At 31.8% G+C, this 288,358-nt stretch overlaps 21 protein-coding genes, 2 long non-coding RNA genes and 2 pseudogenes across 38 annotated transcripts; 11 read left to right on the forward strand and 14 right to left on the reverse strand.

Annotated features, from left to right (window-relative positions):
* Positions 1 to 4,240: 4,240 nt before the first annotated feature.
* On the reverse strand, positions 4,241 to 12,668 carry LOC129285234 (leucine-rich repeat receptor protein kinase HPCA1-like). 3 transcript variants are annotated; one of them, XM_054920824.1, is made up of 19 exons: positions 12,321 to 12,668; positions 11,895 to 12,012; positions 11,731 to 11,802; positions 11,131 to 11,187; positions 10,955 to 11,026; positions 9,613 to 9,774; positions 9,455 to 9,529; positions 8,404 to 8,475; positions 8,241 to 8,312; positions 8,063 to 8,131; positions 7,892 to 7,966; positions 7,700 to 7,771; positions 7,475 to 7,612; positions 6,621 to 7,102; positions 6,361 to 6,516; positions 6,137 to 6,270; positions 5,768 to 5,987; positions 5,107 to 5,342; positions 4,241 to 4,999 (listed from the first exon to the last, which is right to left on the reverse strand). In XM_054920824.1, the coding sequence occupies exons 1-19, from the start codon at positions 12,400 to 12,402 to the stop codon at positions 4,526 to 4,528; spliced, it is 2,838 nt and encodes a 945-aa protein (XP_054776799.1). In that variant the 5' UTR covers positions 12,403 to 12,668; the 3' UTR covers positions 4,241 to 4,525. The 3 variants fall into 3 exon arrangements, with proteins under 3 accessions (XP_054776799.1, XP_054776801.1, XP_054776798.1); XM_054920826.1 differs by having other exon boundaries at positions 6,424 to 6,516; positions 11,131 to 11,205; XM_054920823.1 differs by having other exon boundaries at positions 11,131 to 11,205.
* Positions 12,669 to 14,237: 1,569 nt separating this feature from the next.
* On the reverse strand, positions 14,238 to 28,777 carry LOC129287312 (leucine-rich repeat receptor protein kinase HPCA1-like). 3 transcript variants are annotated; one of them, XM_054923525.1, is made up of 20 exons: positions 28,632 to 28,777; positions 26,105 to 26,222; positions 25,937 to 26,008; positions 25,219 to 25,293; positions 25,044 to 25,115; positions 24,431 to 24,592; positions 24,256 to 24,330; positions 23,416 to 23,487; positions 23,253 to 23,324; positions 23,063 to 23,131; positions 22,616 to 22,690; positions 22,441 to 22,512; positions 22,215 to 22,352; positions 20,291 to 20,739; positions 19,608 to 19,763; positions 19,380 to 19,516; positions 17,997 to 18,216; positions 17,031 to 17,266; positions 15,847 to 16,321; positions 14,238 to 14,854 (listed from the first exon to the last, which is right to left on the reverse strand). In XM_054923525.1, the coding sequence occupies exons 1-20, from the start codon at positions 28,741 to 28,743 to the stop codon at positions 14,715 to 14,717; spliced, it is 2,997 nt and encodes a 998-aa protein (XP_054779500.1). In that variant the 5' UTR covers positions 28,744 to 28,777; the 3' UTR covers positions 14,238 to 14,714. The 3 variants fall into 3 exon arrangements, with proteins under 3 accessions (XP_054779500.1, XP_054779501.1, XP_054779503.1); XM_054923526.1 differs by lacking the exon at positions 23,063 to 23,131; XM_054923528.1 differs by lacking the exons at positions 22,616 to 22,690; positions 23,063 to 23,131.
* A 12,531-nt stretch (positions 28,778 to 41,308) lies between these two features.
* On the reverse strand, positions 41,309 to 46,115 carry LOC129287227 (putative pentatricopeptide repeat-containing protein At5g13230, mitochondrial). Of its 3 annotated transcripts, none has more exons than XM_054923417.1 (3): positions 43,206 to 46,115; positions 42,447 to 42,522; positions 41,309 to 41,698 (listed from the first exon to the last, which is right to left on the reverse strand). In XM_054923417.1, the coding sequence occupies exon 1, from the start codon at positions 45,742 to 45,744 to the stop codon at positions 43,285 to 43,287; it is 2,460 nt and encodes an 819-aa protein (XP_054779392.1). In that variant the 5' UTR covers positions 45,745 to 46,115; the 3' UTR covers positions 41,309 to 41,698; positions 42,447 to 42,522; positions 43,206 to 43,284. The 3 variants fall into 3 exon arrangements, with proteins under 3 accessions (XP_054779392.1, XP_054779391.1, XP_054779390.1); XM_054923416.1 differs by having other exon boundaries at positions 42,639 to 46,115; XM_054923415.1 differs by having other exon boundaries at positions 42,447 to 46,115.
* A 1,141-nt stretch (positions 46,116 to 47,256) lies between these two features.
* On the reverse strand, positions 47,257 to 59,157 carry LOC129287264 (leucine-rich repeat receptor protein kinase HPCA1-like; annotated as a pseudogene).
* Positions 59,158 to 65,181: 6,024 nt separating this feature from the next.
* Positions 65,182 to 68,301, forward strand: LOC129286591 (uncharacterized). Its single transcript, XM_054922537.1, has 5 exons — positions 65,182 to 65,667; positions 65,871 to 66,046; positions 66,520 to 67,225; positions 67,304 to 67,395; positions 68,002 to 68,301. The coding sequence occupies exons 1-5, from the start codon at positions 65,368 to 65,370 to the stop codon at positions 68,135 to 68,137; spliced, it is 1,410 nt and encodes a 469-aa protein (XP_054778512.1). The 5' UTR covers positions 65,182 to 65,367; the 3' UTR covers positions 68,138 to 68,301.
* Positions 68,302 to 68,583: 282 nt separating this feature from the next.
* On the reverse strand, positions 68,584 to 72,267 carry LOC129286592 (glutathione S-transferase zeta class-like). The gene is made up of 11 exons (XM_054922538.1): positions 72,129 to 72,267; positions 71,937 to 72,027; positions 71,751 to 71,807; positions 71,491 to 71,576; positions 71,313 to 71,384; positions 70,701 to 70,754; positions 70,511 to 70,586; positions 70,217 to 70,278; positions 69,678 to 69,734; positions 68,937 to 69,094; positions 68,584 to 68,790 (listed from the first exon to the last, which is right to left on the reverse strand). The coding sequence occupies exons 1-10, from the start codon at positions 72,129 to 72,131 to the stop codon at positions 68,987 to 68,989; spliced, it is 666 nt and encodes a 221-aa protein (XP_054778513.1). The 5' UTR covers positions 72,132 to 72,267; the 3' UTR covers positions 68,584 to 68,790; positions 68,937 to 68,986.
* A 2,502-nt stretch (positions 72,268 to 74,769) lies between these two features.
* Positions 74,770 to 78,131, forward strand: LOC129286038 (pentatricopeptide repeat-containing protein At2g35030, mitochondrial-like). The gene is made up of 3 exons (XM_054922080.1): positions 74,770 to 74,788; positions 75,003 to 75,066; positions 75,547 to 78,131. Exons 1-3 carry the CDS (start codon positions 74,770 to 74,772, stop codon positions 77,684 to 77,686), a joined length of 2,223 nt encoding a protein of 740 aa, XP_054778055.1. The 3' UTR covers positions 77,687 to 78,131.
* Positions 78,132 to 87,514: 9,383 nt separating this feature from the next.
* LOC129286021 (probable E3 ubiquitin-protein ligase WAVH2) lies at positions 87,515 to 92,204 on the forward strand (annotated as a pseudogene).
* A 6,914-nt stretch (positions 92,205 to 99,118) lies between these two features.
* Positions 99,119 to 103,830, forward strand: LOC129285708 (protein PHR1-LIKE 2-like). 2 transcript variants are annotated; one of them, XM_054921521.1, is made up of 6 exons: positions 99,119 to 99,628; positions 102,193 to 102,269; positions 102,374 to 102,428; positions 102,708 to 102,777; positions 102,878 to 102,947; positions 103,109 to 103,830. In XM_054921521.1, the coding sequence occupies exons 1-6, from the start codon at positions 99,442 to 99,444 to the stop codon at positions 103,577 to 103,579; spliced, it is 930 nt and encodes a 309-aa protein (XP_054777496.1). In that variant the 5' UTR covers positions 99,119 to 99,441; the 3' UTR covers positions 103,580 to 103,830. The 2 variants fall into 2 exon arrangements, with proteins under 2 accessions (XP_054777496.1, XP_054777495.1); XM_054921520.1 differs by having other exon boundaries at positions 99,120 to 99,628; positions 102,699 to 102,777.
* Positions 103,831 to 113,398: 9,568 nt separating this feature from the next.
* On the forward strand, positions 113,399 to 118,402 carry LOC129285707 (myb family transcription factor PHL7-like). Of its 3 annotated transcripts, none has more exons than XM_054921517.1 (7): positions 113,399 to 113,538; positions 115,078 to 115,308; positions 115,771 to 115,847; positions 115,936 to 115,978; positions 116,136 to 116,193; positions 116,627 to 116,699; positions 117,646 to 118,402. In XM_054921517.1, the coding sequence occupies exons 2-7, from the start codon at positions 115,089 to 115,091 to the stop codon at positions 118,186 to 118,188; spliced, it is 1,014 nt and encodes a 337-aa protein (XP_054777492.1). In that variant the 5' UTR covers positions 113,399 to 113,538; positions 115,078 to 115,088; the 3' UTR covers positions 118,189 to 118,402. The 3 variants fall into 3 exon arrangements, with proteins under 3 accessions (XP_054777492.1, XP_054777493.1, XP_054777494.1); XM_054921518.1 differs by having other exon boundaries at positions 116,145 to 116,193; XM_054921519.1 differs by having other exon boundaries at positions 113,420 to 113,538; positions 115,136 to 115,308.
* A 7,123-nt stretch (positions 118,403 to 125,525) lies between these two features.
* LOC129286696 (uncharacterized WD repeat-containing protein C2A9.03-like) lies at positions 125,526 to 131,170 on the forward strand. The gene is made up of 10 exons (XM_054922687.1): positions 125,526 to 125,767; positions 126,411 to 126,575; positions 126,863 to 127,030; positions 127,116 to 127,202; positions 127,437 to 127,571; positions 127,662 to 127,772; positions 128,448 to 128,539; positions 128,834 to 128,939; positions 130,362 to 130,448; positions 130,563 to 131,170. Exons 2-10 carry the CDS (start codon positions 126,432 to 126,434, stop codon positions 130,971 to 130,973), a joined length of 1,341 nt encoding a protein of 446 aa, XP_054778662.1. The 5' UTR covers positions 125,526 to 125,767; positions 126,411 to 126,431; the 3' UTR covers positions 130,974 to 131,170.
* Positions 131,171 to 132,925: 1,755 nt separating this feature from the next.
* LOC129286904 (uncharacterized) lies at positions 132,926 to 134,607 on the reverse strand. The gene is made up of 2 exons (XR_008587543.1): positions 134,264 to 134,607; positions 132,926 to 133,118 (listed from the first exon to the last, which is right to left on the reverse strand). It is a non-coding gene; the product is annotated as an uncharacterized LOC129286904 (long non-coding RNA).
* An 11,322-nt stretch (positions 134,608 to 145,929) lies between these two features.
* On the forward strand, positions 145,930 to 152,462 carry LOC129286572 (uncharacterized WD repeat-containing protein C2A9.03-like). The gene is made up of 10 exons (XM_054922512.1): positions 145,930 to 146,087; positions 146,766 to 146,933; positions 147,222 to 147,389; positions 147,475 to 147,561; positions 147,834 to 147,968; positions 148,050 to 148,160; positions 149,154 to 149,245; positions 149,546 to 149,651; positions 151,627 to 151,713; positions 151,825 to 152,462. Exons 2-10 carry the CDS (start codon positions 146,787 to 146,789, stop codon positions 152,233 to 152,235), a joined length of 1,344 nt encoding a protein of 447 aa, XP_054778487.1. The 5' UTR covers positions 145,930 to 146,087; positions 146,766 to 146,786; the 3' UTR covers positions 152,236 to 152,462.
* Positions 152,463 to 152,925: 463 nt separating this feature from the next.
* On the reverse strand, positions 152,926 to 155,335 carry LOC129285283 (uncharacterized). The gene is made up of 2 exons (XR_008587153.1): positions 155,231 to 155,335; positions 152,926 to 154,621 (listed from the first exon to the last, which is right to left on the reverse strand). It is a non-coding gene; the product is annotated as an uncharacterized LOC129285283 (long non-coding RNA).
* Positions 155,336 to 159,841: 4,506 nt separating this feature from the next.
* LOC129285449 (sodium/hydrogen exchanger 6-like) lies at positions 159,842 to 166,389 on the reverse strand. Its single transcript, XM_054921163.1, has 22 exons — positions 166,132 to 166,389; positions 165,979 to 166,033; positions 165,808 to 165,867; positions 165,635 to 165,659; positions 165,466 to 165,551; positions 165,239 to 165,350; positions 164,704 to 164,766; positions 164,529 to 164,548; positions 164,350 to 164,444; positions 164,007 to 164,035; positions 163,891 to 163,922; positions 163,733 to 163,780; positions 163,570 to 163,630; positions 163,387 to 163,484; positions 163,218 to 163,293; positions 162,964 to 162,983; positions 162,684 to 162,781; positions 162,444 to 162,553; positions 161,845 to 161,946; positions 161,319 to 161,416; positions 161,131 to 161,207; positions 159,842 to 160,352 (listed from the first exon to the last, which is right to left on the reverse strand). The coding sequence occupies exons 1-22, from the start codon at positions 166,289 to 166,291 to the stop codon at positions 160,285 to 160,287; spliced, it is 1,593 nt and encodes a 530-aa protein (XP_054777138.1). The 5' UTR covers positions 166,292 to 166,389; the 3' UTR covers positions 159,842 to 160,284.
* A 1,334-nt stretch (positions 166,390 to 167,723) lies between these two features.
* LOC129285277 (uncharacterized) lies at positions 167,724 to 171,530 on the forward strand. 2 transcript variants are annotated; one of them, XM_054920874.1, is made up of 6 exons: positions 167,724 to 167,931; positions 168,027 to 168,095; positions 168,794 to 169,071; positions 170,030 to 170,266; positions 170,376 to 170,593; positions 171,195 to 171,530. In XM_054920874.1, exons 3-6 carry the CDS (start codon positions 168,820 to 168,822, stop codon positions 171,523 to 171,525), a joined length of 1,038 nt encoding a protein of 345 aa, XP_054776849.1. In that variant the 5' UTR covers positions 167,724 to 167,931; positions 168,027 to 168,095; positions 168,794 to 168,819; the 3' UTR covers positions 171,526 to 171,530. The 2 variants fall into 2 exon arrangements, with proteins under 2 accessions (XP_054776849.1, XP_054776850.1); XM_054920875.1 differs by having other exon boundaries at positions 168,027 to 168,064.
* Positions 171,531 to 173,765: 2,235 nt separating this feature from the next.
* Positions 173,766 to 180,595, reverse strand: LOC129286667 (MLO-like protein 13). 3 transcript variants are annotated; one of them, XM_054922648.1, is made up of 14 exons: positions 180,219 to 180,595; positions 179,545 to 179,602; positions 178,864 to 179,042; positions 178,529 to 178,645; positions 178,089 to 178,152; positions 177,913 to 178,001; positions 177,178 to 177,252; positions 176,984 to 177,072; positions 176,553 to 176,602; positions 176,316 to 176,356; positions 175,966 to 176,214; positions 175,570 to 175,637; positions 175,393 to 175,453; positions 173,766 to 174,197 (listed from the first exon to the last, which is right to left on the reverse strand). In XM_054922648.1, the coding sequence occupies exons 1-14, from the start codon at positions 180,336 to 180,338 to the stop codon at positions 173,964 to 173,966; spliced, it is 1,494 nt and encodes a 497-aa protein (XP_054778623.1). In that variant the 5' UTR covers positions 180,339 to 180,595; the 3' UTR covers positions 173,766 to 173,963. The 3 variants fall into 3 exon arrangements, with proteins under 3 accessions (XP_054778623.1, XP_054778622.1, XP_054778624.1); XM_054922647.1 differs by having other exon boundaries at positions 178,864 to 179,090; positions 180,219 to 180,594; XM_054922649.1 differs by lacking the exon at positions 178,529 to 178,645 and having other exon boundaries at positions 178,864 to 179,090.
* A 1,431-nt stretch (positions 180,596 to 182,026) lies between these two features.
* Positions 182,027 to 186,227, reverse strand: LOC129285910 (endoglucanase 25-like). The gene is made up of 6 exons (XM_054921888.1): positions 185,609 to 186,227; positions 184,505 to 184,815; positions 183,704 to 184,165; positions 183,135 to 183,270; positions 182,876 to 183,048; positions 182,027 to 182,750 (listed from the first exon to the last, which is right to left on the reverse strand). The coding sequence occupies exons 1-6, from the start codon at positions 185,985 to 185,987 to the stop codon at positions 182,349 to 182,351; spliced, it is 1,863 nt and encodes a 620-aa protein (XP_054777863.1). The 5' UTR covers positions 185,988 to 186,227; the 3' UTR covers positions 182,027 to 182,348.
* Positions 186,228 to 192,671: 6,444 nt separating this feature from the next.
* LOC129286009 (probable galacturonosyltransferase 4) lies at positions 192,672 to 197,672 on the reverse strand. Of its 2 annotated transcripts, none has more exons than XM_054922046.1 (10): positions 197,339 to 197,672; positions 196,901 to 197,172; positions 196,759 to 196,793; positions 196,628 to 196,672; positions 196,466 to 196,547; positions 196,142 to 196,344; positions 195,139 to 195,407; positions 194,607 to 194,964; positions 193,802 to 194,377; positions 192,672 to 193,207 (listed from the first exon to the last, which is right to left on the reverse strand). In XM_054922046.1, exons 2-10 carry the CDS (start codon positions 197,001 to 197,003, stop codon positions 192,932 to 192,934), a joined length of 1,947 nt encoding a protein of 648 aa, XP_054778021.1. In that variant the 5' UTR covers positions 197,004 to 197,172; positions 197,339 to 197,672; the 3' UTR covers positions 192,672 to 192,931. The 2 variants fall into 2 exon arrangements, with proteins under 2 accessions (XP_054778021.1, XP_054778022.1); XM_054922047.1 differs by having other exon boundaries at positions 196,466 to 196,544; positions 197,339 to 197,667.
* A 9,468-nt stretch (positions 197,673 to 207,140) lies between these two features.
* On the reverse strand, positions 207,141 to 212,260 carry LOC129285186 (uncharacterized). The gene is made up of 2 exons (XM_054920764.1): positions 211,902 to 212,260; positions 207,141 to 207,897 (listed from the first exon to the last, which is right to left on the reverse strand). Exon 2 carries the CDS (start codon positions 207,876 to 207,878, stop codon positions 207,393 to 207,395), a length of 486 nt encoding a protein of 161 aa, XP_054776739.1. The 5' UTR covers positions 207,879 to 207,897; positions 211,902 to 212,260; the 3' UTR covers positions 207,141 to 207,392.
* Positions 212,261 to 217,276: 5,016 nt separating this feature from the next.
* On the reverse strand, positions 217,277 to 228,484 carry LOC129285358 (enhancer of mRNA-decapping protein 4-like). The gene is given in 14 exon segments (XM_054921006.1): positions 217,277 to 217,791; positions 219,319 to 219,435; positions 219,517 to 219,660; positions 220,203 to 220,373; positions 222,091 to 222,210; positions 222,552 to 222,899; positions 223,595 to 225,154; positions 225,320 to 225,363; positions 225,366 to 225,447; positions 225,875 to 225,993; positions 225,996 to 226,092; positions 226,201 to 226,357; positions 226,451 to 226,500; positions 227,377 to 228,484. Coding segments are annotated over 14 exon segments (4,149 nt in total). The 5' UTR covers positions 228,208 to 228,484; the 3' UTR covers positions 217,277 to 217,482.
* Positions 228,485 to 235,918: 7,434 nt separating this feature from the next.
* On the forward strand, positions 235,919 to 238,931 carry LOC129285135 (ras-related protein RABB1c). 3 transcript variants are annotated; one of them, XM_054920694.1, is made up of 7 exons: positions 235,919 to 235,990; positions 236,113 to 236,263; positions 236,890 to 237,029; positions 237,489 to 237,571; positions 238,010 to 238,214; positions 238,372 to 238,440; positions 238,617 to 238,931. In XM_054920694.1, the coding sequence occupies exons 2-7, from the start codon at positions 236,218 to 236,220 to the stop codon at positions 238,707 to 238,709; spliced, it is 636 nt and encodes a 211-aa protein (XP_054776669.1). In that variant the 5' UTR covers positions 235,919 to 235,990; positions 236,113 to 236,217; the 3' UTR covers positions 238,710 to 238,931. The 3 variants fall into 3 exon arrangements, with proteins under 3 accessions (XP_054776669.1, XP_054776670.1, XP_054776668.1); XM_054920695.1 differs by having other exon boundaries at positions 235,948 to 236,015; XM_054920693.1 differs by having other exon boundaries at positions 235,954 to 236,263.
* Positions 238,932 to 246,227: 7,296 nt separating this feature from the next.
* On the reverse strand, positions 246,228 to 252,690 carry LOC129286039 (subtilisin-like protease SBT5.4). The gene is given in 11 exon segments (XM_054922081.1): positions 246,228 to 246,772; positions 247,461 to 247,674; positions 247,773 to 248,136; positions 248,250 to 248,344; positions 248,438 to 248,680; positions 248,682 to 249,003; positions 251,484 to 251,595; positions 251,717 to 251,887; positions 252,148 to 252,255; positions 252,377 to 252,491; positions 252,607 to 252,690. Coding segments are annotated over 11 exon segments (2,373 nt in total).
* Positions 252,691 to 266,287: 13,597 nt separating this feature from the next.
* Positions 266,288 to 267,075, forward strand: LOC129285066 (heavy metal-associated isoprenylated plant protein 47-like). Its single transcript, XM_054920611.1, has 3 exons — positions 266,288 to 266,401; positions 266,509 to 266,587; positions 266,690 to 267,075. Exons 1-3 carry the CDS (start codon positions 266,396 to 266,398, stop codon positions 266,827 to 266,829), a joined length of 225 nt encoding a protein of 74 aa, XP_054776586.1. The 5' UTR covers positions 266,288 to 266,395; the 3' UTR covers positions 266,830 to 267,075.
* An 11,993-nt stretch (positions 267,076 to 279,068) lies between these two features.
* On the forward strand, positions 279,069 to 282,254 carry LOC129284870 (heavy metal-associated isoprenylated plant protein 47-like). Its single transcript, XM_054920365.1, has 3 exons — positions 279,069 to 279,131; positions 279,384 to 279,462; positions 281,802 to 282,254. Exons 1-3 carry the CDS (start codon positions 279,126 to 279,128, stop codon positions 281,942 to 281,944), a joined length of 228 nt encoding a protein of 75 aa, XP_054776340.1. The 5' UTR covers positions 279,069 to 279,125; the 3' UTR covers positions 281,945 to 282,254.
* Positions 282,255 to 288,358: the final 6,104 nt, after the last annotated feature.

Raw genomic sequence — 288,358 nt, forward strand, 5'->3', positions numbered from 1 at the left:
TACTTGATTTTAATTCAGTCTAAAGTTATCGACAAGGATCTTAATTTTCAATTCTGATTTGTGTATATCACTTAATTATTATTGCATGTATCATTATTGGACCTAATTTCAAACAGATATGTTATTTCGCTTAATTATATATATATATATATATGGATCAAACCAGATGCTCGAATCATTCTGTGATAAGATTCAACTGAAAATTAATTCATGAACTATACTAAAAGCATAACGAAAATTCGTAGTAATTAGTATAATTCAAAGCTAAATTTGGTGAAGTGAGTGATATGATGATGAGTTAAGACTGAGGAAGAGTGTGTGTAGTGTAGTTGGGAGAAGATGGAAAAGAACCAACCACCCAGTAGATAAAATGGTCAGGGGTTATGCTAACTTAACTAAAAATTTCGAGTTTAAAGAACTTGTCAGAAGAACTTGCTGTCCTTGCATCTAATCTCTGATCTGACCTCATCCATATTAGTTGGGGTTTGAAGAATTTCGGATACCCGGTGCACATGAAGAAAAAATAGAAAGGACAAAGGTTGAGGCAGAGGTGGGGCCCACAAACAAAGCGTTGGATAAAAATCATTAATGAAAATGAAGAGACTAGTCAAGGGTTTGACCATCTCATTCCTCTGACCACATCTTGACTCTCTGCATCTATTCATTCATCTTTTTCTGTTTTAACATGTCTTCCCAACTAACTCCTCACTGCTTTATTCTAGTTTTCTCCACAATTCTTTTCCTTTTTCTTTTTACTTTAAATATGATTAAGCTAATCATCTGCTTTATCTACAAATTCAATTAACGTTAATCATCATTCTACATATTTGTGTGTCACTGCATTTTGTTAGCCAGATGAGATTGAAGGACTTTGACCACCATATAAAAGTTGTAATTTTTCATCGTTGATTCTGCCGACTATGAATGACAAAAGTAGTCTTCAAAAGAACAGGAATATGTGTGTGTGTGTGTGTACAGTGTTAGAGGTAGGGCTTGTTTGGTTGCAGAGAGTGTGTGGTGGGTCTTTGCTAAAGAGGACCGCAATTAAGAAGAGAGGGACAAGCATCTCGTGATTCTCTTAACGAGCTTGATGATGGTTATTCTTTGACTTATTGCTCTTGTGTTTGTCTCTCTCTTCGTCCCTCCCTCCCTCTCTCTCTCTCTCTTTCCCCTCCCCCCACCCCCACACACACTAAGATGAATCAATGATTTAAAAAATATTTAATTTTCATTAATTAGTGGGAGTGTAATTCTAAGATGTGGATCTCACATTACATAAAAAAATTATCAAACTCTCTGTGAACTGCGTGCATGCATGATATAGTATAGTAGTATATTATATATTTTCATATATATTACATATTTTGGCTAACTTAGTATATAATCAAAGTACGTACAATATATTTTTTGTGATGTAACTCAGCTTGCATGGTGAGCTTGAGAGACAAAAATAAAATGAATTAGTTTGTGGGGAAGATGAAGTAAATGGTGTGTAGGGAGTAATACGTAGCGGTGGAGAGAGTGAGAAGACGATGAGTTTTTTGTTATAAATAAATGTTTGTACTCTCGGTTTTTATGTATAGCTGTGCTATTTAATGTTTTTTTTTTGTTTCTCTTTCTCTTCTTTCCAATCCTCATTTTCCACCATACCCCACTTATATAATTGGTATGTTTGTACTCTTTTATAAATGCAGTCAAATTATTTTGTAAACCAAAAAATATATAAACTTTTTCACATAATTTTAACACTTATTTTTAGCTTCTCAACATTTCTCCAACAATGTTGATTTTCTTTGGTTATATTGGTTATTCCTCTTTCTACTGGTTTTAATTTGTTTGTTTCTGACTTGTATGGTTTGGTGGACATTACTTGTGCCCTATTCTTGTGGATCATTTGGTACTGCTATGGGTGTTTTTGGCTTAGTCCTATGGTGATCTTGGTTGACCTGAGAGTTGAGTTTGGCTTTCAGTGTTTGTTTTCCTTCTTGCTTGAAGAGGGGTTGTTGGAGCTGCTATTGTTTTTTGCAGCCTTGGCATACAGGGGTGTGGGCTCATTGTTTGAGCAAGTTTTTATGCTATCACCCCTTCCAGCCGTTATTGTGGTTTTGCATAATAGGACTCATGGGACTGACTATTGCATCTTCGTGTGCTTTTGGTTTGCAAGAAGATGGTTTTTACTTTTTGTTTCTTTTGATTTTCTTTTGTTTTGATGTTTTGTAAGGGGGGGTTGTACTTGTTTGTTGGGTCTTTTCTTTTGTGGTGTGTAATTTTGCTTTTCAGTAATAGGAAGTGTTTTTTCTGGAAAAAAAAAAAAAGATTTCTCCCACAATGTACATCTATCCTTGACAAGTTTATATAAGTTTATAGCAATAGATAGATATAATTAGATCGATCTCTATCTCCCTAGTGAAAAGTTTATATAAGTTTCATTCTTGGGGTTCATTAGGGCCAGAGCAAGTTGTTAGGATGTTAAGTGTTTGTGGTATATCTTGGTGTAGGAATAAATAGAAAAGTCTCTCATATGGAATAAAATTGAGTTTAATATATAATATGTATATCAATGAAACAAATCATAGTTATTGTCTTAATGTTTTAGGTTAACATATATTATATGGTCTAGTTCACTTATATGCATTAATTTTCTGGTTCTTTTTAGATTTAGGGTCGAACTGGACTCTCCTCTTTTTCAAATAAGTAGTATCAAAATCTGGTTTTGGGTTACTGACATATATGTATAAGTGAAAGCTCACGTAAACTCCAAACCTTAATATTAATATTTTATACTAAGATGTAATGTGGAGCCACTTTAATTATATCCAACTTCTTATCTTTCGTTTTTGGAATGCTAGCTCCTCAGTCCCAACGTAAGTCTTAGGAATAAAAGAGTGTTTATAGATCATTCATGACAAAAAAATCCTTGATCACAACCATGTATGCTAAGAGAGATTTAAATTTAATCTGATAAATGATTTTATTGTTAAATATTACATAAACATTTGGACAATCAAATCCGATATATTGAGAGTTATACCAGATCTTTTTCAAATGTGTATTTGATTCTTATACATAATTACTTTGGGAATAAAATTCTAGTTGCAGTAAAACATATTTGATTAAAATACAAATATAACTGGACATTCAATTAATATACTGTAAGTACTGTAGATTTTTTTTTAGGGGTTATTGAGCAGTGAATTATGCTCGAGTCAACTATATAGTCAAGTTCAAGTGTGAGATTGAATTAGGGAAGTAAGTCTTTTTTTTATTGCTCATGGACATCTTTCTATCAAAAACAATCTTGTTCGAAACACAGTCAAGTATTAAATGTGATTATTTTTCCTAATGAAGATTCGAATCTTGGAAAATAAGTCTTTTATTATAATATGTTTAGGCCACATGTCATCATCAGGTCCATTTAATTTACAATGGGCTGGAGGCCCAATTTTTTTCATTCAGTTGGGCCTTATAATATTATGGGGGAAATAAATTAGAAGTCTAGAACACAAGCTTGGTTGTAGTTGCACTGTGAAAGAATTGAGATTGTTTTTTGAACTTTAAGTTATTTGTAAATAAGTTTTAATAATTTTGAAATAAAAATTGATTTTTGGGGTATTATTAACTATTATATGATCACTGTCATATCTCATGATGAGACATATTTCCCCTTTTCTTAATTATGCTTCTGATTTGTTATATCGAAAGACATACCCTACTCCAAACCTTTCTTACTCTAGCTTTTTAATACAAAACCCTTTCTTAATCTTTTATGTAGGTATCTTAATCAAAGCATAAACAATTGAGAGCAAACCCATTAAATAAAATAATCACGTAATTTAATTGATGTTCTTAAATTTAATTCTCAAAACAACTACTAAATTCAGTTAAACATTTTTTTAAAATTTGATTCATTTTTCAAACAAGAAAAATATATAGGGTTATTTTTTATTTTATACATCCACATGATTTTCATAACTATTAGATTATATTGAAGCATTAAATAGTATGATTGGCGGAGTTCTCTCAAAATGATTTTCTTTACTTTCGAAGTTCAAACTTCTAAACTTAAGGGAAATTGAGTCTTTCCTACTCAATCAAACCTTGTTGTTATGATTATTCTAATTATAATACCTTAAACCTATTTTAACTTTCACATTCAAGTGGTCATCCAACAATAATGTATATTTTTTTTTTGGGCCCCCAACAACCCTGAGTAGGTTTATTTTGGCCATACAACCATGAATAGACTCAAAACACCAAAATCTGCAACTTTCAAATTCAAGTGCTCATCCAACAAATTGTGTACAAGCATGAAAACATCTTCATAAAATCACAGCTTTTAAAACGAAATATAGCTAATGCTTTTCCTTCAATAGCATTCCCATCTTCAATCTCTAAAGCTAACTTCAAACTATTCTCAATCTAGAACTAAAACAAACATATACACACTCAAAGAACCTTTCTCCTTGTCCTTTGTTCTTCTTCTTCTTTGGCCACACAAAGCAATCCTTAAATATGAAAACAATACTTACATAGGCTCAATCTTTGGATTTGGAAGCACTACACCTGTATCAAGGGACTCATTGCTGTAAGGATGACGAGAACTTCCTTTACTGATATCCTCATAACTAGCTGAAGTGGATGCTGATTCTGCATTGGGGTTAGCACCAGCTAAGAGCAACAAGTTTTCAATTTGTTTTACCACATCACTCATTCTAGGTCTGTCATCACCTGACTCCTCCACACACTTCAGTGCAAGATTTACATACACCTCAAAACCAATCAGTGTTGACCCTAAATCCATGGTGGGGTCCAGGAATTCATAAAGACCGCATAGATTTTTCGTCTTATCATTTGCACTTTTGATCTCTTTTACTATATATTTCCCTCTTTCTATAGGTTTTCTTGCAGTTATCAGCTCCATTAATAGCACTCCGAAGCTGTAAACATCACTCTTCTCAGTTAATTGTTGAGACATGTAATACTCTGGATCCAAATAGCCCTGAAACAAGAACAAAAATCCTTAATTAAATTAGATACATCTTCTCTTAAGTGCTTATGTCACTTTCTTTGGTTGACAGTTAGGATTTAAAAAGATACTGTACTGACCAGTGTTCCTTTAACTTGAGTGGTAATGTGATCTTTTTCAGTATCAACCATAGACTTGGAAAGACCAAAATCAGCAACCTTTGCATTCAAGCGCTCATCCAGTAAAATATTATTTGATTTAATGTCCCTGTGTATGATAGGAGGGTTGGCATGTTCATGAAGGTAAGCCAAACCCCTGGCAGTACCAAGGGCAATTTTTAGCCTTCTGATCCAATCCAATTTAAATCCTGATTTCCCTATAAGACCGTAGTTATATTATCAGATATAAGAGATTATATATGCATCTGAATCGTTTAGGTCAAAAATCTTTTCTTGGTATTAAAAATGCCATAAATATGCAACCATGTAAGAAGACATTTGGTACCACATCAGCTTCACCCTAAAGTTTTCTAAATCTTCTGATATATTTAATACTATAATATATCTCATATGTTGACATTGTAATACCAGAGAAATTTGATGATACAAGTGCACCAAAGGCTCCCAAATTTTACTGTGATATGCAATTATGTTGTTCTAAATTGTCATTTTCTATCGGGAAAAAAATATCTTCGAAAACCTCACTTCTCATGAGGTAGAAATTGAAGAAAATAGTTCAATTCAGCTATTAAATGACGTCCAAATTCATCTCTTCATTAGGAAACAAAATGAATAGAAGTACCTGAGAGAGTATCTTTCAGGCTCCCATTTGAAACATGCTCATAGACAAGCATTTGTTCTCTTTTCTCAAAGCAGAATCCTAAAAGACCAACAAGATTTTTATGGTGGACTCTAGATAGAAGTTCAATCTCTGCTTTAAATTCAAATGCTCCTTGCACAGATTCTTTTTGAGCTCGTTTTATGGCTACCAGTTGCCCATTTGGAAGAGTTCCCTTATAAACCTGTGGACATGTAGAGGTTTGAGAAAAAAAACAGAGTTATTGAGAAGAATAGACAAGCAGATGAGAAGAAAGTCTTCTCAATCCGATGTTTGGTTAAATGTCTAAATCACAGGAATATGTTTAACATAATCGGGAGAAAAGCTCAAGACCTTCCCGTAGTCGCCAGTTCCAATATTGTTAGCTTGAGAAAAATTAGAAGTGTACTTTTTAATCTCATCAAACGAGAACTGCCTTGCTCCTTTCAACTGAGGGAAACCACTAGTGCTCTCGCTATCCCAGCGCCCTGTATTTTATGCAATCAAACATATTAGTTAACTCAATTTAAAGTGACTACTGACTAGAACTACTGTAGCCAAGTATAATGTTATCATACTGAAAGGATTGTTGTGATCAATTGCTCTTTCTGCTCTTTTCTTTTGGAAGCAAGCATAAACACCTGCTAGGATTAATAACACTAGAAGGATTGAACCACCCACTGCTGCTCCTATTATGACACCAGTATTGGATGATTTACTAGGCCCTGCAGCTCCTAAATCAATTAAAAAAAAGAAAAAAAAGAAAAAGTAGCAAAATTTTAAAATGGAGCAACCACAATAATTAATGTTATTACTACTGCCTGAAAAACATACTTACCAAAGTGCTCATATCTGTCTGCATTGAAGTAAAATGGTCCAAACTCTTTAGGAGGCTTAAATGTCTGGTTACTAAGAAGAAAGCCAATGCTAGAAGTCCCAGTTCGATTGAAACGATCTTGATTTGATGGGAAGACTTGTAAGCTCAATTCAAGATACTGATCCGAATCCTTGATTGGATGGCTCAGAGAAATCGAAGCCACAGGAAGTTCATGAGATTGAAAAGAATGCATAAGAGACTCCTCTAGGGTTGTGTAGTGAGTGTTGTTTTCCAAGTCTGAGAAGGAAGGAGCTCTGAAAACTAAAGCTCCTGTATATGGATAGGAGCATTGGCAGTTGGGGCTAGGAATCTGTTCCAAACTACAGGTACCAGGATCACAGTTTTTAAATGGTGTTTTATATAAGTTATCATTGGCTTGGGTATCGGAGCAGTAATTCTGTGATGCCATTCCATTTTCTTCGCAAATTGGGTTGCCCTTGAGCCTGCAGTTTAAAAAAAAAAAAAAAAGTTAAAAATAACTTTGATTAATGTAAATCCAACAAAACTAGATGTGGTATGTGTAATTTATTCTCTATATTTTTGGATAAAATTTAGCTGTTTATTTAAAAAAGAAATTTGAATAGGATTTAAAAATAGAAGGAGATCTTTAGAATTTTAATAAAATTCAGAGAGGCTTGTATTAATCATAAAAATAAACAAGAGGTTTAGGTTATTTTAACAAAACCAATGTATGTTACTGTAATCTACTCAATATTTTACAGGAAGTTAATTAAACTTCTCAGAAGTAATTAAACCGCCAATTCTACCTATGCGAAAATAAGAAAAAGTATCCAGAATTATTAAGTACGGCTTACATTATCTTGACTTCGGGGACACCATCACTTTGGCGAAACTGATCAATTTGATTACCCCGCAAGTCAATAAACCGCAGCTGGCTGCTGTAGGTGGTGCCAATGTCTAAGGTTCCATTCAGTTCATTACCTTTTAGAGCCCTATAATCACATTGCAGAATATTCAGCATGAGTTATCGTTATCGATTATATTGGAACTATCACTAGTAAACACAGCCCGGTACTCACACAGCCTGTAAACTAGGAAGGCCAAAGAAAGAAGAAGAGATCTGCCCTTGAAGTTGCGTGTTCTCCATCTTTCTGCAATGCAGGATAAAGTTGATGCATAATCGCATTCAAGGGTTGAAAACACAGAGAGAGAGAGAGAGAGAGAGAGAAGGGGAGGACTCGGGTCAAGAAAGTGCAGAGAAAAAGACATACAACGTTGTTAGAGACTGCATAGTTGAAAGCCATGATGGAAAATCCCATGAAGTAAAGCTATTATTGCTGACATCCCTACAAGTCAGACATTGTCACAAAGAAACATTGACTTAGAATGACAATGAAATAATATCAGTAGTAATTATTGAACATAAATGCTTTATTGATTACATGTAGCTGAGGACACTCATTCCAATAAGGTTTGGTAGGGATCCTGAAAGCTTATTGTTGGACAAGTACCTGACAATTATAAGAATGAAACCTCTGTGAACAATGTTTGATTTTCGAGAAATAATATACTTGATGAAAAAATGAATGTGTATTTAGAATGCTCGTTATCCCTACTTACATCTCTTGAACTTTCACAAGGCTGCTGATGTTTTGAGGCACAAGTCCACTTAAAGAATTACTATCAAGACGCCTGTATCCAAAAGGGTAGATTAAAGCCAAAAGGCGAGCGAAAAGCTAATTCTGTTTATGGCTTTTTATGAGGATATAGTATAGACACTTACACCACCTCCAGACTCTGAACAAGTCCAAGTGTAGTGGGGATGCTTCCACTGAGCTGATTATTTTCAAAAAGCCTGCCCAACAAGATATTCACACAAATATGTACATTATCTAACTTGGAAGGGTAATGCAATCAAGATCTTATAAATTTAATTAATGATACAATTATGGAATTTTGCTTAAAAAAAAGATACAATTAAGGAAGTGCTTAGTATAATGTCTCCCTCATTTAGGCATTTAAGATACTTGTGTTTGATATATTGGTGTACAAAATGCTTGGAGGCAAACAATGTCTTCATTTTTCTGGCAGATCAAAACAGAAAAAACTTAGGCATCTCTTATTGATGAATTTATAACTTGTCAACTATTTAAACAAAAATTCTTGCATAAGTTCTTCAATAATATAGTTGTCATCTCAAACATCCATAAGAATTATGAAAATTATGGTATCTGATACCAGGAGATAGCATAGAAATTGAGATGGCAGTGTAAGAAGTATCCCCTGTGATTTTTTAGTCTTTCTCTCTCCCTAATTGCATGTGTTCATTCCCCATTACTTTCTCTCTTTCCTTCAATGGAAAGCCACCACAGTTTTCTAAGAAAATGTTTGGCTCAATGGAGGGGAGGAGATTTTAATGATTCCTTTGCTTTTGGAGGGGCAGGACAGGTCCCCTCTATTCCTTCAAAACTATTGCTTTCTCCCTAGTTGCATATGTTCATTCTCCATTAGTGGTAATGTCCCCATAGTGCAAAAATCCAAGGAAAAAAAAATATCACAATAAATTACTCTTACCTCCTCTCCTTAAATTTTCAAAGAGAAGATCATTCATATAAATTTTCACCAGAGACATTAACAATTCCATAATAAAGACATTAGTAATGTTATATAAGAAAGTTACAGTGACTCATGAATGTCTAGCTAACAAGTTCATGGCAATTTTCCATATTATAACATTCTCAATATAAGGGTAGGAACGTACTATTTATATATATGCTACTTTCTCTATTACAAATGAAAGGGTAAAAAATATCAAAACAGTTCTTAGATCTTACACATGAATCAAATTCATCTCCGAGCTGAAAAGTTTAGGAGGAATGGGTCCTGAGAGATTATTATTGCCACAATGACTGTAAATGATGAAAACTTGAAATATGTTAGACGGATAGTGAGCATAAATCTATGCCAACTATTTCAGAATAAGTTGACGTACAAATGCTTTGCATGATGTAGCATATCAAGACCAGGCTTACTGCTACTAGATACAGGGATGGGTCCTTCAAGCTGATTATCAGCTAAGTCTAACCAATAAAGGTTAGATAGGTTGCCAATAGAAGGTGGAATATGTCCAACAAACTTGTTGGAATTTAAAGATCTGTAATTGAAAGTAACTGATTTAGGCTACAATTATAGACATCAATCCAGAATCTTGAATGTCGAAAAATGAAGAGATAGAAAAAGGCAAGAAGTAAATAAATGAAGCTCCCAAGAATTTTGTTGAAATTGCATGGATTCCCCCTCTATTTTTGAAGCCTATATAAATTTCTCCTAAAAAAATAGTAAACTTTGTGCAAAGAGTTTTACTAAAATTAACTCATTTTCTAAACTTTGACTTATTGTAATTTGATCCTTATAGTCTTGACCTGTTTGCAACTCAATCTTTTAACTTTAACTCTAACAATTCAATCTATATACTTTTAACTATTTAAATATCAGTCCCTATATTTAAAAAAATAAAATTATAAAGGTTAAAACTATTTTAGAATTATAATCTTTGTAATCCTTATAAAGATTAAAAAAGTTTAGTAATTTAAAATATTAGTCCTAAATTTTAACATAATTTTAATCTTTATAAATTTATTTTTAAAAATATAGGGACTAATATTTAATTGATTAAAACTATAGGTATTGAGTTGCAAAAGTTAAAGTTGAGGGGCTGAGTTACAATTGAGTTAAAACTATAAAGATTAAATTACAACGAGTAAAAGTTTAGGGATTGAGTTACAACTGAGTCAAAATTTCAAGGATTAAGTGATTAATTTTTTTCAATAAATTACACAGATCTTCCTTATATTTTGCTGAAATTACACAATTGTTCCCTTTTTTTATTTTCAAGAAAGGTTTGTGTATAATTTTAAAAATAGAGAAGGGGTCTATCCAATTTCCACAAAATTCAAGAAAGGTTTGTGTAATTTACACTTTGTTTCAGGGGAGGTGTTACGACACAATTCTAAAGGAGGGACATATATATATATATATATATATACAGGACCACTAAATTAGTTTCAAAAATAGAAAGGATGTTTATGAAATTTTGGTAAATTTTAATAGAGGTTTGAATTGTTATAGACACAGAGGGGAGATTTTTGTAATTTCAATAAAAATTAAGGGATGTAATTTCATTAGAAACAAAAGTCATATAAACTGTTATTTGAAAGACACATCTAGAATATACCAAAAAACAAACAACATGCCACTCATGATCACTTGAGTTTCAGTCATGTTGAATGGAGTTTTCCATATGTCTTTACTAAATAACAGTTAAATTTACTTACAGGAATAGAAGCTCCTGCAGATTTCCTATTTCTTCTGGAATGGGACCATTGAAACTACAGCCAACAAGAATTCTGGAAGATAAAGGAAAAAGCAACTGTTTTGTAAGAAGCATTTGTCAAACTAATGCAGATTTGCAGATTTAAATTATTAAATTTAACAGCCAATACTGTCTTACAAGGTTGACAACTTCTTCAAATTTCCAATGGTTTGGGGAAGTGGTCCTGCTAAGTCCCTGTTGTACGACAAATCCCTATTAAAAGAGAGTAATCAAGAACAAAGAGACCTGTTATTGTAATGTGACTTCCCAGTATGTCTAAGATAACGAAGGGCTGAACCGCTCAAGTGCTGCAGACAAGAGTTGTGTTCTTCTTACACGCATGGGGTGCACTTGGTTAGAGTGAAATGCAAAAATATTCAGACAGCAGTTTCTGCTTGTTAATCTTCCCTGTCAACGGATTGTTCTCCTGGCATCGTGTGATTTTTGTGCTCAGTTATTCAATTTCATGGTGATCGGGTTTCTTTGTGCGATATTCAAAGGGATTAGAGATCTTTTTTCAGCATAATTTTCTATTTGCCTTTTCCCCCTTTAGGATATCTCTTTCTAAATTGTGTTCTTCTAATTTTTTTTAAAGATTTAGCACATACATGTTGGGTAGACTAGTTGATCCAAAGAACTCTGACCATTGTCTATAGATAATAGACAGAAGCGAAGTGTTTCACAACCTCTAGGTGTGGAATAGATATTAGAAGATAATATGAAGGGTAAAAGACTTACAAGGTCTCTAATTCAGATAGTGATCCAATATATCCAGAAAGTTGGCCTGCCAAACCTGTGCTTGATAACGATCTGAAATATTAGCAAGCATGTTAACATCTTAAAAGCAAAATCCAGGACAAGGTAGCAAGCAAGCAAGCATAACACTTAGAAAGAGACGCTACATGGAAATAACGTGTGAATTGGTACACTTAATTCCATCCCAACCATTACAAGGATCTGATCCCACCCAGTTGGGAGGTGTCTTCTGCCAGGTATCCATAAGAGACTTGAGAGCGGTCACTGCATCAAGAGTTTCAAAGACATCATCAATAACATTACAGTCACAAAAATCCCACTGAAGATGTTCAGAAAGAAAAACTCGAAACTGATGTATAGTTCTAGAGCTTAAGGACACAAATTTATTGTCCTCTACATTCTGTCTACTAACAAAAGCGGGTCCAGTGCTTCAGGTACTGAAATTTCTACAGACTGAGTTCTAATTCTATGGATTGTAAACAATCAGTGAATGAACATTATACTGAAGACTGCGTTCAGATCTCAAGAAAAATATCAAAAGAGATAGAATATAGCCTTAAGGTTGAACTCACAATCCTCAGTAGCAGTGTCTGCTACTGCAATCAGCAAATAATTGCAGACAAGCAGGATGAATACCAGTATTCTTCCACCCATCGTCAACCTACACTAGCATTCCAGAGCTCACCACACTGATAATTTTTCTATGTTGAATAACAGAACCCTTTTGTTATCAACCTCCCACCCAATTCGCTCACCATTCCATACGCCAATGATGGAAAAGTCAGTGACGAGCAAAAAGAAAATATAGTATAATTCAACAAATGCTGAAGAAAATATTAAATATCTCAGCCCAAGTGTCCCTCATGAGTAGAAAGGCCTCCTTAGTGTCTGTCTCATTTAGTCAAGTTACATGAGAGGCCAACGACTCTCGGCTGCAGGCCACGGTAAAACTAAGAGAGATTTAGTCTATAAAGATAAGTAAACCCAGAATCATGCCAAGATACCTAAACAAATCGGTCACATTTTCCAGTGGGACCCACTGTACATAACTCTTTTTTAACTTTCTCGAACCAAATGTACGAAAGAATCACTGTACAGTGATCAGTTACTCCTAGTTCAGTTAAAAAAAAAAAAAATACTGAAAGAGTGACCAACAAAAACCAAAACTTTGCAAGTCAAGTCAACAGCAGGCAGGGTAGTGAGGTGCACAACCATGAAAGGAAAAATAACAATGAAGGATTGCGGAGAAAATTTATATAAATTAAAAATTAGTTATTGTTAAAATTTAAATGAATTGTTAATTTAAAATAAATTATTATTAAATTAAAATTGATATATTTTTTTTTGATAAAAGACTAACTTAAAATTTGAAATTTCCTCTGGACGGATGATATTTTCCCATCGTGAAATGTCCCACCCAAAAAGGGTGAAGGAAAAGAAAAATCACGAGTCAGCCAAGTCAACGCCTCGTGGGTGGAAGAACTAGCTTAGACACACGTCTTTGTCACTTCCGGTGCAGAGCTTTGTGGAGTGTGGGGGACGGCATTGAATGAAAAGATAACCCAAATTAAACACAAGCAACAAATTAAAACAAGTGGTGCAAATTGGCTATCCCTAAGCTTTTAATTCCCAACCATCAGCCTCAATTGCCATCAGGTGACAAGACAACGAGCCTTGTGCAGTTATACGTCCATCGTCGCCACCATCTGCCTCTTGCACATGCGCTGCCCGCTAGGTTTCAAATGGCTAAAATTGACTTTTTCAAATTCATAAATGTCATTAGTCTGACCGAGTAAATTTCTGTCAGTTTGCGGTCCTGGTGGAGGAAGGCTGATGTTCATAGTCTCGTTCTTGCTCCGGTGACAAGGTATTTTAGTTAGTAAACAAGGTGTTTTTTTTTTTTTCAAATAATATTTTTTTAAAAATAATATATTAAAATTACTTCGAACCCTGCGTTAATATGATCTATTTCTCATCCATTTAAAGAAAGGCAAAGTTGAGAAAAAAAAAATTAAAATGTTAACTACCTAATGTTTATCTTAATAGGGATGCATTTAATAAAATTGTCTTATATTTAAAAAAGACCATGTCAATTCTAATCGCGTATAACTTATACATTACTTGTCAATTCTATCATCGTATAACTTAATGCATTTTATCATGAAATTTTTACCCTTACAAATTTTTCACTTGTTAATATCCTATGCTGGACTCTAACACAGGACAACAAGCATATAAAGTTGGAGTAGCAGAGATGAGAATGCTACGATGGATGTACAGACATACATATAAAGATAAAATTTAAAATGAGTACGTACGCGAAAAAGTAAGGGTAGCACCTATTGAAAAAAAAATGATAGAAAATTATTTGAGATGGTTTGAACATGTACAAAGAAGACCGCGGGAGGCACTAGTGAGAGGAGTGAAACATATAACTTTGAGTTCTGTTAAGAGGGGTAGAGAAAGGTATAAGAGAATATTCTTAGAAGTTGTTAAACGTGATCTCTTAGTTAATAATATTTCTAAAAGCTTGATAAATGATAGAGCATAATGTCATCTTACAATCTATGTAGCCGACCCCACTTAGTGAGATAAAGGTTTATTGTTGTTGTTGTTAATATCCTATGCAAAAGTTGTCATTTCCCTTTACTCAAACTACCATAATGCAAGCTTGATTCTATTTCCATTTCTGATCTCTGCTCTTATTGGATATTTTAAGCAAGGAGAGCAACTTCAGCAAATTGATATCAGCATTTGAGGAACTAGCAACCTGCACTCGAGATTTTATTGTAAGATATGTATATTCACGAACACATACACGAGAAATTTGCCATGTACACATAACAGGAAGTCAGGAACCCCATGAAGACTTATCCAGTGTCGGCATAATTAAGGAAACATGTGCCTCATGAGATGGAGAAAGAAAACAAACAAAAAAAGGATAATCAAGCGACATTCTATATATATCATACATGACAGTTGCTTTTTCTCAAGTCTTGGATATCTTCCCCATTGATCTTGCACTTGCTAATCCTCTGTCCGCCGCCCCGAATTAGATTCACCATCACCGCACTATCAAGTCTCAACCACCAGTTTGCCTGGGCTCCTGATTTTCAAACCATCAACATTTTAGTCAATGCAACGGAATAACTAAATTGCAGCTAAGGACCTTGGGACTACAAACTGATTTTATCATTTGGTAGAACTTTAGTGTTAGTAGTGATTGTCTTTTTTTGTATTTAGAATATGTTAAATTTATATAACTTGTAACTGTGGTTTAAAATAAATTATACTCCCTCCATTAAAAAATGTAAGACATTTTTTGAATTGTTAAATATTAAAAAATTTAAGGCATTTTTAATCTTTTGAGAAGTAATCATTGCCTTTTTTTAAAAGTATCCCTATTGACAATGACTTTATATTTATTGTAGAGTATTTAATAGGGGTAAATATAAAAAAATAGGATTAGTTGAAAAGTAGTTAACTATTTTATTGAGAAATAAGATTCAGTTAAAAATACCTTACATTTTTAAACAGATGAAGTAACTTTTAAAATGATTAAAAAAATTTTGACAAAAAAAAAGCACTGAAACATACAGAAATATATTGTGAGATAAAATATAAAATGAATATTATATTTAAGTGAGAGAAACTTAAGCAAAATTGTTAAAATAAAACATTATATAATTTAAATATCTTCTAAGAAGAATAGTAATTTATTCAATTATTCATCACCAAACACTGCCACTGCCTCTTGCAAATCATAACTCTTTTCCCATTAATTACCAAACAAGCAAACCATAGCAAAACCAATTTATCAAATCGCATTCTATGTTCAAAGACTAATAATTTACACATCAAGGAACGATGGAAAGGAAAATTAGATGCCGTTTTTTTAACATGTTTGCTAGACTGTTCTCTAATAGAAATACACAATTCTCTCTTTCAAAAACTCTTAATTTACAGTTTATTTTTTAATTCTAAAACCTAGAATGCTATATACTCTTGATAAACACCTTTTTTCTGTTCCTCCTTTTGGGTCCTGCAGCACTTGATCAACAAGTTGCCTTACAGTTCCAACGTGAAAAGAAGACTTACTTGTGCTTAATCTTTCTGACGTTGTCGAGTGAACTTGAATCCGGAGACTCAGTGCTGTTGAGAACACTTGGGAAGTCGCATTACTTAACTCCTCGAAGGTAGCTGAATTAGATGCTGATGATTCAGCAGTGGAGTTCAGACCAGCAGACTTCAACAAGTGTTCTATTTCTTTCACCACATCGCTCATTGTCGGTCTGTCAGCTCCTGAATCCTCAACACACTTCATTGCAAGATCAACAAAGTTCTCCAGTCCCTTCAATGGGGATCCTAAGTCAAGAGCTGGGTCAAGAATTTCGTGAAGGCCATACAATCTTTTTGTCTTATCAATTGTACTCCTAAATACTTTCACAATATGTTTCCCTGCTTGTATTGGTTTTCTTGCAGTTAACAGCTCCAACAATACCACTCCATAGCTATAGACATCACTTTTCTCAGTCAACTGTTGAGTTGTGCAATAATCCGGATCCAAATAGCCCTGTGTCGAGAACTTCAATGAATTTTCTGGAATGCAAAATATTTTTGAAGAGAAAACTTGATGCTATCTATTATAATCCTCCTGTAAAATTATGGCAACTGAATATCCTTCACAACTAAACATTCTTTCCAAAACCATTCCTTCTCATGTTTCCTCTTTTATTACAACCAAATAGCAAACATTTAGAAAAAGGTAAAAAAGGTTGTGTCCTTTTAAGATTTAGATTATACTCTGAATATATTCATTGTGCCCACTAATTACTTTCTCCATTTTTATTTATAAAAGAAACTACCACTTTTTACTTATTTTTTTTTTATATAAGCGAAATTACAGATTTCAATAAGCATTTATTATACATTTTCTAAATCACCCCTCATATTTTACATTAACAAAAAATAATTAATGCATGCTTATATTGATTAACATAGGACATTTTAATTTCTTTTTTTTAAATTTTCAGACATAATTATTATGGTTAACTAACTTTCTTAAGCTATGTGATATAGTTTTTTTTCTCTTATATACAGAAACGAAAGAGTACATTACAAAGAAGGTTATGGTCACAACTTGCAATAACAGAATTAATGAAATGCCTTCCATCATATTATTATGTTCCATATACAACTAAAGTGCAGGATTAAATGGGTGTCAGAGAAAAAGAAAAAAGCTTTTTTGTATGGTAGAAAGGTTTAGAAGATATTATACCAACCATTGTTCCTTTAACTTGTGTAGTAACGTGATCTTTTTCACAATTGTCCACAGGCTTGGAAAGACCAAAATCAGCAACTCTTGCATTCGAGTGTTCATCCAGCAAGATGTTGGTTGATTTAATGTCCCTGTGTATAACAGGAGGATTGGCATGTTCATGAAGATAAACCAAACCCCTGGCAGAACCAAGGGCTACTTTTAACCTTCTAGTCCAGTCCAACACTATACCCGACTTCCCTGCATAGACCATTTGCATTGATAGAGATTGCAATTAAAACTATTCATGAGCCTTCATGTACCAGGTTAAGCTTTTGATTTGAAACAGTGGTAGATCATGTGCAAAAAAATGTTATGAACTAGTCATGTGTCCTTTGATAAACAACGGTTAGGACTAATAATTATGATTCTTACATGAGAGATGCTTGAACTAGGTGAGGATCAAAGTAAACGTGAATGAAAAAAAAAAACCAAGTATGGCATCTTTACTTCAGGTACTTGAGATTAGAAGTTTTTAAAATTGAATTGAACTGATTAACCAATTCAGACTGAACAAAACGAAACAAAATTGTAAGGGTTTCAAAGAAAAAAAATGTTGTCGGTGTCAGTTTCCCACATGTCAAAACTAAATCTAATCAGTTTGGTTGTCATTTTGACTTCGTCATATTTGGTTGAAATTGAACCAATGGTGAGACATACATGCATGCATGCATGCATACATATATTCATGATTGAAGAAAGCATTAAGCTAATGATGATCTGATACTCTAGAAATTGATTTTCAAGCCCTGCAATGGCATAAAAGTCCAACTAAAATTATTTAGAAAAGAAAAAAATATGAAAAAAAAAGAACATGAACTAAATAACACCAAATCAATGAAAATCCAAATAGGTCTTCCATTTTGCGAAATCATTCATGTTAATCCACCTTAGTTTTGGTTCAAAATCAAACCACTGATAAATGCTCTACCTGAGATGCTATCCTTCAAGGTTCCGTTGGGGACAAATTCATAAACCAGGATTTGTTCTCCTCGCTCGAAGCAGAATCCCACAAGGCTGACCAGATTCTTATGGTGAACTCTTGAAAGGAGTTCAATTTCAGATTTAAACTGAAGTGCCCCTTGATTTGATTGTTTCTGAGCTCGTTTTATTGCAACCAGTTGTCCATTGGGAAGAGTTCCCCGAGAAACCTGTGGACATTCACATATTACAATGTAGGTATAAATATATATCACACGCACAATAACGTTGTCACTAGCTTGTTCATATAACAGTTCTTGCTTAAAGACTGCCATGTTTCCTGAACCAAATACATGAAGTATCATTGATACTTTTCCAATGTTATCATAAGCGTAGTAAGAAGATTCCAAAACGCAATAACTTCATTTTGGGTATTATTATATTAGGGGTTTCATTAGATTGGCTTAAACTAAATTCCCCCCTGAGAGAGGACATACTCCTCAAAATTGACCTAGTGTATATTTAGGGTATTATTCCCTTGGTACTCTGATCTCTATAGAGAGCTTGAATTTAAATTAGTGAGGAGAGACATTGTCTCTCCTTAACAACTAAGCTAACTGTTTAGGATTCAAAAAGAAGCCTGTTAAGTCCAAATTTAAGAGTATTAAAATACTTAAGAAAGTGATGGAGAATTCTTATATTATTTAGAGATAATTGCAAGGACTACCCTTTTTTTTTTTGGGTAAACTGACCATCCATAAGTTTTATTGAAATTACATGGATTTTTCTTTTATTTTCAAAACCTACACAAAGATCTCCCTAAAACGAAAGTAAATTATCAACTCTCCTTGTGTTTTGCTAAAATTATACATACTTCTCTTATATCTTCAAAACATACTCAAACCCCACTTTAAATATAAAGTATATTATCTAGATCTTCCCTGAGTATTCTGAAATTACATTGACCTCTTCTATTTTCAGAAAATATTTTCTGTGCATTTTAAATTTAAATAAATAGGAAGTTTGTGTAATTTCAAAAAAGCTCATGGAAGCTTGTATAATTTACTAATTAAAAGACTTGTGTGGTTTTGAAATTGAGGGGAGGTTTGATGAATTTTTAACAAAAAGGAGAGATTTGTATTATTTAAAAATAAAAGGAAAGTTTAATTAAAAAAATTATAGAAGGAAAGTCTGTGAAAGGTCAACAAAAATTTAGAAAAAGTCTGTGTAATCTACTGGATTATTTATGAAACAAAGATGTAATATCCCATCCCAAAGTTGGATATCAGATTACGGTAGAAGGAAAAGAATAATAAAAAACTAGAAAAGAAACGAGGGGCCTCTAGAATTTGAGAGGCTGGAGTCTATTTCCTAAAAAGAAAATGATCAATACCTTCCCATAACCCCCAGATCCAATCTCATTTGCTTGTGAAAAATTGTTCGTGTATTCCTGAAGTTCTTTGAGAGAGAACCTCCTTGCTCCATGTAACTGAGGTCTCGCGCCACTGCTGTCACACGCATCCCAGTGTCCTGCATTTCGTGAAGTCAAATATACAGATATAACTAAATTGCATATGATTTAGTAGCAATTGAGGAGCTGAGTAGAATAAAGCTATCTGACCAAATGGATCGCTTTCTTCAATTGCTTTTTCTGCTCTTATCGTTTGGCAAAAAGCATAGACACCAGCTAGAAGAAATAGCGCAAGCAACACAGAACCACCAACTGCAGCTCCAATTATGATGCTGGCGTTTGATGATTTACGTGAACTTTCAAGTCCTTACAAATTGCAAGATACTATCATAAAATAGTCTGAATAGAGAACTACCAATGCTTTTTTCTATATGAAATGATAATTAATTATTCTGTTGGTCCTCAAAGTTCTAATCAGTTCTTAGTTTGGTCCTCCCTTATCATTAAGCTTTCATTTGAGGGTCATGGAAGCCTGTTGACTGACACGTTGAATATTCAAGATTCACCCCAATTCAGTCTACTGGGTCTCCTTCTCATCTATCTATCGCTCCCTTTAGAATCTCTTTTCAGGCTCTTAAATTTCAGAAGATTCAAATCTCATCACTTCCCCAGGCTGAGTTGGCATAAATATTGCATATTTAAATGCTAAGATAATACATTGTTGACCAAGAAAAACATATATTTTCACAGCCCATAGACGGGGAGGTTCACAGGTAAGGGCCAAATTATTATTTTTTGAAATTATATGGACTCAAAATTAAAAAATTTGTGGAACTCTAGAGACCATTAGAGTAATAAAACATGAATAAGACCAAATGATTGAAAGTAGTTACCATTGCCATAGTCATTAGGACCAAGAACAAAAGAATATGCTTGAATTGTAGTGAGGTTACTCAGTAGCAGACTTATTGCAGATATCATTGTTTGATTGAAGTGGTCTTGGTCTGAAGGGAAGATTCGTATGAGGGATTTAAAACAATGAAATGGAAAGCAAGTTGGAGTGATCACAGAAACAGAGTCCACAGGTAGATGGTGGGATCGGAATGTTTCCAATAGATATTCCTCAACGTAAGTTTCGTTTGTCATATAAGAAGGAGCTTTGTAAGATAAAGTTCCTTCATATGGTTGTGCGCATTTGCAATTGGGACTAGAAATCTGATTTGGAACACTGCATCTATCGGGCACACAATTCTTGGGCGACTCTGCAGGTGGTTTATTCTGTATGGTGCAGAGGGTGCTTGTTTCAGAGCCTGTTTCATAGCAAGCAGCGTTGTCCACAAGTCTGGAGATAAAATGCAATCATTACTCATCTATGTGGGCGTATAAAAAGAAAAAAGATAGACATTGTGAATACCAATTCATTCCGAAAGCACAAGTTATTTATAACACGAGAGTAGATTACATGGACCTCACACAATTGCTGTTGAAATTACAAAGACCTCTTTTTTATTTCCAACACCAACAAAGGTCTCCCTTGACATTTGATAAAATTTGTACAGATGTGTCTTTTATTTTCGAAATTTACCCAAACCTTCTGCTAGAAAAAGTAAATTACAAAACTTCTTTGAATTTAGATGAAATTACAGACTTCCATTTTATTATCAGGGAGGCTTGAGGGTGATACTGATACATTTTGTTTTTCGTTTTGTTTCACAAGAGATTTGTATATTTCTTTTAAAATATAAGAAAAGTATTAGTAATTTTAGCAAAATTTAGAGGAAATTTACAAAAGGACCTAAACTATAGATGATAATTTAAATCCTAAACTCCTGACTGATAAATTTTAAACCATAAATAATTAAGTATATTGGAATTTTACCCGAGCTATTAATTTTAAATAAATGTCGGTTAACCATAGGCCATTTAATTCTGTCTCTCTACCCGGCTGTTCTCTCCTCTCTTGCATCCACCATGGCCGACCCTTTGCCATTATTCTGTGTCATTCCTTCTTGCCTTCTTTCCAGGCACGTTGCCCTCAAGCCCTCCCAGTGAAATATCATCTTCCCCTGTTTTCCTTAACTTCCAAGTATGCGTGCAGAGGATACTGCAGATGCACCCATATACAAATCTCGCCTCCGCCGCCACTCCTCCGTCTCAAGAACTGCTCGTGAACCTGCGTGCAGACGTCAGGGTACTCAGTGAGAATTTAAATGCCTCTGACCAAACCTCTTTTGCTTCGTTCCCCTTGCCTTCGACCTCCAGCACGAAACTCGACAATGCTGTTGAAACCTTCAGTTCTCCTCCTTACCTGTCCCCTGCCACGTCTGCAATGGCCCACCTTTTGGTGTCCCCGACAGGGCTCCATAGCTTCGGAAGAGTCCTGAGTTTGCCTGCTTCTGCCTCTGACGTTAAGGACGCCACCTCTCCTGCAAGCGCTCCCGCCACGTACAGTTGGAGACGGAGAGAGATGGTGGACGTAAGAGAGGAGGGAGGGAGGGGAGAGCAGATAGGGAGAGGGAAAAAATTAAATGGTCCATAGACAACGGACGTTTATTTGAAATTATCAACAGGGCCTAAATTGTCACAGGTTTAATGGTTTAGGATTCAAAATGTATCAAACATGAACTCAGGTTCAAATTACTCCTGAGTTTATAGTTTAGAGTTCATATTACCATTTAACTCAGCCAAATTCAGGAAAACCTGTTTTCATACTTTGTATGCATAACTTATTCTTAAAATAAAGTTGTCAGATATAATCAAATAACCTATGCAACACAAGATTGAAAAATGACTAGAACCGTTAACATCTATGCTTACATTATTGTGATCCCAGAGGCTTCATCTTGTTTGTTAAAATCCTCAATACTATTATTCTGCAAATCAATCAGTTTCAGTTGTTTGCTGTAGTTGGTGCCAATGTCCAAGCTTCCACCGAGTTCATTGTCTTTCAGAACCCTAAGATCACATGCAGAATATTCGTCACGGATGACACTACTCCTATGATGACCATAAGTATCACTAGTTTAGATAATTTGGCACTTACACAGTCCGTAAATTGGCTAGACTGAAAAATGCAGCAGGAATCTTCCCTCGAAGATTTGTGTTTTCCATTATTCTGTCATAAAAAATCAGAGCTAACTGCATTTGAGTGTTGAAATTACAGAAACACACACACAGACAGAACTGATGTGAGAAAGAAGTGAAATAAGAAAGCGTACAGTGATTTTAAAAATTGTAAATTTTGAAGCCATGATGGAAATTCGGATGGCTCGAAGTTATTGTTGCTCATATCCCTACACGAATGATGTCAAAAACTTAGCCAGTACCACAAAAATAAGTGAACTGACATTTTGGTCCTCAAGTAAATCTGATTTCATTTTAGCACTCCAAAGAGTGTTTTATCTTCCATATTATCATTATGTTAAACTCAATCAATAGAGAAGGGCGCCTTGACTTAATGTGAAGCCAATGCAAATGTCAGTTGCTCAGCTACCATTTAAACATGCCATGGCCGAGCACCAACATGAAGACGAAATAGTCTAGAGAACTAAAATGAGATGGTAAAACTTTGAGGAGCTAAAATAGTCTAGAGGACCAAAATATATAACTTTGGATAGATGATAAAAATACAAACGTAAGAGATATATGCTTTACTTAGTACTTACAGATACTGGAGGGCAGTCATTCCACTGAGGTTTGGAATGGTACCCCACAGATTATTTTTGGACAATATCCTGACAAACATAAATAAAACCAAGAACCTTGATGAACAATTATGAAACTTCGGCTGGAGATGCTAATAATACACATGAAATAAGCACGTTTTGATTTGGCAAGATGTCTATGTCAACTTACAGGTCTGTAACATTGCGGAGGTTTGTCAGGTTCTCAGGTACAAAGCCAGTCAAAAAATTATTTTCCAAGCGCCTGTAGCAGCAGAAGAATGTTATTGTGAAAATGCATTAGGAATATTTCTGTCAATGAATTTGTTTGAGCAGGTGGTAACCAGGACACTTACACCACCGTTAGATTTTGAGCACGTCCAAGTGTTTTGGGAATGCTGCCAGTAAGTTTATTGTCATTCAAGATCCTGCCCAAAAAATGTTTTCTTAACTCAGCAGGCTAACAAAAAGAAGATATCCTCATAAATTTTGATTCAATATTTTACTACTGTCTCTAGTTTTCACTTTCTGTTTTTGCGTTATGTAAGCGTTCTTTCCCCTTTCTTCTTTCCTGCCACTCAAGCTTTCTAAGGTAAGTTGCATTGGTTGCCAAAATGACAGCTGGGTGCACAGTTAGCAAAACTGATGGGAGGTCTGTGCAATTTGATTTATGTTTTGAGGGAGGGTCACTGTAGTTTCGGGAAAGTCCAAAGGTGTTTCCTATAATTTAATTTATTTATTACCAATTGATCAGGAGGGGAAATAGAGGGAAGTAAAAAGAAAGTTATCCCAAAAAGTACTATAGTGATCCATTGCTTTCTGACAAGTGCATCTTATTGTTAGAGAAGCTGAATGCCAATTTTTCATGGTAGTGTCTAATTGTTCGATTGAATATTTATAGCCAAGATGAGAAAAATTAGGATAATTTTTATATATTATAATATTATTACTGATGAGTCCCCCATTAATAGCTTAAGATTTTTAGTTACAATGGTTCTTCACGTAAACTCGAACCTATGACTGATTGGTCTAGAGTGGGACTCTTGCTGCATCCCATTCTCTTGATAACTATGCTTTGTTCACACTTTGGGCCAAAGGGGCCATCGAATGAAGGATGTGTTTGAGGTAATAAAACTATTCACGAACCTTCACTTGACAGTTCAGATTTTTAAACCAGAATAGTTATCGACACTTACAAATGTATCAGAGCCATATTTGAGCTGAAAAGTTCCGGAGGAATAGCTCCTGATAGGTTGTTGTTCCCAAGATGACTTTTGGCAAAGGACATATGTTAGATACACCATATGAAATAAACCAGTATTGTGTAAAAGAAAACCATGAATAAACTATTGCATAGGAGAACTGACATACAAGTGCAGTGTATTAAGTAGCATGTCTAAACCAGAAGTAGCTCCACTTGATACTGGGATAGGTCCAACAAGCTGATTATCGGACAAGTCTAGCCATTCAAGTTTTGATAGATTGCCAATGGAGGCTGGAATTCTTCCACTAAAGCTGTTAGAGTTTATAGATCTGCAAATGAAGTTGCTGATTTAATTTGTATAATTTGACAACCACATGTCATAAGAGAACAATTGGAAAAAAAAAAAAAAGTAATGAAGACATGGTTTTTGCAGCTATGAAGATGAGAAATGTCAACAGAGTCTATATTTCCTTCAGTTAGTAGTGAGCTACAGTCCCTATCCTCAACTGGTGATACAAAGAGAATATAAATTCAAATAGTACACATTTTTTAGATGTACCTATCTCTTAGTTATACTGATAAGGATACAATTAAAATTTTTTAATGGAACTGACGATTTAACATAGTACTAACCAACCTATAACATGACAACTTTTCACTTATTTAACCTCAACAAGCGAGTAGGAGTGAAGTAAAGCCAACGAAAATGATGCAGGCCAAGAAGAAAACATAACTTTTGCAATAATTTTTATCATATGAAAGAGTTAAAACAAATCTTACAAAAAGACAAGCTCTCGTAACGATCCAATTTCATCCGGAATAGGACCAGTGAAACCACAACCCACAAGAAATCTGGAAGATAAATGAGAAATCTCCATTTGTTAGTGCTTATTTATCTCTTATTAGACACATCCATGTTTGTGTAATAACCCTAACAATAGCAATACTTCCTTACAATTCCTCCAGCTTCTTCAAATTTCCAATTGCTTTTGGAAATGGTCCTTCTAGGTTCTTATTGTAAGAGAGATCCCTACAAAATAGGAAAATCAGGAATAAAACATATACCTGTGCATGCATTAAAACTGATTACTTCTATAATACACAGGATGGAGTTAAGATCCATACAGATAAAAATAGAGATGAAGTGTAGTTAGGAGTATTGCAGCACATACAACATCCTTGGTTTAAAATTTTTTGACATGTCCCATCACAAGATAAAAAAGAATATAAAGAATTTGTGTGTGTGTGTGTGTGTGTTAATAATCTCATGCAAGGGGCAATGTTTACTTGCTCCTCAAGCTCCTGGCACATTACTCAATCTAGTTATGGCAAAACAATTGTGGTCAAAAAACAATTCCCATTTCAGAGCAAATTAGAAGGAGAAGAGGAATACCATTTTGCAGCAATACAGATCGGTTATTTTAGTCAAAATATCTTGGTAAAATTTTTATTCTAGATGTGTGATAGTGAGGTACTTCTTTAAAAAGATATCAAACAGCATGATACATATTTTGGGGAACCAAAGAGGATTATCACCAGGTATGCCTATCACTTGAAGGAGACCACGTTTTGTTCACAAAGAAGTATGAAATGAGTTGAAAAATGATCATTGTGCGATTACATTGTCATCCAAAACCGAAAAAGAAAGTTGTAGAAAAGGGTGATCCACTTACAGAGTCTTTAATTCAGAGAGGAGTCCAAAATCTGCAGAAATCTGGCCATTCAACTCCATGCCTGCTAATTTTCTGAAATACTTGCAATGAAGTTTCAGTTTCAGAAGGAAAGAAGTAAAGTCAGGAAGACAATTCAAGTGAGAATTCGATAGAGAAGAGATACATTACATGGAAGTAATACGTGATTGGGTGCAGGTAATTCCCTCCCAGCCATTGCAAGGATCCGAACTCTCCCAGCTTTGGGGTACTTTTTGCATTAAGTTCTTCAGACTATTGAGGGCATTCACTGCATCATAATTCAGTCCAGAATTCAAATGTAGGTTTCCGTCATTGATTCTTGACAGTGCTTGCAAGATGGTGAAGGGGAAGAACTTCATTCATGTTTTCTTTATTTTTCTTGTTTGTCTGTTTGGCAGTTGGCCTCAGTCAAATCCGGGTCGTAATTTGCATTTTTCTAATATGATTTAATTATTTTTTTAAATGATCGAATTCTAAATTATCCAAAAAAAAAATTATTTTTCTCCTCTCTCAATGTTGGTTCCAACACTTGACATGTGAAAGAATTACTATCCTCTAACAGTCAAGCATTGACAGAAAAAAAACCATTTTGACCAGAGCAATTAAACAATCATTTTTTTTTAAAAAAAAAGTCATGTCTAGATGATTTCTTGTAGTTTGTTTATTTTAATTAAAGGATAATGTCACATTTAGTCCCTCAAATTTATCCCAATTATCAATTTGGTCTTTTGTTTAATTTTTATCAACTTAATCCCTTAAATTTATTTTAATTATCAATTTGATCTTCATTGTTTAGAAAAGAAGTTACATTATTAAAACTTACTAACTTGAATAAGAGAATAATAATAGTAGTAATATGAATTAATAAAAATTAGTATAATTATTTTAGGTAAAATACAGACTTTTCAATTTTTTAAAACAAAAAAACAAAATACAAGGTAAGGGATTATATTGATAAAATTAAATTAATGTGAAGGTCAATTTGGTCTAATTTAACTATATATGCATGCCAAGTTATCAATATACTTTACACATTAAATTATATTGATAGTTAATTTGTACTTTAAACTTAAAGACTCACATAATAATTTAAAAAAATAAAAATGACCAAATTAATAATTGAGACAAAATTAAAGAATTAAAAATTTTGTTATGATTTTAATTAATATAATTTTTAATTGTTAATCTTTGGGTGATTTAAACATTCATAATCTATTTAAAAACGTTTTTTTTTTCCTTCCCTAAGTTAAAAGGCTCCATTTTAAAAAAAAATCTCAGATAAATTTAAAAGTTAAGGATGATTTGAAAAATAATTCTTCTATTACACTCTCTACAATTTTTGAAGAATTTTATTGTTTCAAACTATTAAATAATTTTAAAAAATAAGGTTTCATTAATAAATTTTTTTAATGTTATCTTTTAGGTTAAAAAAATTAAAATAATATTATAACATAATGATCAAGTGTATAGAGATATTTTTAAAAAATTTATAATTTTTTTAAAAAATAAATTTATAAAGTATAATTATTGAATTTTATTAATATGTGCAATTTTAATTTAAATTGTCTTATAATTTTGGATGAAGAAGTAGTGACAATTTGAGGTATAATTCCCTTAAACAAGGAATGAAGAGATGTATTTTTGTGGTTTGACTCAAATAAAATCAATTACAATATACTTTTTGAAAAATAAGATAATAAAAAAGAAATAATTTTTTTAAAGAAAAAAGAAAATCAAATGAGAGTAAAATCAAGGGGACCTCTTGACACTTAGCTTGCATAGAATGACAGAAGGCATAGATGCTACTTGATCCAAAAACTAACAATGAAAAACTTTTATTTCTTGAGATAGCCATCCATGCACAAAGGCGAAGAATTTCTGAATTTGATGTTTTTTTTTTTTTAATGGCATGAATTTGACGTTACTAAGGTAGAACTAAGGCAGCTCATGAATAGGTATACTATATATACATATATCCATTCTTTTTCCAGCTTTTATTATAAGGCGATTTCAAATAATTTACTTGAATTAAAAAATATAATTAACTCATTGAATAAGTCTTAGATTGAAGACAATTACAACCTTACCCCAATTAAAAAATAGAAAGAGAGACACAGCACATATGATGAGCCATAAAGTTAAATTTACAATATGGGTAAAATTGAAAAATAGTAATAAAATCGCCTTCATGATGCCTTATATTAAATATCAAAAATTCTTCTAAATGGTACCTTATAATAAAGATAAAAAAGAGTATATAGTTTAATAGGTGTACATATTGATAAGCTGAATCGAACTTTTATGGTCGGGGAAAAAAAAAAGAATCAAACTTTTTTTTATCTCTGAACTCGAAACTCGCTTCAATAAACAAGTTATAATCTCAATCCTGCACTTGGCAAGCTATGAGAAGCATCAAATTTACCAAGTTCTGGTCAGTTAAATTTACTGAATACTTTTCAAGCTTTAGTCGATATTCTATCAAATTTTATATAAAAGAAATGGTTTATGAAGGTAGAAGATGGTTCTGAAACAGAGTCTTACAGCGAAAGGCTCATTTGTATATGAAGGTAGGATTAAAGATGGTTTATGAAATTAATGTTTAATTGTTCTGGTTTTATGAACAAGTGAAGGAAAAGTAAAGAAGAGAAGATCAGAAAACTGATGAAAGAGGACTCACCATCCTCTTTTGCTGTGGTTGGTGATTCTGCAAATGAAAGCAACAAGTAGTTGAGAAGGATAAGAAGAAGAAGAAGCAGAGAGAGCAATTCATGAGCCATCCTCTCACCCATTTTCAACACAAAGCAACACTTCTACTTTCTCTCCACTATCATGCCATTTCAACGTTATATGAAATTTATAAACCTTGCCCCCTTTTATTAAAAATTATATTTTTGGTATCAAACTACCTTATTATTATATCCGGCTCCAATTGGTTCAAGTTGAACCAAATAAGACAAAAGGCGTAAAGCTCTTCTAATAAATTTTTGAGTTAAATAGCATTTTTATCCCTCAATTATTTACTCAAGAATGCTTAGTATTTTAATTTTTTATACATTGCAATTCCTTCGTTTAACTTTTAAAAATGACACATTGAACATGTTGCTATTATTAAAAAAAATTTAACTCTAACATTTAGCTGATCAAAAACATTACAAAAAATGGCTCAAAATTTTTTAAAAAAATACCTTGTAAGAAAATTAATGCCGACTAAATTCCTAAAATAATTATTGGTCAAAATCATATTTTGACCTTTTATGTGAATAAAAAATAACTTTTATAACCTATTATTTACAAGTAATTTAAAAGATTTAATTGATATTAATTTTTTAAGGCACAGTTATATCTAATTTTATAGGTGTTTGTTTTTTTTAAGTTTTATGATCCTTTCCTACAATTTCAAAATCAAGTAACAATAAAAGTTAACTTTTAAAAGATATGGTATTCAATACATCATTTTTAAAAGTTAAAAAAAAATTATAATACACAAAAGTTTAGAATATTATATGCTTTTAAATGAATAGTTGAAGTATAAAAATATCCTTTAATTTTTTTTTTAAAAATAGCAGTTTCTGTTAATAGCAAATATTATTTATGACTCACATACTACTCGTCAATGTGAATATGAGGTTTAAGCCTCTTGTATGTAATGACTTGAGTGGAAAGAGTCAATAATTTGACGATAAGATCGAGAATTTAAAAATTTTTATTTAAGAAAAAGTATGAAGAAAGTGCTTACTGTTTAGATCTCATGGTGCTTGAATCTAGATTAATATATAGTATTTCATAAAAAAATTAATATATAGTAATGGATATGAGATAATTAGTACTCTCTCCATTTCAAATTAAAAAAATATTTTTACAAAAAATTCATCATTTCAAAATATAAAATATTTTTAAAAAAATGAGGTTTGTTAATAATAATTTTTTAATATTATTCTTTTTTTATATTCTCTCTCTTCAATATTCTTTTATTAATAAAGTATTAAATAACGAGCACTTTTAAAAATTTATATTTTTGTATTGAAAAAGTAAAATTGTAAAGTGTATTTAATGAGTTTTATTAATATATGAGAATTAGTCTAAAAGTATCTTATAGTTTGAGGCAGAGAAAATGTGGGACCTGTTTGATAATCTATTTTTAAAACAGTTTTTTTATTTCAGGATAGTTTGAAAATGTGCATTCTTGACTTTTTACATCTCTTATATCAACATCATTTGAAATTGATGTAAAAAAATTTTTAATCGATGTAAAAAATATTTTAAATTTTTGTGTCTAAAAAAAAATTTAAAAATTATTCCACATAATTAAAAAATTGGAACATATTTTAGACAATTATGTTAATAAAATAAATTATTATTTCACCATTTATGTCACTAATTTATATATGTTTTTAAAATACTGATTCAAACATTTTTTTTCCCAAAACTTCTTCTGCAAAATTATTCTACAAAATTATTTTGAGAACATAAAAACAGAGAATAAAATCAAAACATGCCCATAACCTCAATTGTTCTCTTATACTAAAACTTAAACAATAAATTCTTTAAATTCTTGAATTTTAGATAATCTCATGGCATTAGTTAACATTGACACGTATACGTGAGGCTTGTGGCACAATTATATGTAGACAACTTGAAATTTAGGAGTGTTTGTTGGCAAAATTCAAAGATTAAAAAATTTATCCACAAGTAATGAAAAATTTAAAGAAATTCTATGCAGTTTAATCCTTTAGAATTGGCCTAATGCTTATATTTAGTCTAATTGTCATAATGTTGCCTCAACAACACAAATCCTGTTGGATAGATCTATTTAGAAGTACAAAATTATCATAGCTCCTTTTTTTTCCCCTTTTAAATAAACTCAAACTTAAACCATGTTAGTGTATCTCAATAAATTTTAAAGAGTATATAAAATATTGCCTAAAATAGCATGGATGAAACTTTTTATCTTGAACATTAGGATACTATACCCGAGTGTTTATTGTCACCTGATATCTAAAAAAATGCGTGATTTTTTTTAAAAAATGAGGAACGGTTATTGTAGGGTTTAAAAAGAAGAATATATTATCATTATTATTATTTCCTTGAAGGATTTAAATTATTTTTGCGAACCCAGATGTGATATTTAGTGAAAGTCGATTTAGAAAGATTGAACAGAGAACTAAAAAAAAAATTAATAAGAGCCTATATCGACCATACATTCCTACATCATTAATTAAAATGAAAATGATAACAGGCAAAGTCAATAAATTCATTCAACTACTAACAAGAAAGTCTGTAATCAGATAAATAAATACATGCACTGGATTTAAATGAGGCCTATGTAATGATGACAATGATGTTCTATGATTTCTACTTAAGGATCCTATTCTTTTCATTAAAATAATTCAATTTAATCTTTTTTATGTACATTCAATTTAATCTTTTTAAAAAACACATATACAAAACTTCCCTCAATGTTGAGGAACTCCACTTTTCTTGTTTTTTTACCATAGAATTCCTTATTATTATTTCTTAATTATCGTATTAACAAAAAAACTGGTATGTTTTATTTAGAAAAGACATGTACTAGCTTATGTAACATCTTATGTAAGTTAATAGTAACTTTATAAAAATTATATAAATATATATATATATATATATATTGGTCATTAGTGCCATATTTTTCTTGTTTTAAACAATAAACTTGTACTTATATGATTATTTATCAAAATTGTGTTTAAAAATAAAAATAACTTTTTCAAGTCAAATTCTATGTGCACCTCATTAATATGATGTGAAAAACTATGTTGATAAGATAACAGAGTTATTAATAACAAGAGGCTTTAAAAAAATAAAAAATTTGGTAGATTAATTTTAAATGTTTAAAGATAAAGAAAACTATGTGTAACTATATTAAAATTTAGAGAGTTTTATATATTTTAACTATTTTTTGTGCATAGTGAATCTTATTTGATTTAGATTGGATTCGATAATTGGTTATTAAAAATTGAAGATAAAAAATGCATATTTATTCATAAAATAAAGATTAAAATATATAAAACTCCCCATTAAATTTTGAAGTAATTGTACATGACTCCTCTCATCTTTAAATATTTAAAATTAATCCTTCTAACTTTTAATTTTATTTTTTAAAGCATCCTACTATTAATTATATTATTTTTTTCATAAGGGTAAAATGTCATTTAATTAAAAAATATTATATTATAAAATTATGGCTAATCAATTTCTTATAGTTTTTGGATAGTTGAGACATTAATAGCCAAAAAAAATGTTATTATAACCTTATAAAATTTTAAGTATTTACTTTTGTATTAATTTTATCTATTTTTTTATTATTAATGGTACATAGTTTTCTTGTATTAAACAATAAATTAATCTAACCTAGAGCATTACATTAATCTAACATAAAAATATAAATAAAAATTTATCATTTAAAACAATAAAACTATATACCATTGATAGCAAAAAAACATGGATAATACTAATACAAACATAAATATTTAAAATTTTATACAGTGATAACAATATCTTTTTGGCTATCAATGCCTCAATTATCTAAAAAATATAAAAAATTCATAATAAATAATTCTACAATATAATATTTTTGTTTAATAACTTTTTTTCACTAAATGACATTCTAACTCTTATGAAAAAAAATATAATTAACAGTAAGGGCTTTGAAAAATAAAATTAAAGGTTAATTTAAACTTTTAAAAATAAGGGAAGGTTATATGTAATTGTCTCAAAATTAAAAAAGGTTTTATATGTTTTAACCTAAAATAAATAATACACATGCTATTCTAGCCACTTGAGACTAGCTTGGGTGGGATATGAGCGAGGAACAATGATTCAAACTCTCCCAATATAACAAATATACACACACTCTTATTACTTGAGACTAACTCATGTAAATAAAGATTTGATTTAAGTGTTCGTGTGTATAAAGATATGATGGAAGTGCCATCTATAGCTTAAACTTCAATGTTCAAACCCTCTTTTACAATTTATACAGATAGATTTTAAAAATTTGTATGCAGTCATATTATTTATGAGTTACAAGGCATAGTTTTAAACCTTAATATGATGCATAATACTCACATTTATATTAGGAAGAATTTTATCTAAAGATCGTGGATGTGATATATTTTGAAATCAGTTCCAAAATATTATGAAATTTCACTATAGGATTTTAAGCCTAGATTGAAATAAAATCTTAAAACAAAATTACCAAAATATTCTTCTTTAGTATGTTGCAGTATAACAAGTAACATAAGAGAATTAAAGAGTAAAGTAAATTATTTAACAAATAATATAATTTATTAATAATAGAAATCCATGCAGCGATTTAAATATGTAACTTGTTAAACACTTATTATTGCTTGTAAAATTAACACCATTACTTTACTTGTTATATCCAGTATATTGTAGATAACATGATTACTAATCTTTAAGAAGACTTGTTAATTTTTTTAACTATTATTCATTTCCTTACATTACTTGCTTTCTCCATAATTTTACTTGTGAAGTTTATGTGACAAGTTAAATTTATTACTTATTAAATTATTAGCACAACTTGTAAAATTAACTATATTATTTATTAAATGTTTTATTTGTTAATTTTTTTATGTTACTTGTTTCGTTGCAGCATATTATAATAAGGATATTTTAGTTATTTTATTTTATAATTTATTTTAATTCAAGTCCAACATCCTACAATAAAATTTCAAATTATATTGGACCTGATTTAAAAATATATTTTATCTAAGATCCTTACATGAAATTCTCCCTTTATTTTATGCAAGTTTAAATACTATATTTATCTTATTACCTTGATGTATTTTTTTTCTTTATTAAATAGTTGATTTCTTAAAAAAAAATTGCTATACTCTTTATGATTCTTAATATAAAACACTTTTAATTACTTAAAACCAATTATGGAAAGTAATTAAAAGCAGCATGCTTCACTAAATTTGTAAAAATATTATCCCTAATTTCCAAGATTATCCTCCAGTCACAATCGAGCTTAATTATTTTTAATTTCTTTCTTATATCATGTCTCACCAACAAAATAAGAGTATTTTTGAAAAAGATAAGAATTTAATTTATTCTTTTTATAAAGTATCTTAATCACGAAAACCTTATAGAAAATGTCCATTAAGAATGGAAAGGAGGGCATGAAAAAATATCTTTTCAATTGACGAATTCAAAAATTAATTATTTAAATTTTTTTATAAATATTTATTTTATATGGAAAAAATATCATTAAAAGATCATTGAAAAAATTTGATATTTGACAATGATTTCTAACAAGTAAACATGAACTATTAATAAATAAAGATATTGTTTTAACAAGTATTCGATCCATCCAAGTCCTTATCATATATCAAATTGTAAAATATGTCCTAAATTAGAAATTAAATTATCACATTAACCACGGTCAATCAAGAACTAATCCTAAAAGATTATCCTATAAGAAATTAATCTAAATAAATTCTTAACATATATTTTTACAAAAAATTCAAAACAAAGAGATCCCAAGTCTTTAAAATATTTTAAAAACTCATCATTCAATTAAATATATACGGAAGCATGGTTAAGAAATACATCTCAAGATAGAAGAAAAACTTTCCTCCTTATTTTCTCTATGTGGCCTACTTCACATCATATATATATTCACCAACATAATATTTGGTTACTCAAACCCTTCTATAACTGATAACGAGGAGCCAATGTTTCAATCACATTTATCATAATGATTATCAACTAGTCATCATACTCTATAAATCATCTATTCATCAAATAGCTCATCACATGCATGAATCTCCCTTTTCATTTACATAAAATTAATATCAACCACTCACCCTTGGACATCAAAACACAAGGGGAAACCATAACAATATTTTAGTTCTCAAATCATACATATAATAACTATTTTTACTTATACAAATATTTTGACCCACTAGTATAAACACAAGTACCAAATCACATACCTAAAGGCCCAAAATATATTTCCACCCAACACAAAACCCAAAATGCAAGTGGATCAAGAATATATTGTCCTAGTTGGCAATATCATAAACTAAATATATATATCAAAATAAAAAGAGAAAGGCCTATAGAAGTGATTATTATCACTTGGCCTAATACTTCTTTTCTCTATTCTTCCCAGATGAGTTAGCTCCTGTGATATGTTAAAAGGAAGGGGTGAGTATAACTACTCAATAATCAAGGTACATTTAAGTTATACAAAGGTATGATAATTAATTATGAATATAAGTGGCTAATAAATTCATTATGATAATCATGTAAACAATGACATCAAGAATATGTTAATTACATTAACATCTAACTCATATGAATAATCTCAAGAAATAGTTAAGTATAAAATTGGCACGATTGTTCACAAGTACTGAATATTCGTACAAAATTGGCACAAGTGGCCACATATACATTATTCACATACGAACCACATGTTCTCATTTCCACAATCACAATCACAGTCTCAAATATAGCTATCAATTACTCAAATGACAGGATAATAATATGCATGATCAATCTTTTCCTTACGTCTCCCTTTATTTCCTTTGATATGAAATCCATAAGCCAACAAACGAAAGGGATCGTCTATGTGGTAAGACTACCCAAGGCCTTAATCATATCGTAAAGGGCTACCGGGTCAGGATTACCTTACTCACTTATGAATATGCTTTCTCCCAAATCACACATTATAAGGTATTATACCCAATACTAGCTTTATCCAAAACTCTAGGTAGGCCAGTAGGGTTAAATTCCTTAATAGGAATAATGCTATAGTATCTTACAAGGTAAGTAGCGATTATAACTCCTAAAATTATCAGTTAATAGTCAAGTATCATATGAATTTTGTACAACTACTAGCTCCTTTATTAAGATGGACTCTCGCCATATGACTATGGTCATGAAAAAGTGAATTTCAAAAACTCATATATAAAATCATAATTATCTCACATGCTCATGAACTTCTTTGCTCAACAAGCATTAAGAATCATTATATTTCAATTATGCCTCTTGTATCAATTTTTATATTACCACATAAATCACATTAGTATTATATAAAACTCAACATGCTCATATACAATTAATCACTTTGCATAATCCACAATTTATAATCAAGAATATGCATATCATCATCAACCATTAATCTTGTTGCCCAAATCACGTCACAATTATAGGTTTTCAATAAAGTCACAGTATGCATTACAAACAACAATTCAAGATTTGTGTGTGTGTATACACCTATTCATTTATTTTACAAACATAAATAATTAATTAATACACAAATGCATAAACTAGATTTTTTTCGATTACCTTAACCTTTGAGAGATCAAAGGTTACCTCTCAAATGACTACACTTTCAAAGCTTTTTAAAACTTGATTTGTGTCATATAACAATTAATCTATAGTTAATCATATCACAATGTGTTAATAATTTTATTAACATAATTTTCACTCATATTCCAACATTTAAGTATTTATTTTATTTTATTTTATTTTTTACGACCTTAATTTTAACCTATTGAGTTTTAAAATTTAATTTCATATATTTGAATCTATTTACTTAGTTCAATAGCCTCTTTCACAACAATTTTATTAAAATTTAGCTAAAATCATCATTCAAATAATTTTCTAATATCAAAATTTTTTTTATTCCAAAAATTTACTCATAAAAATACTCAAAAATTATAAATTTGGTCTCAAGCCTGGAATTATTATTCTATAGCTATAATAATTTATTTCTCATCCTAAATAATCATCTAAACATCAATGAATCAAAAATAAAAAATCTACCTAAAGAGGTCTAGGGTTTAATCCAAAAGCCTGAAATTCAAATTTCATCAATAAAATAATACTTTAAAATATCTATTATACTACCAACAACCTCAATAATTAGATTTATTTATCAAATATTAATCCATCTTTTAAATTTTAGATTTTTCATAATCTCAAAATCTGAAATTTAAGAGAAAATATGACTGAAAAAAATATTTAAAACACTTACTTAATTTTAAAATATTTAAAATCTTATTTAAAATATCTTATTATGAATTTTTTCCTTTTAAATCAGCATCCATCGCCGACGGACGAACGCTCTTGCTGCACACGCAGAAATGAAAGGAATAGGGAATAGAAAATGAAGAAGAAAGAGAAGGGAGGTGTGAAATAAAGGGGTGTGGGTCCCACTATCCCTCTCCCTCTTTCTTCATTTTTTTTAATTATATATAATATCAAACTCACACTTCATTTTTTTTAATTATATATAATATCAAACTCACACACACCAACGGATTGCCGCCCCCATTCTTACTGTATTTCATTTTTTTATTTATTCCTTTTCCAACTTTTTCTTTTTTTTAATAATAACATTATTATTTATATTATTTTTTATTATAACTTAAGATTTTATTTTAAATTACATTCAATAATTCTCTAACTAAAATTATTTATTTCTAAATATTCTTTAAAATTACTCATTAATCCTTGATTAACTTAATTAATTTTGGGTTAAATTTTAAGATGTTACACAAATTTTTTCAAAGGTCCTTTATTGATATTCTCCCTTTTATAGAAAATAAAAATTAGGAACTAATAAGAACATTAATAATAATTACAGACTTTGAATTATTAAAATTTCAATAGCAAACCATGGTCCTTATTTACAATTAAAAATACAAATTATCAGTTAGAAAATCTATTAAAATTATTTAAAATTATTTGTAATGTCAGTTGAGAATTTACAAGAGTTTATTGTGAATCTTAATTTTTTGTTATCAATATATAAATAAATTACTTGTAAAATTAAGTAAATACACTTAAAATTATTTGTAATATTAATTAAAAATTTACAAGAGTTAATTGTGAATCACAAACCAATCACATTTAATTTTTTTCTATCAATATATAGATAAATTACTTGAAAAATTTAATAAATATACTTCATAGTATTTGTTATACCAGTTGATAATTTATGAGAGTTGGTTGTAAATCATAAGTCAATTACTTATAATTTTTTGCTATCACTTGAGAAATTAACAAAAAATACTTGAAAATTTTTGTAGTATTAGTTATGAATTTACTAAAGTTCATTATAAATTTCAAGCCAATCAAATAAAGATAATTTATTACAAATAAAAATTATGATATATTATTGAAATTTTAATAAGTCAAAGTTTTTAATTCTTATTAATATTTTTATGGGATCCCTAATTGTTATTTCCCCCTTTTTATATGTGTGTGTATGTTATTTTGGGAATCAAGTATTTCATTGGGAAAATAGTATCCAAGGATTACTGTACAAAATTTACATCCTTTAAGGATGAAATAATTTCAAAATAACTCTATAGTCCTCTGATCTTTCTAACATATTAATTTCATAAGTGATAAGACTGAAATGCCCCTCAAGTAGTTAAAAAACAAAAGAAAAGAAACCCTAATTGTCATCGGTGTTGCCCATCGGAATACCATTGGCGGCAGGGGCATTAGAGCCCTTGTTGCCAATGGGGTCGCCAGCGCTAAAGGTTCAACCACATTTTATTTGAGAAGTAAGGTTTTTAGGTAGCCAAAGAAGGGTTTGATCTCATGATCCTTGGCCATCTAAAAAGCTTAGTGGCTACCAAGCCCTTTAATAACATATGGCAATATATATATATATATATATAAGTGGTAAACCAAGCACAAAACTACTTCCATATAATAACTTAATAGTGTGTTGTTAATTTTTAAACAAAACTTATTATTTTATAAATATCACTTATTAATTTGACATGGACAATTATAAATTGAAAACTTCAAAACTTCACTCATTTTACTTGTTAAACGTCCTAATGTGTTGTTGTCAAAAACCAAACGGATACTTGTTAGTGAATGACTAATACATACAACTAAACCTTGTCTAATCAATTTTTCTAACTTGTTAAAACCATAATAGATTCTTATTAATTTCAAATAAATTTTTGTTATTTTACAAATATCACTTATTAATCTGATATAGATAATTATAAATTGAGGGCTTTAAAACTTCACTCATTTTACTTGTTAAATGTCCCAATGTATTATTGTCAATCACAAATAAATTATTATCAAAACTAAACGGATACTTGTTAGTAAATGACTAACATGTACTTACCCTTCCTATCAATTTTTCTAACAAATATCCGTTTAGTATTGATAACAAATCATTTGTGATTGATAACAATACATTGAGACATTGAACAAGTAAAATGAGTGAAGTTTTAAAGCCCTTAATTTATAATTGTCCATGTCAGATTAACAAGTTACATTTGTAAAATAATAACAATTCATTTAAAATTAATAAGAATCTATTATAGTTTTAACAAGTTAAAAAAATTAATAAGAATAATTTAATTGTATGTGTTAGTCATTCACTAACAAGTATCCGTTTGATTTTGACAACAACATATTCGTGATTAACAATAACACATTGGGACATTTAACAAGTAAAATGAGTGAATTTTAAAGCCCCCAATTTATAATTATACATGTCAGATTAACAAGTAACATTTATAAAATAACAATAATTTATTTAAAATTAACAAGAATCTATTATAGTTTTAACAAGTTAGAAAAATTGATAAAAAATGTTTAGTTGTACATGTTAGTCATCCACTAACAAATACCCATTTGGTTTTGACAACCTATTTATGATTGACAACAATATATTGGGACATTTAACAAGTAAAATGAGTGAAGTTTTAAAACTCTCAATTTGTAATTATCAATTTCAGATTAACAAGTGACATTTGTAAAATAATAAGTTTCGTTCAGAAATTAACAATACACCATTAGGTTACTATATAGAAGTGATTTTGTACTTAATTTATTACTTTTTTTTTTGCTATACATTATTAAAGGGTTTGGCCACCAAGCTTTTTAGATGGCCAAGGGACATGGGATCAAACCCTCCCTTGGCTACCTAAAAAACTTACTTCTTAAATAAAATGTCGCTGGCACCAAAGCTCCAGCACCGACGACCCCACCGACAGCAAAGGCTCCAGCGACCTTACCGCTGCTAGCGGTCTAATGGCTAGAGCTGGTGACTGCGGGGGTTTCTTTTTTTTTTTTAAACTACTCGAGAGGCATTTTAGTCTTTTTGCTTCTGAAATTAATATGTCAAAAGGACCAGAGGATTGCATAGTTATTTTAAAATCATTTGGTCCTCATGAGATATCAATTTTATACAATGATTCTTGAATTTTATTTTTCCTATTTCATTTCCCTCGAGTCTTGACTCTTCTACAAGGATAGACAAAGACTCGTGACCAAATGGGAGAAGAGTCTTGTGAACAAGTCAAGTGAAATGGGCATTAAACTTTGAACTTATCGGTGAATGCTTCAATACCAATCTAATCGACAGGGGCCGGCCTACATTGTTATGAGTGGAAGCTAATGTAAACAAGTGTCGAGTGTTCTATCATGAACTGACTGATTCTTCAAATTTACACCCCAGGCTGGGAGAGTGAAGAGATATTGAAAAGGATTGAAGTGTAAGCTAGAGGAATATGGTTCAATCTCATAGATATGTCATTCCTTATCTTGCTTGAATATCTTAGGATGTTCGGATTCTATGAGATGTTTAAATTGATTGATTTGAATTTACATTTAAAATATCACATGTAAAATCTATATATTTAAAATGATTTGTTTGAATAACATAAAATATTTCAGAAAAAGAAAATAAGCTAAATAAAATTCGAAGCAAAAATGGAGTGTTAATAGTAATGAGCGTACCCTATTCTTCAATCAACAATAAACAAGAACAAGAGATGAAAGAAGAAACAAGAATGACATAGGCACCGGCGGCGAAAAGGAAAAGAGGATCCCAATGATAGCTGGGTGGTTGGCTCCCAAGGTAGGTTCAGGAATTAATGACTTTAAAAGTGGGCCTGGGTTTACATAAACAACTTCATATTGACAAGTTCAAATGCCACTAGGATTCATTGGATAGTATGCATTTACTCAAGTTAGGAGCCGGTCTAAACCATCCTTTGCAGTGTGATATTGCAGAAGTTAGAGACCTTGTATTCTCGGATTGGGATGTACAAATCTTGTACTCGCATCATAAAGGTAATAGAGTAGCTGATTGGTTGGCTAAGGATGCTCAGAGTAGGGAACAAGACTTTATTGTTTGGAATGAACTTGTAATGGGCTATGTTGACCTATATTGGTTGGACAAGTTGATGTGTTTTTTTCTTTTCTTGTTTCAGGCTTCGTCCTGTCTTTTGTACCCCCCCTCCCCCAACCAAAAAAAAAAAAAAAGGAAATACAAAGAGAATGAAAGAGCAAGAGTAGATAAAATTTCAAATAATTAACACGTAGAAATTTCGAAGTTGTCAAATCCAAATCTCCATCATATCATATTCTACCATTCACATATCACGACCATGCACTTTGACCATTTCCTAGGAAGCTTAAAATGCATGAAAAGCCCACACACTAAATATAAAATTTATAGTATAGTACACTATTTATAAATCATAAACAGCCTGACTCATTATGCAAAGCACAAGACGAACTTAGTCCATGGCAAAGGAAGGGCCAGTCAAGTTCGTTCCTTCAGTCTAAGCACTGTTTCTCAGCATTATTCAGTGGCTCAAATAAATGGTCTGTTTTCCCATTACAATGAATGGAGCGTCTCTGTCGACTCAACCACATTACACTCTTCCATTTGGTGAAAACTGGATTTTTCTTCATTAAAGCACATGCAATAAGGATTGTTTGGCACATAAACTTGTTAATATAAAAATAAAACAAATATTAAATGTAATATGGAAAAATAAAGCCACTGCAGTATGCTGTATACCATGGCATGATACTTGGGTGATACATTAGAGCACCATTAGAAGATTCAGTTTATTGAACCTCTACCAGTATTCCATGCTTTGTTTTGTTCCAACCAAAGTCGGAGTAGGAGAGTGTGCATATTTTTCTTTGTTAGTTGTATTGAGAGAGTTTAAATTGACAAATATGGCTTGGTTCTTAGTTCTTACCCATGCATCAGATCCATTTACAGGCTAAAAAGTTGAGGAATAAAATGGCCTGAAAGCTTGTTCTTGCCCAGATGACTGTATGAAATGGAAATACGTGAAATGGAGATCAACTCATAAAAGGTAGTAATTGTTATTTTAGGACCATGAGGATATTGTTTACAATTCAACATTAGATGAATGATTCTCCCAAAGAACTCTCCTTGTTGTGTTTAACAGAAGAACCTCATAGCTAACACTACAGGATGGGCCACATTTTGGCAGACTTGATGGTCATAAGAAATTTCTTGTGTCTTTAGGCTAAGAAGCACGGATACCAAACACAACAAAATACCAACACGAACAGCAGACTATGTTTTGTCCAACCACAATAGGATGCGCTGCGTCATGTCTAATACAAGAGGAAGACGGATACAAAATAAAATAAGAATGTAGCAAAAGCAAATTACCTACAACGTGTGTAATTCAGATAGCAAACCAAATTCTTCAGATAGCTGGCCTGTCAAATCTGGGCTTGGTAATTTTCTGAAAATGTTAGCAAGCAAGTTAATCTCACAACAGAAGATCCAGCACAAAGCAGGCAACTCCACAAGAACGTCCTTAGGAAAAACCACATGGAAGTAAAGAAAGAGTTAGTGTACTTGATTCCATCCCAATTATCATCACAAGGATCTCGACACGACCTTCTGGGAAGTGTGTTCTTCCAGGCATCCATAAGAGACTTTACAGATATGAACGCATGAAAATTACAATAACAATGTTAAGAATATAAATAAAAGTATCCAGATTTAGATTGCACTGAAAATACTCCATGTGCTACAAAATACAGGCCATGTCTTGCCCTTGTAAGACCTTGAATGCCAAGTCTTCCACAAAACATTGTTAAAGGCATCAAATCATGTCAACATCAAACACTTACTATCATAAAAAATAAGAACAGTCATGGAGAAACACCTTGCTGTGTCCTTCTCAAGATGGTTTTCCCTAGTGTGGAAGGTAATGAGTAATGACAGAAAAAAAAGGAGGGAAGATAAGATCACACATAGCAATAAAGGAAGTGGAAGGAATAAATAAAAGCATGCAAGAAGAAGCATAATACTTCACATCTTTGTTTGAATAAAGCTAGTGACAAGATCCTAAGATCAAAAAAGAATCATCCATAAGTACAGTACCATACATGACATGACCATTTTCATATACAAATTTACCTCAAGTGAACAAGAATTTCTTGCAGGCCACCACAAATGAAAATGCAGAATTTGTGATTCTGGAATTGAAATACATCAGTCACCAATAATCACCACAGGAGCAAATCCCATGCTGAAAATGGTGAAACCGATTCATATCTCTGACAATAATATCTCGCTGCACAATTTTGGAGATCAACTTCATAACAATGTGGCAATCTACACATATACGGAGATTTTTCATGATATGTATAGGACAACCACGTGGCAATCGTATCAGTCCAAATGCCAGAGCTAATCTTTCACTGTGAACCCACAAGACACGTGCTTTTTCAACATCCTTCATATCAAGCAAAACAACATTGATATTGGGTACGTATCCTTCCTTCCTAGTTTTCATGTTTAGCCATTCAAGCATTGCACTGATAAGTTTAATGTCGTGATGACAAGTGTTCCCAGCAGTAAAATAGTGAACCACACCTTGATCCTCAATCCAACTTAACCCTGGCTCCTTCCTGACTCTTTTTTTGTGCATAATTTTTCTAATAGAAGCAACACCGTCCCACCTCCTTGCAATGGCGTACATGTTTGACATAAGTATATGGGTTGCATCATCATGTGGATCCATCTCAAGCACACGTTGGGCACAAATTCTTCCAAGATCAATATCATTATGGATGACACAAGCACCAAGCAATGCCCGCCACACCATAACACTAGGCTGAAATGGAATTTCACCAATGAGTTTCACTGCTTTCTCAAGATGGCCTGACCTTCCAAGAAGCCAAACCATACAAGTATAATGTTCTATACATGGTTCAATGCTGTAGTCTTGCATCATTGACTTAAAGAGTGCTTGTCCTTTATCTAGCAGTCCTGCATTGCTACATCCAGATAGGACACCAACAAAAGTTAGTTTATTTGGTTTACAATTAGACTGTTGCATCATTTCAAATATATTTAGAGCCTCCACACCTAGGCCATGCATGGAATATCCACAGATCATAGCATTCCATGAAACTTCATCTCGTGTTCCCATCTTATCAAATACTATTCGGGCATCGCGAATGCTACCACATTTGGCATACATATCAACCAGTGAATTGGCAACTACAGTGTCCTTATCGTATATGGTTTTCACAGTTAACGAATGAACCTGAAGTCCTTGCTTCAATGATGACAAACTTGCACAGGCACGAAGAACACTAGAGTATGTCACTTCTGTTGGCTGTAAGGGATAAGCAAGCATGGATACAAACATATTTAGTGCCTTCTCGTCATCTCCTAACTGCACATAACCAACAATCAAGGTATTCCAAGTCACATCATTATGCTCAGGTGATTCCATAAATAATTTCATAGAGCTATCCATTTTACTACACTTGGCATAAACATCAATGAGGGTATTAGACACAAATACATTTGAGTCAAGACCAACTTTCAGGACACAAGAATGAATTTGTTCTCCTAAATTTAATGCAGGTAAAGTGGCACAAGCTTGCAACACACTAGCGAATGTAAACTGATTAGGGACAATGGCTGACTGCCTCAAACGCTGGAACAACTCCAAAGCCTCTCTACTTTTGTCACTCTGAGCATACCTTGCGATCATTAGACTCCAAGGAATAAGATCATTCTTAGGCATTTCCTCAAAAAATTGTCCTGCAGCGTCAAGGTCTTGGGACTTATTATACAATTCCAGCAATGCAAGCCCAACATAAAGATCCCGTTCATAATGAGTTTTCAAAGCACATGCATGAATACCCATGCCAAGGCGAAAGGCCTGTAGGCCAAGGCAGGACTTGAGCACCGCAGTGATGATGAAGTTGTTTAGTTTGTAACCCATTAACCTCATGTGGGAGAAAAGTTGTAATGAATGGTAAAAGCACTCATTCTCAGCATAGCAAGCTACCATGCCAGTCCAACTGACCATGTCCTTGTGAAGAATGTCATCAAAAACACTTCTGGCGACATCAACACATCCACAGACAGAGTAGGCATCAATAAGAGCGGTACCAACAAATGCATCAGAGTGATAACCAATCTTATAAATACATGCATGAATGGCGAAACACATTTGTGCGCTGTCCATACTGACAAGCAACTTGAGAATGGATGTGAAAACGAAGGGGTTAAGCTGGTGGCCTCCTCTGAATAACCTAAGGAATAAATCAAGAGCTGCAGGGAATTGAAGGGAGCGCATATAACCCTGACCCAATGTAGTGATGGAGACAGTATTAGTGCTGGGCATTTCGTCGAACAGTTGAGATGCATGGGACAAAGAATCAGACTTTACATACAGATTAAGAAGAACGTTAAATGCAAATAAGTCCAAAGAAGCCCCTGTTTTGATGATGTGACAATGAAGGCACTTTCCGGAGTCGTAGTCAGCGTTTCGTATACACTTTTGAAGCGTAGCCGAGTAGAGATGGGAATCGAACTGTACAGGAGCCGTGGATTGGTAACGGAGGTGGTGGGTTAATCGAAAAGAAATAGAATGTGCTGACACTGTGATACATGATCGTGTGGTATAGATGGTGGGACGGTACAATCTGATCATGCGCCACCACTATTGCGTACTGCAACTCCAAAATCGGGCCCGTTTGGTTCTCTGATATTGAGTATTTGGGCAATGGAAAGTAAACCAAAATGGATTGAAGAAACTATCCAATATTTCTTTCTTGCCGGAGAGATGATTGTCGCATATGATAATGGTGATGGTTTCCAGAGAGATGATTGTCGCATATGACCCGTTTGGATTGAAGAAACTATGGAATATTTCTTTCTTGCCGGAGAGAACCAAAGATAGGATGGTAATGGTGAGGTCGTGGGGCCCACAAGTGGAGGTGCTGAGCAGAGTTGCTATGGTGGGTTTGAAACTCAATGCAGCTGGAAGTCAGCGCTGGAGACGGCGGTGGCCGGTGTGCCGGTGATTGCTTGGTTGGAGAAAGAAGCCGCCAAAAATATAAGAAGCTTTTTTAAAAAAAGAAATAGTTTGCTGAAAAAATAAAATAAAATAATGGAATAACCTAACCTAAGGAAAAGTTAAGAAGTTTAAAAAAAAAAATGAAAGGAGAGAAAATAAAAAAAAAAGAGAGAGAGAAAACTAAAAGAAATATATTAAAAATTTTAATTGAGATTCAAAAAAATTTAAAATGTCACTGCATTGGGAGAATAAAATCAAATAATTTTTTAATTAAATAATTAAAATACCCCTTCAATTATAATTAACATTATTAAAATAACAAATTAAATTATAATTTTTATAAATAACATTACTAGAAATAAAATATACCAGAAAACAATAATATAGAGGAACATGTTTATATGCGCAACAGTGAAATAAATCAATGTCACTCCACGATTTGACCACAGTAAACGAAATATGTTTAGAAACACTTTGTATAAAAGGCTTTTATACCTTCATGGATTTAGATATAGAATGTATAGAAGAGAAACTTCTATATATCAAAAACTCTTGCAAGGTTTGGACAGATAATAGAAAAAAAGAGATTCAGAGCAAAGCCAAGTGAAGGCTATACTATGTGAGAATAACAAGAAAAATTAGACATTTTTATTGAGTTTATTCACAAGGCTATCATACTATCATGTGTTGGTGGTAAAAATATGATCAGCCACATCAAATCAGGTTAATGAACATTCATAGTAAAACATCATTCTTACCTCTTGCATTGAATATTGTGAGAAAAATTATATTAAAGTCTCATATAAGGAAGCCCACACTAATTAACGCGTAATTTTATTAATTTCAAATAAATCTCAAGGGACTTCAATATCATTTCTCGCATATGATGGATGACCAAAATGCCCTCCCAGTGAGTATCGTTATGGATGTGACAAGGTCATTTACATCATGAAACTTTTGCAGGATTTTTCAGACAGAGAATATTAAAAAAAAAAAAAAAACCTGAAAAGAAAGAGAGATCAGGAGCAAAATGAAACTAATCCTGCACCATGCGAGAATATCAAGAAAAGTTAGACATCTTTATTGTTTTTATTAAGAAGGTTATCATATGTTGATGGTAAAAATGTAAGCAGCCACATCAAATCAAGTCGTTTAAGAACATTAATACCAAAACAGCATTTCAACCTCTTACATTGAATATTTTATTTTCCCAGTTTCAGAACCCAGGAAAAGAACCTCATTGCGTTCATCCATTAAGTTCAAATTCTGTTCATATAGCTAGCAAATTGAAAAACAAACATTTATAGTCTCTCTTCACAGACAAGTATCAGCTATACAATCCCAAGACTAAAAAGAAAGACACATCAATCAAGACAGCCCTATGTTTAACCTGTGGCCTAGATACAAAGAAAAAGTTGATAAACAAGTTCCTTGCTTTATAATTCTAAATTGTACAGTTGACTTACTTAGGCATAATTTTTGGTTGCAGGGGTACAGCACCTGAATCAAAGCAGTCATTACTGTAAAGATTCTGAGAACTCCCTCTTGTCATTTCATCATAACTAGATGAAGAAGATGCTATTGATTCAGAAGTGTTGTTCAAACCAGCTATCTGCAAAATGCTTTCAATTTCTTTCACCACATCATTCATTGAAGGCCTGTCAGTACCTGTCTCTTGGAGACACTTCATTGAGAGATCCACAAAGTTCTCTAAACCCTTCAGTGTTGATTCTGAACCAATGACTGGGTCAAGAATTTCTTCAAGACCATATAACTCCTTTGTTGTGTCAATTGAATTCCTAACCACTTTCACAATATATTTCCCTTTTTCTATAGGTTTTCTTGCAGTTATCAGCTCCAGCATTAGTACTCCAAAGCTGTAAACATCACTCTTTTCAGTCAAACGCTGACTTGTGTAATAGTCTGGATCCAAATAACCCTATGTCAAAAAAAAAAAAAAAACAAGATCCATTCTCATCAATTTAGTCTAACAATGCATTATGGTATCTAAGAGATCTCTAAATATTAGATTTCATAACCAAAAGTAGAAATGCATTATTGGGGCTGTTTGTTTGTTTTATAACAAAAAGTTTAGGTCAGTTGATAAAGGCTCTCGAAGACCAGTGCATGCCTTTAAACTTAAAAAGTTTTTTGTACAGATCATTGACTAACAAGGTCCTTACATTGATAGCAAGATTTAAATCTATAACTTAGTAAGTTATAGGCTAAATTCTAACCAATTGGACCAACCTTTGTTGGTTGTTGGGACTGTTTGTTATTTATAATTTAATGGTACAATGAAGGATCCATCTTCAGTCAATTGTGGAATAGGCTGTCATCATCTTCTCACAACTAGTTCCGTTGTTTTCTATAGTGTAAAAATTTTTAGAAGGTACCAAACCTACCATTGTTCCTTTAATTTGAGTGGTAATATGATCTTTGTTACAATCAACCATAGTCTTGGAAAGCCCAAAATCAGCTACTTTGGCATTCAAGTTATCATCCAATAAGATGTTACTTGACTTGATGTCCCTATGTATGATACGAGGATTGGCATGTTCGTGAAGATAAGCCAAACCTTTAGCAGCACCAAGGATTACCTTTAGCCTTCTAGGCCAGTCCAATCTTAGTCCTGATTTTCCTGGATACAGTCACAGATCGCATCAGTGTTATTTGTAGAAGAAAAATACGCTAAGTCTATGATGTCCCACACTGTAAACAGCTTTTAGTTTTTTTCCGATATGTTAGTTATATAAAGTTTTTAGGACAAGGATTTCCTTCTTAATGGTCTAGCAGTAGGGATGAAAATTTTGGCCAGACTTGCTGGTATTCAATTTGTGCCGTTTTATTTGGATCAGGTAAGCGAAAGGTAAGGGAAAAAATTATCTTCATAATTCTCAAGTCTAAAACATTGCGATTCCCACTTGTTAGTTATACAAAATCTCTTATTGGCAGCTTTTGCGCCCAAAATCTGAACTGAGAATTTAAAAAAAAATCCAGATAAATTTTCAAAAGACACTAAAACTAATCTGTTTTGTAGGTATAGTGAAAACTGAAAAGTGAATAGAAATACCTGTGATAGTATCACAAAAAGTTCCATTAGTGACGTACTCATAAACCAGCATTTGTTCTCCTTGCTCAAAGCAGAAACCCACAAGGCTTACAAGATTCTTATGGTGGACCCTTGACAGAAGTTCTATCTCAGCTTTAAACTCAAGCCCCCCCTGCTTAGATTCTTTTTGAGCTCGTTTTATTGCTACTAGTTGCCCATTGGGAAGTGTCCCTTTATAAACCTGCTGTCAACAAATATTTGTCAAATGTGCAATTAAAGATATTAATTTTGACAATTAAAAAAATTCCTTGTGGTCTACTATAACAGTATTTGTGATAGTCATAGTTTAAAGTTGAAGGGATAAGCTGTAGAACCTCTAATCTTAAGGAATGTTGTTTGCATTTTGATCTCTTTTTCAACCAGCCATGTATTAAACCACAGGGAATTGAAAATGAAGATGAGAAATGACCTTTCCATAACCCCCAGATCCGATATCATTGTCTGGAGAGAAATTTCTGGTGTATTTCTTAACCTCTGCAAAAGAGAATTGCCTTACTCCTTTCAATTGAGGGCTCACAATTTTGTTGTCATCAGAAACCCATTGTCCTGCATATTATAGAATAAAAGATTTCCCAGCTCAATTTTATTATATTGTCTAGAAATTCTGAAGCCAAGTTTATGAATTTATAAATAAAATAAATTACACAAACCTTTCTTTATTTTCCAATCATATAAATGTCTCCTTTGAAACAAAAAATAAACTATACAGACCTAACTCAAGTTTGACTAAATTAAATAAACCTCTGCTTTATTTCTAAAATATATAGAGACTTCCTCTAAAATAAAAGAACATAGACTTTGTAGGTCTTGGAAGTATACGTGAGATTTACCATATTTCAACAAAACTCAAGGGAAGTGTGTGTAATGTACTCTTTAATTTTAGGAGATGTAGGTATGTTTCTAAAATAGATAGGAGGTCTATCAAATTTCAACAAAAATTAGAGGAATTATACGTTATTTTGAACTAAACTCACAGAAATTTTGTGCAATTCACCTCTTATAAATGATATCTTACCAAAAGGGTTGCTTTGAGAAATTGCCTTTTCTGCCCTTTTCTTTTGGTAGAAAGCATAAATGCCAGCTAAAAGTAAGAAGACCAGCACAACAGAACAACCAACAACTGTTCCGGTTATCAAAAAGTCATTTGATGATTTACTTGATCCCATAGGTTCTTCTTCTAAATGACAAGAGAGACAAATACTTTTAACTTGAAGCAATGTATAATAAATTTCCCACAAAAAGTGTAAAACAGGCTGAAAAAATAAATTACCATAGTGTTCATATGGGCATGGAGTGAAATCGAATGCATTAACAGTAGTCAGGTTGCTTAGCAGAGAAGCTAGACTAGAAATCTCAGTTCTGTTGAAATGATCTTCCCTTGACGGGAAAACTAGTAAGCTCAATTCAACATCTTGATGTTGATTCCAAGTCAGATTTGTCAGGCAAACTGAATCCACAGGTAGATATTTAGCTTTGAAAGCATCGTTTAGGCTTTGCCCGAAGGCAATATTTTGCCAGTCTGGGAAGGAAGGTGTTCTGAAACTTAAAATTCCCATGAATGGATATGCGCACTTGCCGTTTGAACTGAGATTCTGATATGATCTGCAGGTAACAGGAGGACAGGTACTTGGTGGTGGTGCATGTATTATGTCTGGCACATGAGAACAGAAACTTCGTTCTTCTCCCCCACCCCCATCATAGCAAATTGGATTGTTCACCAGTCTGAATAGAAAAATATGAAAATGTAAAATCTGATGTGGACTGAGAAATAAGACTCCTTTGAAGTAAACAAATTGCCTATTCTGTATACTGCTAGATAGGAAAGGAGTCAATAATCATTGAGATTTATAAGTTACATTATCGTAATGTTGGAGGCTAGATCTTGTTGCTCAAATTTTTCAATTTTGTTATCCTTCAACTCAATTTGGCGCAGTATCGTGCTGTGGGTTGTGCCAATGTCCAACGAGCCAGCGAGCTTATTACGACTTAGCACCCTGTAGTCACATGTCAGAACATGTTACCAGAGATTAATATGTGAAATTTCTTCTTTTTTTCCCTTTTGGATGTAATCATTCATTATATTAGAACTTCACACTAGTTAAAACACACTACTTAATTGGAATTTTTTTTTAACAATTGTACAGTTAAACATGCCGCGAGAGAGAGTAGCAAAAGAAATGAGACTATGAATATAACTCGCTCCCTTTTCTTTTGCTATCTGTCTCTCAACGACTACATTATATGGAATCAATTTGTGACTGTCGAGGTTTCAGATTGCACAATACTAAAGTAAATCCTCTAGCACTCACACGTTCTGTAAATGGGCAAGACTGAAGAAAGAAGCAGGAATCTCCCCTGTAAGTTGCGTTTTCTCCATCTTTCTACCATGGAAAGGGGGGGGGGGAGCTAACTTCTTAGAAGTGTGAAATTAGAGAGAGACAGAGAGAATAAGGTTGAAGTGCAAAAATACAGACATACAATGTTGTTAAGTTGCTGAGAGTAAGAAGCCATGGCGGAAAATCTGAGGGATCAAAGCTATTATTGCTCATATCACTTCAAAATAAACAAAGTCAGTCATTATCGTAGGAGTACTATTCTTTTCTTCACAAATTTTATTTGATAATAATAATATGATTTCCATAAAATTTATGCATTTTTAAATAATTACAGGTATGAGAGGAAATTCATTCCACTCAGGCTTGGCATAGGACCAGACAGATCATTGTTGGAAAAGTACCTGCAAGCAAAAGAAAGAATACTAGAAACCTTGATCAAAAGTCAAATTTTCCATAACAATTACCAATGGTCATCTACGGGAAGAATAAAGCTTTTCTGGTAATTAATTCATCTTTGCTTACATCTCTTGAAGATTCGTAAGATTGTTGATGTTTTGAGGCATGGGTCCAGTTAAGGAATTATTGTCAAAGCGCCTGCAGCCATAGAAGGATTCTTGAGCCAGAAAGAATCTAGTTAAATTCTAATCTGTTTGAAATTTGTAACAAAGACACTTACACCACCTCCAGACTCTGAACAAGCCCAAGTGTCGAAGGAATGCTTCCTGTAAGTTGGTTGTTGTCCAAAATCCTGAACCGAAAGATATTCAGGTAGAAAGGCAGATTCAGATAGCTTACTATGTTTTAATGTCAGCAATAGTTGTTTAAATTATGCATTACCTCCTTAAATTTATCTTAATTACTCAATAAATTTTTATTTATTTTTGTAATTATTGGATATATATATACACACACACACACACTCCTTTCGTTCAAAAATGTAAGGCATTTTTAATCGAATCTCACCTCCTAATAAAGTAGTTACCTACTTTTCAACTAACTCTATCTTTTCATATTTATTTTATTAAACACCCTATAATAAATGTAAAGTTATTCATCAATAAGGGTACTTTTGAAAAAAAGACAATAATTATATTTTGAAAGACTAAAAAAATCTTACATTTTTAAATATCTAACTCTTCAAAAACTGCCTTACATTTTTTAATAGAGGAAATATATATATTCATTGTTATTAATGTTTAGTTTTAGCGATAATTGTTTAATTACTGTGTTAATATTTATTTTGGTATTATGACCATTATGTTTAAAATTATTACTTTGATATATCTATATATATATATATATATATTCCTAAGGGAATTCGTTTTATAAAAAAAGATGTGAGATAAACCCAATGAAATTCTTAATCATGAAGGAGATTTAGGTGAGAGAAACTATTCTATGAATCCATTCTAGGAGACACCCTAGTATAGTTTCTTATAATAAAATATGGTCAATTTAAAAATATTTATTTTCAATTATTTAACAATCATTTTAGTACTATTGGCTTATGTAATAATTATTCATATTATGCTTTCAATTATTTAATACAAAAAAAGGTTTTTTGCACTCGAGGCAATTGGACTATTATTAGTTCTTATGTAACATCTTATTGAGAATTAAAAAAAAATCATTTGATTATCTCCTTAATGCGTCTAGATGCCAACAAAGAGCATTATTATGGAGATCGATTGGATAGCAATCATAATGTCAGATTATGGATCGGCCTAAGTGATAGTGGACACTCACACCCACTCGAAGACCGTTTGGGATCCTGTGATGCCACCCATGTTAGATTAAAAAGTACCTTCCTCATCCTTCCATTCATCACACCCTTCATTTTCCCTACCACTATTAGTATCGTCACCAAAACTAACCTTAGCCACCCTTTCACCTAACATGCCACTGTTGCCATCAGTACCACTCTTTGTGTTGCCACATTCACCGTTTATGCAGTCATCACCACCATTTATGCAGCCGCCACCTTTGTTTATGCCTCCACCATCGCCGCCTTTTTATATGTGTAACATCCCAAAAAAATTAACCTAAGGTTAATTAAGTTAATTTAGAGTAAATGAGCAATTTTGGAAGAATATTTAGATATAAATAATTTTAGTTAGAAGATTATTATTGGATTTAATTTAGATTAAAATCCTAAGTTATGATCTTATAGTAAATAGAAATAGTAATGATAATATTATTAAAAAAAAGAAAGAAAGAAGAAGGAAAAGGAACATAAAATAAATTGAAAATTGAAGTGGAGGGAAAGAAGTAATTTTTACTTTAGGTGTTGAGATGTAAATAATGTCAAAAAAAATAGAGAGAAAAGGTAGGGGCGGAACCGTGTGTGCATTGAAGAAGACAAAGGAAAGAGAGTAAAGGCTGTGGGACCCACACTTGTTTTTAAAACAACTCATTGCCATATTTTATCTATATTTCTCTTCCTTCTTTCTTCATTTGCCTCGGGTGCGAACAGAGAGAGAGAGCGATGTTGCAGTTGTAAGAGCTGATTTAGAAGGTAAAGCTTTATAATAAAATACTTCAGATGAGATTTTAAGTATTTTAAGACTCGATAAGTATTCTAAATATTTTCTTAGTCATTTTTTTCCCTAAGATTGCAAATTCTAAAATTTTAAAAAATTTAGGGTTTGAAAGAGGGATGAATTTTTGATGAGAAAATCGGGTTGTTGAGGTTGTTGGTAGTGTAATAAATATTTTAGAGTATTATTTTATTGATAGAATTGAAATTGGAGGCATTTGAGTTTATCCATAAATCCTTATGGGTAGATTTTTGGTTAAATCTAAAAATATAAATTGATTTGTTAATATTTAGATGATTATTTGAGATGAGAAATAAATTATTATAGCTATAGAATAATGATTCTAGGCTTGAAATCAAGTTTGTAATTTTTGGGTATTTTTATGTGTGAATTTTCGAAATAAAAAAGGAAATTTTGATATTAGAAAATTATTTGAATGAAATTATTGTGAAGGAGACTATTAAACCAAGTAGATAGGTTCAAATACATGAAATTAAATTTTAGAACTCAAGAGGCTAAGACTAAGGTCTTAAAATAAAATAAAATAAATATTTAAGTGTTAGAGTATGAGTGAAAATTGTGTTAATAATATTATTGACACATTGGGATATGATCAGTTGTAGATTAATTTTCTTTTGACACCATTCAAGCTTTGGAAAGCTTTGAAAGTGTTGTAACTTGAGGGGTAACCTTTGACCTCTCAAAGGTTGAGGTAACCGGAGGAAATCTATTTTATGCATTTGTATGTTAATTAATTATGTTGGTGAAATAAAAGAATATATATATATATATATGTCTAAATTTTAAAATGGTTGTTTGTAATGCATGTGGCTTTGTTGAGACTCTATGACTTGTGACCAAGTTAATTATGACTTGGTGTGAGTAATGAGATTGATGGTTGATGATTATGTGTACATTCTTGGTTATAAGTTGTGGATTATGCACAGTGATGAATTGTATGAGCATGTTGAGTTTTATATGATGTTAATATGGTTTTATGTGATAATATAAAAATTGATGCAAGAGGCATGATTGAAAAATGATGATTCTTGATGTTTGTTAGGCAAGAAAGTTGATGAGCATGCGGGATAATTGTGAATTATATATATGAGTTTTTGAAATATGGCGGGAGTTCACCTTAGTGAAGGAGTTAGCGGTTATACAAAATCCATATGGTACTTGGTTATTAATCAATAATCCTAGGGGTTATAGTCACTATTTATCTTGTAAGGTACTGTAGCATTGTTCTTATCAAGGAACTTGACCCAACTGGCCTACTTGGAGTTTTGGGAAGAGCTAGTTTTGGGTATGACACCCCATAGTGTGCGATTTAGGGGAAACTGTGTTCATAAGTGAGTAAGGTAACCCTGACCCGATAACCCTCATGATATGATTAAGGCCTTGGGTAGTCTCATCACATGGACGATCCCTTCCGGTTGTTGGCCCACGAATTTCATACCAGAAGAAATAAGGGGGGACATAAGGAAGAGATTGATCATGTATATTATTACTATCATGCCATTTCAGTGATTAATGGCTATGTTGAGAATATGATTATAATTGTAGAAATGAGAACATGTAGTAATTTTGTGAATACTGTATATGTGGCTATTTGTGCAAATTGTGTGCTTGACTTTATTCTTGAAATTATTCACATGAGTTAAATGTTAATGTGATTAACATGTTATTAATGTGATTGTTTGAATGGTCACCTTGATAAATTTATTGGCCACTTGCATTCATGATTAATTATCATACATTTGTATAACTTAATGTACCTTAGTTACTGAGTGGTTGTACTCACCCCTCTCTTTTAACATATTACAGGAGCTAGCTCATCTCAAAAGAACAGAGGAAAGGAGCATTAGGTCAAGTGATAATAATCACTTCTATAGGCCTTTCTCTTTTTATTTTGATATGTGTATTTAGTTTATGATATTGCCAACTAGGATAATATATTCTTGATCCACTTGCATTATGGGTTTTGTATTGGGGGAAATGTATTTTGGGCCCTGGGGAATCTGGTTTGATACTTGTGCTATACTAACAGGCCAAAATATTTGTACAAGTGAAAATAGTTAATATTTGCCTAATTTGAGAACTTGAATGTTGTTATGGTCTCTCCTTGTGTTTTTTATGTCCAAGGGTGAGCAGTTGATATTAATTATATGTGAATGAAAAAGAAAATTCATATATATGATAGGCTATTGATGAATAGATGATATATAGAATATGATGATTAGGTAATAGTCATTGTGATAAATGTAATTGAGACCTTAGCCCCCCGCTGCTAGTTATGGAAGGGTTTGAGCAGCCAAGTGTTATATTGTAAATATGTATATATGTATTGTAGAGTAAGGCATAGAGAGAAAATAAAGGAGGAAGCTCTTCTCCCATGTTGATGTGTTTCCTTTATCATGCTTCCGTGTATGTCTAATTGAATGATATGAGTTCTTAAAATATTTTAAAAACTTGGGATCCTTTTATATTGAATCATTTGTGAAAGTACATGTTAAGAATTTATTTATGTTAATCTCTTATAGAATAATCCTTTTGAGTTAGTCCTTGATTTACTATAATTAGTCTGATGATTAAGTCCTAATCTAAGACACCCTTAACAATATGCATCCCACTCTGATGCAGATGATGCCTCCAAACATGCCTAATGGGTATATTTAGATATTTTAGAAAATTAGAAAATTAGAAATGTATATGTGAGACTTTTTTTTGTGTATTATATTAGGAAATACTCTGATATATTTTTTGTGTAAGTACAAAATTCCCTTCTTCCACATTATTAAGAATGCTTAGGAAATTCCTACAAGTTAACCTAATATAATTTGGCTATATATAAACAAATATACATATGTCTATATGATTTTACCTAAATATTTGCAAAAATAGTTCATAACTTAATCTGTAGTTTAAATTTGTTCCTTCAAATGTGGTATTATTTTTTTAAAAAAAATCCAACCTTCTAACCAATTAAACCATCCTTATCGTGGGGGAAGATTGTAAAAGATGTCCTTACAAATATAAATTATTGATTCTATAATTTTCTGGTTCATGATGTTGTTAACGTCTGTATCATTGACTCTTGCCTCTATACCATCAATCCCCAGTTTCTATGCTGTCCTAGCATCATAGATATATCCATTATTCCCTCCCTCCCTCTCCTTTATTAGTTTACACTTAACAGAGAGAACTACTGCAGCATAAAAAATAAAGGCAAATATTTGAGTAATATTCTGTGCCTTGCTTAGTTTCAAAATGAGCAGGAAAGCTGATATGCTTTTCTAGATGTCAAATATTGAGTGGCACTTACACATGTATCAGAGTCATTTCTGAGTTAAAAAGCCGACGGGGGATTTTTCCTGAAAGCTTGTTCTTTCCAAGATGACTGTAGGAAATGCAAACATGTGAAATAGAGATCAATAATAAAGGCCAATCATTGTTGGAGGAAAAATGGTAACTAATGCAGAAGAGAGAGTTGAAGTACAAGTGCTTTGCATTGAGTAGCTTATCAAGGCCAGGCGTTCTGCCACTTGATACTGGAATGGGTCCTTCAAGATCATTTTCAGTTAAATCTAGCCAAGTAAGTTTTGACAGATTACCAATTGAAGGAGGAATTTCCCCAGAAAATCTGTTTTTATTCAAAGACCTGAAATAAAAAAAAAAAAAAAAAGATGCTGATTTAGAGTGTCACCCAAGAAACCAGCACGCCAACAAAATACATAGACTACAAGTTACAACAATGGAACATGAATAGGTTCAAATCAGATTTTCCTTTTTGGCTCAATGGAAAGCTTTTCAATAATTTACTAAATAAATGTGAGAATTCTTACATGAAGACAAGTTGCTGCAGGGATCCTATATTATTTGGAATAGGACCAGTGAAGCCACAATCAACGAGAAACCTGGAATTAAGAAAGCACCTTTATTGGTTGAGAATAATTTGATAAGAACTATTTCAGATTAGGGCTTGTGCTCTTAACAATCAATGCACTCTTACAAGTCGGACAGTTTCTTCAAGTTCCCAATTTCTGAAGGAAGTGAACCAGTCAAGCCCTTGTTATAAGAGAGATCCCTATCAAAGGAGGAAAAACAGGAACAAGTTGTGACAAATACAATATGAAGCATTATGTCATGTCTAATACGGACAGATGCATATCAAATACAGTAAGAAAATACTAAAAGCAAATCACCCACAAGGTTTCTAATTCAGATAGTGAACCAATATCTCCAGATAGCTGGCCTGCCAAATTTGTGCTTGGTAATTTTCTGAAATGTTAGCAAGCAGTTAATCTTAGAAAAGAAGATTCAGTACAAAGCGCGCAACTTCAAATAAAAAATCATAAGAGAAACTACATGGAAGTAACACGAGAGTTGGTGCACTCGATTCCATCCCAATAATCATCACAAGGATCTGAATCCGTCCAACTGCCAGGTGTGTTACTCAAGGTATCTTAAGAGACATCAGAGCTATGTCTGCATGAGAAATTCCAAACACAACGTTAAGAATATACATTAAAAGTATCCAGATTTTAGTTCATCTGAAAATATGCAGAAGAGAAGGTAAAATAATGAAAGGTTCCATTTTTTTAAGTACACGACAAATCCTGAGTTTAGAATACACATAGAATTATACAACCTTTTTTTTTTTTTTTTTGAGTGGAGGAGTATACAACCCTTGATTGCACATGAAATATGCAGAACAGAAAGTTAAATCATGAAGATATACAGGTTTTGCCTATCATGTCCTGGTATTATTTGGCTAGGAAAACAGATTGAGTGCTTCTGGTTTAGAAGATTCCCAATATTTCATTCTGGGGATGATAGACTCAATACGAAGAAACATGTGTAATATAGAAGTTATTCAGATACAAAGGAAGTCATATGATACATGACTTGAAAGCTAAACTTACAATCCTCATGAGCTGTTGCTGCTTCTGCTACCAGAAAACAGGCGAAAACAAGAACCAGTAACACCAGTACTCTTTCACCCATTATCTTGTTATGGTGGAACTGTAAGCTTCAGTCTCATAACTACCCTTTTCTGAGTTATCAAATCTCTTGACTCTTGTTATCTACCTATCATCCCAACATATTAATATAGGAAAAATCATAGACAGCATGCTAAGATATTTCCCCCCAGTTTTGCGACGTTTACCGAAGACATTAAAAAAAAAAATGTACACATGTCCTGTACGGATGTGTTAAAAGCTTGGATAAGACTTAGTTTCACGTTCAGTATTACTGTAATTTATTAGAGGGAAAATATCAATCAAAGACCACTAGAACATATTTATATCAATCAAGAACTAATTAATTTTGAAATTTCATTACAATCTCTTGGTTCTTAATTGATATTAATTTTTTATGTGAAATGACCAAATTGTTCTTGAAATATAAAATAATAAAAAAAAGACACCTTCATTGTCGCTAACGCCGGCTACCGAAGACCTTACAACCAGTGAGGTCACCAAAGCTCTAGTATCGATGACACATTTTTTTTTTTTTGAATTGGTAAAGATGGCCAAAGGGGGTTTGATCCCACGATCCCTTAGCCACCTAAAAAGCTTGGTAGTGTAAGTCCATTTAATAATACATAGCCAAAATATATATGTATGTATGTAGCAACCAAGTTTCTAAACTACTTTTATATTAACATAACAATGTTTGTTTATTTCAAAATGGAACTTATTATTTTATAATATTATTTATTAATCTGATATGATTAATTAAAAATTGAGAGCTTTCAAACTTTAGGCATTTTACTTGTTAAAGTCTATTGTTAATCACAAAATGATTGTTGTCAAAAGGCAAATGGATACTTATTGATAAATAACAAACATTTGTCTAATTAAACCCATCATAGTAGCTTTTTGTTAAAGCCTGAATGAATTATTGTAATTTTGAACAAGTTGTTGATAAAGCCCAAATAAATACTTATTGATAAAGGACTAACACTTGTACTATTAAGCATATCCTATTTGTTTTTATAACTTGTTAAAACTCAAATGAATTGTTGTTAATTTCAAATAAGTTATTATTAAAATTCAAGTGGATACTTGTTGATGAAGGACTAACACTTGTATAATTAAGCTCGTATCCTATTAACTTTTAAAACCCAAATGAATTGTTGTTAATGTCGAGTGAGTTGTTGTTAAAGCCTAAATGAATACTTATTAATAAAAGACTAATACTTATATAATTGAACTCATCCTATCCATTTTTCTAACTTGTTAAACCCAAATGTATTGTTGTTAATTTCCAATCCATTGTTGTGAAATCTCGAATAGTATAAGTGTTAGTTCTTTATTAACAATTATTAATTTCAAATGAGTTATTATTAAAAACTAAATAAATAGTTATTGATTAAGGACTAATACTTGTATATTAAACTCGTCCTATCCGTTTTTTTAACTTATTAAACTCAAATAGATTGTTGTTAATTTTAAATTGATTATAGTGAAAACTTAAATAGATCCTTATTAATGAAGGATTAACACTTGTAAAATTAAGCCTATCGTATCTATTCTTATAACTTATTAAAACGTGAATTGACAATTGTTAATTTTGGATATTCTGGTGTGAAAGCTCAAATGGAGACTTGTTGATGAGATTAATAACAATCCATTCAATATTTAACAATTTAGAAAAAAAATAGATATGATGAGTTTAATTATACAAGTGTTAGCCCTTCATCAACAAGTATTCATTCGATTTTTAACAACAACTCATTCAAAATTAACAATCATTAATGAAGGACTAACACTTATACTATTCAGGTTCACAATAATGAATTCAAAGTTAACAACAATTCATTTGGGCTTAACAAGTTAGGAAAATAAATAGGATGTATTTAATTGTACAAGTATTAGTTCTTCATTGATAAATATTTATTCAAACTTTAACAACAATTCATTCAACATTAACAATTCATTCGAATTTTAATAAAAAGCTGATAGAATATGGGCTTAATTATACAAGTGTTAATCTTTCATCAATAAGTATCCATTCAGGTTTTCACAATAACTCGTTCAAAATTAACAACAATTCATTCAAGCTTTAATAAGTTAGAAAAGCAGATAGGATAAGCTTAATAGTAAAAGTATCAGTCCTTCATCAATCAATATCCATTTGAACTTTATCAACTTTTTGTTTGAAATTAACAATTCATTTAATTTTTAACAAAAAGCTAATAGGATGGGTTTAGCTATATAAGTGTTAGTTATTCATCAACAAATATCCATTCACAACCATTTGTGCTATATTCAAACTTTAATAAGTAAAATGCATGAAGTTTTAAAATTTCTAATTTGTAATTAACCATATTTGATTAACAAGTAGCATTAGTGAAATAACAAGTGTCATTTTGAAATTAACATGTTTTTTTGCTACATATGTTATAAATGGAAGTGGTTTAAAAACTTGGTTAGAACATTTTTCTTTTTGGGATATATATTATTAAATAAGCTCAAACAACTAAGCTTTTTAGATAATTAAAGGGTTATGGGATCAAACTTCCTTGAACCACTGTTGCCAATTTTTTTTTAAAAAAAAAAACATGTGCCACAATGCCTAAGCTTCAGCGGCCAATACCAATGCCAGTGAATGTGTTTTTTTAATTAGTTTATATTTTAAGGGTAATTTGGTCATTTCATATTAAAAAATTAATATCATTCAAGGATCAAGGAATTACAGTAAAATTTTAGAATTTATTAGTCCTTGACTAATATAAATATGCTCTCGTGGTCATTGATTAGTATTATGATTGGATTTAACTCTTACTACTAGGACAATAATTAAGATCACATTTGTTTACTAAAATAGAATATAATATAATAGATTAGAAAAATAAAAATAAAAATTAACTAAATCACCATTTCCCTCATGCTAAGTATAATAAAACTCATTAATATATACTATAAATGTGGGAATCATTACACCTTCAAAAAATCTCATGAATTATGATCCCTAACTTCATGAACTAACCTCCCTCTTATGAATGTGCTTACTCATCCTTTTGATCATTTTATTATTATTTTTATTTTCTCAATCCATTCATTTAATTGTACTGCAGTGAGCAAACATGACCTAAAGTGAAATTCTTTTTGCTTAATTGAATCAGTTCTAACTTCTCTTGATTGACAAGAAGGGATAGTTAATGCTTAGTAGAGCCAAAGCTAGTTGTTTAAAAACCTTGGATAAGACTACTGCAATCTATTCATCGAGTATAAGAAACTAACAATAGCCATACATTTCTAAATCATCAAGATAAAAAGATAAGAGAATGACAATGAAATTCCAGAACCATATATATATTATATACATAGAAGACAACATAAATGAGAGAAATATCAAAGCTGATGTTCCACATGAGCTGCAAAAAAACAGGGCGCGTCTTGTCCTTGGAAGACCTTGAAGGTTGAGTCTTCCAAAAAAAGATAAAAAAGGCATCGATCACGTAAAGTCAAACGCAGATATTACGGGAAAGTAGAGCAGACACTGAGACATGGAGAAAGGTAAGCGCGTTGTGTCGTTCTCAAGGTTGTCTTCCCTACTGAGGAAGGTATTGACCAAAAAGATAAGAAGCTCATTAGTCATTGTACACTGCTTCCAGATTGCTCAAATTACATTAAGCTATGTATAACCATCCTGATCTGGCCGTTCCATGTACGCGACTTCCTCTTCTTCTTTTGTGTGCATTACAAATTTTTTCTAGTTTTTTCTTTTTTTCTTCTTTTCACCCTCTAATTCTTTTTTAAAAAAAAAATTGTGCATATATGTCCTCCTAGTAATATTGTTCAAAACTGGGTCCAATATTAAATGTGACATCTTTTTCAATAAAAATTTGAACTTTATTCCCTGAGTTGTAATGAACTAATTCCTTTGAGTTCTTTAATTTTATTTATAAAACCCTACCTATTAATTCTTAATACAAGATCTCTTATAAATTTTTTATTATTCATAAATATCCTTTCATTAAAAGAAATTTTATTCGAGGTACAGTCAAAAAATATAGGCACTTCCGCCAACGAAAATGCAAACCCCTTATAAATTTTAATGAAACATTGTTAAAAATACTCTTATCTCTTTTACTGTTTGCATAAACAGTAGCTCTCGTTTGATAGGGTATTTTGGAAAATTGCAAAAATATTTGACATTTAATTAATTATAACTAATTTTATTAATCTTGAGAAAATAGAACCTTATAAAAAGGATGGGGAGTATAAAGAGACCACATCATTTACATTTATAACGCTAATTATGAGAATTTATATTATTATAACTTTAATTTTGATCATTTAATTCTATTTAATAACTCAAATTGATCTTAATTTTGTAGTGTCTTAATGCTTATTAGCATATTTGAATTTGATCTTCTTGTTAACTCTACTAAGACTTAGCCCGGACATGCTTAAAACAATAATTTAGACATCATGATTTTCATAAAGCTACTCTTGAATATAAAAACTTTTTATGCTCTGACGTGAATTAATGGTTATATCTGCAAAATTTTTTATGATCTTGTATTAAAATAAATGTTTGTCCCAAAAGCACATACACAATGTTGACTGTGTATTTATACTGCTTTTTCCCTAGAATATACTTTTTTATAAAAACTTTGAATGGAGGTTAGCTTTGAGCATAGATTAAGGGCCCATTTGAATGCATGATTTTTGACCTTTGAAATGTACTTTTACACTTTTAAAATGTAAAATGTTGTTTGAGAATTTTATGATTGAGCAAAATGACTTGTTGAATGCATGTTGAAAAAATTATTAGATGTGAATTTGAGAATTTAATTTTTTAAAATTTTTCAAACTGACTTTTAGATGTTGAGTTTTTAAATTTACTATATTGCCTTTATTCACTTGCAATACTCATTACATGCTTTGTCTTATTAGAATTTGAATTTGGTATAATAGCTACATGGCCAAATAGATTATATGAAGAGGCAATTTTATAAATCTTTTGTATATGAAAAAGAGAAAGAATAATATTTTTAATCCTATTTATAAGGGATGCCATTCAATATTAACGACTGTTGAATTATTTATTACATATTTTTTTCAATATTAAACTTTATATTTTTTATTCTTATTATTTAACATATTAAAATTTATGTTATTTTAATTTTTTTTCCAAATTTTTAAATATTTTTAATATATTATATTTATATTAAAAAATTATAAATTATCATAAATCAATATCATTTTTTATTATTATATACTCACATTCAAAATGCATTTTTAAAAATACAAATTATCATTAATTCAAATAATTATTAATTTATTAAATTAATTTTTAAAAAAATGTATTGATACAAAAATTTCACTACTGCAATTTATATTTACTAGATTGACTTTGGCTAAATAAATTTTTACCAAAAAAACTTTTAATAATCTGAAGATGGAACACACACTAAGCTCAATTAGCTCAAACGAGATCTTTCCATGACCATCAAACTAATGTTGGCAACTTCGGGCCCAGAAAATGACGAGGCCCAAGAGAAGTCATGCATCTAGAATTTGGATTTGGATTCCCTTCAAAGCAGTTTTCATGCGCATTGCGCAGCTTAAGATTCCATGATGATGATGGATTGGAAGATATAATTCATGGTCCAACATATTTAGAATTATTTTTGAGGAACCAACAAATACATAGCTCAATTAATAAAAAGTTATACTAGCTTAATATGATATTGAATTCAAGTGTCAAGCATGTAATTGTGTTAAAAAATAAAAAATATTTTTTGAGGAGTTGAATACTAAAAAATATAAGGCATTTTTAATCTTTTAAAATGTCATTATTTTTTTTTAAAGTATTCCCATTAATAATGACTTTATATTTATTATAAGGTGTTTAAAAGGGATAAATATAAAAAAATATGATTAATTTAAAAGTAGATAATTACTTTATTGGGAGTAAAATTTAATTAAAAATGACTTATATTTTTAAATAAAGAGAGTATTTATTGTGAAAATGTTGTCCCTAATTTAGTCCACGTTTTGTTTTCTTAAATTAAACCAACAATAAATAAATAAGGAAACAAATAGGTTTGAGTTGCTACTTGCTTGGCCAGGCTGCTGGCAAGCAAGCACAAGTAGCGACTAACGGCTCTATTTGTGTGCAGCTGGGACATGGCATGGCTTCATGGAAAACTGGTCACTAAAGTGACACTGTAACGAAAGAGAAGGAGAAGCTCTCATGTAACTGGGGCAATACCAGAAGAGTCAAAAACGACGTCCAAGAGGAAGGAAACATGGCGAGTGATCGGCCATGGCAGTGGTGCGAGTTGGAGCTTCTACTGGGGATATCAGCTGAGGCGTTTCAATTAGAGAAAGCAGTGTGCAGCCATGGCCTTTTCATGATGGCTCCTAACTATTGGGACCCTCTCTCCAACACTCTCACGCGCCCTCTCCGTCTTCCTTTTTCCGATCATCGCTCTTCCTCTGGATCCGTCATCGTCACCATTTCTCAGCCATCGCATCGTCCCAGTTCGCTCACTCTTCGAGTTCATGGCACCTGCTCCGTCTCTCCTCAACAACAACACGCGTTGCTGGTATCACCATCGATCGATGCTCTTGAAAATGGAAACACACACACATACTGAAAATAAGTTTCTGTTCAGAAATTCTTTGAATTTGTTACTCTTTGTATTTCATTGGAAAATTTTGATTCCGACTTGGGTTTAGGGTTTGACGCTTATTTTAAGTGAAAATATTCATTTATCAAAATTATCACCATTTTCCCTAATGTGACCAGGCTCAGGTGTCAAGAATGCTGCGTCTGTCAGAGACCGAAGAGAAAGCTGTGAGAGAGTTTAGAAACATGCACAACTATGGTGATGATGATCAGAATAAAAGCTTTACTGGAAGAGTGTTTAGGTCTCCCACATTATTTGAGGATATGGTCAAGTGCATCCTCCTCTGCAATTGCCAGTGAGTCTATTACTGTCTTTCATAATCTGTCTGCTGACTCTTGAGTCTCTAACTTGGTAACTGGCACACCAAATGATTGACATAATGCCTACATGACGAATATATGAACTTGGGAGCAAGAAAATTTATTCTTCAAGTCATTTTACTTAACATCCTTGCTTCTGGGGTTCTTATTTGTTCCCTTTATTCTAATTACAAAGCACAGATGCCGTTACCAATGTATAACTCTATCTTGAAGTTGAAATGAGATGGAAAGAGATTGTGATCCCAGAAGTGAGAGTCTACATGGAAGTTACCTCTTCTCTATCTTTCTAACTTGAGAAACACTTTACGAACTTCTAATTTCAGGGGATTTAAATCTGAGAAAATCACTACTCTTCTTTTTATCAAACTTCTAAATAATGGAATAGAAACTCTCCCGCTTCCCCTTCTACTCCAATAATGATTTCTCAACAACAAACAGAATATTTCAGATGGTCGAGGACTTTGAGCATGGCTCAGGCACTTTGTGAGCTTCAGCTGGAACTGCAAAATGTATCCTCCTTCTCTAGCAGCCAAAAAGTTGAGAATGAGAACTTCATTCCAAGGACACCAGCGACAAAAGAAAGCAGGAAAAAGCATAGGAGTAGGACCTCTGGTTTGTCCTCAAAAGGCAAGTTGCTTAAGAAGAAATTAGAATTAGAAGCAGAAGGAAATTTGCAAGAAGACCATGTCCTTGCGACAAGTTTGAACTCAAACTTGCCTCCAATCGATACAGATGAAAATCTATGTCAGCATTGCAAAGCTTGTGAAAATTCAAAGGAGTTAAGTGCAGACGATGAATCATTTTGTGGGTTCTCTAATGGAAGAGGCTATTTTGCTATGGGGGGTATTGGGAATTTTCCATCCCCAGAAGAGCTAGCAAGCCTTGATGAGAGTTTTCTGGCAAAACGATGCAAACTTGGTTATAGAGCAGGTCGTATAGTAAAACTTGCTCGAGCTATTATTGAAGGTAGAATTCAGTTAGGACTATTTGAAGAACTTTCTAAAGATGCAAGCTTATTAAGCTATAACCAGCTAGCAGGCCATTTGAAAGAAATTGAGGGATTTGGACCTTTTACTCGTTCCAATGTTCTCATGTGCATGGGTTATTACCATGTCATTCCAACCGATTCTGAAACGATTAGGCATTTGAAACAGGTGTTAGTTTCAAACATTTCATGTTTTCTTTGTCCATTTGTGAAATGCTCTTGAAATTTATGAGATGCAGTAATGCAGGTTCATTCAAGAAAGTCCACAACTCAAACAGTTCAGAGAGATGTTGAAGAAATTTATGGAAAGTATGAGCCGTACCAGTTCCTGGCATACTGGTAAGTAACTAGAACGAAAGCAAAAACAGTTTTTTTAAAAAAAACATAAGGTGGTTGAAATGGAGCAAAGACACCCACATATGTGTCATGTTTTTTAATCAAGGAAATTAGATTAAAGCTGTACAGTACTGAAGGAACAAAAAGAAGACAGTTGAGCCCACCAAGTTCCAAGAAGACACGTATAAACCAATATGACATCATATCTTAACCCAAAATTGTAAGATATTGAGTTTATATATCCTTTTCACGTATATATTTTTTCAACTCATAACAAGTTAATGTGTGAGTTCATTGACCACACACAAACATGCTCCCCTTTCTGTCAGCCTGTCATGAGCTTCCAAAAATTCTAAAACTTTTTCCCATCATTTTCATATTAGGTCACTTTACTAAAACCTAGCTCAAATGCTACTTCTTAGGCCCAGGAGTTTCAAGAGAACACATGATATTTTAACCTAAAACTTTAAGACATTGAATTTATAAATTTGTTTTTTCCATTTATATATCTCTTCTTCGATCCAAATCTATTTGATATGTGACTTTTTTCCATAACAAGTCAAATTCACTTAAACTTGAAGTTTTTTTAACTTAATTCTTGTTGGCCAGGTCTGAAATATGGGACTTCTATGGAAGAAGATTTGGGAAAATGAATGAAATGTCTTGCTCTGACTATAAACTCATCACTGCTAGTAATATGAAAAACAAGGGAGGAGGCGAAAGGAAGAGGAAGCAAGCATCTTAGCATGCCAAAGCCGAACATGATGAGTCATGCTATCCAAATATACTCTTCATGTCTGTTGCCCGTAAGTCTAATCGACATTTGGGCATCATGCAGAACTAATATATTGTTCAACGTTGTTTATAACTCTTCATTTAGTCCATATCTATATATTGGTCAAAACTCAACACGTTTTCGTCCTCTAATTGTGCATGGATTTTCGCTTTCTAGGGCTTTTTTTTCATTCCAAATATGTCCTTTTTTGTTTAGAAGTCATCTTCGATTATACTTGAAAAAAACGTTGAATTATTTTGAAAGATATGAGACGAAATTGAACCCAAAAGATTGATTAAGATATAACAGTGAAACTACATAGTTAGAGAAAGAAATACGATTACTTTGTTGGTTTCAAAGGGCGGGGGGATGGCAAAATACCACAACCATATCAAAAGAAAGCAGACATTCAAATCTACGTCAACATTTTTAAATATCGACTAACAAGATGTTTCATAAAAGTACATGTAAAAAAAAAAAAAGCTTATTACTTATTTCATATAAATAGAATTCTACATAATCACATTACAACCTTATTGCCATAAAAGGCATGTCACGCGCTTGTGGAAGATTTAACCTGAAGCTGACTAAACGATCCTCCAGCAATTTAAAGAGCTCTATTTCTGTGATCAATAAAAGATAAACATTGGGGAAAAAAAATTAATGGGGACCAAACAATGAATGCAAGCTTAATCAATGTAAAATAGACTGTTGGCTTCAAGCAACTCGCAATCATAGGAAGTAACATGCATGGTTTACTCAGAATTACCTCAAGTGCTTCAGGGACCAGCACTTGATACTTCCACATTATAGGTTCGACTAGGTTCCTTGAGGAGGAGCATCTGGTTGGTTCTCCGGCGAAGCCTCTCGGATTGCCGGGACCTCGTTGTAGGCTTCCCTCAATCTTGCTAGAATGGGGAACTCTGCCTGCATGCATGATGAAGTTTGAGTAGATGAATTTAATCCATGCAATTCTGTATACGATCAAAGATTTTAGAAAGCACGAAGATCAGGTATTTTACTTCTTCTTCCTTTTTTTTTTTTTGGTTCCAAGGGTTACTCCTAAAGGAAAACTAAAGTATATAAAGGTCAATTCCTATAAAAAGATCAAATAAACAGATGAAAAAGAAAATGCGGGAAAAATAATCGAATTGATTGCTCTGCTTTTGGATATTACAAATTGTGAGCTGATAACACAGAAAAGGCTTTAATCTGGACCGTACTCATAACCATAGCCCCTTCACCACCTTTTCAATTGATTGAATGGCATATGACTAATTAAATATTTAAAACATTGATTTCATTACAGATGTGAAGCCCTACCAGGTGTCCAATTTTGAAATAAACTATCCTTTATGTTAAATTATAAGAATGATAAGGAAGACCACATCCTGCACCACTAAATCAAAGAGGCAGAATCATAACAGAGTAATACAACCCAGCTTGATACCACCATACCCCTCTTGGCCAAAAAAAAAGGGTATAAATGCAGCAACGTACAGAACATTACCATGTCAACATTGAACCTTGTTGCAGCATGTAATTGAGGTGCTAAAAACACATCTGCCTGCAAATGATAGTCAAGTTGTATATAGTCATGCAACATAAAGTCCAAAATTAAACTCAAAAGGTATAAAGCTACTCCACATGGCTCTAGTTAATCCTATTATAATTTGCAATCAATGATTTGGGAATGAAACAAACCAAACCAGAAGACAGAATTACCCACAACATATATTGCGAGAAGGATAAAAGGTGCTATCTTTACCGAAGAGTCTTGCATCTACTGGAATTGAGCAAGGGAGTTGTGACTTTCTTATCATATTATGAACAGAAACTTCCAGAAAAAAGTCTCTGTTTGGAACTATATCAAGGATTTCATTTAGGCCGATCATGTTAATTTATTTTGCTGAAGAAACGATGACAATCAACTTATCTTTATCTATTCTCAATTAAATGGTAATAGAATTCTAGTTTAGAGTGAGTGCAAATTGCATAGTTAACATATTAATATCAAGACATGTAAATAAATAGAGCAGAGATGCATACCAGGAAAATTTCATCTCCAGTAGCATATCTTCCTGTGTGGCCTTTCAATAGTTTTTCAATTGCTGAAACACATTAAAATGAAACTAAGCTTAAAACCATCTTAAGCCAGGAATTATGTTCCTGGACAAACCAAATAAGGTATATTGCTGTCAAAGGGGTAAAATACATATGGCCCATGTTAAAATAAAGTCCTTGAACCATGACGTTTTCAACAATTAACATGACCTATTACTAGGCAGATAAGGCCTAAATGCTTGAGATAACAGATTCTATTCTTAACTGAGCAAAACTCACCAGTGAAGCCTTTTCGTATAACACTTTGGACCCAAGGAAGCTTTTCATCAGGGCTAACTTTTTCCGCAATATAATTCTGTTAATAAGAAAAGGCAGGATAACTGTAAACATATAACATTTATTCTAGCATCCAGAAAAGGTAGCAAATTGAATCATAAACTCATAAGAAAAGAAAATGACTTAACCATACCAATACACCTATGTTTTGCAAGGGCTGTATATTGGAGAAAACGATATGCGCAACCTATGGATCACAGCATTAGAAGAGAACATTTATCAGGGCCTAAATCATAGCTTTAAAACTACAACTCTCATAAACAACAACCGTTTGCCCAGTTACCATCCAGTTAAAATGCAATTTACTGATCCATTCGTAAACACACACTATACTTTGATCCATTTGCAAACAACCACCATGTACTTGGAAACCTGGATAATAGACCCCTGTATTATAGCTAGCTAGAGAACTGACCCTCCTCATTCTTCTACAAATTCCCATTGACGAATCTTCTAATCCAAATCCAAGATTCAAGTAATAAGCCATCATTTGATTTTGTTTCCAAACCCTAACAATTTCATGTGATTTGGAGCCTAATAATTTCACCGTTGACCCTAAATATTTTGTTTGGAGACTCAAAGCTAAACGCCCTTTTATCCCAAATCTCCATTAGATCTACCAAAAGGCAGAAGGAAGAGGATGCTCCCAAGTTTGCTGCAGTATAAAGTAATCTGTCACCTGGAAAGATGTGTCAAAGTACAGGGGGGTACTCGTGAATTTTTCCCAAAATAAAGGAATTTATACCTGGAAATTAATTGTTCTTTTCTGTAAATCAGGAGGCAGAAATGGACGCTGAGTAAACTTATCCTCCAAATACTGCATGTATATTAAATCCATAAAAAAGAAACACTTTTTAGAGCAATGAAAGAAGTTATAGAAAGAATTTGCATTTCCAAACTCCAAAGAAAAAGCAAATAATCACCATAATGATGGCATAAGAGTCAGAAATCACAAAGTCCCCATCCACGAGAACAGGAACGAAACCGACAGGATTAAGCTTCAGGAAATCTGAAATGTCAAAACAAAACAAAAGGACAACAAAGCAAATTAAACCACAATAAAACCCACCCACCCATTAATCTGTCAGCTCCCTCAACTCACAAATGATTACAATAATATTACTATGATTTTTCATTGTCAAGGACAAAATTGGAGTGATGAAACAGAAAGAGAAAAACAAACCAGGGTCAGATTGTTCTCCCTTGAGTAAATTGACTGCTTTGTACTCATATTTAATCCCTGAAATCAAAACACACTAAACTGATAAAGGATTTGAGCAAGTGGGTTTTATCCCCACGAGACATTTATTTTACGAATTCCAACCAAACTAGAGAAGCAACAGTCTTGTGTGTGTCTGTAACTCTGTACCTTTCAGGTTGAGAGCAATTCGGACTCGAAAGGCGCAAGAGCTCCTCCAATACGAATACAGCTTTAGCTTATTATCACCGCTTTCAGTTGCCTAATGACACAATAGAAAGTAAAGAAAATCAGTACCCTCCATTTTTGTCTCAGGCAGCATTTAACAACGAGGGATTGTTGGTATTGGGAAGCAGAAGATACCATAGTGATCAGTGAAGAGCCCAGCAGGAACAAGCGGATATCCGATTAGACCGAAGCTATTGTCGGCTACCTGGTACCAGCATTGGGTAGTTATCAATTTAACGCCCACCGGTACATTTGCGGCGAGGCCATGCTCGCGACTCGCGAGTCATCATTTTTTTTTTTTGATATAATAATAATAATAATAAACTAAAAGGTTAAACTGCATTTTTCTTTTAAATTATTTTCTAAAAAATACCTAATATTTTAAACTATTTATTATGATAATTTCATTTTTAAAATAATTAAAACATGTCATGTGTTTTCTGTTAAATAATCTAACATTGACAGTTTAAAATACTAATTGATTGTGATTAAAAATGCCACTTATCATATTTAAGTAAATTCAAGTTAAGGTATATATTTACTTTTAAATAATTTTTAAAGGAATACTAGTCCTAAATTATTTGTCAAATTGCAATTTCGTCCCTACATAATTAATATGTAGCATATTTTCAAACATATCTGTATAACAAGTGATATTTTAATCAAATTTAAGTACTATCAATATATTTAATGGTCAACATTAAAATATTTAATATTAAAAAAATATGAATATAAATTACTTTAAAAATAAAATTGTTATAATAAATAATTTAAAATACTGAACATTCTTTAAAGAATAATTTAGAGACAAAACACCTCAATCCTAAGTTAGAAACGAAAGGTTAGTCACATTACTTCTCTCATTTTCCCTTTCTTTCTGCTTCTTGTGTGCCACGGTTGATATTTTTGAAAATGGCGTCATTTGGGAGAAGTTTCATAAATATATATTTTTACTTTGTTGCTGTCATTTTGACAATGATAAAAACAGAGCATAAGGAAACGTAGAGAAGTGGGTCACGCAACTGATAGACCAGAAAGTTCAAGAATGGAGAAAGATGTGGCAGTCATTTACCAGTTTCGTCTCGTGAATGCGGGCCCATTTGTTTCCTTAAACTGAGTTTCATAAAAAAAATGTACTATTATATCTATCTGTTTAAATCATTTTTAGTCAATTATTTAGAGAACAAAGTCACACGGGGACTCAAAACTTATAGAAATTGACATTCAAATATATGCAATTCAATCAAAAAGTATATTAAACTCAGTTGTTTTTTTTTTTTCAAAAATCATAGCAATAAATTGCTGTCGACACTTTTAAAGATATGCAATTAATTTATCTTTCTAAAGTTGCAATTTTCTAACAAAAAAAATTAAAGAGCATGAATGTTAATTTTAAAGTATTGATCATATCTTATTTTCACGATCATTTTATGACTAATTTCAATATTTTTCTGATAAAACTAATTTTTCAATATTTTTGTTGTTGATAGCTTCAAAAAAAGTAGGGAAAAAATGTCTTCTTTGGCAGACTTAGGTACTTTATAGAGTAATCCTTCCGTCTCAAATTATAAAATATTTTTAAAAAAGATTTAGCGTTTCAAAATATAAGACATTTTAATAAAAATAAGGTTTCATTAATGATAGTTTTTCAATATTAACCTTCCTATATATTATCTCTCTTCAATATTATTTATTAATAGAGTACTAAATAAAGAATATTTTTAAAAATTTATATCTTTATTTGAAAAAAGTAAGATTGTAAAGTATATTTAATAAGCTTCATTAATATGTAAAATTTTATTTAAAAGTGTTTGAAGTATTTTTTTTTTCCCCCATGATATCTATCTCCCTCCCCATTAAAAACACCCAAGCCCATCTAACCTAATAGATTTTAATCCCCACCTATTGGCAGTATAGAATCTAGAACCCCTTCATCAAAGGAGGAGTTTCATGCCATTGAACTAAATAATTATTGGTTATAGAGTAATTATTAAAACTACGTAGTTGATATTTTTAGACTTGTAAAAAAAATTATAATTATCTTTTTAAATTTATCCTTCACTAAAATTAATATCCAAAATAAAGTGTCTAATTGAATAAACGATTAATAATTAAAAAAAAATCTTATGAAATACTAGAATGAGACCAACAACAAATTAAGGAAGAGAAAAAAAATAGAAATATATATAAATAATATATATTTATTCTATATTTTAGAGGAAGTAGCCAAGTAGGGAACTCATGTAAATAATTTCCTTTATAATTAGTTCATAATGGAGCATGTATGTCTACGTATTTTTCTTGTTCTATTTATAAGTCACTTTCAACATGTTTCATCAGTATCAATGAAAACTTTAAAACTCATTAATTTTATTTTAAAATTTAATAAATTTTTAACTTTACCCCTATTAAATTATATTTCAATAATATATTTTCTCTCTCCAACATTTAATTAAGAGTAAAAAAATTTATGATGAAAATTTAATTATATGACTTATAAATAGACTAAAAAAATTTTTTTCTTTCTGCCTTATAAATAAGACTAAAAAGAGTATATAATCTAGTGAAATATATTATATCATATTGGTCATGCTATTTGGTTTTTCAATTGGTTGGGCGGGCATGTTAGATAAGTTTTTCTTTAAGTGATGCAATAAACTTGATTTCTAAATCAAACGTTGAGTTCCGGATCTCTTATCACAATTCCTCTAAATGTAAATACTTAAAAATAAATAAAATAAAAAATAAAGATGGCTGAAAACGAAATAATAATATAATGGGAGCAGACTTGCGTGGTACTAGTATTGTTCTAAAATAAATTACAAAAATTGTAACACGGAAAAACAAAAAGAAAAACGCTAAAGCGGCAATGCTATTGTTCTATCGATGCTGCTGCTCTACTTAATGCAAGAGACTTGTCTCTCATGCTTGCATGCTGACCTGGAAGAACTACATGGAATTTTGTAGAAGGAAGTGTATGTAATGTACTCTGTCTTTGCGTTGGTTCAGATGTTAAGCGGAATTGGAGATTGTCGTCTCTGATATGTCTCGCCTCCATTTTCTGGGTAAAGTGGTAGTTTCTTTCCATGAGTTGCAGTTCCTGCAAACCAGGGCCACTAAGTGCAATTTTTTAGCCCTAAATTTCCTCTCACTTCTACAGCTGCTTCTTCCTCTCACTTCCAGAAGTGCTTCGATTACCATTTTTCTTGAAATTAACTCCACACCTTTTAGAAATTTTTTGGTCTATTTCGGGCTTGGGTCTAAAGGGAAAAAAAAAGGTGGTAAACAGAGATAAATGCAGAATATTAGGTTTTCCATAAGCTTACACTTGTATAAATTTGGCTCTAAATGAATAAATAAACAGGACGCATTGTCATATGAAAATCTGATGCCAGGTTGAAAGATTCGACCAGAGTTCAAGCCTTGCGTGCATGATATAAAAGCAGAAATCAATCTCTTTGACTTTAGGGTAAAGATTTAGTGGGTGATGGACTTATCAATGGCCATTTGGATGGATGGAAGGACGCATTGACGTGTGACGATCACTCATAAGGAAGACAAAAAGGCCCGTTGGTTACCCTGCCACCAGGAAGCTACGAGTAAGCTGTGGAGCAAGTAATAGTGTAATACTTAACCCTCTTTCTGAATTACTGAGCTTCTCACAGTGTGATGCTTCTGGACATACATTCCGATGCAATTCTTTGTTTTGGATCTTTTGTCACCATGTCACTCTCTTGCCACAGCCGTACAATTTCCAAGTTCGGGTTGCTTCTTGTTTTCGCGGGTGTTTCAGAGCTTCGACTTCCACTCACCCAGGAAAAAAGTTGACCAGAAAACCGAATTGGTCTCACATTTCTGACAATGGGAGTTTAAATATCCAAAAACTGAGGTCAAGAGGTTTTGAAGTGGTGCGCAAGCGTAATTTGGAGATAATGAGCCTGGGTCGTCTAGGCAGAGTCAATGAAGCGAGGAATCTGTTCGACGAAATGACACACCGAGATGATGTTTCTTATAACTCCATGGTCACGGTTTACTTGAAGAATAATGATCTATCTAGCGCTGAATTGTTATTTAAGGCAATGCCTGAAAGAAACATTGTCGTCGAATCCGCAATGATTGATGGATACGTCAAAGCTGGTCGTTTGGATGATGCTCGTCACGTGTTTGATGGTATGACTGAGAAAAATGAGTTTTCTTGGACTAGTTTGATTTCTGGATACTTTAAAAGTGGACAAGTTGAGGAGGGTCGGCGTCTTTTTGATCAAATGCCAGTGAAAAACGTGGTCTCATGGACTACGATTGTTTTGGGTTATGCTCGAAATGGATTTTTGAATCAAGCTCGGAGTTTCTTTGACCTCATGCCTGAAAAGAATACTATAGCTTGGACAGCCATGATCAAGGCATATCTTGAGCACGACCATTTCATTGAAGCGTATAAGCTCTTTCACGAAATGCCCCAGAGAAATCTGTATTCTTGGAACATCATGATTTCAGGTTGTCTCAGTTCTAATAGGGTCAACGAAGCTATACAATTGTTTGATTCAATGCCTCAAAGGAATGCTATTTCTTGGACAATCATGGTTTCAGGTTTGGCACGAAATAAGATGATTAACAGTGCAAGGAAGTATTTTGATCAGATGCCTAATAAAGATATTGCTGCATGGAATGCTATGATTGCCGCGTATGTCGATGAAGAGCTCATGGATGAGGCTCATGAGCTTTTCACTTTGATGCCAGAGAAGAATGTTGTGACTTGGAACACGTTGATTTACGGTTATACAAGAAATAGCAATGATGGAAATGCCTTAAACTACTTTGCTTTGATGCTGAGATCTGGTTTTGAACCAGATGAAACTACTATGACTAGTGTAGTCACTTCCTCTAATGGCATGTTGGAACTCATGCAAGCTCATGCTCACGTCACACGACTTGGGTTTGAACAAAACACCTCGCTCACTAATGCTCTCATTACTACGTATTCCAAAAGTGGGGATTTTGGCTCTGCTTGGCTTGCTTTTGAGCAATTAAAGTCAAAGGATGCAGTTTCATGGACGGCAATGATAATCGCCTACTCAAATCATGGACTTGGTTACCATGCGCTACAGGCGTTTGCTTGCATGCTAAGAGCAGGGACAACTCCAGACGCAATAACCTTTGTGGGTCTCTTATCTGCTTGTAGTCATATTGGCCTAGTGAACAAAGGTAGAAGATTGTTTAATTCAATGAGGGAAGCTTATAATTTAAACCCAAAGGCCGAGCACTGTGCCTGCCTTGTGGATATTCTAGGTAGAGCGGGATTATTGGATGAGGCAATGGATATAATGTGTAAAATGCCTCCTTCTGAGAGGGATGAAGTTGTACTGGGGGCATTGCTTGGAGCTTGCAAGCTTCACGGGGATGCTATGTTGGCAAATTCTATAGGTGGGAAGCTATTGGAGCTACAGCCATCTAGCTCAGGGGGGTATGCACTATTGGCCAACGCATATGCTGCAGAAGGGAAATGGGATGAGTGTGCTCAGGTGAGGAAAAAAATGAGGGAGAGAAGTGTGAAGAGAATTCCTGGATATAGTCAAATAGAAGTAAGAGGCAAGAATCACGTGTTTGTTGTTGGGGATAGATCTCATCCTCAAGTTGATGAAATTTACGGATTGTTGCTGCAGAATCTTCAGCCTTTGATGAGGGAAATGGTTTGAGCACAAGAGAACAAACTGCTGCTGGAATAGTTTCCAAATATTGAAAGACTAAATATAGCTTACACATTTCTTTACACAAAATCGGGTCCTCGGCAGCCGGAATCAGAAGCTGAAGAATTATTTTATTGGTTACTGTAAGTGCCGTTCATTGATTGTTCGCAGCTGACTGATTCCCTGATGCTACTATGAAGGGCTGATGTTAAGAATATTATTGAGAAAACTCAAAGGATGTAAAGATTACAATACAACAGTTAATCGTAGTGTATTTTGGGCTTGGAAGAGTGAAGTGATACAACAACAACAACAACAACAAGCCTTTATCCCACTAGGTGGGATCGGCTATATGGATTGCAAGACGCCATTGTACTCTATCATTTATCAAACTTTTAGGAATATTATTAATTAAGATATCGCGTTCAATAACTTCTAAGAGTGTTCTCTTAGGCCTTCCTCTACTCTCTTAATCGGACTCAAAGTTATGTTCCACTCTTCTCACTGGTGCCTCCCTTGGTCTTCTTTGTACATGCCCAAACCATCTCAACCATTTTCTACCATTTTTTCCTCAATAGGTGCCACCCTCACTTTTTCGCGTACGTGCTCATTTCGAATTTTATCTTTACGTGTATGTCCGCACATCCATCGTAACATTCTCATCTCTGCTACTCCAATTTTATACTCTTGTTGTCCCGTTAGAGCCCAGCATTCACTACTATATAACATTGCCGGTCTGATAGCAGTGCGATAAAACTTTCCTTTAAGTTTATTAGGCACCTTACGGTCGCAAATAACTCCTTTAGCTTTTCTCCAATTAAACCATCAGCTTGAATTCTATGTGAAATATCTCCACTGATTTCGCCATCATTTTGAATAATGGCTCCCAAATATCTAAACTTTTCCACTTTGAGGTATAATTTGATCTCCCAATTTCACTTCCAAATTATTGTCAAATAGTCCTTTACCAAATTTACAATATAAATATTTCGTCTTACTTCTACTCAGACGAAAACCTTTCGACTCCAATGTCCTCCTCCATAACTCAAGTTTGCAATTAACCTCTTCTCTTGTCTCTGCTATAAGAACTATATCATCCGCAAAGAGCATACATTTCGGAATTTCCCCTTGAATATGTTCCGTCAAAACATTTAAGATCAAGTTGAACAAATAAGGACTCAGAGATGATCCCTGATGTAGTCCAATCTTTATAGAAAAATCCTTTGTTTGACCACTAGGCGTTCTTATACTAGTTTTTACCCCCTCATACATATCTTGTATGGCTTTAATATAAGCAATCCGTACTCCCTTTTTTTCTAACGCTTTCCAAAGCACTTCTCTTGGTATACGGTCATAAGCTTTTTCAAATCAATAAAAACCATGTGTAATCTTTATCTTTACAACGATACTTTTCATTAATCCCCTTAGTAGATAAATCGCCTCTGTAGTTGATCTACCTGGCATAAAACCAAACTGATTCTCAGAAATACTTGTCTCCAATCTCAACCTGTGCTCAATTACTTTCTCCCACAATTTCATTGTGTGGCTCATGAGTTTAATCCCTCTATAGTTAGTACAATTCTGAATATCTCCTTTATTTTTATAAATAGGAATTAATGTACTTCTCCTCCACTCATCAGGCATTTTCTTGGACCGTAAAATCACATTAAATAACTTAGTTAACCATCTCACCCCTTCTTCACCTAAACATTTCCACGCTTCGATAGATATACAATCAGGTCCGTTGGCTCTACCATTTGCATTTTCTTAAAAGCTTCCTTTACCTCCTTATCACGTATTATTCGATAGAATGACAAATTTTGTTCTCCTTCACCAGTTACTAAATCCTCCAAGTTACTAGATGAACCCTCTCCATCATTGAAAATTTTAGAAAAGTAAGTCTCCCATCTATTTTTAATTTCATCATCTGTAACTAAAGTTCTTCCCTCTTCATCCTTAATACACCTTACCTGTTCTAGATCTCTTGATTTTCTTTCCCTACTCTTGGCAATCTTATAAATATTTCGCTCTCCTTCCTTCGTCTCAAGGCTCTTATAAAATTCTTCAAAAGCTTTAGAACGAGCTTCACCCACAGCTCTTTTAGTTTCCTTCTTAGCCATGCGGTACCTCTCCCAATTTTTCTCATTGTTACACAAATGTATGGCTTTAAAACAGTTCTTCTTATACTTGATTTTTCATGTACACTATTATTCCACCACCAAGACTCCTTATCTCTCGGACCAGAACCTTTTGATTCTCCCAAAACTACTTTTGCAACCTCCCGTATCTTTTTAGCCATATCCTCCCACATGATGTTAGCATTTCCCTGAGATTCCCAAATTCCTTTTATCCAAAAGATTTCGCTTGAAAATATCTTGCTTCTCACCTTTTAATTGCCACCACCTAATCCTTGGTGCTACTACTTGTCGACGTTTTTGATTTTACTCATAATACACACATCAAGGACTAGGACCCTATGTTGTGTCGTTACACATCTCCGGGGATCACCTTGCAATTTTTACAAAGTCTTCTATCTGTGTTCCCAACCAAAAGAAAGTCAATCTGTGACCTCGAGGCTCCACTTTTGTAAGTGATGAGATGCTCATCTCTCTTCTTGAAACAAGTGTTGGCAATCTTAAAATCATACGCCAATGAGAAATCAAGAAGAGTTTGTCCTTCATTGTTTAGCTCTCCAAAACCAAAACCACCATGCACCCTCGCGTACTGACCAGCATCCCTCCCAACATGCCCATTAAAGTCTCCTCCAATAAAAATCTTTTCACTCTGTGGTATGTGTCGAATCAACCCCTCCAAATCCTCCAAAATAATTCCTTAAGACTGACTTCTGTCCCGACTTGCGGCGCATAAGCGCTAACAATATTAACAATCTCACGTCCAATTATCATTTTTAAGGAAATAATTCTGTCTCCAATTCTGCTAACTTCTACAACGTTCTTCTTCCACTCCTTATCTATAATGATGCCAACTCCATTGCGTGCACTTACTTTTCCTGTATACCAAAATTTAAAACCTTGAATATCCTTAGCTTCTTCTCCATACCATTTTGTTTCTTGCAGGCAAAGGATATTGATTTTCCTTTGAATCATAACCCCTACAATCTCTACAGATTTACAATTCAATGTCCCAACATTCCAAGTACCAAATCTAATTTTGCTCTCATGGACTAACTTCTTTAGCCGCGTGCGTCCAGAATGACACGGTAGCCTTTGCTCATTTAACACTACATCCGAGCGCCGATGCAGCGGCTCTAACTCACTTATCACTGTACTCGAGCCATGCAATGCGTTACTTACGGGCAACGACCTAGCATTAACATTATAACGTCTATTGTCCATGTTCATGATAGATTCAACAAAGTTTTACATTGGCTGTTGATGGCTAACACAACCCTCCTCCTTTACCCAGGCTTGAGACCGGCTATAAACATAGGCGAAGTTGCCCGTAAGTGAAGTGATAAAAAAATAAAAATGTTGCATACAGTTCAGCTCCAAAGGCCTAATCAAATTCAAATTAGCCAATGATTTCCTGTTCTTTCCTGCAATAATCATATGACTTTTGAAAGGTGCAGGTATCACTCTTTCATTCTTTATCTTTATCCTGTGGTCCATATTTGAAGCTTTCAGAACTGATTTTGGAATCTAAGCACCGCGTGATTAACATTACAAAAAATGAATGTGCCAGAATTATTAGAAAATGACAAAACTGTATTAATAATAATAACAAGCACCAGAAACAGGAAAGTACCGTACAGATATCAAGAAAAGATTGTTCATGATTGAGAAAATTTATACAGATATATAGAGACCGGAAATTAGGAATAGATTAGACAGATAAGATCCTAGTACATAATCTGAGCTAATTCCCTTTTGGAACTGGATTTGACTTGGTCAAATTTCAACATGAGCAAGCAATTAGTCAGAGTCTCACTTTGTAGGCTAGCAAGCAACAAGCTTTCCCCTTTACCTTCTTTTCATGTACAAGAGAGGTTCATTGATGATAGCTTTAACGCATCTCAGTCACCAAAAAGGAGATTCTGAGGCTTTCAATACTGTCACCAGTTTCCTTTAGTGCAATTGTCGTTTTTAATCCCTTCTGGTGTCGTTTGCTTTGAAGAAAACTATCTATTGTCTAATTTTGATAACCCCTCTTGCACAACTAGTGGATAAACCAGAATCTGCATGGAAAGTAGTCTGGTTGTGCTTTGTTTTTTATTACCGAGAAAAATCATGTTATAGATATTGAATTGGATATTTTTGAAGTCTTGTTATTTGTTCTCTTCCTTTTGTCTTGCTTGGAACATGACATGGGAGACTATGCTTGCTTAACAACCCAATAAATTATGGAAACAGAAGAAGCTCATAATTGTTTGGAAATGGACAAAAAATAGCTAAATTCATGGCATATGTTGATGCTTATGACAAATCATTTGTACTAGTTTAATCTATGGTGACCCAGACCCCCCTAAACTGTTATGACTTGTGAAATTTATGGAGCCACACACTTGGAAGGAAGAGTTTAATTAGGGAAAATTGTATCTGAGGACCCCAATGTTAGAAAACTTTGTTTGAAAGGTCTTTAATGTCATGTTTATTTCTAATGACTAAAGTCAAGTTTTACAGGTTATTTATAAGAGAATTATTTTTAAACTTTAGAAATGAAACTACAAAATTATTTAAAATCATAATTTTCTTAAAATTCTAAAGCATTTTTTTGTCTAAAAACAAATCAATAATGACTTTGGTCCCTGAAAACAACTAAAACTTTGTTTTAATTCTTTCATCTAATTTTTTTTCCTTAAGATATAGATCCTTGGATGTAATTTTTTTTTTCAAGAACTTATCAATCTTTTGTGTGTATCCCTATCTATGCTAATCAATAACCATGAATTTGATGTGTGGAATTCTAATGTTATTGACTGTTTCATGTGAATTTATACACTATTGTCCAATTATCATATTTGTTAAGGGATCATTGTCATGGTTTTTAACTTGTGAGCCAACCAAAAAAAAGAAGATAATTTGGGGCCCTCTGCTTTTTAGGTGGAAGACTGTACGGGACAGCACAAAAGAAAAGAGAAGAATAAGAAGAAAAAAGAAGGCATTAAAAAGAGGAGGGCCATTTTATGGTCTCATTTACCACTTCCACATCGTGGTTCAATCATCAATGGAACAATGTGCCCTTTTTCAGATCAAAGAGCAGGAGGAAAAAAGAAAAACAAAATAAGCATGCCTATAAAAGTGCCACTGGAGCTAGCTGTTGTGGTTTCTGAATAATCTTTTCCTTTTTCTTTCAAGTATTTTTCTTTTTTGGTCCACAATATGCTTTATAAAGTATGATACATTTTGTTCCGCTTCTTGTTACCAAAAACATACAAAAAAATAATTAAAAAAAAAGTTCAAGGATATTAGACCACTAACATAAATTGTACCCCGTCCTGTCCATACATAAGGCGGTCTTCTAGAAATAGTTTTTGATCATTGATCAAATGCATTTGATGGAATATTAATTATATTTTTTAATATTATTCTATTTAAATTTATTAACTATAAGTTAACGTAATACAAATTTAAAAAAAATTACTCAAAGGGTAAAATTGAAAATTTATTTTATTTTTAGAAAAGTTAATAACTTAATTATCTCTCATTGATTTAGTAAAATAATTAATGTGCCTTCTAATAAGGACATGTAAAATGCTCCCTTCGTTTTTATATGTAAGAAAAAAATTATAACGTAGTTTAAGAAGGTTAGTTAACTATAATAATTATATTTAAAAATAAAAAATTAAACTAAAATGTCATGTGTTAAGTAACATAAGCATGTATTAATTATTTCTCATTAATATAAATTATAAGGTGATAAAAAATGTATAATAAATGCTTATTGAAATAAGTAATTTTATTTTAAAAAAATAAATAAAAAATGATAGTTTTTTAATAATAAAAGACAAAAGTATATTTTATGGGTATAACGTAGAGGTCTTAGTTCAAATTCATTTAGGGGAAGCCTATGTTAAATGGAGTCAATTTTCTACTTTTCGTGAATGTTCGAGTTTTGACGCATATAATAACATGAATAAATAAAATAAAATAAAAAATAATTCTCATTGTTTTATTAGGAATTGCTCAAACAAATATGAGTGAATCCAATTTTTTCCCACCAATAAGAACCTCATTTAATTTGAAATTGTAATTTTTAAAAGGAGCAAAAGATCAGCCCGGAAATTCAAAAGAATAAAGGTGAGGCAATTGTAGAGGAGCCCACGCAGGCCTTGAATAGCATTTGGGCGCCAATTCACTTGAAAACTTTAACGTAAATTTGATATATACATATATATATATATATATGAAACGTTCATACAATAAATTGAATTATATTAAACAAACATATTAAATGTGTGTATATTTATAATAAAGCTCTTTTTTGTTATAGTTATATACTCTTTGATTTATAACTTTTAAAAAAATTACATAAAAATTATCGTCTAATGATCTCTTTATGTTAACTTTATTCATTGCAAATAAAACTGCTCTTCAATTTTCCAGGAATGTAATAGAATTATTACTAAACCTTTCAAATTTAAACATAACGGTCATTCCCCCATACCTTGGGAAATCTTTTGACTCTTTTTTCCTCCTCTCTCTTTTTAAATTTTCAATCTTACTACCACCCTATATTTATGTTTTTTTTCTTTTTTTGCCAACATTTTTCTCGAAAATAATATTTTGTTTCATACATCAATCAATAATATAGGTTTTGACATTTGAATCTTGGGAAAAATGTCACCTCAGCATAAGCAATGGTATTTTTGAGAGAAATATAAAAGTCAATGCTGCTCTAATATTTAATATAATTTTTTTTACCAATGATATTATTTATCTGTAAAAACATGATATTATAATATTTATAATATAAAAAGTTACAGTTCATGTTTAGTGAACAAGTAATTCACCAATGAAGCACAGTGGTACAATGTTATCATCATTAATCTCATCTTTGAATGGTCATCATGTTCCATAATCACCTATAGCATACCGCCTAGATTTTGGAGCCACGGCATATTAAAAAATTGTAGCATGTGAATTTAATAATAAAAATGTTGACAATTAAGTTAACAATAAACCTCCTAATTTTTGGTTCAACTAATAAGACAATTATACCCCTCTATTTAAAAATATAAAATATTTTTAATTGAATATAATCTTTTAATAAAATAGTTATTTATTTTTAACTTACACAATTTTTTTATATTTATTTTTATTTATAAAATATTTTATTTTAAAATAAATATAAAATAATTTATTTAATACAAGTACCTTTGGAAAAAGTATATTGATTATACTTTAAAATAGTGAAAAATGTAGCATTGTTAAGCATTCAATTTTTTAAAAAGTATCTTTTTAATGGTCATGAGTTCAAATTCTAAAAATATAACAGTGTTAGTGGTAGAGCTTTTGCCTAATTTTTTTTATCTGGTTCAATATGAATTAGTTAGGGTCCTGTTAAAAATAAGGACACATTTGAATTGCATTACATCGTAATTAAATCTAAATGTTTAAAAATGATAATTTGCTATCATAGAAAATGAGCACAATTTTGATTTGAATTATGAAAATTAAATTTATTTTGCCTAATTTTTTAATCAAAGAAACTAAAATGAAGGAGAATTTAACAAAATTTGAATAAACTAAACTTACATCCAACTTACGTTCAAGTATGTAAAAGTATTCTAATGAATTTAAATTGTGAATAAATTTATAAAAATGCATAGAAAGTGCATATTGGATCAAGTAGATATGACACAAATAGTAGCAACATGGACCCCTCAAACATCATTCTAAGATTCACACTTAAATTCTTAAAAAGATTAATCTTATAATTATCGACTATAAAAATATCTTGGGCAACCTAAAAAAAAAAAGAAAACACATATTGGAGTTAAATTGTCCGCATTAGATCTAAATTGGCTAAACTTTTTGATTAAAAATATTTAAATAAAAGAGAAATTAAAAAAGAAATAAAGTTGACCAGATTTAGCCTAAATAAATTACTTATTCACCTTTGCAAACATGCAAGAAATCAAAGGGTGGGGAATTAGGCTTTGGTTAAGAAGGAAAAATGTGAAAAAAGGAAGACGAAAATTAAAATTAGAGTGGTCCAAACACTATTATTGTTATTATTGTTGAAAAGAAGAAAATGTGGTCAATCAAGTATCGTGGGTGGGCCCCTCGAATAATTTCATTGTCTTTGAAAAGGACCCCCTTCTTTTCTCTCCCATGCCCTCTCTCATCCATCCACTTCAACCATCATCTCTCCCTCTCTCTCTCTCTCAATCCCTACTTACTTTTTTTAAAATACGTATTGGATGTATTCCCATTTAATATTACATCATTTTTGAAAAAATTAATATTAAGAAATTTTCAATACCCTTTGATGGCGGTACCAGCCCTTGCCTCCTGTTTCTGGATTAGTTAATTATTAATAGTCTATGTCATGATTAGTTTTCTAATTACTTTTGTCATGTTCTAATCTTTAGCCTAAGCAGCTCCAACCCTCCCTGTTTGTATCAGTTTTTTTTTTTAAAGCATAATGAATAAGCTCTGTTGAGATTATCTCCTGATATATTATTAAGGAAAAATTTGAACATTCCTTAATTAAATTATTGTTTACCCAAAAATTGTGACTCGAAGCTTAATAATTTATTTAAGCGATAAGAATTTTATCGTCAACTTCAATTAATTTTAAATTAGTTGATTATTAAAAATTTTTATTAGATACTTCCTCCATTTAAAAATATAAGATTTTTTTTGAGAAGTTAAATATTTAAAAATATAAGATATTTTTAGTCTTTTGAGATGTAATTATTATCTTTTTTTAAAAGTGCCCCTATTGATAATAACTTTATATTAATTATAAAGTGTTTAATAGGAATAAATATGAAAAGATGGAGCTAGTTTGAAAGTAAGTAATAACTTTATTGGATGTGAAATTCAATTAAAAATACTTTATATTTTTTAACGAAAGAAATATATCACACAATAGTCACCAAAATTGTATATATAACACACAAACATTACTACGACAAAAATAAATTTAATCATTTCTTATCTTTTATTAATATAGATTGGATACAAAATGTATACTAATCTAAAAATGTATGCATCTAAGTACAAAATGTATGCTAATCTAAAAATGTATGCATCTAAGAAGGACAACAATAAATATATAATTTTTTTCCGTAACAATAGGTTTTGAAACCCAACCCATGCGGAGAAAATGATTTCAAAATTATAGAACAAATTTAATTAAATTTCTTGGAAATTATTACGATTATTTATTTCATTTTTTTCAATTTTTATTAAGTTTTGAAGATGAAAAATCACATCCCTATCTACTAAAATTTGTTGAATTTATGCATTCCTCCTTTAAAACAAAGAGTAAATTAATTTATTTTTCTATTATTTTAAGATTAAATAGATTCCCTATTTTATTGGAGATCAAAAACATAATTTTACAAAAAAATTGTATTAGACAAATTTTAAGAGACTTCAAAGTAATTATTCTATTTCATAATAGTTTTTTATTATTTGTTTATTTTCATGAGATTTATTTATCATTCTTCCAATAAATTATCAATATAAAATATAAAAATATATACATGAATAACTCAGTTATTTTGTGTTTGGTGCAAAATGTAGAAGTTTTCATAACCATTCATGTGGTGTGAATAATTGTTCTTACCTGAGTGGTGTGTGCGTGTGTGTATTAATATCAGTAGTTAATATTAATAGTGAGTTTATATTAGAAAAGGAACGGAAGCCAGGTGGGGAGAAAGCAGAGACAACTGGTGAATCTGGCAGAGCGCTTTGTCTACCTCCGACTCCGACCTTCTTCTCTTTTGGTTGCTCTCTGCGTCACAATCCTATAAGCTTAGATAACACAATGGGAGAAGGAGAACGAAGAAGAAGATCATCGTCCACGCTCAGGCAAGCTGCAATGAAGGTCGTTCTTGCTGCCACTTCCGCTTGTGGCTCCTTCTCCAGAAGAAAACCTCTCGTCGATCCACACTCTGTAATCATACCTTCTCTTTCTTTGTTTTATCGCCGCAATTGGTTTCTTTCTCCCGCTACTTCTTCTCGTCGTTGACAACGATTTTGCATTTTGAATTGAGGCCTGAAAGCTTCATCTTCTTTCCGCAAATGCTTGTTGCCTTCATCTTTTCCCCAGTTTGATTTTTCGAATTTTTCTGATCGTTGGTTGCTTGATTAGCAATGGCTCATTCATTCTTTTTCTTTTCTTTTTTTTTTTTGGTTTTTTGTCAGATTAGTGGGTTTCTCTGTAGTTCTTACTGTTGAAGATGCTTCACATTTTGAACTTACCGAAACTGGAAAGCTTGACTTTGTTTTCAGAAAAGAACAGCGAACTGCTCTTCTATTTTTTTCGAATTGGTGGTGGATAAATGACCCTTTTTATATAGCTATTCTCTCTCATTATAATATTCAATGGAATTAAGAATGTTGATACTGGAACTGCAGGCTTTCGTTCGTAGTTCCCACAAATGCTAGTAGGTTAATGCGTTTTCACGGTGCCTTCTTTCTTGAATGTACCAACTATGAATTTGTTCCATTTGCTTCGAGAACTTGCCTGTGGCTTCCACTGTTAAAGAAGTTTGGCAGTCTGAAACTTAAAGTATGACTGTCTTTTCTGGAAACAGCTGCAAATTGCTCTTCCATTTTCAGAATTAAGTAGATGATGCCAATGTTTATTCTTTCTCCTTTTCCTCTCTGTTAAAAAACTCAACAAAATTAAGAATGTTGGTACAATCATTGAGAACGCTCCCTCTTTTCTAGGTTTTGCTGTTGCATGTGTTCTTGCAATTGCTCTTTTTGAATTTCCTTCCCTAGAATTAACTTTTCTAATGGTGTTTTACTCAAGGAATTTAGCGTAATTAGTCGTTTTCACTGTGATTTTCCAATATTTCTTAAGTTACTTGGTGATTTCGGTATTCTTTATCCGGGAAACAACATTATTAGGATTTAAGAATAGAATTTGACAGTTGTTGCTTTCGTGCATTGTGGCAGATCTCTCATCCTTCTTCAGTATCTCCGTCAACGACGCACAATTCCCCAGGGGAGATAGTGGAAGAATCAGATTGTACAATCACCCCCAAGAACACTAACAATGAGCTTCCTAATAAGGTAATTTGTCTTGCAATTCCTTCAATCAACCCAACACCAGTTTTCTTTGTTAAATATTATTATTGACATTCTCCGGAGGTAAACTGGTGATGGTATAAACCAAAAAAAAAAAAAAAAAATCCTTTCTCCCCTGAAATTCAGGATTAAAGACAGTCTTGGACTGAAATCCACTGCTTTTATGTTAAAAGGTTCTGCCGTTCTCACAATTTTCTGCTTCCTCCGTTGTCGGGGGTTTTTTTTTTTTTTGGGACGAAAACCCGTTCTCGGGTTTTGTGTATTTGGATTCTGGAACTACTTTAAAAATCACAATCCATGAATCCAATGGTCTCAAGTTTCGACCTTCAACTACGCTCTGTTTTTCCCTTTTCCTTTTGCTTTCCTCCTTGATAATGCTAAATTTTGCAATTGAATAGCGCCACCTTTCTTTATTCTTCTCTTTTTCTCATCATTAGATTTGTCAATATGGGCAAAAGATTTATTTATGTTTCAAAAATTTCATTTGGACCACCAAACGTATTAAAGATTTAAATCAAGGATTTTTGCATGTCAAAGCCTGTGCGTCTTGCGCATTAGTGAAGCCAAGAATTAGTTCCATATAAAGGTTGGGAAGTTTCGCTTTCTCTAGATTACAAATAATAATTTTTTAAGAGAATTTTCAGTTAATGATTCTCTTTATAACAAAGATTAGATAAGGGTTTCATAAAAAAGAAAAAGAAAAAGATAAGCGGGAATATTTTTAAATATTATAGTAAATAATATATATATATATATATATATCTCTTAGAGTTATTATCTTTCTAAAGATATTTATTTGATATATATTTATATGCTTATTTTAGATTAACTTACAGTATTCTACTTATTTTTGATAGACTTAATTATCAATTAAATATATTAGAGAGGGGGGACTTTTTTGATAGACACAATCTATATCTTCTTGATTGAGCATCAATTCTCAGAAATTTTTTCACACAAAAAGTTTGACTGACCCTACTATCAAGTAACAAACAGCGGCTGTTTTCATTTGTTGGTGAACCTAGTAGAGTAGAGTATAATTTACCAATATTTAATAAACCAAGTTTGGGGAGCCAATTTCCATTAGGCATTGTACCCAGCTACGTATTAATATATCCCAGATAAACCTACATATTCCCAAAACAGAGTCTTCAGTTATGTCGAAGCACAATTGCATTTCAGAATCAAATCTCATTCTGTACTCGAAGTTGTAACGCAACATTTACTCAGTTGTGGATGAGTGTGTTTTCCTGCATAGGTTGTTATGCTGACTCCATTTGCTTTCTTTGTTTACACCAATTGCAGAATCTGTGTGCAATATGTTTAGATCCTTTGAGTTACACCAGCAAGGGCTGCAGTCCCGGTCAAGCCATATTCACTGCTCAATGCTCGCATGCTTTCCATTTTGCCTGCATTTCTTCCAATGTCCGCCATGGCAGTGTCACTTGTCCCATCTGCCGTGCTTATTGGACCCAGCTCCCTCGAAATCTGAACAACACCCGCTACAATTCTTTCAACTCTTGTAATCAAAGTGATCCCATCCTGCGAATCCTTGATGATTCCATTGCCACCTTTCGTGTTCACCGCCACTCACTTCTTCGCGCTGTCCGCTATGATGATGATGACCCTGTCGAGCCTGATAACATGCCTGAAAGTCCCAAGCTATGTTTCTCTCTAGCACCTATTCCACCTTCTAGTGCACCACCACCAAGCTTCCACCCGGCTTTGCTATTGTCTAAGAATGCCTCAAGTCCTTGTCATCCCTCGCATCATCCTTTAACCTGCAGCTCCTCTTCACTCTCTCATTCACCACCTTACGTTACATATCCCTCCTTAAACAGAGCTTATCTCTCAGTAGAACTGGCTCACGAACGAGCTACTGACTTAGTCTTGGTGGCTAGCCCCAATGGACCACACCTAAGGCTTCTCAAACAATCTATGGCTTGGTAGTTTTCTCCCTCAGACAGATAGATCGCTTGGCCATAGTCACGTATTCCTCAGCTGCAGCTCGTGTCTTCCCCTTAAGGCGAATGACATCCTATGGCAAACGTACTGCCCTTCAAGTTATTGACCGTCTCTTTTACATGGGGCAAGCTGATCCTGCCGAGGGTTTGAAGAAGGGGATCAAAATACTTGAGGATCGTGTCCACAAGAACCCAGAATCTTGCATCTTGCATTTATCCGATAACCCTACAAGGCCATACCATGCTGTTAGCATGGAGCTGCCATCAACCCCCATCCATCGCTTTCATGTTGGATTTGGATATGGTGCTTCAAATGGATTTGTGATAAATGAGTTTGAGGAGTTCTTAGCAAAGGTCCTGGGAGGGATTGTGAGGGAAATACAGTTGAGAATATGTGGGGCTGGGGAGGAACTTGGCAGTGGGAGGGTCATACGAATTGGTGAGCTAAGAGGCGGAGAAGAAAGGAGAGTTTTGCTAGACTTGGGTGAGTGCTCACATGTGTATGTGGAATATAGTTACGTTGAAGGTGAGATTGATGAGTGTGTTAGAAGAACAGGGGAAATTGTTGTTGGCATTGGAGACCATGATAAAGGTGCAGGTGTTATAGAGGCTGATGTGGAGGAGACGGGGATGAATATGAACCCAGTTGGGAGGACTAGCTGTGTTGAAAGTTGGGATTTTCATGACCCCTATATGGCTAGAAGGTGGGCCAAGCATTTGCATGGCTATAGACTTTGAAAATGCAAGAATCAGTCCCTGAAAAATATACACATTGATGCTTTAGTCCCTGAATAGAGACTTTTGCATGAGTCAGACGATACAAGTTTGCGGGTCACTGTTCATTAGTCCTCCATGCGAGTCTGGATCCAACGAGGGGATTCTAACTCCTGTAACTTCTCTCTATGCTGAATCCATCCATTACTGCAAGGGATCAAAAATTGTGATCAGGTACGTTAATTTTTGATGGACATGCTGACATAGCCCATCAGTTAATTGCGTGTTTTCTTAATGGATCAATGTCAATTGTTGAACATCAGCAAGGACTAGCAGTGCATCGCTAGAAGATGTGCCAGGCATTCATGTGCTTGTTTATAGACTTTGAAAAGGCGAGGTCATGGAGACTGGTCCACTTCTAGCTCTCTCTGCCTTCAGCCATCTCCCCCCACCTTTTTTTTGTCTTTTAATCTTTAGATTTAGGTAGGTTGTAATCATATAGAGCTGGAAAAGATACAAAATACACATTGTAATTTGTAGTGCACCTTGAAAAATTTTAGTGTTATTGATGAACATTAAATTTTGTTTGACTTGTTCCTGAACCAATTTCTGTTGCCAGTTTCTTTCCTTATTATCTGATTCTGACCCTTTTAGGGAAAATAAATCCATATGAAAAATAAGATATTAAGCACACTCCCTACAAACTCGAGAGATCCAAGGTAGATGATCCGCTTGCAAACTATATATGACAAACTAGAAGCTTGTAACTTCTGATCCATCTTTGTGCAATATTAATCTTTCATGGATATTAGTTATTCGGTGTTTTAGATGTATTTTGACATTTAAAATATCCGGATGAACAGGACCATATACGAAAGGCTTCTTTTGGTAACTATGGAGTTATGAAAGCTGCTTTCTTTGATGTTGATCTCTTTTCTATTTCAATTCTACTACTCTAGGATCGACATGGAGGTGGAAAGAATATTAACAAAGCTATATAAATTATTCAGTATAAATAATTAAACCAATGGATAGTTCATTTAGTAGTTTACTCTGGTTGTGTTAAATTCACATTGAAAAATGAAATTTTTTTTCTTTCTTATGAATATGGAGAACATTTTTGTTGATCTTATATACATAGTAATTTTCTGCGATATTGGATAGGTATCAAAAGTACTTCTGCTTAGCTTGTTCCATGATTCAAGAGGTTGATGATCTTTTTATCAGTACACAAGAAAATTTACAGAGGAATGAGACTTCAGACCAAAATGCTAACTTAGCTACTACTTTGGCTTATTTATAAGAAACAATTGATAGTTAAATTTTATTGTCACTTGTTTTTTATGATTGGCCTAGAGTAGAATAATTTAATACCAAAGAAAAAGAAAGAAAGAAAGAATAGTTGAAATGTTAGTTCTATTATTTACAAGTTTTAAATTTTTTTGTGGTGATTTTTTTTTTAGCAATCATAATAAAAATTAGGCTCTACTCACTAACATTAAAAAATATCTCCATCGAGTACGAAGAGCAATGTGCAAATGCAGATTTTTGTCTCAATCTAAACACGACACGGCATCCGCACGCGCACACAGGTTTTAACTTTAAACTTTGAAGGATATTTAATGGGCAAAGAAAATGAGATCGGTTGCTGTCCTGTCCTGTCAGCTCTGCAAAATGCAAATCTTGAAGGGTCCAAGTGGTTAAAGAAAGACCAACACTGAATGACTAGAGCGGCGGCTAACACAATGCCTTAACTTGGAGTTTGCGTAACTAAATGTAGATGAAAGGTATTGTTGGAAAAGCGATCACTTATTTGTGATCTGTCCGGCCTCGGTTTGAATTTCGTAATAAGAGAACAAGATGTTCTCAAAATTGGATCCATGGGTGGACTATCCACAAAAACCGATAACCTGGATCCAAATTGAATTGAAATTGAGCTTTTATTGGATTGAAATCAGGGTTATTAGCCCCCAACCAAAAAAAAAAAAAAAAAACGAATTGGAATCAGGGTTCAGTTGAAAATTGTAACAAGAAACCTTATATAAAATAAGCTAAAAGATTTTTAAAAAGTCAGAAAAATTCAAAATTAAATCCTAGTGAAAGTAAAATTCATTTTTGGACTCTTCACATAAACATAATATAATTTAATACCATTTTTCTTAAAGTATATGGATAATTAATTATAGATGTAAATATAAATATATTTTTAATCCTACTCATTTTTTTGCCCCTACTCATATTTAATTTAATCAAAATTGATCTACTATATTTGTCAAGTTATAAATTATAATTTATAATATTATTAATTTATGATCTTGTTATGTTATTTTATTAATAAATATACATACTGTGAATTTATTTCTTATATATATTTAATATTATTTTTTATTAAGTTTTTATGTTATTTGTTCGATCAGCTAGTTGTATTTGTTAGACCATAAAAATTAAAAGATACTGAAATTTTCAATGCAACATTCAGTCTAACTTTTAAAACATTCAAAATTAAGAATAACTTTTAAGTCTTAAAAGAAATAATTAATAATAGTTAGGTTCCAGTAAATGTCTTATTTACAATTATCGATAAATAAATAAATTATTCCTTGAACTTTAAATTAACAATATCTAGATTATAAACTTATTTATTGTACAAATTATTCTTTCAGCTTTTAAAAATAGTGTAATCTATTTCTATTATTAACAAAGGTCAACTTTGATCATTAGTTAACTAAAAATAACATGAAAGGATTTCAAAAATTATAGAAAATTATCAAAAAAAATTGATCCTTTTTGTGCCATTATTTGTAATTTTTAAATCATTTGTTGTAATTTTTTGTCTTTTTTTAAATTTTAATGTTCTGTTCCATCAATTTATAGTCAACTAATGTTTAAAGCTAACTTTTGTTAATGGCAGGAGGCTAAATTATACCGTTTTCAAGAATTTATGGAACAATTTGAATCATAAATGAGTTTATGATCTATGGTGTTATTAAATCAAAAATTTAATGAGTAATTTGCTAATTTATCCTCCTAGATTATATCTCATTTAAGATTTAAATTGCTAGGTAAAAAGCAATAAAAATATCTTATAAGTGTCAGCTTGCAAACTCATTAGAATGAATAAGGTGATGTATTTTGATCCGTGCATATTTTAAACATATGTTTACTTGCAATGGCAGACTAATCCAAACCTTGCTATGCAAAATTTGGGGCTATTGCCTTTAGCTCAACCTAACCCGAGCCCTCACTGGGGGATGTTATTACCAATGGTAGCTTTTGGATATTTTAGGAATGTCTTTTGATATATTTATTTAACATGATTATATATTCAAAGATTTAAATTTAAGATTTCAGAATAAGTTAATTTAACTTTCTTAATTAATTGAACTAAGTGCCCTTCGGTTAATCAGAATAATTTCTTATGTTTTTTATTTTACTTTTGTTTGAATTTTCTAAATTTTATTGAACATTACTTTTGAGCTACCAAATTTCACATAATCAATCTTGTTTCTATTCCCATTCTCTAGTCACAAAATTATGCAACTTCTACCTCCATAAAAATAGATACAATCATACAACTTATCCGAAAAAAACAAAAACAATCAGATGACTAATATGAATTTGTTAATATGTATGTATGTAACAATAACTCCGCCTATGTTTATAGCCGGTCCCAAGCCCGGGTAAAGGAGGAGGGTTGTGTTAGGCCATCAACAGCCAATGCAAAAAATTTGTTGAATCTATCATGAACATGGACAATAGACGTTATAATGTTAATGCTAGGTCGTTGCCCGTAAGTAACGCGCTGCATGACTCGAGTACAGTGATAAGTGAGTTAGAGCCGCTGCATCGGCGCCCGGATGTAGTGTTAAATGAGCAAGGGCTACTGCGTCATTCTGGACGCACGCGGCTAAAGAAGTTAGTCCATAAGAGCAAAATTAGATTTAGTACTTGGAATGTTGGGACATTAAATTTTAAATCTGTAGAGGTTGTAGGGGTTATGATTCAAAGGAAAATCAATATCCTTTGCTTGTAAGAAACAAAATGGCGTGGAGAAGAAGCTAAGGATATTCAAGGTTTCAAACTTTGGTATACAGGAAAAGTAAGTGCACGCAATGGAGTAGGTATCATTATAGATAAAGAGTGGAAGAAGAACGTTGTAGAAGTTAGCAGAATTGGAGACAGAATTATTTCTTTAAAAATGATAATTGGACGTGAGACTGTTAATATTGTTAGCGCTTATGCGCCGCAAGTCGGGACAGAAGCCAGTCTTAAGGAATTATTTTGGGAGGATCTGGAGGGGTTGATTCGACACATACCACAGAGTGAAAAGATTTTTATTAGAGGAGACTTTAATGGGCATGTCGGGAGGGAAGCTGGTCAGTATGCGAGGGTGCATGGTGGTTTTGGTTTTGGAGAGCTAAACAATGAAGGACAAACTCTTCTTGATTTCTCATTGGCGTATGATTTTAAGATTGCCAACACTTGTTTCAAGAAGAGAGATGAGCATCTCATCACTTACAAAAGTGGAGCATCAAGGTCACAGATTGATTTTCTTTTGGTTAGGAACACAGATAGAAAACTTTGTAAAAATTGTAAGGTGATCCCCGGAAATGCTGTAACGACACAACATAGGGTCTTAGTCCTTGATGTGTGTATTATGAGTAAAATCCAAAAACGTCGACAAGTAATAACACCAAGGATTAGGTGGTGGCAATTAAAAGGTGAGAAGCAAGATATTTTCAAGCGAAAGCTTTTGGATAAAGGAATTTGGGATTCTCAGGGAAGTGGTAACATCATATGGGAGGATATGGCGAAAAAGATACGGGAGGTTGCAAAAGTAATTTTGGGAGAATCGAAAGGTTCTGGTCCGAGAGATAAGGAGTCTTGGTGGTGGAATAATAGTGTACAGGACAAAATCAAGTATAAAAAGAACTGTTTTAAAGCCATACATTTGTGTAACAATGAGGAAAATTGGGAGAGGTACCGTATGGCTAAGAAGGAAACTAAGAGAACTGTGGGTAAAGCTCGTTCTAAAGCTTTTGAAGAATTTTATAAGAACCTTGAGACGAAAGAAGGAGAGCAAAATATTTATAAGATTGCCAAGAGTAGGGAAAGAAAATCAAGAGATCTAGAACAGGTAAGGTGTATTAAGGATGAAGAGGGAAGAATTTTAGTTACAGATAATGAAATTAAAAATAGATGGGAGACTTATTTTTCTAAACTTTTCAATGATGGAGAGGATTCATCTAGTAACTTAGAGGATTTAGTAACTGGTAAAGGAGAACAAAATTTGTCATTCTATCGAATAATACGTGATAAGGAGGTAAAGGAAGCTCTTAAGAAAATGGCAAATGGTAGAGCCAATAGACCTGATTGTATATCTATCGAAGCGTGGAAATGTTTAGGTGAAGAAGGGGTGAGATGGTTAACTAAGTTATTTAATGTGATTTTACGGTCCAAGAAAATGCCTGATGAGTGGAGGAGAAGTACATTAATTCCTATTTATAAAAATAAAGGAGATATTCAGAATTGTACTAACTATAGAGGGATTAAACTCATGAGCCACACAATGAAATTGTGGGAGAAAGTAATTGAGCACAGGTTGAGATTGGAGACAAGTATTTTTGAGAATCAATTTGGTTTTATACCAGGTAGATCAACTACAGAGGCAATTTATCTACTAAGGGGATTAATGAAAAGTATCGTTGTAAAGATAAAGATCTACATATGGTTTTTATTGATTTGGAAAAAGCTTATGACCGTATACCAAGAGAAGTGCTTTGGAAAGCGTTGGAAAAAAAGGAAGTACGGATTGCTTATATTAAAGCCATACAAGATATGTATGAGGGGGTAAAAACTAGTATAAGAACGCCTAGTGGTCAAACAAAGGATTTTCCTATAAAGATTGGACTACATCAGGGATCATCTCTGAGTCCTTATTTGTTCAACTTGATTTTAAATGTTTTGATGGAACATATTCAAGAGGAAATCCCGAAATGTATGCTCTTCGCGGATGATATAGTTCTTATAGCAGAGACAAGAGAAGAGGTTAACTGCAAACTTGAGTTATGGAGGAGGACATTGGAGTCGAAAGGTTTTCGTCTGAGTAGAAGTAAGACGGAATATTTATATTGTAAATTTGGTAAATGACTATTCGAAAATAATTTGGAAGTGAAATTGGGAGATCAAATTATACCTCAAGTGGAAAAGTTTAGATATTTGGGAGCCATTATTCAAAATGATGGCGAAATCAGTGGAGATATTTCACATAGAATTCAAGCTGGGTGGTTTAATTGGAGAAAAGCTAAAGGAGTTATTTGTGACCGTAAGGTGCCTAATAAACTTAAAGGAAAGTTTTATCGCACTGCTATCAGACCGGCAATGTTATATAATAGTGAATGCTGGGCTCTAACGGGACAGCAAGAGCATAAAGTTGGAGTAGCAGAGATGAGAATGTTACGATGGATGTGCGGACATACACGTAAAGATAAAATTCGAAATGAGCACATACGCGAAAAAGTGAGGGTGGCACCTATTGAGGAAAAAATGGTAGAAAATCGGTTGAGATGGTTTGGGCATGTACAAAGAAGACCAAGGGAGGCACCAGTGAGAAGAGTGGAACATATAACTTTGAGTCCGATTAAGAGAGGTAGAGGAAGGCCTAAGAGAACACTCTTGGAAGTTGTTGAACGCGATCTCTTAATTAATAATATTCCTAAAAGCTTGATAAATGATAGAGCACAATGGCGTCTTGCAATCCATGTAGCCGACCCCACCTAGTGAGATAAAGGCTTGTTGTTGTTGTTATTGTTATTGTATGTATGTAACAATAAAAGAGGTATTATCTTAAAAATATATTGAAAAAACATTAGATTTACATTTAGTTTATCTTACAATAAACAACACTCAGCATGATAAATAATAGTAAAATATAGGAAATGTGGGCTTAATCTCTATATCAATAAAACACAAGCACGTGTTTGTTTTAACTTATAGGAGATTGCTCCAATTTCATTAAAGGCCTCGGCTTAAGTATTAAGAGTTTAGTTGCGTTTAATATGTGGTGATAAAACCATGTTTTTATTTTGTGGTCTTTCTCGAATTAATCTATCCCCTGCTAAATTCTTTAACTCCAAGATATTCGCTGGTTTTTTTTATTAAAAAAAAGAGAAAAATAAGGGTACTTTAGAAGTCATTAAATACTATTGGTATTAAATGATTTTCTCATCAATGTTACTTTAAAAAACACAATGCCAATAATGCACTTGAAGCCATCCTCAACCATGTTGGCTGGAAAAAATATTTTAATTATCAATAAATGTATAATACTTAAAGTGTCGTGTATTATTAAAATGACGATTTCAAATAATTCTAATTTAAAAATGTAACAATTTATTATTTATGAACGGTGAATTTTTCTCAGTGTAATAATGCAAAAAATAAAACTAGTTATTAGTATTATGTTTATTTTTAATCTTAGGGTGCGCACCGCCCAGAGCCTACCATACCAACCACCCTTTGGGGAAAAAATTTCTAGAACATATGTTCGTGGAGGGTCCTTGGAAAATGATTGAGAGTGAGGAAAGCAAGAAGAGATTGGAGCATGAATGTTGAAATTTGTTTGAAAAAGGAAGGAGAAAGAGACAAGATCCCAGAAAAGCGTGCCTACGCTAGTTCCTGTCGTACGGCTCTTTCGTCGTCCATCCTTTTCCCCTTTCCTGACTCTGCCTTTCTTCTTTTTTTCTCTGTTCTCGGAACCATTTGGTAAACTCTTTCACAATAGTTTTTTCGGTCACTTCCTCGCGAGAAGTTGAGTTCACTGTTGAGGCAGCAGAGAAGGAGGAAGAGGAAGAGGATGTTTCCGAGACTAATACACCCTCATGAAAGCATAATCGAAGACTTGGACGGTGCTTCGAACCACAACAATCACAAGGGCGACCCATGTCTGGTTTTGACCGCCGATCCCAAACCTCGCCTCCGATGGACCCAGGACCTCCATGAACGATTTGTCGATGCTGTCACCCAGCTTGGGGGTGCTAGTAGTGAGTATAATGCTATCTCTTTCTTCATCTTTCGCAGTTTTGAAATTTTACTTTTCCTTTCTCTTGCCCACTTCTTTCATTTTTCGTAGAAACTGGGTTTTCCGAGTTTGCTTGCCATGGAGTAGGAACGACCGGGATGCTTTCATGTTGTTCTGTATTTTCGAAAATTAGACAAGCAATTGTCAAATTGCATGTCGAAATGATTTTTTTAAATCTCGGTTTTAAGCATGTGTTGAATTGCCTTTCTTGTCAGCTATTTTGCTTCCTTGTCAATTTAGCTGATAGTGAAGTCAAAGGATAACCACATATACATGACTGCAAATGGTATATCTTATTAAGGAGGTAGGAACGGTTATGGCTGCAATGAATGAACCGAATCTAGTTATAGCATGCAACAATTGGATAACCTTTAACAAGGAGACTAGCAATCTCTTTTTTTTTTTTTTCATTAAACTAGAGATACTTTCCGGTTTAAGTGAGTTCGTGATTTGGTGAGTTCTGAGTCTCATAACAATAAATTCTTTTCTTTCTTCTTTTTTTTTTTTAAAAAAATAAGAAGACAACAATAAATTCTAATACACTTAAAACGCTGAAAGTTCTGTACAACAAAGAGCTCATTCGTGCCAACTCTCATCCCTCGCGTGAAATGTCAAGAATAATGCATTTAACAGCAACAAAGAAACATCTCAATACATTTACTGGCAAATAAATAGTTTAAGCATCCCAACTAGATCAATTTCACATGTTGATGAATGTGGAGTATCAGGACAGTAAACCAGGCTATGAAGCTCATCAGCACTTAGATCTTAAAATAAGGTAATTTGATTATCAATCTTAAATTTAGGTAATTTGTTTGTCCTACTAATCTTCCGCGTTCTAGATTTATAGAATTTTGAATGAGTTAGCCTGAGAATATATATTATTTTTTGCTTTTAAAGGATGTCCTTATTTTTTCTTTCTTGTTCCCTTGGACTTAGACAAGGGTGCCTTTACATGAGATAAATTTTCAATTTAAAAGCTGGAAGCAGGCTGCAATTTGAAGAACAAAAATAGAAAAACCAAAGAACTGTATATAATGGATATTACATGAGGTTGTACATTGAAGGCATAACTATTTTCTTGCTTCACGGTGGGATTATATTTATGGATATTACATGAGAGAGAGGCAAAAATATAATGGCTAATTAAAATAACATCTTGCACTGAACAAGATGCAATAGATCAGATACCTCGAGATTTTAAGATGCCTGATTATGTACTCTTTGATCTATATTTTTGTTTTCCAATTCTGACAAATTTCTAATTCTAGTTACAAATTTTACTTATTTGTTTGACCAAGTTGGTATCTATGAAGCAAGGACAAGTCTGCTGTTTGAAGTGGTGAATCAAGTTCATCTGTTCATTTATTGTGTTATGTCATCCTTGTGTTAATAGTGCTGGTTTATTCAAAAGTAGATCAATGGTGTCATATTTGCACTCAGTAAGTTTGGAACGTGTCAATTTCAGTTGTTTAATGTCAGTTAAAGAGATTCATATTTCCCCAAAACTACCCATTCTGTTACATATGTATAGCTGAAAAAATGGTTTTGGGCTTGGAACCCTCCTCAGAGGCATGTACGTGGATCTGTCTGAGCTTTGCATGCTTAGGATAACCAGCAGTTTTTGACACCAACAAGGCAATAGCAAATTATTTTCTATCAAAACAATAATTTGCTCCTAGTTTATGAAGGTTCCCTTTTGTCATTGATGAAAGAGAAGAATGAGGGAAAGCGTGCAAGGAGAGGTTTAATCAGTGAGCCCATTGTGTGGTGTTCTGCTGCATGGTATCATGAAATGTCCACTTGCAATAAGATACAAGGTTAAAATGGCAAAAAGATGAGTGTCTTCCAAGGGCATTTCTAAAGATGCCCTGGGTTTACTTTGTAATGTGGGGTCTTTCGTTTTCTAAAGTAGTCTATTGGTCTTGGTAATGAAGTTGATATAGGGAAGATAAGCTGAACTCGAGTTTAAAGCCTCACTTTGCATTATGTTGTATAACATTTTATACGAAGAACATCGACAAAAAATATGTGCATGTTATTTCTGTCCATTCTATCGAATTTGGTAAACCAGATGTAGTCTCTTTTGATCAAATATTGTAAATAGGCTCTTCAATTCTCTTTGTTGGAAAAAGAAGTAGGAAGAGAAGGATAGCATGTGATTTGTTTTAAAGCTCAACATCATCTCCCCATACCAGGTGGTGTGTGTTCAATTATTGTTAGGAATTAGGAATTATATGTATAATGCTGCCAGTCACTTTGCATGAGTTCATCAAACTGTCAAAAATTAGAAAGTAGGCTTAGCTGGATATGTAAAAAAAAAATAGCTTAGCATAACAAGCCTTGTATGCAATCATGCATGTTCAGCCTTATAAATGAATGAAGCTTGATGTGGTTGTTAGGTATCTACTAGCTACTAAAACGATTAGCACTTGCTTTTCATTCTCTGACTTGCTCTGTTTGCAACTTTCATGTGTAGATTATTGTATTTGCCATTTTTTGACTAGTGTTTGATACTATCTGCAGAAGCTACGCCAAAAGCAATCATGCGGACCATGAATGTCAAGGGCTTGACTCTCTTTCATTTGAAAAGCCATCTTCAGGTCTTTTCCCATTATTATGGTGCTTAGCTGAAGTTTAGGTTTTGTGGTGAATCTGGAAGTTTACAATATTTTATTGTTTTAAACTGTTCCTTTCTGCGTTTCAGAAATATAGACTTGGTAAACAATCAGGGAAAGATATGGTTGAAGGATGCAAAGATGGTATGATTGTTGTGCTTTTTTCGGTACTTTCCTATTACGTTCATGTCAATCTGAATAATTCCAAACTTCCAATGGTGCCTCTCTCTATCCTAACCAACATGATCAGAGGTCTTTTTCTGTCTCCTTTCTCTTGACTTAGTGAAAGGGTCGATCAGAAATGTTTATACATGTGTAAATCAAGGCCATATACATCCATTGGCAACTTAGTTTCATAAGGGAAACTTATTATTCATATCTTAACTTTAACTTATCATTGAAAATATATGGAAGGGATGCCAGGCTCGTATCTTTTAGAAAGCCCCAGTACTGATAACAACTCTCCAAAGTTACCAACTTCAGATACAAATGAGTGAGAATTTTATCCTTTAAAGACATTTGCTTCTTGTTGGATATCTTAACAGTTCTGAATTAGCTAATTGAGGGAGTGATTAATGCTACGTCATGTCCAGGGGTCATGAGATCAAAGAGGCGTTAAGAATTCAGATGGAAGTGCAAAGCAAACTTCATTTGCAAGTAGAGGTAAATAAGTTGTATATCTAACTTCGCTTAATGAATCTTAGACCACATTGGTTCGTTGTTATGTCTTGAGCTTATCGAACAAAAAAAAAAAAAAAGTCTCTTGAACATAATTAGATGATCTGCTCTGATGCATACTAATGTTCAGAATTCTCTCCCCATAGGCAGAGAAGCACTTGCAGATTCGCCAAGATGCTGAGCAACGATACATGGCCATGCTTGAAAGAGCTTGCAAGATGCTGGCTGATCAATTTATCAGCGCGACAGTTATGGAGCCAAACAACCAAAAAGTTCAGGATCTTGGAAGTAAAGCACCAAGAGGTCCCCTGCTTGATTCTCTAGGATTTTACTCCTTACCGTCTGCCGAGGCAGCTGGAGTACATGTCCCAGAGGGAAAAATCATGCCTAGTTTCGAGCGGCCTAGGACTGGCTGTTCCACAGAAAGTTGCTTAACATCACATGAGAGTTCCACGGGGCTGGCTTCGGAAGGATCTCCAGATGGAGGTAAAAAGAGGATGCTGAGCTTGGACCCTATGGCAGCACCACCATTGATCTGGAGTGAACCCAAAATGAGAATTCAAGACATCAATATAACCCAAGATAATCTTCATGGAATAACTAGGTATGGCATGTAGAGATGGAAGGTCTGCTTGATGGTTCATCCTGTGATGATAAAGACAGATCTTTGGATTCATTCCTTTTTATATGATAAGTAGCTGAATTCCGATCTGTTCTTGTCTAGTATGCTGGTGGGAACAGAGGGGGAATCAAATTAGCCCAATCTGTAAATTCAAAATACTCGATCTTGCTCTATTGCTTTTCTTCTAATGGATTCCTTTATCGCTCGCTTATTGCATAATGTTGAATGAAGAGTCACTTTCTCTGATCCATAAATCTCTATTGTTTAAAGTAGCTTTCGACGTGTCAGAAGACCATCAATCTAGCAACAGAAGAAAGCAATTATGAATAAAGTTGTAAATAGGTCGAGCAAACTTTTTGTGCTTATTTGATTTTTTCATGATCAACTTGGTTATTTTTTCTTTTTATAGATGAAAACTTGTCTAAGAATCTCTTCTGGCCACAAGAATAAAAAGGGCAACTTTAGTCAGCTTGGATTCCCTTTGTAATAGAAAGGTACTCTGGTGAGAGAGAAAGATAATGGAATAGGTCCTACATTTTTTTTCTTTCGCTTCCATCACTTTATATATCCATTACTGGAGAACATCCGTACCTGGTGTGGTGCTGGTACCTACAGGCTATATGATAGGGAAGGACTAGAAATATAGTCCAACTTCTATTTTCCCAGAATTAAGGTGGGTCCATGCAATCTAAAGTAAATTATATTGCTGGTCGATGAACACGGTAGTTCCCTATATTTTTTTATATTTGGTACTGATGATTATTGTAGAGTCATAGATATTAGGTCCTTGATGGATGGACTATTTTCATCAATAAGAAATCCAATTAATAGAATAAATTTATGCTTGGAAGTTTTGTCACCAAATCACTTCTTTCTGTTGTTAATAGTGTTCTTATGTTCTGTTATCTCTACTGAAGCTGAAAGGTTTCATTGACCTTTTCTCTATTAATGAGGTTTTAGTACCTACCAGATTTTGATATGTAGCACAAGCTGAGGTTAGGTAGTCTCGTTCAATGTTCATGTGAGTCTACCGAGGGTATGAGCTTGAAAAATTCTATGATGCTGGCTTAGTTTGGAAATTCAGGATTTGGTGGCCAATGTAGTTTGGAAATTCAGGATTTGGTGGCCAATGATATGTACAAATTAAAAAGTTTCAATTTCATAAAATTTTTAAAATAATATCTTGGAAGATGATATGACATTATGTATCATAAGATCAAGATTCAATTTATGTAAATTGGATCAGCTCGTCCAATGATCCTACGGGCAAAGCAATTTGAAAAGAGGATTTTCGATTCTTGGAAAGTGTATCAGATTAATTATCAACAAATCGATACAAATTATAAAATTCATAAAAAAAAAAAGACTATTTACAAATTGTGTGTAGTGCAATTTCTCTGGTTGAGCGATCTTTTGGGGCTCTATGTCCTTTTATGTTTTATATGCCTCCAATTTATGTACACTTCAGTAAAATTAAATGTTTAATTTAATCTTGTATTGCTATATTCTTTTAACAGGTTACCTTTATTCATTATATATCAAAATGCATATATTTTTATGAGGCACAGGGAATATACTCTGCCAAAAATAAATTTTAATATCCTCATGATATTTAAGACAAAAGGTAAATCTCTTCCGATTAGATTGTCATTTACGCAAAAACTAGGATTCAAATCTTTAATCATTTAAGTGATAAGAGTTCTTAATACTCATGTTAACTTGAATCAATTGTTAAAAAAAAAAAAGGCATGTTTTGTTTCACTTAAAAGCACGTCTTATATTTTATCTGGATAGCTCTGATAATTTAAATTTGTATATTTATTGCTTAGTCTCTAAGAATCTTACTAACTCTTGAGCTTAAATTGTTTATATAATTTTTTTCTGGAAAGAAATGTTTTGGCAGATTCAATCAAATAACTGTCTTCTTTTCTTTTCCCCCTCAGGCCTTGAGATTGACTCAATTTATTAAAGGAATCCAAATGAACCAAAACTAGTTGATCTCCTCTTGACTGATCTGTAGAGCCTGCCTTTATAAGTCAATTATTTCTTCAACTTTATTTCTAGCAGTCGTGGAACTTTTTTAGGAGATTTGTAAATTAAATAAATTTGGAAAAGGTTACAATTTATCACACATGAATATTGACATAGCATTACAATTATATTATTAGTATATAATAATTACAAAGAAAGTGCAAGATCTCATGAATAATTTTAGAGAGAGAGAAATCATCAAATCACATTAAAGTACTCACTCCGTTGAAAAATATGTAAATTATTTTTAGTTTTTTAAGATATTATTATTATTTTTAAATACTTTTATTGAATAAGATACTTTATATTTATTTTGAAATAAAATATCTTATTAAATAAAAATAAATATAAAAATATATAATTAATTTAAAAATAAATAATTATTTTATTGGAATTTGAGATGAAGTTCGATACCGATGGAGTATATAAAAGTCTGTTATTATAACTCATGCTGAAAGAGAATATCATTGAACCATTTTTTTATTAATTTATTTTTATGATAAATTGGTTCAGGGAATAAAATCAGTTGGCTGTTTTGAAAAAAGGAAGATAGAGAACAAAGGAAAGGTGGCAACAGCCAGCAGCGCAATCAGGGTTTTAAAAACCGGACCGAATCGGCCGGTTCAACTGGTTGAACCGGGAACCGACTCCTGGTCTGGTTCGGTCGACCCTTAAAAACCGGTCAACAGAGAACCGGTCAACAATCGGTTAAACCGGTCAAAAACCGATAAAATCGGACCGGTTCTCATGAAAGAACCGAAAAAAATTAAAAAAATTTAAAAAATAAATTAAAATTAAAATTAAATTACATCTTTCTTGATATTTAAATGAAAAGCTTCAGTTATAATTAATATTAATTATGTATTTATTAATAAAAAAATTATATTATCAAGCATCTATAATATATTTTTGAAAAAAATGCATATTTAAATGTATTTTTTATTTAATTATGATATATAAATTAAAAATATATTAATTTAATATCAACCGGTTCGACCCCGGTTCGACCACGGTTCGACCAATGAACCGTGAACCAGTGCCTCATCCGATTCAATGACCGGTCCGGTTTTTAAAACTTTGAGCGCAATAGTGGTGTCGTGTTTTAAAAAGGGAAAAAATTTGGATTGCTACAGAAATGTTGCAAAAAAATGAAAAATATGTCTTGTACTTACTCTTGTTCCGTACGCATAATTATTAAATAAAATAAAATAATTATATTTGACAAAATAATAACAATGATATAATATATTTGGTATAATTTAAATATAATAATTATTCTTAATCATGGAATTTCTTGCTGCAAATGCATGTTACGCAGCCTAGAAGCACAATTCTTGGCTATATTTTTGGCAGAAAAATAGATTCTTCAATTATTTTCTATATATTTTTTGTGCTAAATTGTATTTAGTTATTAACTTTAAGTATGGTTTAATTTTAGTCTCTCAATTTTATAAAGTATATTTTTAATCCTTTAATTCTAATACCGTTAGTTTAAAATAATTATTTTTTATATTAATCATTATTATCTTAAAAATTAAACTTAATATATCAATATTTATAAAAATTTTATTAATATTTAAAAATTTAATGTAAAAAATTTTTACTGATGAAAGTAACAATGTTATGAATAAATGATTAAAAAGACATTTTATGAAATAAAAAAATAAAATGAGATATTATATAAAATTAAAAGATTAAAAATATACCTTAACTTTTTTGTATGTGTAGAATATCTGGTATCGTGAACTTGCCTCATGTTAAGTTGAGAGAACTTCATTGAAATTAAAGTAATATAAATCGAGTTGAAGCGTGATTTTTTCAAATTGAAAACTTTGAGTCTATTTGGTTTCTATGCTTTTTTTTTTAAAAAAATTTTATAATACAGTTTTTAAAGTTATATTTAAAACAAAATAAAATAAAAAATTGTTTGTTTATGTCAATTAAAAAAGTTTTAGAATTAAAAAATGGACTGATAGTAATGATGATTAATAATAAAAATTGATTAAAGTAATTATAATTTTTAATAATCAAGTGTAGTGTATTTTAAAAATAAGAAAAATAAAAAAATAATTAAAGTTGTTTCTATTTTTTGTTTTTTGAAAATAAAAAATAAAAACAATTTTAAAAACAACTTAATGAAAACCACTTACCCAGACAAATTTTTTTATTTTTCAAAAATAAAATTTAAATTTTTAAAACAGAAAACAAATAAGTTCTCCATCACCAACATTATTATTCTTAGAGCTTGAATTCATGGTTTATGATTGAGTTGATACAACTTATTTACCAATTGAACGAAGTTGTGGGGTGATTTTTTGTGAGATATTTATATATGAATGAAAATATATAACAAATTCCTTCTTTTCTGACCAGCAATAAATTCCTCGGCTATATAGCAAAAAGGACATGTCATAGTACCCTAGGAAAAAGTGGATTTTGTACTGCCATTGTAGATTGGGGACCATTACAATAGCCAACGTTATTTTTATTAATTATACGATCAGAGTGATCCTATTTATAAGTTCAAGAGAGATAATTTTTTTTATTTTATTTATACATCATATTATTAAATTTTTATTATAATTTTTTTATTTTTAATTAAATATTGAAGAGAGAAAATATATTATTAAAATATATATATTTAAGAGGGGTAAAGTTGAGAATTTATTAAATTTTAAAATAGAGCTAGTGAGTTTTAAAATTTTTTTTGATATTAATAAAATATGTTAAAAATAATTTATAAATAAAATTAAAAAAATAATAATTAATATGCTATCAAGACAATTGAAAATTTGACATTGTTGTGAAAAAGAAAGTGACCCTAATTAATCTTATTTTTTTTTGAAGGAACAGTATTTAGATGAGAGCCACTTGGGGAGCTATTTTTCGTGGCCTGCGACCTTCTATGTGCCTCTGATTACATGAAAATTATTGTATACTTTATATATTTATATATAATCTAAATTCAATGGTTTAAAATAATGAAAGTTTAGCTGACAAATATTTTACTTAAATAAAAATATAAATATGTTCAAAAGAGAAAATAAAAATAAAAAAATAAAATCCCATTTATTTAATCAATTAAAAAAATAACACAATGCCCTCTGAATATGTGATAATTTTTTTAGAAGATATCTTATCTTTTTCATCTGATCATTTGACTGTGTTAGTTTTGAGCATTATCAAATCCAAATGAGAGAAGCTCTTTCAATTTTTTTTTTTTTTTTTGCATTTACCCAAATGATCGTAATTTCTTCTATTAAGACCATCTCCTATTAGTATCTCATCATTTATATTTTTCTCCCATCTTCATCTATAGACCAATAAGTAAATATAATTTGCAAATTTGTCAAATCAAAGAGAGAGACTTATACTTGATGTTAAATTAAAAATCAATCGTAACTTGGGTTGGGTTGATAACCGATAAGGATAGAGATGGGTACAGGTAGAAAATTTAGACATCAAACCTTTATAATATATTGGGGAAAAAAATTAAAGAAATCATAATGTCTTTAATTACATTTCCGAAAGCAATTTAGTTGATTAGTTAATAGCTAACAAGGAGCAGTATGTATTGTGATGGGGGGAAAAAGCTAGGAATATGTCTAGTAAAATTGATAAACAAATGCAATTATAATGGAAACTTGTAATATTTAATTAATTAATTAGGTGGAACGTCATGTATGTTTTAACTTTGTTTAAATTTTTTGGATCAAAATTCGAAGGGTTGAACTTTTTTAGTTGACCTCATTGTTTTAATTTCTCCCTTCTAAAAGTGCCCTCATTGTTGTTGTATTCACATGATTTTGATAGTAACAAATAATGTGAATAACCTTTTTTTAGTAGTTGAGTTCAAGTTCTGACTCGTCCACAATTTCAAGTTGAAAAAAAAAATGTTACTTAAAAATGTTAGGACCCTAAACACTAAATGTGAAAAAAAAAAAATTAGGTCTTTCTATGTTATTCCTTTAAACTTTTTAGGGATGAGATAATTGAAGATCTTTAAAAAATTTAATATCTAACAATGACTTATAATAAGTAAAGTAAAATTCAAGTTTTAATAAATATTTTTTTTGAGAGAAAAGATCATTTTATTAATCACTAAAAAATAAATTACAAACACCAATCAACCAAAAAAGGGAAAAAAATTTATTTAATATTTATTATTTTAGTCGTCCAAATGTGATCTTTTTTTTAATATTAATTTTTTTATGAGTTCTTCATTGATATTATCTCGAATATTTTATTTAAATCAGTAGCAGTTAGTTTCGGATTTTACATCATTTTAGAAAGAACCTATCGAAGTTAAATGTGATCTCGAAGCCAATTAAATAAACATTAAGTGTTGTTCTTGGTTAGTTAACAATTTACTAAAATGGATTACCAAGTAGTTAATTAGGAAAAGTATAGCATTATTAATTGATACATGACTAACTAACTATCTATGAAACTTACATCTTATAATTTTTACTCCTTCCGTAATATAAATCATTTTTAAATATATTGTTAGATCAATAAAAATTAGCTACGTTATTAAATTTGTATAGAATTTGTTCTGCTTTTCATTTTTATCCCGATAATTATCATAAATTTGAAAAACATATACTCTCTCCACTCCCTCATTGGAAACCGGAAAGGACATACCCCCTTCAATTTTTTTCCCCATTATAAGCTAAATTATTGTATGCTTTGTTATTTTTATAAATAAAATTACAAAATTTCAGAAATTATTACACTTTTCTCAAATTATCATCATTAAATCAAAGTTTGTTTTCACAAACAAACTTGTTTCGTGACTACAAGAATAATTTAGTTCAATTTTTTTAAAAAAAATTCAGGCATGCTCCCAATTTTTTAATTCGTTTCATAATCAATTTTGTTAAATCATATAAAATGGTTAACATTTACTACAATACAAGAAAATATTTACAAATTCTTTATATTTGAAATCATAAAATTTTTTAAGAAGAAGACCTATATATGGAGCTAGAGAAACCTAAATATAATATAAGATTAAAAGAATATAGCGTACTATTAATGGCCTGTTTGTTTAAAATTAAAATGATAAGTTAAGTTTAGATAGTTTAAAGGTTTTATAAAAAGAAAAAATTATTTTATGTTTAGTTACAATAATAAAAATTAATTATTAATTAGCTATTTTTCAAATTTTATAATAGCTTCTTTGATTTTTATTTTATAAAAATAATTTATTATTTAATTATTTTAAAATTTTACAATATATTCACATATCCGCCTTTATAAAAAATTCTTCCTCATCTACTATATTGAATTATTTTTAAAAGCTACTTTAAAATAATTAAAAATCTGTATTTTTAAATACCAATTATATTCAAACATTTAAACAACTATTATAAAAACTCATAAAATAATTTTTTTTTCAAAAAAAATTATAAAATAAACTGAAACAAATGGTCCTGAATTAGATTACAATCATTCATGTAATTATGTATCAAGAAATTGACAAAAAAAAAATGTATGAAAGCATGGCTATCAATGAACTTCACATCTCATAATTATTATAATGATATAATCTTTTCACCAATGATGATTGGATCGAGTATCTAGATTTAGACTTAGTAGATTAAAAAGACTTATATGAAATCAGATCCAACAATGCTGGCATTTGAGATGATAATTATATATATATATATATATAGAAGAGATGAAAGAAGAGAAGAATGAGGAAAGGGACGAGAGTGCCGGAAGAGAGAGGAAGGGGATTGGAGGAGAAAGCATCGGAATATTGCATGGGGAAGATGCTGGGATTGATTCCTTCTTAGCCGATTACTATGTGTTGATGTTTAGGATATGTCACCTTCCATAACTTGCCAACATGCTATTATCATATCATATTCTCTCTTCCTCTTCCTTGTTCCTTCAATACAAACATAGTCACACCACCAACAAGGCACACAAACATCTTTCGTATATCACAACAAACTAAGTAGTTAACTACTCTGCCTACTCTCTCCTCTCTTTTCATCCAACTTGATCTTTATTTTTCTCCCTTGTATCACTTTATCGCTTACCATCAATTTAGATAGATTTTAATGTGTCTCTTCGATTCTTTTAAAAAAAAGTTTAGATGAAATGGGTCTTGAGAATTCACCATAACTAAAGCATGTTTTTATATTCAAGAAAACATTTCATCTATATTACTCTTTACTTTATCACTTACGATCAATTTAGACATACTTTCATGTATTCTTTTTGTTTTTTTATAAGCAAAAACTATAGGTAAAATGGCTTATCAGAACTTACTAGGCCATGTCATATTGTTTTCAAATTTAAAGAGTGTTTATAGATATACTTACAAATTGTTCATCAATGGTGTGTTTACATCGACAATAAAATTTGATATTACAATCTTACATATTATGGTTTAAATTATTCATTCTAACTAGATAAATCTTTGTTAATATGTTTCTCGTGTTCTACGTGTAATAGTTCGATAATTACTAATTTGCATCTAGGAAAATAGCAACTAATACTCTTTAACTAATTTCCATATTTAGAAAAGATGGGAATATGTAGCGTGGAGTCTGATAAAAGAACCGCATTAATCATGATTTGTAATTAACATGTCATTTTGCAAATTTAATATTTTATATCAATTGTAATTAATGTATTAGTTATTTAAGCACATTTATAAGTATTTTTATAATTGTTCTTTCAGTAAGATTTATATTGTTCTTCCCCCCTCACTTGTTATGACTTACTCCTCCAATTTCATTTATAACTTACATTTTAAAAGATATGTGTATTTGAAATATATTTTTAAAATTACTTTTTATAAAAAAAAAGTAACATGACATCACTTTTTAAATTTGTTGCATAAGAGCATATTTAGAATTTTACGCACTTTTATTCATTATATTTTTTTATATTAATATTGATAAAATTGATAAAATGATTTATAAAAAAGATCGAAAGAATATGAGATTAACTCATCAAATTTTTTTTAATAAAAAAATAGACAATAAATTATTGACGCATATTTCTTTTGAAATATAGTTTTAGCCTGGTTGTCCTGCTCTCGCCTAACTTAAACTTTTTGTTGAAACATGTTTTCTATGAAAAAATATAAATATTTATATAATTTTGAATTATTTACAAATACTTCATTTATTTTTATTTTCTCCTGTGCCCATTGCATGTAATTCCAAGCAGTAAATATTATTCTTCACCTGTGAATCTTGCGACCCCTGTATGTCTTCTGAAATGCAAACTGACAAATATTCTGTGTACTGTGGCGTATCTACCTTATATATATTTGCCTACTTTTTGCAATTAATAAAAATAGATAGAATTTATCAACAAAGATTAGTTTAATCAGTATAGGATTTGATTCATAATTGAAAAAGGTTATTGTTAAAATTTCACTGTCTAAAACATTGTTGTTGATGTGTAATATGTTTCGTGCACTAATTTTGATAAACAAGTAACTGCCATATATTTGGTTTGATTTAAATTAAACAAAAACAAGTAACTACTATTATACGGAAAAAATCTTCTGAGCAGTAACATTAAAAATGATGTGTGATTGTGATTCATATTGCTGGGGGGGGGGGGGGAACCCCTCGTACTAGTACTATCTCTTGGAATTAAAAAAAAAAACAGGAAAATGAAATATGTATTAAATTATTAATCTCTTTATATTATAAAAAAATTAATCGCTTTTGAGAGGGACAGGTGGCATATGGGTTTGAAAGTGGTAGGACTTACATTTATTTTCTCTCATTTTATATAATAAAAAAGTAATGTTTTCTTCCAAAGTATTGTTTACTGTGTTGGACTCGGGCAGAGAGAAAGAGAGAAGAACGCGTAGCAGAGAGCACAGCACAGCTCCGATATTGAAGGAGGCGAAGTTTTTGTATGTGTTGTTGGCCTTCGTAGATCTGGGTATGTCCTGTTTTTCTCCTTTCCTTTTCTATTTCAATCTCTCTGTGCAGTATTCCTCTTTTTCTACATTTTTTTTAATTTCTTGTGGTTTTCCCGTTTCCCAAACAATCTCCTTCAGCCATATTTCTCTCCGTCTTCAGTCTTGTCTGTTTTTTTTCTTCTCCGTCTTTGTTTTTCAGCTTCTTCTTTTTATATTTCTAACTTTGTATGCTTAGAGATGAGAAAATCAGACATTTGATTCTGTTAGCCTGGAAATTGGTTGAGATTCCACTCTTATGGTCATCAAAGTGTTGGGTTATTATTCGCTGTGTCACCAAAACCCTAACTGCTTCTACTCGTTTCATATCTTTTGTTGGTTGTATCAGGTGTTACATTAATTTTAGCTATGAGTTTACTGAATCTTCTCCTCCATGTGTTGACTATTAATATTGAATGTGTCCTGATTCTGTTGTACCGACGTGATGAAAAATGATCAACTTAAACGCTCTGTCCATCGTTGCTGTTATTACCAGTTCGCATTAGCTACTTTGCTTAGAGATATTTCTATTTATTTTTTTCGTCAATATTTCTTCACGATTAAGTTTGATGCCTTGGGTGCTGTTTGTTATATGGGAATTTCAATTTCCAAGTGCATGAAACCGATTTATAATATGTTGGATTATAAGAATTTTGAAAATTTTACTATCCATATGTGGTACGCCTTCTAAATAATATAAAGATTACTGATTTTTTTTCCATACATACCTTAACGATTTTTTTTTTATAATTTTTTTTTGCCAACGATTTTTTATAAATTGGTTTTTAAGCATTTGAAATTTAGGATGCTAAAGAGCGACTTAATGAATTGCCTTTTGCTGTTAGTATATGAGATGCCCATTCTCTGGTAATTTTTAGTTCTACCACTCTTTTGACCTTCAAAGATGCATCTGCCGCCAAAAAAGAAGGCAAAAAATGTCTCTAATTGCTCTGTCTCTCATCGTATGGGGTGCGCTTCTAGCTACATCTTCGCATTGTGGTCCTCAAATTATCTCTTTTTATGACGTGGCGGTCGGCTGATTAATGCATGTCAAACATTTTTCTGGTTGCTTATGCCTTCTTGTTTCACGGCATATATATGCATATATTGGAAATGTTAGGAATGATAGTTCTTTGAATAAGTCTGTTACAATAGGATATAAAAATAACCTACTACTTTCTTTTTTCTTTGTTTTCAGCCTGATGTTTAATTGAAGTGAAGGGAACTCTTGGTTTTTCAGACATTTTTTTTCTTTCATGGAAATCTGGCTAAATTGGTGCACGAGCCATTTGTGCTGTTCTTTGGGTTATACTAATGCTTTGTATGCCTAGTTTAATGAATAACTAAATGACATCTTTGCTGAAATTCCAAGAAGTATGCATTTCTCAACCTAGGAAATTTTAGATAACTCTTCAAAATGTTGCTTCTTTGAGCCGCACTAGTAAGTTTATGTTTGTGGTTATGTGAAATTTTTGTTAATTTCCCATGGCTCATTCTGTTGACTTTGATTCTATTGCTGTCAGATAAATGACAGATGTATCAACCAAAGACTGTTCCTAATTTAAGTCTAGTTGGCAGCAGTTTATTAGTTCATGGGCAGCATTTAGATTGTGGTGGTAGTTCAATGGATCCTCTCAATGGAGGTAACAATCCTGCTAATAACTCTAATCTCAGCTCAAAGCAACGTTTACGCTGGACACATGAGCTGCATGAACGTTTTGTTGATGCTGTGGCACAACTTGGCGGGCCAGATCGTAAGCCTTCTTCTTTTTTTTTATTTCTGCTTAACAGGAACTGTTTTCTTCTTGTTCTCCAAACCAAATATATAGTATTGTTTTATTTGTTAGAGTAAATGTTAGGTTGTTCTATGGCTATCAAAACCAATTTGCGATGCTGTGTTTATTATTTTTCATTACTTTAGATTTAGTTGAAAGCTATGAAGCACAATCATTTTCAAAAAGGAGTTATCTCCATTTCAAACACAACAGGACCTTTAAAAAATTATCTGTATTTTTTAGTTTCTGTTGATACTTGGTCATTGTCTGGCCCCTGCGTCTTGAGTAAAAGGCATATAATGCAAAGGACTGCCTGCATATCTGGGTCAGACTTGTGCTATTTCTGCTGGTTGGATCTATAAAATTTTGGTTGAGGAGTTTAAATTTCCATGCATGATATTTTCATGAAAGTGTTTAAAATTTCTAGTAATTTTTTCGTAGGTGCCACACCTAAAGGTGTCCTCAGAGTTATGGGTGTGCAAGGCTTAACAATATATCATGTCAAAAGCCATTTACAGGTAATGTGTGCTTTAGATTTTAGAGACTCTTGAACTTTGTTGTTCTTGATTGTTGATCTTTGTTCACTCTTCTTATCTATATATCCAGAAATATCGACTTGCAAAATACCTCCCCGATTCATCATCTGATGGTAAGTCTTCAGTCTTATCTTATCAATTCATTGGTTTGTTTTTCCCATTCCATTGGACAGATTCAATCACTTCTGAGATTTGGTCTTTTTAGCCTAATTTTTTTGGAATAAACTCTTATATCTGTTTCCTAATACCTTATGTAATAATTTTTGCAAGGAAAAAAAGCTGAAAAGAAGGAAACAGGCGACATGCTTTCCAATCTAGATGGCTCTTCGTGAGTATAGCTTCCTCTTATGCCTTTTGATGCTTAAACTTTCACCGGTTGCTGGATAAGAGACACAACGGCTTGTACATGTTTTGTAAAGTTTATAATAGTTTTTCCATGCCACCCATTCTCATTCAGCTGGGCTTTGCCCATAAAGTAAAGAAATTAAGCAAAGTTTAACAATATACTGACAGTTCAAACCAAAGTTGGCAAAAAAATAAGGCAAAAAAAAAAAAAAAACCAAAAAAAGACAGTTCAAACCAAAGAGATAAAAAAGTGGAAAAGAAAAGAACATGAAGAGTTAAATTTATTTTTCCATATTCAAGGCTCAAAACTTGTTTTCGTGAAAGGCAAATTGTATTGCAACAAAAGATCTCTTTTGTTCTATTTGGTGTGGCGCTACATAAGCTAAGTGTTTGTGGGCATGTCTATCTGTCTGCAGTGGTGGGATGCAAATTACTGAAGCACTGAAGCTACAAATGGAGGTGCAGAAACGATTACATGAGCAATTAGAGGCATGTTCTCCTTGTTCTAACCTAATTATAATATTGTGTTGACAGGTTTTATCGCGTTTTGATTTTTAACATTCCTATTGAATTTAATCACATGAAGCGGTGATGTGAATTTCTGTCCTTAAATTCAATTGGCTCCATTAAATAAATTACACCTGTCATCTGGGAATTTTTAATCCAATAAGAGGGTAAACTTATGTGAAGGCATTTGCGAAGCATTAAGTGCAGTGTGACAATAAGATGTTTATTCGAAGAACAATATTATCTGTCATGTCAAGTATCCCAAAAGGCCACTTCTTCTTCTTCTTCTTCTTCTTCTTCTTTTGAAGTTACTGTATGAGTAATTCTCTTGCAGCAAATAAAGGAGAAGTACACTACAAATGTCCATATTTGCATTGCATTTATGAATATAAAGACTAAAAGGGAATAAAGTAGTGCACGCTTTGCCGTCGGCTTGTGAATTTACTGGAATGATTATGACATTTACGATGGATGCATTCATTTGTCTCACTCTGAAGAATACGCTATCTAGTCATTAGTAAAGCATGCTATCTTGTATATTAAACACATTGATGGAGAAATTCACTTGGAATGTTTCATACATCTTTCATATTTATGATCATAAAGACTTGAAGGGAAATAAAATAGCATATGCTTTGCCACTGTCATAGGAATTGACGGGAATAATTATGACCTTTATGGGATGCTTTCACCTGCCATATTCTGAATATTATGCTATCTTTTCTACCTAAAAAAGGAAGCTATCTTATATGCAAGTAGAGCATGTACTCTCCTTTACTCTACTATATGTATAATAAAAGTCTATAAAAATGATAGTATGACTTATTTTAGATTGTGTGAAGCTTAAATCAAGATAGTACTTTGGAACATATGGAGTGTTGACTCGTGAGTTAAGATGGCACGCCTGTGATTTATATTTGTGAAACAGGTTCAGAGACAACTTCAACTGCGTATAGAAGCACAGGGTAAATACCTGAAGAAGATAATCGAAGAGCAGCAGCGGCTCGGCGGGGTTCTATCAGACTCGCCTTGCTCGGGGGTTGATGCTCCAGCATCAGCTGATGCATGTCAGGAACCAGAGAATAAGACTGACCCGGCTACCCCAGCTCCAACCTCTGAGTGCCCCCTCCTAGACAAAGCTGGAAAAGAACGCGCCCCAGCAAAGAGTCTGTCTATCGATGAATCGTTTTCATCTCACCACGAACCGTTGACTCCGGAGTCTGGTTGCAATGCCGGCTCGCCTATTGACAGCCCAAGAGGGGAGAGACCGATGAAGAAGCACCGGGTGAGCATGGAGGGAGCATATTCTAAATCAGAAATGATGCTCCCACATCAAATACTGGAGTCAAGCATGCCATCATACCAGCAGTCAAACGATGTTTTCCTTGCCGGAGAGCAGTTTGATCCTTCATTGGGTATGTCTACGAGAAGTGAAGAGGCGTTACAAAAGGTTGGTGGCAGCAATCTGTGATTCAGTGCAATGTGCAGTAAACTAGAACTGAATTTTATTGCCCTTTCTTAGTTTAGTTTCTCGAGTTGATGTACTTCTTGAAGGATCAAGGAGCCTGTGCACTTCAGATGCTCTCTGTTTATTGGGTTTAAGTTCCAAGCTTGACTAAATTCCCGGCTTTTATTTTCACTTGGAGAGAAGAATTTGAATCAAATCCATCTTAATCATCGAATCATTTGATCTGCGGATGGTTTTGGATATTCTCAATTTTTTTTTTTTTTAAAGAAAGTATGAACTATGTGAGTTTCGCTTTGGAGATGGACCTAATTTGAAGGGTTGATTCCAGAAAATATTTACCCCTAATGAATATCGCAAAATCTTAAATAAGACCATCTAAATCTAGAAACAGAAGGGTTACTCTGTTGATGGGTGTTTGCTTGTCAGTAGGATGAGTTGGCACGTGACATTAGGTTTGCTTTGTAATCACAAAAGCTTGCGAGGAAAGCTAAATATTAAATAAAATAATTATATGGAAAAAATTAACTATGCATAAAATTTATTATTCCATCTGTTTTGGGTTAGATGTTATATAATATAAGATATTTTTAATGTCTTAAGATATAATCATTGTTTTTTTTTTAAGTTCTCTAATAAATAAATCAGTTTATATTTATTTTAAAATGAAATACTTTATTAAATAGAGGTAAATATAAAAATATAATGTTAGTTTAAAAATAAATAATTATTTTATTAAGAGGTAAGATTTAATTAAAAATGTCTTATATTTTTTAATTGAGGAAATATTAATTTTAGGAATGATTGATTGTTAGATGTGGACATGTGGTATTAAAAATTATAATATAACATTTAACAAATGAGAACCATATACAACAAGTCTTATGACAAATAAATAAAAATAATATATATAGTTATTATTAAAAAATTGTCACTTACCACTTTCGTTGAACTCTTTTTTTTTTTTGACAAACACCTAAGTTTAACTTAAGAGGTAACAATGAGGAGTGCTGAGAGAAATTAAAAGTATAATAAAATAATTGTCTTTATAATATTACTTCATACTTCATTTAAATGCTAACAACTAGGATAGATTTGTCTTTGGGGGGGGGGGGGGAGGACAGATTGTTCTTATAAAATTGTTAAATTATATGATTTCTTTCTGTTTCTTTTGCTTATATATCAATATATCAACGCATACAAAATAAGCTGGGACCCGAGAATGATAAATAATAGCCCAAAGAAATTAAAAGAAAAGAATATATCTAAATCTAACCCTTTTAATAAAAAGAAGGAAATCACATATTCACCAAAAAAAAAAGAAAAAAAGATGTAACGTATGTTTACCAGATAAAAAAAAAATAACGTTTATCCTCGAGGCAACAACAAATTTATAATTATCACTACACTAATGTTGATTATGTAACAACATATGATAACTAAAATATTTTTATTACATCAATATACATATAATATCAATAAAATTTTTATAATTCATAAATAATAAATAATGTTATTTTATCTCAATCTCTCTCAAACGTGAATCTGCTCTCCAAATTAGTCAACATAGTCAAAATAATGCTAAGCTAACTTTAATGTAGCAAAGAGTTAACCTAAGTCATCTTTCAATGGAAGTGTCCATTAGTTCAATTATGAAAATTATTTGAGTGAATTAGGTTAAATTTTCAAATGTTTAGGGTTTAATTTGATCACAAAAGCTAATGAACTAATGAAAACAAGTTAGATGCAGAATTAAAATGTTTGAAAATCAAGTAAGAATGGGTAACTTTTTAGAATTGGATTAAGACTTAAATTTTGACCAATATCAGAATAAGTGTGCTTTGGTTTTCCTTCTCATCCCAACCAAATTTAATAGCTATTGGGAAGACTATCTCTAACAACCCTACCTCTTTGAGTAATATCCTCAAGCTTGGGACTCTAATGCTCAATTCAATTAACTAAGTTAGTATCAAATGTTGGCTAGGTGTTTAATGATTAGAATGACTAAGTAATTTGGTTAAGAGCCCATGTGATTCCCAAGACTATAGTTGACCATAAATAAACCTAACACACACCTCTCAAGACTATGATAAGGTTTATGGAAGGTACAAACATCAATGCAAACACAAGATTTTGCTATTCTCATCAATAGCCAAAATATACAAATCACATATCCAAACCAACCCATCAACAAATCAATCTCTTTACTAATAGATGAGTTCAAGACTATGGTTGTAAGCCGATAACATTATAATCCAAGACTATGGTCTTATGATGTTAAGTAGATGGAGAAAGACTAAGAGAAAGAAAAATGTTATACAATATGAAAATCAAAATGGTTTATCACGTCCTCATCATCCTCTAAGTACTAAGTGAACCTTAGCCTTCAAGCTCCATTGAAGTTTTCCTCAAGTTCTTACTTTGATCAAAATGCTCCATGACTTCAAGTAGAGATTAAGCTTTGGATGGGAGATCAAATAGTTGAAATGTGTAGAGGATTATGAGAGGAGAAGAATGGTAGTAGTTTTATAAAGATCTAATGGTTGGATGTGGGGATGGAGTGAGAGAATTTTATAGAGAATGAGGAGAAAATGAAGAACCCTGAGAATTAAGAAAGAGAAAATAAAAGATAAAAATGCAGAAGATGAATGAATGAATGTTTTAATATGAAATTATGAGGGAAGGAACTTGCAAAATGGATTCTGTAACATCCTCAATTTCAAATTAGGTTAATTAAGCTCAAATAGACTAAATTAAGCATATTAATGAGGTGTGTGGCCAGATGGGCTTAACTTGGTATAATTGTGGTGATTTCAGCCCTAAGAGTGGATCTGAATCGATGGCGAGTTATCCAAGCGAGGAAAGAGGAAGAAAAAGTGAGGATTTGCTCCCTGTGCCATATGCTACGATGCGTGGTCAGTCCGCCGTGATGCATAAAGGCATATTTGAATCCAACGGGCTCCTTTGTGCTATACGCCGCAGTAGAAGGCAATATGTACCGTGGCGCACAGCTAAAATTATGATATATCAACTTTGTATTTGCATGAGAGAAACATAGAAGAGGAAGAGAAAAACAAAGAGAATGAAGGAGCAGTGCTAAGGGTTAGGAGAACTAATTATTAGGAGTTTTTTGAAGTTCCTAAACACCAAAAGTAAGCTTCCTTACTTAAATCTTCCTCTCTTCCATTTTCTTGATAGTAGAGGTTAGGGTTTGATTGTTAATGGTGATTTCTGATTCATAGAAGCTATGAGTCTAAACCCATTGACTTAAATAGAGTTAGTGAGAGTAGATTGAGCTAAGTAAACTTGTTGTTTGTGGTGTTATTATGATTGGTAGTTGGAGGACATTAAATGTCAAAAAATTCTCATAAATTTGATGGTTGGAAATAATGTAGTTTCATTAATAACCATTTAAGAGCTCAACGTTATTAATGAGAGTTAAAGGAAGCTAAAAAACTTTATGACTACTTTTATATGAGTCAAGAATAAATCTTGAGTATTAAGAAATGATGAAGTGTGAGTGAAAAATAGCTCAAAAATGGATATTGATATTTTGTATGGTAAATGCTTGTAGAATAACTACCATTGGCACCATTCAAACTTTTTAGAAGCTTTGTAAGTGAGTAATTGAGGGGTGAAACCTTTGACCTTTCAAAAGTTTGAGGTAACCAGAAGAATTTTATCTTATATTTTTGTATGTTTATTAGTTTATGAATTTATGATTTATCATTAAAATGTGTAAATTAAAAAGATATGCAAGTGTGGCTTGATTTGTTAGAAAATTCACTAAATCAAATTTGTGAATTTTATGCCTTGTGATGTAAAATTTCCTTGAGAACAAAATCAGTGGATTTTCGTATTATGTTTATTGAGAATTTAATGATTTTGTGATTTGAAAAGTAACATGAATCTTTATTAATGAGAAGTTCAATGATGTTTAAAATAGTAGAGTTTAATGATTTTGAAAGTGTGAGGTATAATGATTGTGAAGTTGGAGTTCAATAACTTGTTTAGTTGAAGTTTCATAAAAATGTGATTAAGAAGTTTAATAATTTGTGTAATGGTGAAATTCAATGAAAATTGATCATGTGAAGATTATATAAACTATATATGTGTGAATTATGGCATGAATATGCATTGCATAATTTTGAGAGGCAGAAGTTCACCTAGGAAGAGGAGTAGATGATAAAATTCATGTGGTAAGGCCCATTCGTGAGATGGTTTGCCAAATTGATTATATTTATATTATCTCATTTGTTCAACGAGGGACTGTCCTACTGATTCAATGAGGGACTCAAGCCTAGCTAACTATCCATCAGTTCAATAAGGAGGCTAGTCTAGGGTGTATGACACCTCATAGTGTGAGTAATGGGAGAAATCATGTTCCATAAGTGAGTTGGGTGCACCTTGGCCAGACAATCTCCTCATAAGTGTTTAGGCTAGGAAAGTCATGGAATATAAACTATCCCATTAAATTACAGCCTACAGTTTTGTGTCAGAGAAATAAGAAAGATATAAGGGAAGTGTGATCATGTATATAGTGAGTAAGAGCACCTGTTGTCTATATGGTGTCCTTAATGATGATATCATGAGTTGAGTCTTTATTTTTTATAATGTATTAGTCAATGAATTGTGTGAGTAACTCTCTTTATATGAAAAGTGCTAAAAAACATTGTTTCTTAAATAAATGCTATTATGTGAGTAGAATTGTGATTATCTATTTTCAAATATTTTACATGAATTAAAGTATTGACATTAATTGCCACTTGCATTTAAACTAATTAATATGCATTAGTATGGGTTAGTCAAACCTTAGTTACTGAGTAGTTATACTCACCTCATTATCTTCAATATTATAGGGAATAACTCAAGAGGTGTGGATAGAGGAAATCACCTAAAGGCTTAGGATCACGATCTTTTTATTGTAGGTCTCTTATTTTGAGTAATTATATGTGTATGACCATTTCAATTATCAATTAGGAATTCTCATTTGTTCCTTACTTGCATTATGTAAATTGTAAATTGTAAGTGTATTTTGGGTCCTAGGGAGTGAGTTGATGAATATGAGTTATTGTGATAGGGCTAAAATACTAATGCAAATAAAAATGTAGCATATCATGAGATGATTTAGGAGAACTTGATGAAAATTGTGGTAAACTCTCCCTTTTTATGTTTTTGAATTTAAGGGTTTGAGTAGTAAAAATTTGATTTGGGAGTATTTCATATGATATGGTACATTGCACGAGTTAGTCTTGATGATTTGTATGGGGTCAAATTGGTGTCGGTGGCAATTGGCATTGGGTATTTGGTTTGGACACTTGATTTTGTGAAAATTATTGTAAAGGTATAAGTTTTAAAAAGTGTGTCTAATTTTTGTTCTAGAAAGAATTTGAGTCTGAGATTAATGTCATTAGTTAGAGCTTGAAAAGAGTTTTCTGTAGACACCTAATTTGCATTGTTCAAACGTCGGATGGAGATTTGGGGTGCCTTAAAAGTTGGCCCTAATGCTGTCAAATTAACAGTAAAATTTACTGTCAAAATTCATGCAATTACGCCGTAACGCATGGTGCCACGAGCCGTGGCATGTTTCACAGAGGTGAACATGCTACGGCACATGTTCAACAAGCCGCGATGCACGCCTCAAAATTTTTTAAAAATTCTCTTGTTTCAAATTTTTAAACAAATACGCTCACTTATGAAATGATCCCATACTTTCGTGTATTTGTGAACTTTGATTTGTTTGGTTGCAAGACTTTAAAAATAATTTTAGTTTCATAAACTTAGGGTCTCTATTTTGCTAACCAATGAAAGCTTGGACTTTGATAATTACTATAATTTCATTCCCTAATTACTTAAAATTTGATTTTAATTATGGGATTAGAAGGAGGAGGATATTACAAGTTTGGGTTAGATTATCTCTCAAAATTAATTGTAAAATGAAATTAAAAAGGTTAGAGAGCTTTACACTTTATGCACATGCCCTTAGGTGGCACCTTCTCACTGTTGGATGATAATTCCTATATTAATATGAATAATCCCATGCTTTGCATTTAAAAAATTAGATCTACTCCATCCATTAAAGCCTTTCCTCATGTTACATCTGGTCTCCCATATCCACTTGCATTTTCTTGACCAATTGATGCAAATTTAATTGCATGTATGTCTCTTATGTCATGTAATGAACAAAATTTAATCAAATAAATATATGTGATATAATAATTGATATCTTGGCACATGAAATTAATTATTTAGATGGGAGAAAAACAATGGAGTGAAAATTAGAGCTGCCAAACATGTAAAATAAGCCATGCACACACACATATACAAAAATCCTAATTAGGTAACAAAAGCAACAACCCTAAATTATAATTTTTAATTAATATCTTTCAAGCTGAATTGAATTTTTAAAATCCAATTTTACGTTCATTATCTTGGGCATAAAATACATTAAATCCAACATTAATCCAATTTTTTTTATTTAAAACTATATTTTTAGACTAAAAAGCTCTTAATGCACAACTTTACCCTTTAGGTGATTTGCTTACTTTTAACATGATGAATACACTTGATGGAGAATAAAACATGACAAAATGGGCTTTAAATAACTAGATAAAGTGTGTGAATAATATGCCTTACTACATAGACTTATATCTATATGATATGATAACCACCAACAGGTGTTAAACTATTTGATTAATATAGAATAATAATTTTAAATTAGTAAATTGAAAAATAAGTTTAAAAAAAGAATAAATTATTAAAAAACAACATAATATTTCAAGGAAAGAAATTTCATAATATTTATAAGCAATGAATAATGAAGTCTATTTCAAACTTCATACATTGTGGGGATTTACATCTAATTTTATTTAATATAATAAGTATATATCAAAAAAATATAATAAATATAAGATTATATTTTATTTTTGTAATGCAATGTTTTTCAAAATTCAATAAATTATAAAATAAATTAATTGATGTTAAGAACCAAACTATTCTTTTGTTTTTTTTTTGGCCAACAAAACTATTAATTTGTTTGGCCAAAGAAGAACCAACATAATATTAATACGGGAGAACACACTATTTGGGTTCCTTAGGAGAAAATTATTATAATATATTAAACCTTATTTTTTTAAAAATTGTTAATATCATATCGTATTTGTTAATCTCAAAAAAAGGTCATGTGTTTGAAGAACTTAAAAGTGTTCATTAACTCCTTGTAAGGACACAAGTGTCATTCTCTCTAATAATATTTTTGCAACAAAAATTTTAAAAATAATAATTTAGATTCGAGCATCGAGATTGAAGTGTGATATTTATCCGGCCCGATTTGGCCTTCATACCTCTCATGTCTACATTCTAGATTTCCTGTGTAACTCGTTTTTTAAGGGAAAAAAGTGTTGAACATCATGTAAATTCTCATACATATGCCTTCAAACTGCGAAGCTCGGTGAATTGCAGACGCAGATCAGGTCATTATTACCAAGACCTAACTGGCGAAGCAGCGCTGCTCTGTCTTCGCTTATTGATCAATTTCCTTCTCCAACAAACGATCAATTGGATTCAATTTTACGAAGAAAAGAGGGTCAGAATTTGTGTACCCATTTAAGCTTTCTTAGTGTTTTCGCCAACGAATTATATTTTTCGTTGTTTCCTTTAATTTTCATGATTCAGTTATGATGTTCTTGACTTCAAGTTTTCATTTATTCAATTTTATTAATGAATTATCAATTTTCATTCCCTTTTCTCTCCATTGTGATTACGTTTCTGGGTTTTTGAACATTTGATTGATGACCATGGGAAGTCGAATTTCTGGTTTAGAAATCCTCAAGATGGGTTATTTTGGTTACAGAAATAGATGGTTGTTTCGTTTCAGCGGCAGGAATAATTGAACCTGCCCAAAATAATGCATTATGTCTCTCGAGCTTCGCAAATTTTCGCATCCCCTTCGTTGGGGTTCTAGACTCTGACAAGGATCGTTTTTCATTTGTTAACGTTTTTGGTTGTAGATTAGGTTAAAGTTTTGCCTTTTTTCTTCAATCCTACCATACATCTCTGTAAGTGGCATCACGTTCCTGGCAAGAGATGTTTGTAATCTTTCAGGACGGGCTTAGTACTTCTTACCATATGAACTAGATAGTATATTCAGCGTCAAGGTGATAAAATTTGATGATTATTTAATTATTTACGATCATTAAGTCCTTGCACTCTCTCCTTTTATACACCAGGTTTTAATAGGATAAGGAAACATGGCTCAGAATGATGGGAATGAAATGGACTATGTCGCAGATGATAATGAGATGGCCGAAGTAGAAAATGATTCATATATCCGCGGAAGAGTATATGGTGGTTCAGATTCAGAAGATGAGGATGATGATCAATATGACCCTTTGGTTTGTTTCTAGTCATATGCAAAACCCTTGTGATTTAAATATCTAATGTTTTGGTGTGAATGCTGGTTTTCCTTCCAAAGTTGTTTTTAACTGTTACTTTTATGTTGGTCATCCCATTTATATTGTTCCTGCCTTCAGCTTAGTCTCCTTACTTAGATGACTTGTATGTACATGACTAATTATAACTTTATGGGTACACTGTTGTCATTAACCTAATCTTTTTCCCTTGTCTTTTGTGTGGGCTTGCATCTTTTGTTGGGGGTGGGGATTTGGGTGCTCTGTTGCAGGAAAACAATATATCAGATACCACCGCTACAGAAGCCAGGGGGGGAAAAGATATCCAAGGTATACCTTGGGAGAGACTGAGCATTACTCGTGATAAGTACAGACAGACAAGACTAGAGCAGTATAAGAATTATGAAAATATACCGCAATCAGGGGAAATGTCTGAGAAGGTATAATATGTTTAACATGGCATTCAAATATCATTTGAGCACTGATTTTGGTGGGAGAATTTCACCTTATAACTCTTCTCTACAGGAATGCAAACCTACAGATAAAGGGGGAAAGTATTATGATTTCTGGCAAAACACTCGATCTGTGAAATCAACAATACTTCATTTTCAAGTATGTTTATGCAGTGATTCTTTACTTTTGTTTTTTTCTTTTTTTTTTAGTGCAGCTTCACCTCTCCCCGGTTTAAGAAGTAATGATGGAAGTCTCCATTTTTAGGGATTGACTTGTTTTGATTTATGAGGTTTTATATTCATGCTTTGCCTTTTCTCTTCATGAACTTACTTTAGGCATTTTTTTAATAATGCAAGTAACGATAATGTGAAGCCCTTAATGTGTAATTTGCAGTTGAGGAACTTGATTTGGTCAACTTCAAAGCATGATGTGTATCTTGTTTCACATTACTCTATTATTCACTGGTCTTCACTAAGTTGTAAGGGATCTGAAGTTTTGAATGTATCAGGGCACGTAGCTCCATGTGAGGTAAGCATTGTTGCACTGGTTTTTTGTTGAGAAAAGTGAAAACCACAGCTAGATTAGGCATCTGAAATTTTAAATTGTGGTGTCAAATAGAAACATCCTGGAAGCCTTTTGGAAGGATTTACCCAGACGCAAATTAGTACATTGGCTGTACGAGATAAGTTGATGATAGCCGGAGGTTTTCAGGGAGAACTAATTTGCAAGGTATTATTGTTGGACTCATTTTATTTATTATTTTGCTAAGGAATGCCGAGCATATAGGGGCTCAAAAGAAAAGGAACAAATTTCAGAAAATTCAAGATCAAATCAGTGTATTGATAAGCAAAGAGTAATATACTTTTAAATGACCAGGGTTGAACCAAAACAGATTTTTAATAAGAATTGGTTTCCTTATGATTCATAGTCCTACAAGGATTCTTAATATGAGCTAATAACGTACTAGGCCCAAGATCCTTTGTTCTAGTCCCTAATTAAAATTTTGCAGGCTTCCTCTTCCTCTTCCTCTTCTTCTTTTTTTTTTATTTTTTATTTAATATACAGAGTCATAGTCCTCAAATTCTGCTACATTTTAATTATATATTAAATTGCTTTTCTTAACCATCGTCCATTAACCTAAACATAATCTACTCTTTTATTTTATTATATGACTAATTAAAATGCATATATTTAAGTTGGTGGATGGCGTTTTAGTTAAAAAAACTTTAAAATTGGTCTAAAGTATATATTTTTTTAAAACAGATGAGGTTTATATGATTTAACAATTTCAGTAGCGGTTTGTTAATTTACTCTATTTAATTTTCTGTTTATTTTCCAAAATGGTTCTGTTGTTGGTAATTTACTGTCTTTTCTGACTGATGCCTTATACATAATGTCTTGTAGTACTTAGATCGACCTGGGATTAGCTTCTGTACCAGAACTACTTATGATGATAATGCAATAACAAATGCAGTGGAGATTTATGAGGATCGAAGGTCTTACTCTTGTGCTTTGTTCTTTGATTTTTGTTTCTCAATAGTCTATATGGTGTTGGCAATTGTCATTCTTGTAGAAAATAGGAGAATATTTTAAAGGGGAGTCAGACTTGGCCAGATACCCTCGGTCTCTAATTTTAAATTAGGTCAAGTACAAATGGTAGCACAAATAGTATGAACTCAACGCACCTGTGATCACCCGCTTAGTTTAACTTAGTTGTCACATGCTTACTATCCTAGTAATTCTCAACTTTAAAAGTATATTTGCTTAATAATAATACATTATTCTCGCAGTGGAGCCATTCATTTCATGGCTTCAAATAATGACTCTGGAGTTAGAGACTTTGATATGGAGAGATTTCAGCTTTCCAAGCACTTCTGTTTCTCTTGGCCAGTAAATGTAAGTACCTTCAACTGATTTATTATGGTTGAATTAAAAGAAACAAAATCATTGCTCATACCTATAGAATTGGCGTGATCTTTTGTAGTTTTTTTCCCTGGTATCTGCCATTTATAAGAGAAAGATAATATGAACAGAGAAATACTAGCACCATCATGTTTTGTTGAGAAGGATTGCTTGATGCCTTGACCATGGAGATGTAATTGATGCTGATTTGATTTGCACAATATTCAGGCCTTTTTTTTTTTTTTTTAACTTCCCTTTTGTGTGTCTTTGTGTGTGAAGCCTCGTGCTAATACTGCTGGTCTTATATATTGTAGTTATCATTGAGTCATTGGTCTCTCTTGAGTTAGCAAGCAATTGAAATTGGAAACTCCTTATAGTCTTTGCTGAAACAGAAGTAACATCATTGGTGTCTGTAGAAATAAAGTCTGTCTTCTGAACTCTGAAGATCATCTGAAGTTTAAGTTTCAGAACCTTGCCTGATAATGTGTTTTTACATTCTTCTCTTGCTTTGACAATTTGAGAAATTCGAATAGAGAATGCCTTTGTTAAGAACAAAACTGAGAGAATAGGTTTTCACTATCATTGACAAGTTTGCTGAAATCTTTTACATAATATAGTAGTATAACTAGTATTGCATGCTGACTATTGACCGCCCACTCTACAGGGACAACTTTTTGGCTTCTTTTTCCCTTCACGCGGCTTGAATCTATTTTTGCTGTTAGTAACACGAATTTGCCCTTTATCTTGAATTTTGATATTCTTGCTTGGTCAACGAGAGAAGTCGTGCTTTTTTGTTAGAATCATTTGGTATTTAGAATGGTATAAAACTTAAAAGAAAATTGAATTGAAAAAAAAAAAAAAGATTTGGCAGGTCAGAAAGGTCTCTTGTGCTTTTGAATAAAAAATAGTGATAAAAAAATGTAGTCACTGCTGAATAACAATAGTAGGAATATAATAGTTGATACTTTTCGTTTTTTTTTTTTTTTGGGTGCAATAGAAAGGGAATTCATTCCTTTCCAATGGTGCAACCACACATGGTGTTAAGTGTTCATTGAAGTATACAAGTGCTGGTTTAACTGGCAACCAAAAGGGATTCCCCCAATTGGAATCAGTATTTTTTTTTTTTTTGGATGAAATGGATGATCTATGCTGTCTGATATCTATCTTTTATTAATTAAAATTAAAATTGAGGATAAATGTTAAACCTAGCAACCAAGGCCACACGCTCACATCTTCTATGTTGATGAAGCCTTATAGAGAATAGTATCACAAGTTACAGGTGACATGTTCCAGTCCTCGTTTAGTCTTTATTTTTTTCACCATATGGGTGTGCATTGCTAGTGTTAGTAAATATGATATTTAATGTTTGAAGACAGCACAAATAATTATCGGAGCTCTTGCCCATTTTTCTTGCAGCATACTTCATTGAGTCCTGATGGTAAACTACTCGTAGTTGTCGGAGACAACCCAGATGGGTTAGTTGTGGATTCTCAAACAGGGAAGGTTGGTAAATTATTCTGCTCTTCCATGCCACAAGTTTCTAGTTTTATTCTTCTCAAGAATGATTGTATGACATGAGAAGAGCTGAGATATGCTAATGTTCTTTGTTCTTTATAGACTGTCACGTCATTATGCGGACACTTGGATTACTCGTTTGCATCAGCATGGCATCCTCAAGGTTATATTTTTGCTACTGGGAACCAAGACAAGACGTGTCGTGTTTGGGACGTCCGGAACATGTCAAAGTCTGTAGCCGTGCTGAAGGGTAACCTTGGAGCCATTCGATCAATACGATTCACATCTGACGGACAGTTCATGGCGACGGCCGAGCCAGCCGACTTTGTGCACATCTATGATGCAAAGCAAGGGTTTGAGAAGGAGCAGGAGATTGATTTTTTTGGCGAGATCTCTGGTGTATCGTTCAGCCCTGATACAGAATCGCTTTATATTGGTGTTTGGGATCGCACATACGGTAGCCTTCTTCAGTACAACCGACGAAGAAATTATATGTACCTTGACGCCTTGTAAATTTGTCATCATGTATGTTGTAACTGTAAGTACCCTGATAATACTCCGGCTTATATCCAAAAGTTCAGGAATTTAATTGTTGAAAATGATTTGGTGGTTTGGCCCATCTCATCATACAATTTTAGGAAGGAATGGCCCGAAGATGTTTTATGGTTGTACTTGTCATGTCAAATAATATTGACTGCTAGTCTTTTACAGTTCTTTTTTTGTTCAAGTCGTCTTTATGACGGAAGAATGTGAAACTAATCTGGTTGGTTTCTTAGCTTCTTGGTGACTACTAAGCAGTCTTGATAAGACGTGTTTGGTTGGAGTGGAGGGGTGAGGAGGAAAATTTTTAATAAATTGTAAATGAAAATGAACTTTTTCTTTGGGGTCAGAAATGAAATTGAACTTATTTAAGATTTTCGTTTCCTTTCGTTCCCCTCCAACCATAGTGGGGTAAATGAACGTTATCCTTTTCTCTCCCCACCTCTCTATGTATATGTAACACGTAGGTCTAAACTTTTTCTTTTAGCCAACAAACTCTCCACATCAATGCAATCAAATATATCTTGCTAATGTATGTTTTTTTTCCATTCTTATCCAAAGGGACCAAAGTTGCCTCACTATGACGAGTCTCTAACATCATTAACTGCTGTTTATGGCTAATTTTCTTTTCCCTTCTTTTGTTTTCTCTCCACCCCACCCCTTATTGGAGACTGGATGTTTGAGATACAATTGAATATTAAATATAAGTATTTTTTTCAATAAGAATAGAACTTTAGTTTATTACAATATAAAGAAATAACTCATTTTATTAGACCTAATTTTTGTTAGTTTTCATTGAAGGTTTCATATCAGTATCTTCTAGTTCTTTTACTTGAACATATAATTGAGGCACATCACATGCCTCTATAGACGGTCTTCATTTTATGAATATTCACTTGTCAAAAAACAAATGAAGTGCAGAAGACAAGAAAGGCATATTGACTAGAGTTTAAATGCTTCTTATATAACCAAAAAAAAAAAAAAGAAAAAAAAAGAAAATTTTCTCACAAAAATTAATCTACTTGGTAAGAATTTATTTCATAACTCACAAAGTCGCGGGATCAAATCTCACTCTTGAGTGAGGATCATGTTGGTGGACGATCTGTAAGTATCTTTGTAAGCATTCTAATTCTAGTAGCATGCTCTAATCTCAGTGAATTCTGGAAATCCAACTTATCTAAACTTTTTGTATATAAAAAAAATGAAAATTCCAAATTCAAGATGCATAAAAAAAGAAGAAGCAAGGAATGATCCACAACTAATATATTACCTCGTATTCTTGATAGGTTTTCGCATATTGATGACACAAACAAATCAAATCTAGCACATAAATTCACTAATAATATAGCCAAAACATTGCTAGCTTTAACAATGAGGAAGGTATTATACCTCTACAATTAGCTAGAGTAATATAATCTTCGCTTCAGGGATGGATTTAATTTAAACGGTTGATTTCACAAAATACTTTTTTGTAATATTTGCATAACGTATTTACCTAAGGCTGGCATCATAATTTTTTTTTTTTTTTACAAAAACCGAAACCATCTGAATTTAGAAAGTGCTTATACGTGATTATTTTCCAGCAGGATAAGTTTGCACGTGATATTAAGTTTGTTTTTGTAATCGTAAACTAAGCTTGCGAGGAAGTAAAACTGGGGATCAAACTAAATAATAAATTTAATGATTATACGAAGAAAAAATGAATCACCGATTCAAATCATTTTGATGTAAAAAAATTGTCATTATAATTGTTAAATGAATTAAATGTAATTTGATGTTGGTTGATTTTGTTATTTTCTATTAGGGTGTAGTTTCCTATTTTATTTTGGTTGGTAAATCACAAATATTGTCAATTATTATAAATTAATTTTATATTTACGGCACAATTTGGTTTCAACTTTCTCTTGCTATCTATCATGTTGCTCTTCTTTGTGACTTTTATAGTTTTGTTAGCTCTACAAACTTATATATTATAAAAAACGCACACATAAATCTCTTTTCTTCAGAGTCCTACTGATTCCCATATTGTCGATTTCTTTTAGCATAACTCCAGCTCCAAACTTGATCCAAATTTCATCTTCTCAACCCCTACTTTTCCAAAAGAAATCATGAATCCGCCTGCATCTCAAGAAGAAATTGACTTACTCAATAAAAATATCTCCAAGTTAGATGAATAAATGATAGACAAAGGTTCAGATGACCAACAACATTCAAATACACAGATTCAACAGGATAGCTCCAATCAAAATGATAGACAAAAAAACTTCCAAAAGGAGCTGCCAATGGACGCACAAACAAATGAAACCCAAGGAATTAATGCCTCATCAAGCAACACAGCAGCAACGATCCAAGGAGGTAAAGTACCTATCTCTTATAAAGAATAACTGATTGGTTACAATGGATGTTATGGAATTCATATAGGGAGAGAAACCAAGCATAGAAATGAATCCCTTGCTAAAGAACTAGAACAAGAATGGTCTCCATCTGAAAAAATTATGCAGTTGATGGATCATTATCCTACTCTACAAATTTCAAATGATGAATGGAAGAAAATATGCCAGCCTTGGATGGATGCTATTGTAATCAACACACTGGGCCTCCAACTCAATACAAAATCACTTAAACCCAATTAGCTAGAATGTGGCAACTTAAGGACTTTGAATTGATTGATCTTGTCAACAGTTACTACATAGTCAGAACAAAAGATCACACTGCTTATGATAAAATTATCAATGGTGGGCCCTGGACCATATTTGATCATTGCATCTTAGTTCAAAGGTGGGCTCCCAATTTCAACCCAAATTTGAATATCCTGGGGAAAATTGCTCTCTGGGTTAGATTGTCTAATATTCCTATACAATGCTATGACAAAGAAATCCTTTGGAGATTAGGAAACTGTATAGGAAAGATTCTAAAAGTTGACTCTAACTCCTTATCAGAATCTGACTCCATTAACCAGAATGGAAGAACTGAACGTGGCAAATTTGTGAGAATAAGCGTGGAAGTTGATCTTCAGAAAAAACTTGTCCCCAGGATTCTTATTAGTGATGAGCTTTATAACGTGGAATATGAGAGCCTAATCTAATCTGTTTCGGATGCGAGTGCTATGGTCACAACAAAAATAATTGTCCATAAAATCTAAAAAATTGAAGCTCAGAGCAAACAACACGGCAAGAAGAAGCAACCACTAACTTAAATAAAGCTCAATATTCAGCTGCTACCAAGGTTCAAGAAAGAGAAAATAGAAAAGATGAACAGCATACAAGGGCACCACCAGACGATTATCGAAGCTTGCCGGAAGAGGAGTTCGGAGACTTCATGAGATTCAGACGAGACGCGAGACGATCTAGAAACGTGCGAACTTTGAGAAACCCAATGGACAATCGATCGCTGCGTCAGAATCAGGGCACTAAACCTACATCTGGCTCAAGATACGACGTGCTAGTAGATCTAGATCAGGGCGACGATGGACAGGGGAGAGAGAGCTCTGCAGCAATCAATGGTCGACCTAAGCAATCCTCGGTTACGAAAGTTGTCAGACAGGTATGATGGAAAAAGGAACTCTTTGGTGTGAAAAGATCTCGTCCAGTAGACTATGAAATCGTGGCTGAAGCTTCTAAAGGGAAGGGAAAGGCTGTAGTTGGATCTGATAAGAGCTCAAATCCACCAGAACTGGGCCGAGCTTCTCATGGGATGGCCCAAACAGGTTAAATATTGATAAATCTGCTAATGCTATGAGTCAGCCCAATAGCGTGTCTACTAGGCCCATAAAGAGGATCCACAATGTTATTAAAGGAAGCAAAAGAAATCTGGTCAGCTCAGATAGGCCCATCAACGAAAAATCAGCAAAGAATTCAACGGATATTGAGGCAGCTAATAGAAGCAAAAATGACAAAGCTTACGCACCAGATATAAATGTTTAGAGTACTACGTTCATTCTGGTATAGTTGTTAATACTTCCTCAAACCCTTCTAATCATCTCCATGTCCAGAAAAAACCTCCTGACCATATGGTTAGTCAGTCAATTATGCCTGAAACCCAGCTTAATGGTATAGACAATATGGAACATCAAAATGATCTGCTGGATTTTGATAATGCTGGTAATTTCATTTCCGAAAACTATGAAGATGACATTCTTGAAGATGATCTCCTGAATGAGGACTATTAAATTCAAACTCAAAACGAAGACCTGGAAGATGACGAATTTAGTGATAATCAAATTGAAGACTCAACAGAAACCTCTAACATGTAACCATTACCTAGGTTTATCTAATCCTTTTATTAATTCTATGAATATTATCTGCTGGAATTGCAGGGGTTTATGTGCTAAAAGTTTCCCTAAACATATTAAAGAAATCACTAGAACTCATAATACTCAAATTCTTATCCTTTTGGAAACTAGAGGTAGTGGTACTAGAGCTGACAAAATTGTTATGAAACTTGGTTTCTCTGATTAGATTTGTGTGGAAGCCATTGATTATGCTGGAGGTATTTGGTTACTATGAAATAATGATATTGTTAATATTGATTATATTTATTATAATGTCCAACTTCTCCATTGTAGGGTCAATGTTGTTGACTCTAACAATCATTATTTGCTATCTTGTATCTATGGTGATCCTGACCCTCTTAACTGTGATCTCCTTTGGGATACCATCATTTCTATTACACAAAATAATTCAGAACCTTGGCTTGTAGTTGGAGATTTTAATTCTTATCTCTCTTGTGTAGACAAATCTGGAAGTAATAGTTTTAATTGGAAATCCATAAAGCAATCCAAGCATTGCATAAATGCTTCCAATCTCCTTGAATTAAATTATCATGGTGATAGATTTACTTGGGAAAAAGCCAACATCAAAGAAAGGCTTGACTGGGCTTTTTGTAACTTAAACTAGAAACTTAAATTTCATCAAGCTGATTCCTTTCATCTTCTTAAATATGGCTCTGACAATTGCCCGATTAGAATACAACTTACCAAGGAAGATGGCCAAGAGTGTCAGAATACTCTTTTTCGTTGTCATGCTACTTGGATGATAGAGGATTCTTTTCACCCTCTGGTTAAAGATTTTTCGATAACTAATGACTGGAATGAAGGGATATCTAAATTTACAACCTCCGCCGCCCATTGGAACACAGATAAGATAAGGAATATATCTTCTAAGAAGAAAAGAATCTTGCGTCGGCTGGAAGGCATTGATAGGAACAGAAACTATAGAGATAACTATTTTCTCAAGAAATTGGAAAAATCTCTTTAGGAAGATTATGGTTCCAGAAATTTAGGTGCAAATGGCTAAAATGGGGCAATCAAAACACCAAATTCTTTCATGCAACATCTGTCATTAGAAGGAAAAGGAACCAAATTCTATCACTCCAAGCTGATGATGGCACTTGGGTCTATGACCAGAATAAACTAGAAAATATGGCTATTACTTATTTTGACAATCTTTTCAAGGAAGACACTGTTATCAAACCCAAGCTTAATACTGATAGAAGTTTTCCACCCCTTTCTCCCATTCAATTTCAATCTATCTATAAAGAGGTGACAGAAGAAGAAATAAAAAATACTACTGCCTTTAAGATTGGGGCGTTCAAAGCTCCAGGTCCTGATGGTATCAATGCTGGCTTTATTCATACTTACTGGGATGACTTGAAAATTAGTATTTATGATTTAGTCAAAAAATTTTTCAAGGAACCTCAATCCATTAGGATGATTAATGATGCTTTCATCACTCTTATCCCTAAGAAGGATCATCCTACCTGTATAAAATATTTTCGTCCTATATCCCTCTGTAATGTAAGTTATAAAATTATCACAAAAATTCTTTCCAACCGAATTCGTACTTGTATGAACCATTTAATCGAGGATAATCAATGCAGTTTCATACAAGGGCGTCAGAGTAGTGATAATATCATTATTGCCCAAGAAATCATCCATATAATGCGAAATAAAACGAGCAAAAAAGGCTTCATGGCTCTTAAAGTTGACTTTGAAAAGGCATTCGACAGGCTTTCTTAGAACTTCATTGATGATACTCTTCAGTGTATTGGAATTAATAGTCACTTTAGAAACTTGATTCAAACTGCCATCTCTACCACTTCCATGTGAGTCCTCTAGAATAGAGAACTTACTAAGGAATTCACGCCCTCTCGTGGCATTCGACGGGGAGACCCTCTTTCTCCCTATCTATTTGTACTTTGTATTGAACGTTTAAGTCATTACATTAACAGTAGTATTGATAGAAATGAGTGGAAGCCTATTAGACTAACAACTAATGGTCCTCCTATCTCTCATTTATTTTTTATTGACGACCTTTTTCTTTTTACAGAGTGTTCTCTTTCTCAAGCTATGATCATTCAACATTATCTTTTTGATTTTTTTAATGCCTCAGGTCAAAAGATAAACACAGAGAAATCCAAGCTCTTCTGTTCTAAGAATGTCAATGTTAACAAAGCCTTACAGATCGGTGAAGAACTAGGGATTCCACTCACAGGGAATCTTGGAAAATACCTTGGAATCCCTATTATTCATGAAAAGGCATCTAAACTCACTTTTGCCTCACTTCTTGATAGAACAAATTCTTGCTTGGCAAATTGGAGAATTCGTCAACTGAACATGGCTGGGAAATCAATTCTCATCAAATCTGTTTTATCCGCCCTTCCCAGTTACACTATACAGACTATGCTCTTACCGGATAATGTTTTGTTTGATTTAGAAAAAATATCTAGAAATTTCCTATAGGATTCGACCAATGGAAACAAAAAACCACATCTTCTCTCTTAGGATAGAATCACTATGGATAGAAAAGATGGGGGACTTGGACTTAGAAAACTGAAGAATCAAAATATCGCCTTCATAATGAAGCTTTGTTAGGGCCTAATCACTAAGCCACACTATCTCTGGGTTCAGATTCTTCATGATAAATACAAATGCAACAAACCCAGAATTTTGATAGTGGTTAAACCTAACTCTTATTCTTATACCCGAAGCAGCATTTGCAAAGTTTGGGATAAATTTATGTCTCATGTAGGTTGGAAAGTTGGTAAAGGAGATCAAATATCATTTTGGTATGACAAATGTTCTCCGCTCCTTGATTCTCTTGTCATGCATGCTTTTTCTAATGCTGATTCTATTCTATTCTCCATACTAGGGTCTCTGACTTCCGCCATATTACAGGAGGCTAGAATATTGATCTCCTAAATCATTGCCTCCACTTTGATGTAATTAAACAAATTTTACTTGTGCTACTTCCTAACCAATGAGGTGAAGAAGATGTCCTTATTTGGAGACCCTCATCTGATGGAAATTTCTCCATTAAATCTGCTTACAAAGCCATGGATTTCTAGAAAGATCAGCATCACTCTTATATATAGACTAAAATTTGAAGTGGCCAACATATAAAAAAATAAAATACGTTTTATGAAAAGCTGCCTTAAATCATCTTCAGTCCAATCACATGCAAACATCTGGGAATGCTCCCTACCAATGTCTCTGTCCATTTGGTTGTAACTCCCTTGATTCCTTAATTCATATTTTACAAGACTGTGAAGAAGCCAAAGAAGTCTGGCAAAAATTAGTTAAACCTATTAGACTTAACACTTTCTTCTCCTTTAATGTGCAGGATTGGATAATCTAAAATGCAAAAAATGAAACAAGTAGCTTAAAAACAAGAAGAACGCCTGGGCAAAAGCTTTTTGCGCAAGCTTGCTGGAATATTTAGAAAGCTAGATGCAAAAAATTATACTCCACAGATAACATACCTAATAACAATATTGTTTTCTCCAGCACTCATTAGATAAATAATGACTTGAAGCTTCTATCTAAGATCAATCACTTAGGAAAAAGTAACTTTACAGATGAAGGAAAATTGAGCCCACTTAAACTCAGATCGGTCAGACTCGACACTGACGGTTCTGTTAACATTAATGGTGCTGCAGCTTGTGGAGGCATCATCAAAGATGATAAGGGCAATTGGATTAAAGGTTTTTCCAAGTTCCTTGGATATCATCCTAGTACAGCAGCTGAACTCCTGGGATTATTTGAGGGACTTAAACTTTACTGGAATACGAAACTATCAAGAATCAATATTTACTCTGATTCGATGGAGGCGCTGTCACTTATTAACCGCACCTACTCTGACACTCACCTGTATTATGACATTATCAAGAAGATTGGAGACCTTGTTATGAGGGATTGAATAGCCACCTTTGACTATGTCCATAGAGAAGCTAATCGATGTGCTGATCTCTTAGCTCACCAGCCTCCAAATGATACCTTTAATATTATAATTTTTGATGCGCTACCGCATGATTGTATAATCCTCATGATTTTAGACATGACTAGACTTTAGTCTTTTGCACGGTTTTACCATGGCCTTGTAACTCAAAAAAAAACTTATATATTATAATGTAATATAAGAGCTTGATTAATCATTAAAATAAAAATGGAATCTAATTTTGAGCATGTTTAATAGCTGAGAGTTGAGATTTCCTAGAATTGCAATTCCATCAAAGTTGAAGGAATCCAATTCTATCAGGATCATAATGGAAACAGTCCAATTTCACGGAATATAATTGCTGCCATGAGACATCTTTACCCTTCACATCATCTACCTCAAGCATCCCCGACTCCCACACTCAAGAAATTTACTCGAACACCTCTTTTATGGCATTGAAGGGTAAAGATGACAAACTCTACATCGAAAGGTATGGCAGTCTAGCAACGACACTATTCACTATCATTGTCATCATTTAGAGGTGATTTTCTTCACATTATGGTTCCATTGATGGCTTGATAGATTGAATAAAATTTCTTGCAATCCAAAATGGATTTGGTTAGTGGTAACCATGATCCTGATAGATGTTTGTTCAATCTTCTTCCTCTAGCATCGCATCGAACCATATTTCTTCTTATTTTGCTAAACAAATTGCTATTTTTTTTAAAAAAATAGTGATTTGGTTTGTTTCATTAGTCATCTAAATAGAGTTATTTAGATAGAGGCTGACAAAGGCACAACGACTGATGACATCATGGAGAATGCCTATGGATAAACTTTAGTGTAGGGAGTGTTTGGATTAAAATTTGTAAAATTAAAGTTTGTAAATTAAAATTAGATAAAAGTTGGTAATTATAACATAATTTCATTTATGTTTGGATATTTTTTCTTAACGTGATACATGTTTTGATAAATAATTACAAAAGTCAAAAGCCAAAAAGTTAGCTTCTTACCTAACTTTGGTTTTAAGCCAAAAGTTATTTTCTATCATTTTTTTCAAACAAAATTAAAATGATCTAACCTCAGTTTTAAGACATAAACCTCAATGTATAGATTTGAACCAAACATACATTTCATCAATAGGTTTAGGTCCCTCCTCCCCACATCTTTTAGGGCTATTTTAGACTTTTCATATTATTAACATATATATATATATATAATTAAAAATTGTACTGGGATTTCTTGTCATATCAAACATATTTTCACACATTAAAATTCTATCCTGATTTTGATTTAAATTTTGATCTCAATTCCTTCAAAAAACTCTTTTTTACCATATCAAACAAGGTTAAAATATGACATCTGTTTGATACATCATACAAGTGAATTAAATATGAAAAAGGAAGCCAAAAATGTAAAAGACCATAATATGTCTAGAAAAAAAACAAAAATCCTTTTTAAATTCTTAGAACAAGCTCATTAGAAAACCATAATCGAACAAATTCAAACTCAAATAATAAGTTCAATCAACAAGAGTCATGAAATCAAATATAGAGAACAACCATAAACCTAAAAACAAGGGAGGAACACTGCCAAATGCTTGAAGAAGCTATATTGTTGAACATTGTCCTCATTGTCAGATTTGCATGGAAGAAGAGGATTTGTGATTCTTACATTATCTATCATTGGACATTGTCCCCTACTATTAGATCTATAGAGCTAAGCTGAGTTGCTCTTTAATAATCTACCAACGGAAGGAGGAAACAACTTATGAACATGATGGGCTTGTTTGGCAACCTTTTTTGAAAATAATTTTTTGTTTAAAAAAATCTGTTTGATAACGTGTTTTTAAAAGTATTTTAAAGAATAAAAACACAAAATATTGTTTTGGAGAATAAAAATGAAAATATCTTTTAGGTGTTTTAGGATTAATGTTCTAGAGAACAAGAGAGAATGAGAAAAATACTTATTTTTATTATTTTTTTTATTCTCAGAACATGTTATACAAAACATTAGTTTTCTAAATAATGAAACAAAAATAGTTTCAAACAAGTTTGATATTTTTATAATAGATGTCACTATCGCTAGTCTGGATCTAGAGGTCAAAGACAAAGAGTAGGTTGATTTTGGTTGATTAATGCTAGAGAAGGCTGAAGGTTTGCAAAGGAACAATGAAGGGTGAGTAGAAGAAGGTCCAATAATGGAACTTGGAAATTGGATAATAATGGAGGATAATTTAGTCATTAAAAATAGCCTTGCAAGAAAAGTCCTTTCTTCAAAGCCATTGAAAACTAAAAAGGTGATTAATTGTAAAATTTGGCTTGTAAATCACTTATGAAAAAATTAAATCTTTATTTAGAAGGCTACTCAAGAATAACTCCAAACAAATTTTGTTAGATCGAAGAAGCTAGCCCTTGCTATAGAAATTGTCCTATTGGTTGTAATACTTTGGATTTTTCAATTCACATCTTGCGTGACTATACAAAATCTGAAGAGGTGTGGATGAAATTAGTTAAATGTTCTAAATTTAATGACTTCTCTTTCCTTGTAGGATTGAATTCTTTGGAATGTAAAAAAAAAAAAAACAAAAGACATGGGAGGACCGAACACAAGAAGAATTCCTTGGTAGTAACTTTTCTCTCACTTATGTTGACGGAAAGATGCAAAGCAATCTATTCTGAAGAAGCACTTTCCCAGTAGAGACATTGGCTTCTCTTGTACCTAGGACATAATCAATGACATGAATCTTCGATCAAGACTTATCTACTTATCTTGTGAACATGATAGATCCCAAGCAAAATGATGCCCACCAAATCCTTATTAGGTGAGACTAGACATAAACAACTCAATTGGCATTATCATTGCCACTTGTAGAGGGCTTGTATATGATGATCAAGGAAAAAGGATTAAAGGATTCTATAAATATCTTAGTTAATTTTCAAACACAACTAAAGAGCTTTTGGCCATCATTGAAGGCCTTATTTTCTGTTGGAATAACAAATTCATCAAACTTAATATCTACTCAGACACATCTAAAGCCCTTTTACTTACTCAATATGATTTTGGCCATAATCGTCCTCTCTTAAAATCCATCAAGAAGATCAAGGACTTTACCATAAGAGATTGGATGATAATTTTTAATCATACATTTAGACAGAGAAGCAAATGATTACATAGATTGGCTTCCTCATTAGGTTTTGAATAGAAATTTAGACTCTACAATTCTTTTCGATTCACCTCTTAGCTACAAGAGGCTTTTAAGCTTTGATATGACTTAATTGTTGTCTCTTGCATAATTTATTGTGGCCTTATTATTAAAAAAAGCTTAAGAACTTGGGAGAATGACAATTAAAGACCTTCTAAAAATATTAATTTCAATTACGGACCATCAAATTTTAAAATCCCATGGTCCTTAATTGTGATAAAAAAATATAGTTTGTGAGGTGAAATTCACTATTGTCACTTGAAAATTCACTATCCCAACTTAAAAAAATTTGTAACGTATATTGTGAAAACATGAAACCTTACTTGAAAATCAATTGTTTAATAAAAAGCGTCACTTGAAAATTCACTAATTTGACTTGAAAAAATTTCTAATATATATTGTGAAAACATGAAACTCCACTTGAGAATCTATTGTTTGATAAAAAAATAATTTAGACAAGTCACTTTTTATTAAACAATTGATTCTCAAGTAGAGTTTCATTTTTTCACAATATACATTAAAAATTTTTTTTAAGTCTAATTAGTGAATTCCCAAGTGGCGCTTTTTGTTAAAAATTTCATTTCCAAGTGGGGTTTCATGTTTTCACAATATACGTTAGTAATTTTCTCAAGTTGGGTTAGTGAATTTTCAAGTCACGTTAGTGAATCCCACTTCACAAATTATAATTTTTTTATTACAATTAAGGACCATGGTCCTTAATTGAAATTTTAAAATTTCACAGTCCGTAATTGGGATTAATGTTCTTAGAAAGTCTTTAATTATCATTCTCCCTAAGAACTTAGACCTTATTTTTTTCACTGAAGAGATTTTGTTGGAAAATGAATTGGAAAATAAAATGGAAAGGAACTAACAAATGAATGGGAATAAAGTTCAAAATTACATTTGGGATGACAAAAAAAATAAAATAGAATTTTGGTATCATTTTTGTCCAGGACATATGAATTAGGCCTAGAAAGGAAGCCAAGAAATTAAAAAGACCATATTATCTTGCCATCGTCTCCTTCCTCTCTCAACTTAATTTGTTCTTCATTAACAAAAAATTTCCTTATTCTCTCAATCCAAAATTCCAACAAAAATTATGAAATCAAACATGAAGAAAATCCATAAAGCAAGACATTAGAAAACAGATAGATCTAGAGTCACCAAGATCAAATCATGAAATTAAATGAACCTAGAGCTCCGAGTGACATTCAAGCACATGAATCAAAAGCAAAGGAAATGGTTGATACCCATATTTGCCCAAATCTTTGAACTCGAATGCGGGAAAAGAGGATCTGTGAGCACAAGTTGAGTCGAGGATGAAGGATTTGCGAAGGGATGGAGAGAGGCATGCAAGGGAGAAGATTGTGATGACAAAGCTAACAATCGCCAATCTCTATCATTTTCTCATTGCCAAGAAGTCATTGCTATCAACCTTGCCTTTTGGTCAGATTTGAGTGTGGAAGCTACCGTCAAGAAAAAGAGTTAGTTCTATAAACCATCATATACTAATTGAAATTATTTATTTTGCTATCCTCTTACTCTTTTTTGTGCCTTTTGTTAGTTAATCATCTCTAAATTTAGCCTATTCTAACAACAATTTTACTTTATCCAAATACCATGACATGCAGATACTAGAAAGACATACTTTATACATATTTTGGGCGAGATATCCCACCCCACAGCCCACTAAAGAGCAATCTAGAAAGCAAGACATTAGTTAAAAAATAGATCTAGAATAACCAAGATCAAATTATGAAATTACATGATGAAACCTAGAAGTCCAAGTGACATTCAAGCACATGAATCAAAAACAAAGGAAATGGTTGATACCCATATTTGCCCAAATCTCTAGAATCGAATGAGGGAAAAGAGAATCTGTGAGCACAAGATGTAATTGACGATGAAGGATTGGTGAAGGGATGGAGAGGGGCACGCAAGGGAGAAGATTGTGATGATAAAGCTAACAATCACCAATCTTTGTCATTTTCTCTTTACTAATAGGTTGTCACTCTCTACCTTGCATTTTGGTCAGACTTGAGCGTGGAAGCTGTCATCAATGAAGAGTTTGTTCTATAAATCCTCGTATACTAAGTGAAATCATTTCTTTTGCCGTCCTCTCTTTTCCTCTTGCTATTTTTTGTACTACCTTTTGTTAGTTATCTCTAAATTTCAGTGTTATCAGAACCAAAGCCAATTCAAATGGTAGATCAAAAACTGGTTATATGTCCGGTCCAAAACACTATCTGAACCGATCAAAATGCGGATCGGGACAAAACCAGCAAGACTGGTTATAAATGGGGAGAAATTGGCAAAACCAGCGGGTTAGCTAGTTCTACCAAGCCAAAGAAAATGACGAAAAATATAGATCTTCCATGCCAAAAAAAAAAAAAACCGAGAACTCTGACAAAAGGGGGAAGAAGCTATAGGAAATGAAGAATATTGAAGACAAAAGAAGAGCAAAAAAGTTTTTTAAAAAAAAAGGAAGAAAAGTACTTAAAACTTTTACTTTGAAACTTCAAGGTTGCCAGTGTCAAGCTCTGCTCCCTTCCATTATCATCGAATGACAGGGTCTCTTGGCATTTTCCCTGTTTTCTCCTCACCTCGATAACTCTCTAAAATGGGTTCTGCAGATGAAATGCAGCTAATGTGACACATCCGTGTATTTGGCCCCAGACTGAGGAGAAAGAAAGTTTCAAATCAAAGCCAAAAAGTTTCAAATCAAGGCCATAATTTTCAAACGCACTTTTTTTAATACACCTTCAGTTGTTGCGTCAAGTCTCAACTCCCAACACCTACAATATTCGTTCGTTGCCAGATTTTTTTTTTCTAATTAAAATTGTACATATTATTATTTACTAATATTATACATGCAATTTTAATACTTATTGTATTTTAAATTATAATTTTTTATTCATGTTTGTGTCTTTTAAATTGTATTTTTGAGAGTGGTAATTTTTTGTGAGTTTTACTTATAATTTTAAATATATGACATTTAAAATATATTAATTATATTAAATCAATTACAAACAGTTTGATCCCGGTTAAATCCCGATCAAACCATTGAATCACGAACCAGTACTTTAACTGGTTTAACATTCGGTCTGATTCTCATAACATTGTTAAATTTGGCCTATTCTAACAATAATATTACTTTTTATTCAAATACTATATGGCATTCAAATACTACGATCCCATATTTTATCTATTTTTGGCAAGCTAGCCTGTGCCAATCCCACAAATAATAATGCATCCGTTCTGCTGGTACTAAATAATAATATATATTTAAATATTTTACACTCTCAACTTCACAGTTAAGAAATAAATATTAAATTACATTTGATTAATGTAAAATCATATTTTTAACTTAATAAATATTAAGAACTAAACTAATATTCCAAAAAAATTTAAAAATAATAAATACATTTAAGAATAATATTTACCCGACCCGATTAGGCCTTCTGCCCAATTTCCCGTGCAACTTAATTTGAAGGCGCCAAAAAAAAAAAAAAAAAGGTGTTCGACATCGTGTAAATTCTCACATGTATGTCTGCGAACTGCTAAGCTCGCTGAATTGCAGACGCAGATCAAGTCCTTATCACGAAAGATCTAGCTGGTGAAGCAGCTGCTCTGCCTTTGCTTATTGATCAATTTCCTTCTCTAACGAAGGTACAATTGGATTTAATTTACGAAGAAAAGAGGGTCAGAATTTGTATTCCCGTTTAAGCTTTCTTACTGTTAGCTCCAATGAATTATTTTTTCGTTGTTGCCTTTAGTTTTCGTGATTCAGTTACGATTTTCCTGATTTCAATTTTCACTTGTTCATTTTTTGTCAATTATTAATTACTAATTTTCATTCCGTTTTATCTCCATTGCGATTACGTTCTTGGGTTTTTAAAGATATGGGGGATGACCGTGTGAAGTCGAATTTCTGATTTCGAAATCCTCAAGATGGATTGTTTTGGTTACAAAAATCGATTGTTGTTTCGTTTTCACGGCAGGAATAATTGAACATGTGCAAATTAATGCATTATGCCTCTCGAGCTTTGCAAATTTTCGCGTCCCCTTCGTTTGGGTTTTAGAATCTGATAAGGATCGTTTTTCATTTATTAGTGTTTTTGGTTATTAAGTCAGGTTAAAGTTTCGCCTTTCTTCTTCAATTCTGCTATATATCTGTAAGTGGCGTCACGGTGCTAGCAACAAATGTTTGGAATCTTCTGGAGGGGCTTAGTACTGTTTACCAAATGAATTATAATTAGTATATTCAGTGTCAAGGTCATAGAATTTGATGTTTATTTAGTTATTTCCAATCATTAAGCTCTTTCACTCTCTCCCTTTTTGCACCAGGTATTAATAGCATAGGGAAACATGGCTCAGAACCATGGGGATGAAATGGAGTATGTCGGCGATGATAATGAAGTGGCAGAAGTAGAAAATGATTCGTATATTCGTGGAAGAGTATTTGGTGGTTCAGATTCAGAAGACGACGACGACGATGATCAATATGACCCTTTGGTTTGTTTCAAGTCAAATGCAAAACCTTTGTTATGATTTACATATCTGGTGCATTCTAAAGTCGTTTTTAACTGTTAGTTTTATATTGATCATGAGATTTATATTGTTTCTGCCAACTGTTGTATGATTGATTGCTTGTTTTCATTCCAACCTTTTAACCGTTACTCAGATGACTTACATGCATTTGACTAATTATGAGTAAACTGTTGCCATTAACATATTTTCTCTTGTCTTTTATGTGGGCTTGTGTCTTTTCCTTGGGGTGTGGATTTGGATGTTCTGTTGCAGGAAAACAATATATCAGATACCACTGCTACAGAAGCTAGGGGGGGAAAAGATATCCAAGGTATACCTTGGGAGAGACTGAGCATTACTCGTGAGAAGTACAGACAGACAAGATTAGAGCAGTACAAGAATTATGAAAATATACCACAATCAGGGGAGTGGTCAGAGAAGGTAAAAGACATTTAACATGGCATTCCAATGTCATTTGAGTAATGATTTTGGTGGGATAATTTCACCTTAGGCTTTTCCTCTACAGGAATGCAAACCTACAGATAAAGGGGGAAAATATTATGATTTCTGGCAAAACACTAGATCTGTGAAATCAACGATACTTCATTTTCAAGTATGTTGATGTGGTGATTCCTTACTTTCGATTTCTTACTGCAAGCTTCACCCCTCCCTGGTTTAATAGTAATGATGGAAGTCATCATTTATAGCAATTGATTTATCTTGACTTATGAGGCTTTATATTCATAATTTGCCTTCTCTATTCATGGACTTTAGTTTAGGCATTTGTTTCTAATAATGCAACGAACATTAGTATGAAGCTTTGACACATTTGGTTGTAATTATGTAAGGAACGTCAATGAGAAGCTTTTAACGTGTACTTTTCAGTTGAGGAACTTGATTTGGTCAACTTCAAAGCATGATGTGTATCTTGTTTCACATTACTCTATTGTTCACTGGTCTTCACTAAGTTGCAAGGGATCTGAAGTCTTGAATGTATCAGGGCATGTAGCTCCATGTGAGGTAAATGCTGTTGCGCTGCTTTTTAGTTGAAAAACCTCAGCTAGATCTGGCATCTGATATATTTAATCGTGCTGTTTATAGAAACATCCTGGAAGCCTGTTGGAAGGGTTTACTCAGACACAAATCAGTACATTGGCTGTGCGAGATAAGTTGATGATTGCTGGAGGTTTTCAAGGAGAACTTATTTGCAAGGTACTGTATTTTTACTGCCTATCTTTGCCATGCTTCACACTCGCAATTACTATTTTATTTAGTATTTAACTAATCAATGCAGAACATGATGGGGTTTAAAAGCAAGGAAGAATTTTGACAATGTTCTAGATCAATTTAACATATCTCTTAGCAATGGGTAATACCTTTAAAATGGCCTGGGTTGAACCAAAATAGTTTTTAATGGAAATTGCTAAATTGGTATCCTAATGATTCCATGTTTCCTAGTCCTACATACCGCATATGACCTAATGACATGCTAGGCCCAAAATCCTTTGTTCTAGTGCTAAGGAAGTCCTAATTAAATCCTAACTGCTCCAATTACCAAATTACAAAACTTAATTCCTCAATTATAATTGTTATCATTATTACATAGTAAAATAAAGAAAAATGAAAATATCTACTTATACTGTATTACTAATATACTATCATTTCACACTCACCATGATAAGAATTACCTGGTTATGCCTTAGATGCCTCCAATGGCTTCAACCCATACTAAAGGGGACTGATTCTTAACCAAATCAAATGAAGGTTTCCTTATTTGGCACACAGTCAGGTCGTTTTTTTCCCCCAAAATTATGTGGCCTGGTGTTTGATGCACTCGTTGAAACTTTATGTGGGAATGTGTGAAATCACATTGGGGGATGTGTAATATTGAATTTTATGTATTAACTATGCATGAGGTTTATCCGTTGTACTAAAATAGTTTAAGTTACTTGGTTAGATTCACCTTAAGTTTATATAAAATGCCTTAAGTTATTTGTTTATAATACAATGCAAATATTTAAGTTAGTGGAGGGTATTTTAGTTTAAAAATAAAAAAGTTCATCTAAAGTATATATTTTGAAAACAGATGAGGTTTGTATATTGTAGCAAATTAATTAGAGGTTTGTGTAATTTACTCTATTTAATTTTATGTTTATTTTCAATTTTGTCTTTCCTGACTGATGGCTTATACATGTTGTCTTGCAGTACATAGATCGACCTGGGATTAGCTTCTGTACCAGAACTACTTATGATGATAATGCAATAACCAATGCACTTGAGATTTATGAGGATCGAAGGTCTCATTCCATTGATTTGTTCCATGACTTTTCTTTCATGAAGGGCATTAACTACCAATGGCTCTATATGGGGTTGCAATTATTGTTCTTGTAGAAAAATAGAATATTTTAAAGGGGACTCAGACTTAGCCAGACACCCTGGGTCTCTAATTGTAACTCAAGAAATGGTAGTACTAATAGTACAAACTCAACTACCTGTTATCACACATGTAGTTTAACTTCTCTGTTGCATGTTCACTATTTTAATAATTCTCAGATCTAAAAGTGTAGTTGCTAAATAACAATATGTTATTCTCGCAGTGGAGCTATTCATTTCATGGCTTCAAATAATGACTGTGGAGTCAGAGATTTTGATATGGAGAGATTCCAGCTTTGCAAGCACTTTTGCTTCTCGTGGCCAGTAAATGTAAGTGCCTCAATTGATTTGCTATGGTTGAATTAAAAGAAATATCCCCACTCTAGAGGGACAACCTTTTGGCTTCTTAGCATTTATGCGACCTGAATATGCTTTTGTTGGAAGACAAATTTGTTCATCTAGTGTCTAGAATGGAGTAGAATGTAAAAGCAAATTTTTAAAATATGGTTTTGTCGGTGAGGAATGTCTCTTGTGCTTTTGGAATAGTATGAAAAATGTAGTTACTGCTGAATAATAATAATTGGAATATTATGGATGATGCATATTTTCCTTTTTCGTGCAATAGAAATGGAATTCCTTTCCAATGGTGCAACTACATGGGGTGTTCATTGAAGGGTATAAGTGCTGCATTAAATAAATTTTATGATAAAAAGTTAAACTCACATGTATATTGAGCCTTGCTATTTAATGAGATCCTACAGTTCAAGAAAATGGTTGGTGATTGAAGGAGAAGCGTCTTATTTCCTATTTGAAAAAAAAATTAAAAGGGATATTTAGAATTATGCTTAACCTCAGAGGGATTAAACTTATGAATTATATAACGAAACTGTTGGAAAGAGTGATTGAGCAGAGGTTGAGATTATAGATTGGTATTTTTAAAAATCAGTTTGGCTTCATATCAGATGGGGCAACTACAAAAACAATTTATCTACCAAGGGAATTAATGGAAAGACATCAATGTAAAGGTAAAGATTTACGCATAGTTCTAATTAATTTGGAAAAAGCTTATAACTGTGTACCCAGAGAAGTACTTTGGAAAGCCTTGGAAGAGAAGAGAGTTTGGGTTGCTTGTATTAGAGCTATACAAGATATGTACGAGGGGGCAACAATTAGTATGAGAACATCTAGTAATGAAACAAAGGACTTTCTTATTAGGATTGAATTACATCAAGAATCATCTGAGTCATTATTTGTTTGATTTGATCCTAGATGTTTTGATTGAGCATATTCAAGGAGAAATTCTCAAATGCATGTTTTTGTGGATGATATCGTTCTTATTACGAATACAAAAAGAGAGAGTAATTGTAAATTTGAGTTATGGAGAAGGACATTGGAGTTAAAAGGTTTTTGCCTGAGTAGGAGTAAGACAGAATATTTGCACTATAATTTTGATAAGAGGTCGATTAGCAGTAATTTAAAAGTGAAATTGGAAGTTCAAATTATACCACAAGTGAAAAGTTTAGATATTTGGGAGCTATTATTCAACATGATGGAAAAATTGATGGGGATATTGTACATAGGATACAAATTGGGTGGTTTAATTGGAGAAAAGCTAAAGGAGTTATTTGCAATCGTAAGATACCTAATAAACCTGAAAGAAAATGTTATCAAGCTTTTATAAGATCAATTATATTATATGGTAATGAATGTTAGACTTTAACGAGACAGTAAGAGGATAAAGTTGGAGTAGTAAGATGAGGATGTTGAGATGGATGTGTGGATATACATATAAAGATGAAATTTGAAATAAGCATATACAAGAAAAAGTGGGCGTATCATTTATTGAGGGAAAAACGGTAGAAAATTATTTGAGGGAATTCGGACATGTACAAAGAAGACTGTGAGAAGCATCAGTGAGGGGAGTAGAACAGATAATTTTGAGCCTTATTAAGAGAGATAGAGGAAGGGCAAAAAAAATACTTTTAAAAGTTGTTGATCGAAACTTTTTATCTTAGCTAACAACATTTCCAAAAGTTTGGCAAATGATAGGGTACAATGGCATTGTACAATCCATATAGCTAACCTTACCTAGTAGTATGAGGTTTGTCCTTGTTATTATATATATTGAGCCTTGCATAAAATAATGGTGCTGTTTACAAGTCACTAGTTTAAATTCTTATTTAGTCTTTGTTTTTTCTCATTTCACCTGATTATGGGTGTGCATTTTTGGTGTTCATAAATATGATATTTAATGTTTGAGCACAGCGTAAATTATTATTGGATCTCATGTTCATTTTTCTTGCAGCATACTTCCTTGAGTCCTGATGGTAAACTACTTGTAATTGTCGGAGACAACCCAGAAGGATTAGTGGTGGATTCTCAAACAGGGAAGGTTGGTATACTAATCTGTTCTTCCATGTCATGAATTCCTTTTTTTATTCTTCTCAAGAATTATTTGACATGAGATGAGCTGAGATAAGCTAATGTTCTTTATTCATTATAGACTGTCACGTCATTACGCGGACACTTGGATTACTCGTTTGCATCGGCATGGCATCCTCAAGGTTACATATTCGCCACTGGGAACCAAGACAAGACGTGTCGTGTTTGGGATGTCCGGAACATGTCAAAGTCTGTAGCTGTGTTGAAGGGTAACCTTGGAGCCATACGGTCAATAAGATTCACATCTGATGGGCGGTTCATGGCAACAGCCGAGCCAGCAGATTTCGTGCACATCTATGATGCGAAGCAAGGGTTTGAGAAGGAGCAGGAGATTGATTTTTTTGGCGAGATCTCTGGTGTATCGTTCAGCCCTGATACAGAATCGCTTTATATTGGTGTCTGGGATCGCACATACGGTAGCCTTCTTCAGTACAACCGACGAAGAAATTATACGTACCTTGATGCCTTGTAAATATTTGAGCATATATGTTGTAAGTACCCTGTTCAGCTAATGTCCAAAAGCTTAGGAATTTGAGTGGTGAAAATGATTTGGTTGCTGACCCCACCGCCTGATGATGTTTTATAGTTGTACCTGTCATGTTGAATAATACTGACTCTTAGTCTCCTATGCCCTGCGGTTTGAATTTTGTTCTCTAAGTTGCGTGTTAATAATGGAAGAATGTGAAATTAATTTGGTTAGTCACTACTTTTTGGTGATTACTAAATGATGTGTAGGTGACTTTTTCAGGTTCTTAATTCGCTTGATATAAAAATGAAATGGAATATTTTTAAAATATGAAAATCTCTGTTTATTTTCAAAATTAGTAAAAAAAAATATTAATTTAGTAATGAGCAATAAGAGGATAAATGTCATAAAAATTTGGAAAAAGATTCCCCCCCCCCCCCATTGGCCATACCAACCGAAGAATGAGTCGATCCTGCAGGGCATTTTTCAGTTGTAATTTAGCTTGATGCTAAATGAAGTCAAGTAAGAGAGGTGATAGCTTGCAGATTCTAAAATAATATTCAAGTCACATATCCATGAACAAATGAAGTGCAGGAAGCAGGCATATTGACCAAAGTTTGAGCGCTTCCAATATAACCACACCGAAAAAGAAAGAAAGAAAAAAGAAAAATCCAAATTTCAAGATGCACAAAAACAAGAAAGAATCACAAATAATCTAATATCTCAAATTGATGACTGGTTTTCACAGATTGATGACACATGCTAGCCAAATCTAATCATTCCAATCTGAACATGGGCTTTCACATGCTGATGATACATACTAGTCAAATCTATCGAATTTAACATAATTTACTAATAGCATGACCAAAACATTGCTGGCTTTAAGAATGAGGAAGGAATTAAACCTCTCCAAGCACTTGCCTCTATTTCCTCTGCATTCAAAAGTGGCACTCACCTCAAATGGTAGCAAAAACTCTACTACAACTATTAGTATCATTTTTTTTAATTGTTAGAAATTATGATAAAAGTATTTATTAACCATTGTCTAACAACTTAAGCTTTTGAGTTGAAATAATCCTTATCAGTTGTGTATTAGCGCACCAAAGATCAAATACCACACAAAAGTCAAGGATTATTTCAACCCAAAAGCTTAAGCTATTAAGCAAAGGGAAATAAATAATTTTATTATTTTCCTCAACAATTAAGATAAATGATGCTTATAGTTGAAGCAGGGTTTGTGTCACCATGTCAGGCAAGTACTACTTTCGAAGGCAGAGAGAATAGAGGCAAGGGCTTGGAGAGGTGCAATTCCTTTGTCATTCTTAGAGCTAGCAATGATTTGGTCACAATGTCAACTATATGGAGCGCCAAAGCTGGCTCTCACAGTTTATTTTCAGTAACTAAAACTATTCATGAGCACCACTCTTCACAGCATTCCATGAGATGCACAGCTTTCAGATCTTTCTGTAAGCATGGTTCTGCTCAGCATTCTTAAAACATCACCATCTCCAGCTTAGCTCTTCTCCTGATAGTTCAGAAGCCACATTTATGAACTTGTAGTGTGGTTAATTCATGTTCATGTGAGGTAACAAAGGATCTATTGGAGCTTGTTTCAAGAAAGCTCCAATTTTTCCTTTCATATTTGATGGACCTTGTGAAGCATGTCTGTCTTTCATGACTAAGTGATCTCTCTTTGCAGTTTTATCTTCACGGTGATTACTTGTTCTCATAAATGCTCTTCCGTTTGATCCATAATCTGAATCTGAGGAACTGGAAGTACCAATCTTTCATTTTCTCCGTTCAACAACATCCTCTGAATTGGACTTGCTGTCATTCTGATGATTTGTAACTACTATGACAATTCTTCTCATCATGATCTCTGTCCTGGGGCTCTCTATGACCCCAACTTAGAAGCATTACCAGAAAGAAAGCTCTATTTACATTCATATTACTGATATGCTCAGAATTATCACATTAAAAAAAAAAAAAAAACTTTAGCCATACTGTCATTAAAATGATGTATCCAATCAGATATATATGAGTAGGTTCCAATTTTTGGAATAATGATGCTTCAAATCAGACATAATTAAAAAGCATCTTGAAGTAGAATTCTATTGCCACCATTGATTTAAGTCAATGCAATTTAGACTTTAGAGAAACTCTCAATAAATCAACAGCTATAAAGAAAAAACCAACCATAACATGATCACAGGGTTTCCCTAAGTTGCAGATTCTCATTGTAGAGCAAGATAGCCTCTTTCTCCGTGTGATTCTTTTGTTTTCTTTGGTAAGTTTGCTTGCCTAGGATTCAAAAGAACTGATAATTTTTAGCTTTATAAGTTACACTTGAAAGGCCTTTGTAATCAATTTGAGATGATAATATAATACTCTCCTGCAGACAAAATGAGAAGACACAACTTATCAAGAAGAAAGTTTTTGAAAAGACTTACATTTTATAGTATCGAAGTTCAAGGGACTTGCTTTACTATTGAAAATTAAGGAAATCAACGTTAAAATCTTAGATGATTTTCCCATAACATTTCTAAAATTTAGAAATAACTTTGCTAAAACAAGTCTAGTCTGGTAATTAACTTTTATCTTGAAAGATAAACAGGATTTTCAATATATTCTTTCACGAATCTGAGCCCTTGAGGCAATCGATCCTCTGTTGCGTTTTTCCAGAAGGAAAACTTAATAAACATGAAGAACTTGTTTCAGGATGCCAACCCCAGATCTGATTTGCGTGCTCAAAATTGATCAAGAGATTACCAGTTCAATCTTGCATAAGTTGACATATAAGCATCTGTGAAGTATAGATAATTACGAGAATTGATCGTACCGTCTGACTTACACAGTACATCCTTGAGAAATATTGATACTAACATGATTTCTGAGAGTATTAAAAATAATAGATTTGTAAGGTAAAGATAATGAAGAAACAGCCATGAAAGATGAAAGAGATAGGAAGAGACCTACGATCTCCGCGTTCTGCATAACTTACTGAGTTAAAAATCATATGGCGTTGTTGATAGGAGCGGAATGGAGATTCCTGCATGCGAGGCTTCCACTCATCAAAAGCTCTGAGCTTACATGGCTCATACCCGGCCCTTCAACATGCGTATATATAAATAGATCAGAGGAATCTGCAAATTTTAAATAATATTTTTGTCACCTTTCATTTTTTTTTTAGAAGGATCACTGTACCAACAAAATAAAAAGAAAAGATCATAGTATTATAAGCTTATTTGGTTCTGTTTTCTATTTTTATATTTTTGAAACAGTTTTATAGAATATTTTTTCAAAACAAATTTTGAAAACATAAGGTGAAAAAAAAAATCTGTTTCAATCATTATTTTAAAAATCATATCTAGATTGATAAAATAGAGGATGAAATAATAATTTATTTTATTAATATAACTGTAAATAACAAAAGCATGACATTTTATGCATTTTCTCTAGTTTTGTATAACAAGAAGTATCAAACATGCCCATAATTCCCATATAAATCAATAGAGGATGAAGAGGTTAGCATTGTTGGTCACTTTTGATTGGCCATGGTTCAAAGAAATACACAGTCCAAAATACACGCTTGGTTTTAAAAATATATTTAATTTCATGTTAGAAATTATAAAAACTATTATTTTGGTGATGAAAGGCAAACGCACCAAAACTAAAATTGAAAATACGATCGAGTTCAACTCTTAAGGGCCTTGGTTTTAAAGTTTAATTTTTTATTTTTAACCTTATTTTTTAAGCTCGGCCTTTATATGCCTGCAAGCCTTTTTTTAAAAAAATTAAAATAAAATTATAAATTATAAATTAATTAAAATATTTTAAAATTAAAAAAATTAAAATTCTCATAATTTTTTAGAAATTAAACAACACACATTTAGAATTCTAATAATAAAATTTAAATATTGATTAAAAAATAGTTCATTTTTTATAAATACACAAACATAATAATTATAGAAAAATAAAAAATATTAAAAATGTTATACTATACATTGATATTTATTAAAATTATATTAACTTAATTTTAGAATAAATAAAAATTAATAATAATATAATGCATGTAGGATCAGGTGAGTAAGTCATTGGTTTCAAACACGTGTTCTACCAAAAAAAATAATAATAATATAACAAGATTTGGAGGGTCGTCAAAGCTCAAACTCTTTTTTACAAGACTTATCAAGATTAAGCCTTCAAACCCGATTACTTTTAAAAAAATTATTTTCAAAACTTAAATAAGATCTTTAAATTTGATTTTTATTTCTAACTCTAACCAAAACTACGATAATGAAGGACATGAACTTCCAAACATTGGAGGTGTATTCTTCATTATCGAGATGGGATAGGTTCAATGTTGAAAGTTTTGCATATCATCAAGGTGAAACTTCATACGTTATCCTCGTTATGCAATGTGGATTAGAGATTAAATGTATAAGGGATTCCATCAATAGATGTATAAGGGATTCCATCAAAAAAAGAAACTTCATTTTCATACTTGTATTATGGATTAATGAGTAATCTAAACTCTAAAACAATATTTTAAAAATCAGATCGAGATGGGTTTTGACCAGTTAAAAGGGGAACCAATCCCAAGTCTAATTCAGTTATTATAAAAATCCAGTAATTCTGAAAATAGTCAAAATCAGTGAAATCAACGGATAAATTAGTTGAATCGAACATTTGATAACAAAAAAAAAGATTAAAAAAAAAAACCTAGTTGAACTGGATAAATTACTCTAAAGTTCTACTGGCAAGAGGGATACATTAAAGTATATTATGGAGGCCTTGAATATTATTTCTACAAAACAATTAAGCTATTGTCCCTTGAAGAATATTCTAGAGGAGGTAAGGAAAATCATTATTTAGAATTGGTCAATTAATATGATTATGTTTTCAGGAACAAAAAAAAAAAAACTCTCATGTTAGATGTAGGAAATTTATAGACTCTTATGTTTGTCCAGAGAATAATTCTACTAACAATTGATTTCTTTTTCTTGTATGGTCCTTACCATAACCTTTGTTTATTATTAAAAAAATATTTTAATAATAGAGAATCCTGAGAATTTACGGAGGGGAAAAAGGATGTTAATTTAAAAAAAACGACACTGGTACAATCTACATACATAATTATAACTTGCATTATTAATGAGTAAGAAAAGCGAAACTGAACTCAAAGCACCTAAGACATGGATCTATAGTCTACTTATTGTTAGCTTTTGAAAAAAAAAAATGATGAAGACATTAAAAAAATATTGACACTACAGAGGATCGATCGCCATATACAATAAATATATCAATATATCTCTTTCATATATAATAGTAGACGATCGACCACTTTTAAATTTTTATAGTATTCAACGCTAACGAATAATGAACCATAGCGCAGGGAAGCTACAATGTTATAGCCTCATTATGTTATTTCATAATTAATAATTATTTTCACTATATTTGAAAGATTTTTTTAAGTAGAATGGAATGGAGTAGGATGGCTAAAAAGTCTTGAGCTATTATTTGTAAGTTTTTTTTTTTTTTAAGAATGATGAAATGACAGGAAAGGGCTTCTAAAGTCTTTATTTGCCATTCATACTTCAATATTTTTTGTCCCCTAAAATTGGAGGTTAATAATGGAGTGATACAATATAATTATTTTATTTATAAAATTACTTCCAACCTCCTATTCTAATAAAAAAATCTCATCTGTTACTTTTATTTTTTAGCCATCTCTCTTGTACCTTTTGCTAAGATTGCACATGGATAAGATCAAGTTAGGCCTCACTCCTACCAATACCTAGCTCAATGTGCAGTTGGACACCAGGTTGGCCCGATTGATCAAAAAATATTTTTACAAGTATTTTTTAAAAAATATATAAAAAATTTTCCTTGAAAAATATATCATCATCATCATCATTTAAAACATATTCTTTATAAAACTAATATTATAATCAAAAGTAAGTTTTTAAAAGTTCAAATGAACCCAATTATTTTTACATAATAATAAGTTAAAAATACATTTTAAATTTTGAAAGAGATTTAAAAAATTGTAATGATAAAAAATGTATAAAAGGTCATAAAAATAATATAATTCATTATAAGTTTCAATAAAAAATAATGTCATAAAATAAATATTATTTACAATTTTTTTAAAAAAAATTGCACATGTTCGAATAAGGCAAGGTTTGACCCCTGTCAATACCTGGCCCATGCACCTGAATGCTTTGGGCTAACCGGGCATTCAGGCATAGTGTGTAGCCCTACTTCATGCGATAGATAGATATATATATATATATATATCTTTCCTTTTAACACTGACTTTGTTATGTTTTCCTCTTACAACAAAAATGTTTGCTTAAATAACTCTATTATTTACTTTCTCTTTTTATTCTTAATTTTTGAGTATTTTATTTGACCTTTAATTTTAATTATTATTATTTTTTGTTGCATAAATATTATAATTATTTAATGGACAATATTATTTTTTTAAATTTAGTTATATGAATAATATTGAGAGAATTTTTCTTTTAACTGTTCCATTCCATCTATTTTATAATAACTCCTAAACAATGGTTATATAAAATCATTCATTTTTATTATAAAACTATCAAACAATGAAAATTTTTATTCTATTATACTCCTCTCCACTCCACTTCGTTTAATTTTATTAATGATTATTTTTTTTCATTTAATTCTAAACTTTCAAACACGCTCTTAGTGTGAAAAAATATTTATATATCTGATAAGTACGTGTGAACGGCTTTGTAATGCAAAGATTCTAATTTGAGTAATTTCTCCATAAAAAAAAAAAAAACTGATCCTAGGAATATTCTTACATTTATATTTTTTTACATTAAAAAAATATTATTTGTCTGTTTGCACCTACGAATGATGCCTGAGATTCTCCATGTCGCTGTTACAAGATGCTTGGATAGAACTCCCTTGTCCTACTAAACTCGGAACTCTTGCTAGGGGCCGCTCTCATCTTAAATTATACGGCTTTCAAATAATAATAATAATAATAATAATAATAATGTCAACATTAGATGAAAACGACGCCAGGGGGAAAAACCCTTATAAATATTCAGTGTAACGGCATATCAATTTATAGTACATAGCAATATTAAGAAAATTAGACTAATTATTATACTGGTAAAAATGTTAGTTCGTGCTTGAATGGATGAATTATAATCAAACTGAAGAAAATTAAATTAGTATATTTAAATTTTATAATTTAAATATTATGTAAGAAAACATTTAATAATAAACTAGACCAAAATATTATTATTAAAAAAATTTAATTTTTGTTATCAATCCATTTAAAATAAACTAAATTTTGAAATCTTTTATATTTAATGTTTTCTCGACCTTCCTTTTTTCTTGGCATTCGCCATATGAATTGTATGATACTATTGTACTTTATCAGTGACTATTCTTTGCATATGTTATTTCTGGATTAATTATCTTCATGTTCAATAATTTTCTTGACTTTCTTTACCTATTTTTACAAGATTAAATGCCCATGCTCATTGTAGCAAGGAATAAGAGGATTAATATTACATACATTCAAAACAAAAACTCAACTGAAGTGAATATACCCATGAAAACTTCGACATACAGAACTACAATTTGGATCCTCTGTATTTTCTGATTCCAATTGTTTAGAAACAAATGGACCTATAAATTAAGTTTCATGCCTCCAAATGTTTCTCTCAACTAAAAATTAATTCATTGTCACTTGGGGGAAAATGCAAAGGATCCAGATCAACAGACATTACAAAGTAGGATTATGATCCTCTTTCTACATTTCCATTTCTTTCTTGGCAGAACAGAGGCAAGACATGTATCAGCTTTCATGGAATCTTACTCATGCTGGTAATATCTCTTACTAAGTGTCCAACCCACAGCCACATGGGCCACACAGTACATTACCTACTTGACGCAAGATTAGCAATTGTAACTTGGAATGAAGGAAGGATACCAGATACCTGTATTCTCCACCATGTCTATGAATTGATTTAGCTTTCAAGCATACCTTTTACAATGATAGCGAGTTCATGGAGAATCATGGTTATCGTCATGGAAGCCTGCTCTGTGACTTCTACTAGCAGTCAAAAGTTTGGCTGTTAAGATCAACAGCAGGTTGGGTTAAAATTATGTCAATAAATTTACTTTGCACAACGCCAAAGCATTCAGTCTCCAAGCTTCTTGAATATAATGCATCAAGATCGTTGTTGAAAAGTGATACTGGAAACACAACTCTCAAAAATTAACAAGGGACTATAACTTAATCAGAAGCTACGTGTTTTTTTTTCCTTCAAAAAAAAAGAAAAAGAAAAAAGAAATTATCTGCTCCCTTCCTTTCCAGAGACACTGTAGGTTCACAAGCCTCGGTTCAGGACTAGACTTCAGAGGTTACAAAGTTACAGAGATGTAATTCAACACATAAAAACGAGATGGAAGCCGAAGACATCTTGTTACCAGGCAGATGTATGATAACCAATATTGCATTAGTAGTAGGAAGAGTTGCTTGTAGTAGGGTGTTAAGGGTAGTTATATGAATCTATTATGGTAGTTAATAGCCGTTGAGAGGGTCCTGGTGTTGTATATAGGGCTGAACTCACCTGTAATGGTCCTATGGAATAATGAGTATTTAGGGAAAATTGTGTACCGCATCATACAGATATGCCGCTTGAAATTTTTAAGAAGAAAGAGTTTCGAACTAATGTGTGTGAGAGAGAAGTACGACCATGTTTATTATATTCCAAAATCAGGCAGTTCATATTTTTGAGACTTACCCTTAGAGCGACATCCAAGAAATAACCCAAACCAATCAATGTCATCGCTTTAGTGAGAAGTTGACAAAACCTTAAATAGAGGTCAATGCTAAGTTAAACTCACCATCTGCTTCGTCTTCGCTTTGACTTGTAAAGAATGGAGTGAGGTAGTTTCTATCTAAAGCTGTAAGAGATACGGCACTACAAAGAAGCAAAGAGAAAATGAAAGAAGCAAGATCATTATGGGAAAAAAAAAATACATTTTACCATATTTTCACTATCTGGAGTCTAAACTCAGGATGTGAATGATACCTGTTGCGGAGTCCTTCTAGCCTTACCCTGAATTTGTTCCCTGATGATGACTCTTCATTGTGAGAAGAAACAGGATCACTATTGTTGTCTTTAAAATTCTTGAGGAAGAAAGCAAAAATTAGTTAAATGAGAAAACAGAAATAAATATATAAAAATTTCCTATAAAAAAATAAACATATAAAAGCCAATTCATTAAGTTAAACAAGATCCTCCAAAAGGATAAATGATGCTGTCGAGCAAAAAAAACAATTTTATCAAACACTGGATCTGTAAAATACTCTTATCTTTAAGAGATGACTTAATTACATGGTCGTTCCTTTTACTATAAAAACTTACAAAAATTTTTCTGAAAACAAAAGATAAGCCATAACAGTGCCAATTTTGATTAGAACACTTCATAATATATAACATATACATATTGAGTATAACAAGTATTACTGATAGTAGTTGCTTGATCATAAAGAATATGCAAGAACCTTTTGAAAGTCAATTCACGGCGAATTAAATTATAAGTTGAAAAACTTACCACGGTTTCTTCAGAGCCCAGAGGACTATCAATTTTATTGCTATCACCTACAACTTCCAGAGCTCCCAGCATGTAACTCGTTGATCCACCAGTCAATAACACCTAAAACGAATATAAATTTTAATGTTGAAATACTACTACCAGTGGAGATTAAAAGAGCAGGGGAAAAGAAAAAATTGGCGGCTTGCTTATAACTGGGACAAGAAAATGTGCCAGCGTCACCTTTTAGTCTAGGAAATAACTAGGATTTCTTTCAGTAAGTTTAACACCAACTTTTTGAAATTACTGTCCAGCAAAAAATTGTACATTGGCATAGTTATCACTAAATCAAACAAAAGTTTATCTTTAGCAGCAATTGCAATTATCCACGAAACAACCGCAAAAATGGAGCCAACTATTAAGAATGAACAGATACATATGTGCTTGAGAGACAATAATGTGAACAGATACACATGGAAATGCAATATATTAAGAATGACAATAACATTCAAGATTTTAAGTATGCCCAATGCAGCCAAATATTATTGTCCATGGAACTTTGTTTTTTTTTTTTAAATGTTAAATGTTAGGTCAAACCAGAGCAAAATGAGTATTCCTACCGTCAAAATAATTATTGCAGTAGTAGCAGTAAATATGGTCTGACCATGTCCTTCTGGAAGATCATGAAATGATTGCAGAGCAAGGGCAAAGGCCATTGCCCCTCGAAGTCCTACTCACACAGCATAACAAACGAAATTTAGCCAAAGCAATAAAAGATAGCTACAACCGAGGAGCAGTTTCCTTTGTTGATAGAATCAATCGAAGTCCATACATATACAAGTATTTCACGCCGTCCTTACCACTATACCAAAGTGCTTTCTGATGATTTGGAGGAATCTTTTGATGAGCAGGTCTGACGAGGTTGACCAGAAAGACACAGGAAAAGACATTTGCTGCCCTACATGAAGTGACTAAGTTTAATATAGTAAAAAAAAAAAAAAAAACTATTCGAACAAATGAAAGTGAAGCAGAAAAGAGTCGCGCAGATAGGTATCATAATGAAACTGGATGAAAAGCTTGAGATAAACAAATGTAAGAATGATTGAACATCTATGCTATAAGCAATAAGAGCACAAATACCTTGCAACCCCAATGAATATCTGAAATTTTTTACCGAGCTAGTTGAGGAAGTGAAGTAGTACGCATCACAACTGTTAGAAGTAGTTTCATTAGTCCCCTCCTACCCTATTTGTAATAATGTCCCCAAGAGTAACCCCTTGCATCTATAAATGCCATGTGCATGTTTATTTCCGAAAACATCAAAGAATTTCAAATGTCTTGCTGACAACAATTCAAATTTCTGGTACAAGAATACATGGGGAAAAAAAGGATACAATTGAGAAGAATATAAATCCAACATGTGACCAACGATGTTTCTCCATTGCAATATTAAGGCCCATGTATATAAATCTACAGATCATAAGACATAAAGGTGTAAATGCATCCTTTAGACGGAAGTATTTGATTGCTTGAATAAAATATAGCAGATAGAATTTTCCTTACACAAATGTCTCTGCCAAAGATGATATTAACTCAAAAAATGAGGAGACGAATCTTTGAGAACTTGTGGACAAATTTGAATATGTGTAGCGCTTCATGAGCTAAAATAGAGCACCAAGATCCTGATAATGATATTTTAAAGCATAAATAGCAAAATAAGAGAGGTGTAATATAATTTGCACTTACTATTCCCGCGAACAATATTGATACGATCCCAGACATGCCAAGACCTTCTGCAAGCATGTACCTGAAGAAGAAAATAGATTTACCCTCTTTCCCACCATTTATATAGAAAAGAATACAAGAGATTTGAGACAAATTGAAGAAATGGTTCAAACAGATTTCTTACGAGAAATAAGGGAAGAGAACAAAAAGACAGCTCTCCAAGTTCTGAAGACTAGAAAAAACCAGAAAATATTTGTGTCAATATTTTTGAATTGTGGTGCGAAACATGAATTTTTTAATAAAAGAATCACCAAAGATTATGAATTGATACCAAATGCTTACTTGTAAATATCCAGCCCTGCATGCTTAAATAGGTTCTGATAGTTAAGGTTCCACGATATATTTTGACTTTCAAATCTCAAAATTCTCTATTAGGACAAGTGAATTTAAAAGGATATCAAAGCAGATATAAAACCAACTCCAACGCCTGTATAGCCACCAAAAGAACAGCAATTGAGGGCAATTAGAAATAAGAATTCCTTCAGCTGGCAAAAATTATAATGTAATAATTCACATACAATACAACACAGTATATAAGTTCATCAAAACCAAATAATGTATTCAAAAAGGTTCCGTCTCTCATTTTCATTACTGTTCTGCCCCAATAAGAGTGATATCAACTTGGTAGAAGAAAAGGACCAAAATGAAAGCTAGAATACACAACGTGACTGAAATTTAATAAACTAAAATTAAACTAACACAGCATAAAGAGAAAATTAAATGAAATATGTAAAGACTGACCTGCAGACATTGAGCCAACAAAGAATTCCACAAAACTAACAACTATCATGAAGAAATTTGGTCCAGATGGGTGAGTTTTAACCAATGACGCCGTCCTGCACAGTAAGTTATTGATTTATTGTTGTACTCTTAATGATATTTGAATTACCTTGGATAAGCATAATTAGAAGTTCAGATACCTGTACAAGGAAATTGCCATCTACAAAATAAGGCATGAGGGAGGTTAGAGTAAAGAAAGGACAAATAGAAAGGGGACAAAAAATAAAAGATAAGCCAGTTAACACCATTCATCTTAAATGACAGATGAACTAGACAATAAGAAACAAAAAAAGCACAGTAGTTTTACAGACTTACTGCATCATTTAAAACAGATTCTCCAAAAACCAAGGCATATAGGTTAACATCTGTGCCAAGCTCCTACGAATATGGCAGGAAAAAGTACATCTTAGGAGCAAAGTAAAGCAAAAATGTTACATCAGTATTACATGTACGTACTGAGAGTTGGAAAGGACAACAAAATTGGATATAGACACACTAGCTGAGCAGAAACTAGGAAAGCGTAAACTATATATGTATTAAATATCACATCGCATAAATTAACGTTGATGCTCGTTGTGGGGAACATTAGGAAAGGGACTGGCTAGGCTAGCAAGGAGGCCATGGTGATTCTTATGGCATACATAAACATATCAATCACATATTAAGACTAGCCCCCTTCATCAAATTCATAATGACATAATATACTAGGTCCCTAAGAACTCTAATAGGTGCTCCATGGCTTTTGAATTGGACATGCTTATAAGTTTCAAGACCACTAGCCAAAAGTCAGAAAATGTATATAAGTAGTAGCCTATAAATGGAAAAAATGCAAAAGAAAGCAGGAAATCACCTGAAATATGGACAAAACAGTAACAGGATCAGTTGCTGATATAAGAGCACCAAACATTATGCACTCAACAAATGGTAGTTTATACATGAGGTGGATCTGTCCGCCAAGATAACTGCGGCAGTTAGGAAAAAGGTAGTAGCATGGAATTAATAAATCCTAATAAAACACAAAGTGAAATAGCTGTACTAAATGGGGAAATAACTATATATGGGGAAAAAATAACTTACACTAGAATACCCGTTACTATTGAAGCTATAAAAGTACCGAATATAGCAAATGTCACAATAGCTCCAAAATTTAAGAAGAAAGGTTTCTGTAAAGAACACAGCCAAGGAGTCAAAAAACTTGTTTGAAGGAACACACGTCCAAAAACAAATCTATAATGGAGAGGCTTACAGGTGAGAGACTGAACCCAGACTGAGTAACCTTGACAGTCAAGAAAAAACATTATGGATATAAAGACAGGCAGGTATCACTAATTAGAAATTAGATAAATGGAAACGTTAGAAATAATAACAATAACAAGCATAAGAATAATACTAACAAACGACAAACTTTAGGGAGGATATAATATTATGGGAGGTAACAGGAACAAGAAAAAAAATTCCTCATGAAAATTGAACCACGCCCTGCAGAAGACAATCAAAATTCAAAACGTCAGCTGAGAAAATGAAAGAAGAACACAACAGAGTCGTATTCATCAAAGTAGTATAAGGGACAGTGATTAACATTGCAATAACCTGATAATGCCATTCTCTATCTTAAAAATGTTAGCTACCCCTCCAACGATTAATCCTACGACAGCAGATAAAAAAGAAAAACAAAATAAGTATCAAATCAAGCAAGTCAAAAATAAATAAATGAATGAAACAAGGCAACTAACAACGATCAACCTATGAGAAGAGAAGCACTGGCTTCAGGAATGACGTATATCTTCTTGCGACGAAGAATGTGGCCGAGCACGAAAGATAAAACCAACATCACAATCTGAAGAAGAATTCCCACGCCGGCAGCTTGTTGGACCTGACCGGCAGGAGAAATTGCGTCGCCCATGGACGATGCTCGAAGCTTCACCTGAAGTTGCCACCCTCAACACCAACACGGGCAATGCTCGAATCGATTCCTTTAGAGCAAGAGGCAGTTCCGATGAATCTCCTGATCTTCCAGTTCTTCTCCATGAATTCTCAGGCTCTGCCTTTTTTGTTGCTTGCATTAGCACGCAATTCCTTAAATGGCATTCGCGTGATGGACATTGGAGTGCATGATCAGTCATTTCTCATTTTGCAGTTCATGTTGAGTAATTAATAACGGAATAAAATTACTCTTGGAAATATTTAAAATAAAAATTACGAATCATAGATTTATTTTTTAAAATTTTTTTTGACGATCGGATTGTGGATAGATATCACCTTACTATATATTGTTCGCTAACGCTAACAACAACAACAACGGTGACCAACCTATATAAAGAGATTAACAGATTAAGATTTTGTGAAGACAATAAAAATGCATTAGAATTATTAGGTTGATAACTAATACTTATAAGTAAAAGAAATTATATAAATTATTGTTTTGAAATAAACACACACATATACACATGTATTTTAAGACACACACATAAGAAAATAAAAAGTGGAAGTAATTCTAGATATAGTTACGCATATTTTTTTCTAGCCCCCCCCCCCCCAAAAAAAAGTACAGTCGTTCATAAAAGCATACATCATCATAAAGTGAACCAACAAGAAAACTATAATATACCGTTTAATTGAATTTTGCATTTATATGTTATGACTATGAGAGACTATGACATGAAACGAAACAATGTGACTGCATGAGATTCACATAACATCATTATATATACACACACACATCATTATATTTATAAAAAATGAAACTGCATCATGCTTCAATGAATGGAGTTTAAATTAGATACAATTTGCTAGAAAAAATAACATACTCTCTTCGTTCTCTTCATTCTTAAATGTAAGATTAAATATTAAAAAATATAAAATATTTTTAAAACTTTAAATATAATTATTGTATTTTTTTAAAAGTATTCGTAATAAATAAATTATTTTATATTTATTTTAAAATAAAATACCATATTAAATAAGATGAATATAAAAAATTATATTAATTTTAAAATAAATAAATATTTTATTAGAATAAAATTTAATTAAAAATATTTTATATTTTTTAACGTAGAGAGTATATCTAAGTATCTATTCAAAAATTAACTTTTTTATATTCTAATAACACATGTTTCCTTTAGTTCATCAATTGATTGATAAAAAATATAATGTCTTTAAAAAAATTAAATGGTAAAATTAATTATTTAAACTATTAATCTGAATTACAATAAAATATATATTATTTTTTGAGGATTTAAATACCAATTATGTCATATTTTAATAAACTTAAAATTTAGTTTATTAATCTTCATTATTTGTTTTAAAAAAGGTCCTATTTGTTACTGCGTAGGCGCGAGGGGCGCGAAAATGAGCGGAGCATTATCATCCTTCTCAGATTCGCACCGCACAGCCTACAAACATCCACCAGCTCGGTTGCCTGCAGCGGCCGGCGGAGACTGTCGGCGACTTCCTCCGACGGCAGTCCCGCCTGGGCATTCCAGATTTTTTGGAGGGACAGCAGAGCAGCAATTTTTTTACGTGCATCGTATATGTGATTTATTCGTACGTTTTAATCGGCTTTACTCTGCTGCTTGATCTACCGCTTCGTTGTATTTTTTTTTTTAACTAACTTTTTGTTTTGTTTTTCTGTTGTGCAGATTTTGCTTCGTTTTTCTTGAAAAAAAAGGCGGCAAAGGTCTCTGTTCTTCTTCTGTTTGAAGACAGGGGTTAGTTTTGGCTTAGGAGTAGGGAGAGCTACGCTCCTCCTTTAATTTGTGTGGTTGTTCTGTAGGATTGGCTAAAATAATTAATGTTAGTTAATAGTTAATTATTAATAAATGTTGTTAAGCAATAACAGTATTAGGAATTAGCAATAAATTTGCATCCCTAGTAAGTTACATATAAGGGTATAAGATAGACGTACGGTGGATTGAATTGAACAACAAAGAAAAACTAATATTTGTGTTCAGTTCAATTCATCATACATTTATTTATCTTCTTGTTTATAAGAGATGCAAAAGTCCTCTAACAAAATTCTTAATCCTGGTATTTCTTAACAACATTCACTAATTCTTACTAATGTAACTAATCCCACATAACAGATTTAATGTGGATTAAATGTTCGAGGGTGAGCCTAGTTCACCTCATCTAGAAAACCTCACATTCTGGGGATTTTTTCTTTGAGGTTGCGATTTAAAACAGAAGCGTCGAGTGATAAATGCGTCTGAAGTAAATAGTAGGAGAAGAACATTTCGAGAAATATAACCTTTTGCTTAATTTGAGAGAGTAAACATCAGTAAGTGATTGATGTTGTTCTTACTACTTTGAGCATTTAATATCAGATAAATACTTTGAGCTCTTGATTTAGAGGTCCCGCTTAATGCTTATGTCCTTTTTCTTTTTTCTTTGTCTTTTTTTGGTTTAGCTTCATAGCATTCTGGCTTCTCAAGGATGACACCGGAACCATCAGACGAGTTTGGAAAGCATGAAAACGCAGGTAGTGACCTGAGGGAGAAAAGTGAATATGTTGGGTTGGCCAAATGTGATGATCCAAAGGCCACTGAAGCTGAAATGTTGCAGCATCAAGAACAACCAACAATTAGAACTTTCTGGTGGTGGTTGATAGTGTTACTATGGTGCTTTGTAATCATTATACTTGTTTTCGTTCTAGTCAAGTGGGGCGTGCCATTTTTTTCTGAGAAAGTACTTAATCTTCTTTACTCTTATTCTAGAGCACAAACTAATCTGATATATTAGAAAAATGCAGATTCTAAGATTTAGATTTTTCCCCAGCTTCACATTAAATTATTTAATTAGTATTACTGACTAGTTTAAAAACCTATACTTCTGTTCTATGACTTCACATGATTTATAATTCCATATATTTGCACTATCTGCCATGTTTTAACCTCTTTTGCTGGCAAATTTATTTTTTTTATTTACTTCATTTCTGATTAGGAGAAACTGAAACACAGTACTTTAGAGTTTAGAATGATGGAAATCTTGCTATGTGTGTCTTCATATCTAATCAGTTCGTTGTTCAAGACAGAAATAACATGGACTTGTTTGCTGGAAGTCCCGCTTTTTAACCTTTTTATTTTTCCCTTTTCCAAGTTTGCGAATGTTGTAAGGTCCTTGAGACTGAGTATCATCAAATTTGTGGAGATAATTAACAAATTTAATACCCATTCCTGTCAAGCAGGGAGTCTGAAAAACTGTAGATAATGAGACCTTTTGTTTTCTGAAGATTGACTCCCATCAGCAAAATCTTAATAATAGGACTAAAATGATTGGTCAAGAAAAATCATAAGACTAAAATAATGCCAACAATAATTTTTCTATTTGACTTTTGCAGTAATCTATTCTCCAAATACTGTGCAGATTTGCAGTTTGGCATCAATTATGGAGTGAGCTATGCTCCGTGCAAAACAACTGGAAAATTTGATTTATTCATAAGAGACAACTTGTATAAAGTCCATAAGTGTTTGCTATGAGAAAGTCTCATTAAAACGTGATATGAGAAGGCTTTTCAAACATGTTGAACTATGAGCAATATTCCATGTCCTATTTTATTTTGACAGTGATATCAAACATCTTGACAACTGCTCATAACTTTTGACCTTAGTCATAGTCTGATGTTTTATATTTTTTTTCATTCTAGGTTCTTTATCCATTCATGAACTGGCAAGTTACTGCCTTTAGTAGTCCAGTTCTTGCCATTGAACTGGTTGCTTCTCTAGCTTTATTCCCGTTATTCCTAATCCCTTCAGGCCCTTCTATGTGGTTGGCTGGGATGAGTTTTGATTATGGCATTGGCTTTGTTATAATAATGGGTGGAACAACCATTGGCATGATCCTCACTTACCTAACTGGTCTACTGTATCGTGAACTGACTCATGTAAGCTTTTATCTTATATATAATTATACCTCAAGTTTTTTGCTGTAAATTTATAAAACTAGGGTTCACAGCTTTCTGTCTATGTACTTGATTTGTTTCTTGACTCTAGCAATGGTTAAAGAGGTGGCCTCGGATTGCAGCAATGATTAGGCTTGCCACTGAAGGAAGCTGGTCCCAGCAGTGCCTAATGGTTGCTTTGGTCAGGATTTCTCCTTTTCCCTATACCATATTCAATTATGCAGTATCATTGACAAACATAAGGTTTTGGCCCTATTTGTGTGGATCAATAGCCGGAATGATACCAGACGGTTTCAACTACATATGCAGGTTTGTTGATCTCCACTCCCTCAAACACACACACACACACACACGTTACTGCATGGAAAAAAGAAAATATATATTTTGTACATATTTTAAATTGAGGAGATAGTCAGAACAAACCAAATTTAAATAAATCTAAAAGCATTTGACAGGTGAATTAGGCATGAAATGTTTGCATGCCTTAAGTAAGCCAGGTCGGTGTAAAATTTATGCTTTGTTATTTTTTTTATTTTCTTTTAAATTAATTTTTTTAAATGATATCTTTTGCTTTTTTAGTAGTTATCCGTATGCTGCCAAAAGATTTCCCTTGATCAGAAGTTATGTTATAATTTTGCAGTCTCTATTGCAAATATAGAGAACTGTTTTGAACTGCCAGACCATTGCCTTATTCACCTATTCTTTCACCTGATATGAACAAATCTGATCATTAGGAGTTTTTCAGGGGCTTCTCTTTGATTATTTTATTAGTTCTGGGAGGATCAGAGATCAGAGAAATTTCCTTTTGAATATAAAAACTGAGCTTAAAAACATATTACTTTCTGTAGATTTTCTAAACCTTAATCTGCATTTATTTGTTAATTAATTAACAGTGGTTGATTCTGTGCAGTGGGCGATTAATGAGGACCTTGGCAGATGCACAGTATAGCAAGGATCATAAAATCACAGGAGCAATAGTATACAACATTGTTACTTGCGTAGTTGCAATAGTTATAACTGTTTTTTTTGCTGTTTATGTAAGAAGAATTCTAAATAAAGTGAGAGAGGAAAAGATCAGTGGGAAGGCAGAGGCAGAGGCTGTTTCTGCTTCAGGGAATGCTAGTTCTTTTATGGAGAAGCTTTCTCTTGAGAAGCCTAAGCAGCTTTTACTTTCTCCTCTAACTCTCTTGAGCCATGACACTCTGAGTATGAATAAAAATACATTTAAGAGTTTCGTTTAACATTGTGCAGACTTGTTCTATTTCTCTTTCATCTCTTCGTTTCCTTTCCACCCTATCGTAAGTATAATAAGTAGGAACTGAGAAAGAGAAGATATTGAGGTGAGTTTGAACTAGGAGATATTTTTCTTTCATATTGCTTTTTTCCATTTTAAAAAAAAATTATGGATAATATATTAAAGCTGTTCACCAATACATATATACAATGGTAAAACTAGGACTGTGAATCAGATGGTACAAGACAATATAATTTTAAAATTAATAATTAAAAAATAATATTATAATTTTTTTAAAAAATAATTACATTAGGCAAAAAATATAATAGCGTAAGTAAAATTATGCATATTTTTATTTGGAAGAAAATATATTGAGATTTTTTGGCTAAAAATATGTTGAGAATGTTGATATAGAGTTTAAATTTGGATTCAATTTTTTTTTTTTTTTGAGTTTAGAGGGTTCAAAATACTAAAAATAAAAAGTGCAAGGTTGTAAATTTCCTATACTACATATATAATTTTCTTCATGTGAAGGGGTGCATCTCTTGGAACTTGGCTTCGCCACTATATATATATATATATATATATATATATATGAATGGTTCACCAAAATTCAAAGTAAACTATTCTTCCTACAAGAAATGATGAAAATTTCTAAAAATTTCCTTATGGAAATCATATATGTTATGTTTGGATGCATGTGAATTTAAATTTGAGCCAAATCCATTATTTAGGTAATTAAAAATGTATGAATTTAAATTTGACCCAAATTCAAATCCTACTCCAATCTCTTTGTAATTTCAAATCTTTTCTAAATCCCTATTATTTCAAATTTCAATGGAAGCTTCTCTCCTCCTTCATGTTTGTTCATCAACTTTGCTACCTTCTTGACTCTAATCGACTAGGACTTGGTAGCCAACAACGGTCGAGACTGGATCGCTGGTGCCAATTGGGATTGGACCATTGGTGCCGATTGAAACAAGACTATCGGCTTTGACCAAGCCTGGATAGCTGGGGCGGACTGAGACCAGACAGTCAACTTTAACCAAGACCAAACGGCCAAGGTGGATTGAGACCGAAAGGCTAGTGTTGACCGAGATCAAACCGTCAGCTTCGAGCAGGACCAAGTGATTAGGGCAAATTAGGATTAGACCTTCAGGATGATCGAATTTAATTGAGATCAGATGGCCAACTTTGATTAGAACCGGACTGTAGGTGCCCATTGAGATTGAACTGCCGGTGATGATTGGGATCGAATTGCTAACAATGACCAGGACCACCCTCCTCCTTCGCCCGATGCTGTTTTGCCGCCACTTTCATCATTCGATGCCAATCCAATGTTCTCATTTGGTGTCGGTTTGCTACCACCGTCTAGTTCTGGTCGTCGCATCCAACTTGTATCTGTTTGCCGCCATCACCATTGTTGGGGACTAGCTTGTGATCAACGTCTTTGTTCTATCTACTTTTGTTGTCCAACACCAAATGCCACTGTTAATAGGGAATATTCTAGTGTTGTCATTCAAGTCCAATCTGCAACCCTCAAACTACTATAATTGTCATGTGCTAATCCTTATAAATTATTTTGGATCAAACTGCTAATGTTGACAAGGACCAGACTGCCACTGATGTCATCCTAGTTTGGACAACCAAATTAGACTAAGACTAGGCAACCACCTTTGGTCAAGACCAAACTGCTAACTTTGACTAAGACCAGACCGTTGACATCATCCAAGTTGCCTTTAAATTTAAACATAGAATTTGAAATTTGAAATTTTATTTAAGATACAAAGAAAGGATTTAAATATTATATTTTAAAATTTTTTATATCATCTAAAAAAAGGATTTAGAATTTATAAATTTCAAGTGTGAGATTTCAAATTCAAATTCCTAACCCAAATACACCCATTCAAACACTACTTTAGTTTACAGTATTATTTTTGTCCTAGAAGCTTATTCCACATTAATTAAACATTACAAAAATAATTTTAAATGTTAAAAATATAATTTAATTTAACATTTAAAATTGTAGTCAACTCTGCAAAGTTTATGACTTGAATTACAAAATTCACGTTGATTTCCAGATTTTTATATGTATGATGGATTAAATCAAATGTCATGAAATTATTTGAACATCATTTTAGAAAATTGATATGTTTTTCAATTTTTTAAAAATGTGGTGATCAGTAATTTTGAAACTAACATGTGTAATTTATTAATTAGAATGGTTTGAATTTGATCTTTCCAAAATTTATCACAGATAAATAATTTTAAAAAATTGTAATTTGTACACATATATTACAATAGTTTTATCCTTGTATACACACACCACAAAAAATAAAATAATCCTTGACCATAGGTTTTTCTCACCCCTCAATTTTTGGCAATCTTAGAGAAATAAGAAGAGAAGATTGAGCTCTAATTCACACTATATCAAACCTCAGTTGCCTAATTGACAGCATAAGGTTCCTTTGAGGAGGCCTCAACAATGCAAGCAAGCTCAACTGAAGATTCTTGTGATCGATCATCAAATTGAACATGTTGTGTTGGTTCTTTGACCATTTTGTGGGACTGTGACGTCCCTGGAGCAGAGGAATCACCAGCAACTCCACTTCTTGCTCCTTCACGCCAACGAAAAATATTTGATTCCACGTCATCATGGAACTTGTAGTGGCTTCCCATCTGTACGCAACACATTTCATCAACAACATTTCAACTTTGTAGGAATCCCATATGCACAACCTCATTGTTCCTTGCAAAAGTTTGTAGGAATCAAGAGACTTTTGGCACATTGTTATTGGTATTTAAATTTGAAAGTTATTTGAGTAAAATACAAGGATTTCTTAAGTGACACGACAAGGATAAGACAAAGTATGGATAGAGATTGATAATTCAAACCCTCCAAATATATCGGAAAAAGAAACAAAAATCTTTCTTAGATTTTGATAAAATTACACAAATTTCATATCTATTTTCAAAAACATACATAATTCTTTAACAAGTAAATTACGCTGATCTTCCCATAATTTTGCCAAAATTACACAAACTTTATTTGAAAAAAAGTATGGTGAAATGACCCACCCCCAACTTTGTTAAAATTGCAATAAAATGCCCATTAATTTTGCTTAAATTGTGCATGCTTCTCATCACTTCTATTTCAAAGAGATGTTTATGTACATTTAAAAATAGAAAGGAAGTATTTGTAATTCTCAACAAAACTAAAGAAACGTTTTGCATACTTCACTCTTTCATTTGAAGGAGGTCTAAGTAAATTTTGAAAATAGAGGGGAAAGTTTCATTTTTTCACAAAATTCCAATAAAGACAAAACTTATGTAATTGAATTCCAATAAAACTCAAGAAACATCAATTTTTTTCACTCAAGTTATTATAGCAAAGCCATACCCCTAGATGTTAGATAGTATCTTACCCACAATTTGGTCTCCTATCTTTTAGTATTTTTTAGGGCACCGAGTACCTTGGATACCAATGTACCAAACATACTTGACATCTAAGATTCCGTTTAGTTGTTATAAAGGATGAGAATGGAATGAATTAAAAAAAATCAAAACAAAAATGAGCTAAATTATCCTTTCCCCTTATAGTAAATATTATAAAACTCAATATTATACTTTACAAATGTGGAAATCATACTCTCCAAAAATCTTATGAATCATGACTTCCAATTTTATAAACTAAATTACCTTCCTCCCTTATAAATATGATTCATCTTTCTCCCTCCACATTTTGATCATTTTATTTTTGTCTTTATTTTTTTCAATCCATTTCTTTCCCTCCTTTCTAGCAACTAAACGGGACCTAAAATATTTTATCAAATGCCTTCTAAAAATAGGAAGGTGAGTCTTTAGATTATGTTACCTGAGTCACTAAAGCATAAAGAGGAAGGGTGCTGTAACTGCATAGCACTTGAACTATTAAACTGCATGACAAAGATATGCAGTGAGAAGGTGATATAACTCACTCTCACAACAGAAATTAGAACTGAAAAGTAGAATACTGTGCTTGTCTTTTTATCACTTCTAAGGAGAATATTACCCCATAACGAGTCTCGTAACGATGAAGGCCACCTTCTCCATAATGCATGAATCAAATCCATATGTGAACTGCAGAGGGGAGAATTAACAGTTTTAGAGATATTTTAAAAGTCTAAATATACTTATTGTCATTTCACTTTGCACGAGGTTTCACTTTCATTCCTCAACTTTTTATTGGCTCTAATTTCTTCATTTTATCTTTTCCAGATGTCATAAATCTTATCCTTACACCTAATTATGTGACAACATATGTCATATCCTGGGTACATGTGATGATACATCAGATTATACAGTCGGTGTCACAACTTTTTAGGGGGGGGGGGGAGCAAAAATGGAAGCAGCAGATGAATATATGTGATTTTGAATTGAAAGAGAGATTTATCATATAAGTATTTACCAAAATCCAGAAGAAAAATGCAATCTCAAACGAGTTCTGAAACAAAATGAAGTGAATCAAGTCAAGCACAAGAGCAGGGCTGTTAAACCAAAAGTGTTTATCTGAAGGTTTCACTCTAGGCTCTTTCTTTCCATTAAAGACTCCCACTACTTTTGCAGCCTCTTGATCTTCCCCTTCAATCTTTTGTCCGAATTCTTGAGCCAATCGAGCAATTATGTACTCTAACTTTGCTCCCACAAGAAGCAGAAGCTGTAACATAATGCAGATGAAAATAAAAGTTTCACATGTATCACTCACTAATGTGCAGCGTTAACAAATTAGAACCATTGAGAATAGCCTCAGTCACTTACTATCAATGGTAAAAAGGCTAACCAGAAATAAGTGTGCCACCCTGCATGTTAAATTTTCGTGTGGATTAGAGTTCTAAAACGACCGTTGTGTGAGATATTGTTGTAGAATGAATGTGTTTGTATTTAATAAAGTTAAATCAGATTTTGATACTATCTGACATTTAAATTAACAAGTTAAAGATAACGTTATACTAAAAGCAATCCAAAGAATATTGTTGAATCAGGAACAAATATTACCGTCAAGATTTAGCAGCAAAAAGAGCACAACAAAGAGCCACAGGTACCAGCTGTGATGAATAAACAATTAAGAATAGATGATCTTAAATTTGACGGCATAAACTTGCTTGAACACAAAAATTTCTATATAGACCTTTTTCTGTCAGCAAAAATTTCATAGACCAAATTGATCATAGATGAACAGTTAATTACCTTAGAAGAAGTAGGTCTCATTAAAAAGTTCAATATGTTTGCAAATCCATCTACAATTAATTTGGTCTACTATTATACTTTAAAGGTTTGAACTATCCAAAAATTTCTCTTAAGTTTGAAGAGAGAGGATCTCCTCCAGTACTGGAGGATAAAAATGTAAAGAGAGAGGTCGGCCCCACAGTGATAAGTGAGTTCCACTTCGTTTCTTTCTCTCTCTGCTCTCTTCTAGGTCTACTCACCTTATGCCTACAACTTTCTTGAAGTCATTTTCTAGTTCCCGCATCATGTACTTGTGAAAATCATAGGCAGGATCTCGTGGGAAGTGTTCCTAGAAAATTCACTACTCATAATTACTGTCCATTTCATGTCTAAGAATGAAATAGAGTATTAGTGAAGAAATGCCGCATTATATATAAAATTATAGGATCTTAACCTTTATAAATCCATGTCGCAGTGCAACGTAGTCAGACTCAGTCACGGAGCCATGAAATTGCTTGAAGAATGCTCTCTGCCAAAATGAACCCCAACCCAAAAGTCATCAACATCAGACATCTTATTGATGTTACATTCTCATATTTGCTGCAATTTATAAGCCATTCAATCAGCTTATTTCAATCAAATGCTACGAGAGTTTACTGTTCCCGTAAGCATTTTTTTTCTAATTACAAAACCATTTTCAAGCCAAAACCAAAGATGCATTTGTAAGATTTTCCTCCGGGAAATTAAAAGCTTTCCATTTTACTCCTCTTTCCTCACATTAGATTATTAAGTATGAAATTGCACAAAAATGGAGATACACAATTTTTGAGATATTGTACTTATTAGGGAATAGGGACATCTTTTTGGGTAATTATAATACCATCGGGATAAGGCTTCATTGCTGATTATAGAAGATCAAAGTATTGAAAATCCTGTCCTTAATTTGTATATAGATGTGAATTAAATTTACAGAATACACAGATGAAATACAGAATCATTTTTCTCCTCTTCCTCTCAGGCCCACAACAATGTCTATCATACTTTTATTACCATTATTCAAGAACAATTATTCCTTATATCCAAGAAAACGTTACATGACTCATCCAAAAAAAAAAAAAAAAATTTGCATTCTATTCCATTCCATTCTGTATTCCTTATGAGAAACCACATAGAGAAAAGTGATTCTTACCAGCCAACATACAACAGTTGCTTTTCTCCAAAATCCTTCAGCATGTTCTTTTAAGAACTCTCTCTGATGTAGAGCTTGGCTATTATTGCCTGAACATAAGAAAATATTTTATGCAAGTCACTTCTTCTTCTTTTTTTTTTTAACATAGATAATGTTGAGTTTCACAGTCATCAAACCTCCTGAACCTGATCTTCTAGTTTTTTCTCTAGCATCCTCCTCCCATTTCTTCCATCTGCGGATCTGCACGAGGTAAACAATAACTATCATTATGGCAATTCATGGAACTATGATTCTTCTCTTCATGTCTGAATGCACATTTGAATTTCTTTTTCGATATACAATCAGGAATTTTAGCAATTACTAAACTCCCTTTTCTATGCAACTCTCAAACTTCATCAAACACGGGAAAAAAATCTAAGATAAACTTAGCATGAAGAAGATAGGTAGAGCAAGAAAATGATGAAGAGGTTAAGCTTGTTATGCATGCTCTTTAATGAAAACACTCCAACACGCTTACATATCTATTCATGATTAAAACTTAGTCTTTTTTTTTTTTTTGCAGTTTTAACTAAATTTTCTCCAAAATCATTATTCAATCTCAGTACCGATTCGTCACCTTTGCACCTCCAAGAAGCATTGTGGTGACACAGAATACCACATGCACAACGGCCAATACAAAGATGAAGATATGCAGATGGTGTAATGATTCTAATGATAACAATGGAACCTTCCCCTGCATAGGAAAAAAGAAAGAAATGTGCTATAAATCAAAATTTTCTTCTTCTTTTGCGCAAAAAATAGGAAAGGAAAACAACTTCTTTTGTTAATAAGAGTGATCTTTCTTTAATTTCTTATTCAATTTCTTCTCACTATTTATCGGATACATTGCTATTCAGTAAGCCGTTCTTCAATCTGTTAATAGCTGAATTCACATGTACGTTTTGCTATTACCTTTTGGGTACAATGCTTTGAACTTGAACTAGTTTCGTCAGAAAATAGCCTTCTTCTGTTGATTATAGTGTTGTAGTAAATTAAGTCATGCTCTGAACCTGTTGTGGACTCATGATGCCTCTTGCATGGAAGCATATTTGTTGCGAGGGTAGGTGGGATACAAATGCGACTTATTACACCTTGAAAGACAGTCAATAGAAGGGAAATGAACCCCAAAAGCATCAATTCTGGTGGGGGAAAAATGACACACTAGTTAGGCTACATAATCTCGATAGAATATATACAGAAGAATATTATGCAAGATTCAATATGGATCAGTATTATGAAATAATTAATTGTTTGGTGTATTCCATTTAAAGGTACAATGAATAATTATCATGTTCAGTGCCATTATTCACATATGAGAAATTATTGGATCTGCAAATATTTATTCAGGTAATTTTCCTTTTAGGAACTAGGTTACACTAATTATAGCACCTAAATGATGAATATTCGCAGAGTAATTAAGCAAAGTCCATCCAAACCTATCCCATTAAAGTTCATCATAACATCCTTTTCTGATCAAATTTATTTCGGTAACTTGAACGAATTAACTGACTAAAAGATGTTATGTATCTTTTTACCTGTATTAACTGACTAAATGAATGTGTTCATGAGTGGATTGTGGCAGGAAAAATTTACCTTCTTTCAGTTTCTCCAAGGCCCGATATAGTGCATGATTATCCTTGTGTTCCAAGTACTGCATAATCCAAGCCAATAAGCATCTCATGATGCACCCAATAAGTTACATGAAAGAAAAAATAGGAAGAAATAAATTGGTCTTTAAATGGAAAACAGTTGATGGTCAACTAACCAACTCCAAATTGTGATCTACTGCAATTATGGATCTATACCTAGCTTCTAACATAACCTTAACGGTTCGCTAGATATAAATAGGAAGATAAGTAGTTAATGTTGTTGTTCTCTTATGTTATGTTCAGTTATGATAATTAACCAATTGGTTAGTATTCTAACATACATAGCTTGCAGCCTGACTTGAGAACGAGTCTTGTACTTACGTTAGCTGATGAGATTTTCCTATAAACTGTATTCTCTCTTTCTTCTACCTACCTTCTATCTCCTATCATCTTCCCACTATCACGTTCTAACTTATTAGCTTGTCACATTATCCGATCATCGAAGCCATTTTCTTTATTTTGAAGCTATCTATTAACACATCTGAACTCTAGCTGAATGTGGCATGCCCTAATCTGGAAGCAAAATTAGCTTATTCAATTTCTGAGCTTTCAATGCCCTGTCCGATAGAAACTGTAGAACGATGATTAGAAGGTTGATAAGTGAGAGACCGTAATTACCTTCCCAAAATGATGAATACCACGCTCGGCCAAAAACGAAATGGCAACAATGATGGAGCAAACGACAGCAACAATCCATGTTGGTGTATATTCCAGAGACTCGTTCAGTTCCTCGGCCATATGGAGTTAGGCCTCAAAATTTGACAGGAAAAAAAAAAAAAATATATATATATATATATATATAAAAGAATCCGAATTCCGTTTTTGTTGCTGATTTCAAACTTTGGCCTCTGAGTATTGGTGATTTCAGGAAGTTGCAATCTGGTGAACGTGTCTTCTTTAAATTGATGGGGAGAGTGTGGCTTGATTCTACGTCTTGCAATTCAAAGCAACGCAAAGAATACTCAAGTCCAAAGCAAAATGAAGTTGACATGGAATTATAATGGAATTGGATGCTAGTTGCTAGGTGCTCACTATAAGCAAGGCATAACATAATCTCCAATATCATGTTGCAAACAGAATATGTAATAAAGACGCCGACATTTGCAACAATCAAAAGCACAGCAAACTTTGCAGTACAAGTTATGTTTACGAGTAGGATGTTAAGTTACATAATACAATTACATGAGTAGCGTGGCACTGGTAGAATATAAATATCACGGTAGGGCTCATCTCAAAAAACTTATAAAACAGATCTTTAAACTCAAACTTTATTTGTAAAGCTTCTTGACATGTGAGTGAGACTCATAATAATATCACTTTATTTGAGAGCCGACCTCTCTAATGATTTTATTTTACAACACTTCACTTGATCTCTTACGAGTCAAAATATTAGGTTGTTATTTTTGTGATATCAGCTTTTCAATGAAAGCATTAATATTACTAGAATAAATTCAAAAAATGAGTTCATTTTAAAAGAATAACATATTAAGAAGAAAAATTTTAAACTTATAAACTCCATTTTATTTGTGAGGCCTTGTATAAGACCTATAATAGGTATTTGCATGAAATTTGAAAAAATAAATAATAATATTTATAAACGGTAAATACCACAGTTTATTAAGAGTTTTTTTCTTACATTTATATAGATTGCTCCATATATTATACTCCCTTTGAACCACTATATAAGTCATGATTAACTAATTCTAGGTTTACAAATAATGTTAGTTGAAATCTTAAATTCTTAAAAATATTTCAATGCATGATTTTTTCAAAAAGAGTAATAAATGAAGTAGGGATATAGTTAAAAAATAAATAAATATAAAAATTATTTAATATCCTATATTTTGAACCAGATAAAATTTCTAAAAAATGTTTTATATTGTGGTTTGGAGGGAGTATTATTTTTCTACACTAGAAAGTAGAAAGTCATGGCAAAGACTTAGGTGGTCAAATGAAAATTGCCACGTAATAACCACTGGAATGTCGGTTCTAGTTCCTACATGCTCCATGCATCTATAATTATTCATTGTCGTTTAAAGTTTATGGCACATAGATTAAAAATTAAATTAATAAAGTATTACCATCTAGTATTGGCTATAATGCCATTCTTTAATCTAGTTTAATATGCCGCAGTAGAGAGAAATAAATTTGGTAGAAATAAAAATGATAGGTGAAGATATGATTAAAAAGAAACATAATTGTACATCATCCTGGCAATACTCAAACAATCACCCATATAATTATTAAAAAAGAGCACAGCTGAAAAAATTTGATTACATGCTGGGTCTCTAAAACAATAAAAAAAATTTGAAATAAAATAAAGAAATCTGAAACAGCAATAATATTATTTTAGTGGAAGGAGCATATGTTTTTGCATGCACAAGTTTTGAAACAGCTTCAATCTTCATGAAAAGAAGAACCCAACATTAAATTAAGAACTTATAACTCATTTGTCATCATCTGTAACAAGTAGTATGAAACAGTCAAACAATTCCAAGCTGTTCAATTTTCAATTTTAAAGAATACAAGGTTTATTATTACATATACACTACGTATGTCACAAAATTTAAACAAAGAGGCACAGTAGTTTTCAACTCTTAATGCTAATCTTGGAACTGGCCCAGCCAACTAGATTTACTAGATCTTGTCCCATAACTTCCATTCTGTTCATGCCCTTCAGTCTTCCTCTTCGTCTTCAGGTCATTTGGGACACGCTCAGCCCAAAAATATAATGAATAGCATAGCACCTCATGGTTTCCATGGTGCTGGAGGCGGCGGCGGTGTTGGAAACATAGGAGGAACGGCGGAGAAAATGGTGTTTTTGTCAATTCTTGTGCTTTTGTCACCTGACAAGGCCACTAGTGATGCTACCAAGCCAGCATTTCCTGCAAGAGTTGGCTCTGTGTAGTTGTAGTTAGTACGAACATCATGGAAACCATCATGCCTGTCAGGACCAGCAACCATGGCTCCAACCATTGTATTCGGGTTTGGTTTTTTCGAGTCTCTCCATTTCCATCCTCCTTTGCAGTTGTACTTAACCTTGTTCTTCGGTATGGATGCACCTCTGTGGTGAAGATGCTTTGGGTAATGTTTACCGAAACCTACAATATAGCTCATTTTTCGAGGGTTCTTCCCAAGGATGTAGTCAATCTGCCCGAAAACAAAATCCAAACAAAATGTCATGAATTGAAATTTAGCAGACACCTTGTAGAGACAAACTAAGGAACAGCAAGAACCGAATAGGTTTATCGTGTAAAGAGCAGAATATTAAGCACCTGGGTCTTGGCAAATTCCCGAAGAACGTCAGTAGAAAAGAAATTGGGTCCACAATACCACCCTGGTGTATCAGCAGCATCAAGATAATCACTATATAGAGTAGCCAAAAAGGCTGCATTGACGACGTATTGTAGAGGCTGAGGTCTACCATGGTTCAACTGAATTAAACCCCCTGTGCAAATTACTCACATTAGAATGCGATATAGGCAGCAAGAGCTCTAATGCCTAGTGAAACCGTTTGAACTAGTAGGATCCTACCTTTTGTTCTGTTAAAGCTTGTGAAAACCGGCAGATAAGAGCACATAATTATACTGGTCTGATTGTGGAAGGTCCTTAGAATTTCTTCGTATGGGTAACCAGGACTCAAGAACAATCTTAAGCGACTCAGGAGAACCTAAGTACAAGATGTCAAAATTAAGTTACAAATTAAAGAATTGCAACACCGAGAACATCCAATGGGAAGAAAAATGGTTCTTGTGTTGCTGATGCTTTATCAGATAACTTCATATATATTGAGTAAATTGTAATGGCACACAGTTCCTCATAGATCCACAAGAAAGTCAGCTAAATGCAATCGGTCAACATGGCAACACTCTACAACATAATAACATTCATATAAAATTATGAAAAGCAAAGGAGAATTTCAAGAAGGGAAATAATGACCAAAGCAATTTGCCCGTAGGCCAGGAAAAAGAAATAGAGATGAGACCAAAGCAGTAAAATATATCAGACTAGAGTATTAAGATGCATACAGCTGCCAGCCAGCTGATGTAGAACTCAACTATCAATCAGAAACCCAAGGAAGACTAGAACATCCATAAAATTACCTGAGCACCAGCAAGCTTGTTATCCCAGCTCAAAACACCATAATCAGGCCCTCCCCAAAAGGCACCGGCATGTTTAGCAAGACCAGGAGTAGTAGCAAGCTTCAGGTAGGAAGAATTTCCAGTTGCATAATACATCCAAGCCCCTCCCCATACAAATTCATCCCAGTAGCTGGAGGAATTGTAGAATAACGCAGCATCTGAACCACCTGCACTATATCTTCCTCTTTGGTCCCTTGAAAATTTAAATAGTGTCGTCGCACCATGAACAAGTTTCTGTGAATAGGCTTTGTTATCTTTGAAAACAATGGATGCAGCAGCTAAAGCAGCAGCCATTTCTGCAGCAAGATCTGAGCAGCTGTGACATTCATAGACAGGTCTCTCATAATCAATGTCCTCTGGACGCATCCAGCAGTAATGGTCATTTGGAGTTGTACTTCCTCCAGAAGTATCCCCTGCTCCAACCTGTCAAAGAAGTCACAAAACCAACGATGAGATATACTCGTCAACAATTTCTAGTAAAATGACTGAGCACATTATTCAAGCATGCATAATTAGATGTCAATTTTTTTAAATATATTTTAAGCAACACCAAAACTGCATAAGTTTAGACATAATGCAGGGATGAAATCCTTTGTTTGCCATTTCCCATGAAATTCTACGTCCTGGAGGGGGATTGGAGAGGGTGTAGGCCTTCATGCCGAGTCCATGCATGAACAAACAGGCCCAAACCAAATAATGAAAAAGGCCCCAGCTTAATCCCCTCACAACAATTCAAATATGTTTCCACAGTGTAATGCTTACCTGTGCGGCAATTGTACTTATGGTATCAGCAGAATTATTGAAGGTCTTCAGAAGGTAATCTGTCCCCCATTTAATTATATCCTTGATATGGTTGAGCTCCCCAGCAGCTTCGTATTTGGCACTATATTCTATTACACTCCAGCTCAACATGGTCATGGCAAAAGACGCAGGGAAGTTGAACTTAATAGCATCTCCAGCATCATAATAGCCACCAACCAGATCCTTTATTGAACTTGATGTATCAGACTTGCCATCTTGCATACAGGAGTTACCTCTCCATGAAACATTGTTATGCTTAGGGAGTTTCCCAGCTGCAGGAAGATAAGTACTAAAATATCAATTTTTTAACCCGAACAATGTTCTGAAGATAATAATCACAATAACGCTCTGTTTACAATAAGTCGCACATCATCATAGATGGGGATGCATGTGATTAGACATAGAATCGACTTTAGATCTTGCATTCAAGGTGGATCTCCCCAAAATTCCTATCAGGCTCTTAAATGGGGTGATCAAACAAGGAAAATCAAAATACAGCAACATGTGAAATCTCCAAATTTAATAATTAGTTGTCCTAACAAGAAATGGTGAAAACAGTGCGTGAAAAGAGATGTACCGACAGAAGGAATCAACCATAAATAATCCATTATCTACATCTAAAATCTTCAAATTTGATCAATAAAATATGTCTTGCGAAGAAACGGCTAAAAAAACGAAAGAGCAGCAAAGACTGCAGGATTCAATCGTAGATCATAAATAATCAACATATAAGATCTTCAATTATCATGACTAAAAGCTATCTTAATAAGAAATGGTCAAAAAGAGAGATGCATAGTATACTTCAGGAATCAGTTGTGAATTGTCAAGATGCAACATTTAAGATCTTCAATACCTTATCAAAAGCAAAAAAAAAAAAAATGAAAGACGCATGAATACGGTGTTTGTTGGTGAGCGTGCACTTGAGCAAGCAAGCGAGGGGGGGTCACACAACCACAGATACAAACCCGATGATTCCTTCTAAGTGCAATTTGGAGCCTGATGTCTAATTGGAACGTTAAAGAGAATCATTAAAGAGAAAGTGGTAGCCGAAAAAAGATTGCTTACATCTCTGGGCGTTAAAGAACATAAGAGCCTTGTGAAGAGCTAAAGTGTAGTTATCAGGAGGGGGAGCCTTATGGTGGTGGCGAGGAACGACCTTGACGATAAGGGTAATGAAGCCAGCCAAGAAGGCAGATACAAGAAGCGTCCCCACCGTCCAAACGAATATCTTGCGGCTCACAATGATACATCCCAGATCCACATACTTCTTCTTCTTCTGCTCGCCAGGTCCAAGAAGCCAGCTTTGCTGGGTCTCATCCAGTGGCCGAGAAAGCGCAGCCCTATCGAAATCCTGCAGATTCCGGCTCCGGTCATCGTCAGTGGCGGAATCCGTGGCATGAATCTCCAGCGGGCCACCCCATGGATCCCTACCATACATACTCATCTCGGAAGCTGGGTTTGAAGATAGTCAGTCCCCAGATACCCCCACCGACAGCGGAACACAAGCAGATCTGAGAAAGATGAAGGATGAAGCAGAAGGAGATGTTGGAAGCAATGGGAGAGAGAGAAATAGAGTTAAATGAGCAAGCTAGTAAAGTGTTAGAACCAGCAAGCAACGCAATACTAACAGTCGTTGATTCGATTCTCTCTCTAAGACCAAGATAAAGGTGAAGACGATGGGCGGTGGGACTGCAGTGAAGAGGACTCGAGCTGGACTTGTGACGTCTGGAGATTGCAATATTCTATTCCAAACCAAACACGGTTGTTAGCCGTACATTTTTTAAATCATTTTTTTTATTTTGTCAAGAATCATTGCATTTATTTTTACTTTTTTTAGTTATGAAATTAATAGCAAAAATAAGATGAGAGTCTAAAATTTAATACAAAAATTCTCCCATCATAAATTGTGAATAAGAATATAAGATAACTTACATCAAATTTCATGTAAGAATAACTTATTTCTCAAATCCAAATGTTGAGTAATGTGTAAAAAAAATTAAATGAAATCTAAGAAATAAATTATACTTTATATAATTTTGAATAACATTGTTCATAGTTTTAATTTTTAAACAATACAATTTTTTAATATTTTATATTTTATATTGACTGATAGTTATGATATTAGTTTTAATTAGTTTTAATACATAAAATAAAAATTATAAACAAATAATATCTTTGAAATAGTGTATGTAGTATAAAATTTATAGGGAGTTGAAGTGTTGAACAATTCATAAATTATGGATAGTCATCTGCTTATTTGGGTGCTAATATCCAGATCGAAGCATGGTGACATTTAGTTGTCCCGTTTGTGCTTTTCCTAAATGTTAAAAAGGAAATTAAGTTCAGAATAATAAATAGTTAAATTGTTCATTTTTCTTATATTAGGCATAAAATTCTAAATCTGGAAGAGTTATACACACACGTATATATAAAGAATATAGAAGAGTTTGAGATTATTCCTTCTTATGTAACATATTATATATGGGAATTTAAAATTAAAAAAAAAAACAGAGAGACGGTGGAGATGAATAATGATGATGGATTGGCGGAGAGGTCATAATTAGTCAATAATGTCATGTGGCTTAATAGATTACTAGAGACTTGCCTTTCATATTTATTTATTTTTTTCTTTTAATTTCTTAATTGTTTATTGATTTAATTTGGACTTGTGTTGATTCTTCAAGTAACAAAAAGTCCCAGAAGGGACAAGGACAGCCTGTCCGCAACAGTAACCCCACTGTATCCTTCAATTCTAAGGCTCAGCAGAGGAAGGGAAAAAGGCAAAAAGAAAAGAAAAAATTACAATGAAATTTTATACAGGAATGTAATTTAAATACATAAAAACCTGCGTCTTTTACTGAAATTATCAGTTATATTAGATTATTGTGAAGTCTTTATGTTTAATTGTCAACTGAAAAATTCTATTAATAACCTTGACAACTTCAATAAAGGATACAAGAATTTAAAATAATTTTATGATTTTATGAGATTTTTTTTATATTTACATTCTTTGGGGAGCACTTTCGAGTTATTTTTCAAAATAAAACTATATTCCTAACTTTTTTATGTTCTTTTTTCTCTGCAAAAATTTTTTTATTTATTAATATGGATTGTTATTTTAAGAATAATTGTTTTTCAATACAATCTAAGTTGTTTAACTATGATTTAAAAATAAATTTTATTATTTTTATGTGGATTGCTTTAATGTTAAGGACAGAAAGTACTTTACTAAAAAAAAGACAATAAGTACTCGATGAAAATATTTTTTATTTTTATTAGATAATCAATCTTTAAGATAAAAAATCAAAATTTTATGAACTCCAAAATTTACATCATTCAAGTTATAATGGTGTGAATTAGTCTAAGAGAAGCGTAGGAGTAGAACCAAGCATTTCATTAGCGCAAAATAGGATCGCTTATTAATTAAATAATATGTAATGTACAAAACTCACCTGAATTTATTATTTAGTGTCACTAATTCACTGTTTTTTTTTTGTTTCATTTATAAATTTCATGAAGAAAATGTCATAAAACCGAAGTGCTAAAAATTGGCTTGATCACTCATCTAACTTAATCAGTTATTAAAATTAGTGTAACTTCACCCATAATAGTTGATTGTAAGAATCAACCTTAAAAAAAGTCCAGGATACAAACTTTGGACATAACATTTAAAAAAAACATTAAGGGAAATTTATTCAGCTAGTATTAAAAATCAAGTCGATTCCACCACAACCAATTGAATTAATATTTTGATCAATTTAATAGAATATTTTGATTACAGTTTTAGTCATTAATTCATCAACTATTTTTGTGAAAAATTTAATAACCATCCCAATTTTAAGTACGTTATATTTAGGCTAGATAATGCTTAAAGTTAAAGCTAAATTAGTTGATGACACTATATTCGAAATTGCTAGTTGTATTAAAATCATAATGTAACATCTTCAAATGTAATATCCTAAAAATAAGGCGAAGTAATTTAAAATATATATATATATATATATATATTTTATGCATCACGGTTTTTATTAACCATATATATATAGTGGTTGGTTGCTTAATACTTGGTTCCCCTTTTTCGCATTTTCTTCACAATTACGTACGAAGGCTCCAACAACAAGTGGCGAGAAGCATCCAATGCATCCAATCCAACTAACGGTTCTAATGGATAGATATTTAATAAAATAATAATACCTAAACAAGTTAGGTCATATTAAATTAAAATACTTGTTAATTTGTCATGAGCTAATAAGGACAAAGATTTTTACCTTAAATTATAAGAAGTTTTTGATAAAATTATTATAACAAATCTCTTAATCCCAACGACCACATCACTTTCCCTTTCACATATCTCATTCATTTGGTTAGAAGTGTCGGCTATGCAAAGTGTCGGTGTTGATCTGAAATTAAGTTTAAAAGAAATTAAAAAAAATTATAAATGAAGAAACAATAGAAATGCAAATGCAAAACGATTAGTTTTTTAAATAAAAAAGTGTTGAGGGGTTAATGTTACGAAACCGATTGATATATAACTATGGTTAAAGTATAATTTTAATTCTCTAATTTTATATAATGTGTTAATTTGATCTTTAATTTTATAAAGTATTTTTTTAGCCCTTTAACTATGAAACATTGTTAGTTTCAAATAATTATATTTTATATAAAATATTATTATTTAAAAAAATTAAACTTAATGTGTCAACATTTAAAAATATTTTGTTAATATTTAAAGTTTGATATATAAATTGTTTGTAATGAAAAAATGATATTAGGGTTAAAGAATTGAAAAACACTTCATGAAATTAAAGAACTAAAATGAACATTATGTACAATTAAATGACTAAAAATATATTTAACCTACAACTATTTTATCTTTCAAGCATGCTTTTTAAATTTTGTGGAACACAAATATTGTGTATATATATGGAACATCTACTTGCTATTCATTTAGTATTTCTTTTGTGGTGCTATTTTTTAAAATATGAGAAGAGAGGATATATTAGATTATGAGGGCAGATTAATAATTTTAAATTTTTCACACATTTTAATTGATATAATAAAGTTTTTTAGAATCTTAAATAGAATATTCCTAACGGTATTTAAAAATGGACTAAAGTGTAACTTTTGGAAGCAAATGGGAGGTATAGATTTTTAAGAAACCATATAACGAATTTTTGATTTATCTAGGAAATTTTTTTTTAAAAGATGTGAAATGATATTTTTGCCTTTATGAAGACCAAAAAAAATCGAGGGTATAGATCTTGTTCCTTGTTAGATTAGAGTAAAAGTGAGGCACTCATTCCTTTGTTTCCTTGGTCTACTCTAGTTGTTTAGTAAGAGATGTTGCTTCGTTCAAACTGTGTGATAAATTCACCTCAAATTGACAACAGGCAAGTTCAAGATCTTGAATTAAGGATGGTGATTTGCCTTGGGGAAAACCTATGCCTATGGGCTACGAGTACAACCAAACTAGTTAGTTATCGTTGAAATGTTGATTCATGAAGAGTAGAGACGTCTAGATGTTCATTCATGAAGGCATGAATCCGGATAAAACACCCAAAGATTTGTAACAAGGATTACATAATTTGTTGTAACATGTTGTCAATTAGGAATTTAGATAAGTTGGGTCTCATGAACTTAGGGTTAGAACTTGCCTTCAAACTCAAAATATATTTCAAGAGATATTCCATCCAAATTACAATATAAGTTATAACTAATTAATTCACGTTTTACAAATAATATTAATTAAAACATTAAATTTTTAAAAATGTCTACATCTTTTTATTTATACCCTCTTTTTTTTTGGCAATCTATTTATACCCTCATTAAATATTTATATAATAGTAATTAAAATTTTAATGTATGATTTTCTCAAAAAAAATAATAAATGAAGTAGGAGTATAGTTAAAAAAATAAATATAAAAATTATTTAATACCTCAGTTTGGATCAAATAAGGTTTCAGAGATGTTCTTATTGTGGTCAAGAAGGAGTATTTATATATGAGTTGACAATTAGCATGACATTCATGTAATTGAACTAAAGGTATGGCAATTCTTTTCTTTTCTTTTTTTCCTTTTTTACCCACATGTATCTTTCTATTGAAAGAAATTATGTTCAATGCACCGTCGGGTGTTAAATGTAGATTAAGAAAATTAAAACCTTAATTTACCATATTATAAAAAATTAGTCCATTCTACTGTATCCACTTGCATTCCCACCTGACAAGCCAATACCTCTTTCATGATATGGCTGAGTCTTCTGTCACTATCCTTTTTTCTCATTTTTTTGCCACTGAGCCTTCTTTCACTGTGGGCCCAAGAAAGCAACGAATAGTTCTCCAAAAATGTTGAAAGAGGCAAATAAAATTTCAAAGATTAAAAAATGACGTGACAGAGGGAGAGAGGGCGCGGGGCAAGAGCATGATTAGGAGGTAAGATCCGTGAGCAGCGAGGAAAAGTAAACGTTAGTGTCGGCCCATGAGAAGAGCCAATAGGGGAAATAAAGAACTTTAGCTTTTGTCTTGTGAGTTGTGACTCACTCCCATTTACTCATCATGATCAACGCCCCATGTGAACACAGCTCCCAACCCCAAAAAGCCGAACTCACCCTCGCACTCTCCCGTGCTTTGTACGTGTCCCCACATATTTATATGTATGAGTTTGCCCATTTATTATCAATATTATCATTAACCTTAACAATTTCCTTAAACTCTTGTCCCTTCCTACAGCTAATTTAAGGTTAAGGATGATTTTGATCGCCCAAATTTAATGAAGCATTCATCATCATTTTCAAAAATTAAACTTGTCTCTTCCACTCTTGGTTCTTTCATGGAAGAATTATGTCTAAGTTTCTTACAACACAATTAAATACTAGAATGCCTATTAACAAATCAATATAACTAAATTGACCTCGTAGTATTTAATTATATTATAAAAAACCTGCAACTGATTCTTCCATCTTTCTTCCTCTTCATTTCTTCCCTCCAAAACTAACTAAACCAATCAAAAAGGTTGTTTCGGAAAATAGTTATTAAATGTTTTACTTCCGTTGTATTAAAAAAAAAATTGAGTTCTAATTTTGCTAGAATACCTCTCCTTTTATTTGTTTACATTGAAATATTATTAACAACGTATACAAGAAACTGATTATAAGAACAGTTTGAGGGAAAAATAATAAATATGATGGACAATTAACTTAAAATCTTACATAGAACCAAATCAAACCCCTCAATGAACTCCTGCATGTAGCACCGGAAATTATTTACCAACAATGAATCCTCCTGCTACCGTTGTCAGCCCGTTGTTTTTGTTTTTCTTTTTTCATTTTTTCAGAGTACTACATTATAATAACAAAGGGACAATGGGTTCCACCACGTGATCACAGGAACCTACCTGTGGTTGTGGTGGATTTTTATTAGTTATTATCATACGCATATCCATGCAAGTGCTTGCAGGCAAATAGCTGTCCATGGGACCCACCTCCAACAGCATTTTATTATGGGAAATGATACATCTCCCAACTTTACTCCTACCATAATCAATTTACAAGCATGCTTTTCTTTTTCCTTTCCCACCTTCCACTGTCTATCTCCATCTAGCCTTGTTTTCTTATCCTTACTTTAAACAATTCAACTTCCCATATTCACCCAGCAAACCATGACCTGAGTGGTGAGGTGGTAGCTCATACCTCACAAGGCACAAGTGGGGCCAGTTCAAATCCTTCAGCATCAAAAACAAGGGAAAAGCCAGAAACAGCTGGTACTGATAAAGTTAAGAGGTAGAACCCACCATCTGTGAGTTCTAACTTGTCGGTGCAGCTAACTATACCCTATTGTCCAACCAAATTACATTTTCTAGATTTATTATACAGTCAAAAGTTATGCAAGATCAAAGATCTTGGATGAGAAAAGCAAGGGTAGTAATTGTGTGACTATATGATGAGCAAAAACCTTGAAAGAGTGAAATTGAAAAGAAATCATCCTTTACAATACTGAAGGCAAACAAAAGAAGTTAACAGCAGCAAATTCATAATCACGCCATTTTTGGAAGACGAACCTTGAGTTGTGTCCAACCAAAAATGGTTAAACAAGTGGGGAGAAAGATGAGAATATGAAAGGAAACCACCGGGAAAAAAAAAAAGCTAGCCTCTTCATTTCATTTACAAATACAGTTTGATGGTCTGTCTCCGCAGGCATGGGATCAAGAACTGCGAATTGACTATCTAATTTGGAACTGATTCTTCTCTGCCCAAATCAACAAACAAAAAAGACAGGAAAGCGTATACAAAAGAATTTCGAGCCTTCAAAAACAAAAATAGTAACCCTGCAGAGATGGAATTGCATCATCAAAGCTAATGCTAAGAAAACTTAAACGTACCAAGAGACTCATCTATGGATTGATGTTGCATTCTCTCAAGTATAAATGATCATAGCTTACATACTTCGACCAGTAATTTCTGTACTTAGCAATGCTAATCTCCAGCCACGGTTTCATGTTCCCATTGTAATGTATAACAGCCGACTTCTCAATCTCTCTTTGGTTGACATTGGGGTTGTAGCCAAGACCCAAGATATGCCAGCCTCGGCTCAGTGGGAAAGTGCGGTTCCAGAATGTTATGAGACCAGGTGGAAGTGTTCCTAACTTCCACAGTTGTCTGTCATGATTCTGCATGACAGTTTTGACAAGAAAAATCAGCAGATATTCAGCTTTAAAAATTAACAAGACAACAAGTCAGGAGTATCATTCTTGAACATATTGGATGGACTAATATCAAAGTTCATTCTTATAATAAGGCTCTACAAAATGCATACAAGTGTACTTCACAGATTATGATCACCCCAAGTAATGTGACATTCAATTGAGGCAAGAGATAAACACGAAATAGTTCAATAATAACAAAATATACAAAAAGAAAACTTGTGCCTATCAATCTTTTAGTATGATTGTCACGTTGCTTGAGAAGATTCAAATCGATACTTCTAAACCAGACTCAGGAAGTTGAGAAGAACAGTAGTGCATCCATGTTCCATGGGCATCGAGCTATGGCTAATATCATGTTCATGTGTTATGAGCTCATCGGCACCCAAAAATGTATTATCACGATCATATTTACAGAATAACAGTTAGAATTATTTTTGTCAAAGAAATACAAGATATTAGATTTATGTTACTGTTGTACAAGTTTTGAGCTACCAATTTTCATGTGACCATCAGTCATATCAGGAATACTTTTCAGACATGTAAAATACTACCACTTACCAGTTTCTGCCAGTTGTGATACACCTCTGTGATATTTTGCCTCTTCCATTCAGCTAAATCAAAAACATTCATACCATATGCCCATCCACAAGCACGAGGATCAAAATTCTTTGCAATAAGAGGATTAGAGAAATTGAGGTAGCGATCAAAGCGATGGAAACTTTCTCCACAAGTTTCTACAGCACCGTTTACATTGCCCTTCAAATCAATTGACCAAAGACCACTCAGATCCTTCTGCACAACTATATCATCATCCAAAAACAATACTTTGTTGAGCTTTGGAAAGATCTCAGGCAGGTAGAACCGGAGGTGGTTCAAGATAGATAAATACTTTGGGTTTCGAAACTTGAGGTTTGAATCAGAACTAGCCCGATGAGCCCTAAAGTAATAATCTATCATAGACGGAGAACCTAGCTGCTTCAGAACAGGACTGTAACTTGCATTCAACCATGTAAATTCTTCAATGTTCTGCACTTGAATGGTTGCTCTGCCTGGTGGATTTGCCAAAAACCACATTCTCATTGCTGCATAATTGAGCCTATCGGTAACAATGTGGATAACATGTTTTGATGGGTGCTGCAAAAATATTTAAATAAACATTATCATAATATAATGCCAATCAGAAATAGAAGTGGCAATATTTTAACTTTTTAGTTCTCCACTAACTTGAGCCAAACTGAAATGGAAACAATTGTTTAAAAACATTTACATCCTTGTGCAGCATTAATACATTCTCTTTTGATTTTCACAATTTTTTGGCAACCGAAAAGATGTCAAGGAAATTTTTCAAAGCAAAAATGAATACCTTAGCATTGGAAACAGTTGAATTCACAACAACAGCTGTTGCCAATATATTATCCGAGAATATTGCATAATGGAATAGTTCAGGGTCTTCTAACTTCTCTTGATTTGGAAACTCTTGCTGAGAAGAATTCAATGAATAATACTCAGTCGTAAGGCGCAGTGGAAGACAATGAAGACCTTTAGGTAGTGTTTTTGCTGTCAACTGTGTTAAGAACAAGGCCTGTTTCTTGTGCGCACGAAGCTGCTCCTCTGTTGAGTGGATCATAGCACGAAGTTTCTTCACAACAGCAGCACAATCATCTTGAATTTGGCTTCCTTTCATCAACGATTGCTCCATGGCCTTCATTCTCTCATTTGCACTGCATTAATATAATAAAAATAACTTAGAACCTAATAAAATGAAAAACAAACTATTTATGATGTATGCATTTGCATCTGCAGAAAAGACTTGAAAGAGGAAATGAAAAACTGAAAAATAGCATAAATGGACATTGTACTGAGAGGTATAGCAGCATTCATAAAGGATCTCTTACTTCTTAGGTAAGTCAGAATCTTTGCTTGCATCCCCTAGTGTTCGTGAAACTTCCTTAACCCGTAAACGAAGTTCCCGAGTAAGGTGGGGATTGTTTTTTACTGAAGGAAGGGAAAGATAAACCCTTGCCCTCACAAGCTGATCTTTCAGTTGCCTAACCCGAGCATCTGGTGGTGCTTGATCATTCTGCTTATTGGTTTCAGATGATCTGTGCATTCTACGGGAAACTTCACTAGAAGTTCCAGTTGTCTGTTCCTCTTGCTTAGTAACCTGAAGGAAGGTGCACCAAATGCAGTAAGAAAATCACATCCTGCATTGAAGTTAATTTTCCTTCACTTAATTAAGGTAATTTCTCAGAAAGGCTGCAAATTGAATTCCCGAGTGTAGATAAGTAACATGTCAACACCATATTAGCAAGTTATTTGTTCCCTTTCCCTGCTAAACTGGTAGGGGAGTAGGCAAGAAGATGAGTAATGTTATTTTTTATGGCAATGGATATATGATGCAGGAATTAAAAGAACGCGGGCATCCCACTGGTGGAGATCCAACAGAGTAAAAAATAAGACTTATCAGTTAGCTTAGCTTTTAGTTTAAAACTTACCTTCTTTAGCAGAGAAAACACAGATAACATGCTCAACAACAAAACTTGACCAAAAGAACATCCACATTAATACAATGAACAAAGTTTCAAATTGCAATTAAAAATGAGTTATGCCAGAGCTACCAATGCAGAAAGTCAGATCTAATAATCCAAATATGACTAACTCAAGACAAAGAACCAATAAAGTATACTAGACATTGAATACTATATTTGAAAGACGATGCATAACCTGCCTGTAGACATCAATTTTTCTAATGTTTAAACAAGACCATTAGCCTTGAAAATTTTTCTAGCGGAGATGTAAAATACAGAATAATATCCTGTAAACATGCAGCGGCAGTGGCATATGATACAAGTTATATCAAATACAGAAAAATCAAAAGGATAATGTATCATTACTTACAATGTTTTGAGATGCTCTGATGTCATTGTCATCTAATGCAGCTTCACCATTTACATTTTCACCACCTGCATCGGCTTTAGTTTCTTGATTGATTCCATCTGTCACCTTTCTTATGGGATTCTCCATTTTACCTTGCTTCTCCTCATTTGTAGTTGACAAAACCCTGGCAGATACATGTTCTCTTGATTCAACCAGTTGCAATTCTACGTCAACGAGACAACTAGATCAGAATAAATAAATACAAAAAAAAAAAAACTAGATAGAAATATACAATAAACGAAAGGATAAACTTAATGAGCAACAGAATAATCCCAAACAATATACCTCGGGGAGATGTCTTGGTGTTGGTTGAACCCTCAGTATACACAACCCCAATTGGTTCTTGAAGAATTGTTGAAGTTTCCTGCTAGCAAAATGAGAAATGTCAGAAAAATTTTCACCAGTTGAAAGGGGAAAAATCTTTCAAAGGAAAACGTGAATCTTTACCTGAGGTAGCAGATTTAAATGGCCAGAGTTTCCAGCACTGTGAGCCTGGAAAAAATAATTAAAAAAATCAGAAATTTAAAGATATCTTCACTGAAAACATAGAGTCGAATTCTCCCAAAGATATCACTTACGAAAGCAGTGACTTCATCAATAAACTCTTGCTTGGCTGCACATCGCATTAAAAAGAACACAGAAACCACGAATTAGACAAATGCAAGGGTCTAGGAAGTTCAGGATGGGCACTGAGACACAAGAGATCTAAGGTAAACTCACCGGAAGGTGACTTGAAGTTACCAAGACGATCAGTGTAGAGAACAATCGGAGCAACAACAGTTATACAAAGCAGCACCAGCACAACGTTTCTGACAGCCATCATTTCTACTCAAACCCCAAAATCACAACTTTCAAGAACCCCTAAAATTTGTTGTCGGCAAGAAGGCAAAGCTGGGAAGACAGAAAGAGCCGAGATGCCTTCGCTGGTGTCGCTTTCTCGACAAAAAGCAACGCGTCCCTTTAGCACCCGCACAGATTATTCTGAGAGGCCACTGATACAAAGAAAAACCCAACCCAAGAAACAAACTTTTCAGAACAAGAAAAGAAAACCCACTTTATTTATGGAAGGAAATAACAGAAATGTTGGGTGTGGGGAAATTCGAAGCAGGAGATTCAACAAGAAGAGGGAGGGAGAAGCAGCGAATCTATGGCTCTTACACTGATTTGTGAGAATAGAAAGAAAAACGCATTTTCCCCCCGATCTGAAGACAGAGAAGGATGCGTTATGTCTGATAAATGTGCTCTGCAACCACAAATCACATAGGACCCGTTTCTTTATCGATTGTATCGTACCCTTTGTGAAAAATGCACGACCAGAAAGAGAAGAGGAGGAAGAAGGTGAAAAATGCAGAAAATGACGAATAAACAAAAAGAGGAGGAGAGAGAGAGAGAGAGAGAGAGAGACCGGAAGGAAGATAGAAGCCAGAAGAATAGAGAATGAGAAATGCCAAATAGCTAAAAGCAGATATGAGCCAAGATGAGACAGGATGATACTAATCTTTGTTGGGGTCTGTGTCAGTATTATTACGATTCATATACAAAGGGAAAAGAAAGCATGAATTGAGAGGAAAAGAGAAGAAGAATTAAAAACCAGATAAAATCAGAAAAGGGAAAGATTACAATGAAAACATGCTGTTTAAGAATGAAGAATGATAATGATGGGAAAATCACAATAGTGGACCCTGAAAGAATATTTATTGCAAACAAGGTTCCGATAATTATGTAGGATTAGGGGACTTAAAATTAAAATTTATTGTAAAAAAATAAAATTATCCCACATAACATATATATAGATATAGTTGTTGTAATTAAAAATTTAATTATTATTAAAATAAAAATAAGACTTATTTTTCTTAAATGCAAAATTTACTTATCAAATCGCAACACTTCCTCCCCATCATTGAGTTGATATTTTAGAGTTATCAATAAATGAATTAACTATTGAAAAAAATATTTAGGTAGATAGGATGAACTACATTATTTATGATCTATCTAATAAAAATATAATATTTAGATAATATTAATATAAATTAATTCTAATATTAATAATAATATAGAGAGAAAAAGCAAAAAATTAAATGTGCATTTTATTATAAAAATAAAATTAATAAAAAATATTACAAAATATTTTATTTAAATTACTTAAAATATTTTAATTAAACAAATTACAAATAACATGGTGAATTTAGTGTGCCTACGTGTTTCTCTTCACTTTTTTTCTATGTTCAAAACACATGTTCATCTTCATTATCAAATTAATTTTTTAAAGTTATTGATGAAAAAATTGATTATTATTAAAATAAAAATGAGATTAATTTTTCTTGAACAAGATGTTGTTGTTAAAAAAAGTATGTATATATATAAATATGAGAGATAATTTTATCTTTTTACAATAAATTTTAATTACATTTAAATTTTTTGCACAGAAATTTCAAAATTATTTTGTTTTTGTTTGAAATAAATATTTTTCCTAGATCCTCACATTGTGATTTGCCCTAATAAAAACCGCATATATGTGATTAAATTGAAGAAATGCTAAAATTAGGGGGACGCGGCTGAGGAAACGCGTGAAGTGCACGTGAGAGACGTTAAGGTGACTTGGCTTGGCTGGCAATACAGCGTACAGAACCAGTTGCCAGTTAAAGTCAATAACTAAAACACGCATGATTCGCGGCTTTGGTTAATCAAAGTTTTTTTTTTTTTTGGTTAATTAAGGAGCTTTGGGAGAATCGGATTTGGATTTTTTTCTCGGCCACGATTTGGATGAATCTCTTCAAAATTAGCTAAAAAAAATCAATTTTCATTTATAATTGTTTCTCAAGGGGGAAAATTTCTTTTTTGGTGCTATAACTAAAAAATCATAATTTTTTATATAAGAGGAATTTCAATTTTTCCTATGAAGGGAATTTAAACCTGAATTTCTATTTTATTTACACCCTGCTGTTATCTTTACTGCCTAAATAAGCCTCAAAGAACTAAAATTATTATATTTCCAGTATTATTAGATTAAATTTAAGCAACGTTGATTTAATCAGGGATAGTTCTTTCATCCCAACGTGATTTTTTATTCATAAAATTTGAACCCTCGATTTTATTTAAGTATTAAGTTCCTCTGAATCAATAAAACTACGTAAAAATACGTGGTAGCATCGTCCACTTTGTCCAAATTCAATGAAAATTCTATTTTTATAATTGTTTCTTAAAAGAATTTTAACTAAAATTGAATATATATACTTTTTTTACCTTACATGAAAAATATTTAAAGCCGAGTTTCTATTTATTTCTCACCCTTACCCTATAATACCAAAACAAACCTCAGGTAGCCAAAATGATACTCTCTAATTTTAAAAATGTAAAACATTTATAATCTAATCTTATTTTTAATAAGTAGTCATCTACTTTTAAATTAATCTTATCCTTTTATATTTACCCTTATTAAACACCCAATAATAAATATAAAGTCATTTATCAATAAAAATATTTTAAAAATAATAATAATTATAACTCAAAAAACTAAAAATGTCTTATATCTTTAAACAATTTTTTTTTAAAATATTTTATATTTTTTAACGGAGAGAGTATTTTTTTTATATACCTAGTTGGTAACAAGTAGCAATATGGCCCGTTTAGATTTTTTCCCCCTTTTTTTGCCAACAGTGCAGGTTAAATTAAAATTATATATTTTATGATTTTATCATTATTTAAAGTTTTTTTTTTTCGCCACTCATATAAATATCGGTATAATTAGAGGGGTAGCTGTATTGTGGCTGAAGGAAAGACAACAGAGCATTTTCAAAGCGACGACAACTAATAGCTGTGGCTTTATTTATTTAGTTCTTAATTGTTAGTCAAATAGTCAATTCCATATTAAAAAAAAATGAGTCAACCCAATTCATCTTTCAATTTATTGATAAATAAATAAAAATTGAGGGGTGAGAAAGAGGGGGTTTCAGTGAGGGTGGCTCATCAATATTGTGAGATGAAGCAGTCGTTTTAAGAAAAACGATGGAATAATAAATGAAAGTGAAAAATGTAATGAAAGGGCTTCATAATTAAAAAAAAAACCAGCGAAATTAGAGTACGTGCAAGTGAGCAGAGGACTAAAAAGAGAGCAAGTGTTGGGACGGCTTTGTTTGTACGTTGATTGATTTTAATGAAGACTACAAATTGTAACATCGCAAGTTGCTTGGATACATACATAAGAAAAGAGTCGGTGGAATCAACAATGCAACTACTCACCCACTGTTTAGTTTCATACTTTAAAATATTATACTTCCTCATTTAAAAATAAAAAATATTTTTAAGAGTTAAATATTTAAAAATATAAGGTATTTATTTTTAATCTTTTGAGATGTAATCATTATCTTTTTTTAAAGTGCTCATATTAATAAATAATTTTATATTTATTGTAAGGTGTTTGATAGGTATAAATATAAAAAATAAAATTAATTTAAAAATAGGTAAGTATTTTATTAAAAGATGAGATTTAATTTTAAATATTTTATATTTTTAAAAGGAGGGAGAACTTTTTTTTCTCTTTAAATATACGTTTGACTTTGAGAGTTGGTCTGGATGAACGAAAAAATGAAAAGAAAATAGAAGGAAGAGAAAAATATCAGAATAATTTTTTTAAAAAAAGTAATTTTTTATTATTTTAGGAATTTGTTCTCTTAGATTTCTTTTCTTTCTAATTTTGTTCGCGTCCAAATAAAGGGTAGAGTACGTGTTCCGCTTGTCAAAATCTTTCTATCTTCTTTTCTCCACCATGCTGGTTTTGGGTTACTAGAAAAATCAAAATACTAAAAATTAAACCAGCCAAGTTATCAATTGGTCATTTAAAAATTAATAGTTAAAATTATTATCGAAATATCATTAAAGTAATTGTAATAAAATATTCTATTAAACTAGTTAAAACATTGATTAAATAGTATATGTTTTTAATTGGTTAGGATTGACCTAGTTAGTTTTCAGTCCTATAAGAAAAACATTTATTAACTTCGTTAAGCCGAAGAAGCAGACGCAGTGGGAGTAACTATAACAGTAGAGCATGCTCAATGACTTGTTCTATGTTTGGAGGGCGTGATGAGGGTTTTGACAGTGAAGCTTGGGAAAGACTTCAATGGCAGAAGATGGTGATAGGAAAGATGGTCTGATGGTATGGGATTGAAGATGTTGAATGGGACCCACTTACGAACATTTTTGGGTTTTAATTTTTAAACAAAGGGACAATAATATTACTCCAGTTTAATTAATTTAAAAATTATATTATTACATTGAATAATTTAAAAATAATATTGCTCCTACACAAAAAATTTAGAGATAAAATTATGCATTACCCCTTTAATACACACACACGCCTTTTAGTCCTTGCCCTCCTCTAGATAAAATATGGGCCTGAACCCACTGGGTTGCTCAGTAATGTGATTTCTTTTTATAGAAATTTTTATAGACATATTAAATTATTAATATTGATTTCTAGATTAAATAGTACATGATTATATTCATATAAACTAAAGTGAGCTTGTATTTGAGAGGTAAATCATATTACTTTTAATACGTGAATATCTTGTCTAAAAGTTTCTTTTTAATTTTTACAAGAAGCTAACAACATTTTGTTTATATAAAAGGTTTTTGAATGAAAATGGAATATACTTTATGTAAAACTGAATAAATCAGTTTTTTTATTTAAATTGTGTTAATATTTACTATAGTGTATTGGGCTAATATTTTGAATATCGTTTTTTTTTTGCCAACAATATTTTGATTATATTTGTTTCGTTTAAAACAATATTCTCATGTTCACTGTTCAGTGTAGGAATGCACATGGGTTCATGTTGTATTTTTGGTTTAATTTGGTGCTTAGTCTAATTTGGAATCAGATCAATTTTTTGCAGTCCCAATGCCCAATTTGATATATATTATCGGATCAAGACAAATCTTGCTAATTTAATTATGATAGTTAATTCTCCCATGAAAGTGTATTTAATTTTTTTATTCATCCAATATGGAAAGATTTATCATTAATGCTTGCCCATTAAGCAAACCAATGGATATACTTCAACTCTTCATCACTTGTTTAATGATCAAACCAATAAATATTGATCTCACATTTAATTATCTCTGTATTCATGGCTGAATCATTATTGAAATTGTTCATCTGATTACAAAGAGAAATGCATTCACGTTTCATTGATGAATACGTGTACATAATAAAACACTTTTATTTTGGTCGGTTCACAAATTATTGTAAATTCAATAGGGCAAGTAAGAATCTGGTACATGTATGACTGCAATGCAAAACAAAGTAAGTTACACAGTATATTTTCTCTTATCCTCCATTTAATATTATAAGATATTTTTTTAAAGTATCATATTAAAAAAATATATAATATATTTTGAGTCTTTTAAAGTGTAATTGATAATTTTTTTTTCAAAAATACTTTTAATTAGGGATATAATTAATAAGATTATAAAATTAAGATACTTTATTGAATAAAAGTAAACATGAAAATAGTGCATAATTTTAAAAATAATTAACTAATTTATTGATAAATTATTAAGAGAAGAGTGTATTATACTCTCATTATCTTAATTTATCAGACACTTTTATATAAAATTATATATATTAATAAAGTTTATTACATACATTTTACATATTTACTTTTTCAAAAGAAAAACATAAATTTTTAAAAATGCCTTTCATTTTTATGCTCCATTTGTGAAAAAATAATGTCAAAGAGAGATCATATATGTAAATGATAATATTAAAAAGATATTATTAATAATTTTTTATTTTTATTAAAATGTTTCATATTTTGAAATATCAAATTGTTTTTAAAAATATTTTAGAATTTGGGACTAAGGCAATAATATTGATGGGAGGGAATAGAAAATTAGAAGCGACTTTTGAAGGCATCATCATTTAAAAATCAAGGTCCTATCAATTATTTTACCTATAAAAAATAAAAATAAAATTTTATTGAAATATATCAATGATAAATAATGACTCTAAAGTCTCAGGTACCTTTTTGACATTAATAATTTTAGATTAAATTATTAAATTTCTTCTTTTTAAAATAAAAAAATAACTTGTTCACTTGAAAAATTATAATTTTTTATTTAATTATTACCATTCACATAATAAAAGTTGTGATTATTTAAATAAAAATTATAATTAGTTATTTTCAGAACTCAAACTTCAATTATAAAAGAAATTTTAAGTGAAAAGTTGTGATTTTTTATTTAATTTTTACGATTTATAAAATAAAAGTTCTATTTTCTTGAATAAAAGTTATAATTAGTTATTTTCAAAATTTAGAATTTAATGATAAAAAAAATTTCATGTGAGAAGTAGTGATTTTTTATTTAATTTTTGTGATTTATAAAATTAAAGTTGTAATTATTTAAACAAAAATTATTATTGAGATTGGTTATTTTTAGAATTTATTTATTTATCGTAAAGGAAATCTCACGTCAGAAGTTGTAGTTTCTTATTCAATTTTCATGATTCACAAAAATAAAAGTTGTGATTGTGTAAATAAAAGTTGTAATTGAAAAAAATAATGTCAGACCCATTATTTTTATTTTAAACAAGAGATAATTTAGTTATTTAATTTAAAATTATTAATATCAAAAAGATATCTAAAAACTTAAGAGGAAGTATAATATTTTAAAAGATATAATTATTATTTATATATTTTATTAAAATTTTATTGTCATTTTTCCTTTTATCTATTAAATTTAATGCCTTTCAACTTTGTTTTGCCCTATTTTTGTCCATATTGTGGGGCAACAACCAGAATGAACCTTTCTTCAGAGTTCTTCCAGTTTCTTCTATTATGATTTACATGAATTCATGTTTAAAAATTTATATTAAAATGCTAGTCACCTTTTACCTTTTGAGATACTTCAACGCAGATGCTTACGATTAAAATTTTTAAAATACATAAAATAATCATAAACAAATTTCATGGTCACAACACCATAGAAAATTTTAGTGGGAAATGAATAATCTTATATCATCAAGCAACATGCTTTGTCTCCAACTATATAATAATATAATGGTGAGTTTGAATCAATGGGATTTAAATTTAGATTTGAATCAAATCATTCACTTTGATACATAAAAAATTATGAATTTAAATCTGATCATCAAGTTCATACCTTATTATAATTCACTTATAATTTTAAATTTTCTCTATATCTTAATAATTTAAAGTTATTGTCACTTCAAAGATTTTATTTTCTTAATATTTTCACTATTGAGATATATGATTCCCGTGTCTTCTCTCATACTTCATTCTTATCTCTCATCAATTAAAAAATAAAGATAAACTCATCATTATTAATTTTTAATTTTCATTTTGAATCTAACTCATCTTTTTTTTTCATTTAAAATTTTTTAAACTATCCAAATAAAAAATTTTAAATACATAAATTTTAAATATAATGTTTTAAATTTAAAATCCAAATTCACCAATTTGACATTACCAAACATTATTTTAATTAACCTACCATGCCATCTTTGAAGACATTGTAACATTTTATGTTTGCTTCTGAAAGGGAAAGAGAGATGGCTTGTGGACATTGTAAAAGGCAACCTACCCCTTGGAACGTGTTAAAAAAAATTAAATAAACAAAAAAAGCTATATAAAGCTACGCCACACACAATTTTTAACCACTTAAGATGAATAGCACAAAATTACAAGTTTTTATGTGCTTGAATATGTAAGGTTTTCTTGTATGAAACAATCAAAAACCACGGTTGAATACCTGTAATATAAGATTTAGGGACCACTTGTAGTTAAACCAATAAACAAATACTCCTCATACATAAACTACCGCTCACAAATTTAATAATGAAACTTGAAAGGGAAGGAAAAAAGAGGCAAATTCTGCACCCCTCTTTTTTCTTTTGGTTTCCATTTTTCACATGTATATTTTTATTAAAAGTAATCTTATTTAAGATATTATTAAGTATTCCCTCCATTTTAAATTATAGGGCACTTTTGATGAAATTTCTCCATACCAAAATATAAAATACTTTGAATAGATTAAGGTTTCATTAAATACACCGTTTTTAATATTAATTTTTTTCTCTCTGTAATTAATTTTCATTAATTTTTTTAATGTATTAAATGATGAGTATTTTTATAAGTTTATATTTTTGTTTTGAAAAAATAAGATTGCTAAATATATTTAATGAGATCTATTAATATATAAAATTTTATTTAAAAATATTTTATAATTTAAAAAGAGAAAATATTAAATATGGGTATTTCTTTTGACACTGCACCGCTCTTAAATGATCCCCAAAATTCAAAGATAGTTGTGTGTATGAGGGTGCTTTGGTTGGGCGCACACTGCTTGCCTTTGATTGATATTTATACAACAACTATTTTCATTTGACGCCCAATTGATGGCAAGTCAGATAAGGCCCATTAATTACTTAGTACTAAAGCCATGGGCCTGCATGGGAAGTTTATATTCACAAAAAAAACAAGAAAAAAAGGAAGGTTGGTCAGTTGAAACTTAAAGTGGAGGACGTTCTTTCCTGGCCCTAAATCATCAAATGGATAGAAAATATAGATGGTGACATAAAAGGCTTTATTTGGAATTAGAAGAAAATAAAGAGGGAAGAAGCAACTTTTCTTACCATTGTTTTCTTCTAATTTCCTGAAACAGGAAAAATTAAAAGAACAATTTTATGCTAGGGATGAAGAATTTTTTTCTTCTATTTTTTTCTTTAATTTTCTCTTCTACTAATTTTTCTCCCATTTTAAAGGAAGGGACATGGCTCACCATAACTCCTTATTTTTTTTTTCCTTTATTTCCCCCCTTTTCCCATCATAAATGAAGAATCCCTAGTCTGAATTGCAGAATAAATTTTCTTCTCAAACATCCACTAACTCATAATTTGGTACTTTATTGTCACCCCCTCTTTCTCTCACACATAGCACACAATGAACATATTCTCCCTCTATTATAAATTATAAAACACTTTTGAGAGGAATTTAATATATAAAATATAAGACATTTTACTAAAACTCAGGTTTTAATGATATTTTTTAATATTAAATTTTTCATTATATTCTTTCTCTTTTTAATATTCTGTCACAAAAAAAGTATTAAATGAAGGGTATTTTTAAAATTTTTATTTTTATTTTAAAAAATAAAATTATAAAGTGTATTTAATAAATTTTATTGATATGTGTAATTTTGTTTAAAAATATTTTATAAATTGGGATAGAGGGAGTATTTTAAAATGCAAAAAATAAAAATATAGTAAAATGTCATCCATATCTTTAATAGAACTAGTGCGTGTGCGTGTGTGTTTTTCCACATTTCTTTTGGGCATAATAAGGACTTGTTATGAAAACCACCAACATGGCTAATAATTGTGTATTACATTGATGCTCAAACTTGAGCTTCAATAATGTTCAATATATGATGAAGTTTCTTATTATCAAATTTGAACAAAAAAAAAACAGAAATAAATTAGTTAAATGTTGGATGGATACATCTGTCAATGAGATTTATTGGTGATATCTTTGCAAGTTACATGTCTGTTTATAATCAACACAAAGATAAATATAACTTTTGGTCTTTATACTTTACTTGCGTTTTGTTTTTTATTCTTTTTTTTTATATTTTAAGTTCGTACACTTTTATTTTTCATTATTCTTGATTCCTCCATGAACAAAGTATAGGAACTTTGAAAGAATTTAAAATAATAAAAAATAAAAATATAGAGATTTAAAACATTAAAAAAAGTACGAGAATAAAAAGTAAAACGTGAGTAAAGTATAAAAACTAAAAGTTATGTTTACCCTTAACAAAAATTCATAATCCTAATAAGTTAGGTCTAAAAGAATTTCAAAGCAAAAAATTCAAAAATACAAGTCACAGAAATAATTACAGAAATTCATTGAAAGCTGCAATAACTTGGTAGTTTCACCCATTTATTACTATAATTTCCAATTGATCAACATACATTTCCATTCAATTTTTATTGAACAATATCAGTCAAGGAAACTCGTAACAAAAATGGTTGCTGCATACCCAAATAAGAGGGCAAAAAGAAAGGGAAAGAAAAAAAATATGTATATAGGGAAATAATATTAGACAATATACACCTAACCCAGATTTGCCATCTTGTAAATTCCACCACAGTTCATGAAGATTGCAGGAGAAGACAGGAAGAAGAAACTACTTACATCAAAAGCTTCCCCTCATGGTTGTTCTTATTGATGACAGAGCTCCAAATGCAATCAACATCCTCTGCTTTAATCTCCAATCCATCACTCTCAAATGGCTGCCACACAGTCTCCATCTCCTTCTTTGATGTTTCTGGAGTTTCAGAGTAACAGTAAGCTTCTGAGAAATTGAAACCACCATCTTGATGTTCTAGAGACGATGAGAATTTGTCGTCAAAGTCCAAGAAGCAGTCTTCTGTTTTGGACATGACACCATCTTTCAGCCATGGGAAATCAAATACTCCTAATGCTAAGTGGGAATCCCAAGGCTTTGAAGAAGCCTTTTCTGATTCTACATCTTTCTGTTGATTCTCCTTCACCTGGTTTATGCCATACAGATCTCTCTTCTTTGCATTATAGTTGATGTTGTTGTCCTCAAGAGATTGAGGCTCGGTTTCATCATAATCTCTTTCTCTTGCTCTCTTCATCTTCTCCTGCTCCATTTTCGAATGCCTTTTCTGCCTGTAAATAGGAGGACTGTTCATTTATACAATTATACATTTCCACAACAATCAAAGGCAAGAGCCATACAAATAGTAAAATAAAAATCCATCAAAGTTACAGTATTGCCAAGCATCATCTTTAAATGAGAATGGCAATTTTTTAAACTTTGTCAAAGCTACTTATTGACGAGCAGTCCCCCCCCCCCCACACACACACACAAAAAGCACACTTATTTACTTTCCTTAAAAGTTAAAATCCAAATCAAAGAATGAATTTCATAATTTTTTAAATTGTATTCAGGTTATATAATTTTTCTCTCTATTTTTAAAATACACACATAACTTCTTAGAAATAAAAGAAAACTCAGGGCAATTTTTATAAACTCCGCCTATGTTTATAGCCGGTCCCAAGCCCGGGTAAAGGAGGAGGGTTGTGTTAGGCCATCAACAGCCAATGTAAAAATTTGTTGAATCTATCATGAACATGGACAATAGACGTTATAATGTTAATGCTAGGTCGTTGCCCGTAAGTAACGCGCTGCATGGCTCGAGTACAGTGATAAGTGAGTTAGAGCCGCTGCATCGGCGCCCGGATGTAGTGTTAAATGAGCAAGGGCTACCGCGTCATTCTGGACGCACGCGGCTAAAGAAGTTAGTCCATAAGAGCAAAATTAGATTTGGTACTTGGAATGTTGGGACATTAAATTGTAAATCTGTAGAGGTTGTAGGGGTTATGATTCAAAGGAAAATCAATATCCTTTGCTTGCAAGAAACAAAATGGCGTGGAGAAAGAGCTAAGGATATTCAAGGTTTCAAACTTTGGTATACAGGAAAAGTAAGTGCACGCAATGGAGTAGGCATCATTATAGATAAGGAGTGGAAGAAGAACGTTGTAGAAGTTAGCAGAATTGGAGACAGAATTATTTCTTTAAAAATGATAATTGGACGTGAGACTGTTAATATTGTTAGCGCTTATGCGCCGCAAGTCGGGACAGAAGCCAGTCTTAAGGAATTATTTTGGGAGGATCTGGAGGGGTTGATTCGACACATACCACAGAGTGAAAAGATTTTTATTGGAGGAGACTTTAATGCATGTCGGGAGGGAAGCTGGTCAGTATGCGAGGGTGCATGGTGGTTTTGGTTTTGGAGAGCTAAACAATGAAGGGAAAACTCTTCTTGATTTCTCATTGGCGTATGATTTTAAGATTGCCAACACTTGTTTCAAGAAGAGAGATGAGCATCTCATCACTTACAAAAGTGGAGCCTCAAGGTCGCAGATTGATTTTCTTTTGGTTAGGAACACAGATAGAAAACTTTGTAAAAATTGTAAGGTGATCCCTGGAGATGCTGTAACGACACAACATAGGGTCCTAGTCCTTGATGTGTGTATTATGAGTAAAATCCAAAAACGTCGACAAGTAGTAACACCAAGGATTAGGTGGTGGCAATTAAAAGGTGAGAAGCAAGATATTTTCAAGCAAAATATTTTGGATAAAGGAATTTGGGATTCTCAGGGAAGTGCTAACATCATATGGGAGGATATGGCTAAAAAGATACGGGAGGTTGCAAAAGTAGTTTTGGGAGAATCGAAAGGTTCTGGTCCGAGAGATAAGGAGTCTTGGTGGTGGAATAATAGTGTACAGGACAAAATCAAGTATAAGAAGAACTGTTTTAAAGCCATACATTTGTGTAACAATGAGGAAAATTGGGAGAGGTACCGTATGGCTAAGAAGGAAACTAAGAGAGCTGTGGGTGAAGCTCGTTCTAAAGCTTTTGAAGAATTTTATAAGAACCTTGAGACGAAGGAAGGAGAGCAAAATATTTATAAGATTGCCAAGAGTAGGGAAAGAAAATCAAGAGATCTAGAACAGGTAAGGTGTATTAAGGATGAAGAGGGAAGAATTTTAGTTACAGATGATGAAATTAAAAATAGATGGGAGACTTATTTTTCTAAACTTTTCAATGATGGAGAGGATTCATCTAGTAACTTGGAGGATTTAGTAACTGGTGAAGGAGAACAAAATTTGTCATTCTATCGAAAAATACGTGATAAGGAGGTAAAGGAAGCTCTTAAGAAAATGGCAAATGGTAGAGCTAACGGACCTGATTGTATATCTATCGAAGCGTGGAAATGTTTAGGTGAAGAAGGGGTGAGATGGTTAACTAAGTTATTTAATGTGATTTTACGGTCCAAGAAAATGCCTGATGAGTGGAGGAGAAGTACATTAATTCCTATTTATAAAAATAAAGGAGATATTCAGAATTGTACTAACTATAGAGGGATTAAACTCATGAGCCACACAATGAAATTGTGGGAGAAAGTAATTGAGCACAGGTTGAGATTGGAGACAAGTATTTCTGAGAATCAATTTGGTTTTATGCCAGGTAGATCAACTACAGAGGCGATTTATCTACTAAGGGGATTAATGGAAAAGTATCGTTGTAAAGATAAAGATCTACACATGGTTTTTATTGATTTGGAAAAAGCTTATGACCGTATACCAAGAGAAGTGCTTTGGAAAGCGTTGGAAAAAAAGGGAGTACGGATTGCTTATATTAAAGCCATACAAGATATGTATGAGGGGGTAAAAACTAGTATAAGAACGCCTAGTGGTCAAACAAAGGATTTTCCTATAAAGATTGGACTACATCAGGGATCATCTCTGAGTCCTTATTTGTTCAACTTGATTTTAAATGTTTTGACGGAACATATTCAAGAGGAAATCCCGAAATGTATGCTCTTCGCGGATGATATAGTTCTTATAGCAGAGACAAGAGAAGAGGTTAATTGCAAACTTGAGTTATGGAGGAGGACATTGGAGTCGAAAGGTTTTCGTCTGAGTAGAAGTAAGACGGAATATTTATATTGTAAATTTGGTAAAGGACTATTCGAAAATAATTTGGAAGTGAAATTGGGAGATCAAATTATACCTCAAGTGGAAAAGTTTAGATATTTGGGAGCCATTATTCAAAATGATGGCGAAATCAGTGGAGATATTTCACATAGAATTCAAGCTGGGTGGTTTAATTGGAGAAAAGCTAAAGGAGTTATTTGTGACCGTAAGGTGCCTAATAAACTTAAAGGAAAGTTTTATCGTACTGCTATCAGACCGGCAATGTTATATAGTAGTGAATGCTGGGCTCTAACGGGACAGCAAGAGCATAAAGTTGGAGTAGCAGAGATGAGAATGTTACGATGGATGTGCGGACATACACGTAAAGATAAAATTCGAAATGAGCACATACGTGAAAAAGTGAGGGTGGCACCTATTGAGGAAAAAATGGTAGAAAATCGGTTGAGATGGTTTGGGCATGTACAAAGAAGACCAAGGGAGGCACCAGTGAGAAGAGTGGAACATATAACTTTGAGTCCGATTAAGAGAGGTAGAGGAAGGCCTAAGAGAACACTCTTGGAAGTTGTTGAACGTGATCTCTTAATTAATAATATTTCTAAAAGCTTAATAAATGATAGAGCACAATGGCGTCTTGCAATCCATGTAGCCGACCCCACCTAGTGGGATAAAGGCTTGTTGTTGTTGTTGTTGTTGTTGTTGTCAAAGAAAGTTTATAGTCATAATTTATTTCCTCTACAGGTGTAAATTTTAAAAATAAAAGATAATTCATAATTAACATAATATAAAGAGTATATTTGTGTAACTTTCATATCAAAACTCCATCTGAGAAGAACGAAAAGAAAAAAATTGACACATTCCAAGACATGTTACGCAGACGCAGAAACCAAGTTATTAAGTTGAAAGTAATCAAAAGCAAAAGCTAAAAGAAGCCATCAAGTTTGTATCACCAACATCACATTCTATTCCAGATTCCTCCGCCTAGGTTGGATCCAACCATGTCCAGAAAATAACGGGAGAAGAAGAGAAACGTATCAAATCCGAGAAGAAACCCAGAAGACACACACACAGAGCTTCAATGAATACAAACAAACGATGATCGGCTTAAAAACATTTTCCATAGAATGATTTTGACCGGAAAAGCAATTAAAGAATAGAGATCGATATTTACCTGTGAAGAATTGGGTGAGGAGAAGGAATTGAGTTATTGTTGTTGGCACCAAAGGAAGGAGAATGGAAATGGAATAGAGGTTTTGGAGGGTAAAACTAAGGCGAGAGAAGAATGATTAGGAATAGTGAGCTTTGCACACACGCTACGCAAATTTTAAGCTAAAACGGTATTGGATTGGAACTCAGATGATTCAAATCACACAGATCGCACCCACAAACACACAGAGACACACAGATCTCTCACTGATCTCACGTCACGCCTTTCATGTTTTGTGCGTAGGGCCCTACGAAACCAACCAGCAATGCAATGTGGGAGAGGTGTTGGCTCCTTCTTTTACGTTCCTAATTTGGGTTAATCATAGACCGCTCATCCAAGGCGCGCTTTTCATTTTAAGCTTCTTCGCTCTCATTCATTTATATCACCAATTTCATTTTTAATTTTTTAACTTGCAAACTCTTGTTTGCCTTTTGTGATAAAATAACAATAAAATATTATCAAAATATATGAATAATAAATAAATATTGTGAAATGTAATAATTTTTTTTCTAGGTCTCAAGGATTTGTTTGGCATTAATATTAGGGTAAACATAACTTTTAATTCTTATATTTTACTCACATTTTGTTTTTTATTTTTATATTATTTTTATATTTTAAATCTCTACACTTTTATTTTTTATTGTTTTAGATCTTTCTAAGGTCCTTATACTTTGGTTATAGAGGGATCGAAGATAATAAAAAATAAAAATATAGAAACCTAAAATACTAAAAAAAAATATAAAGACCAAAAGCAAAATATGAGTAAAGTACAGAGATCAAAAGTTATGTTTACCCTTAATTTCTTGTAAAATAACATATTTGTCCTTGTTATTTTCTTACTCTCCCTCCACTTGCTGAGCACTTCATCCTCTCGCCTTCCATCATCATTTGACACCATATCGACAAGAGGGATGGTGATACTTTTGTGAATTATTGTTCAATTTGCCTCACAGATCAAAGCATGTCTTGTAATTTGGATAAGTGGGCTTTTAGGTTATCATTTTTCTTTTTCTTTTGGGGTGATATTGAAGGAAGCGGTTGCAGAACTAATATTATCTTGTTCATTTTCCATTCTTCTTTGAACCAAGATGAAAATTGTGTACTAATTGAATTGCTTTTCCTTCCCCCCAAGTTCTACTTGCTATTTTGTCATTTTAATTAATTTACTGATTTTTTTTTTTTTTGGCTCTTCTTCTGTTTACCAACGAAATCATTGAATGAAAGAACTAGCTTCTTCAACTGCTCATTTCCGCGAAAATATCAATCAGTAACTCATCGAAAAACATGTTATTACATGTACCAAACAATTCTAGTGAAGAATATGTGCTAAAATTGAGGGGAACGATACCAGAGAGGGGGTTTGGGAAAAAGGTCAAGCTCAATGAGAGTGATGCACAAATCGGCCCATTATCCAGAAATCTGACCATGGAACTTGTTGCCTGAGAGATAAAAGAACTGCAGAGAGTTGATAGGAACTGACGAAATTGGAGTAGAAAAATCATTGCTAGAAACAATGAAGTGGATGAGCTTCTTGCACAGAGAATGAGGCCAATGTCGTGGAAATACTTGTTTGCTGATATGTCAAGCTATTGAAGCCATTGAGGGAGAGGGAGGGAGTTGAGACGGTGTAAGACGAGGATGAAATGCCTTCGTTGGCAATCGCCATCCCTTTCTCCAATTTGTAAAGAAGTTGCAAGTCGAGGGAGGGTCAGAAAATAACAAGGGCAAACATGTTATTTTATAAAAAAAATTAAAATGTCAAATAAGTCTCTTGAGACTAAAAAATAATTATTATATTTCGTAATATTTATTTTTCATTTATATATTTTAGAAGTATTTTATTATCATTTTCTTTATTTTAAAACTCATAAAAAAATTTTGGAAAAAAAACCATAAAGAAACTGTTAAATTGCACAACATGAACATATAGTTGCTTCAACTTTATATCTTGTACTATATGTATAAAGTACATGATCTATTATTTAAATTTTAATAATTCAAAACATGTAATTGTTATTAATGTTTTTACAGGATTTTTAATTGTCATTTTTCTTGAATGGCTTTCCTCATTTTTAAAGGAAGTGGTTGATTGTTTAATTACTAACCTCCTGTTCTATGTCTAATAACATTAATTTTCGGGTAAATATAACTTTTAATTCTTATATTTTACTCACGTTTTACTTTTAATCTCTATACTTTTTTTGTATTTTAGATCTCTACACTTTTATTTTTTATTATTTTTAGTCTTTTTATGAGCAAAATATAGAAATCTTGAAAAGACTCAAAATAATAAAAAATAAAAATGTAGGAACCTAACACATTTTTTTAAAAAATATAGAAACTAAAAGCAAAATGTAAGTAAAGTATAAGGACCAAAAGTTATGTTTACCTTAATTTTTTCTTAAAAGTTGTACCTTCTTAAAATTATACTCTCATTGAATATTCTATATAAATACTTCATTAATAATAATTGAAACTATAATGAACTATTGTTTTCAAAAATAAATAATAAATGAACTAAGGGTATATTTGAAACAAATATAAAGGTCTAATGCCTTATATTTTAAACTAAATAAGATTTCTAAAAAATATTCTATATTATGAATTGGAGAGAGTAAGAACATGAGTATACATTTTGCCCCACGTATTAAACATAATGAATCTATGAATTTTTTAAATTTGCAAAAATATATCATTGTCATTAAACAATGTTATTTTGCCCACTAAATATGATATATGCCAGAATTTTTTTTTTTTTTAACAAATGACCTTTCGAACTTAGATATATATATATATATATACATGAACCTCCTTATACTTCAAGTAAGATGACAGCATTTAATTTTATGAACTAAACAAGAAATATCAGTTATTAATTAACAATGCATGGTTAATAAAATTTAAAAATTTAACACCAATTGGATTAGATCTAATGGAAGAGATTAGGGCAAAACCAGGATTTAAAAATAAGAAGGGCTAAGATTAAAAAATATATATATTATAAAATTTTTATAAATTTTAAGAAATTGAAAGTATGTAACACCTATATAATACAAAAAAAATATTAAAAAATTGAGGGGCTGCTGCCTCTACTAGTTCCCTTTCCTCCACCACTGGTTTCTCACAATGTAATAAACCAATTATATAAATTCTCACTATAAGATATATCTACATGTTATACTTGACAGTATCTTGAACATAATATCTCTAATAGAAAGATGTCTTTGCCTAACCCAAAAAATAACTAGGTGACGCAGTTATCTAATGAATAATGCAATTGAATTTTCAAGTAGTTTTTTTTTGGTAGGGGTTTATCTCTTTTATTATTAAGGTTTTTTTTGGGGCAAAAGTTTAAAACTTTTCAATAATCCTTTTTTATTTTCACAAAATAATTTATCGAATTATATTTATTTTTAATTATCTGGATTTTGTTTAATTTTTTGAATTTTATGTGAAACTTTCTTGTATTTTTAAATCTAAAATTGTTCCATGTAGTGATTGAAAAAAAAAATGAAGGGAATCAGATGTAAGGCATCAAATAATTCAAATTCCGTCACATAGTTGACCGGTGACCAAATACAAAAGAAGGGGGTTTGATTATATCCAAAATAAAAGAAGCCTGTGAAATTTATTTCAACTATGTGTTTTTGAACTACTTTTTAAAATAAAAGAGAAAAAACCAAAAAGGGGGAAAGAGTTCTTACACATTTTCATTTTTCACTTCTTCTATCACTCACTTTGTTGACTCTATCATTTTGAAGACATTTTAATCTTGAGAAAATTAAATAGTCAGTCATATAAATTTGATTAAAACTTAGTCCCTAAAATAATAAAATTTGACTTGTGCAAATTAATCCTTCTTACAATTTAATTGCTGCAAAATTAGAAATTTTACAAAAGCTACAGGAACTAATGGATTGACGGACTAAAATTTGAAGACTAAATAAAAAAAGTTAAATTTTAAAGATTAAGTCGTATTTATGTTAAAACTAGAGAAACTAAATTACTAATTTTTCATTTGATTTTAAGATAAAAGAAGCGTAATGGGATATGAATAATGTTTTTTTTAAAAAAAGACATGCTAGCTTGAGAACATCTAATGGGTTTAATATTTAATTTGAAATTTTCACAGTCACGAAAGTGATTATATGTTATATAATATAATCATTATATATAATATATTCATAGCGTCTTTTGAGAGCATAAATGATCTCTCATTGATTATAATATATGTGCAAAATATGAGTGATCCTTTTGATTTACTATTTATTAATCTTGATGTTGCACGATTATAAGTATATTTTTACAAGTAAACAACAAAAGTTAGTTCTCCATGGTTGTTTATTGTTTGCACACCTGATATCTTGAATATATCCCACGTTAAGTTAAGAAGACTTAATAGGAATCCAAACTAATTTGCATTGAATATTGATGAATCCTTTTGAGTGATGGTTTTTACCAGAGTTTTAACAATAAATTTCTTTTAACCAGGCTTGTTTATATGCAAGAGTTAGTTTTTGTTCCATTTTTCATGTTGAGCCATCAATATCGATTAGAATGTTCAGAGAATTTGAGCAATAAAATGGAATCATATGGGAAAAGATTATGCAGAAGAATGTGATATGATAGGAGGAAAGTGCAAATGATGTGTGGACTTGTCTTGCCAATACAGCATCATATGATAGGAGGAAAGTGCAAAATATTCGCACCATATCCTGCGAGCAGAAAAGTGCATAATCCTCTTACCAAAAAAACACTTTTATGACCAAACTTAACTTACTTAGTGCTGATTAAGATTAGCATCACAAAACAGAACCACATCTTTTTGAATTAAAAACATCTCATGGACAAAAAGCAGCACCACATTCAGTATTTTATACAGAACTTGGCTGGATAGCTTGTGACAAGGACAGCACCTACTTGCAGGAATAGGATTCCGTGAATATGTTTTTAAAATGCAGATAGATCAAGATAAAAATGGACATTTCTGGAAATATATTTTCTTTGAACTCATTGGGTGCAAAAAATTTAATTTAATGATAGTTATATCCTAAAAATTTTGTTGAAAGATTAGTTACAAATATAAATTCAGTTAGTTACAACTTTAAGGTTTTCAATTGCAAAATTACCAGAAGGGACTCATGAGATAATAGACAAAAACACCTGGTTTGCAATTAAGGTCCTATATTTGTACTTATTTGATCCACCATTTACAAATCATTTTTCGGAAGAAAAAAAAAATTGAGATGTAACTAGACAAGCCCTCTGCATGTTTCCTTTTCTTATTCCTTAGAACATTTCATGCATATCAAGTGGAATTTGATAACTAAAAGGCAAGGTATCCAATTTGATGAGGACTAATGTACTATATATCAGATGTAATGTACAACACACAGAAATGAAGCTATTTCACACAAATAATCAATTGTTCAAGACAGCTTGCTACATAAATTGTTTATCTCGTCCACTGAACTATCTAGATTTCTATACAAACCAAAGTTGAGGCTTCAATTTTCTGCACAGATTGTAAAATACAGAGTGAAGTTCATTTACAGCTCAATAACACAGAGTTGATGACATGCATAAGCAAGCGAATTGTGCGTGCTTCTGATGAGGGAGTAGTTGGTAACGCCTGATGATGGCCCAGAGTCCGATACACTTGCTCCAATATTGGCCTCACATGCACCACAATTGTTGGATCTGCCGGGTTTATGGCAGCAGCCACGTCAGTCATCCAAGCCAATTTTCTGGGTGACTCTGCATTGAGGTCGCATGATAGTTGCTGGAGAAGAGACAGAAGAACTCCTTGGCTTAATGGCAGTGGCACCATCGACAATATACCAGCCAAATCAACCTGGTTAAGGAGAGGTATGAGAGTAGATGTTAGTGATGCTGGTTTGGTCTAAGATAACCAAGATAATTCCTATTTAGTACCATGGCAATGCACAATAACAATACATAGAAATTTAGTTTCATCACTTTCTGGGCAGTTAAAGGGGTGATTTATGAGATGACACACTTCAAGTACAAAATAAGCTGAAGCCAAAATATTCCTGGAAAAGTAGATGAACTCAGGCACAAAGAAAGTGTTTATATTAGTCTTCCATTTAACTTTATCAGGAATGTCCTTAGTGACTTACAGGCAGAATCCTCCCTTTGCCCCTTTAGTGGACATGTTTTTATCAGTCTTTTCTCTAGATTTAACATTGCATACACAAACTTGTACAAGGAAGACTAAAACTTTACATTGTCACTCGAGAATCAATTTGCTAGACGCTGTTTTGCTGGAAAAACCTATACAAGAGGAGACACAGAAAAAAAAACCAAAAAAGGGAAAGCATCAGCTTGCAGAAAACAGGTGGATCTCGCCCATATACAGCCCTGAAAGGTGTCATTCCAGATGCACTATGATATGAGGTGTTATACCAATATTCAGCCTAAGATAACCATTGAACCCATTGGGTAGGTTTTTCAGTTGTGAAGCAATGCAAATAAGTTTCAAGCCCCCTATTCACCAGAGGGCATGCTTAGATAGCATTGCAAGTGTTCTTGTTCCATAGTTGCTGTTTGAGTATTTCGGTTGTAACAAGGAATAAAGTTTGTTCTGAATCAGTGAAGTGTCTTTTGTAACATTGATTCAGCCTTTTGGAATTATTATTATCAAACCTCAACATTTCCCTTGATTTGTTGGTCATTTATCATTATTATTTCTGCATCCTTATTTGTTTAACAGCAGGGTCTCATCACAATTCAAGTGGTTTATGAAGTTTTTCCCGCATGGTGGCAACAGCTTCTGTCCAGTACATGTCAATTTGCTTCAAATAATTAAAACCCCTCTTTCAGCCATCTACTATTCAAAGAGAACAAGATTTAAGTATAGCTAGGTGGGCCACCAGAGCAGTGCACTGGGTTTGAAGAACGAGATGCCTGCTTATGGCTAGTAAATAGGCTTGCTATCGGTTTTATATTTTAGATTAATAGTGATATTGAGTTTGTTTGTGAGAGAACACAGAAAGATATACAAGCAAATCTACTCAGAAATGAGAACTTGTATCTGAGGAATGAGTGCAAGAATCTCAAACAGCCACTGCCGCTTCCCACCTTCTTCCCATTGCATTATGGTCTTGTATAAGTTTGCTATTAGATTGTTGAATAAAAACACAATGCAATTTTTTTCTTTTTGGGAAGACCTAACCACTAGGAGCTGATTTTTTTATACAAAAATTAATCCAGGAGAATGATAGCAAACATTTATAGACTAAATTTTTGTCCTTCACTAGAACTAAAAACAACATAAACAAGACCCCCTTTCTCCATTTTTATGCCATATTCCTTTTTATTCTGTCTTCAGAATAATCATTCACACCAATTGCAACTATACCTGAGAGCACAACCAAGAAACAATTGAAACATCACTTTTAAGAAGAGCGCCAGTGAATGCTTCCTCAAATTTTCTCTCACTTATCAACCTTGATAGTTCTTTGGTCGGATCCTCAGCCTGTCATGTAAAAGTGATTTTGTAGTGAAAAATATCAAGAATACCGATTGGAAATAAGAATAAAAGGGATGACAAACATACAATCTCATGCAAACCATTGCTGATTTGCGTTAATGAGGGATCTGCCACTTTGGAGGCAGCTGCAATTTCTGATAGTTTATGTAAGCCATCAGCCAATTGTCCACTCAAGGTTTGAGTGATTGAAGATGCTGAATTGATCGTATCCTGTGAAAACAGTGAAATTACAAGGAAATCAATATTCTATTCAGCTGGAGATCTATATAGTTATAGCTACATACAAACTGAAGTGCTGAACTTTTTGCCTTAGCATTGAAGTGAAATAAAGCCTGTGGTTCCCAAAATATTCTACTTCAAAAAGTTTATTTACTTATATGACCATATCTTGTGGCAAGATGTCTTATTATAGATAATAAATGCTACACTATTCCTTTCAAAAACAATCATGTAAATTAATTGAAATCACAAGCCACATAAAGATGCCATATAAATCACATAAGGATTTTTGGATTGTTTACTAGAGGTAATTCAACGTTTAAAAAATAATTCTACCATATCCAGAGAAGACTTGTCTAAATACATTAAAAAAAAAAAACACTTATGACTAGTGTGCAACACCATTTTCAATCAACAATAACATAAATAGCACGTAGAAGATGACAAAGGAAAGAACAAGTTATGGTGGTAGAACAAGAAAAGCTTAAGATGGATACCACTGTCTGTTTCCAAAATACACTAACTGCACATACCCTTAAAGTCATGACTAAGGGAGAATGAGTAGAATCATACTGCTGTTGAATAGCAGTTGTGTGCTTCATAAGTCCATTCTGAAATGCCACATCAATTTGCTCAAACATAGCTTTGCATGACATCTCAAATGCAGGAATCATCGAAGCTTCCAGACTAGTCTTGAGTGCTTCCTACAAATTGAAACACCAACAACAACAACAACAACAAGCCTTTATCCCAGCTACACAAACAGGCAACAAATTCCAGAACATTCATGCCTGCAAAACTAGAGTAGACAAATGGTCCAGAACGAGATCAAGTTCTAAGCTTTTGTTGCATACAAACACAGCTTGTAACAAGATGTCAATTATTGGTAATTAGAGAAGGATAGAAAATTATCAAATTGGAGAAACACAAAAATCATCCATCTTTCAGATATTGAAACAAAGCTGCAAATTCCGTGGCCTTTGCTCCAAATAACAGCTAGTGGCAAAGTTCAGGCTTCAGACAGACCTTATTTTCAAATGTTGTCTTGACAAGGAAATAAACTTAGTCATGTGAAGTTGCAATGATCCAAATACTGAGCATGAAGATACTAAAAAAGTCGCAAAAATAAATGCTCCGGAGGAGTCTCTAAACAAAGCTGTATTCAATTATGTCAGATATCAGACACTGCATGATTATAAGTGTTAAGGATTACAGGCTGACATCAATGATTTGGGATCCTGATTTTAAATAGTTTATCATCATGTAGCATGCTTCATGCATAAAAAATTACTATCAGACCTTACTTGATGTTTGTTGCTAACATTACAATCTCATAGGAACAAATGTAACTTCAGTCAATTTCTCTCCAGACCTGAATTGGCAAGATTTTCATTTGATATCCTGACTTGAAGTGGGAGGGTACACCAGCACTGGATTTGGATGGAGTTTTGATTTCTGGCAGAATCTGGTCCAAAGACCACCCCATAACCAACCATCTACTATTATAAATAGGTTCGTGCTATTTTTCTCAAGTTCTTGTCAGAATTCCTGGCTAGGTGATGGGATTTTAGATTTGGATTTGTGCTTTGATAAGTCATGTTTTTCATGAAGTTGCTATGTTCAGTCCTGGGTTTGTGCTCTAAAATATCAACTGTGCTGTTGGCAGGAAAACCAAGCAAAATAAATGTAAACTCACAATCTACTTTGGCCCCTCAAGAGGGATATTTTCTTTACTCTGTATAAACGTTGAGGAATTGAAGAGCCAAATTCAACGATCCAAAAATATCAAAATGTTCTGATACATTGTATGAATTTTGAAAAGGAGTGGAGAAATGAAGAAAATAAATCCACTATAGGCATGTGGATGATAGATACTTGAAAAGAAAGGAGAGGTTTGAAAAGATCTCTCAATAGAGCCGCAATACTTGGGTTTTGACTGAGAAAGAAGAGAGTCACAATCTTGTTTATACTTTATACCAAAAGTTACCTTGTGCAGTAAGTTGCAAAATAAGAGAATAGAAAGCATAAACACAGAACAGCTTCGTTTACTATCATGTATTGTCCCTTCACCTTATTCTATCCTATTCTAATCTATACTGTAAAAGTGTAAATGTGCCAAAAAAAAAAAATGAGGTCAATTGAGTTTTGAACATCATTTATTTCATAGAGAACGTGTATACGACAAGTTGTCCAAATTACAGAATTGCCCTCAGATGATTGATAACTTTGTAGGTCATCAAACACTTAAGCAATTCCATAAACAGCACACAGTAAAACAGAGATTTATGTTTTACAGACCAACAGGTTATGGATAACAAGAAAGAAATTTTTTTGAGGAGTTCTTTTGAAAATATGGACCAATATTGATTATATGCTCGAGTCCTTTTTAAAATAGTGTTCAATGTTTGATTATGAGCTTACCTGAAGAGCTTGCTTGCCAGAAGTTTGAAACTGTGCTTGTATCTGCCTAGCTACTATAGCTTCAAGTTTTGAACTTACAGATTTTTCCAGTTGGTTCAGTGCCTTGTCTCCCACTCCCTTCTGCCGTATTTACAGAAAGTGTGTCAGTCATACAAACCAAATTTGCCAACATTTAAGTAGCTAGGTAGATGTGATCTTACATTGTTTTTATCAAAGATCTAAAGTGGAAATATAACACATTAGACTGAATCATATTCATCAAACTGAATATTCAACTCTAAAATAACATAAGTTTCCTTGACATGACAATTAACTATTTTCTACAGTTGCCTCTATAGAGAATAAATTGTAGTGTAATAACTAGGAGCATTCACAGTGAGGGATTTTCTCCCGCAAAAATGCCAAGCTAACCACAATTAAACTCAATGTTACAACATTCAAACAATGATATCTATTTTAACCTGGAATGACTCTGTGACGGTTGATGATATTGTTTTCTCTATGATTTGACTAATTGAACGAGCAACAGTTGTTCCAATTGAAGATATTTCCTTCTTAATAATTTTCTCCAACTGAGTGGATAAATCCTTGTTTACGTAATTGGAGATAAAATTCGTTATTTGCTGAGCACGGTCCTGCTCTAACTTCTCTTGCTTTGCATTTTCTTCTAGTAATCGAGTCCATAAGGCCTCAGAGTTAGTCTTGACTACTTTCTCCAAGTGCTTGCCCAAGGATCCTTCTAACCTTTTGCCTTCCTTGGTAACTGGAACAGAAACCATCACATTCATCTGTTTTTGCATGCTTACTAACTGCAAAACATAAAAAGGTTATAAGAAAACAACACCAAGAAAATCAGGTCATTCTTTGACATGTCTAGATAAGAGTGACAAAACCAGATATGTTAATTCTTCAAGATTATTATAAAAAATTCCAGGAAAGACTAGAGATTCTATATATTTTAGTTTAGGCTTGCAAGAACAAGTCACATAATGATAGAACCCAACAGTTTCAAAACAATATCAACTACATGATGCTATAAAATCACACAATCATAAAATACATTATGCTTCTACAGACATAATACAGATATTCTGCACTTTGTGGATGTTCCAGACTAATTAAAATGGAATAAAGGCCTATATGATACATAACCAGGACATCAAAGTAAAGGATCAGACTTCATCACAGGAGCACACAGGTCTATCAATTTTGAGTAGCAAATTGCCGTGCATTCTGTCTTCACTAAATGCCTACAGAAACTCCCATAAAGTTCGACAGACCCCAAAAAAAGCCTCAATCTAATCTTCAAGGAAATATTTTATAAAATTAATTTGGTTTGGTTACAAGGAAATAAGTGCAGTACATAAATAATACTCAAAACAATTAACTTAGGCTCCACATGAAGCACGTCTGTAATCTATATTACACTCTAAAAAATGGTTCAACAGTATGCTGAAAGAATCGAACACAAATTAAAAAAAGGAGCAAAAATATGAATTGATACCTGGCCTAGCATCTCCTGTATAGTTGATAACTGGGGCAAAACAGCTTCCATGTTAGAGCCTTCTGAATTGCCACCTTGATAGTTTGATGAGGCCATTGAGTTAAAGGGAGTAGGAGAGGTGGAAGATGAACCAGATACTTGAGAATTTTTGCCTTTTTGTTTTTTACCTTTCACAGATGGTGCCGGAGATTGAGAAGCAGCAACAGTGGTTTCTGATTCACTGAGGCTGGCAGTTACAACCTTACTCATATCTTGACTTTCTTCCTTAGAAGGGTTACAAGTTTGATCAGGTGCATCCATATTATTTGTGTAATCAGCCTGGCGAACTCCCTCAATGCTACAAGTTTCTCTGGCCATTTGAATGCCCAGGTCAGAAGCCTGAGAATAGAACAACTTCTCTTCTTTCTCAGCAACAGTAGTGTGAATATCTCTCTCTCTATCAGACTCAATTTTTTCTTGATTAGAACTTGTCTCACCTACAACCTTGACCTCTAACTCAGCATTTACTGCATCACTATGAGCAACTACATCTTGAACCTGTGCTTCAGGTACATTGATACCTTGAGAAGTATGAGAATTCTCTGAAGATAAAGCAGCTCTAGAGAATATCTCAGAGGGGGTTACCAAATGGGTTGGGTGTTTGAACATTGTAGAAAGATTGGAAGCCAAAGAAGCTTCATTTTGTTTATCATGCTTCCTTAAACTGTCAACTGATGCAGGCACATCACGCATACTGTTGTTTTCAGACTCCATTCTATGTTCAACTGAACAATCAAGGTATGTCTGCTCACTGCTGTGATCAGCACTTGATGAAGTAGTCTCTATATTATTTGATGGGTTTTTGAAATCAGATAACTTCCGCGACAATCTTGGACTCAAAGGAAGAGGAGGTGAGGCAGTGTGGATATGTTCAACACCATTATGAGAAGGCACATCATGTGGCTTTGTTTCTGTGCCTGAAGCAGAACCCTCAGGCAAACCAGAAATATCAGAAGAAGACAAACTGACAGGAAGACTGTAAATGGGGCCAGCTTCAGAATTGCTAGAATGAACTTGAGGCATGTTTCCAGCTTCCATAGTAGTAGATCCATCAAAGGCACGAGATCTATTGGGTGCTGTTTTCTCGAGTTCAATGTCGTCCAAGGGTGGAGGTAAACATTGAGACAAATTAAGTGCATACTGTTGAATAGCTTGTGTCTGGACGCAATAAATCTGTACAATATGTTCTCCATCTGGTAAACAATCACTAGTTCCAGTAAGACTTAATATGGGCATTGTGACTGTGAACTCAGCAATGTAATCCATGCGAGTAGCAGTTGGATTAGGTCCATATTCAATGTGCACAGCATATATTGTATTTTTTTTGGAATTTGCAAGCAGAAATAGACTGGCACGGTTTAATGCTAAAACTTGATTAAAGAAAGCATCAGCAGGATTGGCTTCAGAAGAACTTTTTATATCCAACGTCTGGATACAGTTCCATGACTCAGAGTCACTGGGCAATAACCAGCCCTCCTCATTGTCAGAGACCCATATCTTCACTTCACGATTCAGTGGCCCCTGCAGTAAAGGAAAAATATATAAAAATGCTTGGGTGATACTGGATGACACCTTCAGCAGAAGGAACAAATGGTCAAGCAGCATTGCAGAAGTCCAAAAGTATCCACAGATGAAGCAAAAACATATATCATACTTCCAATTATGAGAGGAAATAGGAGCAGGTACCGCAGTGATAAGGACAATGTGATCAGGGCGGTGAGGAGCAGTCAAAATGTCACAGAATTAACAGGATTGCCATCATGAGGCCTTAAAACAGCAAGTGGAGATGCCTTGCGTTCTTCCCATATTTTTACCTGTGGGCAAAAATGAGTAATTGACAGCAAAAGATAAAGTGCAACTGAACATGATTCTTCTTATTGACAACCCATCTGTAAATTTATGCCACGACTTGACTCGTTAGAGTAGTTTATTTATCCCATCCATTGAAAGAAAATAAGTTCAAATAGAAATTTAAAATATATATATATATATATATATTTCACATACATTTCTATATTCAAAGGTTTAAAATTGTTATATCTGATGGAACAATTGACCTTATCAAAAAATAAAATTCAAATGATAATATCATAACATGAACACTTCCCCCAAAGAGGAGGAGGGCCATGTTGCTTGAGGAGAGGGGATCAGACATGTTTATCCTTTCAGAGCCCCCACACTGTAAAATTGGAAGACAGATACACAAAAAGAAAGAACAAGGCAAGGAGGGGGAATGCAAACCGTGCCATCAGTTGATGCTGAAGCTAACCGACTTTTCATCCATTGGCACATTGATAACTCAGTGACATCACCGTCATGTCTACCAACAAGTTGCACCCCATCAATCAACTTATCAATGAACATTTAACAGGCTCCTCTGCTGAAAAAGTTTCACCTTTTCCAACTTTCATGGTATCAATTTTAAGGATGCGGTTTCCAATAGCAACCATTAGAATCTCCTGTTGATCAATTCCAAGAAATGGACAACAAAGAAGTTAAAACTTAGATCAATTGATACAGGCAGGAGGGTTTAAGTTAAATGATCAAAATTACAAACATGCTATTACTTGTTTGTGGGGATGCCAACACAGTCGTGGATGAACTGATTCACCAACTCCTAATATTTGAAGAGCTATGATAACTTTTCCAGTAATTTGAGGTTTGTCTTCCTCATCAGGGCCCTCATTGATCTTCCATACGAAAATTCTCCCATCAGTACTAGCACTGTGAGTTTGATAGCATATCCAAAGAGGGTAAATGAATACATTAGTGCAATGCAATTTGAATGACAAACAAGAAACATAAAAGTGAATTTACCTGGCCAGCAGGTGAAGGTCCTCAGCAAAGAAAGCCATATCTGTTACTCTCTACATAAAAGGTTTATTTACATAAATGAAGGGTGATACATAAAATATAAAATTATCACATATCAACAGAGTGTATCAGCAGTGAGTTTCTTAGATAGGACAGGGAAAGCTTAACATAATCAAAGATAATGAATTTAGAAGATAAAAAACATCCACTATGATGAAAAAGCTACCTAGGCTGGTCATGTGAGGGATTAAACAAAAGAAGTCCAGAGGTACATAATCAACTAATTTTGAGGAGTTGGAGAGCAATAGCTCCTTGAACTGAACCAATTAAAAGAAGGTAACATCAAAAGTAAAAGAAAGGACAACAAAAACAACTTAAATTCATTTATATCCACAAAAAGGTGTTTTTGTAGTTTGCATTGTTTCCTAACTCAGTCACAAGCAATGAGAAAAACTCACATGAAACGTGAATAAAAAGAAGCCCACATATTAAATCCAACATGAACTTTAAACCGAAATTCGCTAGTAGATTTAATTGGTCCAAGTTCTTCATCAAGCCAATGAAAAGAAAAATCTCGTGCATTTTAATTTCAAACCGAAAGACAATAAATGCAGTAAGGACGACAGAAATAAGGCCGTTAGAGTGAAAAGAATACACTTCTCCAAACAGGATTTGGAAAGTTCACAATCATCGGGACCCATAAAAGCACTTGATATGAGCAAACTGAACTTCATATTAATGCAGGTGTACTGTCGAATGCATTGAAATCTAAATACAATGTTGATGGTATGTTTCACAAAGGAAATGGGTGTACTACTGAGCCAATGCATCAATTTTTCTATCACAAAGAAGCTAGATTTGACTCAATGAACAGTTCGAGAAATAACAAAATGCCTAAATGGAGAAAGGCCTTGGTAAAAGCAACCAACCTGGGTGTGACCCCGAAGCAAATATCTTAATGCAGTATTAATATTAAGGACCCGGATTGCACCAAGTTTCAGTCCATAGCATATATAAGATCTATTCACTGCAATTTGACGGCCAAGCACAAGCCCAGGATCAGAGCCATACTTAGTGATAGGAGTGACCTCAAGCTGGGGCTGAACCTCTCCTGGCAACCGAACATCGATGTCGTAGACAACATTGTCTCCTATCAAATGACGTCCTTTAGGAAGTTTGCTGCTGAGCATCCTCGTTGGAGCCGATGGGCCGGAAGGTAAGACTGAGGGATTTGCAGGCATTGCAAATTCAGAAACTGTAGGAACAGAGGATTGAGTGGGTTCAGGATTATTAGGAGATGAAGAAGAAGAAGGGTTTTGGGAGCCCAAGAGAGCCATCAACCGGACCCCACTAGAGTTACTATTAGGATTCGGAGATGAAGGAATTAGCGGGGATGATGAAGGAGAAGGTGATTGAAACATGGGTCTCAGTGGAACATGCATTAGGGGAAGATGAGGAAGAATACGAGGATGTTCTCGGGACTGCTGCTGCTGGGTTTGGTAAGGAAGATAGTGAGGACGATACGAGAATATGCCAGTGGGTGGAGGATAAGAAGAAGAAGAAGAAGAAGGTTGAGGAGGAGACGAAGAAGAAGGTGAAGGAAATGAAGGAGAAGAGTTTAGGATTGGGGGATTTGAAGGAAAGGGAGAAGGATTAGAATTAGATGATGGCTTAAGGAGATTTTGCAAATCAAATAGACCTGTTTGCTGCTGATGGTGCTGATGCTGTGTCTGTTGATTTGGATACCCAGGAGATGCCATAAAACGTTGGAGCAAAATCCCAGAAAAATTATTACTGCTTCAACCTCAAAACAACAACGAAAAAAATATATATATCGAAAATTAGGATCTGATTGATGAAGATTTTTGTATGAGATCTAAAATTGGATTGGATCCTGCCTCTCTTGAAAGCTCCCACTTCTACTTGTTCTGTTCTTTCTCTGATCTTTATTTACTTACATTACATTACTCCCACCTTTTCTTTCTCTTTTCGTCTTTCTTCTCTTCGTTTTCCCTCATGCGATGACCAGGATCAGCGGCAATCGAGGTTAAGGGCAAGCTTGTTTAGTTATCCTTGATGTTTTTTCCTTAATTTTTTTAATTGAATCTTCCAGTGTAGCAAATAGCAGGGGGAGAGAGAAAGAGACGAAAATGTTAGAATTAGAACAGTGACAAACATCATAACATCATAAGTGGATAGAAAAAAGCAGTGATGTAGAAAGGAATTTAATAATTGAAAAATATATGTATACAAAACGAATAGTGAGCCAGTGGCGCTCATAGATTTAAGTATTTAACTCATTACTCATTATTATTTACTTGTTTATATGCATGTTTTGTCCAAAAGCATTAAAAAAAAACTAGCTATTTTGTCCTAATTAGCTCCTGAAATAATTAATTTCTCCTAAGAAAATATAAGTATTTTTCAGCATGGATATGATAGTTTAATTTTGAAATAAGCTTTAATTTTTTTCTTATAAATATTTAAAGTAGATGCATCGAAATGAAATGTAAAAAAATAATTATTAATATCATTATAAAAAATGGAAATGTTATATTTTAATTTATGATTGATTGACTACTCTTTTTTATCCTAGTTTCTTCTACTATATTTTATTATAATAAAAAAAATTTGAAAACCTGCCAGATCTATTTAAAAATTTAATAAATTTTTAATTTTATCTCTTTTAAATTATATACCATAGTTTAATGATATCTTGTCTCACTTCAATTTAATGAATATAAAATAAAAAATTTATAATAAAATTTTAATGATACAAGTCCATGACTTGCTTATGAATATAATAAAAAAAATCTTATTTTTCTATTTCATAAACAGAGCTATTAGGAACATAGTTGTTAAACTCTCAAGTTTACTTTACGAGTTTAACATTTTATATTTTTAACTTATAAAATCGTGTTAATTTACTCATAAATTCGGACTAAACACAAATTTGATTAAACTCGTGAGTTTATCATTTTTATATTTCTAACTTATAAAATCATGTCAACTAATTCAAAAATTCAGACTAGATGCAAGCTTAGTTAAACTTGTTAAACTCGTCAATTTTTTCTTTAATTGAGCAAGTTAAATATATATTATAAAAAATTCAGTTTATAAAAGTTATAAAACCTGGTTCAAAAAGAAAAAAAACTTGAAATGCAAAAACTAATATTAATAAAAAGAAAATAAAATATCAAAAATAAATTTTTTATTTTAAAATTTTTATATCTTGTATATGATAATTTATCAATGTAGATAAATTTAATTTTAATTATTTATATTTTAAATATATTTAAATTAAATTACAGTCATATTTTAATAGTTATTTGTTAATAAAGATAAATTTTTTGAGTTTACAATCTGAATTTATAGTATGAGTTTATATTCATATTACAAGTTTATTTAAATTTACAAGTTTAATAACTTTGGTTAGCAGTTTATTTGACGCTGAAGATTCACGAACAAATCTAAAGATATAGCCTTTCAGAAGCTTAATTGGATACCAATTGATATTATTTTGGAGGGCATTCATATCTTCACTGTTCCCTTTTCAATCTCCACTGTCCACAAGAAGGCTTGACGAAAGGGATAGCCGGATAGGTCATAAACAAAATTATTGCCAATATGAGTATATACCATGTTTTTTAAAAAAAAATTATTATGCCTTTTTTTCCCCTTAGGGGAGGCAATTTTTCTTTTAAAAAAATTAATAATTTAAAAAAAATAAAATTTTAAAAATCAATTTTATAAATTTATTATGTTACTGAATTCTGAATTAAAAAATTTTGAATTTAAGTGTACAGAAAAAATCAAAATGAATTTAATCTTCAAACTATTAAAATGAAAGAGTGCAAAATATGAAAGAACGAACGTGCAAAATTTAAAATTTCATATTCATTGCATATAATATTCTCAAGTGGGCGGGACATTTGCCAACCCCACCCCCTTGTATTGGGTCCCACCATTGAATGGGATTAACCTATTTAATAGGCAAAAGTGTGTTGAATTAATATCGAGTATTGAGTTTAATAAAATAAACTAGTTCCTTAAATTATGGTAAATTAATATTTATTTTTTTTAGGAGAGATGTCCGTATTTATCACTTGATTGTGCCTTGAGGAGAATTCAATTTTCTATCCTAAAAGAAAAAAAAAAGCTCATAAAAAAAAAAAGGTGTGTGCTGAGCTGAACCTCTTGGGACATTAAGGTCGGTGTGAAAGCTCTTGACTATCATCGTTAGGGTCGCTGCTGATCTTTTAAGAAATTTCCGACACTTTTATGGCAATTATTACACCCACTTCTGAGTTCTGAGCTGCTAAGGTTGTTCTGTTTTATTAGATATTAACATCCATTTCTCATTTATCCAAAATAAATAAATTACATCCATTTCTCATTCATTCGGATTTGGAGTCTTGAGCTTCCATCTTGCAGCAATAATCTTATGGATTATCGTTAAATCTTTACCTCATTTTTGTTAATTTTCTTCTCACAAAAGTACACATTTAATCTTTAATTTTAGTTTCAATTTAATTTTTAAATTTTATAAAATATTTTTTATGAACATTTAAATGTTAACAGTGTTAAAATTAAAGGACTCAAAAGGCATTTAAATGACTAAAATAAAATTTTATGTAAATTTAACTAATCAAAAATGTATTTTTACCCCTTTTTAATAAATAATACTGTTCATGTATGGCACCCAAAAAAAAAAAAAACACACAGACTGGAAGTGTTTTGTTCCTAATATAAACACCTTTTGTTGCTCTATGCTTAAAGACCGAAGTTGTAAAGGCAACTTTGGGTTCCTTTACATTTTATATCTTATTCGTTCGGATGGGGTCCAAGCATTTCAATATCCCCGAAGTTTCGTTGTGAGTCATTTCTTTGGGCCGATGCTTTTATGAAAAGCCCATGAATCTATTCACCCACACCGCGGGATATAAAACTAAATTGTTGGCCCCACATCCAGAGGTGTGCAAAAGTCCTCCACCTCGATTCAGTGTATATTTAAATTAAAAAATTTATAATTAAAGTTAAAATTTAACTGAGATTAGTATATTAAGATTAAAAAAATTAATAAATATAACATAATTTATATTTATATATTAAAAATTTGTTTAAATAATTTGATTCAAAAGCAAATTGAGATGTATACTGATAAAAATGAACACAAGTTTTTTTATATATTTTTATGATTAATTTGATATTTTTAAGAAAAAATATGAAACTTAAAATTACATTTAAAAAAAACATAGATTTTTCTCACCAACTAAAAAAAACATAGATTATAAATATAAAATATATTGATAAGTCAAAAATCTTAATTTTTAAAAAATGTATAATTAAATGATAAAATTCAAAATAATCAATTATGAAAAGTTGAAATAAATTTATAAATTTTTTCGATCATTATATTTATATAATATAATTATAATTTGGAATAGAATATTTAGAAATGGATAAATTATTATAATATTACAATATAATTATATTATAATACATTTATATTTATAATTATTCCTCCCCGGTCATCCCCTTCTTCTTCCTCGAACTGCAAAACTAGCAAGATGATGCCTAACCTTAACTGAACCTATGACAAAACTCATGAATGATGATGGTGGCGATTGCAAAGACGATAACACCCATTAAGGCTTGCTTGCATTTACTAGTTATGTGCCCAAGACTGTTACCAATGGCTATGAATGTGAGCAACACACAGTCAAGATTGGGTGATGGCGGTGACAATCTTTAGTCAAATCTAACAAAGCAAAGGAGGAGGAGGTAAAGGGTGAGCAAAGGACGACGACAGCATGAAGAAAGAAGGTGAGAAGCAAAGCAGGGAGAGAATCAATAGAGGTGAAGATAATAGAGAGAGAGAAAACCATTAGGTGTTGGCTTTCAGAAACGCTACCGCAGAAGCTTGAGCAGTTAGCTTTCACAAAAATGCTCATTAGGACCTAACATTGGTTGGAATTTTTTTAATCCAAACATAACTTTTGAGGCATTTGAAATCCCAACCATGGTTGAGGATATTCTAACTTAGGTTGAGATGTAATGCAAACATGCTCTTGTCCAGTCCTGTCCAGCTTAAGATAAATTTAATCTTGTATAGTTTAAATGAAAATTGATCTTTTAGGACCAAAAAGACCAGATTTTTTCTTTAAGTTAGACTGAACAAGAGATTGAGCATCTACATCACTTGGTCCAGTTCAATCCTATAAATTTATTTTATACGATTATAATTAATTCATTAAGTATTATTACAATAAATTAATTCATAATAATAATTAGTAACTTTTTGTGTTTTATATTTGTGAAGTTATGAATGTTGAGCAGAATCTAAGCATTGATCAACCTCAGTCTTCTCCTTTTATTAGTGAAATTTGTTATTAACTTTATGTAATGGACTTTAGACATGTTGAAGGTTGTTTAATGTTGTTGAAAGTTATTTAATTTGAATTATTTATGTTGTAATTGAAATACTATTTTTTTTTGTTGAAAATTGTTGTAGATTTATAATTGTCACTGTTGTGATAAATTTTACATGATAATAAGTAATTTTATTGTATTAATTGAGTTTATTATGTTGAGATAAATTGCTATATCTCATAGATGAAACAGGGAAAAAAACAATGTGAGGTACTGGACAAGACAAGGACCAGTCTTATAGTCCTACTGGACCAGTCCGATTCTGCTCAATTTCGTGTTATATTAGGACTAGATCAAATCACAAATTGCTTAATTCAACTCTTTTCATGAAAATGACCAAATTTTAGGCTAGGCTGGAATCCTGTCAGGTCAATCATTTGTGCAACCCTACCCATATCTTTTTGTGTATTATATAAATGCATAAACTTATGAAAAATCACGCTATTTATGAGTCACTACTCCTGTCTAATAACCTGCTAGTTTTGATAATAAGAAATACCCCTCTCTATCTTTATTATAAGATATTTTTAACTATTTTATTAAAATCAATGAATAACAGTTAACTCATTAAATATGTTTTCAGATGATTTTTTTTTCAACCTTACCCCTATTAAAAATGGAAAGAGAAAAGTAAACAGTATATGATGAGTTATATAATTAAATTTATAATAAAACTAAAATAAAAAATAATAATGAATAACTTTCCATGTATCCTATATTGAGAATAAAAAAAAATCCTCCTAGAGCATGGGGGAGCATGAGAGCAGCTTTATTTTTTATTTTTTGAAACTTTTATTTACTCGGTTTGCTTTGGTGAGATATGAAAATGAATTTTTTTAATTCTTACACAAGGTAAATGACATCACATGCACATCGTACATGATGAAGTCATCAACAGGTGACAACTTTTTTAAGGCCTGAATTGGTCCTTAGGAGGCTTGAGGTTATCAAATCCTTGGTAATAATATGGGAACAAGCAAAACAACCCTTCATGTCATTTTAGGCCGAACAAAGTAGTAATGGACCACCTCAATTTCCACTGTTTCACTACAATTCTATGCATATTACCAATGCGTTTGAGGTGGCGCTGCGCTATATATATATATATATATAAATATCTTAAAATACAATTTTGGTATACTTTTTTTTATCCCAAAACACATTCTAAGGGATTTTTTTTATAATACATCAACGTCTTTTTATTAAAATCAATCGTATTTTAGACATAATCAAATATTAAATATAAACACATCCTGTATCATCAGATTATAAGAATTTAGTCATTTCTATTAGACCCAACTCTTATTAATTAAATTATTGATAATGTGAAGCACTTTTTTATGGGCTCCTATTTAAATTGTTGGAGTAGTTACAAACTAAATTAAACAAGGATATTTATACTTTTGACTGGCCTTAGATTTTGAATTAATTACACTCACAACACTCTTGTTTCTATTGGGTTTTAGTTTGATTAATTCTTTACACTCCATTAATTTGTTTTTAAATACAAGTTTGGCGTTTATACTTTGTCCTTGTTGCAAGGTTCCTCAACTTGAAAATATATCAAGATGTACAAGCAATGACAGAAGCAAATATGCGCATAAAGATGACCTGATGATCATTACATACTTAGGCATACAAAAACACAAGACTACGAATTTAAATAGAAACAAATTCCCCTGATTTGATGTGACCACACAATCATGATGTAATTTAACTGGCAATATAAGCACATATAATAGGGTAAAATTAAACATATTTTTAAAATTTTATAAACCTGTCTCCACTTTATTCAAAATCTAAAAATTTACCATAATCATACGGAGCAATTCAATTCAATTTTATAAGGAAATAAAGAATGCACACACGAGCACACAAAAGTGAGCTTACATCCACATTCAGTATTCAACTCTATGATCTCCTCCTATATCCTCTTGCATCTCAAATAAATAATTCATGGTTGAACTAACTTATTTTTTTTTATTAATATTGTTTTACTCATTTCTCATTGGATTTTTTTATATTTTTTTAACGTATATTATATATATTAAAAAAATTAATCACAAAACGATAAGGTTGTCGGCGGCGGAGGAGATCTCAGCTACTATATTAATTAATCATGGTTTAACAATATCCTCATTAATGACAATCATGAATATAGTGTTTAGGGTGTCAAACATAGAATAGACAAAAGAAGCTTGCATAAAATATATAATCATTATTATGCAGTTGGCAAAAAAATATTATCATGCCAATAGAATATATAATCCCACAACTTTTTCCTAATCATCCCGCCTTTTATCTTGTTTTAGCCTACTGCCTAAATTAGTTTTTTTTTACTTATTTTTTTAATGAATATAGACAAATTAAATATTGAATGTCGACACCTAATTTTTTATTTTAACTATGCCACCTTTTTTGTTTTCTACCTTTTTCCGATCCTCTCATCATGAACTTTCTCGAACAGTATTGATCCCACGAGCGTGCCTTATATTTTAGCAATTATTATGCATATTAGCTATTTAAAAATATTTTGATTTTAATTGATAATATATCTCATCCCAATATGCACAATTTCATGTTACTCCGGTGGTCATCATATATTTAACACTCACTAAAAGAGATAAGTATATTATATACATATCTAATATTCATTAGATATAATATAAAATTTATTTGAAGTGATATGATAATATTATGAGTATGCGATAAAAACTTATTTCAATATCTTTTTGTATCATCTTATTTCAAACTTTCGAAAAACATAAGTTCATAAATTAATTCTGATTGAGTCAATTAGAATAGATCGATTTCTTCAGGAAAGGTAAATAATTCAAACTCCTTTGGATAAAAAATCACATTGAGGTTTATCTTAATTAAGCCGGTCAGTGTTTGAATATGGTTATTAGATAATCAGTAATTATATAAAATAATTAATTTTTAAATTATCACTTTTGGGCCTTTGCTCGGAAAAGCCCAAACTGGAAGGCGGTGGTTGTGGGGCGGGGGGAGAACGTGGGCCATGAATTCGCACTTCGTACAGCATATTATTGAAGATGAGTATGACAAGCGGAACGGAAAGTGTACAGAAGTTGGAATCGGAACGGAAACGTATTTGCCTCTCTGGAAATTGCTTGTGAAGTTTCTATTTGATTTTGACTCTCTCTCTCTTTGCCTGCTTTCCATTCAATTCTTTCCTTCTTCTGATTGCTTTATAATCATACCTCTTCCAGGGGTTTTCTGTATATGTTTGATGTTGTTTTCTTAGAAAGAGCTATTGAATTGGAAAGATCTGAACTTCGAGTTTTAGCGCTTCACCCATATCGCGAATACAAAGAATGTCATACGCTTACCTCTTCAAATACATCATCATCGGCGATACCGGTAATTTCTCTCTCCCCTTTTTTCAAAAAAATTATTTTTAATTTCGATTAATTTCAGTCCCTAGAAAATTTGGGTTTGAGAATTAGTTTGCTTGGCAATCGGATTAGTGTTGCTTTTTGATCTGGGGTTGCTTATTTTCATAAGTTAAGTCCTAAGCCCATTGTCTTTTATAACTCGCTTGATGGAATTATTGGTGAATCATGTTAATGACTTTCCTGGTAGTTTCGGATTGTCTACTTCATGAAGAATTCTAGAAGCCGTCCACTTTATTTCGAGGTTATACATGGAATTTGATATATCTCTTCTTTCTTGTTTTTCCTACTGATGATTGAACGATGGTTTTGACAAAGATGCTAGACTCAAAAGATTTGGTTCTGTTTCTTCACCTTAACGTCCTCCATAACATGGCTTTAAAGAATATTTGCTGCGATGTCGAAAACTTTTGTATTCCGTACATCATCGGACACTTCAGTGCTTTTTGTAGTATCTATTGCTGCAATATGTTCTTTGTTGCGGTTCTCCTTTTTATTTATATTGTAATTTTAACTGTAACTGGAACTGTAATCAGAAAATTAGTTCATGACTTTATCTATTGGAGAACGAGCCGCGATTTTGTTCCCCTGCAGGTGTAGGGAAGTCATGCCTTCTACTTCAATTCACTGACAAACGCTTTCAGCCTGTCCATGACTTAACCATTGGTGTTGAATTTGGCGCCAGGATGATTACAATTGATAATAAGCCAATCAAGTTGCAAATATGGGATACGGTTTGTTTCCCCTTTCCTATACCTGGACTTGATCCTAACTCCTGAGTAGTATAATCAGTTGTGATATTTTAAATGAGTATATTCTGTTTGGGGATCTTATTCACTGTCTTTAGATAATTTATGTGGTTGGAGATGATGATCTCATCTCATCTTATTAATTATTATATGTTGATCAGTGGTTGCCATAGTAGCTAGGAATAAATATTGAGTAGGAAGGCATAGGGGTAGCCGTATCTTATTGTGATTGAAGCATTTTTGTCTGTTCTAACTTTGTTGATCATGACATGTTTGTTCCCGTGACCATCTGCTGCAGTGTCTGAGTGGATGCTCTTACTAATTGAAACATAATAATATATTTTGATCAAATCCTTGAATTTGAATTATTATGCTAGGCATGTTTTAGTGTGTCCTTCATTTGTGTTAGGTTTTATGGTACTGAGTGTGATTGTAATGTGTCAGGCTGGTCAAGAATCTTTCAGGTCTATTACAAGGTCTTACTACAGGGGAGCTGCCGGCGCACTTCTTGTCTATGATATTACAAGGTATCTTCAAACTTGAAGTTTTCTCACAATTTACTTGTACAATGAGTGATTTTTAATTTTGCTTTGTGGAATGGATGAATATATCTGGAGTTATTGAGGGAGGGGTAAAATAACAATGGTTTTAGTTATTGTTTTTGGAGATTTCATGGTCGTCTGTAAGGGAGGGCTGATTTGTCAATCATCTATATTTCTGGACTCTGGGATTTTCACTACTAATGTTGTTTGAGATTAATTTTAGTGAAGTCAGTATCATTTAAGGTATTTTAATTGCAGGAGATTAGTGTCATATTTAGCACATGCTAAATTTGATTGGGCTAGGAAAAGTGTTGATATTTTGTTGATTCATGCATCTTTGTGCAGTTTTTATTTTGATATTTTGTTTATTAGTGATTACACGTTAGCCAATGTGAAAGTTTCTGACCTTTGTCTTATCAATAGGAGGGAGACATTTAACCACTTGGCTAGCTGGTTGGAAGATGCAAGGCAGCATGCGAATGCAAATATGACCATTATGTTAATTGGCAATAAGTGTGATCTTGCTCACAGAAGGGCAGTGAGCACTGAGGAAGGCGAACAGTTTGCTAAAGAGCATGGGTTAATCTTCATGGAGGCTTCAGCAAAAACGGCCCAGAATGTTGAAGAGGTCAAAATTCTTGTTATACTTGTGTTTGTTGAAAGCTGAAATCCTGAAACCCCCATCCTCCTCCCCTAAAAGGGGGGGGGGGGGGTCGCACAAAAAGGTTGAATTTTGGGTCATCTTAATCGATCAAAGCTTTCTGATGTAACCTGTCCTCATGCAGGCATTCATAAAAACAGCTGCAACCATATATAAGAAGATTCAGGATGGTGTTTTTGACGTATCAAACGAGGTTAGTGAGTGACTCTCATTTTTGCCATCTATAATGGAAATTTCACAACATTCTGAAAAACAGAGGATCGGCCTCTTTTTCATTTTCTTTATCTTACAAATCTGAGGATTTATGTGAATAATGATTTTGAAGTAAACTAAATTATCCAATATTGATGACCTATTATATGGTTGCAGTCTTATGGAATAAAAGTGGGATATGGTGGAATTCCCGGACCATCTGGAGGCAGGGATGGCTCGTCTTCACAGGGTGGAGCCTGCTGCAGTTGAAGTGGAACATAACCTATTTGCTCCTTATTTGCATTCTCTTGTGGTTTTTTGATTGTTTTATAATTTGGGTCTGGACATTGATAAAGTGAGGAATGGTATGATATAATATGGGCTGAACCAATCTACTTGGTGCAATTGATTGATTAGTTATTTCTGTATTCTTAGACATGTTGGTAAAGAATTGTTCGTTTATTGAAATATAAGCGTGATGTTTCTCTCTTCTGAATCTGGATAAACTTGCGAGTCCTGGATTTTGCTGCCCCAGAGCCATGTCACTGAATGACTGGGCTGTTCTGTTCATTGAAAATTGCATTAAGGTGCAGAAAGAAAAAAAAAATATCTTTCCCGTGAGCTTCTGGTAACCTTACACCAACAAATTATATATATATATCCATTAACTTTATAAAAGTAGATAACCTTTCCCAATATGTTAAAATAGCCTGACATTTACCATTAAATTCTGCCTTTATAACTTTACAGATTATGAAAGGTTGATATTTTTTATAAAATTAATGGGTATTCAAGTATCGTTGTTGACTTATAGATGCTAAAAGCTCTTAAATAAAAAAAAATTAAATATTTTTACAGCTTAATCATTAAAATTTGTGTTGTGACCTCCCTGACAGGAGTAAGTTGTGAGAGGAGTGAGTGAGATTCTTGCACGTAGCATCGTTTGCGCGCGCACATCTAATCTGCAAAACTTAGTATTTATTGGTGCTGGAGATACAAACCCAGAGTCGTCTGACCTTGGACAAAGACCGATAAATGCATTCCATGTCTCAGCAGCAAGATAGGCTGCAACTAAAATAAAAAAATAAAAAGAATTTTCCTTCATTTGGCTGGCAAGAATCTATTTTCTTAAGAAACCAAATTTCATCAAATTGATGGAAATTAGCTTCCTACCGCCCCGGAAAGGAAAATCTGAATTTCTGTGGGAAGCCAAGTTTGATGACCAAAATATCTACTTTCTATTTTCAAATTTCCACCCCGCATTTCCATCGTCAATGATCAAACACATTCCCTTTCTTCTCTCTAGACGTCAGAAAAATTTCTTCTCTCTAGACGTCAGAAAAATCATAGAACCCACATCGCCTCCTCACCTCCATCAAATCTTTGGAGAGGGGATAAGAAGTATTCTGATGGTAGGAATTTTTTTGAATTTTTAGAAGAAAATGTATGGTAATAATTTTTAAGTATTGATGAAATCAAATAACTATAATTGAAATACTCATTAATTAAATAGATTTATGTCACTCACCAAATCTAAATTCCATTGACAACATCCTATGATGATGAACTCTAATGCCTGCCAACAAATGTTTTTAAATGTTTAATTTGGCATCCTTAACTCATTTATTAACATCAGAAAATTCTCAATAGTTTTGTACAAGTGGCAATCATCAAATGTTTGAAACAAAACCCCAAAAAACAACCACTACATGAATGATGCCTTAGTTTCATACATCATACAAAAAAGTATAGAGCACCAACAACATTCCAATAAGTTGCGTGTTTCCACTAGACGTGCAAGCATGTACTATGCATGCATGCTATGTGAACACTCTAAGCTCACCAGCCTCTTTATACATATATAAGTTGCTCAATGCATGATATGGTCAGGTAGTGGCAAATTAAAGTAAGCTTATAATCAAAGAAAATGGCAGGAGCTGGTTCCATGATTGGGGTAGCAGCAGCTATTATGGTGACGTTTTCTGTGATGATGACATCAAGCTCTGAATCAGACGATACTTCCTATGAGTTTTGCGGTGAGGAATTTGATGATGATAGTATTGTGTAATGTTATCATTACTTCACAGGATCTGAACCCAAGCCTGATCATAGCTGTTGTTTTTGGTTCAGGGAGAGATCCGACAGCTTTCCTCAAGATTATCTGATAGTGATAACTATATGCCAATGCCTTAAGGTATTCGGCGACGTGTATAATCCTAATCTCCAACTCAACATTTCTCAAGCCTGTTCTTCTCCCATCCCTTTCCCTAACACTAATTTCACACTTCGTCCTATTAGTGCTAATAATTGCACCAAGTAAGCGTTCCTTAGCTTTCCCCGTGTTTGATTTGCTCTAAGTTTCTACCAGTAGTAATTAACCATATATAGAATGTGTTATAGCAGATACTGATCAATCTAGTCTAATTATTATTTTGAATAAAACAATTGCTACATGCATATGCGACTACCTTAGTCAACGAAATCTGTGTTGTCAAAGTGTTCAGATATTATTATTATTCTTATTTTGAGATGGGACCAGATTCTATGCTCATCTCAAGGATCAGCATCATGTGCTCATTCTTAACATGAGATCAAGACCATTCAGATTTTAATCTAGATGGTCCAAATTTAATATATTATTAGATATTATATTTATTAAAATAAAAATTTATAAAAATTATAAAAAATAATTTTAATAAGTTTTTTATTTACTCTAGTCTCACTACTATAAAATAAACTTTTCATGTCACATTTCTAGTCATTTTCACGTCACAATTGAAGGGGACATCATACTGAGCGACTTAGAATAATGGCTTATCCACATCGTAAATGCCTACGACGTGAAATATCATAAACTACGTCCCCTTTAATAATAGGTGAGGTGGCTTCTACAAAATTCATGTCCCCCCTTATAGTTGGTGGACGTGGTTTATAAAGAAGCCACATCCCCCTCTAGTAAGAGAGACGTGGTTTCTCATTGCCTAGTTCATAGATTGAGAAACCACATCCCTCTTGATATAAGGGGACGTGGTTTCTCATCTGAATTCACAAATCACGTCCCTTTCTATCTATAGGGGGACATGGTTTTTAAATTTTTTTATATATAATTTGCATTTATTATACAACTAAAATAGAATTTGCCAAAATATGTCATGGAAATAGCCAATTCATACAGTGAAAGTCTAATAAATAGCAATTTATTTACAATCATTTATATACTATCACAACAAAATACACTAAATGTAATGGAAAAACAAAACGATTGCACCTATAATTATATAATTATAAAATTATCTAAAATAATAAGTACATACTTTCATGGATTCAAACAAAATTTAAGCATCATAATATTATATACATCATGTAAAACTAAAATTAATTGATCACATTCTTAGGTCAAAACAAAAATTACATTCTTGCGTGGAGACCTGGTCAAGAAAATAAAAAAACAAGGAAAAAAAATACCTAGAGAGAAGAGAAGAGGTCCTTAGTCGTGAGTGACTGGGCTTCTTTATCCACAAAGCTACCGAGAGAAATAGAGGCAATGAGGAAGCTGGGAGATAAGAGATAGAGAGCGAGGGAGGGAGCTGAGAGATGAGAGACAGAGACAGGGAGAGCTGAGAGAGAGAGTGATGGAGGGAGCTAAGAAAAGAGAGATAGAAAAAGAAATGAAGAAGCTAAGATGAGAGAGGGAACTATAAGAGAGGGAGTTGAGACGGAGACAGAGAAAAGAGATGAGAGAGCTGAGACAAGAGAGGGAGCTGGGAGGGAGACAGAGACAGAGCACAGGGAGCTGACACACTAATTTTAAAAAATAAAAAAGTGAGTATGCACGAAGTCCAAAATTTTAACATATTATATATCCCCCTCCTAGAAGGGGGACGTGAATTTGAGAATCCAAATCTCCCAGAGGGGACAGGGAAGTGGATTTAAGAATCCACGTCCCCCTCTCAGTTAAGGGACGTGGATTCTTAGGGGAGGGGGACGTGGATTCTAAAGAATTTACTTCACCTAGCTTATGAGAGATGTAAATTCTTAAATTTACTTCCCTCTCTTATTTGTGTGACATTGATTTATTTTTTTTTAAGTCTCATTTTTAAAATGGGACATGAATTAGGGTAATAGAAAAATCTTTTTGTAGTAATGTCTAGATTTAATTTAACAGATCAAATTTAATATTAAATTTTTTATCATTGATGCATATTGATTATCTAGATGCATTCTACATGGTCCTGAACCGTATAAAATAAATCTGAATAATCAATATACATTAATTATAAAAATTTTAATATTAAATTTGATCCTTTAAATTAAATCTAGTCCAGATTAAATAATTTTCATAATTTTTTATTTTAATAAATATAATATATGATAATATAATAGTACTTTAAATTTGGACCATTCAAATTAAGATCTAAATCTCATCCTAAGGATGAGCACCACTTGCTCATACTTAGGATAAGTAAGAAAACTGAATTCATTTTGAGATTTCTACTCCTGTGTTGCTTTGCCATTCACATCTCTCTCTCACACACACAAAATATCAACTATTGAATCACTACTATAAAAAAAACCACTTTTATGATGCATTTTAACGTTGATTATGTTAAAAACCATGGTAAAAAAAAAGTTGTGGTAGAACTATAAATAAATAATAAACATTTAACATTGGTTGTAAACAAAATTGATGTTAAATGATATATAACCAACGTGGTAAATTTAAAAAAAATAGAAAAAATGTCCTAACTTTCAACGTGGATTATATCAAAACCGATGTTGAAAGTTTATATAAAATAAAAAAAAATTTACAAACCAGCATGGAAAGAAGAAACCACATCGATTCTTTAGAAGAACTGGCGTGCTTTCCTCTAAATATTTGCCCTCCAGTTTGTATTCCCCTCATTCATTCAGTGCGGTTTTTTTTTTTTTTTTTCATTTCCCTTTCTCTCCAATCATGCTCTACCATTGCCGTGCTACTTCGACCACCGATCGTCGTCCACGCCGTTAGAGTTGCTATCCATCGTTGCCCATGTCATCGCTGTTTTTGCACTTTGTGGGTTTTTCAATATAATGTTTTCTTCATTTCTTTTGGTGAGTCTCCTCATCCTCCCCATTTCTCCATTTTCTAATTTCTTCTTCCCAATTTCCACATTTTCTCCAATATTCCTTCCACTTTATTTATGAGTTTTCTCAATTTTCTAATATTTTTCTTCTTCATTATAGGTGGGTAGTTTTTATTTTCTTCTTCTTCTATCATATTTGTTGTTTGTGGGTCTCCATTACTGTTGCTTCAAGTGGCTGCATTTCTTCCTACTTGGATTTTAGGTAAGTTATACAAAGTGTTTTTCTTCTATTTTTTTCATTGATTTCAGAAATTTTAATTAATTTTGGTATTTGTATATTTGATTTTTTTGCTTCAAGTTTGCATTTTTGTTTTCTATTGAGCTTTTATGCAGAATTTACAATGTTGGAGAATTATTATACATATTTCCCATGGATAATTAATTTTTAATTGTGGCTATTGAAATTTTGGTGATTGCTGAAATTTTGGGATGTCCTCCTTTAAGGGAAAATCTTGCCAATTTTTTTTTAAATTCTATAAATTGATAAACAAATTTGTATTTGTTTATAAATTATTTTGTGTTTGTTTCTTTTAAATTGTTAAGTGTTTATAAATGGTTTAATTTTATAATAATTAGGATTTTTAATTTCATTGTTGTTGAGATTGAGAGTTGATTTTTATTTTTATTAAAATTTTGGAAGGTCCTCTTTTAAAGGAAACCTCTACTGAAATTTTTTATAGTAAGTTAAAAAAAATTAAATACAATATTTTTATGTATATTAATTAGGTAATTAAAAAATGGACTGTAGTTGGATAAATGTTAGAAGAAAAAGTAAAAAAATATGAGAACGAGTTGAAATATTTTTTGAATTTGCTAAAAAGAATGTTCCTCATAAAAATAGACTATATTTTTACCCATGTGTGAAATATTTAAATGGGAGTCGACTGAACATTGATGAAATAAGAGAGCATTTGCTTTGTAATGAGATAAATTTGATAGAACATAATAGTTTTTAATTTTGTTGATTATTTTAGTTTTTAATCAATCTCACCTTGTTTCCAACAAATATATGTATATATACATATATATGGAGGATTTTAAAGGAGATGATGATGCCACTAGTTTACCTAATAAGAAAAGGGGTAGAGGTCTTATAAAGCTGAGAGGATTGGCTATACATCATGGAACTGTTGAGAGATTGCATGTTGAACTTAGTTTGGATTTGGTTCTACTTGGCGTTGAGGGAGATTACTTTATTAGCTTCATTAGCCTTCAAGCTTGTAGCAAAATTATTGTTCTGTACAAAGAATGGAGACAAATACTACAAGCTATTAAGAATCAAGCTTGGCTAGAAATTTTGGTAAGTACCGTTAACTTTTAGTATTGTTATTTTTATAATATTTTTTAAAAATTTTAACTTATTTAAAACTTAATTATTTTGTAGTTAACCTATGATATTTCTCTTACCACTAAGATGAAGAGGCATTGACTAAAGAATGTTTGTGAGCATCGGAAGGATTTTAAGTCAGCACTGACTAGAGATTATGTTCATACAAATTGAAAGAAGGCGAGTCATGATCCATGTTAAGAGTATAATTTTCTCAATGAAGACATTTGGGGATAGTTTGTGGTATCTCGAAATGATCCTAAATTCTGAGTAAGTATAAGGCTTAACCAATGTGCAAAGTTCTATTTCCATGATAGAATTTTTGATGATCCCTTTTAAACCGATATAAAAAATTTAAAATAGCTGTAAAAAGTGCTTCTCGCAATAGCGAATTCAACTTTTTTTTGGTAGAATTAAATTGAACTATTTTAATTTACTCATTAACACTAATACACTTATAAAAACATCTGCTATGCCTTGTGAAAACTTTCAAGAGAGATCACTCTTATAACATTTATGTGTTGATTAATTTACTTAGAATAATAAAGGGAAGCTTTAGGGAGTAAAATGCATTTGATAGTTGATATAATTATTCAAATTTAATTGATAGATGAATAATGTCAAAATTTATTCGAAAGGTATATTATAAAACAATATAATATATAAAAACACGGTAATATATATTCCCTACTATCCTTATTATAAGCACCTTTTCAAAGAGATGTATGATCTTTATGTAGTTAGTTAATTTTTTAAAATATTACCTCTATTTAAATTTATTAACTTTGAAAAAGAATGTAATGCAACTCTTTATACTATTAAAAAAAAAAGGAAAGAATATAATACAACTATGGGATTTTTTTATTTAAATGATTAAAATTAAAAATTTGTTTTATTTTTAAATAAAATTAATAACTTAACCACACTTTTTTCAATTCAATAATGTGATTGAATTGAAAGTAACTTCTAATTAAAAAAAAACAGAATTACAGGTTCAACCCGACACGTTAGTTAAATTTGCTTGTCAAAATTGAAGGGCTAAACCCGCCTGAACCTATTTTAAAAAAACAATGGGTCGGCCATACAGGCTAGCCTACTCTAATTTCACAAACAATGCACGAATCTAGAAAAAATGTGATAAACTCTATTTTTTTGACCGTGTAACGTAAAACATAATCTGTGTCACTTCGTGGCATAGTTACCCGAATTACCAAGTCCAGGAAAGAAGATTGCTTAAATAAATAATGAGAAATATATATGCATTTTATTAACAATTCTACATGAAGCGACAAGTCTATTGCCTGGGACATGAGTTGCTACTGATTAAACATTCTAAATCTAAACTTTAACACCACCAACAGTTATAGGACTCCTCACAAAATGCTTTCCATCAGACCAAATCAACATTCCAAAAACAGTGTCAAGACCATGACTCTTAACTTGAATTGTCAAAGTAAAGCTTTTCTCTTCACCGAGCTTCTCGAATTTCAAGTTCTTGGGCTGCACATTAATGGCCAGACCAGGAGGCGAGAGGACTCGAGCCACGTACGTCGCTGGCGAGCCAACGTTCTTGAGGGTCCTGGTCACATTGACTAAGCCATAGAGAACAGGGACAGTCACTGAAGGGTAATTGAAGTTGAGAATATCGTAGGAATAAGGACACTTGCAAGGAGCATCATAGAAGAGTCTTAGGTCTTTGGCAGTGTAGTTAAGGCCACACATGAGATCCAGATAGTCCTTCACGGTTGAGTCATAGACCAAGCCAGGATCAATGGCTTTGTTCGGCCTTATGTGTCCTGAGCCATAGTCAAAAGGGGTTGCCTTCTTCATGGCCTCGTCGTCACTTGCAAGCATTGGATGACCAGTGCTGTCCCTTGCCTTTGCTGTCAAAACAATATTCTATCAATAGCAATATAAATAGAGTCAACCTTATTAATTAGTAAGTGCTATGCACACACACACATACTCCTTCAATCCTTATTACGAAACACCTTTTAGGAGAGATGGACCTTTATATATATATATATATATATATATATATTTGGTGGGGTATTAATTATATTTTTTCAATATTACAATGTAAATTTAAAATTTTTTGATTTAAATATGGGTGAAATTGAAAGTTTACTTTTTTTTTCACACAAAATTAATGATTTAACCACCTCATTTTTTGCTCAGTGAAGTAATTAGAGATGCCTTACAATGGGAATAATAGTGCAATTTTGGAAATATGTTTTGACCTCTTGGGAATAAAACAGAAAGATAAATGAGAAAATAAATCTCAGGTCCTGCACAAATAATCTAAATATCGAAAAGTCCCGTAAAATTACAAAATTATTCTGAAGTCACATATCTTTTGTTGAAGTTATCAATTACCATTGGATAGTTGTTAATTATTATTGTTTGGTTGTCAACTCTACTAACAACTATATCCAGCAGTAAACTTCAATCAAACTGACAATTTCATTAAAAGGCATGAAACTTCCCAGTAATTTTATAATTTCATAAGACTTTTTTGTGTTTCGGTTTTTTATGTGGGAATTGAAAGTGATGTAGCCAAGATAAATATACCAGATGTCATGATGGCAGATTTAACAGCAGCAGGACTCCATTCTGGGTGAAGTGTTCTGAGAAGTCCGACAACTCCAGAAACATGAGGACAAGACATAGAAGTTCCAGACAGAATGGTATAAGGAACACTTCGATTATCAAATGAAAATATGGTCGGGGCAACGGCTGGTGAATATGCAGCCAGAATGTTCACCCCGGGAGCAGTAATATCAGGCTATACGAAAAGGGGTAAAACCAAAAGTTACTATAAGACATACAAATTAAAGGAGAAAAACAAACATGTTACTTGTACGAAGATATAAATTAATTAACCTTGAGAATCTCTGGTACGAATGAGCTTGGTCCTCTGGAGGAGAAAGATGCTACTGCTGGAGAAGGCTTCAAATTGAACACATCTGAGGGTGGATAAATAGTGGCCACAGGATTTTTGGTTGATTGAAGGTAAGAAAGCAAAGCAAGAGTGTCTTGGTATTTGATATTTGCTGCTGGAAGCATATACATATCAGGTTCAATGTCGTCAAGCTTATCACTGAGAATCATTCCTGCAGCACCAGCTCGAAACGCCTCATACCCCTTCTCCACTCTCGATGCTGTACTAGAATCAACACCGCTCATGCAAACCAAGATCTTGCCCTCCACTTTCTTCGGATCTATCGTTCCTTCTAAACACAAATTCCTACACACAATAACGTACAGAGACGTTCATTACTAATGATACATACAAGGAAACGTAGCATGCCTTTGACTGCAGAATATCACAGAGGAAACAGTTGGTGAAATAATTCTCACGCATCATTAATAGTTGAATTGTCCCTTCTTGCATTGGCACTAGCAATGATCGGGTAAAACTTGTCCTGTGGTAATGATTCAGAAAGGCTCGCCCCCTGATATTAACACATCGGTGAACAAGAGAGTAGAAGAAAAGTGAGAAAAATATTAGTGAGAGAAAAGAAAAGCGCGCGCGCGCGCGCGCGCACCACCAAGATCTTTCCATTCTGGAGTTGAACTCGAGCTTGGAAGTCTCTGTCTATGGTGCTAGCAGCTACTGTGAAAACCCAAGGTGCAATATTGGTGACGAATGGACGGGAAGGACCGTCGTTTCCGGTCGAACAGACGACATTAACGCCATTCTTGTAGGCATGAAAAGCGCCGATAGAGAAAATATCACCGAGGTAAGTGGAAGGGAAGCCTCCAAGAGAGACGGAAATGACATCGACGCCCGTCGTGGATGGCCATATCGATCGCTGCGAGTATATCGGAATCGTGGCAGCTGCCAGAATGTAACACCGGCGGCCAGCAGACCTTGTAGGTGGCGAGTCTGGCCAAAGGAGAACCGCCGGAGGCAGTGCCGTTGGCTAAGTGACCGAACATGTTGGCGCGGTGAACGGAGTTGCCTCCGGCTGTCGAGAGAGTGTGAGAGCCATGGCCGTCGTAATCTCTGGGAGTGTGAATCTGAGTCTGGTTCAGTACGGCATTGGGGCTTCCGGCACCAGAAGGATCAGCTAGATAACCCTTGTTGAAATACCTCGCTCCTATCAGCTTCCTGTATTAATAATCCAAGCGTTCCATGTATTGAATGCATATCAATTATCAGTTATCAAATATATCATACAACTTGTTGATTATGATGATGATGATGTAACTTGATGAGAAATAGAAGAACAAAGAAAATCGTATACAGAGGAAATATGATTTTTAGATATGACTAGAGTGTGGATTCCATGCGTTACAGACCCATTTAAACGATATAGGCAGAAGTTTTTAAGACTTATGAATTGTGATTGCATTTTTTTATAAGATATAGTTTTTATTTTTAAATATTTGTCACTGTATTCATTTCACTTCAACTACTTCACCTTATAATTCTTACAATATAATAAACTTTTTTTCCTTTTATTTTATATTAATTACATTTTCTTCTATTCTATTTTTAAAATTAAATGGGTAATTATTTTCCAAAGTTTAAATAGACAAGTTAGCTGAAATAATATTTCAAAAAAAAAATTTGCCAGATATTTTGAAATATAATCTGGCAAATAATATTTCAAAACTAGTATGTATGAAGAAAAACTTAATGAATTAGGTAGTTGAAATAACGGGATGAATTGATCAATTATAATTTACATTTATTTTACTTTATATTTTATTAATTTTAATAAAATATTGTTTAAAATTCGTATTTAAATATTAACATGCTTAATTCTTAAAAAAAAATTAAAATTGGGGAGGGATGGAGGGGGGAGGGATAATTAGATTATGTGGTCAAGTTAATAATTTTAATTTTAAAAAAATAATTAATAAAATTAAGTATCATTTTAAAATTTTTAAAAGAATACTTTTAATGATGTTAAAAATAGACTGAAACATAAGTTTTTTTTTTTGGATAGATAAAGCAAAACCATAGGCAAGTTAGCTTATCTTATCTCTCCTTCTTTCTCTATCTCTTGTTAGTATGTTCTGCAACTTATTTGGTGCAATACTGATACGGTAGAAGCCATTCATAATAGATAATTCTTTCTTGGCTAAGAGATTCATTGCTTGATTTGTCTCCCTATGCACATGCCTCATAACAACTTCCTAATCATGAGCTATTAGAGTTTTAGCCTCAGTGATTATGCCAGCATCCCAATGATCTTTATTAATCTCCATGTCCAGTAATGAAATTACTTCAAAAGATTCAGATTCTAGAATAACATGCTGACAGCTCATATCTTAAGTAGTCTTTAACCCATGTACGCAAGCCCATAGCTCCGTAGTCAAGTTATCTTCTCCATCTAGTTTGTGAATGAAGCCAAAAATGAAGTTCCCATCAAATCCTCTTATAAGTCCACCGCATGCACCGATCTGTGAAATATAAGCGTATGCATCGTCTATATTTACCTTAACCCATCCATTCCTCGATGCTACCCATCTCATATCTTCCTTTGTTCTAGGTAGCATATTATTTGTATTGCACAGTAAGGTATTCTAGGCTTCCTTCATGCACCTTATTATTGCATGGGAACTTCCAATAATAGTCTCATTACTGACTTTTTTCTGTCCAAATACAAAGAGGTTCTATCTCTTCTAGATCTACCAACTAACCACACCAAAGAAAGCACTCCACTTGCTCCCCAACCCATGTTGGTTAGAGATATTCCACCACAACCATTTAGTGAGCTCCATATCTTTAAATTGTCTCCAAACTGATAGATGGATCACACTCATCCACAATAATTTAGTTTGATGACAATCACGAAGCACATGGAGTAAGGTTTCAAGTTCCATATGGCAACATGGGCATATGTCATTTGAACTCATTCCACACTTACATCTCAAAACATTGGTAAGAAGTCTTCTTTGAGAGGCTAACCACAAGAAGGTTTTGCACCGTTGTAGGACATTCATTTTCCATATATTCTTCCACAATTTGAACCAAACCAACAGAGGCAGTCATAAGCAAAGACTTGACAATAAACACACCATTTCAATCCTATTTCCATTGAGTATTACTCGACCCTATATCCTCAAGCCTTGTCTTCACTGTCTCCCACATTGCCTTAATACTTGACCATATATTCAATCCTAGCCACTTTATGTCAATTTTAGGAACTAAATCATCTTCACACCTGTATTTGCTTTGAACAACTCTGATCCAAAACTCATCCTTTTTCTTCACCAGACTCCATCCCAACTTCATGAAAAGAGATTGATTTTGAAGTCTAGCGTGTCTTATTCCTAGTCCACCCAACTTTTTTGACTTACACACCTCATCCCATGTGACAAAAAGTACCTTCTGCCTACCCACCATTCCAGCCCATAAAAAGGTTCATTACACTAAAACATAAGTTTTGGAAACAAAAGAAATGCATGTGTAATTTTACCAAAATTAAAGGGATGTGATGTCAATTTATATATTTTACTCTAATTGATCATATGACCCGGTCATAGTTATGCATAAATAAGTATTTCATGTGATAATTAATCCGATAATTGTGATAGATGCATGTGGAGAGTGTTGGAAAATGAGGTTTTAACTAATACCTATTGCAACGAAAACCTAAGGGGTCTTTATCACCATCGCAAGCTCCTTTCCATTTTGAAGGAATGGGTCCCATTCCCTCATCAGAAAAACTTTGAGATTCAGGCCAAACACCTGCAATACCAATTTCATAACTTGACCTATTAATTAATTAATTAATTAATTTGTATATCTAATTAATCCTTAAGAAGCTTCAATATTATAATGATAATTTAATTAATACACACACACACACACACCCCAGTGTCGATATTTGCAATGATAGTGTCAGCACCAAATCTAGCCCTCTTGAAGGTGGAACCTCGCAGAGCTACACCATTAGAATCTGTCTGTAACATGAATTCCCACGAACGAGTTGTGTGTAATTTCCTTCCTTTGCTTTCCAATACTTTCAACACTTTTGGATCTCCTGTGTTTCACAGATACAATAATAATAAATCCATGAAAATTATCTGTTGTTGGTATTAATTACAATGTACAGTACCAATTATTTGTTCTTGCTTTAATCTGTAGAACAATTTAGATTTCAGACCGATTAATTCTTTAACCTAATAAATTAATTATAAGAACTGAGTTGTATTAAATTAAATTCAATAATTGAATCATAGGTGAGAGAAAGTTCTGGGATTAACACTTTAACAGGTAGTATATTATTTCTTCGAGTACATGCAAAAATTCTTACTTTGGATTCAGCAGCTACATTTTCTTCCATAACGGCTGCAAAGCCATTGATGAATCTTGTATAAGAGTACATCATTGCTTCTTTTGCCACCGCTTTTGAACTACACGTAAGTACCATTTATGAAAAGTTAATTACCTCATAATTAAAATAAGATAATAACTAGTAAGAAGCAAAATATTAAAATATAATTAGTTAATTATAAATAATAAAAACAATACCCTCCCAAAAAAGATCCAAGAAGTTGATGATGAGATTCTGTAACTCGGTCAAAATCAGCATCTGTTGCTTCTGGACCGTGCGAATGAGATCCCAAATACACTATGTAAGACTATTCATGAAGGAAATATGAGAAAATTAATTAATAAACATATTAAAAAATTATTGCATTAAAAATTAAAAAAAATGAGAACTTGATATAACAAACTTAATAAATTGGTAGTTACATTTCTGATGGCAAAAGTGGGTGCTTGAATGAATGAAAAGAGAATGAATGTGAAGAAGAAAATGGAATGCTTTGCAAGTGCCATTTCGAGTTTACAAAACTACTCATCAGATGAAACAGAAATATAATGTCTATTTATATAAGAGATCAAAACATAGATCATAACAAATTAGCATGAAATTCTCACGAAAGTACTTTTATTTTTAATATACGAGTATTATGTTAAAATGAGAGAAATTAATCTGCTAAATGTATGTGAGAGATTTTAGCCGCTTGAGTCTCATTTGGAATATAGCCTTCATCGTTAGCATAGGCATTCAGATATTAGCAATTTTTTTTTTTCACAGTTTTTTTTTGGCCAAAAAAAGAGCCAATTTTTATTCACAGCTGAAACAGTCTTGCACGGGTGTACCATTTATTTAAAAAAAGGAAAAACATTTTTACCCATGATTCATAGATAGCTTTGATAAGATTAATTTCTCTTTTTCAACAAATTTCCAGAAATATAGGAGAAAAGTCATCGTATTCATTTCTTACTTCATTACAAAAAGGCAATACAAGTATAAGAAAGTAATGAATATTAATATATATTAAATTTATACTCCCTCCATCCCTCAATATAATGTATTTTTAATCAAATCCTACATACTAATAAAAGTTTGTTATTTAATTGAACTCACATGAAAATATAATAATTTTTCAGTTTTACTCCTAATAATATCATAATTAATATTATAATAGTGATACGAAAAACCTATATTTAATGATCTATTTCATTTTTTAAGAAAAGGGTAAAATTATTGTCATCTCTTATATTTAGAGATAAAATAAATTTTTTAAAAATATCTTATATATAAGGACGGAGGGAATATATTTATTTTCAGGCCAAACATTATATTGAATTTATTGGGGTGCTGCGCAATTATAAACAGTAAAGATTATTTACTAAATTCCGTGTAATACATAGGATTTATTTCTTGTTGCAATAAAATAACTCAGATAACCTTTTTTACTTATTAATTAACCAGTAATGTTAAAGACTTGAAAATTAATTTACCTAATAAATAGACAAACAATTTTATCTCTCAACTCTCAAGTATACTTTCATTATAATTGTCCTTAAATTGTTTCTATAATTTTTAAAAATAACAAAATCTAACTTCTTATTAAATCTTATTTTTTTTTCACAGCTTTTCAACAATTAAATTAAAATAAGATTCCTTCCATCTCATGCTTTATTGATCATTAGTCATTACCATTATTTTGTGATTATTTTTTATGAAAATATTCTGTATATCAAACCATTTTTTCAATTAAAAAAGTTTAAATGCTGAATATTTACCTACTTTTGTTTTACTTTTTGGAAACATTATCATTACATTACGGGCCAACATCCAAAATTGGTGGACCATTTGCATTTGCACCCTCCTGTAAGCCATGCCGCAGGCTTTGTCCCAGACCCGGCCATTTGAATTCAAAACACGCTGCAATTATATAATATAATAATATTTTTTTTATCTCAAATTATAAAACACTTTTAAATAAAATTTTATATATTAATAAATTTTATTAAATATACTCAATAATTTTATATTTTCAAAATAAAAATTTAAACTTTCAAAAACACTCATCATTTAATATATTACAAAGAGAAAGAATGAAAATTAATTATAGAGAGAGAAAAGGTAACATTAAAATGAGTGCATTTAATGAAGTCTTAATTTATTCAATGTGTCTTATATTTTTAAAATAAATTTTTTTTTTTAAAATACTCTATAATTTAAGACGAAGAGAATATATAACAATACTACTAGAAAATGGCCCAATTTATAAGGTAACGAAAATTTTTTTTATCCTATTTATGACTTTCCCTTCTCAATTTATAAAACTTTTTTTTTTTGCAAAATTACACATACCATTGAAATTCATAAATACAATTTACAATTAATCTTAATTAATTTTTCTATAAACTTCCATAAAAATACCTTTTATTAATGAGAGAGAGGGAAAAAAATTTATTTAGGGAGTGAAATAATGAGGGTTAATATTAGAACAATCATTATTAATAAAATTTTATTTTTAAAAACGTCCTATATTTTGAAACAGTGAATCACTTTCAAAAAAAATATCTTATAAAATGGGAGAGATGCATTATAAGGTATGTGATTGACTTTTTATCATAAGCTTCCTCTTTTATCCTATTAAATATTGGTGAGATAAATCATTTTTAATGTATTTTTATATTTAATAGGAATAAAATATGAAACTTATTAATTTTCTAGAGAGAATTAATGAGTTATAAATTTTTTCTAAATACAAACATATTAAAAGTGACTTATAAATAAAATTAAAGAGAGGAAGGCCTTGTTTTGTCAACAATGTTTTGGGAACAGTTTTTTTGAAAACAAAAAATATATTTAATAACGTATTTTCAAAAAGCATTTTGAAAAAAAGATATTGTTTTGTAGAACAGAAAAAATAAAAATATCTTTTACATGTTCTAAGATTATTATTCTGAAGAATAAAGGAGAATGAAAAAAACTTATTTTTATTTTTTTGTTCTCATAATATACTCTACAAAACATTAGTTTTTAAAATAATAAAATAATAATTTCAAGCCGGCCCTAAGTAGTTATTCAACAATTATTTTCTGTTTTATTTTTATTGATTACAGTAATGCTTTGTGTTTAATATGATTGTACATTGCAGGAATAATATGATTACAACAATGCTTCGGAAAGACTGACAAAATGAGAAACCATAAGAATGTTCATAACTTCATATAACTCCTAATTACTTTGATATTTAATATTTCATCCATCCTAATTTATAAAATATTTTTAAATAAAATCACACATACTAATAAAGCTCATAAATATGCTCTATAATTTTTTTAAATAAAAATATAAACTTTCAAAAATATCATTCATTTAATACTCCATTTAAAGAAAGATGATATAATATGAAGGATTTTTTTATATTTTGAGACACTAAATCTCTCTAAAAGTATCTTATAAATGAGGACAGAAGTAATATAAGGCAAACTCAACTAACTTCGTATGTGTTAAAAAATAATAATTATATTCCTAAAATTTTTAAAAATATGTAACTTTTCAGTTTTATCATCTTTACACATTATATCTTTGTCTAGGAATTCAAATTAAACCATAATATATAAACAAGGGATAAAATTAAAAAAAATACTATAATTTTGCATTATATTAAAGACAGAAAAATTCAAAATTTACCTTATTAAGAATAGAAAGGAGTAGTTAAATTATATGAAGGATCATTTGAACGTTAGCCATTGTTAGAGGCTGGTAATTTATATTCAGAGAGTAAAACAATATTGTTACACACATTGAATCTGCGGAAATATTGAGAAGATAACAAGTTGTTGGCTTAAAAACAAAAAGAAAAATAAAACCTTCACTAACTCATGATTAATATATACAGATAATCCAAATTAACAAACTAGTTTAATCTATCCGATAGATACTGCACAAGATTTATAATTATATTACATTTGTGATGGTGATTGAGTTAAGCGAGAGGTTGATGTGATGATCCAATGTTTGTCCATATTTGATCCATCTTCAGTTAATCAGTTCTGAGAGCTTTCAAACTCAGCAAACATACACTGCAACTCTGGCCTCGTCTTATTCACTGGTGTTGGCCTCGTCTGCAGATATCACATTATAACTTCAGGGACCCTTTGATTTTAATTTATTTAATTAATTTATCATCTAATTACTTTAATGCCGTTTCATTTACTTCAGACATAATCATTAAAGTTGAATCATTAACATAGGAAAAAGGGATTTCCACAGATCATGGCTTTCACTCGATGGTACCGGATACTTTAGACGTAATAGGTTTGAACTTTGAACTGATAAAGATGGAAATTGTGATCATGAGTAACATGCTCACCCAACAGCTGGCTGCATATGAATGTGTCATGATTTAATTTGGATAAACTAAAAATTCTTTAATTGTGAATATTTATTTGTGATTTAATTTTGGATAAACTAAAAAAATGCAGTAGTTGAGAGGCATGTTGGTTTGTGCTAATTCGTTAGACCTGGATTGCAAGGAATTCATGTTTACGTTTTTTTTTTTGAAATGTTATTAATTAAGATTAATATTCGCCGGCAAGTTCCATTGGAAAGGCTATAAGGTAATTTAAAAAAAAAAATTATTGGACTAAGGACATTGAGGTTAAATAAAATAGCTCGATATGCTTTAAGTTGAAGTCTAAATTTTATTCTTTGACCACAAAAGTTTAAATTTTATTTTAAAGTTATTTAAATATCACTACTATAAAAAATAGCCTTTTACATCAGTTAAAACAGAACAAGCATTAAAAATAAGGTGGTGGTATTTTTATAAATAAATTAAAGTTTTAAGAGACTTTTTATGCCAGTTATAATTATAACAGGAGTAAAAAGTATAACTAATGACAATTTTATAAATAAGGTTAAATTTAAAAAGATTTTTCACACTTGTTATAATTTTAACCAGTGTACAAAGATAGATAAAAATTAATCCTTTCAAAATTCAAAAATTTCTCATTAATGATCTTTCCTCTCCTCTCCTAGGGTTCTTCTTGTTGTGAGGATTCGGTGCCTCTCCTTGTGAGAGTTCTCATCTCTCAACTCCTCTTGGCCTATCACTCGCTTATTGCAGTTTGATTGTGGCACTTGCCCTTTCTACGCCTCCTCTTTCTGCATCGGTTTTAGAATATGTGTAAAAGGCCTTTTTCAATCAGTGTAAAAAATATTTTTTGTAGTAGCATATGAATTACTTCATTTGATACCATTTATAAGTCATTGCTGTTTGTGTCATAAAAGTCAAGAGAAATTTCAAAATTTATTGACTCTGTAAAAAAATTAATAAATTTTTAATTTTACTCATATTAAATATACATACTTAAATAATATATTTTAGAATTTACCAATAATTGATGGTAAATAAAAGTAAAAATTTGTACAAAAAAGTTGATGTCATAATTATAAATAAGACAAAAAAAATCCTTCAGAGAAAAGAATAATTAATTCCTCCAACCTCTATTATCGGACACTTTCTAAAAATATTATTTAGTTTTTAATACAAGGCACTTGATATTATATAATTAATTTTTTTAAAAATTATTTTTATTTAAATTTATTAATATATTATGAGAGAGAATAAAGTAGAAACTTAAAATTTTTAATTTAAATAAGAGTAAAATTAAAAATTAATTATATTTTTAAATAAAATTAATAAATTAATCACATTTTTTAATTTTAATGATGTAGTTAGAGCTGCTGTATTTTTTTTAAAAAAAAAAGGGAAAGAGAGTACCAAACACAGTGGTTGTTGAAAGGGCAAAAAAAACAGAAAGATGAATCACAAGGTGAGTGCCAAGCTGGCTTAATTGCACCAATTTATTGGGACTTCAATAACGAGGGATTAATTTCCATGTGAATTCTCTATTATTGACTCGAATGATTTTTTAAATAAAAGTGTAAAAAATAATAAGAGAAAAACGCGCGCACAGACTGTGAATGATTCACCATAAGAACCAAAAAAATAATTTATAAAAAATATTAGTGGGTCAGCTTTTCCAAGGGAAGAAAAATCCAAAGAGAAACCCAGGGAGCTTTGGATGTATCTAAGAGAAATTATTTATTATAAAAGAGGGGCCTGAGGCTGCCGCCTTGGGCGAGAACTCAGCTTCTGAGTGTCTGTATCTGCTCTTGTCTCTGCCCACACTCTCTTCTGCTTCATCCCCTCCTTTATAATCCCCCTTCTTGCTTCTCCATCTATATCTCATATTAATCAAAGTGGTGAGATGATTAATTGCTTGCCTGGCTCCCTGAATGCCATCTAAGAAGCTTCCCAACAGGCTTGGCAACCTTCTTACTTGGCATGAAGGGAGCCATGCAGGTTCCTTCATCCTTCACTTTCTTCTTCCTTCTTCCTTCTTCCTTCTTCCTTCTTCTTATCAACACCATATTCATTTCTCCCTTCATGTCTTTCACTCTTCAATTTTATACACTGATGTTCAATTATCTGCCCTCCCCCTTCTTTCTCTCTTTTATTTGAGGGGGCAATTCTCATATTAGTGGTAAAAAATGTAAAATATTTTTAATATTTAAAGATATAATTATATATTTTTTAAAAAATGCTTTTGATACATGAATTACTTGTATTTATTTTTTAAGTGAAGGTGTAAAATATAATTAAAAATGTCCATTCCTTGTTTGACTCTCTCTCTCTCTCTGTGTACAGACGTAACGCGTACAACTCATAACTGCAGGTTCATGGGCAAAAGCAGCCTCGGAAAATGTGCAGCAGGATATTGCATTGAAGCTTCTCAACAAATGCTTGGTCACGAAAGTCTACTGTGAACGACGAGCGAGTTTTCAGACTTGTTATTTCTCAGTTGTCCCCCCCCCCCCCCCTCCCATGGCTTTCTAATACAAGGTTACAAAGAACTGTGTAAAGAAAAATGATCAAGTCGTGTAGAAAATCATACAATTTTTGTATTCAGAAAGTGAATTGTAAAAAATCTTAATATCAAAATAGTTTGGTTGTCATTTTGAAGCTTGTGTTTACATATTTGCGAGTTTTTTTTTTTTTTAAACACATGTTCATAAGTAATCATGGACCCATTTCTTATGGAAAAGTTCATAATCTTGTTGACAATCTCAGCAAAAGGATAGTTCGTAATGAGGTTGCTTCAAATGAGCATTAGAGATTTAAGGAAATCAAAATAAATGTTGACTTTGAAAAACCCACACTTCCAATATGAATTTGCTTGCATACGTCGATCTCAATATCAATATATAACATGCGGTGGCGAATCCAAAAATTACTAATTGGAGGCCCAAAGTGAAACTCAAACATAAAGTGGGAGGCCAAAATCTAATTTAATATTTTGTTTACACGTAAAAAATTTAATTTTTCAGAGTATTGAAAGGGGAAACAGCCCCCTTACTCCTCTAGGTTCATCACTAATTACATTTATATACCATGGCCTGTTTTCAAATATTCACTCCCCATTTTTAATAAGTTAAAATTTGTATAAGTGCAAATATGAATAATACGATTTATTTTAAATTTTTGGCAAATATAGTAATTAAACCCACCTTAATTAGTGAAACTCGAATTATTTATGACTACCGATGCGCGGATTTGAATATTATATTGCAATTATTGGATGTTGAATTCAGACTTTAGAGAATTTGACACAAGTCATTCCATCATCCAAATAATGATCGGCTGTATTGTTGTATCGATTTATTAGTTTTTATAAAACTTTAGAGTAATTAGATTAGAATACATCACCGTAAAATTTTGCAAGGTGTTTTATTATTTAAGAAAACTGAAGGCTACTTAAGACACATTAATTTAAAAAAAAAAAAAAAGCAGGAACCGCGACATCTTTCTTAATCACATGATTTAAGACATCGTACTAAAATGACTAATAGTAGACTTAGAGTTGCCAAGTTTGACTTGGCGAGATAGCGACCCAACGAAATATAACTTTATACGACGGGGTGAAAATAATAATGCTCAATCTTGAAGAAAATGGTGCTCCTTCCGTTTTAAATAATAAAATATTTTTACATAAAATTTTATATATTAATAAAATTTATTAAATACACTTTACAATCTTATATTTTTAAAATAAAAATATAAATTTTTAAAAATATTTTTTATTTAATACTCCATTGATAAAAGAATATTAAAGAGAGAGAATATATGGAGAGGATAATATTAAAAAAAATCATTAACAAAAATTTATTTTTATCAAAGTGTTTTATATTTTGAGACATTAAATTTTTTTTAAAAGTGTCTTATAATTTGAGACGGAGGGATTATAAACTTACTTTTAAAGATATGGCAGACAAATTAATTTTTTTTAGAACTTACTATATTAATTAATTACCAAGTCATAATTATATAAGGGTAAAACTCTCATTTTTTATAAGAAAATAATCGGGAATTTAATTATTTCTCAATCTTTAAAGCCAACATGTTTAATTTGGGAATGATTTACCATTTGCCTCAACTAAATATAATATAATCAAAGGAGATTAGTCGCTAGTATGAATTATCTGCCATACTATCATGACAAATTTAAGTATTGTTATGATTAATTGAAAGTAAATCGAGTTTCTTCCACACGTCCAACTAAAAGTATTCAAAACTAATACAAATCGATTGCACTAAAAGGAATTAACATGAATTGACTAAAATTGATTATATATGAAATTTGATTTGGTTTTTTTTTTCTTTGACATAACCGATTGATTTGATCAGGGTTTTTACTTCTGAAAACTTAAAACAAATCAAATTAAACCTTATTATATTTATTTTATATTTTTTAATAAATTTGCTTAAGTTTTTTCCCCCTTTCCCAATTAGTTATGTGTAGATCTTTAGTGAAAATATGTTACAATCAACTAAATGTTATCTACAATTGTTTACAATAATTTTTTAATTTTATAATCAAGCATTTTAAAGATAGTATATTGATTCTTAATAGTTAAACATGATAATTACTTGTTAAAAATATTATTTTATGCTTAAGAGATTTTTTTTATTACAAATAGTAATTAATAGTTAAAAATTATAAGTGAATATGACTATATAATTATGATTATGAAGAATATCTTACAAAAAAGGTTCAAGCTTAATATAAATTTAGATCAAATTGAATTAAACCAATTAGATGAAAAAACTGAAAAGGTCATAGACTATAGTGAACTAATTGGTTTGATTTTTTAAAAAAAACCAAAAACACCCTTATATCTAATAGAACCTTAGTTTTGATGAAAGCCATGTTTTACATGTTTAGGGACTTTGATTTAAGGATTCACATTCAGTACGCTAATGAGCACCGCGTGCTCATCAAATTAAATGAGTGATCCAGGCCATTCATTTTAACTCAAAATCATCTTCATTATTGATTTTAAATTGATTTTTAAATGTTTTAAATATTATATTTGTCGAAATAAATTTTAAAAAAATTACAAAATATTTAATATTAAATTTTAACTGTTTAAAGCATATCGATAGTCACTTTACAAAAAATTATAAAAAATTAATTTTAAATTAAATTGTCTTCTATCTATACTGTTCAAAGTATATTTCAATAGTTAATTTGTAAAAGTTAAAAAATGCATATTAAATTAGAATATTTAAATTAAATCTATATTGATAAAATTAATGATGAACAGATTTATTAAAAATTTGACATGTTTTATATATTTTTTTTTGATAAATATAAAATAAATATAAAAACTTGAATATAGACTGTCTAGGTTGCAATAGAGGTGATGGGTATCATAATATTCATTATCTAATGAGCACTGAAGATAATTTAAATTTAATATTAAAATTTTTTATAAATTTTATTTTAGCAAATATAATATTTAAAACATTTAAAAATTAATTTAAAGTTAACGGTAGAGATAATTTTGAGTTAAAATGAATGGCTTAGATCACTTATTTGAGTGATGAACGCGCGGTACCGAATGCGAATCCTTGGTTTAATGGCCTATGCTTTCACCATGTGGCTTTAATACCAAAAGCCCAAAACCAAAATTTCTAATGAAGCCAAGGTTGTAATATCTTTACCAAAAATTCAATTTTCACCTTGATCATTGGTATATAAAAATTGGCTTTATTTTACTGAATATATATTCTTTTCTTTTTAATGAGAAAGCTCAAGCTCAACCTTTAACTTCTTATCACATAATTTATCCTGGTTGCCCTTATTACTTAAATTAGTCTCGAGTAGTCATTTTTATGTGATTTTATACTAATTAGAATTAGAATAAAATTGGAATAGAATTAAAATTAAAATTAAAATTAGATTTAAAATAAATAATAAATTCTCGAGCAGACTAGATGCAACCTTTGACAGGTCCTACCCAATAAAATGAATATTGATTGAGGTAGAATGGTTGAGAAGGGCCAAAACCCTTTTAAATAAATTTTATTTCTGAAACTTTATAAAAAATAACGAAGCGGCAAGTAAGAAAACCCTAAGATCTTAAAAAAAAAAAGAATTTGACAGTAATTATAAATAATAATTAGAATAAATTATCCAAAACCTGAACCGTGATGGGTACAACATGATATCACTTAATATCCCTTAGATGGAAAGAAAAGTTCAGAGAAAAGAAAATGAAGGAAAAGAAAATAAAAAAAATAATGAGAAGAAAATATTATCTCTTCTTATATTTGGATGAATAAAAGAAAATAAAAGGAGAAAATATTACAATAATAGTAATACCCTATCTCAAAATATATCATTTTATTTTATAAAAATGAAATGAAAGAAAAAGTTATATTAAAATTAACTTCATCAAAATAATTTAAAATAAAATTATTTATTAAAAATATACTTTAATGTTACTATATTTTTGAAAAAAAATATAATCTTTGACCCTTATAATTTTATCAAATTTTAATTTTAATCTCTATAATTTTTTTAATATTTTTAATCCCTATGAGAACTAAAAATACTAAAAAAATAAAAATTATAGATACATGAAAAATAAAAGTCACTCAATCTTTTTAAAATTATAGAGAGTAAAAATGTCAAAAAATACTATAGAGACTAAAGTCAAAATTCAATGAAACTATAAAAATTAAAAATTGTGTTCTCCCTGTATGTTTTGGTGAAATCATGTTATTGTATTTTAAATCTAAATATTTGGTAATAATATATTATTTTTCTATTTAAAAAATTAAAAAAGTGAATAATTTATAAAAAGTGATTTTGATACTTTTCTTTTTTCTTTTAAAAAAAGTGATTTTGATACCAGCTAGTATTTTCATGTTATTATTGCTTTCACGACTGGAAAAGGGGAAAAAAAACAAACAAACAAATGCGAGCCCCAATTGGCTGCGTGAGTCAAGACCACGAGGCTCTAAAGTGCAAATAATGAAAATGAAGAAGCATGAGACGTACAAATCGAGAAGAAGATGCATGAGAGCGGAGGGCAGATCCGGAAAACAACTTTCCTGCCAAAATCTCTCCGTCTATGAACTGAAAATTCGAGGGGGAAAAAAAAGAAAAATGACAATTAAAAACTCTCTGAAAATATTAATTTTAATTAAAAATCATAATATTTTAAAATATTAATTAATAATTTTTAATTGAGATAAAAATGTAATTTATGAAGTGAAATTAACTAACGCCACTTAAAGATTTATTAACTCAGCTTGAAAAATTTGCTAACATATATTGTAAAAATATGAACTTTCATTCGAGAATCAATTGTTTAACAAAAAGCGCCACTTAAGAATTTATCAACTCGATTTAAAAAAATTTCTAACATATATTATGAAAATATAAAAGCCCCTTGAGAATTGATTGTTTAACAAAAAATGACTTGTCGAAATTAAATTTTTTTGTTAAACAATTGATTCTTAAGTCAGGTTTTATTTTTTCACAATTTACGTTAGAAATTTTTTTAAAATCTGGTTAGTAAATTTTTAAGTGGCACTTTTTGTTAAATAATTGATTCTTAAATGGAGTTTCATATTTTCACAATATACGTTAAAAAAAAATTTAAGTTAAGTTAGTGAATTTTTAAGTGACACTTTTTGTTAAATAATCAATTTTTAAGTGGGATTTTATGTTTTCACAATATACATTAATAATTTTTTTAAATTGAATTAGTGAATTTCTAAGCGATGTTAGTAAATCATACCTCACAAATTATATTTTTTTTATTTCAATGAAGGACCATGATCCTTAACTAAAATTTTAAAATATTATGATCCTTAATTGAGATTAATATTTTTATAAAGTCTTTAATTGTCATTTTTCTAAAAAAAAGGAGAATGATAAATAAAGATTTTTTTTTAAGAATGTTAATGTGAAATTAAGATTTCTCCTATCATGTTTCAATGTTAAAATTTTTAATTTAATATTAATGTTTTTATGAAATTCTTATTGGACATTCTCTGAAAAAAAAAAAATTGTAATCTTACATTTCGATTTCTTCCCAACGTTTTTTTCCCTGCCACTTTATTTTCTTCATTTAAACATGAAAAAAAAATTCCTCATTTTTTTCTGTCTCCATCTAAATGAAACATGAATCTAGCCCTGAATCAAATCCAACTCAGCCCTGACAAACTTAGACCAAGTTAACAGACATGATACAGGAATTTGGAAGTCGGATTGGATTTATCTGACTTAAAATAAAATAAAATAAATAACCACTATACTCTAATATGTTAATCACTTATAATCACCTCATTAAAATTAATAATAAATTATTGACATCATCTAAAAAAATCGAATTTGCTCTTATTAAGTTAATCTTATTTAAAAATATTTTTTATATTTAACATCTTACTCTATCCATAAAAAGTCATGAAAGGATAAAATTATTATAAGAAATTAATTATTAATCTTTTTATGAAAAGTAATTAATTTTTTATATTCAATAACTCATAGAGATATTAAAATTTTGAGTTCTTTAAGTTTATATCAGTTATTGATTTTGTCTTTTAAATTTAATTATTATCAATTTAATTTTTTACATTTTAGCAAACTATTATACAAGTTTTGAAATACAAATTGGCCCTTAAATTAACTTGATGTGTAAAATATTTTATAACGTTACATGTATATTTGTTTAAATGGTAATAAATTAGCTCTTAAATCATTTTAAGTTTTATTAATTTAGTCACTTGCTTATGTTGTGTTTTTTAATTTTTTTTTTTTACTTTTGATTATGTTTTCCTTCTCCCTCTCTCTCTGGATTTTTTTTTTTTATTTTGGAGAATCGCATCTAAAGGCATATGAAGAATATGATTTGTAAACAAAGATCAATAATAAGTCACCATTTTATAAAAAGTAAGTTCATATTTTTATTTTAATAATAATTTATTTTATATTGATTTTATTTGTAAATAATATTTTTTATTGGTCTTTAAATATGATTTTTCCTTTTTTGATTTTCCAAAGCATGTCATGGTGGGTAGCGTAAAACTAATCCATTAAAAAATTTGAATGTCATTTAAAGGATTATCATCTTTTAAGCAATGTTCTTTATGTAAATCTTCAAAAATTGAATTTTGTGATGATACTCAAGGTGCCCAAACATATGCTATATGTGCCCCACCTACTTGATTATATTTTCCTTCTCTTTTTCTTGTCTAAATAATTATCATTTTTATTAATTTACCTCACTATCAATTCAATATCAACAGATTTTTCCCGATCCTTAAAAGCAAACTTAGACAATTAAATCAATAAAAATTAAATTTAAGAAATAAAATTCATAATTAAAACAAATTTAAAATTACTAAAATTTTGACGATGCGTGATTTATACGAAGGGGCAGAGTAGATCAGTTGACTTGACTTAGTGTACTCAGACGACGTAGAATAACAGTCAATAATAAATTAATGTCCCCATGTGAAAAATGGGTGGTTTCACATTGGACTCGTAGGCTAACAAACATTTTTTTAACCGTACTTCAAACCTAACGCGTTTTGTGCACGCGCTTGTAGAACTTTTTCCACACGTCCACGGACCACTCCTTCAAATCAATCTTGACTCCAATTTAGCTAAGAAATCTCTAAGTTTTAGCCTTTTAAGTACGTCATTAGCCTTTCTTTAATCTTATGTTATTTGACTTCACCTTGACTTCTCTTGTATAAAGAAAAGGGTCGCAACTTTCACTCCCCATCAACGGATTCCCTCTTGTCTCGCGTCCATCATCATCGATTGCTCCAACCTCTGATCTCAACTTATCTGTCATCCATCAAAGATGAAGGTATAGTATATGATATTCATGCTATAGATAAGAAATTGCTTACTTGCACATGATTACAGAATGCTCTGTTTTCTCCTCGTAATTGACCCATTCGCATCTGCGTGCAGCAAAAGATCGTGATGAACGTGTACATGAAATGCGATAAATGCAGAACCAAGGCACTCAAAGTCGCGGCATCAACCAATGGTAAGAGAATATGATGAACTTAATAAAGTCTTGTGTTGAAGTGAATTAAGTGGATAATGAATTTCACTGAAGAACTAATATGAAAAGGGGGAATTAATGCAGGGGTGAGCTTTGTGGGATTAGAAGGAGATTGGAAAGAGAAAGTGGTGGTGATTGGAGATGGAGTAGACGCTGTGAAGCTCACAATCTGTTTGAGGAAAAAGGTTGGCCAAGCTGATATTGTCAGCGTCGCAGCCGCCTAACCTAATTTCAGGCATGAAAGTGATGCTCTGTTTCTGGTTTCACACTCTGTTTCTTCTTCTTCTTTCTGTCTGTCACTTTCAAACCTTCCTTTTTCAGAGTTTGTCGTGGAGAATTCAGAGTTAGAATATTATAATTTGTTTTTTTGGTTTACATCTTGAGAGGAATGCCATGACGAAGGAAGATGTAATGAATAATAACAGAGAGAAACAGAGCAATTGGGAGTCTCTATATTGTGCAAAAGCTTGTGCGGATTTAGCAATTCTTGCAACAGTTGAGTAATAAACTGCTTTGTCAAGTGTTGTTCATCTTTTGTAGCTGACATGGGCACATTCTCAGTTATTTTACATATATATATATATATATATATATAATTATATGAGAACATAAGGAAATTGAACTATTCAGCCCCGTTCACCAAAAGGCAACTCCCTCGCGAGAAACTGAGATTGAATCTTTTGATTATGAAAAGAATAATGTTTTTTATAAAAATAAAAAGCAAAAAATAGACAGTAAACAAGGGAGGGGGAATTTTCATATGGTTAAAAAATGAAATTATTGTGTCAAATTTTTTGCCATGTATATATATATATATATATATATCTTCGGTTTTTGCCTTGGCACAACTGGGCTATCCTGGACTTAAATCAAAAACCTCACCCATGAAGCAAACCATCACATCTAAGGTTCAATCAATTGGGAGAAAATCAACAAATTTCTCTTGGTGAGTAACTGATTCTTCCCAAACACAGTATACAATTCTTCGTTGTACTACGCACTCCAAATGTGACTGTTTCTCCTTTTTGGTTTTTTTTTTTTAACGTAACAAGTTTTTGTGAAATAACTCAGAAGAAAAAAGACATGTGTGTGTGTGTGTGTGTGTGTGTGTGTGTGTGTGTGTGTGTGTGTGTGTGTGTGTGTGTGTGTGTGTGTGTGTGTGTGTGTGTGTGTGTGTGTGTGTGTGTGTGTGTGTGTGTGTGTGTGTGATATAGGAAGACTTGATTCTAACTCACATTATATCACAACATATGAACCATCGCCTGGGTCTCTCTTTCAGAGAGAAAAAAAAAAAAGGTTAAAAAGGGTTTTTAAAAATACAAAAGTAAGAAACAAAACTAACTATATGTATAGTCCATTAAACAAAAAGTGATTAGTCCTTGAATATGGGTTGAGGAATATTTTTGATACACGCACAAAAAATGTTACTTCTCCCATTGATAAGGTGGAGAAAGAATTTGTTTATTTTATTTATAAATTATGTTAACAATTTTTTTATCACAAATTTTTTGGTTTTATATCCTCTATTAAATGTTGATGACAGAAAGTCTACTATTAAAATACATATACTTAATACAGGAAAATTGTTGGCAAATAAAAATATAAATAAAGTTGAGAACTTATTAAATTTTTAGACAATATTAATGAATTTTAATATTTTCTTAAATTAAAGGATAAAAATATCTAGCATTTTTTTCCAAAAATCTCCAATATTCTTGAGTGAACAAAGGTACAAGAATACACATAAACTTGTTATAATGAGTACAATAATTTTCATATTGTTAAATTTGACTAACATCTATTAATATTGATCGTTAGAAAAAAAAAAAGAAGCAAACATGAGGTGAAAATATATTCAAAAAAATTTTTCCAAAGACTTTTGGTATTTTCAAGTCAATAATAGTTTATAGGCATCTGTTACTTTTATAAAAGAGGTCACAAAGCTAAACCTAACTCTACAACTCATGTTTTTGGCATATTTTGGATTGGCCTAAATTTTGAAATTCTTAAATATTATTTTATTTTAACTTTTTTCCTCACCAATTTCAATTTTTATATTAAAAATTAACATTTTTGATTTTTATCTAATTTTACTTTATTTTTATTAATGATAGAAAAAGAATTTCAATATTCAAGTTTGGTTTTCATCTAGATTTTTTTTTTTGGGTTTATTCAGGCCGTTTGAATAAGCTTGAAAAAAATAACATTTTCTAATCTCTCAAGTCAGGTCCTAAGATTTTTTAAGCTTAATTGGACTGGTTCATTAAGCAAGACCTAAATTATTGACTCTAACATTTCCTAATTCTTTAAAGCAACTTGACATTGAGCACAAAGTTGTAAGAATATACTCCCTCTGTTAAAAAATATAAAGTATTTTTAATCAAATTTTATCCCTTAATAAAGTAGTTACCTACTTTTCAACTAACCTTATTTTTTTATAGTTACCCCTATTAAACATTCTATAATAAATATAAAGTTATTATCAATAAGGACACTTTTAAAAAAAGGTAATGATCATATTTTGAAAGACTAAAAATGCCTTACATTTTTGAACGAAAAGAGTAATTTATCATATTAAAAAATGTTGGTCTATTTTATAAAATCAGTGGATAACCATGCACCATTGTTGACTTTATGATACTAGAAACTTCTAGAGAAAAAATTTCATAGGTATAAGGGTATTGTTGCATATTATGTTTGTTTTTTTTTTTTAACGGTCAACGTCAATGAATGTCAGTCAAATTTACCAAAATAAGGACTATTACACTCATTAAAACAAGTTTATGTGTACTATTACACCTTTGTTCACTTAAAGATATTGAATGTTCTTGGAGAAAAAGTTACTAGATATTTTTGCCCATTTAACCCTATTTTCTTTGATACTGATGAAAAATATTGAAAGTAATTTGTAAAAAAAATTGATAGAACATTTATTTGTGGGTTTAAGCCTAAGAGTATTTGGCCCCTCAACCATTCACTCAAAAATATTTGGTATTTTAAACTTATATGTGGTGTGATTTTTCTCTTTAGTATTTAAAAATAGTGCATTGAGCACCTTATTGTTAAAAAAAAAAAGTTAGCCATTAGTTAATAAAAAATTATAGAAAAAGACTGTAAAATGACAAATAAGCACCCTATAAGAATATTCATATCAATTAATTCTCAAAATAAGTATTATAATTTATAAGTCTTCCTCTAAAAATTATATTCTGGTATTTATAAGTAATTTGGAAGATTTAATTGGTATGAATTTTTAGCGTTAAGATTTAATTTTGCCCCTATATTTATTTTTCAAGAGTGTTAGATACCCTATACTCTTAAATGGAGTAATTTTACTCTTAAACTATTTTTTAGAAGAGAAAAAACCTCCTTCTATTAATCAACCATTAATTTTTTGTTTCTGCTGACGTGGCATATGAGTGGGGTCCATGTATAGTGACATGTAAGACTTTGATCATATTGTTTGGTGCTAATTTATCTTTAGACTCTTTTTTTTAAAAGTACTAAGCATTTTAAAGTCTTTTTCTAGAAGCGCTGGATACCTTAAAATCTTATTAAAATAAAATTTAATAAATATATTAAAATATTAAGTATTTTAATATTTAATAATTTAAATATTGCTATTAAAAATAATACATCACCAAATTTAATGTTTTAATATTTTTCATATTTTATAATTTTGTATTAAAAATGAAGCAAATGAATTTCTAAGTTAATGAAGGAATTTTTTTTCTACTCATCTCTCCATTTTTCTTTTATTAAGTAACCTTTAAATAAATATTTTTATTACTATGTTGTTGATCCTGATTTGGGTAATGTAATATTTTAGAGAAAGATCATTAGTTGACACGTACAAAAAGTGTAATGATTTAGGTATTGTATTAAAGGGAAGATTGAAGACTAATATATAAAGAATAAAAAGTCATCTATAAATTTATAAAATGCTAGCTGTAACATTCAATTTAAATTTTAATAGTTAATTTGGGTTAATAGAAATTTTAAAAAATATTTAGAGGTGAGCAAATTAGTAGGAGATGATTATTAAATCTAAATATAATTCTAAATTAAAATTTAAAAAATTAAAAATTAATTAATTAATTAAAAAAATATTAAATTATTATTATTATTATTATTATTATTATTAAAAAGAAAGAAAAGGTATGAAAAAAAAAAGAAGAAGAAAGAAGAAGAAGAGATGCTTTTGGCTGCCATGATTACATATATATAAAAAAATAAAAATAAAAAAAATGGGGAGGAGGGACGCTTTCGATGTAATGTGTGTACATATATAATAAAAAAAAGAAGAAGAGAGAGGAAAGAGGAAGCAATAAAAAAAACATATGGGGCCCGCAGTATTTTTTTTTATAAAACCACCCTCTTTCCTTCATTTCTTCATTTCTTCCTTGTACGCGAGCTAAGGCAGGGAGCGAGCGACGCTGACGGAGAGGCGGATTGATTTAGAAGGTGAAGCTCCATAATAGGATACTTCATATGAGATTTTAAATATTCTAAGACTAGATAAATGTTCTAAATATTTTTCTTAGTCATCTTTTCTCTTTGGTTTCTGATTTTGTGGTGGTAGAAAATTTAGGATTTGGAAGAGGAATGAATTTATGTTGAATAAATATGATTTTGAGGTTGTTAGTAGTGTAATAAATATTCTAGAGTATTATTTTATTAATAGAATTAAAATTTGAGACATTTGAGTTTATTCTTAGATTTCTATGGGTAGATTTTTGGTTAAATTTGAAAATATAAATTGATTTGTTGATATTTAGTTGATTATCTGAGATGAGAAATAAATTATTATGGCTATAGAATAATAATTTTAGGTTTAAAACCAAGTTTGCAATTTTTGGGTATTTTTATGTGGGAATTTTTGAAATAAAAAGAGAAATTTTGATATTAGAAAATTTTTTGAATGAAATTATTGTGAAAGAGACTATTGAACCAAGTAGGTAGGTTTAAATACATGAAATTAAATTTTAAAATTCAAGAGACTAAGACTAAATTCTTAAAATATATATATATAATAAAATAAAATAAAATAAAATAAAATACATACTTAGGTGTTAGAGTATGAGTGAAAATTGTGTTAATAATATTATTGACACATTGGGATATGATCAATTATAGATTAATTTTCTTTTAACACCATTCAAGTTTTGGAAGGCTTTGAAAGTGTTGTAACTCGAGGGGTAACATTTGACCTCTCAAAAGTTGAGATAATCGGGGAAAATCTATTTTATACATTTGTATGTTAATTAATTAATTATGTTAGTAAAATAAAAGAATATATATATATATATATATATCTAAATTTGAAATAGTTATTTGTAATGCATATGACTTTGCTGAAACTCTATGACTTGTGAGTAATGAAATTGATGGTTGATGATTATGTGTACACTCTTGGTTATAAGTTGTGGATTATGCACAATGATGAAAGTTGATGAGCATGTGGGATAATTTTGAAATATATATATGAGTTTTTGAAATGCATTTTCTCATGAGCATGATTATATGGCGGGAGTTCACCTTAGTGAAGGAGTTAGCAGTTATGCAAAATCTATATGGTACTTGGCTATTAACCAATAATCCTAGGGGTTATAGCCGCTACTTACCTTGTAAGGTACTGTAGCATTGTTCCTATTAAGGGACTTGACCCTACTGGCCTGCTTGGAGTTTTGGGTAGAGCTAGTTTTTAATATGACACCCCATAGTGTGTGATTTGAGGGAAACCGTATTCATAAGTGAGTAAGGTAACCCTAGCCCGGTAGCCCCTCATGATATGATTAAGGCCTTGGGGTAGTCTCACCACATGGACGATTCCTTTCAGTTGTTAGCCCACGGATTTCATGTCAGGAAATAAAGGGAAATATAAGGAAGAGATCGATCATGCATATTATTATTATCATGCCATTTGAGTGATTGATGGCTATGTTGAGAATATGATTGTAATTGTAGAAATGAGAACATGTAGTAATTATGCGAATAATGTATATGTGGTTATTTGTGCAAATTTTATACTTGACTTTATTTTTAAAATTATTCACATAAGTTAAATGTTAATGTGATTAACATGTTATTAATGTGATTGTTTGAATGGTCACTTTAATTAATTTATTGGCCACTTGCAATCATGATTAATTATCATGCATTTGTATAACTTAGATGTACTTTGGTTATTGAGTGATTGTATTCATCCATCTCTTTTAACATATTACAGGAGCTAGTTCATCTGAGAAGAATAGAGAAAAAGAGCATTAGGCTAAGTGATAATAATCACTTCTGTAGGCCTCTCTCCTTTTATGTTGATATGTGTATTTAGTTTATGATATTATCAATTAGGATAATATATTCGTAATTCACTTGCACTATGGGTTTGTGTTGGATAGAAAGACATTTTGGGCCCTTGAGAATGTGTTTTGATGTTTGTATTATGGTAACGGGCCAAAATATTTGTGCAAGTAAAAATAGTTATTATCATACTTCCACATATGTTTAATTAAATGATATAAATTTTTAAAATATTTTAAAGACTTGGGATCCCTTTATATTAAATAGTAATACATGTTAAGAATTCATTTAGGTTAATCTCATAATGAATAATCTATTTGGATTAGTTCTTGATTAATCATGATTAGTGTGATGATTAAGTCCTAATTTAGGACGCTCATTACACTAGCAAAAATAATATTTAAATATAAAATATTAAATTGAGTGGTGTAATGTTTAAATAATAATATTTAAATTATTAAATATTAAAATACTTTATATTTTAATAATATTTATTTAAATTTATTTTAACGAGATTTTAAGTTGCCTAGTGCTCATAGTAAAAAATTTTAGGATACTTAACGCTCATAAAAAAGAATTTAGAGACAAATTAGCACTAAAAAATATAATTAGAGTCTTACATATCACTGTATATGAATTTCACGCATAGTGAGGGACACAGGGGCCACGGCCCCCCTAACTTTTTTAAATTTTTTTAGTGAAAATGTACGAGTTATATATGTTTAACCCTACCAAAATATATTTTGTATGTATAACATATTTAATACTAAACATAATATTTACTTTCCTTTTAATAAATATAAAAATATTACACTAATATATTATACAAAGTTAAAAAATATTGGCATCTAAAATGTATGTGTTACATATAAATATAATATAAAATATACTATTAGAAAATAGGAAAGTTGTCAATTTTAATTTAGGGTATATAAATGCGATATATACTTCCTCCATTCAAAAATATAAACTATTTTTTGAGGTGTTGAGAGTTTAAAAATATAAGATATTTTTAGTCTTTTGAGGAATAATTATTGTCTTTTTTTTTAGTGTCCCTATTGATAATGACTTTATATTTATGATAGGATATTTAATAGGAGTAAATATAAAAAAATATGATTAGTTTGAAAGTGAATAATTATTTTAGTGGGGATGAGATTTGGTTAAAAATATTTTATATTTTTAAATAAAAAAATATTTATCTTTTTTGCACAGTTTTGCCTCTGAGCTTTGAAAAGCTGTAGCCACTGTTCACAGCTTCAAGGCAATTAGGCATGCATATACCTTTTGTCTTCTTTCATGTCTTTTTTTGTTTGCGTGTTATTCTTTTTTTTTTTTTCCTCCTCCACCATTTAGTGCTTCAAGGCAATTGGGTATGTGTCTGTTGTCTATAGTTTGTCTTGCTTCACGTAATCATGTTGTTTTTGTCTGTATGTGCTATTCCTTTTTTTTTTTTAATATTTTTTTTCTCTTTTTTGTTGAATCAAAGTAACTTGACTTCGCTACCCTTACAATTTCATTTTTCTTAGGCCTTCCAATTAAGCAAATGCAAGGATAAAGTTGAGATGAGCCACTCCAATCTCTAATATACTTTGTTTTTTCAACGTTTATGATTTTATTTTACAATTTGTGTTATGATTTACAATTTATTTTATATATTTAATATATTGTGCAATTTGTGTTATGATCTTGTAGTTTTTTTATTCATTCTAATATTTTATATAATGTAATTTACAATCTATATTTTATTATGATTAAAAGATGTATAGGAAAAAAACTATTGATTTATTTTTTAAGAGAAAAGAGATAAATGATAAAAGAACACCACCTATTTTTAATGTTAAAAATATTGATGAACAACCTATAATGTCAATTGTGGAGCAACTTGCTCTCCAACCACGTCCTTCTAAATCTATGAGAATTGAATAAGAAAAAGTTAACATTGACACTTTGATTCATGATCCTAGAAAGCATCCACAAATTTAGGATTATCCAGTTAATCAATAAGATGAAATTCATAAAGCATATCTAAAGTTTGGGCCATATCAATTTATAAAGGATGTGTATCCACTTTTTGGTCAAGAAGATCATCCTCATCGATTTCAAGCTCATTGGTTTAAAGATTTTCCTTGATTAGAGTATTCACTAGAAAAAGATGCTGCTTTTTGCTCTCCCTAATATCCATTTTCTAAAAAATTAAGTACATTCTATTTAATAGGATTTAAAAATTTGAAGAGAGTGAATAATGGGAAAGAATGTACTTTTTATCCCATATGGAAAAAAGTCCTAATTCTGCTCACAATATTGTTGTTAGATCCTAATAACTTCAAGAATCAATCTTGTCATATTGATAAAGTATTGGCTAAACAAACTACACAAGAAATTTTGAGTAATTGCTTGTGACTAAAAGCCTTCGTGGATGCTGTTAGATGGTTAACATTTTAAGCTTGTGCTTTTAGATGACATGTTGAAAGTTTGGGATCAAAGAATCAAGGTAACTTTCTTGAAATGATAAAGCTTTTGGCTTCTTATAATAAAGAAGTAGATGAAGTTGTCTTAGAAAATTCTCCATAAAATGCAAACTATACTTCATTTGATATTCAAAAAAAAATTTTACACGTATTTACTAAAAAGGTATAAAGTGAAATTCAAGAAGAGATTAGTAATGTAAAATTTTGTTTGATTATTGATGAATCTCGGGATGAGTATAGAAGAGAACAAATGGCTCTTGTTATTAGATTTATTGATAAGATTGGATTTGTCAAGGAGCATTTTCTTGATGTAGCACATGTTAAAGATACCACTGCAATCACTATTAAGCAAGAAATTTGTTCAATCTTGTCTTATCATAATCCCAACATTCAAAATATTAGAGGTCAAGGATATGATAAAGCTAGTAATATGCATGGAGAGTGCAATGGTTTGCAAGCTTTAATCTTTCAAGAATGTCCCTATGCATATTACATAAGCTGTTTAGCTCATCAATTACAACTAGCTCTTGTTGTTGCAGCTAAAGAAGCAGTTGATGTTCATTCATTCTTTCAAAACTTAAATATGATTGTTGATGTTGTATGTTCTTGTAAGCACAATGATGAATTACAAGATACTTTTGCATCTCAAATTGTCAATTTGGTTGAAAATAATGAGATTCAAACTAAAAGTGGGGCTAACCAAGTTGGCACACTGCAAAGGCCTAGAGATATTAGATGGAGTTCTCATTTTAATTCTATATGTAGCCATTTACGCATGTATAGTGCAACTACTTCAATTCTTAAAGATATAGCTGTTACAAGATCTACTTATTCTCAACGAGGTAGTGTTACATATGTTCTTAAAGTATTGATGTCATTTAATTTTGCTTTTGATTTACATTTGATGAAAGAAATTATAGGAATCACTAAGAAACTTTGTCAAATTAAAACAAAAATCTCAAGATATTTTGAATGCTATTTCCTTGATATCTACCACAAAATGACTTATTCAAAAGTAAAGAGATTATGGTTGGGATGATGTTCTAGAAAAATTTATATATTTATGTAATAATCAAGCTATTGAAATTCTTGATATGAATTGTTTTTACTCTGATATAATTTAATCTTGTCAACATAAATATTCTGTGATTGTTGAGTATTATTATCATGTTGATATATTTAATATAGTCATAGATTATGAATTAAAAGAATTAAATAATAGATTTAGTGAGTAAGCAACAAAGCTTCTAAAATTGAGCATGGCTTTTAATCCTAACGATGCATTTAAATCATTTAGTGCTAAGAATATCTACAATCTTGTTGAGAAATTTTACCCTTTAGATTTTTCTAATCAAGAAAAGATTCAATTAAAATATGAATTATAATATTATGAGCTTGATGTGCCTAAAGATCCTCATTTTTGAAACTTGACTACTATGAGTGAGTTATGTAAAAAGTTTGTAAAGGTTGGAAAGTCCAATTCTTATCATTTGATTGATAGATTACTAAGGTTTGTACTAACTCTTTCAATGTCAACAGCAACTATTGAGCGAGCTTTTTCAGTTATGAAAATTATAAAGACAAGGCTTTGCAACAAGATAGAAGATGGGTTTCTCACTAATTTAATGATAGTTTATATTAAGAAAGAGATTGCTAAAAAATTTGCCACATACATGATCATTGATGATTTTTCTGCCATGAAGAATTGATGAGCAAAACTTAAAAAACGAAGGTACATATTTATTTTAATTTTATATTTTTAAAATTAATAAATATGAATATAGCTACATGTTGAAATATTTATGTTAGATTTTTCTTTTCTTCAGTTATAGTATATGCTTTAAGATCTTGGGCCACCCACTTAAAAATCTTGGCTTTGCCCCTGCCCACGCACATGATATTAGCAGAAAATGAAAAAAATTAACGATTGATTAACGAAAAGAAAATTTTTGCTCCTTTGAAAAATATTCAAGGTTGAACCTGTCCCACTTAAGAGTATAGGGTATCCAACACTCCTAAAAAATAAATATAAGGGTAAAATTGAACCTTAACTCTAATTTTTATGTAAGGTATTCATATATATATATATATATATTGAATTTATTTTTATGTAATTTAATTTTGAGATCCTTTTTTAAAAGTTTTAAATCCACTGACAATTAATTTTTTTAATGACAAGATTTTTCATGCATCATTTTTAAAATTTGAAGAAAAAAATTGCATTAAGTATAAATTTAGGATATTATATATTCTCTCTATTTAAAAATGTAAGGTATTTTTTAAAAAGTTAAATATTAAAAAATGTAAGGCATTTTTAGATGTAATCATTATTTTTTTAAAGTGTTTCTATTGATAGTGACTTTATATTTATCATGAGATATTTAATAAAAATAAATATAAAAAATAAAGTTAATTCAAAAATAAATAATTAGCTTTATTAAAAAATAAATTTAATTAAAAATATTTATATTTTTAACGACAAAATATATACTCTCAAGTGCACAGTGAGTGGTTGAGGGTAGGCGTACGTGTCCAAATCGCATTGCCCTGCTATTGGAGGACGAAGAGGAGACATTGAAAGCTCATGCCCGTGAACACAATTATTATCATTGTTATTTTTTGGGCATCCTTTGTGATGTCTTAATTCTCAAGGACATCACGTCATCTTCTCCATCAAAGTGTTTGACAAAACACAGATGCGACAACCCACATATGTTTTGACGTCGAAACTTGAAAAGATTGATTTCTTTTAAGAAAAAGAAAAGAGGAAAAAAATATATACCGTAATCAGGGGGAATAAAAAATAGATGGTGTCATTAACAATACATGGTGTCAAATTTCTCTGACTCGGTAAAACAAAGTAGTTGGTAAACAAATTTGGATTCGATAATTATATTAGTTAAAATTCAAATCAATAATTCTGAAGTCATTCTCTACTTGAATTAATGAACAAGTAAGCTTATTTAAACAATTATATAGATTCAAAATCATAAATTATAAATATTAAGTACAGTCATAAAATTATAATATTAAGTACAGTCATAAAATTTAAATTCCGAACAAACAACTAGCATTGACATACTTTGCACCTAATTAATCAACCAATTAATCTCAACACTTTAACTTGCACCTGCAAATATTTGTGTAATTAAAATTATGACAAAACAGGTAAGGCTAAGCTAAATATTCTGGACCTTCTCGATTATATATATAAAAAATAAGAGCACTGTTGAACCGCGCGAACAAAAATAACATATTAGTTACAACAGCCGTAACAAAAAAAGATGACTAGTAACATTATTATTGTGTAGGTTTACCTCACATACCAAACTTGGTTGATGGAAAAAATTATCAAGCGGGACCACACTTTTTCCACATTCCATATAGTTCTAGAATCATCATTCAAAATGTTTACACCTAAAAATAACTACTCCTTGACAATAATGGTTCTTTTCTATGGACAGAGACGCATTCCTTACCGTCGTTCACACTTCCTAAATTAATAAAACTTGCACAACAAGGCATATTGTATTCTTGTTATTATTTTCTCCGTTTGCCGACATTTTAAATGCGAAGACTTATCATCCTTGACCAGCTGGCTTCTTCATTTGCCTTTTCCTAACTGGCAAAAACCATGCTTTTTATATATATATATTATATATATTTGTATATATGAAGAAGCATGAGAAGGCCGGGAAGCATTCTCTTCTGAAACTGGTTCTTGCCTGAATCACAGTTTCTTCGTCAATATGAAGGTAAACGCAAAACTCTCCCTCCCTCCCTCCCTCCCTCTTCATTTCTTCATTTTGCAGCTGTGCTAAACTTTCTTTGTCGGTTGAATCCATATTCGATCTGTCCTGTTTGATGCTCTTTGTTCTCTCTCTCTCTCTTTCTCTCTCACACACACACACCTTATGTACTGCCTCGTGTTTGGGTTTAGAATTCTGCTGTAAATAATAATCTCTCTAAGCTTTTGTTGTGATAAGCTTTGTGAAACGTGATTGCAGCAAAAGATATCGATGAAGGTGCAAATGTACTGCCAGAAATGCCGAGCAAAAGCCCTCACGGTTGCTGCTGGAACGAATGGTCAGTGACAGCAGTACGAATCACACACACACACACACTCTCTCTCTCTCTCTCTCTCTCTCTCTCTCTCTCTCTCACATTTTCTTTTCTTTCATAAAGCTTCTTTAACAAATTAATTGCGGAATTTCTGACAAAAATCTAAATAGAGAGAAAATGATGTGAGAAATTAGATAGAGAAAAACCAGTTCATGATAAAAATTTTTTCTCTCAATTTAATTTGTGAAAAATATTTGACAAAAACAAAAAATTGATAATAAAAAATTAAAAAATAAAAAATCATTAAGCTTCTCTCAAATTTATTCAAGAAAAGATTTCTTTTAAAAAAATTCATTGAGTTTTCTCAAATAATATTAAGAGCAATGTTCTCTCAAAAAAAATTAAAAGAACTTTTTCTCAAATCAAGTCAAGAGAAATATTCTCTCGGCTTTTCTTTTTTAAGAGGAAGTTATTGAAGAAAATTTCTTTCAGGTTAAGTCGAAAGAAATGTTTCTCTCTCAAAACAAGTTGCAAAAAAAGTGTTTCTCAAATTATTTAAATTTATATGAGAGAAATTTTAAAATTTCTCTAAGACATTTCAGAGAGAAACTTTCTCTGCAAATCTATCACAAAAAAATTTTAAATTTTTCTCAAATTTTTTTAAGAGAAATATAAAACACATTATATATATATATATATATATATTATTACTTAGTCAATTATCATATTATGTATTTATTGAATAAGATGGTCCAAAATGTGACAAAAAGTAAAGTAATCATAAAAAAAGGGGGGGGTGAGACTAATAGAGATTAGGTCTAATGTTATAATTGATGAACCAAATTTAAATCACTTCTCAAACCTAAAAAGCAACAGGAAATGGACATTGAAAAACATGATAGGGTGTTAATAAACTAATTATTAGGGTATATAGAGAGAGAATAGAATTATCTTAAAGTTATTATATAAATATAATATATATCTATATATATATGATATGATTTATATAATAATATCAATATTAATTTATCATATATATATATTCACTGACATTTATAGCTATAAGGTTGCTAAAAAATTTATCTATAGAATTCAGTTGAATTATATTTCACTTTTTCAATTGAGAAAAAATATTAATATAATCATATTTATAATATAACTTATGTAGTTTTAAATATACAAAATTAAGTGATATAATAAATAATATTAAGCTGTCATCTTATTGATTGCAAAAATAACATGCAAGCATAATGCTTTGATTCAACTTTTTGAGAGGCTTGCTAAACAATTTTTTTCTCTTTTGTATGCAAAAACATTTGACCACTTACTGAGTAAAAAAAAATTTTCAAAATTTCTCTTTAGTGACAATAAATTATTACTGCTAAAAGTATTTTTTTAAAAAAATAAAAATTTAAACATAATTATAAATTATATTAATAATTTTATAAAAAATATTTTTAAAATATTTAAAATTAGAATTGAAAAAGATAAAATTAAAAATAAATTATATAAATTAAAAGTATTTAAAGATTAATATGATTTAATTTTAAGTCAAGTTAAATTAAATAATATATTATATAGTTACCGACTAAATTATTAAAAATTTAAAATTATTTTGAGGTCTAATAATTAAAATCATTTAAAAATATGCTATATGATAAATTAATTTTTTTAAATAAAATAATATAAGCTTTATAAAAGTGTATATAACATTTATTTAATTTTTTAATTTAAGACATAAAATTTATTGTACCTTAATTGGCAAAAAAGTAAGTACCAAAAGCAGAGCCAAGTCATGCGTTCTATTGCAAGATAAACATATATTTATAAAATAAATATAGGCATGATGTAGCATGAGTATGGCAAGTGACATGCCGCGTGGCTAACATATAGGAGGGATAAAAAATTTAATTTTTAATATATTATCTAAATCTTTTATAGAATTTCTCTTGATATATTCCGTGATAAATATCTCTTGAAACATTTTTGATAGAAAATTCTCATGAAAAATTTTAAGAGAAATTTTTTTTAAATAAATTTGAAAAAAGTTTTTCTTAAATTTGCTGAGAGAAATTTTCTCATGTTATTTCATGAGAAACATTTTCTTTAAATTAATCTAAGAGAAATTATTTCTCTCAAAAATTTTGAAAGAAAATAAAAATTCTTATAAATTTTAATTCACTTAAATTTTTTGAGAGAAAATTGAGAGAAATCTCTTTTCTCACAATTTTTCTATTTTTCTCTCAATATAATTTTAAGAGAAACGTACCATTTTGTTGTAGTGATATATATATCTATATATATATATATATATCTGTATGTATGTTATATATGTAAATAGATGGAAATGATTGAATATGCAGGAGTGGATTTTGTGGGGCTGGAGGGGGAAGAGAGAGACAAGGTTGTGGTGGTTGGGAATGGAGTGGATGTGGCCAAGTTGGCGAGCTGTATGAGGAAGAAAGTTGGTCACACTGTTCTCATTAGTGTTTCCGAGGTCAAATAATCGCACAAACATTATATATAATATATATATATATATATATGCTTCTGAAGATGGTGAGAGAGATGAAGAGGCCGGGTCAGTTCAACCCCAACTTATCCATCCTTTCGTCTTTGAGATATATGTTCAAATTTTCATTAATATAATAATAGATTAGTTCAGCTATATGACCCTTGCAATCAATTAATATCATATATACATTATAACCCAACAAGCATGGGTGATTTTAATGTATTAGATTTGGAGGAGGAATGCATACCTATAATGCATGCCAAGTGATATGTTGAATGCAGGAATTTAATCATAGGGTTGGATTCAGTTCCTGGATTCACAGCAACTGTAAAGAAAAGAGAGAGAGATTTTAACTGGGAGAGAATATGAGAGACTATTTCTTGGAAACGATTCACATCCGAAACGCAAAAATACACACACAGCTTTTTTTAAACTCTGAATTGATCCCCATTTATGCGTAGGTTTCGGATGTGGGAGTCCCCCCCCCCCCCCCCCTCCCAAAAAAAAGAAAAACCGATCCCTCTAATCAAACAAATTGAACCATGGGAGATTTGCATACAAAGACCCAAGGAATATTATGCTTAGAAACCTAAACTTTTTATATTCATAATAAGCCCCATGAACTTATATAGTGGGCCAATCCGTCAACGGTGAATAATTCAATATAATGGAAAGGGTTATGATCATTTAAATATAAGATTTTGGGTTCGAGACTGTTATAAACAAGATCCTTACAAGAGATACCTATTTTTGAGAATAGTCAGTAATCTCCCATCAAATCTTCCTATTGTACATTTGAAGAGGTGCATTGGTGTGAGCATGATGGCTTCAGTTCTACGCCTGCTTCAATTATTCAATGTTACATTATCATCAAGAGTGATGATGAGTGTGTGTGTGTCGTGGAAAATTATATCATCAGGCTTCAAAATCTTTAATCAAGAGGATACAACTCAATTACTTACCCATTGAACCAAACATATTGTTCTTTAAAAGATTTATCTATACCATGTGAACATTATGAAATAAGTATTCTAACTTAATGGTAAGTAGATACGCTTTTAGTGTTGTTAATTTAGAGAGCTTGAGAAAAATCACTGTCAACAATCTGACATGGAGCTCTGGACAAAAAATTTCTTTATTAAATGATAAACTGAGTCAAGTTACACATTGATCAGGGACACATATATATAGCCTTGAACAAAGCACATAATACATAGCAGAACACTTGGAATCCTTAACAGCCAAATATAATAACAAGAGGGAATATTCTATATATACAACTAACAGTGGCAATATATTGCTTATAAATTGTGAATAAAATAACAAATATAACTCTCTAACTCCCAACATTGGATTGAGCCATTGGCACCGTCGAGCAATTTTCATGCCAAAAGCCGATATGGATAGCAATTTTCAAATATTAATATGCTTTTAGGAAAATTTCGGAAACTGTTGACAAAAGTCCATTTAAACGAAAACGCAAAAATTTGCCGGTTCCAAAAAATTAGGAGCCTGCAAGTTTATCGAACAAGGTCCGTTCCTTGGGCTTCACCCGAAGTGGGCCGATCTGTGGGCCCTGAGTGGATCCATAAGGCCCAAAAAACTAGGCTCCTACGAGGGACCAAACAATCCGCTACCATTCGTTTCCTTTGCGTAAAGACGTTCCTTTGATTAATCAAATGGTACGAAGTATCTTTTGCCAAATAAGAAGTTGCAATGTTGTTGTCCCTGATCATGAAAATCTCGCGCACATATAACATATATGCCAGTTTCAGTTTTACTTATTAGGCTTTTGAAAAATATAATAGATTAAAACGTCCAAACTCAAATTTGGAAGAGAAAAAATTTCATTAATTATTAGAGTCAGTTTGACTATTTCAACTTATAGGTCTAATATAAAGTTTGGAGAGTTATTTTATGCATTACTCAGTTTTATTGGGTTATTTGCGCGCACAAAATTTTCATGGGAGTATTTGATCAATAATTAAAAATAATATGATGTAATTAACTTTTTATAATTTTTATAGAATGATTATAAATAACTTATATTAACCGCATGAAAGAATAATACAATAACAAGCAAAGACGTATTTCGCTGGGAAACATACATCCAATAATATGGTATAGATTGATCAACTTTTAGATTGTCTCAACCTTACATGTTTAAAGTTGTAAATACAAGCCAACCCACGTGTTGTGGCTCGGCAGGGCCAACAAAATAAAACTGCTGTTAACTCAAATTTTTTTTTGAAAAATATTTTCAAAGCTTTTTTAGAAATTTAAATTCAAATTGTTTCTATATTTCCAGAAAGTTATGTGATTAAATTAATTAACCCATAAACTTGCAAATATAGAAATATAACCTGTTTTACATAATTACTCTAAATATCAGCATAAAAATGATGAATCAATAAAAAAATCAAACCAAGTTCCAAACAAAACAGAGGCTATGATTAAAACAAATGCAAATCATTAACTTATTTTTCATTAAAATTAATTTTTTTTAAGAAAAGGGGCTAACATGGCTAGCTAGCTAGCTTGCTTTTTAGATGAGTTCGGTGATGTGGGCTATATCGATCCGGTTTTTATAAAGGTTGAAATTTTTTTAATTCAACTCATCACTTTTTTTGTGGATTTATCTATAGAGTACTCTAACCTATTTTCTCAACTGGACATGCAAAATTATAAACAATTGATATGGGGCTTCAAAAAGGTTCTTCCACAAACTGTGACAGCTACTAGCCAATGATTTTTTATAATTTTATAGAATTATAAACTAACTTATATTAAACATATGATAAAGAAAACAATATAACATAAAAAGCAAAACGTATTTGTGGGACAAATCGATCAACAATAATAAAAACATAGAACGTAGCTTTCGATTGTAACATCTTATATGTGCCATAAGTGGTCAACCCAAGCGAGTTCACGGTGGGCAGTGGCCCACTAAATAAACCCCCTGTTGTCCGTGCTCCGTTTGAAAAAATTCTAGGCTAGTCACTATTTTTTTTTTGAAAAATATTTTCAAAGCTTTTTTTAGAAATTTAAATTCAAATTGTTCTATATTTTCATAAAGTTATGCGATTAAATTAATTAACCTATAAACTTGAAAATATAGAAATACAACCTATTTTACATAATTACTCTAAATATCAATATAAAAATGATGAATCAATAAAAAATCAAAACCAAGTTCCAACAAAACAGAGGCTATGATTAAAACAAATGCAAAATATTAACTTCTTTTTTCATTAAAATTAAAATAATTAAAAAGGGGCTAACTTGCTTTTTAGATGAGTTAGGTGATGTGGGCTATCTGTGTGTTTGGAGAGTATAATAATCAATTTTTTTAATTAAAAATTTGGTTTTTTAGAAAATTACCCAAACTCTAGTTTAAGTGGGTAATCGATTTTATCCACAAAAAATCAATTTTTTTTCATAGCTGTGGAGGTGGGCTTCTGCATCGAATGAGAAGGGAAGAGAAAAAAACAAAATCTGATCAAAAAGCATGTGAAAAAATTATAAGAAAGGTCCAAATTAATAAAAATAAAATGAACTCTCTTCTTTTCTCTTTTTTTAATAAAATTCAAATTTTAAATCCTTAAGAAGTTTACTAATATAAGTTTCTATCAACTCCCACTCCACTTAACACTGCTATAAAAATAATTTAAATAAAATATTAATTGAAAAAGAAAATTAATTTAATTTAATTTAAAATTAAAGTCATTACAAAAATTATTATAAAGGTTTCGAGAGAGAGATTTTGTGTCATTTGTTACATTGCTATATTTTTTATGTTGCTAAAATTTCTAGACAATGCTTAACATCTTCGTTGGATATGGCTTACATTATGATGTTATTGAAAATTAACTTGTATATTATCATCTTCATTATTATTATAAAAATTAATGTTTGTTATTAAGAATTAAATCTTTCTCTTTTATTACATTTATTTAAATAAGATATATTGAGTTATTTATTTACATAAATTAAATGTTAATATTTATAGAATTTAAAATTTTTAATTAATCAGATATATAATTTAAATAAATATTTTACTTCTTAAATAAGATTAAAAAAATTTATAATATAAGATAAAAATTTATTAAGAATTTAATTTTAAAAAGTAATATTTTTTATGGTAATTTATACAGCTAAAATGATTCTAATTAAATTATCTAAACACTTTTAATTATGTTAAAATTAATTTTAGAAAAACTGTATCAAAATATTATGTTATAACTTAATCAATTATAATTAAAATTAACTATTTAATTAATTATATCCATTAAAATTCAAACGGATCCTGTATCAATCCGATGTTTACAAAGGTTGAAAATATTTCCAATCCAACTCATCACTTTTTTGTGGATTTATCTATTGAGTACTCTAACCTATTTTCTCAACTGGACATGCAAAAGTATAAACAATTGATGTGGGGCTTGAAAAAGGTTCCACCACAAACTTGGACAGCTCCTAGTCAATTGGATTCTTTGAGTAATAAAACAAATTAACTAATGCCCGTGGCCTGACACAAGTATGGTTAAGTTATGAGATTTTTTTTTTAACTATTAAAGACAATTCTATTTAATTATTGGGCACTAGATATAAACACTTCTCTCAATAAAGATTCTAACTGTAATTCCTCATATTATGAAGGACTAATTCTTTCCGTTAAATCCAATTCCATCAACATTAAGAGTCTCTAATTTGTATGACTCTAACTTAGGGTTGTTTAGTATTCAAAGGTTTGTGTGTAAGCCCTCTACTAGAGAGGCTGATTATGATATGTTGTGATTATTCCAGTTTCAATATAAATAGGTGTTATATGTTTCAGATTAAGAGACTCATGTATTGTCGTTTATCAGTTGATGAAGATTATGGCTTGAATTCTTAATTTTCAGTGTACATTGATATAGCATTAACCGCCAATCTCAATTGACGTATGTTATTAGCATCCAAAAATGTGCATTTATATTTTGGGAAAAACTTAAATACTGATTACTTAGCTTTATATATTTAATATATTTTTTTTCAATTAAATTAAGACAAGTAAATTTTAAAGTGTTAAAAATAATAATAATAAGAATTTATTATAAAATAAATATAATATATGAAAAATGTACATATATCAATTTAATTGAAAATAAGTATCTGAAATATATAAAACTTAAATATGCAAGTTTTTTCATTATCTTTCTCATTAGTTTTCTAGAATGGTTCTTCTAGCTGGCCCATCAGACAACTCTATGCCCACAAAGCTCTACCATGATGACAATAAAATCTCAAAAAAAAAAATAATAATAATAAATTGATGACAATTAGATTTTTGACAATTTTTTAACAATAATAATAAATATTAATTTAGGCAATTGTAAACAAAAATTTTAATTATAAATTGAAAGTTACTTCTAAAATTTTAATATCGCATTTCATCATTGTTTTATCATTAAAATCAAGCCTATTCCAGCTATTGTCACTTCCAACTCCTTTGACTTATATTAAATAATCAAAATGCGTCAAGATGCTTTGTTATTACTGTACATGAACCTCATAACTATTTCACATTAATAGATAATGAAAAACATGACTAGTCTTTGACAAAATGATGGTTTTACTCATGAAAAAATTGTTTAGAAAAAATATGGTCCCATCTTCCAATATACGGTGCCCTGGGGAGTATTGATCTCCCTTATAAAAGCTGTTTGAATGGAGGACGAAACTTTGGGATCGATATTTTGAATGCATAGTGAGTTCTTAATCCCAAAATGAAATATGTGTATTTATGTATTGAACCATTAGCCCATGTGGTTGACAATGGCAGCATAAAAAAAAAAAAAATTGATCACGCACAATATTTATATATTATTTTTATCATTCAAAAATAATTATTTTTGTTTATTTTTTAAGTAAAATATTCTGATCTCCCTCAATATTATTTTAATTACACATATCTCCTATATAATTTTTAAACCTATATAGATCTCTCCTAGCATGAATAGTTACACAATAATACAAATATATTCTTTACTTTTAAGATTTTATTTTTATTTATCCAACCATTAGCTGATAGTTAAGTTACATAAATTAGATCAAAATACTCTTATTTAAATATAAATATTATCTAAAAATCATTCAAATTACCCAAAAAATTTAATGCATATATTTTTTTACTTTTTATTTTCATATTTTAAATTGTTGAGCTATGTAAATGTATTTATTTAATATTTTTTAAAAAATTAAATAAATAAATTGGTTAAAACAATATCTGAATAACTGTTAAAAAATATTAAGGAATTAAGGATTTTTTGGCCAAAAATAAAATAAGGATTTAATATAAAAATTATTCATTTTAATTTATGTTTATCTTTCCTTAAATTTGATTAATTTTGACACAATTTT

The sequence above is a fragment of the Prosopis cineraria genome, unplaced genomic scaffold, assembly GCF_029017545.1.
Source record: "Prosopis cineraria cultivar Desert tree isolate PC_DT_omini unplaced genomic scaffold, ASM2901754v1 PC11, whole genome shotgun sequence".
Classification (NCBI taxonomy): Eukaryota; Viridiplantae; Streptophyta; class Magnoliopsida; order Fabales; family Fabaceae; genus Prosopis; species Prosopis cineraria.

What these genes read in the sequence shown, in the direction of transcription:
- LOC129285234 (XM_054920823.1), bottom strand. Translation starts at nt 12,402, where the DNA reads ATGGGTGGAAGAATACTGGTATTCATCCTGCTTGTCTGCAATTATTTG. An exon ending in CTTGTGAAAGTTCAAGAGAT is followed by an intron (nt 8,132 to 8,240) that starts GTAAGTAGGGAT and finishes TATAATTGTCAG; the next exon opens with GTACTTGTCCAACAATAAGC. An exon ending in TGATCACAACAATCCTTTCA is followed by an intron (nt 6,271 to 6,360) that starts GTATGATAACAT and finishes CATAAAATACAG; the next exon opens with GGCGCTGGGATAGCGAGAGC.
- LOC129287312 (XM_054923525.1), bottom strand. Translation starts at nt 28,743, where the DNA reads ATGGGTGAGAGGATGGCTCATGAATTGCTCTCTCTGCTTCTTCTTCTT. An exon ending in CAATCACGTATTACTTCCAT is followed by an intron (nt 26,009 to 26,104) that starts GTAATGTATCTC and finishes CAAGTATTTCAG; the next exon opens with AAAATTAGCAGGCATGGAGT. An exon ending in TTACAATTTTTAAAATCACT is followed by an intron (nt 22,513 to 22,615) that starts GTACGCTTTCTT and finishes TTTTTATGACAG; the next exon opens with AATAATGGAAAACACAAATC.
- LOC129287227 (XM_054923417.1), bottom strand. Translation starts at nt 45,744, where the DNA reads ATGATCAGATTGTACCGTCCCACCATCTATACCACACGATCATGTATC.
- LOC129286591 (XM_054922537.1), top strand. Translation starts at nt 65,368, where the DNA reads ATGGCGAGTGATCGGCCATGGCAGTGGTGCGAGTTGGAGCTTCTACTG. An exon ending in ATCCTCCTCTGCAATTGCCA is followed by an intron (nt 66,047 to 66,519) that starts GTGAGTCTATTA and finishes AGAATATTTCAG; the next exon opens with ATGGTCGAGGACTTTGAGCA. An exon ending in TACCAGTTCCTGGCATACTG is followed by an intron (nt 67,396 to 68,001) that starts GTAAGTAACTAG and finishes CTTGTTGGCCAG; the next exon opens with GTCTGAAATATGGGACTTCT.
- LOC129286592 (XM_054922538.1), bottom strand. An exon ending in ACTCTTATGCCATCATTATG is followed by an intron (nt 71,385 to 71,490) that starts GTGATTATTTGC and finishes ATATACATGCAG; the next exon opens with TATTTGGAGGATAAGTTTAC. An exon ending in TGCAAAACATAGGTGTATTG is followed by an intron (nt 70,587 to 70,700) that starts GTATGGTTAAGT and finishes TCTTATTAACAG; the next exon opens with AATTATATTGCGGAAAAAGT.
- LOC129286038 (XM_054922080.1), top strand. An exon ending in TCCATTTTCTGGGTAAAGTG is followed by an intron (nt 75,067 to 75,546) that starts GTAGTTTCTTTC and finishes ATCACTCATAAG; the next exon opens with GAAGACAAAAAGGCCCGTTG.
- LOC129285708 (XM_054921520.1), top strand. Translation starts at nt 99,442, where the DNA reads ATGTTTCCGAGACTAATACACCCTCATGAAAGCATAATCGAAGACTTG. An exon ending in CCAGCTTGGGGGTGCTAGTA is followed by an intron (nt 99,629 to 102,192) that starts GTGAGTATAATG and finishes TACTATCTGCAG; the next exon opens with AAGCTACGCCAAAAGCAATC. An exon ending in CCAACTTCAGATACAAATGA is followed by an intron (nt 102,778 to 102,877) that starts GTGAGAATTTTA and finishes CGTCATGTCCAG; the next exon opens with GGGTCATGAGATCAAAGAGG.
- LOC129285707 (XM_054921517.1), top strand. Translation starts at nt 115,089, where the DNA reads ATGTATCAACCAAAGACTGTTCCTAATTTAAGTCTAGTTGGCAGCAGT. An exon ending in CCCCGATTCATCATCTGATG is followed by an intron (nt 115,979 to 116,135) that starts GTAAGTCTTCAG and finishes AATTTTTGCAAG; the next exon opens with GAAAAAAAGCTGAAAAGAAG. An exon ending in TCCAATCTAGATGGCTCTTC is followed by an intron (nt 116,194 to 116,626) that starts GTGAGTATAGCT and finishes ATCTGTCTGCAG; the next exon opens with TGGTGGGATGCAAATTACTG.
- LOC129286696 (XM_054922687.1), top strand. Translation starts at nt 126,432, where the DNA reads ATGGCTCAGAATGATGGGAATGAAATGGACTATGTCGCAGATGATAAT. An exon ending in CAACAATACTTCATTTTCAA is followed by an intron (nt 127,203 to 127,436) that starts GTATGTTTATGC and finishes TGTAATTTGCAG; the next exon opens with TTGAGGAACTTGATTTGGTC. An exon ending in GAGATTTATGAGGATCGAAG is followed by an intron (nt 128,540 to 128,833) that starts GTCTTACTCTTG and finishes TTATTCTCGCAG; the next exon opens with TGGAGCCATTCATTTCATGG.
- LOC129286572 (XM_054922512.1), top strand. Translation starts at nt 146,787, where the DNA reads ATGGCTCAGAACCATGGGGATGAAATGGAGTATGTCGGCGATGATAAT. An exon ending in GGCATGTAGCTCCATGTGAG is followed by an intron (nt 147,969 to 148,049) that starts GTAAATGCTGTT and finishes TGCTGTTTATAG; the next exon opens with AAACATCCTGGAAGCCTGTT. An exon ending in AAGGAGAACTTATTTGCAAG is followed by an intron (nt 148,161 to 149,153) that starts GTACTGTATTTT and finishes GTTGTCTTGCAG; the next exon opens with TACATAGATCGACCTGGGAT.
- LOC129285449 (XM_054921163.1), bottom strand. Translation starts at nt 166,291, where the DNA reads ATGGGCGACGCAATTTCTCCTGCCGGTCAGGTCCAACAAGCTGCCGGC. An exon ending in CTGTTACCTCCCATAATATT is followed by an intron (nt 165,660 to 165,807) that starts ATATCCTCCCTA and finishes TGTCAAGGTTAC; the next exon opens with TCAGTCTGGGTTCAGTCTCT. An exon ending in CTGTTTTGTCCATATTTCAG is followed by an intron (nt 164,767 to 165,238) that starts GTGATTTCCTGC and finishes CCATATTCGTAG; the next exon opens with GAGCTTGGCACAGATGTTAA.
- LOC129285277 (XM_054920874.1), top strand. Translation starts at nt 168,820, where the DNA reads ATGACACCGGAACCATCAGACGAGTTTGGAAAGCATGAAAACGCAGGT. An exon ending in TGCCATTTTTTTCTGAGAAA is followed by an intron (nt 169,072 to 170,029) that starts GTACTTAATCTT and finishes TTTTCATTCTAG; the next exon opens with GTTCTTTATCCATTCATGAA. An exon ending in TGTATCGTGAACTGACTCAT is followed by an intron (nt 170,267 to 170,375) that starts GTAAGCTTTTAT and finishes TCTTGACTCTAG; the next exon opens with CAATGGTTAAAGAGGTGGCC.
- LOC129286667 (XM_054922647.1), bottom strand. Translation starts at nt 180,338, where the DNA reads ATGGCCGAGGAACTGAACGAGTCTCTGGAATATACACCAACATGGATT. An exon ending in TTTGCTGCTAAATCTTGACG is followed by an intron (nt 176,357 to 176,552) that starts GTAATATTTGTT and finishes TTTAACATGCAG; the next exon opens with GGTGGCACACTTATTTCTGG. An exon ending in TTTATGCTTTAGTGACTCAG is followed by an intron (nt 174,198 to 175,392) that starts GTAACATAATCT and finishes TGTTGCGTACAG; the next exon opens with ATGGGAAGCCACTACAAGTT.
- LOC129285910 (XM_054921888.1), bottom strand. Translation starts at nt 185,987, where the DNA reads ATGAGTATGTATGGTAGGGATCCATGGGGTGGCCCGCTGGAGATTCAT. An exon ending in GTTCTTTAACGCCCAGAGAT is followed by an intron (nt 184,816 to 185,608) that starts GTAAGCAATCTT and finishes ATCTTCCTGCAG; the next exon opens with CTGGGAAACTCCCTAAGCAT. An exon ending in GGGAATTTGCCAAGACCCAG is followed by an intron (nt 182,751 to 182,875) that starts GTGCTTAATATT and finishes GTTTTCGGGCAG; the next exon opens with ATTGACTACATCCTTGGGAA.
- LOC129286009 (XM_054922046.1), bottom strand. Translation starts at nt 197,003, where the DNA reads ATGATGGCTGTCAGAAACGTTGTGCTGGTGCTGCTTTGTATAACTGTT. An exon ending in TAACTTCAAGTCACCTTCCG is followed by an intron (nt 196,794 to 196,900) that starts GTGAGTTTACCT and finishes TGCGATGTGCAG; the next exon opens with CCAAGCAAGAGTTTATTGAT. An exon ending in ATCACAACTGGCAGAAACTG is followed by an intron (nt 193,208 to 193,801) that starts GTAAGTGGTAGT and finishes ACTGTCATGCAG; the next exon opens with AATCATGACAGACAACTGTG.
- LOC129285186 (XM_054920764.1), bottom strand. Translation starts at nt 207,878, where the DNA reads ATGGAGCAGGAGAAGATGAAGAGAGCAAGAGAAAGAGATTATGATGAA.
- LOC129285135 (XM_054920694.1), top strand. Translation starts at nt 236,218, where the DNA reads ATGTCATACGCTTACCTCTTCAAATACATCATCATCGGCGATACCG. An exon ending in CATCATCATCGGCGATACCG is followed by an intron (nt 236,264 to 236,889) that starts GTAATTTCTCTC and finishes GTTCCCCTGCAG; the next exon opens with GTGTAGGGAAGTCATGCCTT. An exon ending in CGGCCCAGAATGTTGAAGAG is followed by an intron (nt 238,215 to 238,371) that starts GTCAAAATTCTT and finishes GTCCTCATGCAG; the next exon opens with GCATTCATAAAAACAGCTGC.
- LOC129285066 (XM_054920611.1), top strand. An exon ending in AGTCGCGGCATCAACCAATG is followed by an intron (nt 266,588 to 266,689) that starts GTAAGAGAATAT and finishes GAATTAATGCAG; the next exon opens with GGGTGAGCTTTGTGGGATTA.
- LOC129284870 (XM_054920365.1), top strand. An exon ending in GGTTGCTGCTGGAACGAATG is followed by an intron (nt 279,463 to 281,801) that starts GTCAGTGACAGC and finishes TTGAATATGCAG; the next exon opens with GAGTGGATTTTGTGGGGCTG.